This window comes from Microtus pennsylvanicus, chromosome X (assembly GCF_037038515.1).
Source record: "Microtus pennsylvanicus isolate mMicPen1 chromosome X, mMicPen1.hap1, whole genome shotgun sequence".
Taxonomy (NCBI): domain Eukaryota; kingdom Metazoa; phylum Chordata; class Mammalia; order Rodentia; family Cricetidae; genus Microtus; species Microtus pennsylvanicus.
The window spans coordinates 142,022,520-142,266,867 of NC_134601.1; the positions used below are offsets into that span (position 1 = coordinate 142,022,520).

At 37.6% G+C, this 244,348-nt stretch overlaps 2 protein-coding genes across 16 annotated transcripts; both read left to right on the forward strand.

Moving 5' to 3' along the window:
- The first annotated feature begins 25,710 nt into the window (after positions 1-25,710).
- On the forward strand, positions 25,711-26,280 carry Dusp21 (dual specificity phosphatase 21). The gene has a single exon (XM_075958578.1). It carries the CDS (start codon positions 25,711-25,713, stop codon positions 26,278-26,280), a length of 570 nt encoding a protein of 189 aa, XP_075814693.1.
- Positions 26,281-56,267: 29,987 nt separating this feature from the next.
- Kdm6a (lysine demethylase 6A) lies at positions 56,268-195,716 on the forward strand. 15 transcript variants are annotated; one of them, XM_075957978.1, is made up of 30 exons: positions 56,303-56,845; positions 57,045-57,108; positions 81,727-81,835; positions 92,024-92,073; positions 102,806-102,864; positions 115,318-115,438; positions 136,020-136,074; positions 141,870-141,904; positions 144,827-144,920; positions 151,355-151,481; positions 155,623-155,721; positions 155,818-156,037; positions 156,588-156,722; positions 157,176-157,331; positions 157,879-157,974; positions 159,321-159,422; positions 160,302-160,697; positions 164,466-165,241; positions 168,487-168,616; positions 171,220-171,325; positions 171,924-172,129; positions 173,143-173,207; positions 173,283-173,357; positions 173,740-173,888; positions 177,997-178,111; positions 178,922-179,109; positions 179,864-180,005; positions 191,325-191,451; positions 193,634-193,804; positions 194,826-195,225. In XM_075957978.1, the coding sequence occupies exons 1-30, from the start codon at positions 56,688-56,690 to the stop codon at positions 194,853-194,855; spliced, it is 4,356 nt and encodes a 1,451-aa protein (XP_075814093.1). In that variant the 5' UTR covers positions 56,303-56,687; the 3' UTR covers positions 194,856-195,225. The 15 variants fall into 15 exon arrangements, with proteins under 15 accessions (XP_075814099.1, XP_075814096.1, XP_075814098.1 ...); XM_075957976.1 differs by having other exon boundaries at positions 193,634-193,821; positions 194,826-195,044; XM_075957984.1 differs by lacking the exon at positions 157,176-157,331 and having other exon boundaries at positions 56,268-56,845; positions 194,826-195,716.
- The last annotated feature ends 48,632 nt before the right edge of the window (positions 195,717-244,348 follow it).

Below are 244,348 nucleotides of genomic sequence, written 5' to 3' on the forward strand. Positions count from 1 at the left end.
GAGAATTTCATGTAATGCATTTTGATCATGTTCATCTCCCTCAGCTCCTTCATAACCACCCTCTCTGTCATCACCTCTCTATCACCCTGACTTTGAGTTTCTGTCTGCTTTTTTTGTTTGTTTGTTTTCTCCCATCAAGAACACTTTGTGTTGTTCAACTACTCTTAGGAATGGGGCCCACCATAGTGTGTGATCTGCCTACCAGGGATCATGTCATTAAAGAAAGCTGACTCACCAAGGTCAGCTGGACTGGGACTGAATGAGCATGTGATCAAACTGGACTCTCTGAATGTGGCTGACAATGAGGGTGGACTGAGAAGCCAATGATAATGACACTGGATTTTGATTCTACTGCATGTACTGGCTTTTTGGGAGCCTAGTCTGTTTGAATGCACATCTTCCTATACCTGGATGGACAGGGGGCCTTGGACTTACCACAGGGCCTCACTTCTCTTAGGACTGGAGAGCAAGAGGGAGGAGGAATGGGAGGGAAATGGGAGGATGGGAGGAGGTGGAAATTTTTAATAGATAGATAGATAGATAGATAGATAGATAGATAGATAGATAGATAAAAAAAGAAAGCTGACTGTCACTCCCCCAGAAGCTATCAAATTCCAATAGCTCCTCAGGTAAAGATGGCATTTAGCATAGAAATTAAAAGCAAACTAGTACAGTTCATTTTTGAAAGCAAAGTTTTTTTCTAATTACAACACTGTAACAGTCAGGCATAGTGGTACATGATCGTAATCCCAGGACTCGGGAGGCTGAGGTAAGAAGACAGCAAGTTTGCTGCCAGCCTGGATTACACAGTGAAATTATGTATCAAAAAATGGGAAAGTAAAGGCTGGCAAGATGACCCAATAGGTAAAGACACTTGTCACCAAGTCTGCTTACGTCTGATGATCCTCATGCTGAAAGAAAAGAACCAACTCCTGAAAATTGTCTGACCTCAGCATGGGAACTGTGACACACACAATCAAATGGAACAATGTAATTAATTGAAACTCTGGGGTTCAGGCAGTTTTTCTGATTTTGTTTCCTTCATTTTTGAGACAGAATCTCCCTCTGAAGCCTTGACTTACCATAATACTTGCTATGTAGTTCAGGCTGGCCTCAAACACTTAGAGATCTGCTTGCCTCTACCTCTCAGAACCCCAGGTAAGGCCCACCGTAGACCAAATTTAAACAATAACTATCCACAAATCCAACCCTACAGAAGATACTGGAAGGAAAACTCCAACCCAGGGATTTTAATTCCAACCATGAAACACAGGAAAATGTAGTGGCGTAAACGAATGCAGACAGATTGTAAAATATATATATATATATATATATATATATATATATATATATATATATATATATAGCTTTAATGTAGAAATAGACTTACAGAACCACCATTCCCGGAGACCAGGAAAGCAGAAGAAGCGGCTGGAAGCACGCTCACCAAATTTATAGGCAAACATTAGCCCGAGGCGAACACGCCCCCTAAGGGGCGGGACTTATCCCTACAGGAAATAAATAATGCTACACTAGCAAAACAAAAAGAAGAGAAACGTATACACTACAACAACTACCAACAACAGCAACAAAATAACTGGAATTATTGGTATCTCTCAATATCAATGATCTCAATTCCTCCTCAAAAAGACACAAGATAATAAAATGTATGTGAAAACAGCATCCATCCTTCTGCTGCATACAAGAAACACACTTCAGCATCCATATTACCATTACCTGAGAGTAAAGAGTTGGAAAAATATTTTCCAAGCAAATAGACCTAAGGAACAAGATAATGAAGCCATTCTAACATCTAAGAAAATAGACTTCAAACAAAATTTAAAGGAAAAATTCACCAAGATGATCTTTCAATTCTTAACATCAATACCCCAAGTACAAGGGCACCCATGTATGTAACGAAAACACTACTAAAGCTTAAATCACACATAGACCCTTACACACTGATAGTGGGAGACTTCAATACCCCGCACTCACCAATGGACAGGTCATCCACACAAAAACTAAACAGAGAAATGCTGGAGCTAAGAGATGTTATGAACCAAACAGACCTGAGCAATATCTACAGAATATTTCACCAAAGCATAAAAGAATACACCTTCCTCTCAGCACTTCATGAAACACTCTCAAAAATTGACCACATACTTGGTCACAAAGCAAATCTGAATGGATCCAAGAAAACTGAAATAATTCCCTGTATGTAATCAGACCACTGTGGCTTAAAACTGGATTTTAGCAACAGAAAGCATACAAAATCATGGAAACTGAACAAGTCTCCACTGAATGATTGCTGGGTCAAGACAGAAATATGAAAGAAATTAAAGAGAATTTATCTAGAATTCAATGAAAATGAATGCATAATATGCCAAAATTTATGGGACATAATGAAAGTGTGTTCTAAGAGGAAAGTTCATAGCACTAAGTGCCTACATAAGAAAATTGGAGAGATCTCACACTAGCAACCTAACAGTATACCCAAAAGCTTCAGAACAAAAAGAAGCAGACTCACCCAGGAGGAGTAGATGACAGGAAATAATCAAACTGAGTCATTATAATCAAACATAATCAATAAAATAGAAATGAAGAGAAAAAGACAAAAACTCGGTGAAACAAAGAGTGAGTTGGTTCTTAGAGAAAATCAACAAGATAGACAAACTCTTATCCAAACTAACTAAAAGGCATAGAGAAAACATCTAAATTAACAAAATCAGAAACAAAAACAGACATAACAACAGACACTGAGGAAATCCAGAATATCATTAGGTCATACTTTAAAAAACCTGTACACCACAAAATTGGAAAATACAATGGTAATTGGAATCATTTTCTCAATGAATACCACTTACCAAAGTTAAATCAAAGTCAAACAAAGAGTTTAAATAGACCTATAGCCCAAAAGGAAATGAAAGTAATTATTAAAAGTCTCCCAACCAAACAATCCCAGGGCCAGACAGTTTTAGTACAGAATTCTACCAAACTTTCAAAGAAGAGTTAACACCAATATTTCTCAAATTATTCCACAAAATAGAAACAGAAGGAATTATGTCAAATGAGGTCATGGTCACCCTGACACCCAGACCACACAAAGAGAATTACAGACGTATTTCCCTAATGAACATCACTGCAAAAATACTCAATAAAATAGTAACAAACCAAATCTAAGAATACATCAAGAAGATCATCCACCATGATCAAATAAGCTTCATCCCAGAGGTGCAGGGGTGGTTCAACATACAACATACCGTCAATGTAATTCACTTTATAAACAAACAAAAACAAAACCCACATAATCATCTCATTAAATGCTGAAAAAGCCTCTGACAAAATCCAACATCCCTTCATGTTGAAAATCTTGGAGAGATTAGGGATATAAGGGACAAACCCAAACATAATAAAGGCAATTTAAAGCAAAAAATATCAAACATCAAATTATCTGAAGAGAAACGCAAAGCAATCCCACTAAAATCAAGAATAAGACACTCTCTCTCTATCTATTCAATATAATATTTGAAGTTATAACTAGAGCAAGGGGATACAGATTGGAAAGGAAGAAGTCAAAGATTTGTTATTTGCAGATGATATGATAGTATACAGAAGCGAACCCAAACATTCTACCACTGAACTTTTACAGCTGATAAACACCATTAGTGAAATGCCTAGATACAAGATTAACTCAAAAAGTCAGTATCCCTCCTATACACAAATGGGTTGAGAAAGAAATCAGGGAATCAAAACCCTTCATAATAGCCACAAATAATATAAAATATCTTGGAGTAACTCTAACCAAGCAATTGAAAGTCTTGTACAACAGAACTTTGTACAGTCTTTGAAGAAAGAAATTGAAGAAGACATCAGAAGATGGAAATATCTCCCATGTTCATTAATCAGTAGGATTAACATAATAAAAATGGTAATCCTACCACACACAATCTACAGATTCAACATAATCTGCATCAAAATTCCAACACAATTTTTTACAGACCTTGATTTCAGGCTGTACTACAGAGCTATAATAATAAAAACTGCATGGTATTGGCATAAAAACAGACAGATGCATCAATGGAATTGAACCAAAGACACAGTCACAAATCTACACACCTATAAACACCTGATTTTTTATAAAGAAGGGAGAAGTGTACAATGGAAAAAAGAAAGCATCTTCAACAAATGTTAGTCTAACTAGATATCAGTATATAGAAGAATGCAAACTGATCCATATCTATCATTCTGCACAAGTTCAAGACTAAGTAGATCAAAAATCTCAACATAAATATACTGAACCTAATAGAAGAGAAAGCAGGGAACAGCCTTGAATTCATTGGCAAAGGAGACAAAACATTGATAGCATGGGCACAAAGAAAAACAATCAATAAATGGGACCTTATGAATCTGATAAGCTTATGTAAGGCAAAGGACAGTGTCAATAGGAAAAAAATGACATCCTGAAGAATGAAAAAAAGATTTTCACCAATTCCACATTTGACAATGGACTAATATCCAAAATTTAAGAACTCAAGAAACTAGACATCAACAAACTAAATAATCCAATTAAAAATGGGTAAAGATCTAAGTAGAGAATTCTCAGTAGAGAAATCTCAAATGGCTGAGAAACAGAGAAATATTCAGTGTCTTTAGTCATCAGGGAATTGCAAATCCAAACTAATTTGAGAAGCCATCTTACACCTGTCAGAATATCTAATATCAAAAACACAAATGCCAGCTCATGCTGGTAGGGATGTGAAGCAAGGGGAACACTCCTCTATTACTAGTGGGAGTGCTAACTTGTACCACCACTTTGGAAGTCAATAGAGCTGATCCTCAGAAAACTGGGGATCAATCTACCTCAAGACCCAGTTATACCACTCTTGGGTCTATAACCAAAGGATGCTCAATCTTACCACAAGGACACTTGCTTAACCATGTTAACTGAAGTTTTATTCATAATAACCAGAAACTGGAAACAACTTAGATGTCCCTCAGCAAAAGAACGAATAAAGAAAACGTGGTACATTTACACAATTAAGTATTACTCACCTATTAAAACAATGACATCATGAAATTTGCAGACAAATGAATGGAACTATAAAAGACCATCCTGAGTGAGGGAACCCAGACCCAGAAAGACAAACATGGTATGTACTCACTTGTAAGTGGATATTAGCTATTAAGTAAAGGATAATCATGCTACAATCCATATACACAGAGTCTAAGTAATAAGGAGAACTCAAATGGGACACGTGGATCTCCCTGGGAAGGTGAAACAGAATAGATTTTGTAGGTGGAGTGGTGACAAGACGGGGTGGGAACAGGTGGGGACAGAGGGAAAGAGTACTGGGAGAGATGACTTGAGGGGCAATGTAGAAACATAGTGCAGTGGAAACTCTCTAGAATCTACCAGAGTGACCCTAATGAAGTCTCCTAATAAGGGAGAATACAGAGCCTGAACTGGCAATCTTCTGTAAGCAGGCAGGGTTTCCAGCAGTGGGACTGAGACACCAACCCAGCTACAAAACCTTCGACCTACAATCTGTCCTGTCTGCAAAATATGCTGGGGCAATGGTGGCACAGAACTTGTGGGAGTAGCCAACCCGTGACTGGTCCAATTTGAGGTCCACACCATGGAAGGAAGCTGTGGTGATATTTTGTTTGTAATCTAACAAAGTTTGACTGAAGATTAGAGTGCAAAGCTAGCCACTAGTTAGTCATAGAGGCCAAGCAGTGGTGGCACACACCTTTAATCTCAGCACTCAGGAGACAGAGGCAGATGGATCTCTGTGAGTTCAAGGCTACCCTGGGCTACACAAAATTGATCCAGTCTAAAAGAGTTGAGCAGTAGTGGCTCACACATTTAATCCCAGTACTTGGGAGTCACATGCCTTTATTCCCAACACCAGGGAGTTGGGAATAGGAAGAGATATGGCTGGGACAAGAGAGGAATATAGGGCAAGAGGTAGCCAGGAGCTCAGATGCAGTCTGAAGATGCAGTCTGAGAATTCATAGAGACAGATTCAGTGTGAGCATGCAGTCTGAGGAGTTAGTCTGAGGATGCAGTCTGAGGATTCAGACTGAGCATGTAGTCTGAGGATTCACAAAGACAGGCTCACCTCATTGGTCTAAGCATTGGTAGAGGTATGAACTCCAGTGACTGGCCACTCTGCTTCTCTGATCTTTCAGCATTAACCCCTAAATCTGACTCTGGGTTTTTATTATAAAGAACAATTAGAATTCATGTTTCAGGAAGCCCGTGCCTGACAGCCTGGATGGACATGAAGCAGAGGCGGGACAGCCCAGAGACCCAGTATAGACCCAAACATGACTGGCAAAAAAAAATTAAAAGTCAATGAAATGATTCTTAATAATGCTATGCTCATAGATTGGTGCCTAGCCCAATTGTCATCAGAGGGATGTCATCCAGAGACCCACAGCCAAACATTAGACAGAGCTGTGGAACCCCACAGAAGATGTGAAGGAAGGATTGTAGGAGTCAGAGGGGTCTGAGAACACCATAAGAACACAGTCCACAGAATCAACTAATCAGGGCTCATAGGGTCTCACAGAGACTGAAGCAACAAACATTGACAAACTGAAGGGCTCTATATGGGTCTGAGCTAGACTCTCTGCATATACCTTTTGGTTAGCATGGGGTTCTTCTGGGATGCCTGAAAGTGGGAGTAGGGGTATCCCTGACTCTTTTGTCTGCACTTGGGACCTTTTTTCTCCCGGTGGGTTGCCTCCTTAAACCTTGATATGATGGTTTATGCCAAGTCTTATTTTTTTTTAGTCCATGTTTGTGGATAACCCTGGGAAACCTGCTCTTTTTTTTAAAAGGGTAACAGAAGAAGAGTGGATCTGGTGTAGAAAGGATGTGGAGGTAGAGACTAGGAGTGGAGGGAGGGGAAGCTGCTGTCAAGATACAGTTTATAATAGAAGAATAAAAGTTTTAAACAAATAAAATGACTGTTTTTTATACGTTAAAAAGTATAACATGCATAAAGAAAGCTCTTTTTTAACTCTACCACTCAAGTGTAATACCAATGTCTAAGATTGGCAAAAACTATAAATATAAGATAATAAGCATGTTAAATAGCCTGATTTTATCACATATATATCTTAAAAGCATAATGTTATATACACAAAATGTTAATCATCAGTTTAAAACCAAAAATATGTGTCTGCTTGAAGAGTTATTAAAGATTAGAAATAAAATATGGGCTGGGGAAGTATCTCAGAGTTAGAGTAGTTGCCTAACATGCGCAAGGCCCTAGGTTCTAAGGAGAGAGATTCAGGCATGGTAGTGTGTGCCTTTAATCCCAGCAATTAGAGCAGAGGCAGGCAAATCTCTGAGTCTGAAGAAAGCCTGGTTTGCAGAAAGAGTTCCAGAACAGCCATGAAAACACAAGAGAAACCCTGTCTCAAGAAAAGAGGGGGGGGGGGTAGGAAGAAAAGAAGAGAAGAATGAAGAAAGGGGAAGAGATGGAAAGAAAAAAGTTTAAAATCGTTAGTTTTATAGATTATAGAATCTATGATGAAAACAAACCCAAAAGTCCAGAGATGGATGTACCTCAGTTTCTGTAGTGCTTGCCCACTATCTATGAAGCCATCGGTTCTATCTTTAGCATAGTATAAGAACCAGACATGGTGGCACACACCTATGACCCAGAATTGTCAAGGTTGAGGACCTCACAAGGATCTCCAGCTACATAGCAAATTGAAGACAAACTTAGGTTAAATGGGACTATATGTCCCCACAAAAAACAAAAAACAAAAAGAAGGGAAAAACAAATTTAACATTATTTAATTCTTACTATTTAAATTAAATATTTAAGTATTTAATATTTCACAAATAGGATTCATAAAGAAATATTCAAGTATTTTATGACCATGATACATGGGATGACTTTATAAAATATATGTTTATTAAAATGCATTAACTTTTAAAAAATAACTAAGTGTGGGTAACAGAGGAAGCCATGAGTGAAGGTATATTGTTGACAATGGCACAGCCATGTCAAGGACCCCAGTGCCTCAGACCCATGGGAGAGGCAATATTTTCCTCAGGTGAGGCTCAGAGGAATGGCAAAGGCTTCTGCTGGTCCAAGTGCGAGTGTTTACCAACAGTTGACAAGCATGTACAAAAACCTGCAACCATAACTTCCTCTTTCAAGATGCCTGTGACCTAAGACTACTCCCCCAGAGACCTGCTACTGATACTAGATAAACCCTCCTCTGATGGAGAAAGGTCATTGGCTAATAAAGGAACTGCCTTGGCCCATTTCATTGGTTAGAAGATAGGTGGGAGGAGTAGACAGAACAGAACGCTGGGAGGAAGAGGAAGTGAGCTCAGACTCCACAGCTCTCCTCTCGGGAGCAGACACCTCAGCAGAGACGCCATGCTCCCTGCTCCAGGGAAGACGCACGCAATGAAGCAAGCCGCCAGGTCAGACATGCTGAATCTTTCCCGGTAAGACCGGTGCTCACAGATTATTAGAGATGGGTTGATTGGGATATCAGAATTAGCCAGTAAGGGCTAGAGCTAAGGGCCAAGCAGTGATTAAAAGAATACAGTGTCTGTGTAATTATTTCGGGGCATAAGCTAGCCGAGCAGGCGGCTGGGGTGTTGGGGACGCAGCCCTGCCGCCGCTCCTATTACAACAAATGGCGCCCAGATGTGTGGCTAACTGAGTCCACAGAAAGCCTGAGACAGCTTGGGAAGTAATTCTAGAACAAAATGAAAGCATTGTGCCTGGTTTCTTGGTAGCAACAATTTCTCGGGTCTACTCTGCTTGCCAGAGGCAAGCAAGCGCCTCATCTAAGAGAGGCTTCCTGACTCAGCTTTAGCTGCAAAGCCTGCAGCTCATTAAGAGGTCCTGCCACGAAACACTTAAATGGTGTTGATGAAATGCTGAACACATGCTTTTCGGTTTTCAGCTGTAGCAGGAAAAAAGCTGCGCCGTTTAAAATGCCAGCTTTCTGGGCCATCCTGCCAGGCCAAACTCTGACTGTTTGAGACAGGAGGGCCGGCTACTGAGAGAGGACTTGAGTGTTGCCTGTTGTAGCTCACTGGCTGGCAGGGACCTTGAAACGCCATAGAGGTGTGGCTATAAATATGGCTGCAGCCTGTATATCCGCCATGAGGCTGGAAAGCTAAGGAATGGGCTACATCTAGCCCGCAAAGCCACGGCTTTAGTCCTACTGAGATTGCTTGGTAAATTAAAGACTCATGTGGTCAGAAAAACAGAGATACAGTAAAGAGAACGTCAAAGACAAAGAAAAATTTTAAATGATTTACAGTGTTAAAAATATATGCAGACTAAAAGTTAAAATTCTTAAAGTAAACCTCTGTGACTTCAAGGTGTGGTAGCACACGCCTTTAATCCCAGTGCCTAAAAGGCAGAGACAAACAGATCTCTATGTGTTCAAGGTGTAGTAGCAAACACCTTTAATCCCAATGCCTGGGAGGCAGAGACAGGCGGATCTCTGAGAGTTCAAAGACAGCCTGGTCTACAGGGTTATTCTAGGTCAAAGATATATGCTCAAAAAGCAAAAAGTTAACCTAGAAATGTCACAGCTTAGATTCTTAAGCACCTAGTGATTTAAAGGTGCAAATCAAAAGTGCTCCTGGATAGTAAAAAATTGCAGATTCACAATAGGACAGATTCAGACCACTAAATGAGTCACACTGTTGGATGAATGTACGTAGGCTTGGGAGAGAGAAGAAAAAGAATATAGAGAATAAAGTTAATGGTTTAAAAAAAAAGTAAAGTCTTTAAAGAGACAGAGTACAGATAGTTAAGAGATTAAAAGAAATAAAAAAAATAAGCCACGTAAAAATGGAAAATTCACAGAGAGTCTGGATTATGTACATTGTGTTTTCTTTAAATTTTTTGACTGTGAAGGAGCTAAGTACAGAGAGACATTTCATTACATGGGCTGCCAAGCTAAACCAGAATGGATATAAGGGTATTACGATTTCAGAATTTGGGTCTAAGGATATGATGCTTTGCAGAGAGTCTTCTTTTGTTTTCACAGAGGATCAGACCTTGTGGATTGCATTTATCCCGATATGGTATGATGGACCACGTCCTCCTGAAGGGTTGCTGTGAACATCTTCAAAAAATTACTTCACTCAACTGCCAACTGAGCTAAACCTGGCACACAGGTTACACCCTAAAATCATTAACGACGCACCCATTCAGCAGGAAGCAATTTGGAGAGAAAAAACTGCGCCCATGTTCCCAAATATGGTTTATAAGTTCTATTACATTTAAAGGGGGATATGATATAGGTATAAATAATTTGCATTAGTATAGATTTTGCTTTATTGATAGAGATTTAAGGTCAATTTTGTTATATGTATAAGTGTTTCTGGTTTTGATTAAGGTATTGTGATTGTGTAGTTCATTTAAATATGTACTGTATAATTAAGAAATATAGGTTTTTAATGGATAATCATCGATAATAGTAAAGCTTGTAGTCATGTTAGTTAGATTTTCTAGATATATAGAGATATATTTTAGATAGACATTCTTCATGTCTTTCAAAGATTACAGAATAGGACATTTAATGTTTTAATAACTTAGGACTTTTCATGACAATGAGACACTGCTCCTGGCAGCACCAATCTACTTCAAGAAGAAGATGGGCATCAAAGAGGATCTTTATGGAGTTTGATAGTCATTTGGGCAAGAAACTGCTCTTGCCTGGACTATTGCATAAACTGGACACAGAGAAACAACAGAGAGAGGACTACTGAACTTGCCTAAAGGTGAGATGATCTTTTGGGGTTCCTGATTCATGAAAGAGTCTGCGAGACATTCTGCAGGACACAACAGATAGTGACTGAACTGACTTTGAATTTTTCTGCTTTATGGAAATGTCTGCTGGATACCATGGGCCTGAAGGCTGAAGATGGATGCCCCAACGGTACAGAGGAACTTTGGGTGACTGTCCAGGCAGCGAGATGTCTCTGTCATTTCTAGAGTTTTAAAAGTTGTTTTTTTCTTGTTTGCTTAGGTAGTATTGTATCTTTCTGGAGTCTTTGATGGAGTTAAGAATAGTTAGTTATAGTCTTCCTTAGTTATGATAAAGATTATTGTAATTTTTACTTGATAACTGTTTTGTTATATGTAATTTTGCTATGTTAAATTTAAAGCCTTTTTTTTTAAACCGAAAAAGGGGAAATGATGGAGGAAGGTCATTGGCTAATAAAGGAACTGCCTTGGCCCATTTCATTGGTTAGAAGATAGGTGGGAGGAGTAGACAGAACAGAACGCTGGGAGGAAGAGGAAGTGAGCTCAGACTCCACAGCTCTCCTCTCGGGAGCAGACACCTCAGCAGAGACGCCATGCTCCCTGCTCCAGGGAAGACGCACGCAATGAAGCAAGCCGCCAGGTCAGACATGCTGAATCTTTCCCGGTAAGACCGGTGCTCACAGATTATTAGAGATGGGTTGATTGGGATATCAGAATTAGCCAGTAAGGGCTAGAGCTAAGGGCCAAGCAGTGATTAAAAGAATACAGTGTCTGTGTAATTATTTCGGGGCATAAGCTAGCCGAGCAGGCGGCTGGGGTGTTGGGGACGCAGCCCCGCAACCGCTCCTATTACAACACTCCTCCTTGTGCTGTTTGTGATAAACCCACTAAGTTTCACGTTGTTGCATGGTAGATGCTTTCCATCAGAGTGAGCACATCTCACTTTATCCTAGCTTTTCTGTATGTCTGTCATTTCTTCAGTGTCTATCATTTCTTCATTCCCTCATTAGCCCAGTCAGGTTTTCAGAACCTAACTGTACAAGATGCATCAATTAGGTATATTTCTTTTAGATGCATTTTATCTGTTTATTTAGTGTGTGTGTGTGTGTGTATGTGTGTGTGCACCCATATGTGCTTCTGTAGATATAGATGAAAATTAGAAGACAGATTATGAGAGTTGTTTCCTCTCCTTCTATCATATGGATCCTAGGGATGGAACTAAGATTCCAGCTTGGTTATCGGTAGTTTCCTTTGGCTGAATCACCTTATCAACCCATCTTGTTTTATTTTCATATAAAAAAGCCATAATTATTTTCTCATGCTATCTGTACTCAAGACAAGAGGGTGTTATTTAAAGATTTCCACATTTGTATCCATCTGTCTGCTCTCACCACGTATCAGGCTGAGTCCAAAAACAAACCCTAGAGGAGCAAGATTCCAGGCTGTCTGGCTGTATGTGATAATACAGCTGACAGAACATTAGGCTTAAATTAAATTTACATACAGCAATTAGGGAGGCCAACTCCCAACTTTAACACAGGACCTTCTGCCAGGAAACTCATCCTAATTGTCCATCATACAACCTAACATGCAATTCTTTAAACTAGATAGCTCTCCTGAACCCTTATGCCATACTGCTTTAGGTTTTCTCACTCCCGCCATCCCTCAGTTGAGCATCTGGTCCTATATCCTCAACCTTTTTTTAAAAAATTATTTAAATAAAAATTTTCACCTCCTCCCTTCCTCCCATTTCCCTCCCCTTCCCCCGATCCCCCTTCCCCTCCCTCTCCAGTCCAAACCTTTTGCCCTAATTATCTTCCCCTTAGGACACCCAGTATTCCAGAGCCTGAAGTCTGGTCTTCCATCCTCTTAAGTAGCCTTGTCCATGCAACCATCTGAAATGAATGCATTTGGACTGAAACACATAGGCAGCTTCTACATCAGAGAAAGGGTCTGTAATGGATGCATCATTGCTCACTTGCCTAAGCTGTTGCAAAAATTCTCCTTCTAGTGTTACAGTTTTTTCTACCTTGCTCCTATCCTTCATAAATCCATCCACACAGCAAGAGGTGAACATCATGAAAGTCCATTTGACGGTGTCATTTTACAGTATAAAATACTGCAACTCTGAGTTAGAGAGTTAGTGGTTAAAAGCACTCACTTCTCTTGTAGAGGAACTGAGTTCAGTTCCCAGAATCCACATGGCTGTCACTACTGTCAGTAACTAGTTCCAGGAGATATAAAGTCCTCTGTTAACCTTCAAGGGCACCACATATACCTGGCACACAGACATACACATAAGCAAAACACCCTTGCAAATAAAATATAGGTAAGTTTAAAAAAAACAAATATTCCAAGGCATTACTTTCTGAGATTCCTAGATAGTCTACCTGCCACTAATCAAAACTCATGTTTATACATGCTAGCAGTTTTGAGTTAGTCTCTGCTCTCCCATGTTTGTCAGCTTTTTGTTACTGTAACATATGAAATAGGGCTGGGGCTGTAGTTCAGTAGATAGAGTACTTGCCTAGTATGCATGAAACCCTATATTCTGTGCTCAGCACTTTATCAACCAGACATAGTAGATGCATATCTGAAATCCCATCACTCAGGAGGAGAGAGTTTGAGGCTACTTTGGGACCGCCCCCCAAAAATGGTAGACAAGATCACTGAGTAGATAAAGGTGTCTGCCTCAAGCCTGACAGCCTCAGCATTGTCACCAGGACCCACATGATAGAGGGAGAGAACCCGGTCTTGAAAATTTTCCTCTGATGTCCGCATGCGCACTGTGACACTGACACAAGAGCACACAAACGAAAAATAGTATTAAAATGTGGGAAAAAGTAATAAAAAAAATCTGGGCAGTGGTGGTGCAAGCCTTTTAATTCTAGCACTTGGGAGGCAGAGGCAAGCAAATCTCTGAGTTTGAGGCCAGCATGGTCTATAGAGTGAGTTCTAAGATAACCAGGGCTACACAGAGAAACCCCATCTCAAAAAAAAAAAGAAAAGAAAAAAAAAGAAAAGGAAAAGGAAAAAATCTGCCTGAGATAAATCAGTTTAGGATAGGAAAGGTTTATTTTAGTTCCTGGTTTTAGAAGTTTTAGCTCATGGTTCATGACCAGTTGATGCTATTGTTTAGGGTCTGTGGTGAGGCAACAAACCATGGCAGGAAACCAAACATGGAGAAAGGAGAAGGAAACCATTCACTGTCTCCTTCAAAGGCATGTCTCCTTCAGTGCTCTAAAACCTCCATTGGCCCCACACCAGCCTTTAAGGGACACATCCACACCACTGTGCCTTTTGTTACAAGTGTATACCTTTGTACCTTTTTATGTACTTTCCTCTTTCTGTCTAAAATGCTTTCCTCCTCCTTGCTCACTGGGAATCTGGCCATCCTTCAAAGTCCTGATTCAGGGACCTGGAGAGATGGCTAAGTAGTTACGAGCACTTGCTGCTTTTGCAAAGGAACTTATGCATGTTTAGTTCCCAGCACCCACATCAACCAGCTCACAATAGCCTCTAATTCTAGCACCAGGTAGATTCAATACCTTGCAAGGGCACCTTCACATATGTACACATCCCCACACACACATACACAATTAACTTTAAAAAATACTAAAGTGATATTTTTAAATAAAAATCCTGTTCAGAAGATAGTCCTGGAAAGACGGTAGCACCTACCCTCTCCCATATTAATTGCAAAGTGGGAAAATCCCTTTACAATAGAGAGACTTAACTGATGTCACCTATCTGGATTAGCCTGTCTTCTACTGCTGCTAACAGAATACCACAGAATGAGTAGCTAGCTCATAAAGAAAAAAGGCTAATTTGAGCTCGTGGTTCTAGAGGTCCAAGTTCACAGGTACAAATCTGGTGATGACCTTGCTGGTTGGTTGCCTTTCTCTTATAAGAGATGTCTTGGTCATTGTCTCTTCATAATGATAGAACTAAGACAGTTTCCATCCTCTTACGACTTCACAATGGGAATTAGATTTCAACCAGGAAGCCTGGGGGACACATTCAAACCATATTCAAACCACAACATTCCCCTAACCAAGTAGTCAGAAATACGCCCATTGATGAGACAAATAGATACCTTATGCTCCCTGCTACAAAGTTACTGAGTACCACACATTCACATAAGACTCTTACCAAAAATTATTCCCTAAATGAAGGCGTAAGTCATAAACAATGCCACACCAGTTTGGAATTATGATTAATAAGGTGGTATTTATTTAAAGGGGAAAAAACTTACAGATCACCGTCCCAGACAACAGCCCTCTGTGCAATCAGGAAGGAGTCTAGTCGCCGGAACCGGAGCAGGAAGCAAAGAGAGCGAGAAGGGAAGTAGCCACTTTGCCACTTTTTTTTTTGAGACAGGGTTTCTCTGTGGCTTTGGAGCCTGTCCTGGAACTAGCTCTGTAGACCAGGCTGGTCTCGAACTCACAGAGATCTGCCTGCCTCTGCCTCCCGAGTGCTGGGATTAAAGGCGTGCGCCACCATCACCCAGCAAGTAGCCGCTTTTTTAAAGGGAGAGAAACCATGCCCCAATGGGGTAGTATCTCAGCTGCTATTGGCTGGAGGAGTGGAAGGACCTCCCACAACACCTCCCCCTTTTGTTTAAGTATGAGAGTTCTAAACCTACTACGAGGGCTGGAGAGATGGCTCAGTGGTTAAGAGCATTGCCTGCTCTTCCAAAGGTCCTGAGTTCAATTTCCAGCAACCACATGGTGGCTCACAACCATCTGTAATGAGGTCTGGTGCCCTCTTCTGGCCTGCAGACATATACACAAACAGAACATTGCATACATAATAAATAAATTTAAAAAAACCTACTACGAAATTATATACAATAAGTACAAATATCCTAATCTAACTAGCTTAGGTCTTGTATAATAAATAGCTTGGCCAAGTCATGAGAAAAAAGTAACTACATTTATATAGTCTTCAACCCCATCAAAGATCTGAGAAGGGAAATAATGTTACCTGAGTAATTAGGAAGGGCGATTAAACAACTTCCAAAACATGCAACAAATCACAGAGACAACTAGCTACCTGGGCAATTACCCAAGGTCACGTTTGCAGCGTTGAAGCAACCAACTTTGGCTAAGGACTAACATAACTGACATACCATTTTCAAAGGCAAGCAACTTTTCAAAAGTATCCTACCCTGTCTTGGCAGGATATGACAGTCCTGTTTTATCTATTGATGCATGCTCTGTATCTCTGTCAGTGGTTGAGGTATGGGCATTTCTTTGCCCAAAGGCCAGTTCTGCCAAAAAGAAAGGCTGGAGTGTCTTTGGTGCTCAACATTCTCTCAGGAATAGAGCGGTGTTGCCAGGAGCAATTGTGTCTCATTACCACAAAACTCTGAGTTAGATTAAAGGCCATTTTCTACAGCTCTTTGAAGAGGTTGAAGATTATCTATCTATACTGAGTATAATCTCTATGTATTTAAAGGACCTGATTAGTCTAATTATAAATGACAAGCTTAGAATACTATTGATCTATATAATTCTCAATACCTATCTAACTTAAAGACTAAGACAATAAACGACTGTGAAACAAATGAGGAGAATGACCTCCAAAAATAAACAATGTACAAACATACATTGCAATATGGTAAATATATATCAATACGCAAACAATATATAAGTATCTTAATCAGAGGTAGAAATGTACACTGCAATATGGTAAATATATACAATATATATCAATACAATATATGTCAATACATAAAAAATGTTTTAAACAGAGGTAGAAACATGCATGCATACAATAGTCAATATAATTTAACTTTGTATCAATATACAAGAATCGATATCAATATATTTGTCTAAAAACAGTAACTCACAATTACAAATCTATTATCCCATCATCCCTCTTTTTTTTTTTTCAAAATGATCCCTGAGCTTATAAAATCCTCCCCCAACCCTCAACCCCTAAATGATGTCCCTAAACCCAAGGGCAAACCTTACTGGGAGAGGGGACGTCGTCTTCTAGAATTACTTCCAGCTGTCATGGGGGCGGCGTTCTTTCTGGGGGATCCTGTGAAAGTAAAATGATGGTTAAATTTCAAGATCAATGTCTTTTAAAATTGCAAATAGTCTCTGAGTCATTTTGTGCAGGTCTGGTCAGAATGTTGTATAAGATGTGCACCATTTCAGCTAACTAAGTTGGGATTATCTTGTGCAGCTGTGTCGCAACAGAAAAAGCAGGTGTCAACACCATTATTGGGAGACTTCGAACAACTAATATGGATTATGTTAGGTGATACATACATTCAGTAATCCTAATTTCCTGAATATGGTCACTTACTATGGTTATGTAAGATAACATCCTTGTTCTTAGAGGATATGTAAAGAAGGGTTAAAGTGTTACTTCAATAAACACTCTGGTTCAAAAACAACACCAAACAAACAAATGAATATGTGTTTCTATCTTTTGAGACAAAAAAGCAAATGTGGTGAGGGTAATAGATGAAAGGTGTTCATTGTTCTTTTAAAGTTTTCTTTCCCAGTGCTGAGGATTGAACTCAGGGTCTTGAACATGCTAGGCAGGTGCTCTAACCACTTACCTATATCCTCGGTATCTTTTCTTACTCTACTCTTGGAGCTCTTCTGTATGTTATTCCAAAATAAAAAACTTGGATGGAACCAACTGAAAATAATAAAAGCAAAGAAAGAGCTTTATTCAAGGTTGACGATTTTGTAAAGCCTCCCATCATATTTTTCTATACCCTTTTCGGGCAAACACTCGTGTGAAACAATGAATTACCCTCTCTTTGAATGCTTCTATGATTCTTTCTCTATCAACCCAAGTCAAAGCCCAGATTGTATTAGATTTACAGCATGCTAACACTATATGTAAAGTCATGTGGGCGACTTATTCATATATTCTAAACATTTGGAAGACAGAGAAGGGACTGGAAGAACTTTGGGGCTTGAGTTGCATTCTGGGTGCTTATGCTTAGTGACCCTCAATTTTTATTATATTTATTCTTATTTATTTGTTTATTCTGTTTTGAGACTAGGTCTTATGTAATTCAGGCTTACATTGAACTCATAACATAGACAAAGATAGTCTTGAACTGGATATGTGTGTGTGTGTACATCTGTTTGTGAATTAGCATGAATGTGTGTACTCTGCACACATGTACATGAAAACCAGAGGTCAACTTCCTTTGCTGTTCTTCAGGAGCCTCCCATTTTGGTTTATTTTATCTTATTTTTTTTTTTTAGACAAGGTCTCTCTATGTAGCCTGGAATTTGATTTCTAACTCACAGAGATATGCCTGCCTCAGAATTCCCAAGTACTGAGATTAAATTTATATGTCATTATACCAGGCCTCAGTTTGTTTTTTGATACTATACTGTGGAATATTCCTATATACTATGTGAAGATGTGTTACTATGATTGGTTTAGTAAAGCACTACACGGCCATTAGCTAGGTAGGAAGAGGTTAGGAGGGACTTCTGGGGACAGAGAGCTCTGGAAAGAAGAAAGGAGGAGTTATCAGGCCAAACTCAGAGATCAAAGCATGTAGGAGGAGAGGTAAAAGGAGCAAGGTACATGGCAACACAAAGATGAATAGAGATGAGTTAATTTAAGTTATAAGAGCTAGTTAGAAACAAGCTTAAACTATCAAAAAGTCTTTTCTGTAACTGGTCTCATGGTCTTAGCTGGTATTTAGAACTACCTTCCTTTACTACCCATTCTGCATTTCCTCCACCCTCTGCAAGGACCTCAGGAGATTTGGGCTCTTTTCCGGGAGGAGTAACCCATAACTTCATTCCTGATGGGACTGTGCCTTTGTCATCCCGCTTGGATTCGACTATTGTAATTTCCTGCTGCAGAATATTTGTTTAATTATGCAAAGATGTGTTGCATTTATTTAATTATATAAAGATGTATTGCTGCTTTACCTTGTCTGCCTAGGGCACTTGATTCGTCTAATAAAAAGCTGAATGGCCAATAATGAGGGAGAAGGGATATAGACAAGACTTCCTGGCAGGAATAATAAGTAGGAGGAGGAAGTTAGGCTCAGGGGGAGAAAGAAACAGAGACACCAGGGAGATGCCAGGAGACAGACAGACAGACATGGATAAAGCAAAAAAGTAGGACATACATTTAAAAAAAAGTTAAAAAAAATCTGAGGCAAAACACAGATAAATAGAAACAGGTTAAACCAAGTTGAAAAAAAAAAAAAAGCTAGTGGGACAAGCCTAAGCTAAGGCTGACCATTCATAATTAATAAAGTCTGATTGCTTCCTTTCCCCAAGTGTATAGTTAAAGGTTGTAGGTTCCTCTGGGGAAGGACTGGAGAAAGGTTAACAGCCAAACTTTCAGGTATTTTATCAAGGTGTTTCCTCAGAGGAATCTGGCCTTCCCTTCACTTAAGGGGTATTGAACCTGCAAACTGCCTCAAGTCTATAAATTGATTTCACAAGCCATAATCTCTTTTACCACAACCCAATGTAGCCTTTCTTTCATGTCTTTGAGATGATTTCTTCATATACAGAATTAAACAACAACCAAGTGGGCTTCCTATTTATCATCTCACATCTGCAAACACCATGATTGATTAGCTAGTACCAAGGGTCCATACAAGTTCCACCACCAAAAACTTACTTTGCCTGTGCTGACTATTATGGGTTAGATCGTTATGGATATTATTTTGTCTGCACTGTCCATTATGATAACTACAATCACCTTGCCTTTGGCGATTCAGTCCTGCCACCTGGCTCTTGCTAAGTCGGGGCCAAATTAAACCCATTGCATTTAATTCATCCACATGAGCAGTATCATCTCCAACCCTAAGGTTTTGTAAAAGGAAAAGGGCAACAATAAAACTTTTCAAATGTTTGTGTACCTCTCACTGTGTTGCGTCTTATAGGATTTATGAAGAGCATGTCTTCTGGGCTTTCTTATTGTGGGGTATTAGGTTTCACACAGTGTAGCCCTTTAACATTGCAATTTCCCTGAACCTTAAAATCCTTTCATCATCACTAAAACAAAGGATATCAGGCATCTCCAACTTCTTTTCAGTAGGCCAACTTTTGACAAATGCTTCAGCCAATCATTTAAATAAACTTTTGAAACCATTTTGTAACTGTGCAAACTTCCATATTAAATCTAGAATCTCCACGCAGTGGACCCATATCCATAACTTCAGCCTGATCCAGTTTTACATCCCTCCCACCATTATTTCACACCCTTAAAATTTATTCCCACACTTATTCCCCAAACTTCTGCTTGAATAAATTAGCAAAATCATTAAACTTCTTAGTAGTTTAGTGCACCTCCTCATGAACTACACTTTCTCCCTCCCTTCTCGGAGCTGCTTTTTGCCTTGTCTTGTCTAGCTGCAACTATTGGTAGGTCCTGAGGGACAACAGTAGTGTCTTGCCTGACATTTCTTTCAGAGAAAATCACTACTGCTTCAGTAGAAAATGACTGATTAATTTCCTCAGTGAAAGGTAGAAAAGACAATATTTCAAGGGGTAAGGCTGAGGGTGGAGAGAGTACTTCATTAAGTGAGATTAAACCCTTGAAAATCTGACAGTTCAAAGTTCTCAACTTCACTAGGGTCCTCCCACACATCCCCATCCTGAGTACCCCATCCTGAGTAACAGGATGGAATCCCATTCTTTACTAATTAATGCCCACACATTAACTCCCAATGCCCTCCAGGCTGGGACTTGAATTTTTACTGTAATTCAGTCAAACTTACAGTGAGGGCTTCAGTTTGATTTTCTGCAACTCAAGCTCTGTGTGTGCTGGAAAGAAGATTCTCTTCCAGGACACACTTAGAAACCTTTAGACTGCTTTAGACTGCTTATGTACCTCTGGTCTGGTCAATTTCATCACTGAGTTCATTGTTGTCCTTCATCGTATTCTGAGATGCTAGAAGCTGGCAAGTTTTACCACAGAGTTCATTCCTGTCCTCCTTTTTTTTTTTTTTTGGTCAGTTCATCTAGAGAAGCTAAGAACAATGGACCAGCATCATCATTTTCCTTATTTTTCCACAAGCTGTCAAAAATCTGTTGCCACCAAACTATCAAAAGTTTTATATACAAAGGCAACAAACCCATTGCCACCCACAATTGATAAACCACGATAATCAAATACATTTATCTTCTTAAGTATGTCATATAGCTCATGCCATGGACTTTCAACACACTTTGAGCTCCCAAGAGAGACTTCAGTAACTGTAGATATTGGCAAATTGAAAAGCCTGTTCCAGATATTTAAAAGATTCATTCTTATACTTCTGTTGTTCTAGAAACACTTCCAGCAAAATCTGTATTAGTCAGAGTTCTCTATAGAATTTATAGAATGAAAAAAGTCTCTGTGTGTGTGTGTGTATACGCACACATATATATATGTATATGTGTGTGTGTGTGTGTGCAAGAGAGAGAAAGAGAGAGAGAGAGAGAGAGAGAGAGAGAGAGAGAGAGAGAGAGAGAGAGAGAGAGAGAGAGAGAGAATGTGGTGGTTTGAAAGAAAATGGCACCCAAAGGGAAAGACACTATTGGGAAGTGTGGCTTTGTTAAAAGAAGTATGTCACTGTAGGGGTGGGCTTTGAGGTCTCCTATGCTCAGGCTACTCCTAGTGTCTCAGACTACTTCCTGTTGCCTGTGAGATGTAGGATTCTCAGCTACTTCTCCAGCACCATGTTTGCCTGCATGATGCTATGTCCCAACATCATAATAATGGACTAAACTTCAGAATATGTCAGTGAGTCACCCCTATTAGATGTTTTCCTTCATAATAGTTGCCATGGTCTTCATAGCAATAGAAACCCTAACTAAGCAGGGGAATTATTAGAATGATGAACAGGTTGTGGTCCAGCTAATCTAACAATGGCAGCCTATGAACTGAAGGTGCAAGAATGCAATAGTTTCTCAGTCCACAAAGCTGGATGTGTCAGCTGGTCCTCAGTATACACTGGAACACCAAAAAATAGACTCTAATGACAGTGAAATAATGAACTTGCTAGGGAATTTAGGGCAAACAAGCAAGAGGCAAAAGCTTCCTTCATCCATGTCCTTATATGGGCTTCCAACAAAAGATGTGGCCCAGACTAGAGATGAATTTTCCAAGCTCAAAAAAATCTGGATTAAGGGTGTGTCTTTCTGCCTCAAAGATCTGGATTAGAAATATATATTCCACTTCAAATTAAGCAGAAATTCCCCATGAATTTGCCCTCTATTTTTGGATTTTAGTTAATTCCAAATGTAATTAAATTAGCAGCCTAGAATAGCAATCACAATATACAAAGTAATAGGTTTAATTATGACATCTTCATATATATATGTCATTATGCCTTGTTTTCATTCATTCCCCTCCTTATCCCATTGTCCTTCCTCTCCTTCAACTCCTCTCCACCTGGCTCACTTTCTTTCCCCAATTAATTTCCCCTCCCATTTTTTTTCTATTTCTCAGTCCCTTAAAATCTCTTCCTCCTTTTCATGATTCCCTTGCTAGTTTTGTAACCTACAAACACACATACGTAAATATATGCATATATAATGTTAAAGCTAAGTTCTACATAAAAGAAAATTCCAGGATATCAGGAATTCCAGGCAGATTCTTTGGTTTAGTTAGGGTTTTATTGCTGTGAAGAGACACCATGGCCACGGCAACTCTTATAAAGGAAAATATTTAATTGGGCCTGCCTTACAGGTCAGAGGTTTAGTCCATTATCATCCTGGCAGGAATCATGGTGATGTGCTGCTGTGGGACAATGGTCTATACCCTGTCACTTGTATTTTAAATAAATGCTGATTGGCCAGTAACTAGGCAGGAAGTATAGGTGGGGCTACCAGGCAGGAAGAACAGGCAGGACAATGAGGAGGAAATTCTGGTAGGAGGAAAGTTTCTGTCTGGAGTCATCACCTAGATAAAGAAAAGCCAGACACAGAGCAAGCAAGATGAGAATGCCTTGCCAAAAAAGGTACCAAGCCACATGGCTAACACAGACAAGAATTATGGACTAATATAAGTTGTGAGTTAATAAGAAGCCTGAGATACTAGGCCAATCAGTTTATAATTAATGTAGACCTCTGTGTGATTTCTTTGGGACTTAATGACTGTGGGAACAGGGCAGGACAGAAACCTTGTGTACAGGCAGACATGGTGCTGGATAGACATCTGAGACTTCTACATCTGGATCCACAAGCAGCAGGAAGTGACAGTGACACACACTAACCAAGCTTGAGCTTCTAAGACCTCAAAACCTACCCGGTAATGACACACCTTTTCCAACAAAGCCACAACTACTCTAACAAGGTCACATCTCCCTATAAGCCTATGGAGGCCATTTTTATTTAAACCACCACATTCTTCTATCTCTATTTTCTATCTCACTGTAGGAATGCTGGGATTACAGTTTTACTCCCAATGACATAACTGTTTACATGGTTCCAGGTATCTAACTCAGATCTTCAGGTTTGTATGGCAATCAGTTTTACCCTCCCCCCACACCCACCTAGCTTCTTAACATCTGAGAGTGGAAGCAGAGAGGGGTTCTTAAACATTTTCTTCACTAAGTATCTGAAGGTGACTGATATAGAAGATGTCAATTCCTCATCCACCCAAGAAATGCCCCATAGTAGAAGTTTGAGATAGTCATCCCTTGGACTAAGAGCATTACAGAATATTGGCTGAAAGAATATAAGTTTGTTTAATATTGGTAATGAGTGCCTTTAAAAACAGTCCTGAATTTATATTTGTCAATTATGCTACATTTACAAGTTTAAGTAATGCATAATTTTGAAATCACTGGAGTCTAATGCTATATCAGGTCTTCCTATTACTATATAAAATACACTGTATCTCAAAATAAGCCTTTTTATTTTATTCTTGTTTTGTTTGTTTGTTTATTTTTGGAATTGGGGATGGAATCCAGGGCATTCTGCATGATAAACACATATTCTATCACATATATATCTTGCCCTGGACTAACTCTTTTTAAATAACTTTAGTGAAATTGAGATATCCCAAAAAATAGTTCTCATATATATTTGGCATTTGCGTTATATTTTTTTATTTTTATGAAAACTAATAATTTAAGTAATATAAAATTTTCATTACCACATCTGAGAAAAGGAAGTCTGTGTTGCAGCCTGAGGTTATCGTTTCCTTGTATGAGGAGGATACTAGCTGTTTCATCTTTTTTAGTAATGATAGGCCAGTGAGATGTAAAGGCACTAGCAGTACAAGCTTGATGGCCTAAGTTTGATCCCCCGCTCTCAAACGTGTCCCCTGATCTCCACATGCCCTTACACATACACACTAATAATAAATACTTTTTAATGATGATGAAATAAAAATGAAGACTATGTGTCTCTGGATTGTCACTGAAGCAATGCCTTAGTTTTAAGATACTCTTTACAATTTAGTCAACTACAAGATAATTACAGCTGGAAATACAAGTCTCAGGTAGCATTTTAAAAATAAATTTTGATCCAAATGTAATGTGACATTAACTTGTTTCAGAATGTTTTAATATTATTGACAATATATCTTGGTGATAATAAAAATGACTGTAGTTTACAAAGCACATGGGTATCCTTTTGAAGAAAGCAGATGAAATTATTTGAGCTAATGTTTCAGGGAATAAAAAGAATCCAGAGATAAATCAACTAGGATGCATGTATAAATGAAAAGTGACACTCCTGAATTAATCACAACTGACCACTAGAAATATGTTAGCCATGCTTCCTTACAACCAGCTCTAATGTATTTGTAAACAGGAACAAAATTCTGTGGTTACAACTGACAAAGAAGAGCCATGACAGCTCCACCAATCACAGTCAAGCCCTATTCTTGCTGCAATCTTATAGTGATTAGCACATCACATGAACCAAAGGCCGTTGCAACTTCAAATATGAGACTACTACTTTGTGTGGAAAGTATAAACTCTGTTCTTGAACATTAATGAAACAGAAGCATTCAAAGGCATTATGTTCAGAGTGGTAGAATAACTAAAGCATAAATCAGATATGTTGTATTAGAACATTTTAAAAGGCAAAAAAAAAAACAAAGTAATTGTTTTCTCTTTTTAAAAACAACTAAGGCTGGTGATGTATCTCAGATGTTTGTTTTGCATTTGTGAATCTCTGGTTTCAATCCCTAGAGCTGTATAAATAGATGCAAGCCTATAATCTCAGTCCTCAGAAGGTAAAGACAGAAGAATAGAAGTTCAAGAACATCTGGCTACATAATGAGTTCAAGATCACCTTGGAGTACCTGAGACTCTGTCTCAAAAAATAAATAAACTATACACTATGAAGAAAGGAATTGGAAAATGGACATGGTCATGCAGGCAGGCCTGGCTCCCAAACCCTAGGGAAGCTGGGGCCAGCCTGGGCTAATGTTAAGATCTTGTCTCAAATACAAACAACTACAAAAAGAAGGAAGGAAGGAAGGAAGGAAGGAAGGAAGGAAGGAAGGAAGGAAGGAAGGAAAAGGAAGAAGGAAAAAGAAAAGAGAAAAATGAAAAGAAAAGAGAAAAAGAAAGAGAGAAAATGAGAAGGAAGAGAGAGAAGGAGAGGGAGAGGGAGAAGGAGAGGGGGAGAGAGAGAGAGAGAGAAAGAGAGAGAGAGAGAGAGAGAGAGAGAGAGAGAGAGAGAGAGAGAGAGAGAGAAGTGAAAGTGGACTGTGACCACCTAGTAGGGGTCAGCTAAAGTTACCTTTGCCCTAGAAACCTGAAGCTTATGTCTTTGTGATGTCTGGGCATTGGAGAAGAGTCACAGATTGGTCACCATTGTGACACGTAGGTAGTAGAGGAGGAGACAGAGGTTATTGACCAAGTGCTTGGACTTCTCTCCTCCATACGCTTACCTAAGATTTTAGCAAAGCAGATGCTTTCCTAAAGCTGCAGAGGCTGGTGCCCTGGAACCTAGTACAGAGAGACAGCTGACCCAACGCCACGATGACTACAGCATTTTGTCTCCTTCCACATCCAACTATCCAACTCGACAGCATTTATGGCCTCTCGCAAATAACTAACAGCCTTTTTCTCAGTAATGCTATAGCCGCTAACGACAAACTCACCGTGTCCAACAACCGCATCACCACGATTATCAATACCTCGTCAGAAGTAGTGAACACATTCTTTGATGACATTCAGTATGTGCAAGTGCCGGTGAGTGATGCTCCCAATTCCTACCTTTATGACTTTTTGGACCCCGTAGCTGATCGTATCCATGGTGTGGATATAAGGAATGGCCGCACGCTGCTACACTGCTCTGCAGGAGTGAGTCGCTCAGCAGTGTTCTGCCTTGCCTATCTCATGAAATACCACACCATGACCCTGCTGGATGCGCATACATGGACCAAGACCTGCCGCCCCACCATCCGTCCCAACAATGGCTTTTGGGAGCAACTTATTCATTACGAGTTCAAGCTATTTAGCAAGAATACTGTCTACATGATCAACTCTCCGGTGGGTCTGATCCCTAACATCTATGAAAAGGCGGTCCACTTAATGGAGCCAATGTGAGCCACCCACTTCTCCCCTGACATCTGCATTGGCTCCTACATCAAGACAAAGGAATGACCTTGGACTTTGGGTTGGTTACAAAAAAAAAAGAGAGAGAGAGAAAGAGAGAGAAAGCGAGCCAGAAAGAGACCTTGTGGATGTGGGCAAAGGGGAGAGAAGGGATTGGAAATTTTAATTGTCATATATTCAATAAAATTGAATCGTAAGATGATGAAATGTTTCTAATATTTCTAAGTCTTATCGTCAAAGAACAAAATTCAGTAACTGTAAGATGGTGAAATGTTCCTTACCTCTTAAGGGACAGGTCAGGTGACTGGGACCTGGCAGAAAGCAGGAACATGACAGAGGTCATGGGGTAGGGAAAGATGTGGATATAGGTGTGAGACATAGAGGTAGGGGTTGGAGAAAGGTGTGTCTGGGAGGCTGGAGATGTTAGACAGGATTCGGGAAGTGAAAATGAGGGGTGACATGTGTGAGATAAGAATATGGGAGAGAGAGAGAAGAGGGTTGAGATTTTGAGGTAGGGTATGCTGAGGTGGGGGAGAATAGGGGTGAGGGTTATGGTTGTGAAATATATAGTTAGAGCAGGTGGGAATGAGTGGAATGGGCGGATGTGGGGAAGTAAAGAATGTGAGGGAAGAGAAGTTTAGGGCTATGAGGTAGGAGTATGTGGAAGTTATAGAATGTGGGGAAGGAGAAGGTTGGGTTATGTAGATTACATGTGGAGGTGAAAGAAGTTCTGGGGAGGAGAGAGTTGGATTATGAGCTAGGAATATGTGGAGGTGGAAGGTGGGGTGAAGGGAGTGGGTGTGAGTGAGGATTGAGGAGTAGGGAAGTAGGAGATGACAGTGGACTAGACGTGTGAGGTAGGAGTGTGGAAGAATGAGGCCAACAGAGCAGGTGCTGCTCGGCTTAAACAGACTTGCCAATAGCACCATGTACATACAGAAGACTTGGAATCCTGAGCCCTGCCTGGGTTGACTACCCTGCAAGTAAATATTCTTCTCAGTCTGACTCCAAGTCAGAGCCTTTGACATCATGACATCTCAGGTAAGATCCTACTGAAAAATGGTTTCTAAGCCATCAGGCTCGGGAGACCTCTGGGAGTCTCAGGCCATCCCTGTCTGGCCTTTGACTCCAATAATCCAACTCTTATTTTGTAGATTGGATTTATGCATTTGTTGAAGAAATCATTCTACTCTATACAGTTTGGGGTGTTTTTTTTTTTTTTTTGGTTGGTTTGTTTTGTTTTTTTGAGTAATGTACTAGACATCAGAGCCTCAACAGGTCCTTGGGGATCCCCCTCAGCAACCTCCCAAAGGGACATTAGATTCTTTTCAGACTATGTGCTGAGAATGAGCTGACTGGGCCTCAGGTTCCTCTCATGGGCCTTGACTTGTTTGTGTCTTAGTTAGGATTTCTACTGATGCGAAAAAACACCATGACCAAAGAGCAAGGTGAATAGGAAAGGGTTTATTAGGCTTAAACTTCCACACTGTACTCCAGCACTGAAGGAAGCCAGGACAGGAACTCAAACAGGGCAGGAATAGAGTTGTTTGCTGACTTGCTCCCCATGTCTTGTTCAATCTGCTTTCTTATAGAATCCAGGGATGGCACCACCCATCATGGGTTGGGCCCTCCCCTATAAATAAGTAATTAAGAAAATGCTCTTCAAGCTGATCCACAACTCAATCTTACGGAGGCATTTTCTCAATTGAGGTTCCCTCCTCTCAAATGACTATAGTCTGTGTCAAGTTGACATAAATCTAGCCAGCACAACTTAAAAGGCTGGAGTTGCTGGCCATGTCTCAGTCCTATCAACTACTGACACTTCGTTCTATTGTCTTTTGGGGGTCTCTCTGAGCCTCAGTTTTCTTTCAAAGCAACCACAGACCTTCTGTCATAGAGTCCTTCAAAAGACAAAACAACCCAGCACCTGCTAGGTTTCAACTGAGAGTAGAGAACAGTGAGCATGCTCCTCATAGCTTGTCTCCAACTCTGCAGCTCTTTTTTGTTTACAGAATACTCTTCCCCCCCAAAAAAAATCATACAGTGTGTAAAAACTGATTTAAGATGTTGTCAGACATGACCAAAGAAGGAACCTAGATTTAAAACCTTTCTAGAGGTTTCATTGTATTAAATGCACCTCCCCCAAATCCACCCATGCCTAGTTTAGAATTTTAAACTAGTCTTGCTAGTTACTGGATCTGGGTGGAGCACTTAGCAAAGGTATGCATGAACGAGTCCCATAAATGGGCCCTAAAATCCAAAATTGTTACAATATTCTAGTTATGTGGGGCTCTGATCCAGGTCCGGTCATTGTGCTTCAGAAGATTTTAGACAGACATGAAAACCAAAAAAAAAAAAAAAAAAAAAAAAAAAGAGACAGATTAGGACTATTCAGGTTGAATCTGATGTGGGAATCCCCTCTGTATGCTGTGATTACCATTGGTTAATAAAGAAAACTGGCTTGGCCTGATAGGGTAGAACAGAGCTAGGCAGGAAAACTAAACTGAATATTGAGGAAAAGAAGGAGGAGTCAGAGAGAAGCCATGTAGTCCCACCAGAGACAGACACTGAAACTTTACCTGGCAAGCCACTGCCACATGGCAATACACAGATCAATGGAGATGGGTTAAATTAATATGTAAGAGTTAGCAAAAAAGAAGCCAGAGCTAATGGGTCAAGCAGTGATTTAATTAATACAGTTTCTGTGTGATTATTTTGGGGCTGAGCAACTGGGAACTAACTAGCAGCTAAAATGAACAAGTGGTCTCCTCCAATATGAATCCAACCTGTGGGTCTAGAGACCAAAGAAATTTAAAAACTACTTCTGTCCAGACCGGCTCTTACCCTGATTCCTACCCCCACAAAGGAAATACATGGTGGGAGGATTCATCAAATGAAAATCACTATTTTAGACAGATTGTTTCTCTTTGTGAACAGAAAACAAAAACAAAAACAGGTTCACAGAACACAAGGGCTGATGTGGCAGAGTCCCCATCAAATAACCTTTCCGGAAAAAAGCAAATCAAGATGGGATTTCTTTGCATGTATTGTTGAAAAGGAAATGATTTGAGTGTAAGTGTGTGTGCTTGTTTTGGGACTCTTTTTTTATTATTTATTTATTTATTTATTAAAGATTTCTGTCTCTTCCCCGCCACCGCTTCCCATTTCCCTCCCCCTCCCCCAATCAAGTCCCCCTCCCTCCTCGGCCCAAAGAGCAATCAGGGTTCCCTGACCTGTGGGAAGTCCAAGGACTACCCACCTCCATCCAGGTCTAGTAAGGTGAGCATCCAAACTGCCTAGGCTCCCACAAAGCCAGTACTTGCAGTAGGATCAAAAACCCATTGCCATTGTTCTTGAGTTCTCAGTGGTCCTCATTGTCTGCTATGTTCAGCGAGTCCGGTTTTATCCCATGCTTTTTCAGACCCAGGCCAGCTGGCCTTGGTGAGTTCCCGATAGAACATCCCCATTGTCTCAGTGTGTGGGTGCACCCCTTGCGGTCCTGAGTTCCTTGCTCGTGCTCTCTCTCCTTCTGCTCCTGATTTGGACCTTGAGATTTCAGTCCGGTGCTCCAATGTGGGTCTCTGTCTGTGTCTCCTTTCATCACCCGATGAAGGTTAATATTCAGGAGGATGCGTATATGTTTTTCTTTGGGTTCTCCTTCTTATTTAGCTTCTCTAGGATCACTAATTATAGGCTCAATGTCCTTTATTTATGGCTAGAAACCAAATATGAGTGAGTATATCCCATGTTCATCTTTTTGGGTCTCGCTTGCCTCACTCAGGATAGTGTTTTCTATTTCCATCCATTTGCATGCAAAATTCAAGAAGTCCTTGTTTTTTACTGCTGAGTAGTACTTTAATATGTATATATTCCATACTTTCTTCATCCATTCTTCCATTGAAGGGCATCTAGGTTGTTTCCAGGTTCTGGCTATTACAAATAATGCTGCTATGAACATAGTTGAGCATATACTTTTGTTGTATGGTAGGGCATCTCTTGGGTATATTCCCAACAGTGGTAATGCTGGGTCCAGGGGTAGGTTGATCCCGAATTTCCTGAGAAACCTCCACACTGCTTTCCAAAGTGGTTGCACAAGTTTGCATTCCCACCAGCAATGGATGAGGGTACCCCTTTCTCCACATCCTCTCGAGCAAAGGCTATCATTGGTGTTTTTTATTTTAGCCATTCTGACAGGTGTAAGATGGTATCTTAAAGTTGTCTTGATTTGCATTTTGTTTTGGGACTCTTTAATAGCCCATGAAATGAACTCTTTGGGAACATACTGTGCTAGGATTTGTAATACAAGCATAGATCTAGATAAAACGACTACTGTAACCAAGCTAACAAAAACTCCATGCCTCAAAAACTTTCCATCGTTCTGCTCTGTAGTCAACAGAACCTAACCTCTGGCAACTGCTGATCTGTTTTCCTTCCATGCAGATTTGCTTTGAACTAAATGTCACATAAAATGAAACCACAAAAATGTGGTCTCTCAAGAGTAACTTCTTTCATTCAGCACAAGGTCTCTAAGATTTTCTCATGTTGTGCTCCATAGTGTGGATGCATTACATTTGATTCTATATCAAGCAATGAGGATATCAGGATTCTATGTCAGGATATTCTATACAAAGATATGAGGCTTTATACTATAATCCTAGAAAATGCAATAAGAAAAATTTAAAAGGTGTGCCTTAAGCAACAGTAATTTATTTTCTGAAGGTAAACAGTCATAAATCAGGATGTTAGCAGGGATATACTCCCATGAAACCTGTATGGGAGAGTCTTTGCTTGTCTGTTCCTTGCTAATGATGATCTTGGCACACATTCCTTTGTTTGTTTAATTCTTCATTTCAATTTCTGCTTTGTCACATGCTATCTTTCTTATGTCGTTACATCCATCTTCCTTCTGTGTATATCTGTGTTCAAGTTTTTTCTCTTCTTATTAAGATGCCAATCACAGCCTTCCCTCTTCGGGCACATAACTTCATCCAACTCAGCCTGTTTGGGTGCTGGGGTGGAATCCTGAGGGCAACCAGGCAGGCGGGAGTTCCTTTGATTCAATAGCCTGCCTGCAGCAAGCAAGGTAGGCACTTTGTCTACAAACTACCCAACCAGCATGGAGATCTGATCTCGGCACCAGGAGAGCCATCAATGGGGTGAGTTTCTGACCCGTGGCAGCAGCCCGGGACACAGAACTCAGACATTCATCATCCGCCATATACTTCCTGGGCTTCCTGCAGGGCCTATACTCCACGCATACTGCCTCTCTCTTCCTATCCCACCCAGCTTGCATCCAGAACTCTCCCACCTTCTGCCTCCCTTCCCTCTTCGGGCACATAACTTCACCCAGCTCAGCCTGTCTGGGTGCTGGGGCCGAATCCTGAGAGCAACCGGACAGGGGGGAGTTCCTTTGTTTCAATAGCCTGCCTGCAGCAAGCAAGGTAGGCGCTTTGTATACAAGCTACCCAACCAACACGGAGATCTGATCTCGGCACCAGAAGAGACATCACTCGAGCACCAGGAGAGCCATCACTGGGGAGTGCCATCACTGGGAAGGTACATCAGTAGGCAAGTACAGCTGATCCTGTAAAAGAAGATCCATAGGGGAACATTCAGAAGAAAAGATGGGCAGGCACCAATGCAAGAATTCACCCAACAATCTGTAAAACAACATGAAACCACCAGAACCCAGCGACCTCACAACAGGAGAACATGAACACCTTAATAAAGAAAAAGTAGAAAAAAATTGACTTTATGAAAGCGATTGACGCCCTTAAACATCATGTAAAAAATGCCCTTATAGAAATGGATGAGAAGTATAACAGAAATTTTGAAGAATTGAATAAATCAGTGAAACCAGGGAAAAACAATCAAACAGATAATGGAAACAGTTCAAGACTTGAAAACTGAAATGGAGGCAAAGAAGAAAACACAAACAGAGGGCTGGCTGGACATGGAAAATCTAGATAAAGGAATAGAGACTACAGAAACAAGCATAACAAACAGAATACAAGAGATAGAAGAAAGAATCTCAGATTCTGAAGATACCATAGAGAAAATAAACGCACTGATCAAAGAAAGCAGCAAGTCCAACAAACTCTCATCACAAAACATTCAGGAAATATGGGATACAATAAAAAGACCAAACCTAAGAATAATAGGAGTAGAAGAAGGAAAGAAGTGCAGCTCAACGTTCCAGAAAATATATTTAATAAAATTATAGAAGAAAGCTTTCTCAACCTAAAGAAAGATATACCCATGAAGGTTCAAGAAGCATACAGAACACCGAATAGGCTGGATCAAAAAAAAATCCCCTCGCCATATAATAATCAAAACACAAATGCATACAGAATAAAGAAAGAATATTAAGAGCTGCAAAAGAAAAAGGTCAAGTTACTTATAAAGGGAAACCTATCAGACTTACACCTGACTTCTCTATGGAAACAAAAAAAGCCAGAAGGTCCTGGATAGATGTACTGCAAACACTAAGAGACCACGGATGTGTAGTAATAAGAGCAGCGGCGGGGCTGTGTCCCCAACACCCCAGCCACCTGCTCGGCTAGCTTTTGCCCCAAAATAACAACACACAAACTGTATTCATTTAAACACTGCTTGGCCCTTTAGCTTTAGCCCTTACTGGCTAATTCTGATATACCGATCAACCCATCTCTAATAATCTGTGAGCACCGGTCTTACCGGGAAAATTCTAGGTCAGAGCTTCATCGCATGTGTCTGCCCGCGTGTGTCTGGCCGGGAGCCCCGGGAGCGGGGCATGGCGTCTCTCTGAGGCGTCTGCTCTAGAGAGGAGAGCTGTGGAGTCTGAGCTCACTTCCTCTTCCTCCCAGCGCTCTGTTCTGTTTACTCCACCTACCTATCTTCTAACCAATAAAATGGGCCAAGGCAGTTCCTTTATTAGCCAATGACCTTCCTCCATCATGGATGCAAGCCCAGACTACTGTACCCAGCCAAGCTTTCATTAACTATAAATGGAGAAAACAAAATTTTCCAGGATAAAAACAAATTTAAACAACGTGTAGCCACAAATCCAGCCTTACAGAAAGTAATAGAAAGAAAATCACTAACCAAGGAGTCCAACAGTAACCACAATAACTCAGACATCTAGAGACCCTTCACCAATGCAACCCAAAGAAGGGAAACACACAAACTCTACTACTAAAAAAGTGACCGGAGTTAACAACCACTGGTCATTAATATCACTTAATGTCAATGGACTCAACTTACCTATAAGAAGGCACAGGCTAAGAGATTGGATACAAAAACAGGATCCAATATTCTGCTGTTTACAAAAAACACACCTCAACCACAAAGACAGACATATACTCAGAGTAAATGGCTGGGAAAAGGCTTCTCAAGCAAATGGACCTAAGAAACAAGCAGGTGTGGCCATACTAATTTCTAACAAAGTTGACTTCAAACTTAAATCAATCAGAAGAGATGGAGAGGGACATTTTATACTTATAACAGGAACAATTCATCAGGATGAAGTCTCAATCCTGAATATCTATTCCCCTAATATAAAAGCACCCACGTACGTAAAAGAAACATTACTAAAACTCAAGGCAGCCATCAAACCACACACACTAATAGTAGGAGACTTCAGCACTCCTCTTTCACCAATAGACAGGTCAATCAGACAGAAACCTAACAGAGAAATAAGAGAAATATTGGAGGTAATGAATCAAATGGACTTAACAGACATCTATAGAACATTCCACCCAAATAGGAAAGAATATACCTTCTTTTCTGCAGCTCATGGAACCTTCTCGAAAATTGACCACATACTCGGTAACAAAGCAAACATCCACAGTTACAAAAAAAAAAATTAGTAACCACCTGTGTCTTACCAGATCGCCATGGATTAAAGTTAGAAGTCAACAACAATGCTACCACCAGAAAGACTACAAACTCATGGAAACTGAACAGTCAGCTACTGAACCACACCTGGATTAAGGAAGAAATAAAGAAAGAAATTAAGTCTTCCTTGAATTCAATGAAAATAAAGAAACAATATACTCAAACTTATGGGATACTATGAATGCAGTCCCAAGAGGAAAGTTCATAGCACTAAGTGCCCACTTAAAGAATACAGAGAAAGCACACATTGGACACTTAACACCCCACCTGAAAGCTCTAGAAAAAAAAAGAAACAGACTCACCTAGGAGGAGTAGAAGACTGGAAATAATCAAACTGAGGGCTGAAATCAACAAAATAGAAACACAGAAAACAATCCAAAGAATCAATGAAACAAAAAGCTGATTCCTGGAGGAAATCAACAAGACTGATGAACCCCTATCCAAACTAATCAAACAGCAGAGAGAGAATATGCAAATTAATAAGATCAGAAATGAAAAGGGAGACATAACCACAGACACAGAGGAAATTCAGAGAATCATTAGATCTTACTACAAAAGCCTGTATGCCACAAAACTGGAAAATGCAAAAGAAATGGACACTTTTTTAGATAAATACCATATACCAAAGTTAAACCAGGACCAGGTGAACAATCTAAATAGACCTGTTATTCACGAAGAATTAGAAGCTGTTACCAAAAACCTCCCTACCAAAAAAAAGCCCAGGACCAGATGGTTTCAATGCAGAATTCTATCAGAACTACCAAGAAGACCTAATACCTATACTCCTTAAAGTATTTCACAATATAGAAATGGAAGAGTCATTGCCAAATTCCTTTTATGAAGCTACAGTTACTCTGATACCAAAACCACACAAAGACTCAACCAAGAAAGAGAATTACAGGCCAATCTCACTCATGAACATCGACGCAAAAATTCTCAACAAAATACTGGCAAACCGAATCCAAGAACACATTAGAAAAATTATCCATTATGATCAAGTAGGCTTCATCCCAGAGATGCAGGGCTGGTTCAACATACGAAAATCTATCAATGTAATCCATCATATAAATAAACTAAAAGAAAAAAACATATGATTATTTCATTAGATGCTGAAAAAGAATTCAACAAAATTTAATACCCATTTATGATAAAGGTCTTAGAGATATTAGGGACACAAGGGTCATACCTAAATATAATGAAAGCTATTTACTGCAAGCTGACAGCTAACATCAAATTAAACAGAGAGAAACTCAAAGCCATCCCACCAAAATCAGGAACACGACAAGGCTGTCCACTCTCTCCATACCTCTTCAATATAGTGCTTGAAGTTTTAGCAATAGCAATAAGACAACATAAGGGGATCAAGGGGATTCGAATTGGAAAGGAAGAAGTTAAACTTTTGTTATTTGCAGATGATATGATAGTGTACATAGGCGACCCCAAAAACTCTACCAAAGAACTCCTACAGCTGATAAACACCTTTAGTAATATGGCAGGATACAAGATCAACTCCAAAAAATCAGTGGCCCTCTTATACACAAAGGATATGGAAGCAGAGAGGGAAATCAGAGAAGCATCACCTTTCACGATAGCCACAAACAGCATAAAATATCTTGGGGTAACTCTAACCAAGGAAGTGAGAGATCTTTTTGACAAGAACTTTAAGTCTTTGAAGAAAGAAATTGAAGAGGTACCAGAAAATGGAAGAATCTCCCTTCCTCTTGGATTGGGAGGATCAACATAGTAAAAATGGCAATTCTACCAAAGGCATTTTATAGATTCAATGCAATCCCCATCAAGGTCCCATCAAAATTCTTCACAGATTTGAGAGGACAATAATCAACTTTATATGGAAAAACAAAAAACCCAGGATAGCCAAAACAATCTTATACAATAAAGGAACTTCTGGAGGCATTACCATCCCTGACTTCAAACTCTATTACAGAGCTACAGTAATGAAAACAGCGTGGTACTGGAATAAAAACAGAGTAGTCGACCAATGGAATCAAATAGAAGACCCGGTTTTTAACCCACAAACCTATGAACACCTCATTTTCGATAAAGGAGCTAAAAGTATATAATGGAAGAAAGAAAGCATCTTCAACAAATGGTGCTGGCACAACCGGATGTCAACCTGTAGAAGAATGAAAATAGACCCATATCTATCACCATGCACAAAACTGAAGTCCAAATGGATCAATATCAATCTGAACACACTGAACCTGATAGAAGAGAAAGTGGGAAGTACCCTACAACATGTGGGCACCGGAGATTGCTTCCTATGTATAACCCCAGCAGCACAGACATTAAGGGCAACATTGAATAAATGGGACCTCCTGAACTGAGAAGCTTCTGTAAAGCAAAGGACACTGTCACTAAGACACAAAGGCAACCTACTGACTGGGAGAAGATCTTCACCAACCCCGCAACAGACAAAAGTCTGATCTCCAAAATATATAAAGAACTCAAGAAACTAGACTTTAAAATGTTAATTAACCCAATTAAAAAATGGGGTACTTAACTGAACAGAGAATTCTCAACAGAAGAAGTTCAAATGGCCAAAAGACACTTAAGGTCATGCTCAACCTCCTTAGTGATCAGGGAAATGCAAATCAAGAGAACTTTGAGATATCATCTTACACCTGTCAGAATGGCTAAAATCAAAAACACCAATGATAGCCTTTGATGGAGAGGTTGTGGAGAAAGGGGTACCCTCATCCATTGCTCGTGGGATGCAAACTTGTGCAACCACTTTGGAAATCAGTGTGGAGGTTTCTCAATAAATTCGGGATCAACTTACCCCAAGATCCAGCAATACCACTCTTGGGAATGTACCCAAGAGATGCCCTATCATATCACAAAGGCATTTGTTCAACTATGTTCATAGCAGCATTATTTGTAATAGCCAGAACCTGGAAACAACCTAGATGTCCTTCAATGGAAGAATGGATGAAGAAAGTGTGGAACATATACACATATATACATTAGAGTACTACTCTGCGGTAAAAAAAAAAAAAAAAAAAAAAAACAATGACTTCTCGAATTTTGCATGCAAATGGATGGAAATAGAAAACACTATCCTGAGTGAGGTAACCCAGACCCAAAAAGATGAACATGGGATGAACTCACTCATAACTGGTTTCTAGCCATAAATAACTGTCACTGAGTCTATAATTTGTGATCCTAAAGAAGCTAAATAAGAAGGTGAAACCAAAGAAAAATATATTGTTATCCTCCTGGCTATTGGAAGTAGACAAGATTGCCAGCCAAAAAATTGGGATCTTGGGAGTGGGGTGGGATGGGGGTAAGGGGAGATGGGGAGAGAAAAGTGAGAAGGGGAGGATGGGGGGGGAGCTTGGGGAAACGGGATGATTGGGATAAAGGAAGGTTGGATAGGGGAGCAGGGAAGCACATATCTTAGTTAAGGGAGCCACCTTAGGGTTGGCAAGAGACTTGAACCTAGAGGGGCTCCCAGGTTCCCAGGGCGATGTCCCCAGTTAGTTCCTTGGGCAACTGAGAATAGGGAACCTGAAATGACCCTATCCTATAGCCATACTGATTAATATCTTGCATATCACCATAGAACCTTCATCTAGTGATGGATGGAGATAGAGACAGAGACCCACACTGAAGCACCAGACTGCGCTCCCAAGGTCCAAATGAGGAGCAGAAGGAGGGAGAAGATGAGCAAGGAAGTCAGGACCACGAGGGATGCACCCACCCACTGAGACAGTGGGGCTGATCTATTGGGAGCTCACCAAGGCCAGCTGGACTCGGACTGAAAAAGCATGGGATAAAACCGGACTCTCTGAACATGGCGGACAATGAGGGCTGATGAGAAGCCAAGGACAATGGCACTGGGTTTTGATCCTACTTCATGTTCTGGCTTTGTGGGAGCCAAGCCAGTTTGGATGTTCACCTTCCTAGACCTGGATGGAGGGAGGACCTTGGACTTTTCACAGGGCAGGGAACCCTGACTGCTCTTAGGACTGGAGAGCGAGAAGGAGAGGAATAGGAGGAGGGGGAGAGGGGTGAGAGGAGGGCGAGGGAAATGGGAAGCTGGGAGGAGGCGGAAATTTTTTTTTCAATAAAAAAAAAGATGCCAATCACAGCCAGACAGTGGTGGTACACATCTTTAATCCCCAGAGTTTGGGAGGCAGAAGCAGGAGAATCTCAGAGTTTGAGGCCAGCCTGGTGTACATAGTGAGTTCAAGGACAGCCAGTGTTACATACAGAGAAACTCTGAAAAAAAAAACCTCTGCCTTGAAAAACAAAACAACAACAACAAAATATGCCAATCAGATTAGAGGGCCAACTGAAACTGTAATATAACCGCTTCTGGTTAGGGATATAACCAGTGTTAGAGTATTTGCCTAGTGTTTGAGAGACTCTGAGTTTGATCTCTAGCATGAGGTGGGGGAACATTCTGAAAACTACATCTATAATGATCTTATTTTAAAATAATAACTCATTCTAAGGTTCTAGGGGTTGTGACTTGTACATATTTGCTTATAGAGGCATAATTATACACAAAGCACTATATAAGAAGAAGAAAGAGGAAGGTGAGTATAAAAATTATAGAAGTAGACTACACAAATAATAGTAACACAAAAACAACCACTATTCATTAGAAAATTCCATGACCAATCACAGTATTAGATATTTTAGAAACAGGAACTCTAATCTTTTCAAGAACCATTAAAGATAGCTAATGTCCACACTGTTTTTTAACATGGTTAAGTAATTTGCCTAAAGCAGCACACAGGCCAGAAATGAAGAGATGAAATTAACTAGCTCTATTTTCCCACATTTCTTCTGAAACAAAAGCAAATGGATTGAAAAAGAAGAAAACAAAATTGAGAGTGGACCTTAACATGTAGCTAAGGATAACCTTCAACTTCTGATCTTTGTGCCTCTATTTCTTGAGTGTTCGGGTTACAGCCCTCCATTGCCATGACCAGTTTTGTTGGTGTTTGTTTGTTTGTTTGGAAAAGAAAAATGGGAAAATTTCGAGTCATGAATTTACTTCTGAATTGTTTGATTGCCAACCACCAGGGAATTTATATTGCATCTGTCCTCACTTCAGAGTTAGACTATTTAGGCCATATCTTTGAGAAGACCCAGTGGGTAAAGATGCTTGCTGCTGGGCTGGAGAGATGGCTCAGCGGTTAAGAGCATTGCCCGCTCTTCCAAAGGTCCTGAGTTCAATTCCCAGCAACCACATGGTGGCTCACAACCATTTGTAATGAGGTGTGGTGCCCTCTTCTGGCCATCAGGCATACACACAGAAAGAATATTGTATACATAATAAATAAATATTTTTAAAAAATGCTTGCTGCCAAGCCTGATTACCTGAGTTTAATCCCATGGGAGAAGGAAAGAACCAGTTAGTTTCCCCAACTTGTCTTTTGACCTGAGTACCATGTACTCACATAAATAACTGTAGGTTTTGCAGGTCTAGTGAACTACACTTTTAGCAAGCATCTCAGATGACTTTGATGAAAGCTGAGAAACATCAACCAAGCAATGGTTAATATAGATAGTCCATATCTTCTCATCTTGGTTCCTCCTTGGAGAATCATTTAGTCACACATTTAGGCATTTGTGTGGTAATCTTTCTTCTTGGTTGTAATAAATATAGAGGAGAAAGGACATTGAATTTTGTCAAATATGTTTCATATATTTTAAGTGTAATTTATTTATGATGCTTATTTGTGATTCTAAAGTTTTTTGTTTTGTTTTGTTTTTTGAGACAGGGTTTCTCTGTAGCTTTGGAGCCTGTCCTTGAACTAGCTCTTGTAGACCAGGCTGACCTTGAACTCACAGAGATCTGCCTGCCTCTGCTGGGATTAAAGGCATGCACCACCTCTGCCCAGCTGAAGTTTCAATTTTTGTGTAGTTAAATCTGTGTCTTTTAAAAAATATTCATACAATTCACCCTGGTCATTCCTCCAAGGTCCCGCTCCAACTCTTGTGCCCCGCTACACACAAAAGAAACCCATCAAGTCTGGTGTGTGTTGCCCATATACTCATTGAAGCATGGTCAAACTCCCAGGGCCCAGCCCCTTAAAGAAAACTGAGTACTTTCCCACCTCCCCACCAAAAGCCATCAACTATGAAGAGCTACACTTAAGCATCTCTACCAGTTTTGAAAGACTCTTCAATAGCTTCCCGACTGTTTCTTTTTGGCAGGGGAGAGGTTGTCACAAAAGCCTTCAATGTCTCACATTCTCAGTTATGAGTCTGAGTCTTTAATAGCACTGCAGAAGAAGCTTCCCTGCCCATAGCAGCTGCCCACAGTTCAGATCACAGAAATCAACATGGTCTCCAAAGGCAGCATGGATCACAGAAAACAACATGGCCTCCAGAGGCAGCACAGACCATGGAATTCTTTCTAGGAGACTGAGTCCAGAAAATTAACCATTCTTTATCTTGAATATCTAGTTGCTCAGAGTCAGGGTGATCATGTGATTGTTCAGTGTGTATGAGGATAGGACCTGAGCAAACTCCAGGTTGCTGCACAAGACCCTGCCTCAACTCCTGTGTCTTGCCAATACCCCTAGCCTGTGCTCTCCTTCCCCAAGCAAGACAAGTAGAGCAAGTGGCAGCAGCAGCAGCAGAGGTGAATCCACACACTGGTCTATTGGCTACAGGGATAAGAAGGGTCTGGTGGTGGTCCTAGCCTCTCGACCACCCAAGGACTGGCTCTAGTCAGCATCCAATTCATGAAACCATTTTTACAAACATCTTCCTATAAGACCTGACTTTTTTTGGTTGTTCTGGAAATATTTCTTACTCTGCAGGCTCATCCTTGACTGCAGTGTCTCCAAGCAGCCTCTGTATGTCTCTTCAGGCTCCTCGGAGCAGCCATGAGGCTCTGTGTACTCTTCAAGCAGACTTCCTGATCCTCTGGCTCTTACAATCTTTCTGCCCCCTCTTCCTCCAGCTGGGTAGGACTATTAATTGTTTTTTTTTTTCTTGGTACTATGGAAGCTTGTCCTCAGGGAGGAAGCTTTTGGGTCAGATCCAGCTCCAATCCTCTGAGTCCTGTGTCCAAAGTGCATAGTGTCTTTAGCAACAGGGACTTAACTTCAAGTTCTCAGAGACATTCAAGAACAACAGCAAAGCCTATATTGTTCCAGAGTCTCTTGGACTCCCTTGGCCAACAGCTCTGAAGGAGGTTTCCCATAAGTTTTGTTGTTGTTGAATAATCTATGGTTCTTGGAGGAAGTATTATCACTCTATATGTTGTGTCTTCATTTAAATATGTATCTACATGTGTATGTGTACATAAATTTATATGTAATTTTAGGTAAATACAAATAATATGATTCTTTATGGCTTTTTCAAACATCCTTGTTATTTGTGCCCCTTCCTCCTTTTCCTTTTGCATTAATGCTTCTAATGATACTTATAATGATTACTTCCCATTGTATGCTGCCGTCACCAGAAGCCCAAACAAATACAACTTCCTGATTCTAGACTGTGAGCTAAATAAATCATTTTTTAGTTATATCTTATCTCAGGTATCTTGTTGTAGTAATACAGCTAATGCTTACTAATAAATCTGATGAATGTCTAATACTTTTTCTTAATATACTTTTAAAGTTGCTTTTATTTATTTAGTGGGGATGGGGGTGAAGGATGTGCCAGGGGGCATGTGAGGAGGTCAGGAAACAACTTTTGAGAGTTGCTTCTCTCCTACGATATGGGTCCTGGAGATCAAATTCGGGGAAACATCTTTCTCAGTTGAACCATCTCATCCTTGGACTTTATATATTTTCATGGTATGATAGTATTGAATTTCAAGACTGTTAAGATTTAAGTGGTGGAAGTACCTTGGTGGGTTGGAGCAAAGAATGGCACAAAGTCACACCTGATGCAACAGATCTCGTGAAAGAGGTTTATTGGGGGGGAAAGGATACAGACGCTGTCTATGAATGAGGGTGGAAGGGAAAGAGAGTGGGGAGAGAGGCACTGGCTTTTTATAAGGGGATACAGTGTATGCACAAAGGAGGATACACAACTTGTGGTGACAGTGGAAATGTGTCTCATCTTGGTGGCTGATGATGATGTGTCCTGCTGTCACTGGGTTACTGAAGGTGAGCTTAGGGGTGAGGTTTTCAAAAAAAAACCAATAAGAATATTTATTATTTGGTATACCAAATAATACCAGATTCCTATCTGGTAAATGCTTTTTGCGTGATCACTTAAAATTACTAACTTATTTCCCCCCTTTTGGGCTCTGCATTTGGCTATTATCTTTGTTTTATAGAAGTGAAACAGTTTTTTGCTTATTATAGTATAAAACATATTATAGGCATACCACACAATCCTACAGGCTAGACAGTTATAGAAAGATCAAATGGAACTTTAAAGGATATGTTAAATAAATAGAAAGGGATGATAACGACCCCCAGAAATAGATTGCATAGTGCTTTATTAACTTTGAATTTTCTAAATGCTAATGAGAAAGTAACATCAGCTGTGGAGAGACATTGAATAGTAGGAAAAAAACTACAGAATTGAATTAGCTGATATACTTTAAAGATGTACTGACCTCAGAATGGAAACATGGATATGTATTAAGTTGGGAAAGGAGTTTTGCCTTTTTTCCCACAGGAGAAGAAAAGCAATGGATACTATCAAAAGTGATATTCAATTTGAACAAGAAATACCTCTGAATTAGAAGAGATGATAGTTCATTAAGCATCATGGTCATTTAATCTAAATTAACCTATAAAACTAAGAAATGCTTTTCATTTGATCAGATATAGATTGCCAAAAGAGAATCTCCACAAAAGTAGGGTTGGAGAAGGGCTGTAGGATGGTCCAGCCCACTGTGGGCTGTAGACTGTAGGCTTCCCCTGGCTAGGTGATCCAGGGTTGCATAAGAAAGCAGGTTGAGTATTCTCTGTTCAGCTCAGTGCCCCATGTTTTAATTGGGTTAATTAGCATTTTAAAGTCTAGTTTCTTGAGTTCTTTATATATTTTGGAGATCAGACCTTTGTCTGTTGCAGAGTTGGTGAAGATATTCTCCCAGTCAGTGGGTTGCCTTTTTGTCTTAATGACCTTTGCTTTACAGAAGCTTCTCAGTTTCAGGAGGTCCTATTTATTCAATGATGCCCTTAATGCCTGAGCTACTGGGGTTATATGTAGGAAGTGGTCTCCTGCGCCCATGTGTTGTAAACTGCTTCCCACTTTCTCTTCTATCAGGTTCAACGTGTTCCAATTAATATTGAGGTCTTTAATCCATTTGGACTTGAGTTTTGTGCATGATGATGGAGATAGAGACAGAGACCCACATTGGAGCACCAGACTGAGCTCCCAAAGTCCAAATGAGGAACAGTAAGAGGGACATCATGAGCAAGGAAGTCAGGACCGCGAGGGGTGCGCCCACCCACTGAGAAGGTGGGGCTTGTCTAGTTGGAGCTCACCAAGGCCAGCTAGACTGGGACTGAAAAAGCATGGGATAAAACCGGACTCTCTGAACATGGCGAACAATGAGGGCTGACTGAGAAGCCAAGGACAATGGCACTGGGTTTTGATCCTTCTGCATGTACTGGCTTTGTGGGAGCCTAGTCTGTTTGGATGTGCACCTTCCTAGACCTGGAGGGAGGGAGGGGGGGGACCTTGGACTGCCCACAGGGCAGGGAACCCTGATGTGGGAGTGTCATATATCAATCTGTTGATTTCATTGGCTAAGTAATAAACAAACTGCTTGGGCTCATAGCTTAGAACATAGGTGGGTGGAGTAAACAGAACAGAATGCTGGGAGGAAGAGGAAGTGAGGTAAGACGCCTCAGACAGAGACGCCATGCTCCGCTCTCCAGGGCAGACGCGATTCAACTCCGACCCAGGATGGACGTAGGCTAGAATCTTCCCGGTTAAGCACACCTTGGGGTGCAACACAGATGATTAGAAATGGGCTAAATTAATATGTGAGAATTAGCCTAGAAGAGGCTAGATAGAAATGGGCCAAGCAATGTTTAAATGAATACAGTTTGTGTGTTGTTATTTCGGGGCATAAGCTAGCCAGGTGGCTGGGGTGTTGGGGACGCAGCCCCGCCACTTCTTATTACTACAGAACGCTGACTGCTCTTTGGACTGGAGAGGGAGGGGAAGGGGATGGAGGGAGGGGGAGAGAAATGGGAGATGGGGAGGAGGCAGAAATTTTTAATAAAAAAAAAAAGAAAAAGAAAGCAGGTTGAGCTGGTCAGAGGGAGCAAGCCAGTCAGCAGCCTCCAGTTTTCTGCATCAAGTCCTACTCTGACTTCTCTTAGTGAGGGAGAGTGACCTGAAAATTGTAAGCTGAAATAAGCCCCTTCCTCCCCGAAGTTACTTTTAATCACGGTGTTTTATCACAGCAATAGAAAGGCTGAGACACTCCCCAAGTTGCTTTTGTTTTGTGTTTTATTGTCAATAGACAGCAAACTAGAACCGGGACAACTGTGGAAATGTCTGCCCTGAGGAACGACCTCAGAAAACCAGCAGTTAACATGGATGAGTTCCATATGCCTCTTTCTTTTCAGGAGAGTAAAGGTATCCAGCTACGGAATCTGAAGATTTCAAATGAGACATCTGAAGAAAAAGGACAAACCATCCAGAAAAAATGTCTCAAGAAAAAGAATAAATTGACGTATTGGTATATCACATTTCCAACAGGATAAAATTTTATAATCTTTCCAAATATTTGTTTCTGCTATTCTCTACAGACATATAATGCAAATGGTCTTTTTGTAATCCCAGTCCAATTAAAAACTAAAGCTGTCACCCACATTCAGAGTGCCTAGATTGGTCTTATGCAGATTCCCCAACCTAGATATAGATAGGATAGAAGACCTTGGTCCTGCCTCAAGTGATTGACAGACTTTGTTTACTCTCCATGAGAGAGGCCTCACCCACTCTGAGGAGTGGATGGTGGATAGGGTGGGGAGAAGTTGGGGCAAGTGGGAAGACAGGAGAGAGAAGGAACTAGGATTGATATGTAAAATAAGTTTGTTTTAAAAAGAAAAGAAAGAAAAGAAACATCAAAGTTGGCTTTGGAGTTGGAGTGTGGCTCTCTCCTACTCTACACCCAAGCATACTTATTAAGGTGAAATCCAAAATCTCTGTCTCATGTTACAAGAGCCACCTGTTATGGAACAGAAGAAAAACAAATATTTAAGGACTATTTTATTGCCAGAAATCTCATAACCCTTTGGTTTTATATTGACTCTTTAACAGCTTTTCTTAAGATATAAATTTTATAAGAATAATATATATATATATTAAACTTTTTTGTCATGTAGAGTACTAATTCTAGAAAAAAGGTTTCATCTACCTTCCTGTATATGATTTCGAGTTTGAGTCTCTATCAGTTTTCTACAGTGAACCATGAACATGACTAATAGTGACCTTTGAAGTCTCTATAAGGAGGATGGGGCCCCACAAGGACAATTTTTCCAGGACTATGGTAACACCACTTAGCTGAAAAATACCACCTAAAGATCAGTTTTTAGACTACAAACTGCTTAGATTAATTTTGAGGTGGCTAGCTGAGATGATCGAGCCAACTGACTATTCTAGCCAAGACTTGAGACAAACTCTGAACTTTCACATTATGCAGAGACTGTACAACTGATACAGCTACCTCTCCTAGAACTTGACGATTAACCCAAATTTTTCTTTTTTCTGTTTTTGCTTTATAAATAATACCATTCAAAATTTCCACCTCCTCCCATTTCCCTCCCACTCCCCTTCCCCCTCCAGTCCTAAGAGAGGACAGGGTGCCCTGCCCTGTGGGAAGTCCAAGTCCCCCCCCCACACTCAATCCAGGTCTAGGAAGGTGTACATCCAAACAGACTAGAATCCCGAAAAGCCAGTACATGCAGTATAATCAAATCCCAGTGCCATTATCATTGGCTTCTCAGTCAGCCCCCATTGTCAGCCACATTCAGAGAGTCCAGTTTGATCACATGCTCTATCAGTCCCAGTCCAGCTGGCCTTGGTGAGCTCCCCTTAGATCAGTCACACTGTCTCAGTGGGTGGACCAACTCCCCACAGTCCTGACTTCCTTGCTTATCTTCCCCCTCTTTCTGCTCTTCAACTGGACCTTCGGAGCTCAGTCCAGTGCTCCAATGTGGGTCTCTGTCTCTATCTCCATCCATTGCCGGATGAAGGTTCTATGGTAATATTCAAGATATTCATCAGTGTGGCTATGGGACAAGGCCAGTTCAAGTACCCTCTCCTTTACTGCCCAAGGACCTATCTGGGGACATCCCTTTGGACACCTGGGAACCCCTCTAGAGCCAAGTCTCTTGCCAGCCCTAAAATAGCTCACTTAATTAAGATATCTTCTTTCCTGCTCCCATATCTGCCCTTCCTCCATCTCAACCATCCCACTCCCCCAAGCTCTCCCCAATTCTCCCCTTCTCCCTTCTCTCTCCCCCTCTCCCTTTCCCCCACCCCCATGCTCCCAACTTTTGCCCTGCAATCTTGTCTGCTTCCAATTTCCAGGAGGATCTATATATGTTTTTCTTTGTAACCAAAATTTTTCTTTTCAGGATCCCCTAAAGATAATGTTGCCCCTCTGGACAACATGAAGTAAATTTAAGAATAGAAAGCTCACATTCCCAAGAGGTGGGGGGAGGGCTGGTAATTCAATGGGTTATGGATATTTGTCATTGTTTAGCAGGATTGGTTACAAGTTGTTACTGGTAATGGTCAAAAAAAAAGCTAAACAAAGGAAATTAGATTCAAGATTCTTCTTTTGAAAAGAAAAAAGAGGGATATAGATATGATAGGATAAAAGGGCAGATTATAAAATCTGTTCTGAAAAGAGAAAAAGGAAGATATATATATATATGATAAGATAAAAAGGTAGATTATTTAATGGGGAACCTCCTTCAGCCAATGGCCTTTAAGATGCTAGACCAGATTGGGGTGTAACTTAAGGTACCAAAAAGCTGCAGTCCCAGCCAGCTCTCTCTTCTCCTCCTCACAAGCCACACCTGAATCTCAGACCCCATCCTTATTTCCTTGCTGTGATCCATGAGTTCCCTTTTAATAAAGAAAAACCTTAAAATACTCTATTCCAAGTTAGTTTGGGGTTATTTGACTTGTGTTCCCCCCATTTGACATATTCTGCATCATCTGGCACCCCATGTGGGAAAAAGTCCACACTTACTAGGAACCTCTCAGTTTGCTAGCCTGGGAATGTTTCCTTGCCTGCTCGTGGCCATCTGCCTCTGCTAAAGAACCTGACATTCCCCACCAGCTGCTTTTCCAGCCAGCAATCCCTATGGCATTTCTTCTACCAGCATGGTACACACAGTTCTTGGCTCATGACTGACAAAAAGCTTTGGGCTTCCTTCTTATTCTGACCACCACCAACTCTCGAAATCTCTTTGATTGTCCTTAATAATTTGTAACACGAGGGCCTGCTTTTTGGGGCTTCTGTCCTGTCCAGTTTCCACAGCCATTATTCCCAAAGAAAATCGCAGAGAGGTCTCCGTAAGTTATAAACTGATTGGCCCATTAGCTCAGGCTTCTTATGAACTCTTATAACTTATATTAACCCATTATTCTTATCTATGTTAGCCACATGGCTCGGTACCTTTATCAGTGGGGTAGGTCACATCTTGCTTCTTCCATGGTCTGGGCAGGACTGCAGGAAGAGCTTCCTTCCTCCTAGAATACTCCTGTTCTCGTTGCCCCACCTCTACTTCCTGTCTGGTTATCCTGCCTTTACTTCCTGCCTGGCTACTGGCCAATCAGTGTTTATTTAAAACATAATTAACAGATACAGAATTGTTCTATACCACTTCCCCCTCTTTTTTTTTTTAGACAAAGGAAAATATCCATAGTCCATTTTTTTGGGAATGTGGGTGTAGTATTCCAGGCTACTTTCTGCTGGTCAGGGTCGCTGATAATCTTATGAGGGGCTAAAAAAATTTAGAATTATAATCAAGTCCTGACTGGAGTGTCCTGTGAGGCTTGATCATCTCAGGCAGAAGTCTTGAATCTGTTCTGGATGTAGAACTCAGATATCTAGGCCATCTGTTCCTACCAGAGATTTCTCAGGTGGTCTTCCTTAATCAAACCTGATTTTTCTTAACTCAGAATGAATCCACAGGATCTCATGTCCTATGGAAACAAAAGCAAAATCTCTTCTCCAAAGTAACATACCTTTTGGCTTCAATTTTGAAGTCAAGGTATTTTCAAAATACCTATCTTGGATTAGTTCGGCCGCATTTATAAACAAATACCTTTTAGCAGCTGTTGCTCCTTTCTCAGCCTTCAAACAATTTAAAGATAGCATAAGAACATACAGCATCCAGATTCTCTGTGTGCTTTCCATCTTTACGTGGCTTTATTTTAAACTCTATTTCTTCTATTTTTAATTTTTGGCTTTTTGAGACAGGGTTTCTGTGTATCTTTGTCCTGGAACTTGTGCTGTAGACCAGGCTGTCCTTGAACTCACAGAGATCCTGTCTCTGCCTCCCCAGTGCTAAAATTAAAGGTGTGTGCTACCACACCTTTAACTCACAGAGATCTATCTGCCTCTGCCTCCCAGGCAATGGGATTAAAGGTGTGTACCAGCACACCCAACTACTCTCTTCCCTTTTTATTTTAAGGACTTTAACCTTTTTCTTTTCTCTCCCAAGCCTTCATATGTTTTTAAACACACAGTAAAACATTTAGAGGTTTTCTTCATCTTTGACTCTATCTTTACTGTATATCTCTCTCTTTTTATGACCACACGAGTCTATACTTTACTAAGCAATATGGGTAGGATTAAAGCCGTGGCTTTGACGGCTGGATCCAGCCCATTCCTTAGCTTTCTAGCCTCATGGCAGAGGTACCAGCCAGAGCCATGTTTATTGCCACAATTCTACAGCAGTTCAAGGTCCACAAGCTGCAGCAGTGTGCTCACAAACCACACTCACATGCTCTGTAGTCAGACCACCTGCCTGAAATGATGGAGGAAGGTTATTGGTTAATTATAATAAAGAAACTGCTTGGCCTCATAGGTTAAAACATACGTGGGTGGAGTAAACAGAACAGAATGTTGGGAGGAAGAGGAAGTGAGCACAGAGACGCCATGCTCCCCTCTCCCAGGCAGATGCGATAGCTCTGCTCTCTGAGGCAGACACACGCAATGAAGCAAGCCGCCAGGTCAGACATGCTGAATCTTTCCCAGTAAGACCGGTGCTACATAGTTTATTAGAGATGGGTTGATCAGGATATCAGAATTAGCCAGTAAGGGCTAGAGCTAATGGGCCAAGCAGTGTTTAAATGAATACAATTTGTGTGTTGTTATTTTGGGACATAAGCTATCCAGGCGGCGGGGGTGCTGGGGACGCAGCCCCACCGCTCATATTACAACACTGAAAGAGTCAGAGTTTGCCCTGGCAGGACAGCCCAGAAAGCCAGCATTTTAAAACAGTGCGGCTTAAAACAAAAATGCATGCAGTCAGCTTTTCATCAACACCATTTAAGTGTTTTGTGGCAGGGACTCTTAAAAGAGCTGCAAGGTTTTACAGCTAAAACTGAGTCAGGAAGCCTCTCTTAAATGAGAGTGTTTGCCTCTAGCAATTAGAGCAGACCTAAGAAATTGCTGCTACCAAGAAGCCATGCTTTACCCTATTCCTTTCTGTCTAGAATTACTTCCCAAGCTCTCCCAGGTTTTATGTGGATGCAGTTGTCCACATGGGTGCCATTCTGTAACATGAGGGCCTGCTTGTTGGAGTTTCTCTCCTGCCCAGTGCCCACAGACAGTAAGCCCCAAAGAAAATCACACAGAGGTCTCCATAAGTTATAAACTGATTGGCCCATTACCTCAGGCTTCCTGTTAACTCTTATAACTTATATTAGCCCACTATTCTTATCTATGTTAGCCACATGGCTAAGTACCTTTTTCAGTGGGGCTAGTCACATCCTGCTTCTTCGGTGTCTGAACAGGACTGCCAAGAGAGCTTCCCTCTTCCCAGAATTCTCCTGTTTTCCTTGCCCCACCTTTTCTTCCTGTCTGGTTGTCCCACCTATACTTCCTGCCTGGCTACTGGCCAATCAGCGTTTATTTAAAGCATGATTGACAGAATATAGACAATTGTCCTGCACCACTCCCCCCTTTAAAAAAAACAAGAACATCCAAGAGTTAATAAGAAGCCTGAACTAATGGGCCAATAAGTTTATAACTTATGTAGACCTCTGTGATTTTCTTTGGGGCTGATCAGGTGTGGGACCTGGTGGGAGGATAGAAACCAGGCAGAACAAAAACCCCCATTAACAATAACTGCTCTTAGTTTGTTACTTGTTCTTTCTATAATCAAACACTGCTACCTGCAGGTACTAACCCAAACGGTACTCAAAGGAATAAAATTTGGCAGATGGTTGTGTTCCACTTTCCAGAATTTGGAAAATTAAAATATGTACACCATACCATTGACACTTATTCAGGCTTTCAGTGTGCAACTACCTTGCACTCAGAAAAGGCAGATTCAGTAATCACACATGTATTAGAAGGTATGGCTATCATGGGCATAACTGCACAAATAAAGACAGACAATGGTTCAGCATATGTGTCTAAAAAAATGAAGCAGGTTTTTTGCTTATTACATATAATATAAGGCATATTACAGGTATACCAAGCAATCTTACAGGTCAGGCATTTATAGAAAGTTCAAATCGAACTATAAAGAATGTGCTAAACAAACAGAAAGGAATGGAAACACCCCCATAAATAGATTGTATAATGCTTTATTAACTTTGAATTTTCTTAATGCTAATGAGAAAGAAACAGTGGCAGCAGAGAGATATTGGATAATAGAAAAGACTTCTGAATTAAACCAGTCGGTGTATTTCAAGGATGTGTTGACCTCACAATGGAAACCAGGAGATGTGCTGTGTTGGGGAAGGGGTTTTGCTCTTGTTTCCACAGGAGAAGAAATCTATGGATACCATAAAAATTAATAAAGAGTCAGTTTTTAAAAGAAAAATCTCTTGAAAAAGAGAAACGACAGCTCATCCAAAGAGGTGACAATCATACAAGTGGTAAGGAAACCTCATAAAGGTTGGGGCAGGGTTCTGTTTTTGTCTTTACAGGAAAATACTCATCTTCAAAATGTCAAGAGACCTTGGACATTTGGATGCCTAAAGAGGAAAAAAATGACTATCCAGAAAGGATCACTAAGTAAAGAGGAATATGACTTATGAGGCCAGGTCATCTGAGGGTAAAAACTATCTAATTTCCTATAGCATTATAAAACCACTTAAAAAATCAAAGCTGGCTTTGGAGTTGGACAATGGCTTTCTGTCTCTAAATCTAAGCATGTTGTTAAAAGAAAAATTCAGAGTTTCTGTCTCATGTCAGGAGCCATACCAGGACAGAATGACAAAAGACTTTAGAAAAAAAATTATTTTTCTCCATGCCTCTTTAGTCTATATCATATCTTCCGTTGAATATATGTCTATATGAATAATGTTTAACTCTTCCCCAATGAACAGTATATTTTCTTGCAATAAACTTTGAAATTTCCAGGAAGTTGATGGGGCCTCACAGCAATGACTCCACCTGGTTGATCCAATGTCATGTTGCTGATAGTGCTACTATAAAACTGGTTTTGGGTACAAGCTGCTCAAGATGGTTCCAACTTGGTTAGGTGAAATGGTGCACCTTCTTACAATGTTCTGGCCAAATAAGAACTTAAAGTAAAACCCTACTTGAAGGTGTAAGTCACAAACAATGCCACACCAGTTTGGAATTATGATTAATAGGGTGGTATTTATTTAAAGGGGAAAAAACTTACAGATCACTGTCCCAGGCAACAGCCCTCTACGCAACCAGGAAGGGAGCAGGAAGTGAAGAGAGAGAGGAGAGGGAAGTGGCTGCTTTTTTAAAGGGAGAGAGACCACGCCCCAATGGGCTGGTATCTCAGCGGCTATAGGCTGGAGGAGCGGAAGGACCTCCCACAACATTTAATAGTTACTCTTTTGTGCCATGTGGCATGAATTGCATATGTCTTTAACCTTTCAAATAACTCTCAACTTGTTTGTACTTCCTGCTTACTCCGTTAATACTATTTCCTTCTTGAATCTCTGAGTGAGTTGAAGACTAGAGAGTTATAGTTTTCCTTGTTTACCAGATACAGAAAACAAGTTATAATAGAAAGTAAATTAGGTACAAAACTCTGGACTCACCAAGATAGGATAGATATGGAGTGTTCTCTGAATATGTCAAATGCAAGTGGAATAGACATTGTTGATGTATTTATTGCCTGTATATATTGTATATAGTTTTCTTATATTAGTTATAGCCTTATTTTTTAGACAAAAAGGGAAATGTTGTGATATTTCATTTGTATTTTAATAAATAAAGCTTGCCTGAAGATGAGAACACAAAACATCTATACTAGTCAGCCATATAAGCCAGGTAGTGGTGGCACACACCTTTCATCCCAGCAGTCACACTAGTTAGTCATAATTGCTGGATGGTGGTGGTGCATGTCTCTAATCCCAGCACTAGAGAGGATTATAAAGTGGGTTAGACGGGAACTCGCTCTCTTTCAGTCTGAAAATTTCAAGGAGATAAGAGCTCTCTAGTGGCTTGGCTGCTTTGCTTTTCTGCTCTGCAGCTTGAACCCTGTCTCTAGGTTTTTATTATTCATTTTGCATTTTTTTAGGTTAAATATTTAGTTGTTTAAAATAAGCTAAATTTATTTTCTTGCAACTGGTTTGACATTGATGGAACTTATAGTATGTGTATTACTGCTTCAAATTATATAGTATTTAGTCCATAAGCTGACTTACCACGTTTTATATAGTTGATTTGCCTGTGAAAGTTTTATTAGGTTGGAAAATTCTGATTTAATTCTTCTGAGCTTCTATTGTGTTATCAGAATTATAAAAAAAATCTGGAATTAATATAATTTTCCATTTTAGAATGAGGGGAATAGCAACACTGTGGTTATATTCGCTAAATATGAAGTGGATTAGGATTGCTTTTGCATTGGGTTTATAGGGAGGGTGAAAGATAGGCAGAAGTGATTTGTAGTGTACTGCTAAAAAATTTAGACCCTGTATGTGAAAGCAAGAAAAGATCTCAAAAATCAAAATTTTAAATTTTGTTTATTTTGATGCTGGAGATTGACTTTAAGTCCCTGAGTATGCCAATCACACCGAGTCCTATTAAGGCTTAGGATTCTATATTATATATCTAGTACTCCATCTGTTTTACAGTATCCAATTTTTCTTTATCTTTGATTTTTTGAGTTAGGTTTTCTCTTTGTAGCTCTGGCTATCCTGGAACTTGCTGTGTAGCCCAAGTTGGCCTAAGACTCAGAGATTCATTTGCCTCTGCCTCCCAAATGCTGGAACTAAAGGCATGTGCTCCTACTCCAGGCCACACCGTTTACTCTTTAAAATAATTTCATTAGGTGGTCAGAGTTTGTTAATTTTTTTAATTATTTGTGTGTGGGGGGGCATGTGTATGTCATTGTAAGCCTGTGGAGGTCAGAAAACAACTTGCAAGTGTCAATTCATGGATCTGGGAGTCGAACTCATATTGTCAGGCTTAGCGACAAATACTTTGAGTTATTGAAGGTTGGCTGCCTCATTATTAAGTGGTAGAGATAGGATTAAAGCCTAGATTTGTATGATGTAATACAGACGAGGCTGTTACTGTGACAGCACTCTGCCTTTGTGTTTTGTAGCCTAGGATGACCTTCAACCTCTGACCCTTCTGTCTCTTCCTTCTGAGTGATTGGATTAGAGGTCTGTGCTGCTTCACCCTCTTTATGCTGTTCTGGGGAACACACTAAATGCTTCATGTATGATGATAGGCTAGCATTCTAGCAATTGAGCTAAATCAGCCCAGTTACTATTTTCCACAGATATAATTATTATAAAATAAACATTTCCCATCTTTGTATGTCATAAATTTAAAATAAAATTTAATCATTTTCTCAACAGTGAATAAGAAAGGGTCCAAACTTATTTTATTTATATTTGACGGAAGATAAACTACGAAAAAGGCCAAAAACTCACACAGTGATGTTAGACTTATGTTTCTATATGGAAACTGCTTCATGCTTGATGGAGGATAAATCGTTGGAGTTGGAATAAACAAAGTGCTGTTTTAGCCAGGCATGGTGGTACATGTCTTCTATGCCCAGAAGGGAGGAGTCTGAGGCTCAAGAACCCAGAAGCCAGTCTGGGTACAGAGCGAGAAGCTGTCCCATAAAATCTGTGCCCCAACAAACAAGAATCCCTCCAAAGCAAAACAACAGCTTTGGATTAGACGTCACACAGCTTGGACAAAGGATTAGAAAGTGGCAGTGCTAGCTAGACTTCAGCCACCCCCATCACTCTGCCCCTAATATTTTATCCTAGCAATGGAGGACAGGAAGGCATTGAGTCATGGGTGGTGGGTGGCTTTATATCATTTTTGGGAAGGTAGTGAATCAGAAACCACTAACTTCGGGAATATGGCCAAATACTGGCAGATTTCATTTCTGTTTGTGCAAGCGAATGCTTGTGTGGTAGTGAGGCCAAAAATCTTTCAGGTTTTGAAGGTCACCATTGGTGACACTTAACAATACATGTGTTAATTTAGCTATGGAAAATATTCAGTCCCCTGCACTCACTCAAGTAAAATGGAATACCATAGAGTGGAAGAGATGTTTTCCAAAACTGTAATTAAACATGAAATATAATTCATATAAAATTAGAGTTTGTTCATCTAGTTACTAGTCTCCAGGCAGCAATTGAAAGTGCCCTGTGTTTGCAGAAATCACTCTGGATTGTCATTGTCTCACTAAATCCAGCTAGGATTTACTGACTCAGCACTCACATAGTCTGAAATCGAAATTTAAATATACCCTATTGATTACAGGTGTAAACTTACTATTTAAAACATATAAAACTCCACTTATAAAGGGATCCTTTTCTTCATATAGTCATTTTTTAATAATCAGTACTTCCCTATCCCCTAAAACTGGAGGTGTGCCCTGCTATATGAGATACAAATTAAATCTGTCTTTCCAAGTCCATTAGTTTTTCTCCTGATGATACTGTGGACTGAAACCAGAGTTTTCAGAACAAGTAAATATTACTAAGAGTTTCCGTGTCTCGGGGAAGCAGGCAAAAGCTTTTGTGGGCAGCCAAGTGTGTTGAGGCTCTGTTTCTCTAAGGTCAGTTCACATGCAGTTCTTACTCTTCCATGGAGGTCCTACTGAGACGACAGCAACAGGACCCAGCATTCTGGGTATCCCCCCCCTCAACAAATTTCACTGTTTTTTTTCTTCCAGGGTAATGAATTACTGCAAGGGTGCGGGCTAAATCCAAGCAGTAGTTAGATTTGGCCCGAAAGTGCTGCCGACAGACCTTTGGCGGTGGGGTGCCGCGGCCAGCGCGCCAGACCCTGCGGGCGACTCTTCACTCCTTCCGGCCTGGGGTGTGTGGGAGGGGGTCGGGGACGTTTTCCCCCTCACCTCGGGGAGGGTGTGGGGCTTCGGACCACCACTGGGGCCTAGTCTAGGGCGGCACCCGGGCAGCTGCCCCTCCGGCGCACTCCCCGTGGAGGTTCTTATTTGTGGCAGGGTCAAAGTGTGCGCCTTCTTCCTAGGGCAGCGGTTTGGGACCGCGACTCGGCCGCTCCTGGGCCTTGTGGTGCTCGCTATTCCCGGAGTGCGCGGGCGAGCGCAGGAGCACCGAAGCCGCAGTCTCGGCCCACCGAAAGGTTTCTGGGCAGGCACAGATCTTCCACGGCGTCCCTGCGCGCGGCCGCCGCGGGCAATATCGGACCTCGCCCTGCCAGAGCCCCCCCCCTCCCCCGCCCCGACCCGCCAAGGCTCCAGAAGCCACTCGGCCCGTACCCTCCATTCTCTGCCCGCGTATTTAAGAAGCACAACCTAGCCGGCTGCCCCACTCAGTGACAACCCTTCTCAGGACGGACGGGCCCTTCAGCCAATCACCGAGCAGAGCTGGCGAGCACCCCGCTCCCGGGTCTGTGGCGGCCTCGGTGGGCGGGCTAAAGTAGCTAGCAAGTTGAGTGGAGCCACGGCTGACGCGAGTCAACAAAGGTCACGTGAGGCGAAGGGCCTGCTCCGATTGGCCGCAGAAGCCGGGCAGGAAGGGGGGGTTACGACAGCGGCGTGGGGTTCGCTGTGTGACACAATTACAACAACTTTGTGCTGGTGCCGGGGAAGTTTGTGTCTCCTACGAATCTCCCCAGAGCTCCCGCTCCCCGCGCGCTCCGGCCATTCCCGTCGTCCCCTCCTGTGGCTGTCCCCTTCCCGCCCCCGCGATGTGACCCTACAGCCGAGCCGTCGCCGCTACCGACCCAGTGGCTCCAAAGCCCCTGCTGCAGCTGCCTTCGCCTCTACCGCGTTGGGATTTTTCGCCGCCGCCGTCTTTCGCGGCGGAGGAGGCAGAGAAAAAGTTGGTGTGCCGGTCCCGTGCGGAGATTGGGGGCGTCGTTGCGGGCCCCGGCCAGGGGAGGGGGGCTATCGGCGTTGGAGTTGGGAATTCGCTGCGTTTCCATGAAATCCTGTGGAGTGTCGCTCGCTACCGCCGCCGCCGCCGCCGCTTTCGGTGATGAGGAAAAGAAAATGGCGGCGGGAAAAGCGAGCGGCGAGAGCGAAGAGGCGTCCCCCAGCCTGACAGGCGACGAAAGGGAGGCGCTCGGCGGACTGGACAGGTACGGGGCGCGGGCAGCGGCCGGGGCGGCTCGGGACAGGCAGGCGCCGCTCTCCGCCGAGGTTGGAGCGTGGCTCGCGTGTGGTGGCGGTGGGGCGGGCACCTCGGCTGAGCGCCGACGCCGGGGCCTCGGGCTCCGGCAGGGACAGCTCGGCGGTGTTGCGGGAGCACTAACGAGCCGCGTGTGTCTTTTTCGGCAGCCGTCTCTTCGGGTTCGTGAGGTTTCATGAAGATGGCGCCAGGATGAAGGCCCTCCTGGGCAAGGTAAGGCAGCTGCGGGCCGGAGCGCGGACACAGTCCCTCGGGCCAGACGCGCGCTCGCCCGGGGCCCCGCACCCGGGGCCACCACTCAACGTGGCCTCGGACAACAGCCGAGGGGCTTGCGGACAACTAATTCCTGCCCCTGTGCTCCCCCACCCCCTGGTGCCTCCCTTGCTCTCTTGAGAGATCACTTCTCTCGGAGCCAGAGCAACAGAAGCAGCCGCGCATTTTGGGCCGAGCTCATGTGCGGCGACCAAATTGCTTCCGATGTTAGCGCCCCGGGGAGCTAGGCCGATGATCCCCGGGGTGCCTCTGCAGGGTCCTGAGATCCCGAACGGGGCAGATTGCCTTGGATCCCCCATTAGTTATCTCCCCGGGTTTTTAGGCTTCCTTTAGTCAGGCTGTTGGTGATGTCTGCTGTTAACCGAACGTTTTGGGACGGCTTCTTGTCTCTGCCGCCTGCAGGGGGAAGTTGTCCGTACTTTAGGTCGGTGACGACTTTGCTTTGGGTTGGTGACACGTATTTCGATTGCTGTGTGCTTTACCTGAAGTTAGGTGACTTGTTTACTTTTTGGGTCTCTCTGCTATAGATATACCACAGTTTATGTGAGTGCGTTTTCTGGACCTTCGTTTCCTGTGAGTCTGCCAGGGGCGGTTGGCGAGGATTCGGGGTGTAGTCTCTGTTTATTTGTGTGGAAAGTTGTTGGTACTGTCATTTAGTTAAGTAATGGCTGCTTCTATCGGCCCAAGATGGCGGGACAGGGTGGGAGGAGAAAGTGAAAGGAGGGGGGGGTTTGGGGAGGGAGGAGAGGTAAGCATGGAAATAAATAGTGTCGAAGAACAGGCCTCCCCCATGGAGTGTGTAGCTCAGTGGTTAAAAAAAATTGTCATAGATTATTTGCATGTAGATTTTTTTGTACCCTTCTCTAGCTTGGAAACAGCATGCGCCAGCCTGGTAATACTGATCAACCTGTAGCACTTTTGGTTACCCATCGGAAGCAAGCTATTGAACAAAGGCTGGAGTCTGTTCCGTCGGCTGCAGTTTATAGTTCCTGACCGAAGTGTGCTTGGAATGGTATTGGGAGGCTTTCTTGTTCATTTGGACCCTGAAACTTGGAGTGTGTATGCAAGCTGTTGCATTCGTTAGACATTTTCTTCTTTGGCTGTAGTCTAGGTTTGCGTTTGACACTTAGCTCTATTGTTGCAAGTGAGAAATTTAAGAAAGAAGACTAAAGCCTAGCACCACTTTAAAAAGTTGATTATTTTAATGATTATCTTTTTTTTTTTTTTGGCCTGTATTTTGGTTTAGCGACATTAGTTGCTTTTTATCTCTGGTCACAGGTATCTAAATATAAGAAGTTTTGAGTATAGGCAGTGACCAGAAAACAGAACACACATAATCCTTTTCAGTAAGTCCAGTTTCTTTGAGCGGTAAGAGCATTTGAATTAAACTTTGACAATATGGGTATTAATTTGCTCCATTAAAATTGTGGCTGGACAAAATGTACAGACTAGTTTTTGAATGATATAAGCATCAGTAGTTGTTGGTCTTCGGCTTTTAAGATTACCCCAGCCTGTTTGAAAGTCTTTTATGTACAAAGACTAGATTTCTGTGAAGTTGTCATTCCAAAGTTAATTAAGTGTTCAGATTGAAGGCCCATTTTATTTTGGATTGAGCATTGCCATTCTACATTGCGTTAAGAAAGTTGCTAGCAGGAAGAATTCATTTTGAAAGTTTGACTAAATTTATTGCTTTTGGTTATGGTGATGAAGAAATAAGTGGAATCTGTTTTATGTACACGTGTAAAGTGCTAGTTCATAATTTCATATCTTAGAAGGTTTGTAATCAGAATCACAGCAGGTGGTGCCTAACATTGAATATTGTATTGTACCAGTGAGTGAAACCTACAGTTAACATTTTAAAAATTGCGCATTTTCAAAATTTTCTAAATGTGCATTATTCATTTTTTTGGTATTTGAATATAGTAACATCTTAAACATGAAAAATTTGTGAAGCTTCATTTTATTTTGGGGAAGAATTATGACTTAATACGTGTCGGGTAGTTTGATAAACTGAGTAGTATATTGAGCTAAAAAAAAATCTTCACTGGTTTGGGTTAAGTGCTCTTTAGGGTACTAGCTACTTAGATCAGGACCCAACAGCCTTCATGTTAAAACATTCTATATTACGTATTTTGAACGCTTGGATAGATCTTAGTTGTGTCCTTATTAGCTTGAACATATCCGTAAAATGTATAATATAAATTTTTGCTTCACAAAATGTAACTTTTTTCTTCTGCTTGAATTGGATTCTGCATAGAATGAGTGAACTAGAGTCCTTGGAAAGGAGTATTGAGTTATTTAGTTTTATCCATCCTTTAAGTTTCTTGAGAATCTGTATTTTTGGATGTGAGGTTTGGGGAGTGGAATGTTGAGTTATGTTGGTTTTAGAATTATTTCCTATGTAACTCTTTAAAAAAATGTTGACTTTTCTCTACTGTGTGTGTTGGGTGTGTTCAGGCAGTTTAACCGAAAACATAATAATTACCAGAATTCCTTTATTAGCTACGAATTTTGTTGCATTATTCCCAGAAAAATTTCGTCTGTTCCAAAATGTATTTCACTAAATTTCTTGTGAAAATTTAGTCATTCCTATTTGTTTTGAAAAAAAAAAATTCCCCTTGTGTTTTTATTGCATCCTTAAAGTTTTAAAGTGCACATTTATAAACAGAAGTCTAAAACGTTTTGAAAAACTAAAACCATTACATAAGTATTTTTTATTTGTTTGCAAATTTATTTATTACTTTTTCCTGTGTGAGGCTGCTATATTTCAGGTGATTTCTCCTGGACTCTGCGTTCTTTTGTAAGATCCCATTATGCAAGAGTGATTGAAAGAAGTTTTCTTTGCAGGATTGTCTTTTATATATAGTATGGTGTTTTGTATTTAAAAAATTTAATAAAGTATTTTTGTAGTAATACCTTAAATAAGGCTGTAAGGAACTAGAGCTTGCTTTAAAATTCTTGTAATATAGCATGATCTTTAAATTTTCTCTATAATGCTGAACCTTAATTTTTGGATAACTTAATTATTCATTATTATTATTTAATTTATGTCTGTGGGTGTTTTGCCTGCATGTATGTCTGTGTACCACTTGGGTGGTGTGACTGGTGAGGCCAGAAAGCTTCTGATCTCTTAGAACTGGCAGTTGTGAATCACTATGTGGGTCCTTGGAATTGAAACTGCATCCTCTATAAGAGCAATCAGTGCTCTTAACCGCATGTATGTGTTTGTGTGCACAAAGGAGGGAGAGACAGGGAGAGAGAGCATTGCATGCAGGCTAGAGCAGGCACACTAGCAAGCACCAGTGGAAAGTCAGGAATCCTTGTTCTAGTCTTTCCTATGTCACTGTGATTGAACCCAGGTGGTCAGACTTGGCAGTAAGTGATTATTGACTGAGCCATGTCCCAGGCCCTATAGTTGTTTGTTTCAAACAATCTTATTGTTAAAGTTTGTCTTAAGTATTCTGGTTGGATTTCTTTTTGATAGCTCTTTTAATAGAAAGATCTTATAGAATACTTAGGAATTACAAATTGTTTATCATTTGAAAAATTAAAAATGTATTCTTAAAGTGATATTAAGAAAATACTTGACATTTTTATTTTTGGGGGTGGGTAATGAAAATAATTTTTAAGATCTACTGAAGCATATATTTTCCTAAGCTTGGTTTTGCATATGTGAGGAAATTATTAGGTAAGTTTTAGAGGTATATTATGTTATAATATTGGATTATTGTTGATGTGTGAAAACAAATGTGTACTTTATTTTTGTAAGGACTTAAAGAGGATATTCATTTTCAGTGCTAAAGAACTTTAGTGTTTTGGTTGGAAAAAGTAGTTATAGAAATAGTATCATGAGGGCTGGTAAGATGACTCATCAGGAAAAGGCACTTGTTGCCAAGCCTGAGGACTTAAGTTTGATCCCTTTGAACTACAATGAGGAGGGAGAGAGAACTGATTCATTCTACCCCCCCACACACAAAATAAATAAGTATGCCTTGTGACTGAAAATTAGATTTTTAATTTGATTGATTTTTAAACTTGTTTTCTAGTTTGGAAAATTATCTTCTAAATACTTATAGTCAAAATTGCTTGGACAAAGTTTTATGCAATTACTACATATTTGCTAAGATTTTTGCTGTGTTCCCTGAAACAAAATTATAGTAAGAGATTACAGAACATGTTCACATGTCTGTCACAGAATAGAGTTGCAGCAGTACATATGTAGACTCTTGTTTCTTTGTTTGAGACAGGGTCTTAACTCTAGCCCCAGGTGGCCACTAGGTAATAGTGTTCCTGCGTCAGCCTCCTTACTACTGGGATTTATAAGAGTGAGCCATAAGAATGCTTGGCTCTAAACTGGTAATTTTAAATTTCTGTTTTTTTCATTGAATAGATTTTCTGTAGACTCAGATACAAAAGACAACATTTGACTTCCTTTTACATAATATAGGTTGTTAAAACTGCTTCAAAGGTAAATTATTGTTACTTGTGTAACAAAAACATACTTAAACTTAAGGTTTATTGCTTAGCAGGCTGCACTCTTTCTGATTTAGATCATGTAACATTTAGTTTTGCATATATATTACCAATGTTCTGCATATTTGAAGGGGATTTTTGTTCATTTTTGCTTTGAAACTTAGTGATGTTTTGATTTCTTTGAAATTGATGTTAATAACTGATAACACTACATTATTAGTATTTTTGAAATGTGGTATCCAGAGAACTAATTTATGTTTTTTTGGTGTTTTCTTTTTTTTTTTAAACACTACCTACCACTTGTCCAAGAATTGAAATGATGGTTGGGCTATTTAGGGCTTTCATGTAGTTATTTGTAGACTATTTAATTAATGGAGTTTATTTAATGAAAGCATGATAGATAGTCATGTATTCATACTGAAACTTGATATATAATTGCATATGCTTTCTATATTGGTTTGTAAGTTATGACAGAAGTATTTGAATGCACACCAAGTTCAAGTGCTCAGTGTAGGAAATATGAAGGTAATGTGGATATCATTATGTTAAACTTGAAACTCCTTGAGTGGGGTGGGATTAGTATAAGGATTACTGGCCCATGAATATTAGCGGCAGAAAGCACAGTGTCCAGTACTCTGAACATTTGTAAGAAAGGTCAGTTTAACAGATTACAAAACTCCTAAAAACTATGGCAATTTTTTCTTTGGAGATCCTTACTAATTCTCAATTAGATAGTAACAAGTTGCTTTTTAATTTTGTTTACAAAAATAATCTAAAAATCAGATTTTGGCTTTTTCAGCTCTTCAAAGGATGATCTATGTGTTATATACCTCATGATCTTTCTTTGTAATACTAATATATTCTTTCCTATGGTTTTTTTTTAAGATTTATGTATGCAGTGTTCTGTCTGCATGTATACCTGCACGCCAGAAGAGGGCACCAGATTTCATTACAGATGATTGTGAGCCACCCTGTGGGTACTGGGAATGAACAGCTAGTGCTCTTAACTTCTGAGCCATCTCCAGCCCTCTATGGGTTCTTCAGTGCGTTTGTCTGCCAGCTTAAAAGATAAAGATCAGTTTTGGAGGGGTAATCACAAAGTAGTTAAGTAATCACTATTATGGAGAGCGGAACACAGCTAGGGAGATGGATTTTGAACTTTTTACTTTATAGAGTTCCTTTCTCTCATGTAATTTTTTTAGATTTATTTTATGTACAAGTATTTTCCCTGCATGTATGTATGTATGTATGTATGTGCACCATGCATATATTCCTGGTATATTCAGAGGTCAGAAGAGGGCATTGGATTTCCTGGGGCTGGAGTTACAGATGGATGATAATTGAACTTGGGCCTTCTGCAAGAGTAGTAACATGTCCTCTTAACCACTGAACCAACTCTCCAGCCCTTTTCACTTTGAAAAAAAATTTTAAAAAGTTATTTTTTAGGTTTAAATTTTTTATTTTACGTGTATGATTATGTATGCGCACCATGTTTGTGCCTATTGGAGATCAGAAGAGACATTGAATCCTCTGGAATTGGAGTTAACAAATGGCTTTGAGTTGCCAGGTGGGTACTGGGTCCTCTTCAAGAGCAACAAATACTCTTAATGCCTGTCTCTAGAGTCCCTTCTTTTTACTTTTTAATTATGTGCATACGTGTTTGTGTATAGATTTGTGTACATGAATTCAGTGTCCCTGAAGACCACACGAGGGTGTCAGATCTGCTGGAGCTGGAGTTAACAGTAGTTGTGAATTGTCTGATGTGGGAGCTGGAAATTGAACCTGGTTCCTCTGCAAGAGCCATATGATAACTCTCTTAACCACTGAGCCGTTTTTCCAGGTTCATTTCTTTAGACTCCCCCTCCCCCCGGTTTTTTTTTTTTTTTTTAAAGACAGGGTTTCTCTGCATAACAGCTCTTGCTGTCCTGACACTCACTGTGTAGATTAGGCTGGCCTCAAAACCCTGAGATCTGCCTTCTTTTGCCTCTCAGTACAGTTGCTGGTAGTTGCATATGTTTTAAAATATATTTATTTTTATTTTATGTGTATGGGTGTTTGTGTCTATTTTTGTGTACTATTTGCATGCAATGCCCTCAGAGGTTAGAAAGGGGGTATTGTATCCTCTGGAATTTGAGTTACAGATGGTTGTGAGCTACCATGTGGGTACTTGAAACCAAGCTCAGATTCTCCAGAAGACTTAACACACTGCTGAGCCTTCTCTCCAGTGTTGTGCCCCAATCACCTCCCATCCCCCTTTCTCATAGGGTGTTACTATGTACAGACTGTTTGGAGATCATGTGGTAATCTTCTTGCCCCAGCCACTTTTGCTGGTTTTACAGTTGAGTGCCACCACACCTGGCAACATCTATCACATTATTTTTTATTTATTTAATTCCTCTTGTAATTAAAATAGTTTAGCAACCAACAAGATGAGGCTATTTGACCAATTTGGGACTCAATAGAAAAATAAAGCTGTGATTTTTGAACATGTTAAATATGTATAGCATGTATCTTTTTTTGGTGGAATATTTATTTGTGTTTTCCCTGTTTTGTTTTATTTTTTCCCTTGGGTTTTCTTTTTACTGTTTGTCTTTGAGCTGTTTAAGTGTCTTTTGGTAATGCTGGCGATAAAATGTTAGACACTGGTGTATACTGGGCAAGCATTCTATCTCTGGCTGGGACAGTGCCCTCAGCCTGAGGGTTTTTTTGTATTCTGACTTTTAGAAGTATTAGGAATCGGGTGCTCCCAGCCTGCCTTGAGTGGCTTAACTGCAGCAGCTGTAACTCAGCTCCAGCAGCTATGTGGTCGCCAGTGGTCAAAAGGTTCTCTCCATCACAGACTGTTCTCTTATTCTCTCTCTCTCTCTCTCTCTCTCTCTCTCTCTCTCTCTCTCTCTCTCTCTCTCTTGTCCTTGCCTTTCACTCTCCCCCTCCCCCAATAAATCTCTTGTGTGAAATCTGTTGTGTGGTGTAGCCTCTGCACCATTCCTTGATTTGGATCTACCCTGTTGCTTTGCTTTGAATGTTTTAAGTTTTTTTTTTTTTTTTTTTTTTAATAACAGAGCAAGAGTTACCAGTTTTCAGCTGGGCAGTGGTAGCACATGCCTTTAATCCCAGCACTCAGGAGGCAGGGACAGGCAGATCTGAGGTCTAGGTAGGCCAGCCTGCTCTACATAGTGAGTTCCAGGACAGCCAGAGCTACACAGAGAAACCCTGTCTCAAACAAAACAAAACAACACAATAAAAAGAGATACCAATTTTCTAGACATATTCTATTGAAAAATTTACTCAATTTTTTAAATTTTTATGGCTGAACACCAAACCTAGGACCTCATTTCTCTATTGCTGAGTCATATCCCTCATCCCTGTGGTGTATTAAATTATTTGTTTTGTGTTATGTGCCTGTATGTGCCTACTCATGCAGACACTTGAGGACAAAGGTTGTTGTCAGGATATCTTTACTTCAGTTTTTGGGACACATTCTTTTACTTAAACTGGAGCTTATGGATTTGCCTAGACTGGCTGGCTATTTGTGCCTGTTTTTATGTGAGTGTTGGGGATCTGAACCTCGTGTCCTCATGCTTGCATGGCAGACCCTTTTTTTACCAACTTAGCCATCTTCCCAGCCCAGTATGTATGTATGTATGTATGTATGTATGTATGTATGTATGTATGTATATTTTTGTGTGGTAACCTTGATCACACATTTATCCTAGGAAGTTTTATTATTATTAAAGATTCCTTGTGTGATATTCTAAGTAGAGATTCATGTTACCTGTTTTAAGTTTTATTTTTTCCTTTCCAACCTTTATGTCTTTTATCACTCTTGCCTCAGTGCAGTGGCTAGCATTTCTAGTAGGTACTGTGTTGAATAAGAATAAAGACAGTGGATATCTTTTCCTTATTCCTGAAGATAGAGGGAAAACATTCAGTTATTTGTTGTAAAATATATGATAGAGCTAAAAAAAATTTTTGTAAGATTACATTTATTCTGTGTGCTTGTGTGTGCGCACATGTATGCAGATCAGTGCATGGATTGTGGGAGTTGATTCTCTCCTTTCTATGATGTGGATCCTGGGGATCCAACTCAGGTTGTCAGACTTGGTGACAGAAGCCTTTACCTCCTGAGCCTGTATTTAAAAAAAAAAAAATCAGCTCATGCTAGATTTTTCAGAAGATGCAATTTATACAGTTGAGAATGTTCCTGTATCCATTCTCCTTTACCTAGCTGCTTTTTAACTGTTTAGGAGTTTTTCTCATGAAAGTTGGATTTTGTCAAATGCCTTTTTTCCCCCAAGTGGGTCATTTGGTGTGATTTTTTACCATTTTTTTCTTTAGTCTGTTGGTGTGTGATAAATATTAAACCAGCTTTACATGCCCAGACTAAAACTTAGTTGCTCTTCATGTATATACTTCATTTGTACCTTGTTGAGTTACATTTGCTAATTTTTTGTTGTTGTTGTTGAATTTTGTGTCTGTGATCATGAGGAGGCTGAATTTCTGTATTTGAGTTCATTTTGGTTTGTAGTTTGGTGTATAGATAGCATTTGTCTTTTAAAGCTTTGCTATCATTTACTGTATGCTTGCCTTCAGAAAAGGAGTTGGGAAATGTTTTTATTTCTGAATAAAAATTGGTGAAATGGGTAAGCTTCTCTTTTTGAAGCTCTAATTAGGAACTCACCATTAATACTTCTCAGACTTTGCCATGTTTGCTGAATTTTGGTAATTTGAACTTTTGGGGGAATTGGTTTACTTCTTCTAAATTACTGGGTTTGTTAAATAGGAACATAGAATTCTTTCTGCTCTTTTTTTTTTTTTATTATTGAGCTTTCAATGGCTATTTGATATGTGTAATGATCCCAAGTTTTATTTGTGACACGAAAAGACATTTCTGGGTCTTTTATCTCTCAATTTTTTTCTTGCTTTTCTATTTAGTTATTTATTTATTTACTTATTTATTTATTAATCTCAGCCTAGGCTGGCTGAGATTAAGACATACACTACTGGCTTATTTCTAGTTTCTTTTTTTAATTTTATTTTTTCCAAATAATTTTTTATTACATTATAAATAATACTATTCTTAAGCGAGGAATTTAGATTATTTTGTTAGATGATATAGTGTTAGCACATTACCTTTCAGCATTACTGTAGCTGTGCCTCATATATTCTGTAACAGTTTTCGTCAGTTTTATGATTTATTTTTTAATTCCTCCTGACATTTTTGGAGTATTAACAACTTGTTGAGGTTATGGAGATTTTTTCTTAACTTTATTGCTTTTTTTTTAGCTTATTTCCATTGTAGTTAAGAGATTTTACTGTGTCTAATTTTTTAATTGTTGTCTTTTGTTTTATGACTTGGTACATATTTTGTTTTCTGTTTGTGAATATTTCTGGGTGCTTGAATATGTATTTTACTCTTACTGTGTAAACCAACATGATAGATGATGTTGGTTGATTGTGTTTAGTTCTTCTCTGTCCTTGCCAGTTTGCTATCCAGTATTTCTGTGAATTGTTTAGTGTGTGGTTTTGCCTGTCTTCATCGGCAGTTATGGATTTGTGTTTGCTTCCTGTATTTTGAGGTTGATCTGTCATTGCATTTATACCCATGTCTTTTGGTATGTTAATACTTTTGTCAGTATTTAATGTATCCCTTTGTTTTATTGGTGATTTTCCCTGCTCTGTTGTGTACTTTCTCTTACCATAGACACTTTGGCCTTTTTAAAGTATTTAATGTTTACATAGTATTTTTTTTTTCCTTTTTGTGTATTGAAAGTAGAAGAACTCAGGGCTTTGCATATGTTAGGCAAGAACTCTGCCACTGTGCTACACTCTCTGCTATATATTTTTTCATTTTTCTTTTTCTTTCAACTTACTTGTGTTATACTGGAAGTAATTTTTTGCTCATAGTGTATGTTGTTAGACACTTAAATAAATTAACTCTTCCTGTCTCTCTTAATATCTCTAGGTCATTTATACTTAGAGTTTAAGCCTGCTATTTTATTGTTTCATGTGTGTTTTAGTTTTGGTTTCCATTTCTGTGATAAAGCAGCTTAGGAAGGAAAGAGTTTATTTTATTTTGTATTACATTCCAAGGTAACAAACAGTCCATCACAGAGGGAAGCTAGGAAAGAACCTGGAGGCAGGAGCTGATGTAGAGGCCATGGAGGTGTGCTGCTTACTTTTTGGCTCCTCACATTTGCTCAGTCTGCTTTTTTTATACATCCACAGGAGAGCCTACCTAGGGATGTCACCAACCAAAATGGGCTGGGCCCTCCCTCATCAATTACTACATAAGACATTGTCCTATTGGCTTGCTTGTAGGCTGATCTGCTGGGGACATTTTCTCAATGATGTTCTCTGTTCCTAAATGACTGAAGCTTCTGTCAGATTGACATAAAACTAGTGAAAAACAAATGAAAATAGCCTCAGGGACCCATACAACAAAACAAATGAGCTAAGATTATTTTCAGAGTTTTGGAAAATGAGAGAATGTAAGATTAAAGAAATATTTAATGGTAGCAGTGGCTGAAAATTTCTCAATTTTATTGAAACAGATTACACATATAGAAGAGGCAAGTAAACACTAAATAAAACAATACTAAAAATACCAGCACCAACATCTTAATAACTAAACTTCTGGAAAGCAGAGACAAAAAGATTCTTGAAAATGACTAGGTCGAAAAGTTTCATCATTTATATGGGAACACCAATTTGAAGGACAGCAGATTTCTCATTTGCAGTCTGAAAAAACAACAGCAAATAAAAACTCAAAAGGAAATAATATAACCCTTGTCACATACTGAAAGGGAAATCTCCACTGCATATTTAATATAGAGCAAGTATATACCTCAGGAATGAGAGATAAAGACCTAAAACTAGCCAGCACAATGTATTTTTCATTACTCTTTCTCTCTTCTTACCTTCCGGTGGGATATACATAAATACATACATGCATACAGACAGAGAAAGAGACATCCTGGTGTTTTTGAGTGTGATCCTTTATATCTTAGCTTATTTTCTTTGTTATATAGGTCCCCAGGCTGTGTTCATTTGTTTTCACTGTTTTCTCTTTCTTTAGATTGGTGACTGTATTGATCTGCTCACAGATTCTTTTTTGTCATTTCCATGATTGTGTTAGGCCTAGCCAGAAAGTTTTTATCTTTGGTATTTTAATTTTTAGTTTCATAATTTCTGCTTGGTTCTTTTAATTGCCTTTGCTGAGACTTTTCCAGTTTTTTGTTTGTTTCAAGAACAGTTCTAATTGCTTATTTGAAGCATTTTGTTGATGGCTTTTAAATCTATTGAATAATTTAAAACTGATAACAAGCACTATTGCTTGTTTGTTTCCATGTTATATTTTTTTGGATTTTGGAAGGATGTGATTTTTTGATTGTATCATGTACATTTTGGGTATCATATTCGAAGTCTGCTTTTTTAAATAGTAGTCAATATCCTTGATGAGATGTAGGACAAGAGGTGGCGAGAGGGAGGGAGAGAGAGAGTTGTGTGTGTGTGTGTGTGTGTGTGTGTTTCATAGTTTCAATTGGTCCTACTGACATTTACCCTGGTAAAGTGGAAGTCCGCAGAATGGGAACCAGTTTAATACTGTCTTGTCTCTTGAGTGAGACATTAAGATAACATTCTGATTTGCTGTGTTGCTCTAGCAAGAAAGAAGTAGGGAGTTAACTCAAGACTGCTCTCATGCTACAGCATACAGCACAAACCTATTATCTCTGTTCTCTTCATCCCTGTTGATGCCAAATATAAAGTTAGAGCTCAGCTCACAGTGATTGCCATTGGCACAGGGGAACAATTTAAACTTCTTGTGGGCCTACTTACTACTATGTTTCAGTGCTGGATGGATGTGATGGATGTGGAAGTTCTGCCTCCTACTGGGTCCCATTGCCACTATGGTGACCTTGTTCAATTTTCTTGATACTGAATTAGGGTGCAGCTTCAGCTCCTTGCTGGGTCCTACCCACCCAGGACTGTTACGAGTGTGGGGTGGTGACTGCCTTAGCTTTAAGTCTCCTATCTGCTAGGTCAGTGGTTGTCAGCCTGTGGATCGAGACCCCTTTTGGGGATGAATGTACCTTTCATAAATGAATGTACCTTTCACAGGGGTTGCATGTAAGATACCCTGCATTATCAGATATTTAAGATTCATAACAGCAAAATTAGTTATGAAGTGGCAATGAAAATCATTTTTATGGTTGGGGTTCACCACAACATGAGGAACTGTATTGAAAGGTTGCAGCATTAGGAAGGTTGAGAAATACTGTTCCCTACTCTAAGTTCTCTAAGTGGGTAAATGGGAGCACCTTGTTCTTTTACTGCATGTGGCTTAGATTATCTCCTCTTTCTGTCTTGCCACTAACCCAGTCATGGGCATAGGAGGTGCACTTTCCTATGCTTCTGCCACTCGTAGAAAGAAGGTGAGCTTTTTAACTAGCCCATCTATAGTATCTTGATAAAATTAGAGTACCCTTATCAATGACCTTGAAGATCACTGACTTGTTTTACCCTGCTAACATTACCATGGTAGGAGCTACCATGAGCAAGACTGCTTCTGCTGAGGTGGGTGTGTAAGTCATTTGCCCATACTGCATGGTAAGAGAATCTAAGTACCTCATTTCTGATTTTGGTGGGTTGTGCATAAGTTAGTTGCATGTTTAGCCCTAATCAAATTTTAGGTAGAGGGGTGAGAGCCAGTTTTTTGTTAAGCTGCCTTTTTCTTGGGACTTTGGCTTTGCTTGCATTTCTTTTTACTCTATAATTGTTGAAGGTACTAGATCAGTAGCTTCTGCAGTGATATTTTGTCCTGGAAATAAGGGAGGTCCTGAGATCTTGAGAAAAGTTGTTGCTGTTTCTTGTGTTATTTCCAGGAATTTTTTGCTTATAAAAGTTAGAACTGGGGAGGATTGAAGTATTTTAATTTTTTATTGAACTGGAAGTTTTTCCTTGACTTTGATGGTGTTTAGAGTTTTCAAAGGGAAAATGTTAGCTGAAAAGTATTTATCATACATATTAATGAACACAAGTCTTAAAAAATGTCAATTCTCAAGCGCTCTGGAAGCTGAGGTAAGAGAATCTTGAGTCCAAAGCCTGGGCAACATAGCTAGGAAAAAATAATCATAGGAAAATCTTATTTTTTATTTTTATTTCTGCTTTTAAAATTTCTTTCAGAAAAATTTTACTACTATTATTATTATTATTATAGTCACAATTCTTCTGTGTAGCCCTGGCTGTCCTGGAACTTCTCTGTCGAACAGACTTGAATTCAGGGCTCCCCTTGCCTCTTGTCTCCCAAGTGCTAGGGTTAAAGGAATGCCTGGTTAAAAATCTTAATAATTCTACTCATGAATTTTCAGCTCCATGTGTCTTATCACCCCCTAAAGCCTCCAACTTTTGCCATTACGTTGGTGATTAGTTTTTTTAAACAAGCATTTTTTCCCTTAATTGAAGGTAGATTCTTTTCTCAAAATTTATTCTGATTACAGTTTCCCCTCAGTTTCCTCCCTACTTCCAATCCCATCTGGATCCACTCCCTTTCTGTTTCATTAGAAAAGAATAAGCTTCTAAGTGATAACAATAAAACATAACAAAATAAACTATGAGCTAAAACAAAAACCATCACGTCAGAGTTTGACAAGGTAACCCAACAGAAGGAAAAAAGCTCAGAGACCCACTCATTTACACACTTGGGAGTCCCACAAAAACACTAAATTGGAAGCTGTAATATATATGCAGAGGACTTGGTGCAGACTTGCAGGCCCTGTGCATGTTGCTTCTGTCAGTGCATTCATATGTGCTTTGCTCATTAGAGAGGGCCTCTCTCCCCTTTGTCTCTTACACTCTTTCAGCCTCCTCTCAAGATTCTTGACATCTGAAGGAAGAAATTTGGTTGGAGACATCCTTTGGTGATTAAATTATAACAAATGGATTTTGAGAGTTATATTCAGACACAAGCACAAATAAGTAAATGTAATTTTTTTATTTTTTAAAAGAGTTGTAACAGTGAAGAACATTTAGATAGTTTAATACTGGCTGAAAAATTTCCAGCGTAATAAAAAATAAGGTGTTAAACAATAATTCACATTCAGAGGGCTCAGTGAACTCCAGTTAGATTAAATTCAAAGAGCTGCACATTAATTACAGTAAAACTGTCAAAAGAGAATTTTTAAAGAAGCAACAAAATAGCAACTCATCACATACAAAATTAAAAAAAAAACAGCTTGATTCTTTTATCAGACACCATGGCAGCCAGAAACCAGTGGAATGGCACATTAAAACTGTTGAGAGGAAAAGATGTCCAACCAAGAAGTCCATATATCCATGTGCTTGTATTCTTAGAACTTGTGTCTTGTTTGCTCCCGTTACCCTAGTTTTTGAGCCTATACTATGAGTTTTGTAGAATTTGAAACTTCATTGTATCCTTAAGCTACCATCTCAGACCATTTTGATACTCTTTTTTATCCAGGATAGTTCAAACCCACAAAAGAAAATCCTGGCTCCCTGGTAAGAGTATCACTTCCCCATCCTTCAGCTCTTTCTCTTCAGATTTACCAGCACATCTTATAATGTCAGTATCTGCAGTTTGTTTTTTGATCCTCTCTTCTATTTCTGTTTGTGTACGATGCGAAGATTACCCTGTCCCTACTCAGTCTCCCTATTACTTTTTCCCTGTGTTAAGTCAACACTTATATTATGGCTATGTGTGTTCAGTATGATTTTTCCTTTTTATGTACAAGTTTTGTTTTGACACATGAATTGGTTTTTTGATGCTGTCAGTTTTCCTTTTAGTGTTGTAGGTCCTTAGACATTCTTTTGCTTTATTTCTAAGCAGTTCCAAAAGTACTTTTCTTTCCTAATCATTTTATCTACTTCTGATTGTTGCTTTATTTGCCCCGTTATAACTTGATTATAATCCTGTATCACTTTAATCACCTAAAAGTGAATTTGTACATGATTCGTTTAATAATAAAATACTGTTTTCTGGACTGGAAAGGTAGCCCAGTAGTTCAGAGCTTGTTCCCAGCACCTGCAGGAGGTGGCTTACAACAGACTGTAACTCCAGCTCCAGGGTATCTGATGCCTCTGCAAGTGTCTCCCTTCCCTCACACATATATACATATTATTAAAAATAAAATAGATCTTAACAAAAGTGATGTCCTTTACAAAGACCTTAAAATTGTATCTGCCCTCATTGTTGGACCTCCAATAGCCCATGTCCTCATTTTTAAAAAAGATTCTTTTTATTTCATTTATATGAATATTTGCTTGCATGTGTATATCTGTATCATGTGTATGTCTGGTGCCTCTGGAAGTTAGAGGAGGTTATTCAATTCCCTGGAACTGGAGTTTACAGGTTTCAGTACCTTGTGGGTACTAGAAACTGAAGTTGTTTTTCTGGCAGATGCTCTAAATTCCTCAGCTATCTCTCCAGCCCTCTCTTTGTCTTTTAAATAAGTCTTTAACACCTCTAAGCCTTTCCTTTATCCTCACCTATAAAGTAGTTTAATAGACGCCTACTTGTGGCAATGAATGCTTGTAAAATACACTGTATTTAGCAGTTAGTAAGTATTGTTATAGTAGTTCTGATTAAGGGATTTGGTAAAATACAATAGATGTTAGAATGATATCTGATGTGGCTGTTGTGTAGGGTTTTGTAGGGAGATTCAGGGAAAAAAAAACACTGTAAGAAAATGCTAAGAAAGTTGTTACCTGAAGGAATAGGCAGAAAGAGTATAGTATTTCTAACGATTGTGGGTTCTAGGCATACCTTTCTATATGCTATATATATCAATGTGTGTGTATGTGTATTCATATTTTTCCCTGACCCTATCATCAGACTTTGCTGCTCATTAGCTTTGAGACTACAAGTAGAGTGTCAAAACTGGCTAAGTGATTCATTTGCAGAAAATAAGTAGAATTTAATGTTTTCTTTGAAATATCATTCCTGTTATTTGTATCTGGTATGTTTCCTCTTGTCATTGGATTGCCAGTAGTATTAGCAAAGCTGGATATTCTTTTTTACTATACTCTGGTTTATGGCTATGATATGCTGTAGGCCCAGGAAAGTTGCAGAACCACTCAGTATCTTACGTAAATTTGAGTTAACTAAAAATGTTAAATTACATTTATTTATTTGTGTGTGTGTGCCCATACATGTGTCAGTACAGGTGGAAGTCAGAGAACAACTTGCCAGAATCTACTTTCTCTTTCTTTACTGTGTGAGTTCCAGGGATTGAACTCAGGCTTCAGACTTGACAGCAATTGATAAGGAATGTCTGTTTTCACAGAAACATGCTTTGTGGGACTGAAGCAGTGCTAATCGGTTGGTTAATTTTTGTTGTCTCTGGTTTCTCTGTAGCTTTGGGGCCTATCCTGGGTCTTGCTCTCCAAACCAGGCTGGTCTTCAACTCACAGAGTTCCTGCCTCTGCCTCCCAAGTGCTGGGATTAAAGGCGTGCGCCACCACTGTTTAGCTTTGTGATTAGATTTTAAAAAATATACAATATATTTTGTTATGGTCATGGTCTGCTTGCTCTCCTCCAACTCTTTCCAGATCCTCCACTGGAGTTTTTATTTTTTTAACCTTAGTATTCTGTTTAGATTATTATATTTTGTTTCTGTAGAATGTAAACAATAGTTGCTGTGAAAAGGTGGGAGGGGTATGGGTTGGGCATGAGGGAGCATCAAGACGCATTGTATATCCCTGTATTAAATTGTCAGAGAATAAATAAAACAAACAAAACAAAAAAAATTTACAGAGATCTGCCTGCTTCTGCCTCCCAAGTGCTAGGATTAAAGGCATGCGCCAACCCTTCCCCACAAGTCTTTTTAGTGGACTATGTCAGAGATAGTTGTATATTTGACCTTTTTAGGGGTGACTAAATGATGGAATTTGTGGGATGACAGTGGTTGAAGATAATACACAGTAGGAATAAATTAGGCAAAACATTTTAATATACTGAATGAGAGTGAACTTAAATATTCAGTAGGCTCTGTATAGTTGGATCTTATTGCTGGGAACCATAGCAATAAACAATGTTGTTGTGTTATTTTTTTAAATAATATTGTTTAAAAAAGTAGCTTTTGTTTGTTTCGGGTATGAGTTGGGCTATAGAAATAAAGAAGTCTTGGTGAATCAAGTTGTGCCCATGTTGTAATGCTAGGAATTGGGATATGATAGAAAGAAAAAAGGATAATTGTTATGACACAAATGTTCAATGTATAGGAATGAAGATATTTAAATTGATAGGACTAATGTAAAGGGAGATTAAAGAGAGAAATTTTTAAATGAGGATAAACCCTTAAATTTTGCTTTCTAAATGTCCAAAGGGGAAAAGCATGCTAGGCTGTTAAATAAAAACGAGTCCTTACCTTGGGGGCTTAATAAAGATCCAAGTTCCTCTTCTATTTTGTCTCCTCTTTCTGATTTTAGTAAAGCAAGACATTTAGACAATTTGTAGAATAAAAGTGACTGTTGGAAAACAACTTTAGTTAGGAACGCAGATAATGAAACTGGAGAGTGATAAAAGAAGGCTGTGAAAGGCATATGGGTTAGAAAAGAGGAGAAAAGAATGTGGAAGAGAATAAGAAAGAGCTAGGTATTTGTTTGCTTTCATTTTTAATGTCTAGCTGCCAGTTAAGTTCAGGTCTGAGTTGGTGTTCCTTGATTAGTGGCTAGCATAAAACAAAATGTTTTAAGTTAATTGTACATATTGTCCAATTCAGTCCTAAACATAATAATTAACCCACACAACTTTAGTTAGGTACAGTGGACATTTGTTTAATACCAGCACTGGACTGGATGAGGCAGGAGAAATCTCAAATTCTAGGCCAAACTCTTCTCACATCTATAGGTCAGTAATAAGTACATTCACATTTTTCTTCAACTAGCCTCTCAAACTCATTTTGCAAGCCAAAACTCTGCTGATTAATCAACTGCCAGTATTTCAGTGTTCTTGTTAAGAATGTTTGTAATATTTATACCCTTTAAAATAATATAGAGGCTTGCCATTTTTTCTCTATAGAGGCAGGCGGATCTCTGTGAGTTGGAGACCAGCCTGGTCGAGAAATAAGGTGAATATCCTTAACTGAAAATTTAAAATCTTACTCCAAACTCTGAAATTATTTTGAATACATACAAGAGAATACAAGTGAAAAAATTCTGTATCTTTCCATAGACAAAATCCAAGTACATTAAATATATAAAGTTGTTTTCAGGCTATGCATACAAGTTGTAAGGAATTTACTGTATAGGACTAGAACCCATTCTCCAAGATGTTTCATTATGTTTATATGCAAATATTTCCAAATTAAAAGTATTTCACATTGGGAACATTCTTCTCCTCAAGCATATCTTTTGTTTGTTTCTTTCATAAAAAAACTTGCTTTTAAGTTGTTATTGTTGATGTTTTAATTAATCTTCTCTCCTGACAGTTTAAAGTATCTGAAACTCAACCAGAGCCTTAGGCATTCTATTCAAGCACCTTACCACTGCTCTATTACCACAGAGCTAACAAACATCCTCCATCCTGCTCCAGATAACTTATAATACAACAGTTTTCCACGTCCTTCACCATACTTTTAGTCCTGTATGTCATGACATAACTTAAAATGTAGTATTGAAGCCTCTAGTGGCTAATGCCTGTAATTTTGGTACTGGAAAAGTAGAGGCAGGAGGGTCAGGAGTTCAAGGATAGTCTTAGTTTGAAGCCAACCTGAACTGTATACAACCCCATTTTTCTAAGAAAGAAAAAAACATAGCACTCAGGTAACTTAGATAATGCTGTTAGTACCAGACCTTGAGGAGCTAATGATTGCTGTTAATCTGTAAAATTTACTTTATTAATTTGTGCCGTGAGCGCTTTTTTTTTAAAGCTGGCATGTTTCATCTGATTTGTCATCTGCCAATATACCGTAATAAGTCTACTAAACCATCTTGGATGTTTGTGACTGACTTTTAGACATTATGATGAAGACCACATGCTTGTCCTGATGCAATTTAAGAGATTCTGTTAATTTACAACCACTGGAGTACTTTAATTTATATTTAAGACAGTTACTTTTCATTATGTGTGTATGTGCATGTGAGTGTAGATATCAGAACAGGCCAGAAGAGGGCATTGAAATCCCCTGCAGGTGAAATTGCAGGGGATTCTGAGTTCCCTGATGTGGGTGCTGGCAACTGAACTCGAGTACTGCAAAAGCAACCATCTCGCCAGCCCTTTAATTGACATTTATATTGTCCCTTGGACTTATATGCTACCGAGCCACTTCACTTAATCTTTTAAGTTGAATAAAGTTGCTTAAATGTTTCCTGTATGTAGTGCTTCTAAAATATTCCTGAATATCAAGTATTAACTGTTATGTTAGATACTAAACATAAAAGATTCATACTTAATGTTTATGTATTTTTCACTGTGATAGGAATGGAACCAAGTGGTCTACCAATCACTAAGCTATACCTAAGCCCAGTATTTCATATTAAAAATGATTAGAGGGGTTGACTCAGAAGTCAATAGCATTTGTTCTTATAGAGGCCTAGGGTCAGTTCCCAGTACCCACATGACAGCTCACAACTAACTCCAGTTCCAGGGTGGGGGGGAGGAGTTCTGACACCCTCTTCTGCCCTCTGTGAGCACCAGGAACCATATGTGCACATACATGTAGGTAAAACACCATGTGATACACAGATATACATGCAGACAAAACACCCATAAACATCAAAGTAAGGGGGGCACACATTTGTCTTCGTGTGAGTTTTAGAAATAGGTGGCATTGGCTGTAGCTCACTTGTAGAGGACTTGACTATCAGGCTCTAGACCCTGGGTTTGACCTCTAGCACCACAAAAAGCCGGACAGGTCCAGAAGAAATGGAGGGTGTTGTTAATGCTACTCTTCTGTAGCAACTGATTTTTCAAATAGTAAAAGTAAAGTAGTTACTAAAGCAAATTGCATTGACTACTGTAGAAAATGGCAGTATAATGAGAGGACATTTCAGTTTTCTTAAAAGCTGGGGAAAGGGAGCAGTCTTAATTCTATGCCTCCAAAATGTAATGACTATTTATACTTCCCAATATGTTTTTTCTTTGTAGTAGATAATAAATTATAAATAATGTATATATTTACAATTATAAATAAGCTATTGTTAAATTCTGTTTTTTACAAATTTTGTGGAAAATGTTGGTAATTATAAAGATAAGATAGTTTATTAATTCTTTTTTTAAAAAATATTTATTTATTATGCATACAATATTCTGTCTACATGTATGCCTGCAGGCCAGAAGAGGGCACCAGACCTCATTACCGATGGTTGTGAAGCCACCATGTAGTTGCTAGGAATTGAACTCAGGACCTTTGGAAGAGCAGGCAATGCTCTTAACTGCTGAGCCATCTTTCCAGCCCAGTTTATTAATTCTATAGGCCTTTTATTTATAAACTGAAAAAGTTGCCTTTCTAATATTTAGTATATAGATTGAATACTCTTTCAGTTTAAAAGTTTGTATTTGCTCTGTAAATAGATAAAAATATAGCTGTTAGTTATATTTATGTATATTACTTCAGGTTATAATATTAAAGATATAAGTTAAATTACAAGGGAGAGCATAATTCTAAATGACTTATGCAAAGAAATAATATAGTTATGAAAAATTTAGAAAATACAGAGAAGTGGAGCAAATTAGAACTTTTATATGGGGCAGCTATAGACATGAACATATAATTTCTAGAGTTTGTATTAATATTTGTTTTACATTCTAGTCATTTTATCCTGAAGTCATGTACAAGCGTAGTCTGTATTAGCAAAGATTTTACTTGTGTACCTGTGGTGTTCAAAATGCAGTGATGTTTTGTGTGTGAGTGTGTGTGTGTGTGATTAATAAAATGCAATGAATTTGAGAGGTAGTAGGGGCTGGGGGAGGAGTGGGAGGAGGAAATGATATAAATACAGTATAGTAGATACAGTATTTGAAACTCTCAAGTAAAATATCCAAAATATGAACAATATAAATGCATACTCTTTCTTTTAGAATGGGAACTTCATTATGTTTCCTAAACTGATCTTGAATCCCTGGACTTGAGGTCTTCCTCATTTTTTTAAGTTGTACATATCACTATACCTAGCTTAAAATTTATCCGTTGGATAAGAAATACTTTTTTTTTTGAAATATTTTTGGTGAGGAGACATTTAAGTGAGCATCTAAATCTAAACAACTAATTATATATCTTCATACTATTACTAATCATTTTATTTTTCGCAAATAATTTGTGTCCACTATCATCATTATCCAGCATGTTGAAGGGGTGAAGAAGGAATGGGTGTGCATATGTGTGCATTTGGGTGATCAGAGAGCAGAGGACAACTTCTAGTTGATTCTTCTTTCCTCCTACAGGGGAGTAGGGAGGTAGGAGATGTTTCTGAATAAGCAAAGGCAGGTCGTAAAGTAAGCACTTTGCGGCTTGTTAGCTATTTTGCCAACCCAAACCCTTTGATTTTAAAATATTGTTGTAAACAATACCTTTTTTTCTATATTGAGAATTACCCTGTTATTTTTATTTAAAATATTGTTTAAAAATTATGTTACCATTTGCCTGTATCTAGTATCAGAATTACCAAAAATCAAATAAATACATGAGGTATTTATGAAATGCTAACATAAGCTGTTTGGAAATCTTTTCCATTCATTTTTCAGTCTCATTTGATTGTCTTCTGTCATCATCATGTTTCACTACCAGCACTGGTTTACTAGGCTCACAGTGAATATATAGGGGAAATTATTAAGAAAGTTCAATCTAGTTTGAAAATTATCTTATTTTGGATTTTGTCTGGTATTAATGTTTTGTGGATGATCAGAGTTGTATATAATAGTTTTAGATGTGTTCCTCTGTTTTATGAGAAATAGATCACAAGCAATATATGATCATAATAGTTGTGTGACATGAAAGGCAATAAGGAGTTTTTTGGGGTTTTTTTTTTTGTTTGCTTAAATCATTAAAGAAGATTTCTATGTTTATATTCTGAACACTTTTTTACCGCAGAAATATATTCGCTTATAAAGTTAATAGAAATCAATAGCAAGAAACTGTCAGGGAGGAGAAGTGTCTATATATTTTACCAAGTGTTTCCGAAAGCAAAGCTTCAAGAAATGGCTCAGTGAGTATAGGTGCCTGCTTCAAAGCCTGATGGCCTGAGTTCAGTCCCTGGGACCCACATGGTAGGAAGAGAGAACCTGATTATGCTAGTTGCCTGTGGCCTTTGCATATACATCATAGCATGGGTGAACACACACATGGGGGAGAGGATAAAAAATGTAGTTAAAAAAGCTAAAACTGTAAAAATGATTTCAATGAAAACTTTAATTACAATACTGTTACTAACTTTATAAACATTTTATTTATTGTAAAATTATAAAAGTAAATTCACCGTACTCAATAACTGATTTCGTATTTTTATACTCAAACCATTTGTCTGATAAGAGTTGTATAAAGAGGCTCTTGAAATTTTGTGCCTTTAAATTATAGTAATTCCTGATACTTTACTATAGAATCCAGACTCTTATAGAGAAGTGGATTGGTTAGTAGTTCTCAGTTCTTGTGATTTGCTACATACACATTTAGTTGTCAAAGAGTATAATACTAACTGAGGACAATTCTTTTGTAGCTCTGAAGTATATTAAGATGAGCCTGGATATACATTGTTTGCAATAGGTTCTCCAAACTTGCTGACAGATACATTTTGTCAGGATAGTAAATTTAATATATACATTTTGAAACTGATTCCCTACACATCAAGGCTCTGTATTACAAAAAATGAAGGCCTTCTAAGTAGACATTCCAGGAAATTTTTATGATAATAGTGAAATGGTGTTTTTAAATGATTATCTTGAGTTTCTTTCTTTGTATTTGCCAAATGAGAGGATACCCAGATATTTGAGAAATCACATTTATTTATTTATTTATTTATTGATTGATTGATTGATTGATTTGATGACTCTACTAGGATGCCTTACAACAGCAACATTATGCAGTATTTATCTAAGGAAATTTTGACATTACCCAAAAGATTGTGGGGGTAAGAGCTTTGTTGTTACCTGGAAAGGGAAGAAACAAGTGTATCTAGTTCTGTGCCAAGTACTTTGAGAACTCTTAGAGAAATTTCCTTTTTCTCCATACCTTTTTCCTTTCCCTCCCTCCCTTCCTCTTGTCTGTTTGTCTTTGTGTGTGTCCATGCTTGTGTGTGAGGGTATTTATGTACAAGTGTTGAGGTCAGAGGACAGTCTGACTTTTTTACTTGGGCTTTGGAGATCTGAACTCAGGTTGTCAGGCTTGTGCTGGTATTTACTAAGCCATCTCTGGTGAACAACTTTGACATCTTAATCATCTTGTTAGGTCTGAGGGTAAGAGAGAATAAGTTTCCGAAGATCTGTAGCATATGACAACTGGGATGTGTCATCAAACTCTTCTGTCATTTGTATTCTTCAGAGTTCAAGGGAGTTAACAGCCGTAACAATTTTGTTTTCTGAGAAAGGAAATATGAGTGTATATGAATATTTTGGGAGTGTAAGATAGAGTTTAGAATTAGTGTGTTTGAGTTTATAACAAGGAAAAAATAATTGTAAGGTAGTTTATATCTGTTATAGATTTTGGTAAAAAGTGAACTATTAAGTATAAATGGTAGCTGTACTTATTACAGAGATTGTATGACTTCTCACCTAATTCAGTTAAATTCTCCATGCCTGTAGGAAAGATGAATGTTTGATTTGAATAGGTTTATATAGTAGTAGTTTATATTTGTAGCTTATGAACAGAATTGTCAAAGTGCTCCTTTATTTAATTTGTCAGATATTTTTGCAGTTTTGTAGGTGAGAAAGATATTTATGCCCTTATCAGTGGAATTTCTGATTAAATACTTAATCTATTTCTTTTTAAAGAATGATGCCCTGATGTATGGAGATATAAGAAAAGTTCATTGATTTCCTGGGTGATGATTAGTAGAGGATATATACAATCTTAGGGAGAGATTGTGTTTTTAGGATTTTTACCTACCTCTTAAACATTTGTGTTCTTTTATTTCTAGGCTGTTCGCTGCTACGAATCTCTGATCTTAAAAGCTGAAGGAAAAGTGGAGTCTGATTTCTTTTGTCAATTAGGTCATTTCAACCTCTTGTTGGAAGATTATTCAAAAGGTAACTTGTTTTCTTATTGATTTCTTTGATTCCTATATGCATTTCAAGTAATTATAATTATGAAGGGCACTGTTATTTTTATTTGTAAGAAGCTATAACTTTATGAGCTATATAGTAAACAGTAAGAGAAAACAGAATAGATGGAATTGGGAAAATCACGTGGCTCCAGGTAAATAATCAATAAAATAAGATCTATTTAAAAAGAAAAAGAAACTCTCTATGTACAAAACTTTCATTGTGGTTTTGTTTTGCTCCATGAAAATGCCTCCTTTAAACACTGTTATCTTAGTGTTTGAAATTTAGCTCAGTGGTAGTGCTTGCTTAGCAATTGCAAGGCTCCATTGAGGGGTGAACTGAGAGCAAAAGCTCCTCTAGGACATATAGGAAAGGTAATACAAAGTTAGTTTTCTTACTATTTTTTTTTTCTGTAAATCTTGTCCATCTTAACTAGAAAGTATTTGAATAAAAGTAAGCTATAGTCATGTTACTATAAAGGCAATACAGAGAGAGTAACACATGAGTTTGAACCTTAAATAAAACTATTTTATATACTTAAATGTTCTTCATCAAGAAATAACCAAGTTATATATCTGAATATAGTAAGTAGTCAATCCTCTGAGGTGTGCTTTTTTCAAGGAACGAAGCTGCCAAATTAAACCATTATTTATGCAGGAAGTTAAAAAGCTGCCCACCCTCCCTCAGTACAAAAGGAAAATTCTACAGCAAGGAAAACTGTTCTTACAAGTGATAACATTTAAACTTTTGGTAACATTAAACGTCTTATTGCAGTAGATGTGTTTGTTTTTAGCAAACGTGGGCAGAGTACTTACTGGAAAGTTTTAGGGCTAAAGAGTTGCTGGTATTTCACATTGTTGCTGTATCATGCCAGTTTTGTGTCAGGTCACACATTTTCCTTACCGGAAGTAGAATTTTAGCCTGAAACATTATTTATAGTTGCAGATTATATAAACATCCCTGAGTTTTTGTCTTCTAGTATGTAAGAGGTAAAAGTACTAGATGATCGCTCAGGAATTTTAGGATTGTTAAGTGATTGATACTGGCTAGTACTTAGCTTTAGTTCAATACTCTAACACTCAGAATGGTTTTGTTGTTGTTGTTGCATCTATTTATTTGTTTACTCATTTATTTGTGTGGGAAGTGTGTATGTGCTGTAGATGTTAGAGAACAGCATTTTGGAGTAAGTTCTCTTCTTCCACCTTGAGGTTATCAAGGGACTCAGGTTGTCAGGCTTGGTAGATAAGTACTTTTTACCTTCTGAGTTATCTTGCTGGCCTGATACTTAATGTTTTAACATCATTTGAAGCTGATAACTTATTTAAAGGAAGCTGTTATTTTAGAAGTTTATAGAATTCTGGGAAATCTGTTTTGTTTTAATTGCTACACTTTTATGAACAGAGAGAGCACATTAGCTTGACAACACATAAAGAGAGGCCTATACTTGAACTGCCCATATATAGTGCTCTGTGTCATTTAGTGACCTTACTAAATCATGTATTTTTTTAACTTTTATTTCTTATTTTAAACATCCTATTTAATTAATTAACTGGTTAATTTATTTGTGTATTTGCACACATATGTACATGCTATGACATGGGTGTAGAGGTCAAAGGACAACTTGTAGTTAGTTTTACCTATCATTTGGGTTTTGGAGTTGGTCTTAGGCCATTAAGCCTGGCTACAAGTACGTTTCTTTATCTGCTGAGCAATTTTATCAGCCCTTAACTTTTAAAACTTTATTTCAGTGAATTTAGCTACATTTTAAATTCATAAAATGTTCAGTTAGGGGCTGCTGGAGAGGTAGATGGCTCAACATTTAAGAGCATGTATTGCTTTTCAGGGGATGAAATTTTGAGTCCTAGCACCCACATTAGATGACTCAGAACCCCTTGTAACTCTAGCTCCATTTCCAGGAGGGTCTAACACCTTTGGCATCTTTGGGCGCCTGCTCTCATGTGCACACAACTGCACGCATACATACAAACTTATATATGCATGCAAGTATGATTGCTCATGTTTATTGCCCCACCACTTAGGAGGCTGAGGCAGTAGGATTGTTGTGACTTTGAGGCCAGTGTAGTGACTTCCATATCAGACTGGGTTACAGAGTTAAGAACTTGTCTTAAAATACAAATGATTAAACAAACAAACAAAAAGTTGGTCTGTGAAGATAACAAAGAACTGAGGAGCATTTGGAAATTTTCTTTCTGTTTTTGGAAGGTTGGATATAGGCATGTAGTATCTTCACTGCTGACAAACTAGTTGGTGGTGAGTAATCAGTAGGCCACTGAAAAATATGTACTCTAAATGCCCATCTACCTTTGTATAGATTAAATTAGTTAGTTGGCTTTTGCTAGGAGATAGTAGTTTAAATTTTAATAGGAAGAGGAGGAGAATGGGTATTTATCAGTTTATTTCAAACTAGCAGCTTCTATAGTTTATGATTATTATGCATTTTTCAGGTCACCTTGGGAGTTTGAGGACCATGTTCTCTCTTTAATTTTTTTTTTTTTTTTTTAAAAAAACTACAAGCTAGGACTGGAGACATGGCTTAGTGGTTAAAAGAAGTGGCCTGATTTCTGTTGGTAGCTAACAACAGTCTGTTTCAGGGCATCTAACACTTTTCTTCCTTTTTGGAGCTCCTGCAGGTGTGTGATGCATGTACATACACTCAGGCACACACATATATATAGCATTTAAAATAAATATTAAGCTAGTGTTTTTTTTTTTTTTGTCCATTCTTTTCTGCATTTTTAAAACTAAGCCAATGTTAAGTAGAATACTTCCCTCTGGCATGTACCCACCCACACTCAAACCATTACCACCAATAATAAAGGCATTTTTTTTCCTTAGCTATACTACTTTCTTTGTAACTGGCACAAGATAAGAGTGCTGACCTCAGCTAAATAGACATTTAATTTTAGGAAACATATGATAAAACATACTTTTTTTTTTTTAAAAAAAAAGTTACCATGAACCATATAGTGAACATGTAAATCTTTGAGTATAGTGCTCCATATACATATGTGTAGGGGACTTCTTTGTTAATCAGAGAATGATTATATGCCTGGATTTATTACTACTTTTTAAAAATTCCCTGAACTTAGGATATCCATGAGTTTAGTTTCTTTAAGAAACAACAAGTAAAGCTGGGCAGTGGTGGCACACCTCTTAAATTCCAGCACTAGGGAGTCAAAGACCCTTGGTTCTCTGAGTTTGAGGCTAGCCTGGTCTAAGAGCTAGTTCCAGTATACCCAGGCCTACACAAAGAAATCCCGTTTCAGCCCCTTATCTCCCGAAAGAAAGAAACAGCAAAAAAACTCACTGCTATACTTGTCATAGTAAACTGTAGAACCTATTTTATGAACATTTGGGTTGTGATTTTGCTGTATTTATCATTCTGATATCACCTGCTTCCTGTCTTAAATGAATTCCTAAAACATTATTGGTTAGTTAACGATATGATATGGTTATCTTACTGCTGACGTATATTTGTCATTCCAGATAAATTTTACTTATTTAGAAGGAAAAATAGCTTTGTTAAAAACATTTTCTTAATCTTTTTGATTGATAATATTTACAGAGAGTTTAAAAAGCAATCCTGTCCTTTGGTTTGGTCATTTTGCTTCTAGGAATTTAACCTAAAAAGAGCAAAATTCCAGCAAAGTTGATACCCAATACACTTGGCCTATTGCTATATATTAGATTCCTATGGGAGTGTAGCCTTTATTTAGTAAGGAATTGACTTTAGGATCAACACCTATGGAAGCTGGAGACTAGAACTAGTATTGCACTGAAGGAGAAATGAAACTATAACATCCTTGACCAATTATTAAAAAGGCTGAAATTATGAGATAAAAGATTTGGGAGGGAATTTCAGAAATGTACATTTTAGTTGGCATGTATTTCTTTTTTTTTTCCTTCTTCAAGTAATTGACCTCTTTTCCTCCTTACCCCCTCTAACCTCTTACCCCTTACCTGTCATATTGTGGCAAAGTAGGTTTGGAATATTTTAGTACTTAGATAGAAATTGCTGGTACAGGTTGCATGCCAAGATTTGGTACTTTGTAGAAACTTTGCCTGAGGTAGTTAAATGACAGTACTCCTTTGTGAGATATTTATAGTGTAAGACCAAAAAAGGGTCTGTTTTCTAATAATTGATAGTAAGTTTGTCAAGCAAAAAACAACCCCCCCCAAAACAGTTTTTGCTACAGTCTTTCTGAAACAGATTTGAAACAAGGACATTGAAAAGAGGATTTGTATCATTCTTCATTCTTACAAATACCTAAAGTGAACTAAGACCTTTTTTAAAAATAACATAGATAAAGATTAGAAATAAGGACTGCTTGAAGAAATTTTACTAAAAAGACCCAGGTGATAGGTACTTGTATAGCCTTTATAGGCTCTCACTGACTTACGTGGATTAAGAAACACAAAATTTGTTAGGATCTTAAAATAAGATGCCAAACCTAATGGAGGTAAAGTGTAATTACTGAGAAAGTATGTAGTTGAATAGAAAGATAGATGGAAGAAATGCCTCATTTATAACTCTCCTTGCAATTTAGAGTACCAACTCTGAGTTTGCGGTTTCATATTTATTAATTCAACACATTGTTGTATAGATGCCATGTTTCTACCAATCAGTAATAACAGTGTGCTTCTTGTAATGCAGTTTTATTTAATATGGATAGTATTATGATTTCTTTAAGAGTTTCTAATTCTGAAAATAAATTTTATGTAGTCAAGAGGTAGGTGTTAATAACTAGGTCATTGAAAACATACACTCCAGATAACTCACAATTAAATGGAATCATACTATAGAAGTCTTTGTGTTTTTTATCTTAACATCTGTCATAGACCCAGGTGTGTGTTGAATATAATGATGTTTGGATACAAATGTCAAAGACTACCTTGTACAGTAAGTATATTCACACAATTACAAAGTTAATAGGTGGGTTACGTTCTAGGCAGTGTCAAGTCAAGAAGCATCTAACTTCTTTCCATTTGGTTCTTCGTGCCAGGGAAATAGCTCCTCTTGTGGCAGTATTTTATGGTATATATACATTTTTTTAATTATATCCAGCGGTAGGGACAAAACCTTTCCATGATTTTCATATATAAGTCAGTGGTGGTTGGAACACAGTTCATGGGCACATTTCTAGACTAATATTATCACTGAGATTGTCAGGAGCAACACTGTTAAATCAGTGACAGGAGTTTGCCAATGTGCTGAAACAGATAATCTGAAATGTCAGTCATACCATTCACTATAGAAATGCTTGTTGTTTGTTCTAATTAGTACTAGGTACACTATATGTAGCACTGGGGATTGGGATATGTAAAACAGGTTTCTGCAACACTGGAAAATTCAAATCATAGTTTGATTTTCAGTGATATTTTGGTTAGTGTAATTTTAATGGGAAAAGAAAGACTACTATTCAGGTGAAAAGGTTACTTGTTAAGATATGTGATAATAGCCAGGCAGAGTTTACTGGGTGGTGGTGCATGCCTTTAATTCCAGCACTCAGGAGGCAGAGGTAGTCGGATCTCTCTGTGAGTTCTTGGCTAGCCTGGTTTACAGAGATAGTTCCAGGACAGCCAGGGCTATGTTGAGAAACCATATCTCAAAAAACAGAAACAAAAAAGGTAGAACAATAGTGGTATAGCCTATGTTTTCTTCAACTATTATCCTCTATTTTTCTTCATGGATGTACTCTGTCTGAAATTTCAGTGTTTTCCTGGTGTTCTTTTTTTTTTCGTTTTATTAGGGCCACAAATAAAATTATCTCTAATAATATATTGTCTAGTTTGGGAAAATTGAGTAACAAGCCAAGTCTTATGACACATACTAGAAGCACAGCATTTAGAGGCTGAGGCGAGAGGGGGTTGGGAGTTCAAGGCTTGCCTTGAGTTTTAGAATGATGCCATGTACACAGACCATCTGAGAATAAACACAAATACAGCTGCATACAGAAAGTACCCTATAGTCACAATGATAGTAGTAGGTTCTTTTTTTTCTTTTCTTTTTTTTTTAAAATTATTTATTTGTGTACAACATTCTGCTTCCCACACACCAGAAGAGGGCGCCAGATCTCATAGATGGTTGTGAGCCATCATGTTGCTGGGAATTGAACTCAGGACCTCTGGAAGAGCAGTCAGTGCTCTTAACCTCTGATCCATCTCTCCAGCCCCTAGTAGTAGGTTCTTAGTAGAAGTGATTCTGAGTCATGGTCTAGCTTCTGGTTACTTTGCTGTTTATAAGAGTGTGCCCTTTACCCTCTTTAGGTGCATGGGAGTTTGCCCGTGTGTATGTCTGTGTGTCGTGCATGTCTGGTGCCCGCAGAGGCCAGAAGAGGGCATTGAAGTGCATTGAATTCTTTGACACTGTAATTACAGACCTACTATATAGGTGCTTGGAATTGGACCTGTGTCCTTTGTGAGAGCAATTTGTTCTCACTGAGCTATCTCTAGATCCTACAAGAGCCATTTCTGAGGAAGAGAAGTGGGTTAGGGTATTTGTGAATTCTGGCAAACCTAATACCTGTAGTTAGTACTTTGAATAAGACTAATAGGCAAATACTAGAAACTTTGGAACATAAGGAGCAAGTGGGTGATTTTTAAAAGTAGATCAACACAGCGTACTTAGTATTTCTCTGTGTGTAGGTGCTGTTTCCTGTCCATTTTCTAGCATGTAGAGTTCAGACAAAGAAGTTCATCAGACTGTACATAGTTAAGAAAAATATGACCCTAGATGAGGCTTCAGTTCTCAGATTGAAAAGGCAGTTACAAGGGACAGCAAAATCTAAGGATAAGTCTTTCTCTGTTCATGGAGCCCATGTATAGTTCTTATCCTGGGATTTCACTTTTTCTTTATCTTAGGTGTTCTTAGAGGCTCATTTCATTTATGTCTCCTGGTTTTCAATGATTTATATCTTATTTGTTGATATGCATTGTGCTTTTAGAGGAACATACTTGACAGAATTTTGTTTAGGAAAGGTTCTGCTATTACCTGATTTCTCTCTGGATTGTCCTTGACTCCATAATGTTGTTCTTAATTTCTGGCTGGCTGCAGGTTAGAGGGTAAAGACGTTACGAGGAAAAGACACAGACACGCGGCGGTCCCACGTGGGTGCACTTTAATGGGGGGAGGGGTAGCAGGCAGGTAAAGGGTGTGCAAAAAACGGTAGGAAAGGCAGGGGACGAGAAGAGAGCGAACTCGTGACGACCTTCGCTTTTAACGGGAAATGCAAAGGCTTCTGGGAAATGTGTTCCGCGCTTGCTTGCGCTGGAGTCCAGCGGAATGCTGGGAGCTGTAGTCTTGCAAATGAACAACACATAGTCCTTGGGATCTTTTTCAGAAGAAGTCAAAATGCTCAGTATAGTATAGAGGGTATAGTTTATTATTCTCAAGGGATGGGAGTGGGCAGTGGTCAAAGAGTCCATCCTGGAGTAGAACATTATTACTGGGTAAGAGAGTTCAGTGCAAACTGGGTGATGGTGGTGCACACCTTTAATCCCAGCACTCGGGAGGCAGAGGCGAGTGCGTCTCTGTGAGTTCGAGAACAGCCAGGGCTGTTAGACAGAAAACAACCGACAGAGAGAGAGAGAGAGAGAGAGAGAGAGAGAGAGAGAGAGAGAGAGAGAGAGAGAGAAAGAGCTCAGTGTCCAGAGACCATTGTGCTACCTACATTTTAGGATTTTAGGTAGGGCTTATTATTTTCAAAGTTTTAAGAATAGATAAACTTCTTGAGAGATGTTTTCTTATCCAGGTGATTGATTAGCTGGCACATTTACACTAACTGTTAAGAGAACATGGTGTTCTATTTTTGTGCTTTAGCAGAAAGCCTCTACCTAGGTAGTAATCTTACAATATCATGTCTATACCCAGGGGCAGACATGTACTCAGATTCTATTCTTGTGACCAGTTGTGAAAGTCCCATAGTTTGAGCTTCTGGTTTTACAAACTCTTGATTATCTGGGAGGGTTCTTTTTAACGATTTCCAAGCCTGCTGATACGAAATGCTGGAAGTTTTTTGGTTGAGTTATTGGTTATACGAAAACTAATTACCTTTATTCTCTTCTGAACTAAGAATGTGAATATCTTAATTTTATTGTTGGAGATAATCTTTCTTTAGAAATTTGAAAATGTTCCATCTAGACAAATGTGTTGTAAGCCTTTACAGTCTAGTATATAACTTCCTTTCTGGGAATTTTCTGAAATTGTAATTTGAGTTTTAAGAGTAGAAGTCCAAGCTTCTATACCTCCGAACAGGCTAGGTTAGGTCTTAACCCATCAGTTACCAAATGAGTAATTAAGGAAAGTGGACAGGAGACCTATTCATTGTACCCACAGTGTGAAAAGCAGATAAAGGAGTTCTGTGGCCCACTAGGTCTGTCTTCTGGGTGCTGAAGTGAGACTGACTTAGGTTTAACTAGAGGGCAAGAGGTAGCATAATTAAGCAGTCTGGGTTAAAAGTGGTCCTGTCCTTCTTTGTCTCAGCTCTGGTTCTACAAGGTGATTGGTCCCCTGAGGAGACTAGTCTGATATCATCTACAACATGATTACTTTAGTTCTTTAGTTTCTGGTTATAGCCTGGCCTTCAAGGATAATTACTTTTATTGGAGAAGGGGACTATTTGTCCAGGAAGGTTTTCGTGAAGTCTAAGGTGACTGGAGGTTTTGGAAAACACTGTATCTTTGGCTTTAGCCTTGACAGGAATGAAATAAGTTAGGTTAGGCAGATTCAGGCAGGAATCAGAGGAAAAAGTAAAGGACATAGATACAAAATGAAGACAGATATTTTAAATCTTTTCATCCTAATGTTAGCTTGTGGGCTCGAAGATTTGATGTTTTTAGCAGGAGTAATTAGCCCTCCAGTAAATGATTTATTTGTTTGTTTCTTTTCCTTATTTATTTATTTTTATTTTTTGTTTAGTTATTGTTCATTTTTGAGGGGGGAGTCTCTTGATCTTCCTAATCTTATCCTTCTAATGATTTTATTTTTGAAATTTTATTTCTTTAGAGCCCCCTGCTTGGTTTTCTTTTTGAATTGTCTTATGAAAGCAGCTTTTCTTCCTTTTAAAGAGTCTGTTTTTCCATCTCATATTGTTATTTATTTTTTTCTTTTAGTAACCCCCCCCCTTGACTGAGGTTTCTGTCCTGCCTGGTTCCCACACTCATTAAGTCCCAAAGAAATCGTACAGAAGTCTACATTAGTTATAAACTGATTGGCCTAGTAGCTCAGACTTCTTATTAACTCTTATAACTTATATTAGCCCATTATTCTTACCTATGTTAGCCACGTGGCTGGGTACCTTTTTCGACAAGATAGTCAGTCACATCTTTCTTCCTCTGTGGCTGGTCACAACTGTAGACTAGGATTTACTTCTTCCCAGAATTCTCCTATTATCATTGACCCGCCTCTACTTCCTGTCTGGTTGTCCCGCCTACATTTCCTGCCTGGCTACTGGCCAATCAGCATTTTATTGAAATACAATTGACAAGGGTACAAACCATTGTCCCACAGCACCCCCTCCCTATTTGTTTCTTTTCATTCGTTTGCTGGTAATTCGTAGCGCGCCATGTTTTAAGGGTTGCAAAGTTTCAGAACTAGAACATCTGAGCATGTAGAAATAGTTTGTTGTGTTGAATCTGACCTGCATGACCTGCTTTTGTTGGAGAATTTGTGCATCTCTTTTGATCACATTGCCTATAAAACACCAAGGATTGTTATAAAACACCAAGGATTGTTCCTGCCTTGGTAGTAATCTCATAGAGTGATCTGGATATGAGTCTCTCCTCTTCCAAGCATCCTGGGTGACTATTGTTTAAAACAGGATGTGAAAGATGACAGTAAAATGCTTCAGTTATTTCTTTATGCCTTGAGGAGGAAGAAGTATGTAGAGGGCGAAGTTGGGAGGTGGGTTACATATCACAAATATTTAGACTGATATTCTTGGAGTGACTAATATGCCTACCCTTAAAGTTGAGTGGGAGATAGACAAAATTAAGGCAAACATGTCAGACTTTTGTCCTGCTTTAGTTATCTTGTGGATTCAAATGAGAACCAGTGCTTATCGGCAAAGGCAGCTTTGCTTACTATAATAATGTTTGTTAAAACTTTGACTTTAAATGAAACATAATTGTGACTCATCATTTTTTTTCTTTTAGCATTATCTGCATACCAGAGGTACTACAGTTTACAGTCTGACTACTGGAAGGTTGGTGCACACTTTCATGCTTATTTCCTATTTGTTTTCTTTGGTAGATTATTGGTTGTTATAAAAAATATTAAAGCTCTTTCTGTGACTACTTGAAAATGTTACTTCTGCAGGAAAGAGACTAGAAAAGGGAAATCAGTATTGTTGGGTTCACGGGGGGTCATGCAAAGATGGTGGACAGACCACCAAAGTCTGTTAAACCAGAGGCAAACTTTATTCCAGAAAAAGAAAAAAAAATCTTCATGGGACACAAAAAGTTTATCCAGAGATGGGCTTGTATGGCTGTGGCAATGGGCAGTTATCCAACTCCCCATTTTATAGCAAGAAGCAAGCATATTAGAAATGAACAGAAAAGAAGAATTTTTACAATCTTGAGGTAAAACTCAAGATACAAATTACTTTTTTTCCCTACAATTTGGGTTTTTCAGTTAAACTAGTGTTTGTATTTAGCCCATTGTTTCTCCCTGGCACTTTCTGATGGTGTTTACTAAAGGTCTGCACTCCCCTGGTACTGCCTGTTTTGCCTTGCAGGGAAGGGCATTATGGGACAATGCACAACCAAGAAGTTAGGTACATCCCATCATTTTAAAGGTTAACTCAGCTCACATCAGTTGCTGGTCATGAGTGGTGGGGGTTATCCAAAAACTGGCCCTCAGTTTGCAGAGGTCTGCCGCAGCCTTGCAGACAGAGGTATGGGGTGTAAAGCAAAGGAACCCACTGTTAATAGTTAATCCTTAAGCTGCTAAAAAAGCTGCTGACCTTCTGCTCTCATTCTCCTAGGATTACAACTTTATATTTCTTTGTTTCTACATTCTTATTTCTGAAGCCTATATTTCTATATTCTTCTTGTACTCTTCAAGTATCATTTTTTGTTGTCTTTTATTTAACTACTTTGTATTTTAATTAAAAAGAATTAGATTGCTGACATTTTTTGACCAAAGATTAAATAAGTGAAAAAAATTAAACACAGCCAACTAGCAGCTTTTACTTCTCAAGTGCTTGGATTACTCATTTGTGTGGTGCTGAGGATTGAACCCAGGACCTTGTACTTGCTAGGCAAGTACTCTACAACTGGGCTACATTTTCACCTCTTTGTTCAAATATTTGTCCTCTTGCACTCTCCTTTTGAGTGGCATATTTAGATAGATGATTTGCCCACTTCTTGATTGGATTGCATGAAATTTTGCTAAGAAATTTCAAGTCCCTATATATTGTGGATATTAATTATTGGTCAAATGAATAGTAGGCAAATATATTTCTCATTTTGTAGGTTGTTTTGTTACTTTTTTCCCTCCTGTAATAGGGTTTCTCTGTGTAGCCCTGGTTATCCTGGAACTTGCTCTATAGACCAGGCTGATCCCAAACTGAAAGAGTTCCTGCTTACTGCCTTAACCTCCCAAGTTTTGGAATTAAAGGCATGTGCCACCACAGCCTTATTTTGTCACTCTTAGTGATTGATTCCTTTGCTATGCAAAATCTTTTATGCCTTTTTCTCACTTTAGTTTCCTCTGCATTATCCTCAAAATTGTTGCCTATCCTAATGCCATTGTATGTACTAGCGTTCCTCCTGAATTTATTTTTCTAGTAGCTTCATAGTTTCAGGTCTGAAATTTAAGTCTTTATTTAATTTTGAGTTGATTTTTGCACAGGGTTAGAGATAAAAGTCCAATTTTAATCATCTGCATAGAATAGAATCTTGTATTAATGAGGTTACCTTTTCTCTGGTGATGTTTTTGGTTCCTTTGTGGAGAATCAGTTGCTTATTAAATGCATGGTTTTATTCCTGGGATCTCTTACCTTTGTGTACATTGCTAATCCCTACTGTAGCTCTAAAGCATAATTTGAAATCAACTACACCTCATCTTTGTTATTAACTAACTTTCAGATATCATTTTTTGATTGGGGCGGGTCTTCTTGTGTCTTTATGAGTTTGCATTTTCTCTATTTCATTGTTATTTTGAACAGATGTCTGCAGTCTGTGAATTACTTTGGACTTCTTTGAACTGAAGTTAAAACTTCTTTGAAGCCTTTTTCAAGCTCCTAAATCTCTTGGCTTCTTTTAAGAGATCTGTTTTTTGTCTTCTGCAACTTTACTATTTTTATGGGATTTCATTTTATTTATTCAGTTTTCTGCATCTGAATATTACAGTCTTCATAACTAGAAGGTTTTGTTCTGTGTATGTGTTTTTTTTTAACCTACCATATTTTTAAATATCACCTAGGTCCCATTTTACCTTTCCTCTATATGCAAGGCTTTTTAGATTTATAATAAACTTGCCTATTCTTAAGTTCAGTTTTTTTTTTTTTGGTTTGTTTGTTTTTTTGTTTTTCGAGACAGGGTTTCTCTGTGGTTTTGGAGCCTGTCCTGGAACTAGCTATTGTAGACCAGGCTAGTCTTGAACTCACAGAGATCTTTTGTATTTCTGTGTCTTTGTCTTTGTACTGCATTGTTAATAATTTTTAGCGTATTCTAGTTTAGGCTCATTAATCCTTTAAAATTGATATAAAATTACTCCTTCTGTTTTCTATCAGATAGGTAAAAGTTGTGCCTCTCTCTACTTGTATACCTCTGTTCCCCAAATATTTTCAATCAATAATTTTACTAAAAATCTTCCAGGGATCCAGGTTTAAATGGGAAATCTCTGTTAACTCTGTGGTGCCTAAAATGAAGTGGCTGTTGAAACCAAAGCAGTGAATTGGTACTGTTACTGTTGTTTCTTAAGAAACAATCTGAAGTAGCACAGAACATCTGGTTTTCTCAATTCCATGTGAGATTCTTATAGTTTTATCTGTTTATAGGATATACAACGCGTTAAGGTAGCCACCAGGAAGTTTATACCTAGAACCTCTAGAATGCCTTCAAATCTTTATTTGTTCTTCCTACCCCTCAAATGATCTCCAGTGAAGTTTTTTTCCTGCTTTGTATCACTTTGTGTGGAATTAGTGATAGCATGATTGGATTTTTTTTTTTAAAGTAGCATAACCAAATCTTTTAAGATAAAACTTCTGGCTCTGAAACACAGTAAGTTTGGCAACTTACCCTGACACCCCAATTAAGGAGACAAAAGTTAGAGATTTATTTTCTATGGTTAAAAAGTTAGAAATTTATTCACGGTAGCCACTTTGGGAAGAGGAATAGATAAAGAGGTACAGCAACCCCAAATAATCATCTGGGTAATGACATGAACTCTAGGTTTAAAATAAGGAGAAAATGGGCATAATTAAGCAATTTTTGTCAAGACATGGATCCAACATTTATGGACCCTTGCTCTGGTCCTCCAAGATGGTTAGAAGTCTTTAGTGCTTGAGATAACAAGGTGGTTTGCAGGTGACTATTTCTACAGGATACAGCTTTTTCCTAGTCAATAATTGCTTTCGTCTGTGCGTGGTCTGTCCTGCATGATTTTGTTCCTGAAATCCAAGGTAACTGCAGATGTAGGATAGTGACATCTCTGTCACTTAGCCTAGAAGGAGGTAGAATAGGTTAGTTAGGTAGAAGTCAGGTAGGAGTCCGAGCCAACAAGTAAGAAACAGATTCAGAATGAAGTTAGATATGTCAGATTTTCATCCTGTTTTCATTTGTCTTTGTGCCCAAGTAAGGAGTCAGTGCTTTTTGGCATAAGCAGCTTTTTTGGCCTGTTTCATAGTTTGATATGAATTCATTTTGCAATTACATCTCAACATAAAATGTAATTGTTTCCAAAGATGATTATGGCATATAGAATACTTGGTGTTGACTTACAGCCAAACTTGTTTCAACCTAAAATTGGGGATGAGCAACAGCTTAGTGGTACAGTAGATGGATGGTATTTATGAGGCCACAAGGTCAACCCTCAGTACTGCCAAAGAAAACAGAAAAGACAAAACAATAATAGAACCTTGTTGTCTTAAACTGCCTTTAGTTTAGAACTTGTCTAATAAAAGTTTTAGAGTCTTGAATTAATTAATTAGTTGGATCAGCATTCTCTTCTGTTATCTCACATTCTCACCCTTTGTGAAAGAGTCTTTTTTTTCAAGCTAGTGCTATTTATTACAGTATGCTCCTAGGATAAAGGTTTCATATTTTTCCTCTCAGTCTGCAGATCACAATAAAATGAAAGTCTTCAGATATTAAACTTACTGGTACTCTACTATGGCCTATAACTTGTATTGTCTTAAAATTCTAATATATTCAAGACTACCATGCCCATTTATGTTCAGTTTTGTTTTTTTTACAAGTTAGTGTTGTTATTAGGTAGTAGTTTTCTTTTTCAGTGTGGGTCTAAGAGTTGGGGCCTTGCCCATTACTATTAAATAGTAACAACAAAGTGGCAATAGTGGTTTAGGGCCTTATTAGAAAAGTATAGAAAGTGTTGTTGCAGTTATTGGTTTTTAAGTTCAGTTTTAGTTCCATAGCAAACAGCTACCCCCACCTCTGTACACATATAACCTGCTTTTGTGTGGTGTTTCCCAGGTTTATTTCTATTCATTTCAGATAGGGATGGTAAGCATAGAATAAAGAAACAATGTCACCCAGCTCCACCATGGCTTAATTGGGAGGACTTAACAGGAGCCTGAGTGTGATGGGTTACTTCCGGAGCATGGGCAACATAGGGCAACTACACTACCAGAGAATGGTCTTTACCCAGCAACCATTACTGTTTATGTTCTTGTGGGGCTTCTTGAGCCTTATGAACCACCTTCTACTCTTTCCACAGAAGAATATTAATGGGTACAGTCTTGGAATGTCTTGTGCAGGTGATCACATATCTGCCTTGATTCCAGGACCTCAGTGACTACACCATGCTCAGAGAACAGAGTTCTATAACACCTTTGTTATCAAAAAACGTCCCCTAACAGTGGTAAATTAGTTACTATCAGTAACCTCAAGATTTGACAAATCATTGCCAGGCAGAGTCCATAGTGTATATATTAGGGTTCACTCTGTGTTGTACATTCCATTGTTTCGGGAAAATATGTAACTGCTTGACTCTACCCTTATGGTAGCATGTAAAGTATTTTCACTGCTCTAAAAGATGGGTACCTAGGCTGGTTTCATCTCTTGGTTACTGTGAATAGCACAGGAGTAAACATAGATGTGCAAGTCCCTCTGTAGCAGTGGTTCTCATCCTGTGGGTCATGACCCCTCTGGGGATTGAACGACCCTCTCATAGGGGTTGTATATCAGATATCCTGAATATCATATATTTACATTGCTACATAGCAGTAGCAAAATTATAGTTATGCATTAAGAACAAAAAAAATTTTTTAATTTGCAGTTCAGGGGGCTGGAGAGATGGCTCAGTGGTTTAAGAGCATTGACTGCTCTTCCAGAGGTCCTGAGTTCAATTCCCAGCAACCACATGGTGGCTCACAGCCATCTATAGTGAGACCTGGCGCCCCCTTCTGGCTTGCGGGCACACATGGAAGGAATACCGTACACATAATAAATAAATAAATATTGAAAAAAAATTGCAGGTCACCACAACATGAGGAACTATATATTAAAGGGTCATAGCATTAGGAAGGTTGAGAACCACTGCTCTATGGTATGTTGACTTAGAGTTCTTTGGATATTTATTCAGGAGTGATATAGCTATTGTATGGTAGTTTTATATTTAGGTTTTTGAGAAACTTCCTGCTGATTTTCTAGTGGCTACTGAAGTTATACTTTCACCAGCAGTGAAAAAAAATTCTTCTTTACCTACATCCTTACCAGCATTTGTTATCATTGGTTTTCTTGATAACACATTCTTCCTGGAGTGAAATGGAATCTCAAGGTAGTTTTCCTGATGACTGAAGGTGTTGAACATATTTTCAAGTATTTGTTGATCATTTGAGAATTATTTCTTCAGTTCACTAACCCATTATTGACTGAATTTGTTGCCTTTTTATGGCTAATTTTTAGTTTTTCACTTATTTTAGGTATTAAATGTGTAGTAGTCTGAGACACCTCTTCCTGTGCACCTGCTTCCCCTCCTCCCCGCCCAATCTGTAAGCTGTCCTTTACTCTTTTGTTGTATAGAGGCCTTTAAATTTATGTAATCCCATTTGTCAGTTGGGGGGGCTGATTATTTTCTGTGCTATTGAGCCTTTCAGAAATTCCTTGCCAATACCTGTACCTCGGGGAATTTGCTTACTTTTTTTTCCCTGGAAATTAAGTTCAAGGCTTTTATTCAGATGTTAGTATATTTATTCAAGCCATCCTTTTATATAAGATTAATATTTTTTACTAGAGATGTCAGTAGTACTTTGTTGAGATAATAGTATTTTGTGAGGGAATATATTATATTTCAGGGTTTATAGCAAATCCCATTCAGAGATCAGTTTGTAGAGATAGGAGCTAACTGTCCTCAGCTGAGATGTTCTTTTCTCTTTATCTCACAGGTATTCTAGGTACTCAACCTGTTTCATTAACTCTTAATGTTCACACCTTGGCATCTACTAGGGTCTTAGGACTTTCAGGGGTGAAGGGTTAGTGAGGGTCAGAAAAAAATTCTTCTAGCACATAATATTTGTCAAGTTCCTTCAGCTTAAATGATCAGTATGCTAAGATGTAAATGGAAACTCTACTTTGGGGTTTCCTGGCCACCTAGAACCAAATGATCATATAAAAACTGTATTAACTACAACACTGTTTGGCCAATGGCTCAGGCATATTCCTAGCTAGCTCTTATATCTTAAATTAACCCATTTCTATTAATTTGTGTATCGCTATGAGGCTGTGGCTTACCGGTGACTCCGCCTTCTTTCTCCCTGCGTTCAATTTAGTTTTCCCACCTAGCTATATTCTGCCCTGCCATAGGCCAAAGCAGCTTCTTTATTAACCAGTGGTAATAAAACATATTCACAGATAAAGAGAGGAATCCCACATTACTAAGATGTTGCATTTTGGGGGTGGTGTATTCCGAACTTAGTTATTGCTATCAGCTATGATTTACAGCTAATCACCAAATGTTTGAATATTTTTTGTCATTATTACTAAAAAATGAAACTTAGCTCTTAATAGATGGGGTAATGTCTCATACTGATACTGGGTCACATATGGGAACTAAGCACAGCTTTAAATGATGGTTGATTAGATTTAGTGAGTCTTTGGGTATCTGCTGTATTGGAATATACTATGCTATATTACAACAAGGAATAGACACATTTAATTGCCACTTTTTTGTTTTTGTTTTATCCTTGAGATAAATTCTTAGTGTGTATTACTCAAGCTGTCTTGGAATATACTGTGTAGATCAGACTGGCCTTGACCTTGACAGTAGTAATCCAGTTGGCCTCTGCCTTCTAGGTGCTGTCATTATCAACACGTGCCATCATTTCTGCCTCACATTCCTGTCTTTATCATTTTTGTTTGATGAAGTTCAGTTAGTACACAAATAACAAAACCACAGACAATAGCTAAAAGTGAGCTTTAGAGGCTGACCTAGTCAATCCCTATATCTTCTGCTTAGTATTTATTCATCTCCTTGAGTATTTACTTTTCTTTGAGCCTTAGTTCTTTTTATTTTATAAGTGAGACTGTCTGCCTCATGAGGTTGTTAGTCTTATAAAATAGAAAATATTACCATTCTGAACAAAACTAAGTTCTTGTTAAGCAATGATATCATGATACATTGTGCTAAGAACAAATTTAGAATTTAGAGATACTTTTTGGGATTCAATTATTGTTTCCATCTTCCAAGAAAGTAGTTGTCTTTCAGGTCTTGACTTTATAGATAATGCATTTCGTGACTCTTAACTGTTCCTGTATTGGGAGTATCTATATTTTTCTTCCTGTATCATATTTTACATGATTTTTTGAGAATTGGGGAAATACATTTAATTTTAGTTAGTTTTGTACAGCCTCTTCAGTATTGTTCAGAGGATGGAATAGGAAATGAATGATTTTGATTAAAAACAGCTCTAGCGAAATTAAAGAAAATTAAATACCAATTTTCAAAATGAGTGTTGAGACCTTCTTAACTCTTCAATTTTGTGTATCCCTTAGTCACATATAATGTTCTCATTTGGACAATTGGGGGTAATGAGGATATAATGAAAGTAAATTACCACATTATTAGATTTTACAATGTAGTTAAATGTTTTTCAGTGTTTTTGGAAGGCACATTGACTTTAAAGGAAATGAACAATATAGTCCTAGAATAATTTTTATTATTAAAAATTCTTGTGCAAAAAATTATCTACCTGTTTACATTTGGGGCTTTAAACTTAAACCATCCACTCTTTTTCTCAAGTTAGTGTTTTATAACTATTGTGGGCTGTGTGCTCTGGTGGTTCCTTACACTTAGGGCAAGATGACTCTGAGAAGTGTTCCACACTATTTGTCAGAGATTTCCAGCAAGATTGAGTCCCAGTTGCTAACAACCATAATCAGCTCCACAGTGCATCCTGTATTGACCTCCTTTCTTCCTAACATCTTCATTTCCTTACAGGTGTTCAGCTAAGTCAACTCACCAAATAAACTACTAACTAGTGCTAAAACCTTTAGTTAATGGTATACTTCTTAGAAAATATAACAGCATAATTGAAAAAGAAACAATTTAATAAGTTTCAATATTTTTTGAGATTTATTTTTATTTTATGTGTTGGTGTATTGCCTGCATGTGTATCTGTATACCATGTATGTTCCTGATCCCTAAGGAGTCCAGAAAAGGGGATTGTATCTCCTGGAACTGTTGTAGTTATAGATGGTTGTGAGCTGCCATGTGGTGCTGGGAATTGAACCCAGGTTTTCTGGAGGAACATATGTTTTAAATAGCTGAGCCATCTCTCCAGTGCATAGTTTAAGTTTTTATAAAGATAATTTAACTTTTTTATGTGCATTGGCATGAAGGTGTCAGATCCCCTGGAATTGAAGTTATAGATAGTTGTGTACTACCGTGTGAATGGCTGGAATTGAACCCCTGTCCTCTGGAAGAGCAGCCAGTGCTTTTAACCACTGAGCTATCTTTCCAGCCCCAGTTTTAATTTTTTTTTTTTTAATTTTTGAGACAGGGTTTATGTGTAGTTTTTGGTGCCTGTCCTGGAACTAGTTCTTGTAGACCAGGCTTGCCTCGAACTCAAAGAGATCTGCCTGCCTCTGCCTCCTGAGTGCTGGGATTAAAGGCATGTGCCACCACTGCCCGGCCCAGTTTAAAATTTTTTTAATGCTTAGCAGAGAAATTTAAGAGAACAATTTAAGAGAAATTTTGAGAAAAGGACGGTTTGAAAGCTTGACTTTTAGAAAAGATTTTCTAAAACAGCTTTGTATCATTTTGGTATAGTATATATGTATGCTCAAACATTTGCCATTTGTATAAGATGAGTATGATGATTAAGTGTGGTGGTACATGTCATGGGAAACAAAAGGAAGAGTATTGTAGTAATAAGGGCGCTGGGGCTGCGTCCCCAACACCCCAGCCGCCTGGCTAGCTTATGCCCGAAATAACAACACACAAAATGTATTCATTTAAACACTGCTTGGCCCTTTAGCTTTAGCCCTTACTGGCTAATTCTGGTATACCAATCAACCCATCTCTGTGAGCACCGGTCTTACCGGGAAGATTCTAGGTTGGAGCTTCATCGCGTGTGTCTGCCCGGGAGCGGGGCATGGCGTCTCTCTGAGGCCTCTGCTCCAGAGAGGAGAGCTGTGGAGTCTGAGCTCACTTTCCTCTTCCTCCCAGCGTTCTGTTCTGTTTGCTCCACCTACCTATGTTCTAACCAATAAAATGGGCCAAGGCAGTTCCTTTATTAGCCAATGACCTTCCTCCATCAGAGTATTGCTTCTAATTCAAGGCTAGCCTGGGCAGTGTGTAATGAGTAACAGATCAGCCAGGCTCATAATAAGCCCTTATCTCCACAAAACTAAAAGAAACCAAAACAACAGCAAAAACCTAAAAGTAATTAGCTATTTGGATATGAGCGAGAGATAAAATGGATAAGAGTAAGTATAGCTCCTGTTTTTTAAACTACAAAAATAATCAGTGGTTAAACCCATAAATGTAATTCAGGAGGTGTTGGTTTGGTATCGAATTCTTTTATTAGTGGTAAAATTTGTTGTGGAGTTATATTATGAATTCCTGTTGAATTTTAGTGCTGCCCCCAAACCCCCTGTGCTAATGAGCATAAAATTAAAGAGTTTCAAGATTTGGGGACTGTGGGGCAGTGAAGGGACGTGGTCGATTGATAAATAACCAGACCAGCTCAATTCAAAAGATTTTAATAATTGAGGGAAAACTTACATGACCAAAGATCCTGCGAATGCCAGGAGCACAGGAAACCAAAGAGGAAGAGCAAGAGCACATGGATGTTTTTATGGGCTTTTTGTGTGGCCCCGGGGGGGGGGGGGCACACCTTAAGCAGCATGTGATTGGCTGAAGTCCCCCGTCAGGGCAGGAGGCACAGAAAGCATATATACATGTGCAAATAGAAAAAATAAGATAGTACAATCGAAGCATTTTCTGTCCTCTGAAGAATAGATGTTTATGTTTAATTTGCTGATTGAATTCTACTAGTTGATTTTTTTCCCCCAGCACAAATTTGATTAGACAGAAGCCAGAATATTTTTCCGAGTTGATTGGATTCTATGCCATCTGCTTACTTATAATTGTCGTTTTAGTGTTTGAAAAATATATTGTAAATATATTGTTTCATAGCATAAGAATTTTAAGAGCTTAAAACATTGTGAATACGATGTTTTGCCCCAACAGTATAATATACATTTCATATAACTATTTGCCTTAAAAGTCTCTTTTTCCTTTCTTTATAGAATGCTGCATTTTTATACGGTCTTGGTTTGGTCTACTTCCATTACAATGCATTTCAGTGGTAAGTTAACATGTCATACAGAAAATTGACTCCAGTTGTTTACAATAAATAGCTTGTTTTATTTATATTTTCTGGTTTGAGAGAGTGTGTGTTAAATAAAATGTTGCTGTTAGTAAATCTTTTCTTCTGTTTTCAGTATTCTCCTGAGATAATTAGATTGTTTTTTCAGAAGTATTGACCTACCTTAGTTTATATAGAATTGTTTGTGTTTTTAACTATTTATGCTATAAGATCATAGTCAAAGAGGGTTAGATAAAGGAAAAATTTTCAGTTTCTCCATTACTCATTGTTGACTGGTGACCCCTAGGTTATTTGAACTAGAGAATGAATATGATTAAACTTAGATCCCAAGATCTGCAGGAGAAATATCCATGATGGCTAGTATTTTATTTTTATTTTATTTTTTTGACTTTCTTTGACTTTGGAGAGTTAGTCATACACTGGGTAGCATACTGCAACTTTTAGTAACTGAGTACCAGATTAAAAGTTTGTTCTGTCTCTCTTATAAAATATAAAGTTACGATAGTAGCACCTAAGTTTGAATAGACTGTCAAATGTAGGACCCTGCTACTGTGACCCTCTTTCTGTCACTAATTTTTTATCAGACAAGACAGAAGTGTGCTCTAATGGAAAGAATATAGAATTTGAGTAGAGAGATTCATACTCTAACTTCAGAAACAATCAAACTACTGTATAATCATTTGCCTTTTAGAAAATTTTCAAGGTTACCCAAGAATTACATGTTTTCTAAACTATAAAGCCCTGTGTGGGTATTTTTAATTTAAAGTGTTTCTGATTTTTGTTCTAGTTTCTTCTGTGTGCTAGTTTTTTAAGCTAAGTGGGTATGGTTGAAATCCTTAGGAAGGGGATTGCTTTCATTGGCCAAAGATTACAATTCTGTCATATACTCCATGTGTATACTTATATTATTATTGAAGTTTTGCATGAATTGACAATGATATCCTCCATCTTTCTTAAAAAGGAAACTTTAGACATGGGTGACATTTGTTAATTTTCTTCTGTCTCAGCTTTTAGTTTTTTTGGTTGGCTTTTGATCCTTTAAGGAAATATCACATATTAAGGGTATACCTTTGTGCTCTAATATTTTAAGCATCCAGAAGAACATGGCTTTGCTTTGCCAACTTTATAAAGCTATGATTATCTTTATAAAACGTCACCTTTTTTAAACATTTATTTTTGAAATTAAAACAATCACACCATTTCTCTTTAGCCCTTTCTCCATGCACCCCCCCCCCCCCCAAAAAAAAACCAAAAGCAACTCAGTGACTTACTATGTAGTCCTGGCTAGCCCAGAATGTTTACTAAGTAGACAGTGCTTAGATCACTCAAGGTGATCCTCCATCTCTTTCTTCCCAGTGCTGGGATTACAGACATAAATCACCATACCAGGATTGAGATTTTTTTAAGTTACTCCTTCCTTTACGGCAATCCTAAATTAAACTTCTCTCTTTGTTGCTTTTTTATTGCTGTATAAGACAGCATGACCAAGGCAATTTATAGAAGAGTTTATTGGGCTAAAGTTTCAGAGGGTTAGAATCCATGACCATCATGGTCGAGAAAGTGGCAGCAAGCAGACAGGTATGGTATTGGAGCAGTTTCCAAGAACGTTCATCCTGATCCACAAATGGGAGGAAGAGAGAACTAGGAATGGATTTTGAAGTCTCAAAGACAGGTGACACCCCCACCCCTCATCCCCTCACAAGGCCTTACCTCCTAACCATTCTTAAATAGTTCCTCCAACTGGGGACTAAGCATTCAAATATATGAAACTATGGAAGCCTTTATCATCCAAACTACCACAATGTTAGTGTCCATTGTATCATATTTGAAACCAAAGAATTTTAAGTCTTATAATTTTTTAAAAGACCCTACCCATGGTGTAAAAAATTCTAAATTTTGAAAACTAGACAAATAGTCTTAGAGGAGGTGATTTATGCTTTCCTTCTTAATTTTGTAGGTGGGGGAAAGGCTATGTGTGTATTTAACTTGGTATTACATAATTGTTTGGTTGGTGGCAGAAGCAAGGTTTATATACAGATTCTTCAAGCATAGATTTTTTTTTTTCCGATTATACTGTGCCTGTAAGTTTTAAGATTACTAGGTATGACGACTAACTGTTCAGTCTTGGCTGGCCTGGAACTCATACTGATCTCCTTTTGCCTCTGCCCCTCTGCCCCTCTGCCCCTCTGCCCCTCTGCCTCTGCCTCAGTTGAGAGGCATGTACCTCTACATCTAGCCTTTCTTTTCTCTCCTCCTCCTCCTCCTCCTCTTTTTTTTTTTTTTTTTTGTAATGCAGGCTGTCTTTAAATTTACGGCAGTCTTCCTGTCTCAGACTCTGGTGACATCACAGATGCGCATAGGCATCTGTGTCTTTTGGTTCATATTTGTAGTGGTTCTCTTGGGCACATTGGTAAATCTTTATGGTTCATTGGAAATAATGTAAGAAAAAAGCAAGGAACTCTCCAGTTTAAGAATGGATGTTTTTATGTCACAAACCTATGGTTAACTCAGAGCTTACCTCTTCATTGAAGGTAAGAACAAAATTAGTAATGAAGTTGTTATTACTTTAAGTTCATGACCATGCTATTTTTGATTCATAATATATGATTTCTACATTATTCAGTTGATTTCAGAAATGAAACTGAGTGATAAAGGGGACAAGGCAATGTTTAAATAAGTGCCTTCTGTTGATCTATTCTTAGTCCACCACTATTTTCTTATGTCTTAAATTTCAGTCTTTGGCTACTTCGTGAATAATACACCTTAAACCTTTGTCCATAAAGTCTCCCTGGTGATGTGTTTTTACTTGCTTCCTGGTCAACACCTTTCTCTCCCCCAAGTCTACATCTCATGTTTCTACGTTAGCTTGTTTTGGTATTGCTTGAACAATTGCAAACAGAAAAGCACACAATAGTGCTTGATGAGAGTTTCAGAGTACAGACTGATTTGACAGTAATTTACTTAGATTGAATTACTTTATGCTCTGTTACATGTTTCATGATAAATATTGACGGCTATTAGGAACTTCTGGTTGAACACCAAATTCTTTGAAATTTGTTGAGAAGTGTTGTTAGAAAAGTTTTTTTTCCTTTAATTATCTGTACAAAGAAATGTCTCAGAATATTGTAATTTTTGTACAGGTAGAATTTAAATAAGGTTTGTATTTGGTAATGATGCCTCTTGGCATTTGATGAGACAGAGTATCTTACAAAGCGTCTAACCAACATGCGTGTTTTAGGTTGGTGATACTAATATATTATTACTTTATTAACTATGTTTTTACTGTTAACCTGTTTCTTGACAGATTATGCTCTTCATTTTTTCGGTGGGAATTTTGTTTTTGGTGGGTCTGTTTCATTTAATTATATTCATTAACTTCTCTAGTTTTAGTAACAGCCTCTTCTTAGGCAGAGGAGCCCATAGTTGGTTACTAATACATTAGAGCAATTGTTAGATCCTCATTTTAATTCTGACTTTTCAGCTCTATTATTATTAATACTCAGAAATCTAGGAGTTTAAGGTGAGATGTCCAGATTGGAAAATAAAGACATGGAAACTCATGATTATGTGCAGTGGTCTCTTAAAGGAGTTCTCTTATTTGTGTGCATGAAAGTGGTCAATTGCTAGGGTTACTTTGAAATAAAGATGTCTTCATAGGAAACCTATTATCCTCAAGTGAGAGTATAAAGAGAAAAGGGAAATTTAGATGGGCAGAAAAAGATGAGGAAAATTAACTCTTGAAAGTATAATTAAAGAAATAGAAACTTTTCCTTTCAGTACAGGTTTTAGCCATATCCTTACATGCATATCTAAGATGTGTATATCTTTATCACCTATCTGGCATTTTCTGTTAGTATACTTTCCATTGATCTCCCATCCAAGTACTAAGTACTAACCAGGCCCGACCCTGCTTAGCTTCCGAGATCAGACGAGATTGGGCGCATTCAGGGTGGTATGGCCTTAGACCTTTCCATTGATCAATATCAGTGTTGCCTCACTGTGGCAAATGTAGGCGATACATAGTTCCATGCTACATGCATAAATTTTGAAATTTAGGTTTCCAAATGTAATTGGCAACTATGATAGGTTATCAAAAGGGATTAATTGAGAAGGTGGAGATGAGCTTTAAAGGACAGATGTTAACACATTACTTGTACAGCTTTTTAGGATTCATTTCTACAGCAGTCAGTACTGTATGCTCTTAAGGGAGAAGGAATTTCTGCTCTCCTGTATGGTCATTTCACTGAATGTAGTAGGGCAAAAGATGGGTGGTTTTAGTGACGATTTTAAAGCATTCTGATAAGATGAAAGAAATTAGGGGAAAAAATAAACCTAATGCACTTTTGATAGCATTGTTCCCAAGGCTTGTCTGCCATTGAGTCTGATCAAAACTTCTATTTATTGCTTATTTTTGAGCTATTAAACAAACATGCTTTTAGTTTGAAATTTTATTATCAATAAATAGTTGATGTTAACATACACTGAGTTTATTAAATAATCTCTTTTGGGGAAACAAAACTTGAACATTTAAGGAAGTTCTGACAATAGTTTACTAGTGAGACAACAATGACCAGAGAGAATTTGTAAGGGTTTTGATTTAAACTTCAGGGGAATTAGGGGCTAAATATTTAAATTTTGCAATACAGGAGGGGAAAATGTGCCCTACTTATTGTAATGGTGATTGAAGATTTTCTAAAGAGGGCTAGAGAGAGAAGGGAGGCAATTCACTAGCAAATGTCAGCACATGCACCTGCAATGTGCTTTTTCTAACTAAGCCTCACATTTCCTGCCTCTTCTAATTCAACCTCAAATGATCCTTGTAGTCAGTTCTTGTCCAAGTTTATTTTTTGTGCTAATCACACTACATTAGCATTTCCTAAAGAGACTAGAAGCTTTTTTTTTTGTCACTTTACTTTGTTTGAACTGTTTTCTCTTTGCTTTTCCATCTTCGAAAATCTTACCCACCTGTCTCTTTGGTTAATTCATCAATTCTTTCTAATTTTCTCTTAAAAAGAGCCTGTAAATTTCTGAATGTATATGTATGGGAGTACATATATATTGTATATGTGTATTTTACTACTAACTTAGAGGTAGACTATTCTTTAATTTGTATGAAAAATTATGTAATTTCTTCATTTCCCATTTATTTTTGAGGAAACACTCTGAACATTGCATAATTATCCCTAGACACTTTTTTTTGTCTATTCTCTCTTTTTTTTTTGTTATTTCTCTTTACAAATATGCCAAAAATGTGGAAGGGACATTCTGTTAGAATTGTTTGCTATAGATCTAAATGATTGTGTCTCTCTTTCTCTCTCTTCCCTCCTCCCCCTTCTTTCTTTGTAGTATGATTTTTCTAAAAATCTGTTTAAAAAGTGACCATTCTTTTAAAGTATATTTAGCACATGTGTGTTTTTGTGGAATTAGTGCTATTGGGGATTTAGATTATATAATTTTCTTTTTAAACTTATGATTAAATGAAACAATTCTTTAGCCCCCAAAAATCAATAGAAATAATCTGGTGATATAAAAACTTGCTTCTAGGCTATTAAAAAAAATTAGCAATAGTACTAGGCACAGCTAAATGTTCCTTAAATTTTTTTTCCAGTCAAATGTATGCTTTGCCTATTTGAAAACTGAATTTTTCTAGTCATTGTGTTATCAAAGTATTTTGTACAGTTTTTTTAGTAGCCATTTAAGATTAAATTAAATTGCTTTAAAATTCTATCAGGATAAAATATTTAATAGTGATACCATCTAGTTTGTGTTACAGAGACTATATTAAGTCTCCATGTATTTTGGAGAGAGAGGAATATACAGTAAGATAATAACCAAAATTTGAATGTAATCTTTAGCAGCATTCTCTCTTCCCCCTTCTGTTTTCCTGGGATGTGTAATGCCCAAGTGTCACACAAGAGAAAAACCAGCAAAAGTTTAGGCAGAAAGTCAAACTTAGATATGTGAATAAATGTATTGTCTCTTAGGTGATCTTGATCAGTAAAGAGCCTGTAGAGTTCTTCCTTCTCAACAAATAACTGTATTGAATGTATTCAAGTGATGGCATCAGTTAACATGTTAAGTTGATTCGTTCTTGTTGATAATGGTTTAGAGAAGAAGAAAAGAATGAAGACCTGAAGGAACAAGCTTAGAAAAAGTGGAAACAGTATACCATAGGTAGAAAACAGAAGTAGTGAAGACAAGAGTACCAGTATTTGCAAAAAAAGAAAATTTTGAGATGGGCTGAGGAAGAACAGCCAACAACCAGCTGAGATTGGAACTAACTGGCAACTGCCCACGATGTAAACTGTAACACAAACTTATCACACACACACACACACAAAATCAGTCTCTCTCTCTCTCTCTCTCTCTCTCTCTCTCTCTCTCTCTCTCTCCCCCTCCCTCCCTCCCTCCCTCTCTCTCTATCACACACAAACACACTGTATGAGGGTGTCAGATCTTGGAGTTATGGACAGTTGTGAGCTGCCATGTGGGGGCTGTAATTTGAACCTGGATCCCCTGGAAAAGTAGGGGAGAGGAGTGGAGGGAGGGGGAGGGAAATGGGAGGCAGGGAGGAGGCGGAAATTTTTTTCAATTAAAAACAAGCAGTCAGTACTCTGAACCGCTGAGCTATTTTTCCAGCCCCCTTACTGAAGGCTTAAGTCACAAACAATGCCACACCAGTTTGGAATTATGATTAATAGGGTGGTATTTATTTAAAGGGGAAAAATCTTACAGATCACTGTCCCAGGCAACAGCCCTCTATGCAACCAGGAAGGGAGCCTAGTCTTTGCCTGCAATCCCTTTGCAAATGTTCTAATTTACCACAATTAAAACACCTGGCAGTTTGATGTCTCCTCATTGCTTTGGAAATCGCTTCTCCTACCCAAGATCCATCATTATAGCTAAACTTCTCAACATTCATCATATGCTGAATCCATTCATCCATAGGTGCTGATCTAGACTTTAAAGGCCCAATTATCTTTTTGCATTCTATGTTTACATTCTCAAAAGCTTCTGGGTCTGTTACCCCTATGTCCAGAGCCTTAATTAATCTTTGCAAAAAGTCAATAAAGGGTTCTCTCTGTCCCTGCCTAATTCTGGTATATGATTCAACCCTTTTTGCTGGATCTTATATCCTATTCCAAGCATTTAAAGCTGCTTGGTGACATAGACACAGTACTTCATCGTCATAAAGAGCTTGGACCTGTGGATCAGCATATTCTCCTGCACCAAGAATTTGATCTTGGGAAACCTCAACACCTTTTGCTCTTCCTTGCTGTTCCATATGTTTGGATTCTTCTCTGAAATAAATTCCAAACATCAAGGAAGGTCCATTATCTAAAACTGCAGACACTAACTGACGAAAATCATGGGGGGTTAGCTCTAGCATTAGAAGCCCAAGTCCTTATCATTTCCTTTACATATGCATTGTGCAAGCCAAAATTAACAACAGCTTGCTTAATTTCTTTCAGATCATTCATTGCTATTGGCGTCCATCTAGCTTCTCTGACTCCCTTTGAGCCTTTAGAAGTTGACGCTTTGTCAGAATTAAGTATAGGGTATGTTGCTAGAACCCTGGGTAAGCCAATTCTAATAGCTGTTGGAGGCATTGTATCCTGTCCTTGTGCCTCCTTACTCTGTTCACCAGCTGCAATAATTTCTCCAATCTTTTCAAATCTTTTTATCATTTTCTCTCTTAAATCCTGAATCTCCTGACCTGTATATATTTCCAGTGATTTCACTGAGGCATCAATTTTTGGTCCCCATTCTGCACCTGTGATTCCAAAGCTTTAATTTTTTCCTTCAAAGATAACATGTCCTCCTTAAATTTTTTGTGTATATCATGTAGATTCCCGTCTTGGAGGTACATTCTGTCTGTTACATTATCAAAACTTTGTGATAAAGTCTGAACGTCAAATTCAACAGCCTGAACCCTTTCAGGTAACTTTCTAATACCGTTGGATATGGAGTCAATTTTGTCTGTCATAGTATCCACTTGTTCAGATAACCTCTGATTTTCAATAATTTTAATCCTGTCAATTAGTTGTTCATTATTAGTACCTAAAGATTCTATCATTCTTAGGAGTGCCATATTCTTCCTTAATGATAGAATATGGAAAAGAAAACTGAAACCTAGTAACAAGCAAATTAAGGTATCCCCCTAATCATATAAACCTTGTATGACGTAATCCATTGAATTAGTAAATATAAATTTACTAATCCATTGTATTAGTAAAAACAAAGCAGTAAAATTTGCATTAGAAACGAAAACTGCCATATTACCTATTATCCAGCAGGTGGCGCTGTTGCTGAGTCGCGATGAAAACGGGGTCCTGTTTCAGTGCCTTAGTAGATGTTAAAAACTGGAAAATGCAAGTTTCTCAACAAAGTAAATGTAATTAAATCAATTCCATAGACGGAACCAGAAACCCAGAATCCAGGGGTAGAGAAGAGCAACCTGGAGGCCGTTTATGTCTCCACGTGACAGAGTCACCCTGAGGGGTTGCAGCTTTCAGCAACCGCGTGCTCTGGTTAGCGCCACTTAAGAGCTGTGCTTGCATGGGAGATTTAAAAACGACTCAGAAAAGAGCAAACCACGTGGGCAGAGACTAAACTGGCCTGTGGAGTTTAAATCCACGTGGGGAGGCCAAGGCCGCCACTGCAAGGCACAGGCGGCTGCTGAGGAAGGGAGGGCTCCCACCAAGCCAAACTGGAGGCCGGCAGCAGAGGGGGGGGTTCTAAAACCAAATATTGGGCGCCAACTGAAGGCGTAAGTCATAAACAATGCCACACCAGTTTGGAATTATGATTAATAGGGTGGTATTTATTTAAAGGGGAAAAAACTTACAGATCACTTTCCCAGGCAACAGCCCTCTATGCAACCAGGAAGGGAGTCTAGTCACCGTTGGAGCAGGAAGTGAAGAGAGGAGAGGGAAGTGGCCGCTTTTTTAAAGGGAGAGAGACCACGCCCCAGTGGGCTGGTATCTCAGCGGCTATAGGCTGGAGAAGCGGGAGGACCTCCCGCAACACCTTACCTCTAGGAAAAATATCTTTAAGGGTTTTTTAAATGTTCTAATAATGAAATGCTGAGGATTGTTTATAACATTATAGCATCAAGGAGAACTTGATGATTGGGATATATATTGCTATTTGCGCATGTATATCTGCCTTGACACTTTTAGACTTTAAAGAGTGAACATAGACTGAGTGTAATGTGTTTTTAGTGTTTCTGAATCTAGACTGATTGCCTAATCAGAGATTATATTAACATAAAACCATGTTTGTCTACATCCCAAAACAGTACATTTGGGGGAAGAACTAGAATTTTAATTGAGATAGAACAGGAAATACTTTTGAAGATGGGGTTTTACTGATGTCATGCAGTCTTATCTCTTTTTCCTCATAAACTTTCTTTTTTCTTTCCTAACTTCTTTTCTGCCTTTCCACTTTTCTTTCTTGTCTATGGCTCACACCTGCCTGGGGTTTTTATTGGCACATGTGCACATTGCTTAGCAGTTTTTCTGACTCATCTCCTAAGGACATTGTGAGGCGTTAATCATGACTTTTATATTTTGGAGACAGAGTCTCATGTATCCCAGGCTTTCCTTAAACTCACTGGCTAGGTAGCCAGGATGCTCTTTAATTTCTAATCCCCCTGCCTCCACTTCCTCAGTGCTGAGATTTTCAACCTATTCCAGCAACTCTGGTTTGTTTAGTGCTGAGGTTGAAACCTAGGCAAGCACTCTTCTAGCTCAGTTACATCTTTATTTCTAGGTCATGGTTTTTGTTAGTACAAGAATACCTTAAATGGTCTAAATAATAAATGCATATCATAACATGCTATTGTGAAAAATAAACATTAGTATAGCTATCATCTGGGTGAAGAAGTAAAATATTACCACCACCCTAAAAGCTTCTGAACCCTTTCTGCGTACTGTTTTTCAGGCATACTGTATGTGTTCAAATTGGTATCATTTGTTAGTAAGTGGCCTGTTTTTGTGGAGAGCAAAGGGCTGCTGCTAGATCTGAACCTAGGGCCTCATATATTCTTCCACTGAGCTTTTGGTCTCTCTTTCTGACCTTCTTGACGCTTCTGCCCACAGGCATGCACTGTCTTCTCTCCTTGTGCTTGCACTGATTGACACATTTTAAATAAGATTTTAAATCCCCCCCCCATTATTTTCTGTCAGCCCTTTGACTCCTCTCTTACATATTTCCCACCCACTTATTAAGATCAACTAACAGATAAATACCTATTTCTTCAAGAAGAAAGTTAAATGCTGCCATAAACAGGTATAAAGGTTTCTTGCTCTTGACAAACTGTCTAGTAGAAGTCTTTAACATTGCAAATAAACATGTATATAAATAGTTACCTTTTTAATTCGAAAAACTAGATAAGGTGTGATTCATTAAAATTACTAAAGACATATGAAGTATTTTGTGATATATTTTTGTATAAATATATTTAGATTATTTTAGAAAACTCTAAGATTCATAATAGCCAGCTTAATGATTATAAGACTAGTGCTAGCTCTTAAAAAGCTTTACAAAGAATATATGATACTGGTAGAGTGATACATTACTTAGTAGAAGTTTTAAATCAATAGGATTTAAATATTACTCACCATAACTCAGTAGATTTTATGTTATTTTATTTTACTGTTTCCTGCTATGTAATTATATTAACATTTGTGACATTTTTAAAATTAGTTAATTTTTAAAAGAAAACTATCTTTTTTCGTTTAATATACCATCCCAGTTCCAGCTCCCTCCCCCTCCCACCACCACTCCTTAGAGGCTAAGGCTTCCCATGGGGAATCACCAAAGTCTAGCACATTGCTTTGAGGCAGGACCAAGGCCCTCCCCACTTTATCTAGGCTGAACAAGGTATCCCTTCAAAGGGAATAGGTTCCAAAAAGCCGGTATGAGCAGTAGGGATAGATTCTGGTCTCACTGTCAGTGGCCCCACAGTCTGCCCCAGCCATTCAACTATCACCCACATTTAGAGTGGTCTAGTTTGGTCCCATGCTGGTTCCCCTACTGTCAGTTCAGAGAGTCCCATTAGCTCAGGTGAGCTAATTCAGTGAGTATCCTCATCATGGTCTTGACCCTTTGCTCCTCCTCTTCAGTTTAATTTTGGGAGCTTAGCCCAGTGCTCCGCTGTGGATCTCTGCATCTGATTCCATTAACTGCTGGATGAAGGTTCTGTGATGACAATTAAGATAGTCATCAATCTGGCTCTAGGGAAAGGCCAGTTCAGGCATTCCCTCCACAGTTGCTTTGGATGTTAGCAAGGGTCATCCTGGTGGATTCCTGGTAGGTTTCTTGCTAGCCCCATGATGGCTCCCTCAATTAAGATATCTCTTTCCTTGTTCTCCTACCACCTCCATGGCTCCCAATTTTCTCAGGAGATCTTGCATTTGTGACATTTTCATTTTAGAGAAAGGGTCTCAGTAGCCTAGACTGATTCATTGTCTTTCTCTCTACCTTCTGAGTATAAGATAAACAGCCATAAATCACCATGCTGGACTTATGAGGTGCTGAGGATCAAACTTAGGGCTTCATGCATGTTAAGTAAGCACTGTGCCATCTGAACTGCGTCCCTATTCCAGTAGATTTGTAACTTTTAAAATTCAAAGCATTTTGAATACTCCTTTTGAGCAGGTGGTAATTAACATGATCAAGTTAGGCAATGACATAATAGAAGTCTATTCAGTAAAAAGAATCTCTTCCCTGGATTTGTTCTGCTTGAAATCATACTTTTTTTTTTTTTTAAAGAAATTATACAATGAGAATTTGAGGAAAAGAAACTGATAGACCAAGGAAAGTTAACTAGAATACAAACTTAGAAACAGATGCACGTGAATGTCAGCATTTCCGTTGAGCTTTTAAGTAAGGATGATCTTTTCTATAAATAATGTGAGAGTTGTTGGATATTAATACAGAAATGAAAACTTGACTCCTCACTAAAGCAATATAAAATGCAAATGGATTGCATGCCAAAACATGGAAAGCAGCTACAAAGTTTTAAAAAGAAGACTTAGTTTATATAATAGACTAGAAATATGATTAATCCCTAAACTTTGCCCTCTCCTTTTAAGTCAAACCTTTTTGTGTATTCTTCTCTACCTCTCCCAAAAAATTCCAGCAGTGAAACTGTTTATTTACACAGAATTTTATTAAACCATGAAATATTGTTTGTTTGAATAATTTAGAATAAGTTTAATTTTTCCATTTTATATGAAATTAGACCATGTACATTTAATTGTATGAAAGGGCTAGGTACTCCTTATTAGTTTTTAATAACACATTATTTTTATAAACCTAAGATATTTAAATATAGTTTTGCATAAAATGAGTTTTACTGTACTACCAAGCAGAAAAGCATGTGTATGTAAAATGTTAAGATATCTTATGTCTATATTCTTTCAGGGCAATTAAAGCATTTCAGGAGGTGCTTTATGTTGATCCCAGCTTTTGTCGAGCCAAGGAAATTCATTTACGACTTGGGCTTATGTTCAAAGTGAACACAGACTATGAGTCTAGTTTAAAGGTAGGTTGTTGGGTTTTTTTTTCAAGATACAATGTTGTGTTTCTCTGATTGTTGCTGTTATTGTTAAATATTAGAGCATTGAGAAATGTTAACTTACATTGGCATGTTCAAAGAAAATTTATTTAGATGAAGGAACTGTACATCAACTATGAAAGAAAAATTGGATTTCATAATACAATGTGTTTTGATACTAAGAGCTGCCTGGTAATTTATCATACCGTAATTAAACTTTTGTTTTAAGTTTTGTTAAGGTCTGTTAGAAAAGGATCTTGGGGCATCTGCAATTCCCTGAAGAAGTGATTGTCCATTATAGAGGCCACAGACTGCTACTTAATGTTTTGTCTGTGACCTAGCCATCAACCATTTTTCTTTACATGACTTTATAAATTTGTCCACTTCAACCAGCAAGACACGTCTTTGGTTTTTGAGACAGGGTTTCTCTGTGGCTTTGGAGCCTGTCCTGGAACTAGCTCTGTAGACCAGGCTGGTCTCTAACTCACAGAGATCCGCTTGCCTCAGCCTCCCAAGTGCTGGGATTAAAGGTGTGCACCACCATCGCCCGGCTAGCAAGAGATGTCTTGCATTTATATAATAAAAAGTATTTTCGTGGCATTTGGACTACTGGTTCATAAGTATAAATATTGTTGGGGAAAAATAATATGTTGTTGGTTGAGTATCTTCCTACCAGTGGACATTGAGTATTTCTCCCAATTTTCATTTTATATTGAGTTTCTTCTGCCTTTGACATCATTACTAGGGCTTTCATGAAAGTAACACTTACCTACATGACAAAAATTTTTAATTTGGAAAGATTACATGTCCTAGGGGCAAGCTTTCAGTTTTATGAACTTAATGACTGCTGAGTTTTGTTGCATGTTGATCATGATTCTAAAGGTTGTGGGAAGGGTAGAGAAGGGAGATAAAAATGACTTCACATTTGGTTGTAATTTGACCTCACTAGTAAGGAACTGCCAAGAGGTGTTTTGTTTTTAAACTATCTATAAGTGTTCCTAATTGTTCTAGATTTTTAAAGTAGAAAACTATAGCATGAATAATAAAAACCCAGAAACAGATATCAGGGTTCAAGCTGAAGATCAGAAAAACAAAGCAGCCAGCTTTTAACCTCTACCTCAGACCGAAATGGGCGATCCTGCCTCCACAAATCCTCAGACTGAGACTTGAGTGTGAGAACTGTTTCCTCCCATTTTATATTCCTCTCTAGTGCTGGGATTAAAGGTGTGTACTACCACCACCTGACCTCTACGACTAACTAATGTGGGTGCTGTGATTAAAGGTGTGTGCCACCACTGCCTGGCATGTATGACTGACTAGTGTGGCTGCTGGGATTAAAGGTGTGTGCAGCTACTGCCTGGCCTGTGTGGCTTTGTGTTCTGATCTTCAGGCAAGCTTTATTATTAAAACACATATACTATACCACTATAGAAAACTGTGCAAATACTGTTTTTCCTCCAGCCTTTCATGCTTTTATAAAGAAAAATGATAAGAGTTATGCAACCAAGAACATTAAGACAAATAGATTGTAAAAAATGTAGACCACAGTAATTGAAGGTAAGTGCAGTAGAGGAATAGGTCCCAGCATGACTTTAAGTAGTGTGCAGAGTATAATACCTGGAATTTACAGTTTTCCTCAGCTTAGTGGAATATTTTTTTTAAAATAAACTATGATAAATCATTGGTTTTGAAGTAGAAAATAAATTTAGAAATGTCATCTTATATACTTTAAAAGTTCCTTCTAGATAGTCAGTTTTCATTAGCTATCAAAGATTTCTAACTGTTTTATTACACAAAATAAACATCCCTCTTAATTGTAGAAGGACTGATAGCAGTTAACAAACTTTATTACGGGTATGCATTGTGCATGGTAATTAGATCCAAACTACAGAATGTAATTATACCTGAATGTTAGTACAGTGATAACTTTAGTAATGTCTGAAAAAAATTCTGTTTTCAAGAAAGCAACAATATCAGAAGTTCCTTTAAATCAGGAGGTGTGGTATTTCAAATCTAACAAGAAACATTCCTGCTTCTCAACCAAAATATTCATGTATAGTTTTTCAGTGCTAAGGTAAAAAAATACTAACAAATCTTGATCATGTTTGTCTTACCAAGAATGCTCCAAGTAAGGGCAGCCTTCTTTTTAGGGAGAGAGTTGTTATTTGTTTAAAATAATTGATAACATCCAGATATTTAATAAATTTCTACAAACAGGTGATTTTAAGAGCTCTTGATTTTTTTTTCACAATATCAACGTTTTGATTTGATTTTCTCTTTGCATTAATACTTATTTTGAAAGCCTTCTCTAAATTATGTATTCATTGTCTATTAAATGGAAATTTTTGAATCTCAGCATTTTTTTTTTGGTTCCAAGAGCAGCTATTTTCGTTTATTATTGTAAATGTTTAGCTTGCAGTGCATGGAGGTAGAAATTAGAAGGATGTTCACTTCTCCCTTGGACGACTTCCAGTTTTTTGTTTTTTTCTTTAAGGAAATATTTTACCTCCATCTGGATAAGGGGAGAACCTCTGATGATTCTTCTACCACATCAGACTTTTTTATAGCACAGTATGTTGTAGGCTGCAGTGTTAGCAGAGAAAAGATCTCTTCCATTGAGCCTGATAAGTTAGGTCCTGAGGACCCACATGGTAGATAGAGAGAACAGATTCCTGAAGGTTGTCTTCTGACCTCCACACATGTATGCATATATAAATACAAGTAAATTTAATTAAATTAAGTAGCTCATGTATGAAATCAAACCTTTAGAATTAGTTGAGTAAATTGACCCGAAGTTTCATCAAAGATGATTCCTTTTAGTTCTATTTTGACTTTTTTTTTTTTAGTGGATAAGGATACTTTTATAGTCACATGTAGTAGTTTTTGTGCCTAGTATAGTGCTGTCATTTATTGTAATGTCAATAGGTAGTGGTCATCATTCATTCAGGAGAATGATCCTATCTTCATGTTAATCTTTTCAGAAGTATTTCATCTTTCATCTCATTAGATGAAATAAAACATGGTCTTTTCTAATTGTTTATCAAAGGAGATGTCATTCTTAGAACAGTTATGCTCAGTCTTTGAGCAAGGTTCAAGTCCGTAAATATACTGTTTCTACATATTGGAGGGATGAAACGAATAAAAGAATATTTTAGTAATGAGGGTACTGTGAATATTCCTTTCATTACAGATCAGGTTTTTTTTTTTTTTAAAAAAAATCATGTTTGTGGAAGTATATGTATTTATATGCAGGTGTGCATGCTTTGAACCCAGAAGAGGATGTCTTCTTCATTCTCTCATTAGGGTTTCTTCCTAAACCCTAGAACTAGCTCACAGTTTCTCAGCTAGTCTGGAAGCCTTCAAGCCCCAGCAATTTTCCTTTCTCTGTCCCCTTCACAGATAAACTTACAGACATTTAGATCACACCCTGCTTGTGACATGGGAGCTGACATTTAAACTCTTGACTTCATGATTGAGCAACAAACACTCTTAACTACTGAGCTATAGGTCTAGCTTCTGATCAGTTCTTCTCTACCTTATTTCCTTGACTTTTTCCTGAAGAGAGATGTTGCTTGTATAAGACTTTTAAAATGGTATTTATATAAAAATAATTTATTTTCTTACTAGATTCCTCTTATCCATACATGAAATGGATCCAGAGCCTCCTTATTTTAGTCGATGTTTCATAATATTTTTATCAAAATACATCTCTAAAACAAATTCATTCTATTTTGGTACTATAGTAACAGCTCTCATAGCAAGCAAATTTGGTTTTGAAATTTGATTCTGACACATACCTTGTAACTAATTTTGTAACTTTAATAAAATTACTAATTTCTGATTCTGTCTACTGAACCAGAATAATTATGCCTACCTTACAAAGTCGTTATGAAGGTATACCTAAATATATGTTGCATAATATAGAATATTATATAATTATGTTTATAATATGTGTGTTATAAAGATGTACATGGATAAATATTTCTATACATATTCTGTGTCTTATAGCCTTTTTTTTTCCAACTATAAAGGAATGTGAGCTGATCTAGTCTCAGCCCTACTGCTGGGTTCACAGGTGTGTGCTCTCATGTCCAGCTTCAGTTCTTTGTTCTTTTTAGTACAGTTGGTTTTTGATTTGGGTGTGGTGTGTCCCCTCCCCCATTGTTTTGTTTTGTTGTTGTTTTGAGATAGTCTCTCATGCAACCCAGTCCAACCTTGAACCTAGCAAAAGTTAGTCCTGAACTATTTTTTTAATTAAATTTTATTTATTTTATGTGTATGGGTATTTTGTCTTAATGTATATCTGTTTACTACTTGTTTACCTGGTGCCCGAGGAACTAAAATTATAGAAGTTTGTGAGTTGCTATGTGGGTGCAGGGAATTGAACCCAAGTCCTCTGAAAGAGTAGTTGGTGCTCCTAATCACTGAGCCATCTCTCCAGCCTCTATTCTTGATCTTTCTGTCTCCTAAGTCCTATGATGTGTGTGATCTGTGTGTACTACCGTGCCTTCATTGGTTGTGTGTATATTTTGTTTTATTTTGTTTGTGTGTGTTTTGTTTTGTTTTTGTCAGTCTGCCTATCCACAGCAATATAAAGTTAATTACCTCATTTGTCAATCATGGTGTTATTTTTTTATTCCATTAAATTAGCCAGTAAATTATCCCATGTGTTTAGTTTGTCCTGGGCACGTTTCTCAATTTGTAAACTGGTTTACTATTACCTGAATGAGACTTCATTTTAGGGTGATAAGTCTATATGGCATTTTAAAAAATTTCTTTCTTGCATCACATAATACTCGTTTTTTAAAAAATTCAATAAATTTAGGGTGTGATTTTTTTTATTTCCTTTTAATGCTGTTAATGCTAATTACTTATTTTTGTATACTTTTCTAAAAGTACACTAATTGTGACGAATAGTTTCTATATTGCCCCTAGTTTCAACACCCTGGTATACTATTAAAATTATTTCTGTGTTCTTCAGTCAGTTAATGCCAGTGCATCTGTTTAATGTATCAAGAAATTCTAATATTTGTATATTTAAATATTATTAAAGTATATCAAGTTAAGAACTTTTACATTTTGGAGCTAGCTGGAAAGTTGGCTTAGTGCTTAGGAGCACTTGCCACCCTTCCAGAGGACCTGAATTCAGGTCCTCTCACGTATGTTGCCTGTAAGTCCATCTTCCAGGGACTATCCTCTTCTGTCCTCAGTGGATACTTGGTCACGCACACATACTTAAAAGAAAATAAATCTTGCTGCCCAAAAGAACATTCAGATTGATCATCTGTCTGTCTGGTCTATCTATCTTTCTATCTAATTTATCTTTCCTGTTCCTGTGGGTCAAAGAACAACTTGTGGTAGCTGATTCTCTCCTTTCATCACATGGTTCTCAGTGATTTAAGTCAAGTTCTCTATTGATCTTTTATCTACTGAACCATCTCACTGACTCTTTTTGTTTACTTTTTTGAGACAAGGTTTCTTTGTGTATCCCTGTCTGTCCTGGAGCTCTGTAGACCAGGATGGTCTTGAACTCACAGGTAACTGCCTGCCTCTGCCTCTTTTTCCCCATTTCCAGCCATTTTTTAAAAGGGCTCTCTCAACCTTTTTTTCTCATTTTAATCAAAAGTTATAGATTGTTGCTAACTTTTTTTTTATAAATTTGATGTTTGAAGATGATAAGTGATTGAAGGGGTTCATATGAAAGGGATGAGATGAGAATAAAAAGGACAGTTGAACATAAATGGGTTTAACTCAAATGATGCTTTTTTTTAAGTGAAAATGTGGCTCTTTACTATGTATTGGTATTTCTAAATGGCTAGATATTGAAGTGAAGAGGCTATAAAATGCTAAAATACCTACTTATAGTATAGACTCAAAACAATTAGGATAAACGTTTAGTTGTCTAAAAAAACGGATATTGAGTTGTTTTTGCTCAATGCCTTAGTACATCACTTTATTTATTCCTTTACCTTCTTATAGTCAACATTTAAGGAGAATAGCACTTCACATTGTTTTTACCTTACTTGAAACTATTTCATTTACTGGTGTTGATGTAATCTTATATCCTACATAAAACATAGTAATCCTTTTTAAAATATGATCTTGATATGTAGCTCATGTTAGCTTTGATCTTACCATGTAGAGACTAGGCTGACCTAGAATTTCCAGTCTTCTTGTCTCAACGCCTGAGTGCTGTGACTACAAGTATGAACCACTATACCTGGTTCAAAACTTACAAATTTTATTCTCAGTTTAAAATGCTGATATAGTAGCTCCAAAAATGATAAACTAAGACAAGATATTTACTTCCTTCTTAGAAACCATCTTTGAATCTATGAAATGCTTCACTTTTTTGTTATTATAGATACACAGTTTGTTTCATGTAGTTAAGCTATTGTGAACTGAAGAAATACGTCCTAGGAATTTGAATATTAGATATTAATTTCATCCATACTATTAAATTCTAAAATATCTGTGGTTTTTTATTGATACTTTGACCTTACATTTCAGTTGTCTGGAAACAGTGACAATTACTATTCCTTCTTCATACCTGATATGTTCTCTTTCTTTCATGATATTATGTCTTTTGCCATTTTAAAGATCCTAGTCTTGGAATGGATTGAGAGAGAATATCTCACCCATAGGATTTACCTTTTTAAAAGGTGATTGGAATGATCCTATGTTCTCCAATAGTTTAGAAAGATTTGTTGAAAGCTTTAAAACTTAAGATTTAGTGTTGAATTTGGCCTTTAGCAAGGTACTAAGAGAAGAAATTCTTCTCTAAAGGATTGACGTAGTATTGATGTCATAGAAGCTGTCTGTACTTATTGTTGGAATTGATTGTAACAAACACAGTGAGGAAGGCCTGTTCTGCATTTTTAAACTTTTTCTTTAATGAACTTCATACTCGAGTGTATCTATTATTGGTAATAATTCCACTAAGTCCAGGATGATTTACAAATTTTGTGTTCATTATGACATAATAAGCCTTATGAGATGAATCTTTTTTTTTTAACATTTTTTTATTGATAAAAGAAGAATAAAGAAAAAAAAACAAATTTCCACCTCCTCCCAGCCTCCCCTTTCCCTCCCCCTCCTCCCACTCTTCTCCCTCTCCTCCCACTCTTCTCCCCCTCCTCCCACCCCTCTCCCCTTCCCCCCACTCCTCTCCCCCTCTCTCTCCAGTCCAAAGAGCAGTCAGGGTTCCCTGCCCTGTGGTAAGTCCTAGGTCCTCCCCCCTCCGTCCATATCTAGGAAGGTGAACATCCAGACTGGCTAGGCTCCCACCAAGCCAGCAGATTGCGTAGGATCAAAACTGTATGCCATTGTCCTTGGCGTCTCATCAGCCCTCATTGTTCGTCATGATCAGAGAGTTCAGTTTTATCCCATGCTTTTTTTGGTAATAGTCCAGCTGGCCTTGGTGAGCTCCCAGTAGATCAGCTCCACTGTCTCAGTGGGTGGGTGCACCCCTCGTGGTCCCGACTTCTTTGCTCATGTTCTCCCTCCTTCTGCTCCTCATTGGGACCTTGGGAGCTCAGTCCAGTGCTCCAGTGTAGGTCTCTGTCTCTATCTCCATCCCTCGCCAGATGAAAGTTCTAAGATGATATGCAAGATATTCGTCAGTATTGCGCTAGGATGGGGTCATTTCAGGTTCCCTATCCTCAGCTGCCCAAGGAACTAACTGGGGACCTCAGCTTGGGCTCCTGGGAGCCCCTCTAGGGTCAATTCTCCTGCCCACCCTAAAGTGGGTCCCTTAACTAAGGATTGTGGTTCCGTGCTCCCCTATCCAACCTTCCTTTATCCCGATCCTCCTATTTCCCCAAGTCCCCCCTCCTTCCCTTCTACCTTTTCTCTCCCCATCTCCCCTTACCCTCTTCCCACCCCACCCCCAAGATCCCACTTTTCTCCCCGGCAATTTTGTCTACTTCCCTTATCCAAGAGGATAACGATATGTTTTTCCTTGTGTTCACCTTCTTACTTAGCTTCTTTAGGTTCGTCAATTGTAGATTCTGTGACCCCTATTTATGGCTAGAAACCAATTATGAGTGAGTACATCCCATGTTCTTCTTTTTGGGTCTGGGATACCTCACTCAGGATAGTGTTTTCTATTTCCATCCATTTGCATGCAAAATTCGAGAAGTCATTGTTTTTTACCGCAGCGTAGTACTCTAGTGTGTATATATTCCATACTTTCTTCATCCATTCTTCCATTGAAGGGCATCTAGGTTGTTTCCAGGTTCTGGCTATTACAAATAATATTGCTATGAACATAGTTGAACAAATGCTTTTGACATGTGATAGAGCATCTCTTGGGTAAATTCCCAAGAGTGGTATTGCTGGGTCCAGGGGTAGGTTGATCCCGAATATCTTGAGAAACCGAAACACTGACTTCCACAGTGGTTGCACAAGATTGCATTCCCACCAGCAATGGATGAGGGTACCCCTTCCTCCACAGCCTCTCCAGCAAAGGCTATCCTTGTTGTTTTTGACTTTAGCCATTCTGACAGGTGTAAGATGGTATCTCAAAGTTGTTTTGATTTGCATTTCCCTGATTGCTAAGGAAATTGAGCATGACCTTAAGTATCTTTTGGCCATTTGAAGTTCTTCTGTTGAGAATTCTCTGTTCAGTTCAGTGCCCCATTTTTTAATTGGGTTAATTAGCATTTTAAAGTCTAGTTTCTTGAGTTCTCTATATATTTTGGAAATCAGACCTTTGTCTGTTGCGGGGTTGGTGAAGATCTTCTCCCAGTCAGTAGGTTGCCTTTGTGTCTTAGTGACAGTGTCCTTTGCTTTACAGAAGCTTCTCAGTTTTAGTATGTCCCATTTATTCAATGTTGCCCTTAATGCCTGTGCTTCTGGGGTTATACCTAAGAAGCGATCACCTGTGCCCATCTGTTGTAGGGTATTTCCCACTTTCTCTTCTATCAGGTTCAGTGTTTTCGGGCTGATAATGAGGTCTTTAATCCATTTGGACTTGAGTTTTGTGCACGGTGATAGATATGGGTCTATTTTCATTCTTCTACAGGTTGACATCCAGTTGTGCCAGCACCATTTGTTGAAGATGCTTTCTTTCTTCCATTGTATACTTTTAGCTCCTTTATCGAAAATGAGGTGTTCATAGGTTTGTGGGGTAAAATCCGGGTCTTCTATACGATTCCATTGGTCGACTTCTCTGTTTTTATGCCAGTACCACCCTGTTTTCATTACTGTAGCTCTGTAATAGAGTTTGAAGTCAGGGATGGTAATGCCTCCAGAAGAGCCTTTATTGTATAGGATTGTTTTGGCTATCCTGGGTTTTTTGTTTTTCCATATAAAGTTGATTATTGTCCTCTCCAGATCTGTAAAGAATTTTGATGGGATCTTGATGGGGATTGCATTGAATCTATAAATTGCCTTAGGTAGAATTGCCATTTTTACTATGTTGATCCTCCCAATCCAAGAGCAAGGGATGTCCATCCATTTTTTGGTATCCTCATCAATTTCTTTCTTCAATGCCTTAAAGTTCTTGTCAAATAGATCTTTCACTTCCTTGGTTAGGTTTACCCCAAGATATTTTATGCTGTTTGTGGCTATCGTGAATGGAGAAGCTTCTCTGATTTCCCTCTCTGCTTCCATATCCTTTGTGTATAAGAGGGCGACTGATTTTTTGGAGTTGATCTTGTATCCTGCCACATTACTAAAGCTGTTTATCAGCTGTAAAAGTTCTTTGGTGGAGTTTTGGGGGTCGCTTATGTACACTATCATATCATCTGCGAATAACGAAAGTTTAACTTCTTCCTTTCCAATTCGAATCCCCTTGATCCCATTATGTTGTCTTATTGCTATTGCTAGAACTTCCAGCACTATATTGAAGAGGTATGGTGAAAGTGGACAGCCTTGTCGTGTTCCTGAGTTAAGCGGGATGGCTTTGAGTTTCTCTCCGTTTAATTTGATGTTAGCTGTCGGCTTGCTGTATATAGCTTTTATTATATTTAGGTATGACCCTTGTATCCCTAATCTCTCCAAGACTTTTAACATAAATGGATGTTGAATTTTGTCGAATGGTTTTTCAGCATCTAATGAAATGATCATATGGTTTTTTTCTTTCAGTTTATTTATATGCTGGATTACATTGATAGATTTTCGTATGTTGAACCAGCCCTGCATCTCAGGAATGAAGCCTACTTGATCATAGTGGATAATTTTTCGGATGTGTTCTTGGATTCGGTTTGCCAGTATTTTGTTGAGGATTTTTGCATCGATATTCATGAGAGAGATCGGCCTGTAATTCTCTTTCCTGGTTGAGTCTTTGTGTGGTTTTGGTATCAGAGTAACTGTAGCTTCATAAAAGGAATTTGGTAATGACCCTTCTGTTTCTATAATGTGAAATACATTAAGGAGTATAGGTATCAGGTCTTCTTGGAAGTTCTGGTAGAAATCCGCGTTGAAACCATCTGGTCCTGGGCTTTTTTTGGTAGGGAGGTTTTTGATAACCTCTTCTAATTCTTCGCGACTAACAGGTCTATTTAGATTGTTCACCTGGTCCTGATTTAACTTTGGTAAATGATATTTATCTAAGAAAGTATCCATTTCCTTTACATTTTCCAGTTTTGTGGCATATAGGCTTTTGTAGTAAGATCTAATGATTCTCTGAATTTCCTCTATGTCTGTGGTTATGTCCCCCTTTTCATTTCTGATCTTATTAATTTGCAAATTCTCTCTCTGCCGTTTGATTAGTTTGGATAGGGGTTTGTCAATCTTATTGATTTTCTCCAGGAACCAGCTTTTTGTTTCATTGATTCTTTGGATTGTTCTCTGTGTTTCTATTTTATTGATTTCAGCCCTCAGTTTGATTATTTCCAGTCTCCTACTCCTCCTAGGTGAGTCTGCTTCTTTTTTTTCTAGAGCTTTCAGGTGGGCTGTTAAGTCTCCAATGTGAGCTTTCTCTGTTTTCTTTAAGTGGGCACTAAGTGCTATGAACTTTCCTCTTAGGACTGCTTTCATAGTGTCCCATAAATTTGAGTATGTTGTTTCTTTATTTTCATTGAATTCCAGGAAAACTTTAATTTCTTTCTTTGGCTGTTCAGTTTCCATGACTTTGTGGGCTTTCCGGGGGTAGCCTTGTTGTTGAATTCTAACTTTAATCCATGGTGATCTGATAAGACACAGGTGGTTAGTAATACTTTTTTGTAACTGTGGATGTTTGCTTTGTTACCGACTATGTGGTCGATTTTCGAGAAGGTTCCATGAGCTGCAGAGAAGAAGGTGTATTCTTTCCTATTTGGGTGGAATGTTCTATAGATGTCTGTTAAGTCCATTTGTTTCATTACCTCCATTAATTGTCTTATTTCTCTGCTAGGTTTCTGTTTGATTGACCTGTCCATTGGTGAGAGAGGAGTGTTGAAGTCTCCTACTATTAGTGTGTGCGGTTTGATGGCTGCCTTGAATTTTAGCAATGTTTCTTTTATGTACGTGGGTGCTTTTATATTAGGGGCATAGATGTTCAGGATTGAGACTTCATCCTGATGAACTGTTCCTGTTATGAATATAAAATGCCCCTCTCCATCTCTTCTGATTGATTTAAGTTTGAAGTCAACTTTGTTAGAGATTAGTATGGCCACACCTGCTTGTTTCTTAGGTCCATTTGCTTGATAGGCCTTTTCCCAACCCTTTACTCTGAGTAGGTGCCTGTCTTTGTGGTTGAGGTGTGTTTCTTGTAAACAGCAGAATGTTGGATCCTGTTTTCTTATCCAATCTCTTAGCCTGTGCCTTTTTATAGGTGAGTTGAGACCATTGACATTAAGTGATATTAATGACCAGTGGTTGTTAACTCCGGTCATTTTTTTTTTAGTCGTAGAGTTTGTGTGTATCCCTTCTTTGGTTTGTGTTGATGAAGGGTCTCTAGATGCCTGAGTTATTGTGGTCATTATTGGACTCCTTGGTTAGTCCTTCTATTTCTTTCTGTAAGGCTGGATTTGTGGCTGCATATTGTTTGAATTTGTTTTTATCCTGGAAAATTTTATTTTCTCCATTTATAGTGAACGAAATCTTGGCTGGGTATATTAATCTGGGCTTGCATCCATGGTCTCTCAGTTTCTGCAGTACATCTATCCAGGACCTTCTGGCTTTCATGGTTTCCATGGAAAAGTCAGGTGTAAGTCTGATAGGTTTACCTTTGTAAGTAATTTGGCCTTTTTCCTTTGCCGCTCTTAATATTTTTTCCTTATTCTGAATGCTTTGTGTTTTGATAATTATATGGCGAGGGGCTGTTTTTTTTTGATCCAGCCTATTTGGTGTTCTGTATGCTTCTTGCACCTTCATAGGTATATCTTTCTTTAGGTTGGGAAAGTTTTCTTCTATAATTTTATTAAATATATTTTCTGGACCATTGAGCTGCACTTCTTCTCCTTTTCTACTCCTATTATTCTTAGGTTTGGTCTTTTTATTGTGTCCCATATTTCCTGAATGTTTTGTGATGAGAGTTTGTTGGACTTGCTGTTTTCTTTGATCAGTGTGTTTATTTTCTCTATGGTATCTTCAGAATCTGAGAGTCTTTCTTCTATCTCTTGTATTCTGCTGGTTATGCTTGTTTCTGTAGTCTCTATTCGTTTACCTAGATTTTCCATGTCCAGCCGGCCCTCTGTTTGTGTTTTCTTCTTTGCCTCTATTTCAGTTTTCAAGTCTTGAACTGTTTCCATTATCTGTTTGATTGTTTTTCCTTGGTTTTCTAGGGTATCATTCACTGATTTATTCAATTCTTCAAACTTTCTGTTATATTTCTCATCCATTTCTATAAGGGCGTTTTTTACATGCTGTTTAAGGGCGTCAATAACTTTCATGAAGTCAATCTTTTCTCCTTCTTGATTAAGGTGTTCATGTCCTTCCGTTGTGAGGTCGCTGGTTTCTGGTGGCTTCATGTTGCTTTTCAGTTTGTTGGGCGAATTCTTGCCTTGGCGTCTGCCCATCTCTTCTTCCAAATACTCCCTTATGGATCTTCTTTTACCAGATCAGGTCTCCTTGCCTACCTAACGTGGCCTCCCCAATGTTGGCTCTCCTGGTACCAAGGGATCAGGTCTCCGTGCCCAACCCTGGCTAGTCCCAAGGCTGATTCTCCCCACTGCTGGTTTTCCTGGGGCCGAGAGATCAGGCCTCCGTGCTGGTTGGGCAGCTCGCAAACAAAGCGCCTACCCTGCTGGGTGCAGGCAGGCCACAGAAGCAAAGGAACTGCAGCCCGCCTGGACGCAAAAGAGGGGGGGGGCGAAGGGGGGGGCTCTGGACGGAAGCTGGGTGGGCCAGGAAGAAAGAGGCGGTAACCAGGGAATAGAGGTCCTGCAGAGAGCCCAAGAAAGACAGGAGGCCAAGGGACCCCCGAGATCCCTGTCCCTGGCTGGCGCCGCGGGCCAGAAACTCACCCCAACGCTGGTTCTCCTGGGGCCGAGAGATCAGGCCTCCGTGCTGGTTGGGCAGCTCGCAAACAAAGCGCCTACCCTCCTTGGTGCAGGCAGGCCACCGAAACAAAGGAAGTGCAGCCCGCCCGGCCGCCCCGAGGACTGGGACCCAGCTCCCAATGCCACGCGCCAAAAGAGGGCGGCGGGGGGGGGGGGGCAAGTGGGGAGGGCTCTGGACGGAAGCTGGGTGGGCCAGGAAGAAAGAGGCAGTAACCAGGGAATAGAGGTCCTGCAGAGAGCCCAAGAAAGACAGGAGGCCAAGGGACCCCCGAGATCCCTGTCCCTGGCTGGCGCCGCGGGCCAGAAACTCACCCCAACGCTGGTTCTCCTGGGGCCGAGAGATCAGGCCTCCGTGCTGGTTGGGCAGCTCGCAAACAAAGCGCCTACCCTCCTTGGTGCAGGCAGGCCACCGAAACAAAGGAAGTGCAGCCCGCCCGGCCGCCCCGAGGACTGGGCGAGATGAATCTTAATACTTGTTTCTTTTGTGTGTTTAAGCATACATTAAAAGCCAATAAAGTAGTATTCTGGTAGAAATTTTAGTATTTTTTTTCTACTTATAGTTACATTGTGTATTTCTTCCTTCAGAAATACTATTGATTCTTATATTTGAAGACTTTGCTTGACTTTTTATGATCAGTAGGAATTTGAATTTTGGTTGTGGAAATTGGAAGCCACTTCATTTCCTATGAATTCAACCTTCCTTAACTGTCACCGGCAGTGAGACCCTGTTTTCAATTGGCTAGAACACAGCTGTTCCTTTTCACATGATGCTATTCATGGCTGCTGTCTATGTATTTTTCCTCACTTGTAAAGGAGATATCTTTTCTTTGTTCATTCCCCTTTTTTTTTTTTACTATTTGTTAACTTCGCCTGATAGTTCAATTGATTTAATAATAGTTGCATTTCTCTACTTCACTTACTTGTCAATTTTGTTTTTATATTTGACATTTACTTCTCTGAGTTTGATTATGTATTCTCAATATAGAAAGTAGTGAAATATCTGAAATACTTTAGTACCTATGAAATATATATTTGAAAGAGTCCTAACTGCTTATATATGTAACAGTAAATATGCTCTATACAGGAGGGTTAGGGTAATTGCAGGTTTCTTACATCACAAATTTCTTTCCTAAAAGTTTTAAGAATGTACTCATTTGGAATTAAAAAGTGACTATTAGTATTTACTCATAATGGCTTAAGTTTGTAGTTACATTTGGTGTTAAACTGCAACTTTGTGAAACAATCAGTGGTATGGGACAATTGTCTGTATTCTGTCAATTATATTTTAAATAAATGTTGATTGGCCAGTAGCCAGGCAGGAAGTAGAGGTGGAACAACCAGAAAGAAAGTAGAGGCAGGTCAAAGAGAACAGGAGAATTCTGGGAAGAAGGAAAGCCCATTCTTCTGCAGTTTTGGCCCAGCCAAAGAAGAAGCAAGATGTGACTGCCTCACTGAATAAGGTACCGAGCCATGTGGCTAGCAAAGATAAGAATAATGGGCTAATATAAATGATAAGAGTTAATAAGAAGCCTGAGCTAATGAACTAATCAGTTTATGATTAATGTAGACCTCTGTGTAATTTCTTTGGGACTTAATGATTGCGGGAACCGGGCAGGACAGTAAACTCAGACAACAAATCAGTATATTTAATTTCACTTTAAGGAAGGTTATGTTCCAAAATAACATGTTCCATTACAAATTATGTGCATATCAGCTTTATTTTGAGTAGCTCAAGTTATTCACTCAGTGGAAAGAGCTTGAATATTTGGTTGCCTTATTCTGGTCATTATCTGTGCATATCTAACACATACTGGGTCTAGTTGTTTATTATTATTATTATATTTTACTTTTTGGTGTTTTGAGACAGGGTTTCTTTGTGTTGTCCTGGAACTCACTCTGTAGACCAGGCTAGCCTCAGACTCAAAGATCTGCCTGCCTCTGCCTCCCAAGTGCTGGGATTGAAGGTATGCACTAACTGCTCGACTATTAGAGTCTCTTCTACATTGCAAAATATAAGTAACAGTGAAGATTTGGGAGAATAAATGGAATGGTTACATGAGTAAAACCTGAGTAAGAGTAGAAGGACAAATGAGTTCTTCGAGATGAATGGATGGGGCCACAAATTCAGGCTACAGAATTGATATCAATTGATTTTCCATATCAAGTCAGTAGCTAACTACTGACTTGATATGGAAAGAGATTTCTTGTTAATTATTTTGATTAGTTACTTATCTTGAAATTGTGATCAAATATCTGACAAGGGAAGAAAGGCTTAGTTTGGTTTACAGTTGAGTTGGTGCAGTCCATCATGGCATAGAAGATGGGACAGAAACTTGAGATGGCAGAGAGTAGACAGGATACAGAAACTCTACCTTAATAAAGGTTTCATAGTTTTCCCAAATAGTGTCTCCTGCTCAGGGTCAAGTATTCAAACATATTTTATAATCAAACTACTACAATTCGTTTGTCGACCAAAATAAGTGATAAAGTGGTGCACACCTTTAATCTCAACATTTGGGAGGCAGAGGCAGGTGAAACTTGGTGAGTTCAAGGCCATCCTGGTCTACAGAGCAAGTTCCAGGATAACCAAAGGTACACAAAGGCACCCTGTCTTGAACAGTAAAAAGGAACGAGGGAGGGAGGGAGAGAGGAAAGGAGGGAGGAAAGAAAAACGTAACAGTAAGTTTTGAATTTGGTAGGTGAAAATTGATGAGTTGGAGTTAACGAAGGGATATCAGATGGTGTAGGCCAGAGCCAGGAAGAATAACTAGAAATAAGATTTCAATATCAATTGTATAAATAAATGTTTTGTCTTTTTTTCTTTTCTTTTTTTTTTTTTTTAAGAGAAACTTTTAAGAGATCAGACTGGCATAATTTCAAAGAAGGACCCCTCCACCTTCGGTGAATAGAGTCAGAATCTAGTAGCTATTAGTAAGTCATTAATGTGCAATAGTCTCTCCTAGGAGCAGTCACAACAACAGCTTTGTATTTAAAAAGACTCAAATGAGCTAAGTTTGAGAAGACATTAGGTCAGTTTAGTCAAAAATGTTTCATTGCCCTTCTACAACCAAATCCTTTTATCCTACATTTCTCTAATTTGTTTTAGATCCTTTTTTTTTTATTTTAAATTATACTTTTAGAAGACTATAATGATGAGAAGAAAAAACGTTTCCTTTGATTTGAAGCAGTTTCTGGCATACCTTTTCTTCTCTTGGGTAATAGAAAAGTTTAAGGGTCCAACAAAAATAATATAAGTTCTTTAGCCTGAAGTATTTCTTTTCTTATTTTAATTGTCTTATGGAGGGGGCAGTACAAGGCCTTGTTACCTCAGTAAGTTAAAATTGAAATAAAGCAAAACATAAATTTTGTAGCACACTAACTTTAGTGAGCATTGTAGTTAGTACTGTAGTCACAAGGAAGTTCCTGGTATAGAGTAAAAAGCTGATAAAACCTGTTATTAACATGTAATAAACTCCTTCCTCCCCTAGGGTTTCTTTGTGTAGCCTTGGCTGTCCTGCAACTCTATCTGTAGACCAGGCTGGCCTCGAACTCACACAGATTTGCCTGCCTCCTAAGTGCTGTGATTAAAGATATGTGCTACCTCTCCCAGCACTAACGTGTAACTCTTAAAAGACTGTATCTGTCATCATTGAACACAGATAACAGTTTTGGCTATGGACTCATCTTGTTTATATATTCTGAAATATTGGTTTCTAGGGACAAGCACACAGCATAAAAACCCTCAGAACAGTGACATTTAACACTGCTAGTGGTGTATTAGAACCATATGTAGATTATTTTCTGGCTTGAATAGTGGTACCTCTCTTATTTAATCAAAACATCTTGAATTGAACTCAGAAACCAAATATTGCTTTAAATTAATAATTTTCAAGTAAATTGGAATAATTCATTCCTTGTCCATAGGATTATGAATAGACAGACTCTAAAGCTAGGAATGAAGCACTTCAAAGAGAAATTTTAATTCATTTTACATTGTATAGATATAAATTTCATCCTTTAATTAGAAATCAAGAATCAAGTTCCAGGCTATATGGAACAAATGACATGTTTGTAACAAAATTGTGAAATGCTGAGTAAGTCAAGGTCTTTTAAAACCAAAGTTGATGTTGGTTATAAAGATATTAAGGATTCAGCAGTTAAGAACACTGCCTGCTTTTCCATTGGACTCAGGTTCAATTCCTAGCATCCACATGGTAGCTCACAACTGTCTATGATTTCAGTCATCTCCTCTCCCCCCGCCCCCCGAGGATTTGATGCCTTCTTCTGTCCTCTGTAGGTACCAGGCACAGGCACTCATAAATGCCAACAGAATCTGCAATACTTCAAACTACATAAAATTGTGAGGAGAAAAGAAAATCACTTTAATATTAAAGGCATATTTTAGGCAAATCTTTTTGCTTAGAAACCATTTTTTGTTGTTGTTGACAACATTCATCCTTTGTGTTTATATAGTTTTTTGCCTGCAGAAGCCTCTTTTTAATAATGGCTATTCTATACAACCAAAGTCAGTTTTAGCACTGCAGTATTTTGTTTTGAGGTATAACTGTTTCCCAGTAGTGTCTATGGTTCATATGTTAATAAGTATATGTGTGTGTATCATATGTACATATATTATGTTCCAATATTGGATATAAAGCTATAAAATCATGTTATCCGTACCGCTAAGCTCCTTGTATTCCTTTAATACACCGAAAGATGTGTCAGTCCTTTCCTTTATGTGGGATGATTTTGTATGCCTTTAAAAAAATTTTATCTGTATTTTTTTGTATATGAGTATTTTGTTTGAAAATATGTGTGTGTACTACATGTGTGCAGTGCCTGAGAAGGGCCAGAAGATTGCTTTGGATGTCCTGAAACTGGAATCACAGATGCTTGTGAACCACAATTATGTAGGTACTGGCAACTGAATCTAGGCCCTCTTGAAGAGCTGCAAGTACTCTTTAACTGGTAAAACATTTCTCCAGCCCCTTATCAATAAATTTAGTATAAACAGTAATTATTTTGTAGAATCTTCCATTTTCTAATGCATGGTTGCTCAGTAATTTTCCTCCGTTTTTTCTCTTTGGAAATGTTTGTAGGTTTGAACCAGTGCACTAGTGATTTGATTGCTGCTTTTAATACTTATAATTATATAAATATGTGACCCGAATGATTCATACCAGGTTTCTACGCAGGATCTTGAATGCTGATAAATGATCTTTCTTTCAGCATTTCAGTGAAATCATTAAAACTTAGACCATCCTCTTCAAGGCTATTTCCTTTTAGTTCAGTTGTTGCCTTTGTTGACTCAGAGGAAAGGACTGTCTTCTGTCAAATATGAATTTTTATTTACAGGCTAGATGAGACTTAGAAATATAATACAGACTGAAAGTGTGATTGCTCTGCTTTTCTTTCTGTCTAGAGGAAAGCCTGTTTTACTCTCATGCTACTCTTGTATTTTCAAATGGGCTGTTTTCTAGTGCTATGGTGGCACACTAAAGGGATGTTAGAAGACTCAGTATCTGTTTAGTAGACCAAAGGAAAGGGCAAACAATCTTTGAAGTAGCAGATGTTGAGACTTTTTTTTCTTTTATCTTTTTGTTTAAGTTCAGTCAAGTATGGCATATAATTTTTAACCTTTATTTTGTTGACCATTGTGTTCATAGTGTGTTTATATTCTTAGGGCATTGGAGGCTTTCAGTAAATATTTGTTAAGTTGATTAAGCATTAATATTTAGTGTTTCTAGCTCTATTTTAGTTTAGCTATTCAGTAGTTACTTTATGCCTTAAGGTTTAAGAAAGCTACAAATGCAGAGGCTAGCTTGATTTTGCATATATGTAACAGACATTTGTGATTGCACATAAAAAGCTACTCATTTCTTATCAAATGCTACTTTTCTAGATTTCTTTTCCATATAAGGTGGGTAACTGACAGTTTATTCTTACTACAGGAAGATTCAAATTCAAGTGCAGTATTTTTGCTTTCATGTTAAAATACTAAAATACCATACTTAATTTAATGATAGTATTTCTTTTGATGAAAGTTAGATCTCTTAGGGCTTATATCTAGAAATTGACACCTTGGATGTCAATTATTTTTAGGTGGTTCAAGTATAAGTAGAAATAAATTTATTAAAGTTGATTTCTTAGACAATTTTACATTGATTGTTTATTACTTTCAAAAGTTTTGTGGCTGCCTGAACAATTAGAATATATATGTATATATTTGTGCAATTTTTTTCAGAGCATTAAAGACATTTTATTATCTTGCTTATTTAACTTAAAATTTATACCAAGTATATAATGCTTGGTTACTTTTAAAAACTTGTTTGTATGTTCAATTTATTGTTGCTAAACTAGGTATATCACTAAGTGTTTTTGCATTTTAAAAAATTTGCGTTAAATGCTGATGTTAACATGTATTTTTATGTATGCTTATAGTAAATATTGCCTACGAAATTAAGCAAATTGAATATATACATTCTAAAAAGAAAATTGTATTTTAAAGATAAATGCAGGCTAACTATAAGGTACTTAAGTATAATGGCTATTGAAGAATCAGTGAAGGCAGATAGTTTTACCTTTCATAGCAGTTTTTATAATGAAATTTCTGCTTTCAAAAGTTTAAGTTTCACTTTGAGATAAAAAGTGTTTGGACACTACTATTGGACTTTGACTTAATATTCTTAAAAATGATGATACAGAGCTGGACATGGAAGTCAGTAAATTGGGTGCTTGCCTGGCACTGAGGAGATCCTAGGTTTGATCCCAGAATTTTCCCAAAAAATAAATTAATAAAAAGATTCATTATGTTTAAATTATTTTATAACACTTCTATTTACTTGAGTATTTAAAATCTAAAGCTTTTTCATAAATAATGAGATACATAAAATAATTTGATAAGATTGATTCTTCAAATTCTCTACTCACCTGCTTTAAGACAATAACCCAACAGTAAATATATCTCAGTTTTGAGGAGTGAATATCCAAAGTAATTCTCATTTACTTGTTAGTATATTCCATTTGTGGAACATAATTCCACATTTTTATTAGATCTGACATACCTGAAAAATATTTTAAGATCCATTCATATGACTAAATTTTTTAATGCATTGACTTTCTTACTTTCCTCTTGTTTGCAGCATTTTCAGTTAGCTTTGGTTGACTGTAATCCCTGCACTTTGTCCGATGCTGAAAGTAAGTATTAAATACCTTTTGATACATACGTTCAGATTAGTTTGTTACAAATGATGACAATACTTAAAATCATATTAACAACTTCTGTTTAGTGTATTTCTTCTAGAATTATTGAGTGTAACCATTGGTTGCTATGGCTGCTTGTACATATAGAATTGTGACATTAAATATTTTCACCAGTGTGCCTGAATAGGTAGTGAAGTGGGCTGATGAAGAAGGTTGTTTTTTTTTAGTAGCTTATTAATTATATTGTAAATGACTTAGATTGATTATAAATAGTATTTTCCATTCATGTAGTGGATATGCAAAGATTTATGTGGTATTAAAATTACTGGAAATATTTCGACTTTATTATAGTTGATATTTTCTGGTTAATTAAAGAAGAATGCTGTTGTGATGTGTGTTTTGATCCAGAGGTTTTATCTTTTGTATAGATTTCTTTCCAGGAGCTGATGGATCGATAAGTTTATCAGTGTATGTTCTAGTGTATCCATATAGTAACTTTAACTAATAGATTATTAAAGAGTATTTTTTTAATTTGATCTAGATTTTTTAAAAAGTATTTTTGGAAAATAGAACTTTTAAAATAGAAGAGAAAATAACACTACTACATGAAAATTTCAGGTTATTCAGTGAATCCTGTTTGTCAGGAAATAACTGTTTTGCTATAAAATGTTTGGGTTCTCTTTTCCTTTATCTTGTCCCATTTCTTCTTCCTCTTTCATCTTCCTTCCTTGTTAAGGGAGAAGTGGAAAGAGAACAATTGAAAAACATTGTTCTATAAGAGAGCAAACAGTTGAGCCAAGGAATACAGATCCAGCACCCAAATCCTTTGTCATTCTGTCCTCCTACTTAGACAACAGTATAGAAATATAATAGTGACAAGTAGTTTCAGTGTTTTTAAATGCCTATGAAAAAAATTTGCAGAATTTTAATTTTTTAAATTATTTTTATTGAGTATACATTTTTTCCACTCCCCTACCTTCCTCCCCTCTTCTCCCCTCCCTGTAATCCCCACACTCCCAGTTTACTCTGGAGATCTTGTTTTTTTTCTCCTCCCTATATAGATTCTCTCTTAGGATCCTCTTAGTTGTTTAGGTTCTCTGGGATTGTGGACTGTAGGCTGGTTTTTCTTAGCTTTATGTCTAAAAACCACTTATGAGTGAGTACATATATTTGTCATCCTGGTTCTGGGTTACCTCATGCAATACGATGTTTTCTAGACTCATCCATTTGCCCACAAATTTCAAGATGCCATTATTTTTAAGTACTATGTAGTACTCCATTGTGTAAATGTACCACGTTTTCTTTATCCATTCTTCAGTTGAGAGCTATCTAGGCTGTTTCCGGGTTCTGGCTGTGACAAACAATGCTGCTGTGAACATGTCCCAGGAGTGTTATTGCTAGATATTGAGGTAGATTGTTTTCTCATTTTTTGAGAAATCTCCATACTACTGATTTTCCAAGCAGCTGTACAAGTTTGCACTCCCACCAACAATGGAGGAGTGTTCTCCTTACCATCCTCTCCAGCATAATCTGTTATCAATGTTTTTGATCTCAGCCAAGGTGGAATATCAGAGTTGTTTTGATTTGCATTTCTCTGATGACTAAGGATGTTGAGCAATTCCTTAAATGCCTTTCAGCCATATGTGATTCCTCTGTTGAGAATCTATACCCAGAATTTGTAATATAGCCTGAATTAACAGCCTGGGAAAGCTGCAGTTGTAACAGTTGAGGATGAGCTCAGCCCATCCTCACCCCTTCCCCCCACAAAGAAGTTATAAATAAGTAAAGTGAGTTTTCAAAACCATTTCTGTAGGAGAAATGTTTCTAGTAGTATTTAAGAAGTATAAGTTGCAGTTTATAATTTGAAAAGCAGGATCATGTGAGACTTTTCACTATAAGATTGCCTTGGGATAAGACAGTTTATTTATTAACCAATGAAAGCAACACATAAACAGAAGGACCTCCTACACCATTTCCTCTTTTTTGTTTAAACAAAAACGATGGCTCTAACATAGAAAAATTACATATAACAAAACAGTTATCAAGCAAGAATTGCAATTACTATATATATATATATATATATATAAATATATATATATACTTTATCTTTTATCATAACTAAGGAAAACTATAAAAATAACAACTATCTATTCTTCAACTCCATTAAAGACTCCAGAAGGATATAATATTACTTAAGTGAACAGGAAGTGCATTGTAAGCAACTTCCAAAATTTTAGAATTGACAGAGACATCTCGCTCCCTGTACAGTTATCCAGAGTTCTTCTGTAGCATTGGTGCATCCATCTTCAGCCTACAGACCCATAGTATCCAGCAGAGTTTTCCATGAAGCAGAAAGTTTCAAAGACAGTTCAGTTATTTTCTTCTATATCCTGCAGAATTTCTCACAGACTCATTCATGAAGTGGGGATCCTGAAGGATAATCTCACCTTTAGACAAGTTCAGCAGTCCTCTCTCTGCAGATTCTTCATGTCCAGTTTATGCAACAGTCCAGGCAAGAGCAGTTTCTTGCCCAAATGGCTAAGAAGCCTCTTCGATGCCCATCTTCCTCTCGAAGTAGCTTGGTGCTGCCAGGAGTAGACGTGTCTCACTGTCGTGAAAAGTCCTAAGTTATTAAAACATTTTAAATGCCATATTCTGACGGTCTCTGAAAGATTTGAAGAATGCCTATTTAGTAAAATATATCTCTACATATATAAAATCTAACTAACTGACTACAAGCTTCACTATTAAAGATGACTCTATTAACCTATATTTAATTATACATTACATTTTTAAATGAGCTACATAATCACAATACCTTAATCAAGAGCATAAATAGGCATATAACAAAATTGACCTTAAATTAGTATCAATAAACCAAGATTCATACTAATGCAAATTATTCACATCTATATTCTATCCCCCTTTAAATGTAAGCAAACATCTATAGACAATATTTGGGAATATGGGTGTAGATTTGTCCATACTGTTTCCTGTTGTATGGGGGTGCTTTTAATCAGGTCTTTCATGGTGTATCCTGTGTGCTAGGTTCATCTCAATCACCAGTTGGGTGAAGTAGTTTTTCAAGGATTTTTACGGCAACGTTTCAGGAGGCCGTGGTCTATGAAGCCATATTGGTGTAGAAGCAATCCACAAGTTCTCATCTTCTGTAGAAACAAAAGCAAAACCTCTTTTCCAAAGCACCATATCCTTAGACCCAAATTCTGAAGTCAAGATACCTTTATAATATACATGCTGGTTTAGCTTAGCAGCCCATACAATGAAATATGTCTCTGTACTTAGCTCCTTCATAGTCAAAAAATTCAAAGAAGACACAATAATATACAGAATCCAGAATATCTTTGAATTTTCCATTTTATGTGTCTTATTTTTCTTTACTTCTTTTAATCTATGACTATCTCTTTAAAGATTTTATACTTTTTCTTCTCTCTATCAAGCCTGCTTACATATATCCAACATTGTAACCCTTTTATGAGGTCTTTTATGTCTGAGTCTGTCCTATTGCGAATCTGTAATTATTTGCTGTTCAGGAGTGCTTTTTAAAATGCTAAGCACTTCTTAAAAACTTAAGCTGCGCCATTGCTCGGGTAACAGTCAGTGCCTGCTTGCCCCACCTAGTCCAACATGGCGGAGCCGCTCCTGCCTCTGAGCCTCGCACAGTGCCCCACTTCCAGGCACACAGAGAGTCAACATTACTATCAAGCAAGCCGTAGCACTTTACTCACAAACCCCATCCCTCTCTGTCTCCCACAAGAGACAGAGGTTGCACTAGCAGCATAGCCCAGACAGCCGGCATTTTAAAACCGCCACTTTTTTCCTTCTGTGACTGCTGAGTCAGGAAAATCTCTCTGAGGCATGCTGCCAGCAAAGAGCCAAAAGCTCTCTATTTTTTTTCCTAGAATTCCTTTTTCAATCCCTCTCAGGTTTTATATGGATTTAGTTGACCACCTTGGAGCCCCAGTTGTTGGAGGGAGAGGCTGCTTGCTCATCCTGGCCGCCCGGCTAGCTTACACCCAAAATAACCACACAGAAACTGTATTAATTAAAACACTGCCTGGTCCATTAGCTCTAACTTCTTATTGGCTAACTCTTACATCTCAGTTTAAGCCATCTCTACTAATCTGTGTATTACCTTGTGTCAGTGACTTACCGGGTAAAATTCCTATCGACTGTCCCCAGCAGAGGATCCATGGTTTCTCTCTGACTCTGCTTTCTTTCTCCCAGCATTCAGTTCTGTTTTCCCTGCCTACCTTTAAGTTCTGCACTATCAAAAGGCCAAGGTAGTTTCTTTATTCATTAACCAATGAAAACAACACATAAACAGAAGGACCTCTTACGCCACATCTTTCTAGTATTAATTTTGTTAATTCTCAAAATCTAAGTTTCTGAATAAACTTAGTTTCCTGACCTTTTATGGCAATATTAGTTTAAAAAAAAAACACCTGTTGCTATTTGTTGAAGCCTTTTCTTGGTTTTGAAGTCATGCTGTTTGAAAGAGGACTTTAAAGAATTTAAATGTATATTGTTTTAGTGTTTTTCATACTCTAAAGGACACTTAATTCAAGGGCTAATGAGATCCTTTTTCATAAAGCTAGGACAACTTAGAGGAAGTTTAGAGTGGTAGTAGTTCACTAACTAGTTGTTGATGTTTTGTTTTCAATTTCTAATACCACCTTTTATTAGACAACACTAAAAGAAATGGTAGTGGCCAGAAGTTTCAGTATTTTAGAACACTAGTGTAAAAGTGCATAGATTTTTTTCCATCTCTTCTTCGTATAATAGTCTTCCTCTCACGTAATGAAATATATGAGTGGAATTCACTATAAGATCTATAATATAGTAGGTAGTGATTAATAGACAAAAGCCCTTGAATACCTTCTGTTTATCATTAAAAAACTTAAATTTATTACTTTGGTTTTTCATTTTCTAAAGATATTTTCATTTGCACTTATCTGATATTTATCTTATTACTTATCTGATGTTTATAATAGTACTTTTTATCCACAATGTTATTTTAAAATTCATTATATGGTTTTTTTGTTTGTTTGTTTGTTTCATTACCTTGCTTTTGTGACATTGTTCACCTGGTCAGAGCTAGAAAGCACAAGCATCAAGAATCACCCACAGAAATGAATCAAAAGGCAGCCTTTCAGACCTTGTTTATAGTGTCAGGGTCATACTTTCAGAAATCTGAATTAATAAGAAGCTTCCCAGAAACACTTGATAATAGCTTTGAACCTTGTTTTTACAAATTTATATAAACTATGTACATGTAATTTTGAGAGGGTATCTGAGTACTTGAAATCTAGGTACACACGAGATAAAAAAGTACCAGTTTTTTCATTTTTGGTTTTGTTTTTGTACACAGGTGATATAATATCAGGAAGAGGGGAAAATAGAAGCCAAAATATTCTTTTATTTTCAGTGTTTGTTAATTCCAAGACTGTTTACTAGTTGCCCTCCAAGTGGTTTGACTTCTTTGTTTCTTTGTTAATGATGAAATCTATATCATTTGCTAAGCTGTTAACACTAATAACTAACAAATTTCATTTTATAATGACCAACAATGGCTACATATAGTTTATTTTGTTTTTTTCTGCAGTGTAATTGTATAGTTTTTATTAAGAGCCGGTAAAAATATGTTCCTATTACTTAAATCTATGTACTTGTGCTATCAGCCATGCGTATTTTCTGTTTTGTTATTCTTGAATGATTTGCCCCCAAACTTTGCTGTATTGTTACTGTTTTTTGTTTTCTATCATTTCCAGTTCAGTTTCACATTGCCCACTTATATGAAACTCAGGTAAGTGCTTTAACTTACCCAAGTTCAAAAAGAAATATACAGTATCACTTACATCATGCATTAGTGAAATTAAGTTCAGATAATTTAATGAAATTCTGAGCATTATATTGTGCTTTTATACTCAAGTTTACTTATAGTTTTGCTTTATCAGTTGCTATACAAGAAATCTTGGAGATTTTACTTATGACTTGCCTATAAACTTGATTTGGTAGTTCAAATGGCTATATTTAATATTTCTTTCTTGCTGAAGAATGCTTCATTCTGTAATGGATGCTTATTACATGTTTTTAAATGATTTTATCAGTCACTGTGTGCATGTGTGTGTGTATATATATATAATCAGTTCTCTCTTTCCCCTTACTTGGATTGTGTGGATGAAATTCATTTCACCAGGCTTGTGAAGTGCTTTTACCTACACTGAGCCATATCACCATTTTTTAGTTGTTAATTCTGGTTTATAAAGTTTCTCAAATTACTGTGCTATGTAGCTGAGTTTGAAAACCACAGACAAATGATTTAAGACTATCTGATTACATCCTGCAAAAATATAAATATGAGGATGTAGCAGGAACCATGTATCTTTTGGGGACATGCTTTATTGTATACTTGAGTTACTATGTGAAATTAAGAAATTCTGTGGCTCAAACAGTATTTTGTTTCATCTCCACCTGTTAAAAGATTTATGTTTAAGAGCAGGCAGTTGGTGGCTCATGTCTTTAATTCCAGCACTCAAGAGACAGAATAGGCGGATCTCAGTGAGTTTGAGGCCAGTCTAGTCTACAGAATGAGTTTCAGGACAGCCATAGCTTCACAGGGAAACCTTTTCTCAAAAAGACCAACCCCTCCCCATGTGCTTTTTCTTTTTTTAAATTGTGTTTACCTAGTTTTTATTTAGTCGTTTTCTTTAATCTTTTATATGTTGGGTTTTTTTTTCTTTGCCGTGTGTGTGTGTGTGTGTGTGTGTGTGTGTGTGTGTGTGTGTTTGTCTACCTGCCTGAGGGTCTACATGGTTTGTGTACACATGTGTGCCCTTGGATTTACAGGTAATTGTGATCCACCTAATGTGGATGCTGTGAAAGGATCCCCAGACCTCTTCAAAAGCAATAAACACTCAACCATCTCTCCAACTTTTTTTAATTTTAATTTTTATTGTTTTGAGAAATTATATCCCTCTGGCTGGGATTTAAGTTGTTTTGTTTTGTGAAGTCTTTATTCTTACTTGTGGTTTGTGGTCTTTTGCCCATGTTCAGTGAATTCACTTTAATGCAGTTATTGTTTTGTATGTGATATGAGGCAGAAGCCAACTTTGTGTTTTTTGTTAGGATGAACATATATCTTCAAGTGTGTCATTGTTTTGTATTTCTAGTTTTTGCATGTGTAGTAACATTGAGATAGTTCACAATGTATTTTTTAAGGTATAAATCTGTTTATATTAGTTGAAATAGTTCATTGTGTCTATGATCTTAGCTTTAAACAGTCAATTGACTTACTTAGCAAGGTCGTTGTGAGCAGTCTTCTAGTATTCTAACCATCTGCTCATTCTTCTCCAAAATGTACTATCAGTACACAGCATGATTGATGTATTTTGTTTTTCTGTCTTTATTCTTCAAGCTACATTGTGGCCCAACCATTTCCATTATGATGTGTTAGATGTTCAATAAATACTTTTTGGCTGAAGGAATTAGATTGAGTAGGCTGGCCCTTATTCTTCAGTAATTGCCTACTTAACTTTTGTAGACTAGACAAGATTAATGTCTTAGAAATTAGTTGAGTTGATAAATAGAAGTTCAGTTACTAAATGCTGATAGCCGGGCGGTGGTGGCTCACACCTTTAATCCCAGCACTCAGGAGATTGAGGCCACCCTGGTCTACAAGAGCTAATTCCAGGACAGGCTCCAAAGCTACAGAGGAACCCTGTCTCGAAAAAAAAAAAAAGTGCTATCTCAGTGTGCAGTTGTCTAAAATGCTCCCTCATTGTTGAAATAATATATTTACATAATATAGTTCCTTAGTTATTTCCAGTGCTATTTGATAATTAGAATGATTCTGTAGATAGAAAGATTACACATTACCTTTTATATTAGTTAATTTGTAGATGTCAGATCATAGGGTAAGTGATTTGCTTGAGGTTCACATAACCAGTTTTGTATTTTTCCCTATACCTGTTGTTCTACCAAGTATAATTTAAAGGCAGTGCTTGTAAGCTTTTCATTTTTCAGCCTTTTCCTTTTGCTTTGAAGGAGTAGCTTTAAACTTTGACTGTTGTGATAATAGCTTTTGGTCATGGTGAAACTTTGAGGAGAGTACTGTGAGTAAATAGTTGCATTTACAGATTTGCCTATGGAACTTGAAAATACTGTAAGCATTGTTATACTGTAATTATGGGACTTGTGATATATTTCAAATTATAGATGTTATAAATATTTGTAAGATTTCATATTTTGGAAAGTATACGTTTATAACTGAGATTTTAATTACATTTGTACCTGTGATTTTATTATATCATTTTTTTTGAGTATGTTCTTGATTATTGTGTTGCTTAGAAACTTGTTCCTAAGCAGACAGATTTTACACTTGGAGAGTACTCTGGCTTCGTGAATGTTATTAAGTAAAATTGAGATGATTTTCATTATTAAATAAGTTGAAGTGATTTTGACTATTGGGAGTTGGCAAATATTTAAAAGGTCATACTTTAATGATTTTTTCTATAGTGGGTGTTTATTATTAGCATTGGATACAATTTGAATTTGTCTAGTGTTAAAAACAAACATTTAGTAATAGAATCAGCCATTTTCACTTCCAGCTAGTTTTTTAAAATGTGCCAAAGCATAATAAATATTATATAATTCTTAATATATGCCATAGTTCTTTAAAGGTTATATTGGTTTCATTTTTCTCTATATTTCTTTTTCTGCTTTTTAGAGAAAGTATCATTCTGCAAAAGAAGCTTATGAGCAACTTTTGCAAACAGACAACCTTTCAGCACAAGTAAAAGCAACTGTCTTACAACAATTAGGTATGTAATTTATATCTTATGTTTTTTTTCTGTTTTCAGGGTTGATAAAAATCTGAACCTTCTGCCAAGCATTTCCCATCTTACAGTCTAGCTCTGTAGTATAATTCTTGGATATAGATTGTTCTTTTGTGGTAGGGGGAGGGTTGGGTTTTGTTTTTCAAGACAGAGTTTCTCTGTGTAGCCCTGGCTGTTCTTGTAGACCGGGCTGGCCTGGAACTCACAGATCGTCGCCACCACCACAACCTGGCTAAATGGTCCTCTTAAATTCTGAAAATTCTCCCTATTATTTAGCTATTTATTGTGTGAAAAAGTATGAGCACTTCCTTTGTGCCACCTTATATTTATGCTTAATGCTCTGTGAAATTGAGTGATTTGCCTGTTTATTCAGTGGTTGATGAGCTTCCTTTCACAGCTTCATGAATATTAATCACTAAAATATTTTATCTAAAAAGTATACAAACTCTAGCACACTGTGGTTTTTATAAGGACACAGTCCTATTTTAATGTTAAACATGAGACTATGTAACCATTTAGATCTTTGTGTCGTCTTGAAGAAGAGAGCAAAGAAGCCGTCCAGTACTTAATTTTCTTACCTAATTATTGAGTTATTTCATTTCTGTGTTTTGTGTTGGAGTTATCCTCTCAGTTTTGTTTGGTTTAGGTTTGGGAAAATCATTTGCTTTATTTTTATTTTTTTTTAATTTTTTATTTTTTTGAAACGGGGTTTCTCTGTGTATCTTTGGCTGTCATGGAATCATTTGTTAATTTTTAACTAATGTGTATGTGTGCGTGCACATATTTATAGTATTTTTTGTGTAATTTTGAATTTAGTTGAACAGATTTATTGTGATTGACTATGTGTAATGAACACATTGCCTGCTGTATTAGTTACTTTTGTATTACTGTGATAAAACACCATGACCAAGGCAACTTGGAGAAAGAAGGGCTTATTTTGTTTGATCTTATGGCTCCAGAAGCATAAGAATCTATCATGTCATGGTAGGGAAATATGGAAGCAGGCAGGAATTTTGGCAGGAACAACTGAAAGCACACATCTCCAACCATAAACAGGAATAAGAACCAGAAGGGATTGGGAGTGGGGGGGGCACGAGCATGCAATTGCTCCCTCATATTAACTGATAATGATGCCAGGGAGCTTTTGGAGATTCAAAACCCCACCCCAGTGACATACTTCTGTGAAACCATAGCTCCTAAATCCTACCCAACTGTCATAAACTTTGGACCAAATATTCAAATGGCCAAGACTCTAGGAATCATCTCATTCAAACCTCCACACCTTCATATAAAACCTTTGTTTTTACAGTTCAGTTTTAGCTATTAGAATTTTAATTGAATAAATTATAGTGTTTGAGTAATGTGAATTTTTATTTTTAAATTTAAACATGTAGTACAGTGAAAAAGTTTTGGATTTTTAGGTCAGAAAAAACAAGTGTGATAACTTTAAAATTATTTACCTATCAGTTAATGTGATCTATCTATCTATCTATCTATCTATCTATCTATCTATCTATCTATCACTATATATTTTTTAAACTTAAGAAATAGATTTGAATATTGTGATTTTATTGTTCTGAATCATAAATCACCTGACTTCTGACAGTGTTTTGTTAAATTTCAGAATATACAAATAAACTCATTGTTGTTCCTTAGCCGAACTACAGTTCCCAGCATTCTCCTGGATACGGACATTTCCCAGAAGCCTTTTGCATTCCCCGTTAAAAGCGAAGGTCTTTACGAGTTCGCCCCTTTCCCTTCCCCCTTTTGCTCTCCTAGTGTATTACACACCTGTCCCTGCCTGTTGCCCCTCCCCCCATTAAAGTGCACCCACGTGGGACTGCCGCGTGTCTGTGTCTTTTCCTGGCGTAACCGCCTTCGCTTTTACCTTACAGCCAAGCCAGAATTAATTAACAACACTCATAATTTTGTGTAATTATGTCCACTTTATAGCAACTTGTTTCCTGCTTCAGGACCAACTCCTTTTCGAGGCTGTTTTTCTAGATTCTGCTTTTTAAGTGTTTTAATTTAGTATAGGGGAAGGGACTTGCACTTACAGGCACACAGGTGCCATGGTAGACATGTGGTTGCCAGAGGACACCTACACCGTTAAGGAGTCCGTTTTCTTTTTCTACCAAGGGTTGAATTTAAGTGCTCAAACTTGCTTAACAAATGCTTTTGCCTGGTGGATGATGTCACTCCCCCATCTCCATCTTGTTTTGCTAGTAATAAAAGGAGAGAGTTGGGAAAGAGTGTTTTGTTTGTTTAACTTTGTTTAATGTGCTGTAGACTGTACCAAGAACAGAGCTAATTTTATACATTGAAGTGATTTACAATTGAAATGTGACCTACTGCCAAATTTAACCAAATTTATCTTACACATTTCAAAGATTTAAAATACAGTATTCCATGGTATATTTTTTGCTGGATTAACTACTTACCATTTTTTTTTGTTTTCAACTATATATATATATAATTAATATATAATTATATATATTATATATAATTAATAATATATATAATATATATATAATATATATATTATGCGTATGGTTGTTTTGCTTACATTTATGTCTGTGTAACAAGGGCATGTTTGGTGCCTTCCAAGGCCAGAAGACATCATCAGTCTGAGCTGATGATGCTGGCCTGCTATCCCAACATTTGAGAGGCAGAGGCAGACAGATCTCTGAGTTCAAGGCTGGGCTAGTCCAGGCCACCCAAGGCTCAACACCCCCCTCCAAAAAAAAAAAAAGAAGAAAAAAAAAGAAAACAAACAAAGCAGCAATCATTAGATCCCCTGAAACTGGAGTTACAAAACCTGGGTTACCAGGTTCTCTTAAACAACCAGTGAGTTCTCCTAACTGCTGAGTCATCTCCTGTCCCTTGATCATATTCTATTGAACCCAGTTCTCTTAAACAACCAGTGAGTGCTCCTAACTGCTGAGTCATCTCCAGTCCCTTGATCATATTCATAGAAAAGTTTGTTACGTATTTTGTCCTACTCCTAACATTTGAATAGAGGTTTTATATAGTTCTATTTTTTAAAGTTAAGCATTTTATAATTCTTTATAGTTTCTATTTTACATGCAATGTGAATTTGTTTACCCAGGGAGGTAAGATTGTGCATGTATATTAATCTGAACTGTCATTAGTTATACAGTTTTACATGTATTTTTCGGAAGTAAATATTGGACCAAAAGATTATCTTGGAGATTCTTTATACTTAATTTTTATATAGAATAGTATGTATGATATTTCTATGTTCTTTGTATCAATATGGAAAAATTACTAGTAGTCAATGCAGTCTTGTTATTTATAATTTTGATTGATAATGTATACCTTTACAGTGGACATGTTTCTTTTTTTTTCTTTTTTTTTTTATTGATAAAAGGACAATAAAGAAAGAAAAAAAAAACAAATTTCCACCTCCTCCCAGCCTCCCATTTCCCTCCCCCTCCTCCCACTCTTCTCCCCCTCCTCCCACCCCTCTCCCCTTCCCCCCACTCCTCTCCCCCTCCCTCTCCAGTCCAAAGAGCAGTCAGGGTTCTCTGTCCTGTGGTAAGTCCTAGGTCCTCCCCCCTCCGTCCATATCTAGGAAGGTGAACATCCAAACTGGCTAGGCTCCCACCAAGCCAGCAGATTGCATAGGATCAAAACCACGTGCCATTGTCTTTGGCGTCTCATCAGCCCTCATTGTTCGCCATGTTCAGAGAGTCAAGTTTTATCCCATGCTTTTTTGGTAGCAGTCCAGCTGGCCTTGGTGAGCTCCCAGTAGATCAGCTCCACTGTCTCAGTGGGTGGGTGCACCCCTAGTGGTCCCGACTTTTTTGCTCATGTTCTCCCTCCTTCTGCTCCTCATTGGGACCTTGGGAGCTCAGTCCAGTGCTCCAGTGTGGGTCTCTGTCTCTATCTCCATCCGTTGCCAGATGAAAGTTCTAGGATGATATGCAAGATATTCATCAGTATTGCTCTAGGATAGGGTCATTTCAGGTTCCCTATCCTCAGCTGCCCAAGGAACTAACTGGGGACCTCAGCTTGGGCACCTGGGAGCCCCTCTAGGGTCAATTCTCCTGCCCACCCTAAAGTGGGTCCCTTAACTAAGAATTGTGGTTCTGTGCCCCCTATCCAACCTTCCTTTATCCCGATCCTCCTGTTTCCCCAAGTCCCCCCTCCTTCCCTTCTACCTTTTCTCTCCCCATCTCCCCTTACCCCCATCCCATCCCACCCCACCCCCAAGATCCCACTTTTCTCCCCGGCAATTTTGTCTACTTCCCTTATCCAAGAGGATAACTATATGTTTTTCCTTGGGTTCACCTTCTTACTCAGCTTCTTTAGGTTCGCCTATTGTAGACTCCGTGACCCCTACTTATGGCTAGAAACCAATTATGAGTGAGTACATCCCATGTTCATCTTTTTGTGTCTGGGATAACTCACTCAGGATAGTGTTTTCTATTTCCATCCATTTGCATGCAAAATTAGAGAAGTCATTGTTTTTTACCGCAGCGTAGTACTCTAGTGTGTATATATTCCATACTTTCTTCATCCATTCTTCCATTGAAGGGCATCTAGGTTGTTTCCAGGTTCCGGCTATCACAAATAATACTGCTATGAACATAGTTGAACAAATGCTTTTGACATGTGATAGAGCATCTCTTGGGTAAATTCCCAAGAGTGGTATTGCTGGGTCCAGGGGTAGGTTGATCCCGAATTTCCTGATAAACCGAAACACTGACTTCCACAGTGGTTGCACCAGATTGCATTCCCACCATCAATGGATGAGGGTACCCCTTCCTCCACAGCCTCTCCAGCAAAGGCTATCATTGGAGTCTTTTATTTTAGCCATTCTGACAGGTGTAAGATGGTATCTCAAAGTTGTTTTGATTTGCATTTCCCTGATTGCTAAGGAAATTGAGCACGACCTTAAGTATCTTTTGGCCATTTGAAGTTCTTCTGTTGAGAATTCTCTGTTCAGTTCAGTGCCCCATTTGTTAATTGGGTTAATTAGCATTTTAAAGTCTAGTTTCTTGAGTTCTCTATATATTTTGGAGATCAGACCTTTGTCTGTTGCGGGGTTGGTGAAGATCTTCTCCCAGTCAGTAGGTTGCCTTTGTGTCTTAGTGACAGTGTCCTTTGCTTTACAGAAGCTTCTCAGTTTTAGTAGGTCCCATTTATTCAATGTTGCCCTTAATGTCTGTGCTTCTGGGGTTATACCTAAGAAGCGATCACCTGTGCCCATCTGTTGTAGGGTATTTCCCACTTTCTCTTCTATCAGGTTCAGTGTGTTCGGGCTGATATTGAGGCCTTTAATCCATTTGGACTTGAGTTTTGTGCATGGTGATAGATATGGGTCTATTTTCATTCTCCTACAGGTTGACATCCAGTTGTTCCAGCACCATTTGTTGAAGATGCTTTCTTTCTTCCATTGTATACTTTTAGCTCCTTTATCGAAAATGAGGTGTTCATAGGTTTGTGGGATAAAATCCGTGTCTTCTATACGATTCCATTGGTCGACTTCTCTGTTTTTATGCCAGTACCACCCTGTTTTCATTACTGTAGCTCTGTAATAGAGTTTGAAGTCAGGGATGGTAATGCCTCCAGAATATCCTTTATTGTATAGGATTGTTTTGGCTATCCTGGGTTTTTTGTTTTTCCATATAAAGTTGATTATTGTCCTCTCCAGATCTGTGAAGAATTTTGATGGGATCTTGATGGGGATTGCATTGAATCTATAAATTGCCTTTGGTAGAATTGCCATTTTTACTATGTTGATCCTCCCAATCCAAGAGCAAGGGATGTCCATCCATTTTTTGGTATCCTCTTCAATTTCTTTCTTCAATGCCTTAAAGTTCTTGTCATATAGATCTTTCACTTCCTTGGTTAGATTTACCCCAAGATATTTTATGCTGTTTGTGGCTATCGTGAATGGAGAAGCTTCTCTGATTTCCCTCTCTGCTTCCTTATCCTTTGTGTATAAGAGGGCGACTGATTTTTTGGAGTTGATCTTGTATCCTGCCACATTACTAAAGCTGTTTATCAGCTGTAAAAGTTCTTTGGTGGAGTTTTGGGGGTCGCTTATGTACACTATCATATCATCTGCGAATAACGAAAGTTTAACTTCTTCCTTTTACAGTGGACATGTTTAATGGTAGATTATTGAAGTTATCTTGAATTTGTAATCTACTGGTTGTTAAGTAATAATTTTTAAACTCTTTAATTTCTTTTAAAAGCTCTTTATCTCTTTGGCATTCCTTCCTATGAGAAAGAATTTCTTATTGCAAGAATTATTAGTTCTAAAATATTAGAATGTGTTTTCTGAAGTAGATCAGTAATACTTTGATGGAAAAGCTTATTTTTGCTAATTTTCTGCTTCATATTTTTAAAAACATAACTACTATATAGTATATGTTAATGTTTTAAAGGTTGGATGCATCACACTGTGGATCTCCTGGGAGATAAGGCCACCAAGGAAAGTTATGCTATTCAGTATCTCCAGAAGTCCCTGGAAGCAGATCCAAATTCTGGCCAGTCTTGGTATTTCCTTGGAAGGTGAGATTTAACCAGATAGTTATATTCTGCTGTTGATAGTTAAAGCGAAGAGATTTTAAACTTCGACATTCATTTATACCTTGAACAAGTATATTTTTTCTTAATAGATTATAATAAAGGTTCCTGAAAGGTAAATGATAAAAGAAAGCTTCTAAATATATTAGTTTCATCATAACATAATCCTGTTTCCTTAAGAGGGCATTTCTTATTTTAATTTTTTTTCTGTTTTTGTTTTTTGAGGCAGGGTTTCTCTGTGGTTTTGGAGCCTGACCTGGAACTAGCTCTTGTAGACCAGGCTGGTCTCGAACTCACAAAGATCCGCCTGCCTCTGCCTCCCAAGTGCTGGGATTAAAGGCGTGTGCCACCACCGCCTGGCTTTTATTTTAATTTTTTATTTAACCTGAATTGTTGCTAGTTTTTAAAAAAGGTCCTATCAGATACTACTTTTTTTCCGTGAACTACTTTGTACATTTCCTCATGAGTTCTAGCATTTGATTTGCAATAGAACTCAGGTTCCACTTTCACTTGAAATCTTAACATTCTTTGAGAAAGTAAGTACATTCTTCTTAGATTTGCTGGAAAGAGACATCAACTGTCAGAAATTTGTTCAGTGCTATTTGAGATGCCCTCTTTCTATATGCATTTGATAGATCCTAATTCATTTTACCTTTCATAATATAGTGTAAAGATCACTGTACTAGGTACCAAAAGACTCAAATTTAAGCACGGGCTCAGTTAATTTTTGTAAAATTGTAGTTGGTACATATACAACCCCTTTGAGGCTTCAGTTCCTCTCTCCCTCTTCCTCTTGATTTTTACTTTGATATTTGATCATATTCATCCCTCCCCTAATTCCTCTCAGATCAGATCCTCCCCCCTTTCTCAGTCTTCCACTGACTCTGGTCCTTTTATATTCTTCACAAACACTCTACCTGCAATGGTCCCTAAATCTTGGGGAGGATTAGGTGTAATATAAATGCCCCATTTAGAAGTAGGCATGTTCAGTCTCTTATTCTCTTTACTGTTATCACTTGTAGGTTTCTGTTAATCGCTATCTACTGTAAATAGAAGCTTCTCTAATAAAGGTTAAGAGATGCAGTAATCTATGGGTGTAACAATAATTCATTAAGAGTCAGTTTAATACTATGTCCATTTAGTAGGTTCTTTCCTACGACCTAGGCCTGTCTGGTCACAGTTCTTAACCTCAATAATGGTACTGAGTATGAGTTTATGCATGTAGAGTGGGTCTTATTAAGTTCAATCAGAAAGTGTTTGGTTATTCCCAATGTTTGTGCCATCATTGCACCTCATGGGTATGTCTGGCTATGTCAGTCATTTTTTCCAGTTTTCAGGGTTCACAGCTGGGTGAGGTTGATAATTACTTTTCTCCAGGGATAGCATGCACAGCATCTTTCCAGCTTCCGGGTCAGAGCCAGATTGGCATCTCCCATGTTTTATGATTCAAATATGTGATGTCTTTCATAAAGGGATTGCATTAAATTAGTGGTTCTCTGGGGACAAGAGAAACTGTAGCAAAGTGCTTACTGGGACCCCTTGGGTGGAGATTAGGATTCTGCTAAAAAGTACAAGGTACTGGACAGCCAACCCTTATAACAAATAATTACTTGGCTGCAAAATAGATGATCTCTTACATACCTTCCTGTGTCAAAGCTTCAGTTTTGTGATTGCACTTAAATTCTAGTTTTGTAAAATTGGTTTGTAATGAACCATACCTAAAATTACTGTTTTAAAAGGCAGTAATTTTCAACTTCAGTGAACAGCAGTCCATATTTTTTTTCTTTCTTCAGTCAGCTGGTTGTATATTCTGTACCATTGAGATGTATTATTTTGCAAATGTGCAGTAAACTTTCCTGACTTCTTAAACAAGGGATAGTTATCATAGTCTAATTTGTTTTATGATTCAAGATGATCATTTCAGAGAGTAATTATTTTTCATCTGTTATAATATTATGGGTCTACATTAAACTTTTTGATGCTTTCTTACAGTCACTACCGTCTAATGTTTTGCTTTTAATATGAGATGTTTATGAATAAATAATATTTTAAAGGTTGTCTTTCTGTCCTTGTCCCTATGCTTTTGTTCCATTTTTTACTTTATTACTGACCTCATGTCACAATTTTTTTTTCCATAGAACAGTTCGTCGGTACTATGTGAAATGTGCTTCTCTGTCTAGTCAGTAATTTTTTTGATACTGTCCAGTCTGTATGATAGTAATTCTTAGGCCTGTTTTTACTAGATGTCCTCTGTTCTTACAGATTTTCTTCATATAGATAAATTTCAAAGGTAGATTTCTATAGAGCTATTTTAAATTTCAATGTTTTCACATAGGTTTTCCATCCTGATTGCCTCATCTTTTTATTCATCATATTCTCCAATCAACTTCATTTCCTTTTGTGACAAAAATCATATTCTACCCTTTCCTTCTTTCTTTTTCTTCTCTTTTGAAAGAGAGGGTTCCTGGGCCTAGGCAAGCTCTACTACTGCTAATGAGCTACATCTCTAGTTTCTCCCTTTCACTGTTTAATCGGATTTTGCAACTAAGTTGTGGCAGCACTTCAGTGCATATATAATAATCAATTATGAAGTCTGTTCTACTCTTCCTTTTATTTTTCCTCCCTTCTTTTGCTCTTTCTGCTTCCATTCCTTTCATCTCGCTTTGACATGTTCCAAACCAGTGAATGTAATTATCCTCTTGCCTTTACATAATTTTCCTTTCAGTCTGTACTATATTTGCTGGCATATTAATATTCTTGTAAAGTGTTTTTATCACAGCCACTCCCATTGTTAGGAAAATAGATTTTGGGGTTTTTGGGGGGTTGTCCAAAAGAGTGTGTGTGCACTTAATTTTAGACAAATACGTCAGGATTTGTCCATGTAGTTCAAATCTATTTGAAATATCTCCTTTCATCCCCTGTATCTGATTCAGTGGTTCATACACTTTTCAAGGAGTAATTAGGAGGATAGAAATAGTCTTTAAACACGTAAAGATTTTCAGATTTACTTTTTCTTTTGATTACTCTTAACTAGTGTTCTCCCAACATAAGCAAATAATAAGATAAATCCTAGTTTACTGGAAAGCTATCTTTTTCTCTGATTTACTTGCTGGCAGTTAGGAATTTCTGCTCTAAATAATATTTATCTATAAATATTCCCATTCTTTACTCTCACTTGATCACTCTTTTTAACTTTCCAAATTTTGAATAAATTGTGGTCTCTTCTTAAAATGTCTGTGTTAGTCATTTGGTGTGGCATTATGATATTTATAGTGCCTTCAATCCTCATTTAAATTGCAAACTTGTTAGGGGTAGTGAAGCAGAACTTTAATTCTAACATTCAGAAGGCAGAGGCAGGTGAACCTCTTTGAGTTCTAGTCTAGCCAGGGCTACAAACCAAGACCCAGGGTGGGGACAGAATAAAAGGAAAGAACAAAAGAAAAGTAATTAAATTGTATGTTCCTTGAATGCAAGATCTAGGGTTTTTGTTTATTTTTTCTTACAGCACCAAGCATAATTTCTATTTTTATAGTTTCAGTAATGCTTTGCATCCTTTAGGTACATCCTCAGTAAGAAAATGACAGAGATTGAAACCTCAATCTTATATTGCTGTCTTGGCTAGTCATGAAATACTATATACTATATTTATACTGTTTATGATACTTAGAGATTAACCATCACATTTGCATTTTTATAAGTTAAAGAACATTTGCCTTTTGTTATTTAAAAAATTCATTAGCTCTTACTAAAAACATGTGGTTTTGGCTTTTAGAACTCTGTATTCTGGCTGCAAAACTAGAGCTCAAGATAAAAAAGCAGAGTGTGGAGGGACTGTGCTTAACCTTCAGTTTTATAATACTGAAGTGATAAGGCCTACTCATTTTAATAGATTGTATCAATGCAGTATACTTTAGCATGCTTAAGGAAACTATAATACAGTTTTGAATTTCTAGTTATTATTGTATATTGCAATATCCTTCTACATATATACCCATGTACCTAGATATATTAGCATAATACATTTAAAAAATTGTTGCTTTGGTATATAACCCTTTTTAAACAAATGTAATTTGTTTTGGTTATTGATGGAATTTTCTTACATTCCACCCTTCCCTCTTCTTCTTAGGTGCTATTCAAGTATTGGGAAAGTTCAGGATGCCTTTATATCTTACAGGCAGTCTATTGATAAATCAGAAGCAAGTGCAGATACATGGTGTTCAATAGGGTAAGATTGCATCACATAATGCACTTTGTAATAAAAATCAGGCTATGAAACCAGTTATTCTTAATTGACTTATTTTTTCTTAATTTCTCTTTTTAGTGTGCTCTATCAACAACAAAATCAGCCTATGGATGCTTTACAGGCCTATATTTGTGCTGTACAGTTGGACCATGGCCATGCTGCAGCCTGGATGGATCTAGGCACTCTCTATGAATCCTGTAACCAGCCTCAGGATGCTATTAAATGCTATTTAAATGCAACTAGAAGCAAAAATTGTAGTAATACCTCTGCACTTGCAGCACGGATTAAATATTTACAGGTAAAAATTTTAAATATCAATTTTTTAAAGCCACATATTTCCCCAGAACACTCAGGCAGGAATAGGGTGGCTGGAAATTTTGTCTAGTTGTCTTTGGATGTCTAAAATCTGTTTCCATATTTTGTAAACATACCATAGCTTTGCAATACTGTTTTACTTTCCATTTTAAGTGAGATAAGCAATATTTTTTTTAAATGCTCTTTTGCACTTTGATGCATATTAATTTACATAAGTTTTTTTTTCAGTGTACTGTCTACATTTTTAAGTTGCCATAGCATTTTAAAGAAAAGAACACAAACACTGTCTTTCACTCTTGCTTCAAATTTCATGAAAAGACAGCTAATGAGAACCCTGGAAACAGCATAGCTATATTTTGATTTTCACAAAGGTTTATATTCTGGTAACCCTCTTTATACTTAGTATCTTTCTAAAGCCCCAAGTTTAGAATCTATTTTCTTTTAAAAACAATTAGCACTTAGGAAGATTTAGTGGACTTACTCTTACTCAAGTAGGCTTGTGTTAAATTTGCTTTTTACATAATTTTTCCTAGGCTCAGTTGTGTAACCTTCCACAAGGTAGTCTACAGAGTAAAACTAAATTACTTCCTAGTATTGAGGAGGCATGGAGCCTACCAATCCCCGCAGAGCTTACCTCCAGGCAGGGTGCCATGAACACAGCACAGCAGGTGAGAAGTTGGGTTATGTTCTGCAGGTGCCCAGCTTTAAGGGTTCTTTTCAATCTGTAGTAGTCAAGCTTATTTTAAGTAAGCATAGAAGGCTTTTATTAATGAATAATAGCCTTTTCATTTAAGTGCTAAGGGAATCTAAATCAAAATAAAATTCCCTCTGGTATGGGACAAAATTTGGGGGTACCAACTTAGAACCTTTGTGCATTTTCATGATTTTGCAAGATTTCTCAAAATAATGCTGCAGCAGTTCATTTAATTTTTAAAAGATTTTCAAAGGAAGGTACACATTCCTCCATTGATGATGATTCATTGATTTTTTTGACCTTCAGTAATTGCAATCAGAGATGTCCACATAACTTTGAAAAGTATGCAGCTTGTGAGTTTTATAATTTGAAGGAATGAAGTAAGAATATATAGCACCCATTTTTGTCTTCCTTCTGTGATTCTTAGGCATGTAAACCTCATCATCCAAATACTGAACCTGTATTAGGCCTCAGTCAAACACCAATTTCACAGCAGTCTTTGCCACTACACATGATTCCTCCTAGCCAAGTAGATGACCTGTCCAGTCCTGCCAAGAGGAAAAGAACATCTAGTCCAACAAAGGTATATGTCCTAGAGAAATAAAAAATCCCAGTCAAAAAAAGGAGCTCCAACTGCCCTCTAATTGCGCAGTTTGAACATTTTCTGTCCTTTACTTTAAATCTGTGGACATCAGAATAGTAAAAGGTTTGAGTTTCCCCATCCCAAAGTCTTAGAATCATATTAAATAAAGTAGGGATAAATTTGCATTCATCAAATCATTTTATCCATTTCCCTGCCGTTAAGGTATCAGCACACTTTTCATCATCACTTTTGCCAACATTGAACTATGTTTAATAATGAACCTAGTGGATAGTGTGGTATATAGGCTAGTCATTTGGGCCATAGTTTAGGGGTGGGCTTTTTGGGGGGTGGTTTATTATAGAATCAGCATTTTAAAAAATGTTATGACTATCAAGTTTAATGTGCATGTAAGTTATTTTTAATGAATGTAATGATTTTCTTATATGTAAATATTCTAATTTGTAATCTTTTGGCCTTCATTAATTAATGTTAACCTATTGTCTTAACTAAATAGTCTTTAATGTTTCTTTTTATCAATTTTCCTCAGAATTCTTCTGATAATTGGAGTGGTGGCCATGCTGCGCCCCATCCTCCTGTACAGCAACAAGCTCATTCATGGTGTTTGACACCACAGAAATTACAGGTGTGTAAAACATGTTTTTAAGAAAAGTTATGTGGCAGAAATAGTGAACTTTTAGAAATTCTTAAAGTTGAATGAAGTGATTACACGTTTACCAGAATAATGAAGATAATTCAATCTTGTTTCCCATTTGTTTCTAGTTTGCTTCTCTTTTGGGAACAGGCAATGCATTCATATACATAAAGCATGGATATAGATTATGTAGGATAAAGTCTTCTTTTACCTTCTACTCTAACCCACTGACAACTTCTTTACCTCAGTCCCCCCCCCCCCCAAGTTTTCTGGCATTACTTGTTTCTTAGCCTGTTTTTGCAGAGGTGTGTTGTATATTTATTTACAAGTTATTTAACTTAAACCTCTGGTCCAAAAATACTAAGTGAAAATTTTCAGGAATAAACCCATGATAACTTTTAAATTATAGCATTCTAGTAGCACAATGAAATCCTTATCTATACCAGCAGTGACATCAATCATCTCATTGTCCAGTGTGTTCAGCCTGTTAATGCTAATTGGCCCCAGTCACTTAGTAGCCACCTCATTTATCAAAACATCTGTTTTAGTATCATGATTCTGGCATTAATAATAACCATAAACCTCAAAAATAATGATGCCAACATGTGTATAATAACAAAGAGAAAACACACAGTGCTTTCTCTGTGTGAGCAGGTAAAAGTTCTTTATTTAATAAGAGAAAAATATCCAAAATAATCCTAAGCTTAGGTAGCTAAGTTTGGTGGTAAATATTGCATTCTTACCTGAAGTTGTGAATGAAGAAACATTTATACTAGTTTTATTGTCACCCCTAATACTGCACAAGCTATCCCCACAGTATGCAGTGGTGTTGCGACTGAGAAAGCATTAAACTGTAAGTTTAGCTTTTCTATGATTTTTTTTTTTTAGGAATTCACTAGGGGTCTTAAAAATGAACAGCTCCTATTTCTTTATCTAGATACAACACTATTGCTTAGTTGATCACTAGTTTTAGACATTCAGAATGTCTTTCCTGTTCTATTCAATGTTTTTTTGGAGCATTTTATCTTATAAACTTGAAGTGTTTTCTTCATGAACACTGAAAATTACTGTGTTAGTAAAATTTCATGTCCATCTCTTACAAAGATCACATTATAATAAACCATATTCAGATGAATGCTCAGTTCTTACTTTGGTTTCTTGAACTTTTTAAAACAAAACTTTTAAGATTGGAATTAGATTATTGTTGATCAGAAATCAGTGTCCAACCTGATAGTGGTTCTGAGTTTTTCTAATTAGTTCAGATAAAGGTTTCACAGATTTGTTAGCTTGTTTATTAGATATGTCTTTAATTATATTCTCCCTTTTTTTTCCCCTAGCACTTGGAACAGCTCCGTGCAAATAGAAATAATTTAAACCCAGCACAGAAACTAATGCTGGAACAGCTGGAAAGTCAGTTTGTCTTAATGCAGCAACACCAAGTGTGTATAGCATTTTCCCTCTAAAATTTGATAGAATTTTATGTACTTTTACTATAGCATCATTTCAGAACTCACCCATACTCATGTCTACTTATATTTGGTAGAATTTTGTGGTCTATGCTTCTTAAAATTCTAGGTAATGGAGTTTTTAAGAAAAGAACATCTACTGATTTAATTTTAAGCTTTTTTTATTACTTAATTCCATGGTATTTTATTTATGTTCTTAGTACTTAGTAAAATATATTAAACCTAGTTTAGGTTTTATATGTCTTCCTTAGTTTTTTTATTAATTTTTTTAAAATTTATTTTATAATTTGTGTTCTTTAAAGGATCTGTCATACTATAGATTCTCTGTCTTTATTATTATTGTTGTTGTTGTCTACTCAGGGTTGAACCAAAGGCCTTGTACATGTTAAAGGAGCTACCACTACTGCTAAGCTACAATACCCTCCTGTGTCCTGCGCCCCCTTCCCCCAACACATATAAGGTCTAAGTTGCTGAGTTGACCTTGAAGTTTAGATCCTTTTGCCTCGACCTTCTAAATAGTTGGGGTTTTAGGCCTGCTCCACTAGACCCACCTTAGAATAAAAATCTGATGTTCCTTGGAAGAAGTATGAATTTCAGAGTTTGTCATAGATTTCAGCTGCCCTTTTTTTTTTTTGTCATAACTAACAAGATGTTTCCTTAACATGAAACATTTCTGCTTTTCCTAGGAAGCTTACATATAGTTTTTTGTTTTTGAAGTCGATGGTTTTTAACCTAGAGAAATGAAGTGTTGAGATCAGATCAGAGCCTATGATTATTCATCTTTACATTCTGAGTCTCTCCCCTCTGGACTATACACACTGTATTTTTTTGCTTTTCATTTGTTCCCTGCAGATGAGACAAACAGGAGTTGCACAGGTACGGCCTACTGGAATTCCTAATGGGCCAACAGTTGATTCATCACTGCCTACAAACTCAGTCTCTGGCCAACCGTCACAGCTTGCTCTGACCAGAATGCCTAGTGTCTCTCAGTCTGTAGTCCGTCCTACCTGTCCTGGGCAGTCTTTGGCCAATGGACCCTTTTCTGCAGGCCATGTTCCCTGTAGCACACCAAGAACGCTGGGAAGTACAGACACTATTTTGATAGGCAATAATCACATAACAGGAAGTGGAAGTAATGGAAACGTGCCTTACTTGCAGCGAAACGCACCCACTCTACCTCATAACCGCACAAACCTGACCGGCAGCACAGAGGAGCCGTGGAAAAACCAACTATCTAACTCCACTCAGGTAATAGAAAGACTAATTGCTTTCGTTGACTTCTCATATAATAATTTGTCTTTATTTGGTTTGTGCATGTTAAGTGTTTGAGGAACTATTTTTATATGAATTATTTAGTTATACACTGTTGTTGCTGTGTTTCAATTCAGTTTATATGTATATATTTTCTTTCCTTGATAACATTTCCACAGATGGAAATAATTGGAAAATTTATTAGTAAAGAAAATAAATTGTATAACCGCCCATACCACTTCTAATTTATAGCGGCCTCATTAAAAACATGCCTATTTTTGTAGTAGTAGATAGTGATCAACATCTGTATAGAAATGGAGTATGAGAAAGAAAAGTCTAATTTTAAGCTATCTTGATAAGCAAGAATAATTGAGACTGGGTAAGATTACAGACGGTGGGAACTGATTGGGAAAAGAATTCAAGATTGAACCATAAGGTCCTTTTCTAATTTGCCAGACAGGAAATTAAAGAACTTTTAAGACTAGAATAAAGGATTGAGCTGTGAGGTATTGGGCATTGAGGAGAATATGAGCCATATCTTATATTTCAAGAAGGTATTGATCAAAGTATATATCATAAAGGACGTTAGATTTGTGTCTTTGTCAGTGAAGATGCATTGCGACCATGGCAATTTTTATAAAAGAAACCATTTAATTGGGACTTGCTTACAATTTCAGAGTCCATTGTCCTCATGGTAGGGAGCATGGCAGCACACAGATAGACATGGTAGCTGAGAAGAGTTCTACATCTATATCTGAACGCAGCAAGAAGAGAGAGTGCTGCTGAGCCCGGCTTCTGTTCTTGAAACCTCAGAGCTCACCCTCAGTGGCACACTTTCTCCAATAAGGCCACACCTACCCAAACAAGGCCTCACCTCCTAATCCTTTTAATCTTAAATTTTGTCATACCTTGGTGACTAATTTTGAATTTATGAGCCTATGGAGGCCATTTTTATTCAAACCACCACAATCCAGTAAGTCAATATCATTTGAGGTGACATTCCTGGAGTTGGGAAATTAATAAATGCAACCAAAATCCATACCATAACCTGTGTTGCACATTTCCTTCTTCTTTCTAATAGCCTGATGCTAAGGGTAATGTTTGTTTATTGCAGTTTTAAAGAGTAGAATAAAAATAAGCGAATACTGTGTTATACCAGATGAGTTACAAGGTCTGTTTGACTCTATACAGAGATGATTTGGGAACTTTTGAATAGGAGCAATTTCAGTGGATTGTTGCAGATGAAACCTAATTGTGTGAAAAGGTTAAAGGGCAGATAAAACTGGAGGTGGCAGATATGGATAGTTCCCACAGGACATTTACAACCATGTTGGTTATGCACATGAGGGAGGGGGTAGCTAAAGGAGAAATAGAATTCAGATTTTGGTTTTGTTCATATTTTAAATTAAAATGCAAAATAGCAGTGAAAGCTAATGGGAGACATTCAGTAGAGAGATTGACAAAATAGAGGAAAGAATTGCTCGATGAGAGGGTATGTTTTGGGAATTTGGTATCTTTAAACATTAAAAGATTGTTAAGGACAACGTGAAACTTCTGTAAAAATGCCTAAAGTATAATTGGCAGTTACGTAAATTGGAGCCTTTGTTATGCTTATGAAGTATAGTTCTCTTATTTTTCTTCCCCTCTACATCTCAGGCTTGCTCAATTGCTGAAATTTTCAAAAATACTCAATCTTATTTTAGAAATCTGGTAAACATTAAAATAAAACAAGAAATTCTATCTGATTGTGGTGACTCATGCCTCTCTAATCCTAACCTGAAATCCAGGAAGCTGATGTAGGAGGAACTCAAGTTCAGGATATCCTTGCCTATGACATAGCCGTCTCTTTTCCGGGAAACAAATACTTGACCTGATCCCAATGATTTTGCAGGCCAAAAGACTTCTTCTGTATGTCACTGAATGGCAGGGTGTCCCAGTCCCTCATGCTCAGTGCCTGCAGGAGCCTTACAGTATAGTTGTAATGAAGTAAGAAAACTGTCTAAAAATGTTGAACTAATTCCAGGTAAAAAGTTTCCCTCCTGGAGTTGCTTATAATACCGCAGCTGGAGAGCTTGAGCCTCTGATGTTAGTATGATAGATTAGGCAGGCTTTAAAAAATTCATTATATAAACATTTTCTGAATTTGTAATTTAAAATGCCTTGATGTACAGAGAGATGATTAAATATTTTTGTCACGTTTGCACTTTATAATAGTGTATTTGTTGAGAAGCCTCTGACAAATATTAAATAGAAATTTGGTTCACCTAAGACTTTCTTGGGTAGCTTAGTTATTGAAATATTTGTAACTTATTTTTAATGAGAATTTTCCCATATAACTTAAAGGTTTTTAACCTTTTTGTTTTGTTTTGCTTTTTTGTTAGACAAGATGTCATATACTCCAGCTTAGGCTGGCCTCCAGCTATCTGGGGATGATCATCCTGTGTCTCCCTCCTGTGTACTGGGACTAAAAATGTTGGCTTCCACACTCAGCTCTATGATTCGTCTTTTAACTGATATTATTACTGAACTTGTAGTTGCTTACTTGATAATCTAATTATACTCTTCAATATCCTAAACTATATTCAACTTGTAATGTTACTGGATTTTGTTTTGTGTTTTGGTAAAGTTCTTTAATACAAACATTACATTTTCATTTTTTAAGCTGATTTCAGGGTTATGGTTGCTTATTTTTACTAGGGATTAAATTTACTGTTTAATGTATCAATAGCTAATTTTTATTCCTTGATGGTTTATTATTGCCAGGTTAAATGTTACCTGTCAAAAAAGTTCTCAACTCTGCTATTAAAGTCATTCTCAAGTCACAATATAGTCCTAATTTCTTTGTTCAGTTACTAGGGATGTAAGATAAAATATATACTTATAATTGAATGAGTCCCACACATACTGTTTTTATCTGAAATTACAACAATTTTGAAACTATGAAATTATTGATTCCCAATTCCATTGTTAATTGTGTGGCTGAAAAATTAGCATTTCCATTTAATTTTTTTGTCAGTAAAATAAAATGAAAATTGTGATATTGGGGGAAATTTTCAGGTAAAAATTAAACATCTTAATCTCATTTATAAGATAAAAATTCCACTAGATATATTAAGTGATCTTCTTCTGTACTTAACACTTTCATTAACTCTAGTATGCTACCCTGGCAGATATTTCTCAAAGGGTTTAACAAAGTTCATGAAAATTGCAGCTTATCTCTAAGTAATTGGCTTAGACATATGATTTTTTTAAAAAAAAATACATAGGTTGAGTGGGTAAGAACTTTTTAATAGTGTCTTTAAACAATTTTAGTAGCTTTGCTCTAGAGGATAGGTGCTTTAACATTAGTTGTATTAGAGAGGACTATATATACAGTTACTTTAAATATATAGTAACTTTGAAGCCAAAATAAATTTGCTTCCTATAGAATTAATCTCTTAATAGATCACAGACCCATTAGTTGGTTTGCCATATTTCTTGTTTAACTATTAATGATATTGTATGTCTGTCCATGTTTGATCTTAGGAATGAAAGTACATGTTTTAAAACTTAAGTTAGCATTCCTAGTGCTTTCTGTAAATTAATGTATGCCATACTAATTAGGGAAATTCTTTTCGCTAACTGTAAGTACTTTTTTGATAACTTTAGGAACTGTGTCAAATTATACAGATAATTTTCCTTAGTGACTTTTACCTATAATACTTAGAATTCTGTGTATGCTCTTGAGTTTAACATAAGATTTAAACTGTCTATTTTTCTTTTTAGGGGCTTCACAAAGGTCAGAGTTCACATTTGGCAGGTCCTAATGATGAACGACCTCTCTCTTCCACTGGGCCTTCCCAGCATCTCCAGGCAGCTGGCTCTGGTATTCAAAATCAGAATGGACATCCCACCCTGCCTAGCAATTCAGTAACACAGGGGGCTGCTCTCAATCACCTCTCCTCTCATACTGCTACCTCAGGTGGACAAGGCATTACCTTAACCAAAGAGAGCAAGCCTTCAGGAAACACATTGACCATGCCTGAAGCAAGCAGGCATACTGGAGAGACACCTAACAGCACTGCCAGTGTTGAGGGACTTCCTAATCATGTCCATCAGGTGATGGCAGATGCTGTTTGCAGTCCTAGCCATGGAGATTCTAAGTCACCAGGTTTACTAAGTTCAGACAATCCTCAGCTCTCTGCCTTGTTGATGGGAAAAGCTAATAACAATGTGGGTCCTGGAACCTGTGACAAAGTCAATAACATCCACCCTACTGTCCATACAAAGACTGATAATTCTGTTGCCTCTTCACCATCTTCAGCCATTTCCACAGCAACACCTTCTCCTAAATCCACCGAGCAGACAACCACAAACAGTGTTACCAGCCTTAACAGCCCCCACAGTGGGCTGCACACAATTAATGGAGAAGGAATGGAAGAATCTCAGAGCCCCATTAAAACAGATCTGCTTCTAGTTAGCCACAAACCTAGTCCTCAGATCATACCATCAATGTCTGTGTCCATATATCCCAGCTCAGCAGAAGTTCTGAAAGCTTGCAGGTTAGTGTGGGAAAGTTAATCACAGAGTGAAAATGTTTGACAATTTATCTGATCAAGATCTGGGAAATAAAAGATAGTGTAATCAGTCATCTAAAGTAAAAACTTGGAAGGTTGGTAATGTTTGAATGAAACTTCTGTAACTTAATCTGAGAGGGTGTTTCTGAACGTGCTATTACTGCCCTCTACTGGTTACTACAGTTGCTGGTTTCAGTGTTATTGTCTGCTCTGGGGATGGAAATGAGACTCAGTTAAATCACATTTGACTAAAAAACAAGGCCTTGAAGAGCCTATTGTTTATTTTAGTTTTGGACTCACTAAATGTTAGACTAGAGGTAGACCTCAACAATCATCAAAGTTAGTCTCTAGTTTACACTTCATGATTCTACAAGAAATTATAAAGGAAATAGGAAGAAGTAAGGAACAATAGAGATTAGGGCAGCCTGCTAGCCATTCATGAAAGGAAAAGCATATTCATGTTAGTTTTGGAAGGCTAAACCTTCAAACTTAGAGGAAAATTAGTCTCCTAAAGGAGGAAAAATACCTCATCATCAAAGGATCAGTCTGATTGGCTAGCACCATCTTTCTGTAGTATTTGGAGATAGAGATTCTTAATGGTCTTTTCATTGTGCATGGCACGTTTAAGTTTTCTCCTTGACTTGTATTTGTCATCCCCTGTGTATGAATAAATCTTGAATGTTAACACTGTTTGGAATAATCACAAAAAGGAATTCTGCATACTTTTCTACTACATTAAATTTTAAGTTGAGGCAGTGATGTAGGTTTTTAAAGGGTCTTCATTTGATTGCAAGTTTAATCAAAAAACAGAAAATAAGCATTCTGTAAATAGAAAATATAAGCATTGAGTCTGTTGACATTGGCCACTTAATATAACAATTTTATTTTAAAATTTGAAACAATTCCCATTTAACTGCCAGTACTAGTGTGTCTTATTTATTATCTAAAAGTGTCATTATCTTTTCTGCTGTTTAGATTGTTTTATTATACTGTATCTTGGATCTACCATTAGGTGTTTGTCACTAGTGAATTGTTTATATAAAATTGAATTTTATTTTGTAGAATATGTTGCTTATGGGTAACTTATGGGGAAGAATTAGTTTAAAGTAAATTTGCTACTTATTGGGAAGAATTTCGTTTAAAATAAATTTTAATTAATCTTAATTTATCACTTCAATTGTGACACTGGAACTTTAATATACTAAAGTTTTTTTTAAAAAAAATTGAGTTGAAGTGTTTAAATGTCTTCTGGCCTGTGTTTTATCATACATTGATTGTCATTATTTTCTGTCAATTTTTTAACTATCAGGTGGTTACTTTTATATTTCTTATTATTTCTTTGTTTAGGCCATCTTGCTGGTATCATTTTCCTGAGTGGCCTACAACATGACAACTACTGTCACTAATCTTAACTGTTTTTGGTGGGGAGGTGGGGGTAGGGGAGACATGAGCAGGCTCTCTCTGGCCTTGAACTCTCTCTGAAGACCAGGATGCCTTGCCTCTGCCACCTAAGTGCTGGAATTAAAGGTGTGCTTCGCCACACTTGACCAGTCCTAACTTAATGTGATTTTTTTCATGTCAGCGTTTAACACATTAGATCTCTAAATTTAAAATAATAAATAAATCATATAGTAGGGTTCCTGAACATCTAAAATTCGTTTTTTAGAAATTTTGAATTTAGAGGCATTAGTCTTTTTGTCTACAAGTTACTATCATTCACTTCAACATTGAACCCCTTTAAGTGTCCAGCTCAATAGCCATAGCTGACTGGAGACACAATACCTTGATTCCTTTCCAGTATGCTTATCTTCTGTCTGCCTCTCCCTTGACTGATCTGCTCTCTGCCCTCCTTTTCTAGTTCTCTTTCTACTCTGCTAAAGCAGGGGCTTGTCCACTCTCTCTAGACACTCAAGACATTTATTTTAACAACAGCAACAAAATAAAAACAGGGAGAAACTGAGATGTCATTTAAAGGGGGGGGGATGATTCTGGAGCTATGTTATGGCCCACAAGTTATGAGCAATGTGAAAGAGCAGTTTTTGTTAATAAAATTTTATGCTATGGAGTACCTAGTTGATTGTATTTTTTTAGTGTGTTAAGGATGATGCTCTTTTATCTCATTTTTTGTTGCTGATGGGGACATTAGGACATTCACTTGAGTATATTCTAATAGTTTTGTATTAAACTTAATTTATAAAAGCAATTTTGCCTCATAGATATTTTGTGTTATAAGTAGCTAGATACACCAAAACACTGGGTTATTTCAATCAATCTCGGCATGAATTTGTAAATGATGATATAGGAAGTCACTTCTTTATGTTGGAGATCAATCTTCTGAAGCTTAAAGAAAAGAAATTTTGTTTACAAGTAAGGGGGTGTTAGATTGATAGTAGCCTGTACTGGCATAAGGCTTCCAGAAAGTCACACAGGCATGGCATTAGGAGACCTGGGATCTATGGTTTAGGAGCTTTTTAGAGAAGATTTGAAGAATATTTGGTTTACTCACAGAACACTTTACCATAATTTCTCTACTAAGTATGGTTGTTCCAAAATGGGAGAAAACTATTTAAAATGATGTGTTTTTTGAATCCTCTCTGTCGCCATCTTATTTCATAACTTTGCTTTCTACTTTTCTGTCCACTTTGGATTATTAAGATGAAGTTTCATTATTTCTGGCTTAAGGTGTTCTAAAGCAGTGCTCAGAAGATGACGTGAATACCCGGTATCTTAAGTATCTACTAAGATTATGAGTGTAGTTAAGTAGGAAATGTTTATAGTCTCTTATAGATGACTGTATGCATCTGTTTTAGAGAAATTTCTGTCTGTTTCAGACTTGCTTTTAACAGGCAGATAATTTTTAAAGCACAGTAAGAAACTAATTAATATGACCTATTGGGACTTTTTCTTGGTTGCGCTATATTAACCTTGAATGGGAAAGATTCTGATGATAGAAAGGAAATTACAACTTATTTTTGTATTTAGATAAAGAAATCACAAACAAAATAAGGAATGTTTTCTATGCTCCATATGTGCGTTTATTTTACTTCAATGTAAGATATAGGAATCAAAATAAGTATTTGCAGAAATAATTTTCCTTGTTCCCACTGGATCCAAAATTCATGGATTTATAAAAATGCCTATTCATTTAATTAGAAGTTAGTTCAGAATTTTTTTTGCCTTCTATGTAAATGTAAAGCTGATTTTTTTTCTCCTTTTTGTTATTTTTAAAGGAATCTAGGTAAAAATGGCCTGTCTAACAGTAGCATTTTGTTGGATAAATGTCCACCTCCAAGACCACCATCTTCACCATACCCTCCCTTGCCAAAGGACAAGTTGAATCCACCTACTCCTAGTATTTATGTGAGTCTGAATTGACTAAATTTCAGCCAAACCAATGTTTACTTTTAGTTGTCTCTTGTAAAAATCTTTTAGGTCACCATGGATACTCTTTAGCAAATATCACAGTTATTGGCAGCAGTGTGAATATTAAGCAACAACATAAAAGATGTATTGAAAAAGATTTTATGCTATTTTGCAAATGCCTGCTCAGTTATTAACTATGATTATATTAGAAAATTTAGTTTCTTGCTTTTTTTTTTCTGTGCTGGAAACTAAACCCAGGGCTTTGCATATTCTCGTCAAGTACTTTATATAGCATTACTACTATATACCCATTGTTCCTCTCTGACTATAGGCAGGACTAGAATAAGGGAAAAATGCTTTCTCTCCCTTAATTTTGAGCAGTATTAAACCAAAGCTACTTGGAATTATTTGGCTTTTTTTTTTTTTTTTGTAAACTGGGTTTCAAATCTACTAATTGTTGGACCTTAGCATTCATTCTGTTTAATACATATGCTAAAAGAAATACCTTCAAATTAAACAAAGCAAAAAAAATGTAAGACATTTTAAGAATGTGGTCTTTGGAGCTGGAGAGATGGTCTTTGGAGCAGTTAAGAGCACTTGTTACTCTTCCAGAAGGCCCAGGTTCCGTCACCTATACCTACATGATGTTTCAACCACCCATAACTCGCAGGAGACCTGATACCCTCTTCTGACCTCCATGGTACCAGTCATTCACGTGGTATCTATATACACAGGCAAAACACTCATATACATGAAATAAGAATTAATTTTTAAAACCAGCATGCCTAGATTTAAAAATTATATAATAATAGGTAGATATGTGTCACCAAAAATCTTTGTAAGCTATTTATCATATTTAAAACTATCAGTTTTTTCATATATTTTTTTATCTTTCTCTGTTTGTTTGTTTTTGTTTTTTAGTATTTTTGTTTGTTTTTTGAGACAGGTTTTCACTTTAACAGCCCTGGCTGCCCCGGAACTAGCTCTGTAGACCAGGCTGGCCTAGAACTCACAGAGATGCGCCTGCCTCTGCCTCCTGAGTTCTAAAATTAAAGGCATGAGCCACCACTGCCCAGCTATAAAAGCAATTCTCAATTGTGTTTTTCACAAATAAGTCCTGCTGCTACTATATTACTATCTTCCTACTACCTTCCCATGTGAAAGAAAAAAATTAAATACACAAAGTTATAGTGATATAGTTTAAATGGCCATACATCTGTGAAAATGATTTTTGAATTTGCTCGAGAAATTTTGATTTCTTCCTGAGTTTTTAAAGCATGACAAAATTTACCATCTCTTCCCTAACTGAGTATATAGTTAAGTAGTGTTAAACACACTCATGTTGTTGTATAACCTTTCTTGAGAATTTATTTTCTGGCCAGTGTCTAACCATGGAACATCCTCATTTCCTTAAGCCCTGGCTGTCACAATTCTGTTTTCATGCATTTCACTACTTTATATAATGGAACCACTATTTTTTCTATGACTAACTTATTTCATTTATTATGACCTCAAGGTTAATCCACATGACAGGATAATCGATCAGTCAATTAACTTGGGTATTGTGCTAGTGTTAGTATGTTGACAACATAATGCAACTATTATACCACCAAACTCTGTCTCTTTTCTCAGTAATTGTTTCATTTGTTGCCTGGTTTCCTCCTCCTAGGGATGAATCCTAGGCTTTTTTAGTAGTCTACCATTGAGCTTCATATTCTATCCTTTAGCAAGCTTCCAATCTTGCCTGATAAATTATTTACCTAAGTTCATGAGTAATGTTACATAAGAATGTATGGAATCATACAGACTCTTTTTAAGATTCTTTTTTCTTATTTTTAATTATGTGAATGGAAGATTAAGTGAGTGTAGGTGATTACATGTAAGTGTAGGTGTCCCCAGGAGCTGGAGTTACAGGTGAGCCATAGGTCTGGGAATCAAGGTCAGGTCCTTTTTCTGCAAGGGCAATAAGTGCTCATGACTGAGCCGTATCTCCAAGCAAAAACAATTTTATTTTTGGTCAAAGGGACTCTATCACTTTAACTGATCTCGAACTTAGAGATATGCCTATTTCTGACTCCTGGGTACTGGGATTGAAGATGGCTGCCACCACTCTCAGCTTCTATATAAGATCTTTTAACTCTTTTACTTTTTGGTTTTTCAATAGGGGCAGTATTGAAGATAAAACCCAGAGCCCCATGGATGTCAAAAACACTATTATGAACCTACAACCCAACTTATACTTTGATTTCTTGCTCTCAGGGATGCTGGACTGAAGGCCTTAATGGAGGCTGAACCAATCTCCCTACTCTTGCTCGTTGTTTTTCTTCCTTTTTAAGGTCCATTTGTACTTAAAGCACTTTGGTTTTGAAATTTAAATGTAATTTCTGCTGCATAATTTGTTCAACATGTAGTACACAAAAATATATATGGTTACTTACTATCTAGTCATAATTAAAACCAAATGCAAAAGTACTAGAAAAATAGAAAAGAAATATAAATGCATGAAATAGAATAGATTGATAAGCAGTGAATCTGAGACATAATATTTAAGTTAAAAGCTCTGTTTTCCTGAGATGTAACCACATATTTTAATTTTACAGTTGGAAAATAAACGTGATGCTTTCTTTCCTCCATTACATCAATTTTGTACAAATCCAAACAACCCTGTTACAGTAATACGTGGCCTTGCTGGAGCTCTTAAATTAGGTACGCTTAAGGAAAAATGTTTTCTATGCATGCTGTCTTTTAATCTTTTAAAACACCAGTAGAGAGTATCGTTACCACCCACTACCATTCACATACACATTTTTATTCTAATATGGATGGAGGATCATGATTAATTTTACTTGAGGTTCATGATTTGAGTGCATAATGGTGATGATGTTAGTTGCTGGCAATTTTTTTTTAAATTTAGCTTTTACTTTTATCAAGTTTTATAATAGTGGCTTATGTTTACTACCAGGAAAATTTTGAATATAAAATGTAAGTGAAATTTAGTATACTCTTCAAATAATGTACTATAGCCCCATTGGTATTTGCTAGTGCCCACACAGATTAAGTACATGAAAAATTTGATCATTGGACTCTTGACTCTTTCTTTGTTGGAACACCATGAACATTGGGAATACCTTGGCCTTCAGAGTGTATAGATGACCTAGTCAGTTTTTAGGGGAACTTGGATATATTACTATAAAATGCTTTCTCTTTTAAAAGAAACGGTGAGGGGCGGGAGAGCTTGTTGGATGCATTTTTGCTTTGCTTTTGTTGACTTTTTTTATTTATTTATGGCTTACTTGTAATAAAGACCTGGGACTTTTCTCTACTAAAACTTTGGTGGAAGCTAACAATGAACATATGGTAGAAGTGAGAACACAGTTGTTACAACCAGCTGATGAAAACTGGGACCCTACTGGAACCAAGAAAATCTGGCATTGTGAAAGTAATAGATCTCATACTACAATTGCTAAATATGCTCAGTACCAAGCATCCTCATTCCAAGAATCATTGAGAGTAAGTGTTTGCTTCCTGGAGATTATTTTTAGATATTTTAAAATTATTTCATTTTGAAGTTTTGAAAGTAGATGTCATCAGATTATATTATGTTACATAAAACATAATAATAAGTGCTACCCAGTTTACTTAAAACAAACCTGTGAGTTGATTCAGTAAGTATTGTTCAGAGAGGGAATTACTGCCTAGTAAGATGTTTCAACATTACTAAAATCAGGTATCATAATGAGAGCTTTATGAGTCCTCCCACAAACTGGAGATAAAACATCCACAGAAGTGAGTTTGAAATATTACTCTAATACTGCCTTGTGCTGATTTGTTTGTTCATATCTTTTGCACAGGAAATTTAGTTTACTAGATTTGCTTATCTCTTTAAAAATATTTAAAATGTTTCTGAGTTCACATTTTTAGTCCAGACAACCTTTTTACGTGAAATTATATATTTGGGTTACTGTCTTAAGTAGAGTTTCTGTTGCTGAATTGAAACACCATGACCGCAACTTGGGGAGGAAAGGGTTTATTTGACTTACTATATCATCAAAGGAAGTCAGGCAGGAACCTCGAGGCAAGAGCTGGTGCAGAGGCCATGAAGTAGGGCTGCTTACTGACTTGCTTCTCCCTGGCTTACTCAGCCTGCTTTCTTATACAACCCAGGACCACCAGCTTAGGATGGCACAACTCGCAATGAGCTAGGCCCTACCCCATTGGCCACTAATTAAGAAAATGCCCCACAGCTTTAAGGAATCTTACAGAAACATTTTCTCAGTTGAGGTTCCCTCCTTTTAGATAACTCTACCTTCTGTCAAGTTGACATACACTAGCCACTTCCACTGTCCCTTTCTATAAACTAAAACCTGTCCTGCAAATTGCATTGAGTTACAGTGAATTACATCAGTTTTCTCTCCTTGCAAATAGAGCTACTGTGAGAATCTTTCATTTAGTAGCATGGGGAAGGGGAAAGAGTCACCAGATATGTGGAATACTAAGCTAAAATGCCTTTTACTAATTTTTAGGAAGAAAATGAGAAAAGAAGTCACCATAAAGACCATTCTGATAATGAATCTACATCATCAGATAAGTAAGTCATTTTTCATTTCTACTTAATATTTCTGTTTAAAAGATGCACTTGTAATTTTGCTTCTTTCTTTTTAAGTTCTGGGAAAAGGAGAAAAGGACCATTTAAAACCATTAAGTTTGGGACCAACATTGACCTGTCTGATGACAAAAAGTAAGTCCTTGTGATAGTTCTGTGAACTGATGCAAAGACGTGTCCTTGCTCTGGTCCAGAATTGTTTACAATTTCTTCTGTTTTATTCCTTATCATTTTTTTATAAATCGATGTAAAATAAACTAAATAATTTTACTAGACTTTACAGTTAAATTATTTTTTTTTATTTAAGACTGTTATATCCTTCTTTTCCCACTGATACCCTAACTTTATGATAGGTAATTTTTCATTATGTTCTAGGCCTATAATTTTAATGCTATTTTTCATTGGTAGGTTAATTTAGATATTCCATTATTTCTTATTTGAAAGCAAAATGTTTATAGATTTTTTTTTCTCATTGGAACATAAAAGCAAGGCATTACTCCTTTTTTTTTCTTTATAGGTGGAAACTGCAGTTACATGAGCTGACTAAACTTCCTGCTTTTGTGCGTGTAGTATCAGCAGGAAATCTTCTAAGCCATGTTGGTCATACTATACTGGGCATGAACACAGTTCAACTATATATGAAAGTTCCAGGAAGCAGAACGCCAGGTAAACTTAATATGTCATAAAACATGATGCATATGAAGAGAATCAGAATCTTTCTGTTTAAAATAAATAGAACTAAAAAGGATTATTCTTATAAGATTTGATGCTTTTAACAGGACTTAGGTCAAGATTTTTTTCCCTTTGCTATCTTTCAAATCTGCTACTAATACTTTGTTCTTAAAAGTTCATTAGGGCACCCTATAGTCCAACAACTGTTGTTTCTGCATACTTCTAAGAATGGCATGTGTACAGTGTTTTGTAACAGTTTTTAAAATCACAGTCATAATAGAATGTCTTACTTTATATCATGGCCTAGTACATGTCATGTATGTGACAACAGCCTCACTTGAAAAATACATTTTCCTTTCTGTTTAGTTTTAAAAAGAAACTGTGATTACAATCTTCTGGTTAGGTTGCAAATGGTAGTTTCAAAAGCATTTAATATCGAATAATTACTGGATTCATCATGTGGACTTTGCCATCAGTTACACTGTGTACTTTTGCAAGTCATATTCTTTCTTTGAATTGTTTTATTCATGTCAAGTGGTTTAATTTTCAGCTTTCACGTTTCAATCTACCACTAATATATTTTATTCTTCGGGGCCCATGGATTGACATGAAACTGCCGAGTAATATTTTGAAATATTTAGCAATCACTATAATCCTAGCATCAATGAATTAGTACAGTTACTGATAAGAAATAAAGTACCTATAGGTTGCATATCTCTGTCATGTATTTTCAGTCTTTTACTTGAAGTAAACCTAGCTTAAAATCCAAACTGCTTTTTTTCTTTGTCACCTTAATGAATCATAGCTTAAGAATTATTTCAAAGTAGAACCATGTTGCTTTTGACTAATAGAGATCATTGGTTGCTATCTCTGACTGTCCAGACAAGTCTCATTTGTAGACTATGTTCCATCTTTGGAGATGTAAGATCTAAGAATGAATATTATTAAACCAACAAACAATACAAATTGTTTTCCAGGGGAATCTTATGTATTAAAACCATTTATTGCAGTTTATTCTCGTGTCATTTCATAGTTTGATAAAGGACAAAAACTTCTGGCATCAATTGCAAGAGAATCATATTCTACTTTCTGTTCCATCGTTAGACAGCAATATAAACATTGGGCAAGCTATTTGAACTCACTTATTTTCTTCTGTCTTTATTATCAGATTGATTCTGTTTTAAAAACCATCCAGTTTGAATTATTTTCTGCAAATAATATGCCCTAGTTGAAAAGAATTTTTCATTATAAATCTTAGGAAAGAATAAGTATGGAGAATATTTGTTGCTTGTGCCTATATAGTTCTGAATATTTTTTAATATTTTATTACATTTATTGTGTATGTCCACATATGTTTGCACAAGCCTGCATATATGTGCCATGGCATACATGTGAAAGTCAGAAATAACTTGCCAGAGTCAGTTTCTGTCCTTTTACCATGTGGATCTAGAGGATTGAACTCTGGTTGTCCTGATTGATTAATAACAAACATTTTTATGTGCTGAGCAATGGCCCTGGACTCCCATGCCCCATTTGTAGATTTTTATTTGCTGGGGGCAATCAGAAGGCTCTGAGGAATGCTAAGTACTTGCATCAGAAAACATTTTGTTGGGGCTGGAGAGATGGCTCAGAGGTTAAGAGCACTGATTGTTCTTCCAGAGGTCCTGAGTTCAATTCCCAGCAACCACATGGTGGCTCACAACCATCTGTAATGAAATCTGGTGCCCTCTTCTGGCGTGCAGGCACACATGCAGACAGAACACTGTGAACAAAATATATAAATAAATCTTTGGGGGAGCCTAGGCAGTTTGGATGCTCACCTTACGAGACCTGGATAGAGGTGGGCGGTCCTTGGGCTTCCCACAGGTCAGGGAACCCTGATTGCTCTTCGAGCAGATGAGGGAGGGGGACTTGATCGGGGGAGGGGGAGGAGATGGGAGGCGGTTGCGGGGAGGAGGCAGAAATCCTTAATAAATAAATAAATTAAAAAAAATAAAAGAAAGAAAACATTTTGTTATCTTCTTTAAATCATTTTAATATTAATTTAAAAATAGATTCCATACATAAAAGAAAATGTGATACATGTCTTTCTTAAACCTGCTCATGTCATGTAGTGTAATAATCTCTAATTCCATCTATTTTCCTGTGAGTGTGGTAATTTCATTCTTACAGCTGAGTAAAATTCATGTTCTGTAGGTATAGTAGGATTTCTTTAATTTCTTTTATCTAGGCTGGTTCCATGTATAAATAGTGCAGCAGTCAGTGTGAACATTATAGCGTGAAGGTCCAGAAGTTGTGCTTGTCGTTTTTGAGGAATCTCTATACTGATTTCCATAGTAGCCACACTGGTTTACATTGCCATCAGAAGTGTATAAGGGTTCCGCTTTTCCTATATCCTTACCAGCAGTTTTTGTCTCTTGATTTCTTCATACTCATTTTGTCTGGGTTGAGAGACAGCAATTTCAAAGCAGTTTTAATTTTGCATTTTCCTGATGTCTAAGGATGCCAAACAGTTTTTCAAGTATTTATTTGCTTCTTTTAAAATACTAGTTCCATTAGCCCATTTATTTGATGATTAGGAAGAAGAATTTAATATTTTTGGTTCTTTATATTATGTAGTAATCCCCTGTCTGAGGTCATTGGTAACAACTTTTCTTCTATTCTCTCAAAGGAATTACCTAAAGAATTCCTTGAAGGTAGTGGTGTCCAATAGAAATATAATGCAAATTATATATAATTTAAAAAGTCATTTTGATATATTAAAGTACAAAGAGTAAATGAAGTTAATTTTTCCCTTTAACACCCAAAATATAAACATATAATCAATACAAAATTACAAAGATGTTTCACATTTTTTTATACCATGTATTTGAAATCTAGTGTATACTCTGCAATTGCTACCGCTTCCAACTCACATTGTAAAAAGGTTTTTTGTATTAGATTGCATGGTCTTACAAGAAATGTGTATAGTTTAATCAGTACACTATTAAGAAATAACATTTTTGTGTGTCTTGTATTAAAGTTATTCTGGAGTTACATAAGTACAAGTGATAGTTGTTTTAGCTTTACAATCAGACTGTATATTTTAAACTACAGGGTTGTGTTTAGGCTTTACTCTTAAAGAATTTTGTATAGACAATTAAGGTTTATTTAGTAGCTCTGACTGTAACTAGAGCTCATTTTTATTTAGGATCCATACTGTGGTACATTTCCAAATACATACTTAAAGTAACTACTAAGTACCATTATATTGCTTGCCCTGAGATGACGTGAAGCAAGAAGTCCTTGCCTCAGTTCCTTGGTGACTCCTTAGTTAAGTGAAAATAAAACAAAATAATAATTCTTTGGGAACAAAGTTTGTTTTCCTCCAAAGGACCTGGGTACTACACCAAAAATACAAATTTTGTGTTTTAAATTCATCAGTTAACCATCAATGCAGGGAAGGCAAGATACAAAGTATTATACTACAAATGTCTACTAACTTTAAGTTACCTTTCTTTTGGTATTTATTTCCTGACAGTCAACCTATGATTATCTCTGTGTGTTCTGATAAAGTTGATCTTCATGTATGGAGAAAGAGGGAGGATCTTCTCTATTTTGCTATTTTCTGCAAGAGCACAATGGACTCTTAAGCACTGAGGCATATATCTGGCCTAAGTAGCTATGTTTTTAAAGCCAGGCTTTGTTCACAATGAAAAAGAAAAAAAGTAATGGCATCTACAACTAATGTATATTGTTTATTAGACACCATTCTAATCATTATTTCATTTATCTTCAAAATAACAATTGTATAGAAATTGTTAATATTTATTCTTATTTCTAAGGAAGGTGAACTAAAAATGTTTTACAGCTTGCTTTGGTTAATGTTATAACTGAGCCAGGCAACTTATCAGAGCCTAAATTCTACTTTGCCTTCCATGTTAGCCCTTACTGGATAACTTAGGAGTAGTTGACCTAACTCAGTCATAAAGCCAGACTTATCACTATAAAGAACTGAATCTTTAACATTATCTATAGACATGAAACCTTTAAAATGTTAAATAAAGACGCATTTTCTATAGAATTAATAGTATGTTGATTTATTTTTCTTTTTGCCTTTTAGGTCATCAAGAAAATAATAACTTCTGTTCAGTTAATATAAATATTGGCCCAGGTGACTGTGAATGGTTTGTTGTTCCTGAAGGTTACTGGGGTGTTTTGAATGACTTCTGTGAAAAGTAGGTTTTCAAACTGAATTTTATTTAAACATAATTATTACAAAACAGTATTGTAAAGGACAACTTACCAAACTCGATAGCCTAATGCAGATATACACTCAGCTTTTAGTTACCATTTAGTGGAAAAATGTGTGTTAAATTGATTCCAAACCTATTACGTTATGAGAAAACTTTTAAAGGTATCATGAAACCACTCTGAAATATAGTAGTAGGCATGTATTTAGAGGTTAGAAATTTTGAGTTATTAGTTTCATTTTTAAAATGATACATTCAAGTTCTTATTTATAAGGCATACGTTCTTAGAAAAAAATTTCATAAATATTTTCAGAAAGTGAAGGAAACTCTGTAAGTGAACGTGCTTATTGGGAATAACTCAAGCTTGAACATATTACTTTTTACCATTTCATGATATAAATTCTTTTTAAAACTGGCATCTTTTTTTAAAAAGGCTTTTTATAAAACTTAATTAACTGCTTCAGGTTTTGTTTCAAGAAAAAGAGAAGGGTTCAGCGACTAAAGGTGGGGACTTAGTAAAATGATATTAGAAGTTAAAAATATGTGCTACTTCAAAGTAGCTACAGATTTTCACTTGAATCTTGAAGAAATAAATTCAACAAGTAATGCTATCTTTAGATAAGTCTTCCTGTACTTTACTATAATTAATTTTACTCTTTTCGTGCATACAGCAGTTTTTATTACTCTATCAGTTAAGTTTTATTGAAATTAATTAGTATTAAGAAACTTTTGACATTCTTTTATAAAGAATTTATTAGAGCCCTTGATCCATTTGCTCTGTTTTTCTTATTTCAGAAATAATTTAAATTTCTTAATGGGTTCTTGGTGGCCCAACCTTGAAGATCTTTATGAAGCAAATGTTCCAGTGTATAGGTTTATTCAGCGACCAGGAGATCTGGTCTGGATAAATGCAGGCACTGTTCATTGGGTTCAAGCTATTGGCTGGTGCAACAACATTGCTTGGAATGTTGGTCCACTTACAGGTATTTTAAAAGAATATGCTTGAAAAAAGATTTGACCTTTTAAAAAAGACTAATAAATGTATTTAGAAGGAAATATCTCATTTTTATTATAAATTTTTATTATAAAAGTTAAATGGTAGTTAACTATCGAATCTAAAACCATAAATCCTTAGCAAATGAAAGGTCTATATAGTTATACATGGAAGATATACTTCTAATAATTTTTAGAGTCATTGATTTTGCTTTATAAAGGGGCCTCTTAAAGGAGAAAAAAACTAAGTAAAAATACATTCTTTTAAATTTTTCTTTTTTCTCCTGTGTTGGTTTATGAAATACAATTTGAATTATGCCTGTCTTTAGAGATTAAGAATGTGGCCTTTGGAGCCAGAAAGACCTGGATTTAGACTAGGACTTGGCTTATGTGAGTTTGGGCAAGTTACTTGATTTTTCCGGTCCTTGATTTCTTCATCTAGGGATGAAAATAAAATCAATAAGGAAATGCTAAGAATCAAATGAGATAATGGATAAAAAATTATCACAAAACATAAAAATTATTTTTGTAAGCCGGGCAGTGGTGGCACAAGCCTTTAATCCCAGCTTGGTCTGTGGAGTGAGTTTCAGGACAGCCAGAGTTTACAGAGAAACCCTTGTCTCGAGGGGGGGGGGGGGGAGAAATTAATGTTTTATTGTAGTGCTTTGAGATTTTTATGAGGTGATAATGGTTATCTTCCCATATTTTGGTAGTTTAGTTTTTGTTTTTTAATTTTCCCCCCAGCCTGCCAGTATAAGTTGGCAGTGGAACGGTACGAATGGAACAAATTGCAAAGTGTGAAGTCAATAGTACCCATGGTTCATCTTTCCTGGAATATGGCACGAAATATCAAGGTTTCAGATCCAAAGCTTTTTGAAATGATTAAGTAAGTGCTTTCTAAAATTGCTGTACTGAACTCTTGCGGGGCAGGGGGGTGTTAACTGTCAAATACTTTTTCCCTCTTAGAATTATGTCCACATTAAAACAAGATGATCCAGAAGTCTAGCAAAATATGAGAATATGCTTGCTTACAAATATAGTTCCCTCCCAAATAGCCTGCTATGGTTTAAAAAGGAATAAAGTTATAAATTGTTCTACAGCAGAAGATTCACTTTCTGATGCTTCCCTGCTCTTCTCAATATTAAATGCTTTTAGTCACTGAAGGAAGAATATCACAGAATAATTGTTATAGAAAAGTTAATATAGGGAGTTGACTGAAATGTCAGTTTACCAGAGTTTTCATTTAATTATCTTATAATTGTTCCCCATATTTTAGCTGTTTGCACTTTGAATGTCCATATAAATTCTTAGTGACTTACTTTGAATACTAGTAAATCATTGTCAGGTTCTACTTAGAAGTAATATTTTTGAACAGTTTTTGTTTTGTTTTTCTTTTTAAATAGTGTACATTCCACTATCAAAAGTTAGAGAATTCTGGTCAAAAAAATATGAGAAGTGAGGGCTGGGGTGATGGTTAAGTCAGTAAATTTCCCATTGTGTAACCATGAAGTTCTGCGTTCAAATCCAGCCCGTGTATGGCAGCTGGTGTCTCAGCACTTGCTGGCAGAGACTGCCAGAACCCTGAAGTTCTTTGGTCAGCCAGCTGAGCTGAATTGATGAACTCCATATTCATTGAGGGACCCTGTCCCAAAGTACAGGTGAAGAACCTTTTGAGAAAGACACCTGACATGAACATGCATGTGCATCAGCATCTACACAGATATATACATAAATATTCATACACAAAAGATAGATGGAAAATGATGGATTTAATTGAGTCCTTTCAAACCTAAATCCAAATTTTATGTGTAGGCAAGGTAACATGTCTGTGAACTTTCTTACAGCAATCTTTTATTATTTGTACTATTTTACCTCATTCTAAGACCAGGTAAAATATATATGAAGAGAAATAGGGATGAAATCAAAGTATAGCATGTTCTTATAATGCTTTTATATATTGAACACTAGGCACCATATTCACCATATGATCATTGCTGGGAGTTGTATTTTAACCTGTTATGCCTCAGAACAGCTAGTTTGTTTACAATAGCAAATTTATTGCTTGTTAATTGTTTGTGTGGTTTTGGTGGTAGAGTTATTGACCTTGTTGAAGTCACTCAGATTATTGAAAAGTAAAGAGATGATATAACTTAAGGATTTACTAATATTTGTTCTTTCTGATTTTGAGATATCACCCTGTATCTCAGATTGGCCTGGAACTATGTAGTCTAGTATGCCCTCGAATTTTCAAGAATTCTATTTGCCTCACCCTCTTCAGTTCTTATGATTTATAGGCATGAACCACCACTGATGAGAAAGCATAATTGAAAAAAGCTGTTAAGTAATGTCTATGTAGATTGGGTAGTTCATCACATTACATTTTGACTTGATTAGGATTTTATAATTGGAATCAGGATTATAAAAGGAATTAAGTTGTAATTTCTACATAACACAGTAGTCGTCTCTTTAACATTTATAACTTGTGATTATCTAGTAACTTTGAAAATTCTTGTCATCAGTTTAGATATTTTATAAATTAGTCTAAAATCTACCTGCTTTTTTGTTTCCATTCCCTAAATATAGTTCAACACCTGTTCAAGAACTGTTTGAGAACCAATTGTATACACTAAAGGACACGTAGTGGTATAAAGATGAATTTCCTGTTTTATAGGACAGAAGTTCTGTACTAGTATAGTCAAGACTTTCTTTGGACTGCTAGCTCCCAAATAAGACACAGAGACTTACTAATTATGAAACCTTTAACTTAGCTTAAGCTTGTCACCAACTAGCTCTTATAACTTAAATTCTGCCGCATGACTCATCATTACCTGTCCTCCATACAGTAGGTCTGACCCCCTCCACATGTCGCTGGCGAATTCAGCCTCTCTTCCTTCCAGAGTTGCTCTCTTCCCAGAAGCCCTGCTTAGCCTTATTAAACCAATCAGAAGGTGCCTTAAGGCAAGTGAAGAAGGACAGGCACAGTGATCAAATATCTCTCAACATTTTAGTATATTGGGAGAGATTACCAAGCAAGAGATCTGAGAAGTGACATATTTATATGTATAAGATACAATTGAAAAATAATTTGGTTAGAGATGGTAAGAATGCTACTTTTACTAAAGGAAAAGTGATAGGATTAGATCAATGTAACAAAATGAAGTTTGTCCATGAACTTTTGGGACATGGTAAGAAGGTCATATATTGGTTCTAAATATTGCTGCTTACCATCAGAGGATTTTAAGCAGGAGAGGAAGATGTTCAACTCCACTATAAGAAAATAGACATGGTTGTTTCATGGAGAGCAGAATCTAAAAGGCATGATTAGGTTTATCCTCTTGTCTTTTATTATTGTGAAGCCTTGAGCACCTGTTCTTCATTTTACCTGGCACTACAAATGTCAAATTATCTTGCTTTTGATTGCATTCCTCGTCAAATTAAGAACTCTGCTCCCAGCTTGGTTGGATTGTCATATGTGATTAAGAAGGTTTTTTTTCTTTTTCGATTATACCACTTGAAAATGCAAAACACAAGTAGAAACTCCTCAGCCTTGCTTTAAGATTACTTTTTACACAGCTTGGTCTACAAGAGCTAGTTCCATGATAGGCTCTACAGAAAAACCCTGTCTCGAAAAAAAAAGAAAAGAAAGATAGATTACTTTTTACAGACTGAGCAGTGGTGGCGCACACCTTTAATCCTAGTTCTTGGGAGGCAGAGACAAGTGGATCTCTGTGAGTACAAGGACAGCCTGGTTTACAAGAGCTGTCTCGAAAAACCCAAAAGAAAAAGAATTACTTTTTACAATGCATTTAGTCATTGCTATAAAGTGAACTTTTTATCAAACATCTTGCTCTCATTCTTTCATTTAATGAATATTGATGACTGAATACAGGCTATAGGCTAATCACTATGGATTTATGAATAGTTCAGTTAGTACACATAAGTGGATAGAATGGAAGAAATGAAATGATAAGTCCATTGGAGTCTTCCAGAGTCTAGAGAAGTCCTTTTGTTCTTTTAAGCTGTGCATTCTTCTGAGTTCAATCCCAAGTATTGCCAAAACATACTAAGAAGCTATGTGTTCTAGGGAGACATGTAGTTTGTATAAATGTTGAAAATACAGACAGGATGAAAATGGTCCCTAGAGCCAACTGTTGTACTCACTTTTCTATTGCTGTGATAAAACACCAGGGCCATGGCAACTTATAAAAGAAATCATTTTACTTGGGACTCATGCTTCCAGAGGGTTCATCACCATCATGGTGGGGAGCATGTTGGCAGGCAGGCAGGTAGGTAGGTGCTGGAGTAATAACTGAGAACTCATGACCACTTTTCTTTTTTTGAGACAGGTTTTCTCTGTAGCTTTGGAACCTATCCTGGAACTAGCTTTTGTAGACCAGGGTTGCCTCAAACTCACAGAGTTCCACCTGCCTCTGCCTCCTGAGTGCTGGGATTAAAGACTTATGCCACCACTGCCCAGATAATAACCGAGAGCTCATATCTCCATCCACAAGCACAAGGCAATAAACCAACTGGGAATGGTGTGGGCTTTTGAAACCTCAAAAACCAACCCCACTCACCAGTGATATACCTCTTCCAACAAAGCCAGCCACACCTCCTAGTCTTTCCCAGTTCTAATTGGGGACATATAATTTGTGTGTGTGTGTGTGTGTGTGTGTGTGTGTGTGTGTGTGTGTGTGTGTGTGTATACACACACAAATATATGAGCCATTGTCATTTAAATACACAAACTTAAACTTAATACCACATCCACGGCACTATCAATAATGTAGTGTGTTCTAGCCGTCCATGAACCGTGGGAAAGAACTTCTAAGCTAGGAGATGATTCAGAAAGGATTTTACCAAAGACAACAGTATTCAGTCCAAATGTGTAGGGGAATTCAGAATTTTTGGATTTAAAAAGGCAATAGAAATTTTATTTTTTTAGCAAGGTCTATCACATTGTGTTAGAATAAAACACATTACTATTTTTGTAGTAAAACATATGTTAGTCATTGTGATGTGCTAAATGAAATCTATACGTAATTCCAGGTTAAGTTTTAACACCAAATGAGCTTATGAAAAATGGGGATATTAATAATATGCCATTATAGACGTGTATTTGCTTTTTAAAATCGAGCAATCTAATTATTCATGAGCTTCCCTTTCAGAATAAAAGTTAACACAGACAATGACATGTAGTTCTCACATTAGCAAAAAAATTTAACTCAAAAGTGACATATAATTACTACCCAATACTCAGCAATAATTTACATTAGTAATAGAAACAGCCACTAAAAAATACCTTTCAGAAAGAAGATATTCCTTTCCCTTTGTTTGCTTTTTTTCCCTTAAATGTGTTGCTTTTCTTTCTTTCGCCTTTCTTTTTTTAACTGAAAAAAAATTTTTTTCGTGTAATAAATTCTGAGCATGCTTTTCCCTTCCTCCAGCTCCTCCACCCCTCCATCTGCCCAATTCCATGCCCTTTCTCTCTCTAAAAAACAAAGGAAACACACCCTGCAAAAACAGAAACCAAAATATGTAGGCACAAACCTAGTAACACAGAAAATGTGCAAACAAAGCAATATAACACAAAGTCTGCGAAAATACCATTGAGTTTGTTTTATATTGCCCATCTAATGCTGGGCATGGTGACTACCCTGAAATGTAATTAATATACCCATTGAGACTTTATTGGGGAAAACTTAATTTTTTCTTTGCCAAATGGATATCAATTGTAGATAGTTTTTAGATTAGGGGTGGGAACCTGTGTCCACTTCTCCCTCTCAGTGCTGGTACCATGTTTGTCTTGAACCTGTCTGTGTGCTGCCAGAGTCTCTGAGTTCATACGTGCATCAGCCAGTCCTGTTGTATCTGGAAAGCACTGTTTCCATGAAGTCATCCATCCCCTGTGACAATTACAATCTTTCCCTGAGCCCTGAGAGGAGGAATTTGATGAACACATCCCATTTGGAACTGAGTATACCAAAATCTCTCATTTTCTACACATTATTGAGACATCATCTTGATGGATTGTTCCTGTTATGATTATAAAGTGTCCTCCATCTCTTCTGACTGTAGTTTATTTTGTTAGATATTAGGATAGCTACATCTGCTTGTTTCTTAGGTCTATTTGGTTGGAAAACCTTTTCCCAACCCTTTACTCTGAGGTAGTGTCTGTCTTTGAGGTTGAGGTGTTGAGGTGTGTTTCATGATGGATCCTATTTTCATATCCATGTTAGCCTGTTTTTATAGGGGAATTTGAGTGCATTGGTATTAAGAGATTAACAACCAGCGATTTTTAATTCCTTTTATTTTTCAGTGTGTGTGTGTGTGTGTGTGTGTGTGTGTGTGTGTGTGTGTGTGTGTGTGTGTGTGTGTGTTTTCCTTCTTTGGGTTTTGTTGGTGTGGGTTATCTGTTGCCTGTGTTTTTATGGGTGCAGTTAGCTTCCTTGGGTTGGAGTTTTCCTTTTAGTACTTCCTGCAGTGCTGGATTTGTGAATAGGTATTGTTTAAATCGGTTTTTTTCATGGAATATCTTGTTTTCTTCGTCTATGGTGATTTTCTTTTTTATATAGTTTCTTAGTGTATGCAGCACATCTGTCTAGGACCTTCTGGCTTTCAGAATTTCCCTTGAGAAGTCGGATGTAATTCTGAAAGGTTTTCCTTCATGTTACTTGGCCTTTTTCCTTTATAAATCTTAATATTCTTTTGTTCTGTATGTTTATTGTTTTGAGTATTATATGGCAAGGGGACTTTTTTTTCACTTTGGTCTAGTCTATTTGGTGTTCTGTAAGCTTCTTGTACCTTCATAGGCATATCATTCTTTATGTTGGGAAGGTTTTCTTTTATGATTTTGGTGAATATATTTTCTGTGCCTTGTCCTTCCCTCTTCTCCTTAGATTTGGTCTTTTCATGGTATCCCGGCTTTCCTGGGTATTTTAAGAATTTGTTGAATTTATCATTTCTTGACCATTGAATCTGTTTTCTCTATCGTGTCTTCAAGTCCTGAGATTCTCTCTTCCATCTCCTGTATTCTGTTTTGTAAAATTGCATCTGTAGTTCCTGATATTTTAATCCAGATTTTACATTACCAGAAATCCTTTGGTTTGTGTTTTCTTCATTGCCTCTATGTCAATGTTCAAGTCTTGAAGTGTTTGAACTGTTTGCTTGATCTATTTGTTTATATTTTTCTGGCTTTCTTTGAGAGATTTATTGATTTCTTCCAACTTTTTGTTTGTCTTTTCTTCCATCTCTTTAAGGGAATTTTTCATTTCTCCTTTAAGGGTCTCTATCATCTTCATAAAGTTATATTTATTGTAATTTTCTTTTTCTTCTGGTTAGGAAGTTCAGGTCTTCTGTTGTAGGACTACTAGGTTTTTGTGTTGTCATATTGCTCTTTAGGTTGTATTTGTATTTGGCTCCTCCCCATCTCTTTCTCCAGTTGATGCTGGTAGTGTCTTTGCCTACTGATCCAATCTTTGCAGTCAGTGTCTGTGTCTCATGGATCCTTTCTTGGACCGATCTTCACAGTTGCTCTCTGTATCATAGGGAACTCCTCTTGGTGCATTTGTGCAGTCACTGTTTCAGGGAGCCACTGAGGTGTCTGGGGATGGATGGGTTTGGAGTTAGAGTGGGAATTGTAGATTTTGGAGTCCAATTTAGGGGTATTGGAGTAGCCTTCCTTCAGGAACCTTGCCAGTTGGCTGTCTAGTACAGCTGAGGTGGGTAAGGGAAGGGCCAGGGGTTTTTCCCTTGGTCCTAAGGCCTAGAGATGGCTTTGTCCAACTGAGGTCTAGTCACTCACCTCTTGGTCTGCTCTTTGCATCCCAGAGCGAGCTGCTGAGGTCGCGGGGCATCTTATCTATACTTCTTTAAATAGGTCAACATTCCTCATGTTTTTATTTTTCCTTTTACATTTTCAAGTTCAAGTTTGGTCTTGATGAGTTTTGCAGGTCCATAAAGTCTTCTATCTGAATATGCCATTTAACACATCTCTTGTTTCTACAGCCTAGTTATTTTACTGAAATCTACTCATTCTGTTTCAATCTTCCACATAAATGATTCCAAAGAATATTATCTTAATTACTTGACTCATTTCATAAAGCAGTGAACTTGACTCGAAATGATCACACCAAGCACCTCATGAAATTTTTATTGGGAAGTCCATAAACAATATATTGTTGATTTCATTGAATGATTGAAGTGAGCAGAACCTCTTTTTGCTCATACCCCATATACTGCAAATGAACTTGGTTTCTTCTTGCTTAGATCAGGCTTAGGTAAGCCTTCATAGGTTTTAACTTCTGTAGTAGTTGCAGAGTATAGAGTATGGCTGGCTTTAGGTAGCACAGAACTTGAGTTCTTGTGACTTAAATTTTTAAATTAAGCAGTCAGGTGAGTGAATGGTTCTGCTGACTTGGAAGTATCAATCTGAAATATACATTTGTACCTTTTGGGTAGCTGAACAGTAATTACTTCTCAGGGGATAGCTACCATGGATTTCTGAACTCTTGCTGATTTTTTTGAAGTCCAATAGTATCCTCACAAAGAAATAAAGAAATCTTCAAAGTTAAAGCTCTTTATTTCATCTTTTATTTCATTCAACTATGACAGTTTTCCAAGAGGTGTGAGTATAAACCAGGACTTGTATAGCTTCCAAGGCTTTGGAATCAGTCCTTTACTTTTAAAGGATAAGAATTATATGTAACACATTGCTACCTACCCTAAACTTATTTCTTCCTTGCTCTCCAACTTCCAGTTTGAAAATTTGTAACCTCCTTATCATATGTATTTAGCAGTTCCCACAGACTTATACATGAGTATATACTTTGTGCTTGAGCTACATGAAAAAGTAATTTGTAGGCATCATTATATCACCATCATATACTTCATTCTCATAAGAATATAGAAAAGCTATGTATGCATGGGACCATTTAGCATATCTAAGAAATATGAAACTCACTAGTGTAAGTTGATGCATGTACTGTCCACATATAGATCACCCCCTAAAATTGTTTTTAGTTTCAATACTAAAAACTCAGTACTAATCACAAACTGCAGTATAAATAAAGAAAAAGGTTTAAAAACCCCCAAAACTTTCTAGTCTTGAAAAACAATCTTATCTAGTCTGTGGTGTTTCTTGCTTGCCTGGTCGTAAGCTTCTCTGGGTTCTTATGTAAGAGATTCTCCCCAGAGTTCTTTTAGCAGAGTTCTGACTGGGTGAAAACAAAATTTTAAGTAGAGAATCAAATGATTCCTGTGGTCAGGCAACTAAGAATCAGTGCAAATATCTCATTTTATTTAGTATATTCTGGTATATTCTAATTAAGAAATTTCAGCTGCAGAATAGAAAATCTCCTTTCATTTGAAAAGTCTTCCCCCTTTTAGTCTCCATGATATCTTGGTTTAGTATGTCAGTTTATGAATATAGTGTTTTTATTTTCATTCTCTTATGAAGTTGTCTCTCAAATTTCACTTCTCTTTTCAAATCAGTTTTGACTGGGCTAGAGTCTACTGTGTAACTTTAAATGTACTATGCTTTCAGTCTCTTTTTGTGGTTTTCTTCTTATTATTTTTTTAATGTATATAAGATTAGTCTCCCTGGGCAGTTCAGACTAATTGAAACTTCTGCCACTGTCTTCTAAGTGCTAATAAGATGTAGACACCACTCTATCCAGCTACCTTCTTTCTTTTGTGTAGTTTTTCATCAAACAGTTAAAAAGCAGGTCCTGAGTGTTAAAGAATTGTCTTTCTCTAGCTGCTAAAATAACTTTATACCCTGTTCCTAAAATGTACTTACACAAAAAAAATAGCATATTTTATCTTAGACAATTTTGTTATCTTTTTTTGTTACTGATTTACTCTTTAATTCTTAGTAAAATGAAATCTTAATTGCTATCAGGTAATGAGAATGTTGATACTGTGACTTCTAGATTCATTGTCCTTGAATCTCTTGATTTGCAGTTAAATCACATCTTTTTTTTAAAAAACCTGTTCATTCTTTGTCTCCCTAAATTCTCTATTTCAACTGCTGAACACAGAATTTTAATGTTAAAAAACAGTAAAAGCAAGGAAAAAGTGTAGTTATACATTTTCAGAAAACTAAGGTTTCTAAGATTATTATAACAGAAAATAAAAATTACGGAGTAATTGCAGAAGGCTATTCCTGGCATCCCCTAACTGTAGCTAAATTACCAAAGTAGTTAATAACATTGAAAATGAAGGCTCATTTTATGAGTAAAGACTGAAACAATAATCTGTAGATCCAAGGCTCTGTTTTTCAGGGCATGTGGTGGTGGTGGGGAGATTAGAGGGAGTGAGAATAGGACATGGAAAGTACCCCCCAAAAGAAGAAATACTAAAGTGTAAGATGGAGACACTTTAGGCTTCCTGCTTTTTAAACCCCAAATTCAACTAGTGTTAGTGGCTTGTCTTTCTTTCATACAAATTTAGTTGTACTGGGGCCCCAAGTTTCATCTTGTACAAATACAAAGATAATTGTATTTGTAATACAAAGATAGTTGGCATAAGGCAAGTGAATTACCAGATACATTTCCCTGCCTGATTATTTTTTTATTCATTTTTGTTTGTATTATTTTTGTTTGCCTTTATAGGAGCATAGTTGAATTTACAAATCTTTCTTATACATCTGCAGTTTGGCATTGTTTTTTTTTTCTTAAAGAAGGAAAATGGTATTTTGAAGCTTTGCATTAAAAAAAAAAAAAACTTGAGTAAGAGCTGTGCCTTAGTCCTTAGTGAGTGAACTATGGGACATGAAAGAGGGAAGACAGTAGCAGGAGCTAAAAGTTTTTAGCTGCTACTTTGTCTGGTACCCTAAATATAAACACATATGCTGCTTACTTTGACAACTGCTTTTAGGTTTGACGTTTAGCCACAGCTTAAATCATAAGTTTTTAAATAAGTTGTTAAACATTAAAAAATTCAAGAAACCAAAAACGGTGAATTTCTTGGAATATGATCCTTAAAGACAGCCTGCAACCTTAAAGTTAACAGTATTATGTGTTTTGTAAGTTTATAGCTAAATAACCTTTTCTAGTCATATCCCGTAGGAATTAATATCTATGAGTCCTGGAAATAGCAATACTTTACGCTGTTAACTTATGATGAAAGTAAGATGAAGGTAAATATACTATTACTTATATCTTGAATTTTAATTGTTTGACAGGCAAGTATTTATTGAACACCTACTGTATATGGCAGCCAGACAGTGAGTAGAAAAACCTTGCTTTCAGGATGATACTTAGTTGATGAACCTTTTCTCTATGGTACTTTCAAATTGCTTTAGAAATTAGTCTAGTTCAGCCTCTGTGTTCAAAGGAAAAGTCTGATTGCTAAGATTTACAGGAGAGTAAAAATATAACAGTTACAAGTAGTGATAGTAAACTTGAAAAATTAGTTAGAATTGTGAGAACTAGAAGAGGTACAAAGTACAAGAAAAGTTCCATTGTGTTACTGTAAATGGATTCTGTTACCTTAAGTTAAAATGAAGAAATTCATGTCTGTTTTTCTTCTACCATAGTTAAACCAATTTTGTACCTTGTAGTTAACAAATTTATAAATTATTCTCTATTCACAAACTCTTAAGTTATGCAAACAGCTACACAGATGATGCTGTTAATGAGTATTTAGGTGGTATGAATAGAGATGATGTGTCATCCTGCCTGCCTAGAATCATAGCTGTTCATATCTGGAGGTCAGACCCCTAACTTAATGGATGTGATGCTTAGAGAGGTTAATTAGTTCGCCAGCTAAGGACCAAAGTTAACTTATTTAAATAAAGATTCAGTTTTTATATATTAAGGCCTTTATGTCGTCATGTTTAAATACCAATTAATCTCAACTATAAATGACAGAATATTGTCATCTTTAGGGCTGCTGTACATTTGCCCTATTTTTTAATCTGATATCTGAAAAATTAACATGCTATGAGCACGGTAGCCCATGGAAGGCAGAGATGGATTGCCTCAAACTTGAGGCTGCTCAAATGCATAGTGAGTTATAGGCTATCTTCAGCTATCAGGTAGATCTCAAAAATATCTGGCAAGGGGAAGCAGAAGATGAACAACAAAAGGAAAATAGGCATTAGGACCAAGATTCTTGGCATTATTTCTAATTGGTATATCTCTTAGGTGAAAAATACACAATATTTAGTTACTAGTAATGAGTAAATTTTCCCTTATCTTAGGTATTGTCTTCTGAGAACTTTGAAGCAATGTCAGACACTGAGGGAAGCTCTAATTGCTGCAGGAAAAGAGATCATATGGCATGGACGGACAAAAGAAGAGCCGGCTCATTATTGTAGCATTTGTGAGGTGAGTTATAGTTCTTGCCCACAATTGTTTATGAAAAGTTTCTTTTGTTTTTTAATCAAGTTTTTAGTAATACATTTTACTGTGATTAGCATTGTGTTCAATTTTTATATTTTCTCATCAAATATTAATGTTTAATGGTATATCATGTGTTAGTATTAGTTAACCTTAAAAAGTATCTACTGTAGAGTCATTTGGAAAGTTATGAGATTTTAGATTGGGAACAACCTTGATGTACACAGATGTCAATAAGCTGGATTGAGTTTAGTATAGCTCAGTGTGCTTTGGTGTTTAGTTCTCTGGTGGAATTCACAATTCACTTGTCAATCTTCTGTGGCTAAAGGTTGCAAAAAGAACAACAATAAAGTGGTACCTGGTCTAAAGCAACTTAAAATCTTTCGGAGGAAGATAAATTACAATCAACTAATAGTACTGCATATCAGACTATAATGAATGTGAAGGTGGGCTTAGTAGAACAGTGCAGAGAGAGAAATAATGGATATAGTTTTTCTTTTTCTAATATTGGCAATAAGAGCTCACAGAAACAAACAAATCCATAGCTTTTAGTCCTCTTTTGAAGGATGAATATGATTTCAACAGGCTCTACAAACTCTAGTGAGAATACAGATTGACTGTAATGGGTACCATGAGTGGGGAAATGGAATGGCTTTAGAAGAGGGTAGGTAGTCTACTGTGGTTACAATACTGACAATACAGATTCTTCTCATAAATCTAGGTGACATGCAGCTTTCAGTGCATTTTGAATGCTGTCAGGTAATGTGATATTTATTCCAGAGTCAGTGAATCCACCAGAAACTTTTGAGAAGTCAACAAAGTTAGATGTCTGTTTCAGAAAGAGAAATGGTTGGAGAGGACAGAGAAAATGGAACATATAGTAATCTTGTAAGAGAAGATTCCTTTGCCACATATACTATACTTGACTAGAATGTGGCAATGGGTTGTTAAAATGGAACAAAACTTTAAAATAAACAGTGGTTCTCAACTTTCCTAATGCTGCAACTCTTCAATAAGTTCCTCATGTTGTCGTGACCCCCAACCATAAAGTTATTTTTGTTGCTAATTCATAATTTTGCTACTGTTATGAATCGTAAGTATTTTTGGAGCTAGAATTTTGCCAAAGGGGTTATGTCCCATAGATTGAGAACAACTGATCAAGAAGATGAAATCCACAAGGTAACTTATTAAAAGGTAGAAATGAGGGACAAGTTAAAGAATGCATACAAATTCTCCAGCTCCACTGCTTAGGTTCATGTTGTTGCCCATTAATGATAATGGGAAATATGATAAACTCTGGATTTTGAGTTAGCACATTCTCATTAATAGTTTTCTATTCTTGAGGAAATTTAAGGATAAGTCACAGATGGCGATACTGATGATCTGTTCTAAACCTTGAAAAATTAGTGATTCTGGTGTTGGCTTTAATTTTAAATGATTAAATTCATTAGATATTTTAATGGTATATAACCTGATCAGAGTAAGTTAATGAGAAAATAGATGTGTTTTATACCTCACAAAAATGAACACATGAGCTTCTCAGTATGTGAGAATGATTCCTACACTACAGTGTTACTCTAGGACAGATATATATATTATTTCTAATGTGTTTCTAAAACTTATGAGTACTAGTTTTACTATAAGGCTTATAACACTATTTACTCACTGTTACTTGCCAGTTTCCTCATCTGTAAAATAATCAGATTATAATCCTTCATACTACAGGTATGTTTTGAGGATTGAGTAAGCACTAGGCACTGTGACGTGCTCTGGCAATGCAAATATGAATACAGTCTTTGTATTTAAAGAGTTCAGTCTATGGAAAAAGGCACGTATTTATATTTGGTCCCCTGTGATGAATTTTGTCATGGAGACGTAGAAGGAAAATAGTGATTCTTTGATCACTATTTTAAACTGGCATTTATGAAATTTTTAAATTAAGTTTTAACAGATTTTTATACATTCATTTCAGTCCCTCCCCCAAATACGACTGCTGTCATGTTTTGGGATTTGGTGCAGTGTAAACATTTTCAGTCTTATCTTAACCCACTCCTCCATGTTTTAGACCCTCTATAGTTCTGTTAAAGTAGAAGTCCATGGTTACATAGAAACGTACTATAAACATCCCCATCTATCTCTATTGATCGCAGTTTTTATTTGTGTAAAACAGGTGGAGGTTTTTGATTTGCTTTTTGTCACTAATGAGAGTAATTCTCGAAAGACTTACATAGTGCATTGCCAAGATTGTGCACGAAAAACAAGTGGAAATCTGGAAAATTTTGTGGTGCTAGAACAGTACAAAATGGAGGACCTGATGCAAGTCTATGACCAATTTACATTAGTAAGTGAAATCAACATGTGAGTACATTAGCTGGGTTGAGAGGCAGTAGTGTGCCACCTGATAAATGGGAGGTAATGAATGAAATATGTAGATTTTCCTTTGGTTCAAGATACTGCATGAGGGTGTGTGTGTGTGTGTGTGTGTGTATGTGTGTGTGTGTGTGTGTGTGTGTGTGTGTTGTGTGTATTAGTCCCACCGCCATCGCCTCTAAGTATTCCTGTAAAATTGACATATATCGTATCATTTCAACTTGGTTGATAGAATGCTTGTTTACATAGTTAGTGCCCACAAAAAAGAATCAGAGAGTATGCTTTGAAATATACTTCTTCTTTTCAGTCTAATTGAAATTGCTTAGAATTGTGTACTAGCAGATGCTTTAATTCCATGGGAGTATTTGAATAGCGCTTGCTTCCTGGTGTGTGGTATAACCTTATGAAATTCAACTATACTCACAAAGTTTTTTATTGCAAACAGCAGTTGCTTATGGGAAGCATTTCACTCAAAGCAGATCTGAATAGAACTATAGACGTAATTTATGAATTTTTCTTTTCTTCCAATACTTTCCACATATGTAATCAAAAACTAACTGGTGAAGTTCCTGATATTTTCATTTGGATGGTCTTCAAGATTGCTTCAGGAAAAAAGAAAATCATTTGAAATTTACCGAAAAAAAAAATATATTACCTGTGTAAGATAGATCCCAGAAGGCTGTCACTAGTAAAAATGTAGTTAATTTGTTTAAATTGTTTTTTAAAGCCCTGTCAAAGAAAGGAATATGTAAAAAAAGTGGTAAACTAATTTTTTAAGAGCTTTTGGAGGCACAGTGAAATAAGGATGGTCTTAGATTCTTACAAAAAGTGTTCCGGTGGGAAAGATCACAAGGGAAGTTGTTCTGTTAGGCTGTCGAACAGTAAATAATGTCTTCTAATCTCATAAACCAACTATATATTTGTAGCTGTAAACATAGAAGCACAACTAATAATGAGTATATCAAAATAGTCTACCTTGCTTTTATTTCCAGGCTCCTCCATTACCATCCGCCTCATCTTGATATTGTTCCATGGACATTAAACATGAGACCTTTTCTGCTATTCAGGAAGTAACCCAGTTCTGCACCACTAGTTTTTTGTAGCTATCTCGTAAGGCTGCTGGCTGAAAACTGTGTCTATGCAACCTTCCAAGTGTGGAGTGTCAACCAACTGGACAGGGGAGAGTACTGCTCCTACGCCGGGACTCTCAAAAAAACTAAACAGCTGAACTTCAGAAAAAAATAAATAATAATTCCCATGTTTTGTATATATCTGACAAAACTGGCAACATCATACAGACTACTGACTTGAAGACAACCTCTTTTATATTTCTCTATTTCTGGGCTGATGAATTTGTTTTCATCTATATTTTCCCTTTCAGAATTTTCCTCGAAAAAAAATATATACTACTAGCCTAGCTGGTCGTTTCTTTGTAAGGTAGTTAGCAGTTTTAAGTCTTTCTTTGGTCCACTTTTTTTTTTTTAATGTGGAAAGTTAAGTAAGAAACTTTTCTACTGCTTTTATGTTTTTCTGTCTTGTTTTGAAACCATGATGGTTATACTTTTGGTTCCTAAATAAAACATTAAAAAAAAATTAACAGCCAAGTCACAAAGATAATGGATTGCACATAGACTAAGAAATAAACTTCAGTTTTGTGATTTTTGTTTCTAATCTTGATGTAAATTTACACTATTTATAAATACATATTTATTGCTTGAAAATATTTGTGAATGGAATGCTGTTATTTTTTTCCAGATTTACCTGCCATTGAAATTTTAAGGAGTTCTGTAATTTGAAGCACTACTCCAATTACATTTTCTATGTGTAAATAAAACTGCTTAGCATTGTACAGAAACTTTTATTAAAATTGTTTAATGTTTAAAGAGTTTTCTATTGTTTGAGTTTTAAAAAGAATTTATGTACAGTGCCCAATTTTTGTTCACTTTTCAAATCTGATTATATATATTTTATATATACTTATGTCTGTATATATAATATATATAGAAATCTAGATGTATATGTATAAAGATTTAGAACTTAAATTTTTCTTGTTTTAAGTTTCACATCTATGGTAGATTTTTGAGGTGTCTACTGTAAAGTTGCTTACAAAAAGTATGATATTTTTACAGAAATATATATGGTATGTATCTTCAAGACCTAAAATGTCAGACTGGTTTATTGTTAAATTGCAACTACTGCAGTTACAGACAAATAAAAAAAAAATCTGCCAAAATGTAGTATAATACAAAACAAATAGTGATTGAACTTAAAACTTTAAAGGGCGTTTTAATACAGGCTTGCCAAATCCTGTACATTACTCAGCATTTTATATGGGGAAACATTCCAGGATGAAGTGCCCTGTTTTAGAATGCAAATAAATTAAAAGGCTTATTTTTTTAATGTTAGGCAATTTTGAAATCTTACGTCTTCCTGTGTGCATGACAGTGGGGTGGATGACTACAAATTCCTTATCACCAGTAGAATATATTAGGCTATATAACATTCAAAAATTACTGTGAATTAATGCTAGTATTTTGTTTTATAATGATAATAATGGCGCCTTGCATTTGCACCTCAGTTTTCTGAAGTACTTGGAAGACATTTTCATTTTATAATATAATTTTAAACAATTTTCCACAAAATTAGGGAAGAAACATAAAGAATCCTTTAAGTAAATGGTGGGTGGGGTGGTTGGTTGGTTGATTTATATAATTTAACAGTCCTATCTGTTAAAATGGTATTCTGAATGCATTATCTTTTCAGATAGTTTTTGGAGTGTATCTTCTTAGCAATTTATAGACTGAAAGCTTAGAGATGTTTTATTCAGTTGGTTACTAACGTGATAAGCTGATTGTTTATTGGCATTCATTTCTTAAATCTTCATGGAGGAATAATTCCCAAACCATTTATCAGAGTACTAATCAGTATGTTTAACCACAAATAGTTTAAATGGTTGCTTTGTGAAAATCATCTATCCGGAAAGTCCTCTAGAATGAAATAAACTAAATGTTTTGTGAACAAAAAAATTGTAAGCTAACCTTAAAGGCTAAAACAACCAACTGTTCTTACTCAGTTTTCATTTTTCTTACTGGCATATCTTCTGTGTGATTTTGTTAAGCTTAATCTATTGTCAAGATGAGTATGTTGTCTTGCATTTACGTAGGAGTTTATGTAACCCACATTTAAATAAATATATCAAGATTAATACTTGCTAGGAACTTAGTCTTTGAATGAGTAGAAAAGATTGAAAGTAGAAAACAAATCAGTATTCTCAAATAGATGAGTGAAGTTTTTTGTAAGCAGCTTTGCGTCAATTAACAGCCTTTTATGCTTTGCATTTTTCAGGTTTTAGAAGCTAGGATAGTTTGGGTTTTTTTTCATTGCTTTTATAGGTAAATCCATTAAGTCACACACTGTACTGATGGCTTCATAATGAAACAAATTTGCATCACTTCACATACACTGTTCAGAAAAAGAAACTTACCACATAATGCAATACAAAACATGTTGATTCAAAGTGGCAACAAAATTTTCTTTTTATTGGCACTAATTAAAAAGTAATTAATCTTAGTGAACATAAATACAGCAATTCGGTTTACTTAACCTGTTATTTAGGTTAAATCAATAAAAAGTTCTAGGTTTTACATTTTGTAATAAGTCAATTTTCCAAAGTAACAAATTGATAATTAGTACCTTTCAGAGTACTAGTGACTGACCAACTGAAACTGAGGATCAAATATTATTAGCGTAATTCAAATGAGGTATCTGCCTCTGGATACGAAATAACAAGTTTTTTTATTGTGTGTCTGGTAGAGTAGCAATACACACATTCCACGCCATAAAGTTACGTCCACATAATTGTGCATATGTATAAGATGTGATTCCTGCTTTCCAGCTTGTATATCTAGGAAGGGAGGTTCATAGGTATTTATCCTGGGAAACATAGAGGAGATACCAAGTAGCAGGAGTGACACTGGGGCATGCATTTCAGCATCATTACACCTAACAGGGCAAGATGATTTGGGAATTCGAAGTATTGTGGCTGAGGTTGAAAGAATGTCGAAAGACAGTTTGAAAAGATAAGGACCTAACATTGGAAAGCTGTACACGCCAGGTGCGATATTTGTATTTCGGCTTTTATTTAATATACCACCTATTAGATTTAAGCCAAAGAACATTGAATTTACAGTGATCTTACCGCGCATCTTTATTGTCTTGTTTCTTCTGAGATGAGAGCTCACAATGTTTCTTAGGTTAACCTTGAACTTATGGTTCTCCTGAACACAGATTACAAGTTTACACTACCATGCCTGGTTTTATTGCCCTTTGTAGACATTTCTTAACTGCATTGCAACTAGGATATTTCTAAAGCTCAGAACTAAAAGGAAGAGATGATATGGGCTTGAACTTTGAATTTTAAAGACTAAGTCTATATGACTGAGTAAATCTTTTCCAGGTTAAGTGAGAGTACCTGCAGCCAGAATAGGAAATAGTGTGAGAAGCTCTGGAGGCAGACGATTTAACTGTTAAAGTAGCAATTGGATGTTTGGGTCTTAAATTAAGGTGTGTCCTGGACCACAAGTATAGCTGAGTATCCTTTGAGGTGTTGGTAAAGAACTACAATATAATACAGGAACTGTTAAATGAGAAAACAAGGTGCCAAATCCAATAAAAATACCAGCACACAGAAAAGCAAGCTTCAAAGGAACAAAAAGCTTAAGCTAACTAGAGTTAGGCCAGAACTTTTTGGAAAAGTAACCATACCATGCAGCAAAGATAAGGATTAACAGGGTTGTCAGTTAATTGTTGATATTTACCAGAGCTACTTCAGTGAAGTAACAACCTGATGGCCAGGAAAGGTATTAATTTTGAGAGACATAAATGAGATTTGGTCTTTCCAGGACCTCCAGGTAACAAATTGTGTTGTTACTCCTTGGTGGTTGTCAGACTGGCAGATCCCCAACCAATCTCAGAACATATATAGGGCCGGTGATGTGAGGAAAGGAAGAGCTCTTGCCCAAAGCCTGCAACTTGAGTTTGATCCCCAAAACTCAAAATGGTGGAAAGAGAACAGATTTCCTCAAATTCTCTGGTGTTTGTGTGCATATATTGAACAGTAAAATGAGAATGACACTGTTGTGACTTCAGTATTTCTACTAGAGACTTGTGCTTACTTAGTACTTCCATCCATTTAGCCTTGACTTAAGGACTACTTTAACCTCATCTTTACATTTAACTAAATTAATTTAAATGGAGGTTATGTAATTTGCATCAAGTATTATTATTTGGTGGGGAAGCCAAAATACCATTTTGTAGTCCCATTCCAGATTGTACTTCTTACTAAAAAACTAGGGACTCAATGTGTTTGCACTATCGTGTTTGCAGTAAGGATCTTTCCTATTGGAATTTTTCTTTACCAAGATCAAGATGTCTTTAAACTTGATAGCCTATAATTAAATTGACCATATCTGTTATAGTTCAGAGCAGGATTCACATGAGATTGAAAGACCACTATAAATAATTGGACTGGACAACAGCTATATTGTGTGTGAGATCAAAGATAGGTTAAATGGGCTGGAGAGATGGGTCATTGCATAACAGCATGTATTGCTCTTCCTGAGGACCCAGGTTCAATTCCCAGCACCTACATCAGGCCACTCACAACTGTCTGTAACTCCATCTAGGTTCAGGAGATCTGATATCCTCTTCTGGACTCCACAATCACATGGATCCGCATATGATCCCACATGTATACACAGAATTTAAAAGTGAAAATAGCATTTAAGGGTATTTTTAATACGAAGCAGTACTCCAAAATATACTTGCCTTCAAACATACATGGGTACGATATTTATTTTAAAAGAAAAGAGGAATGAATGCACTGATTTGAAGGCTTAAATATTTATAGTTAAGGGTTAATTATGGTGCTTTACAATTTGGGGTATATATAATACATTTGGCAAAATGAAAATATATTTAGAGAATTTGATATTAAGGATTTCATTATCGTTCATTAAAACTATTGGATTGAACATTTAAGATGCTTATACACAAATCTGTTGAACAAATTGAAATCAGGGCTAGAGAAGGTTCATGTGCTGTTCTTACAGAGAGTGCAAGTGCAGTTCTAGTGCCCATGTACACAAATGTTTTAAATAAACAAATGGAAGTCAGGATTAAAATCTATAATCTCTAGTTGCCAAGGTTTTGAGGATGATGCTACTTAGAACATTGGGGGAGGGGACAAGTTCAAATTCATAAATAATACTGACGTGAAAGACTATATCCAAGATTTGAGGGTACAAGTGCTGTATACAAATTCCAAGTGTGTGTGTGTGTGTGTGTGTGTGTGTGTGTGTGTGTGTGTGTGTGTGTAAGAGAGAGAGAGAGAGAGATACACTGAGACCTCAATCACTTTCTGCCTTGAGACAGGGTCTCCCATTGAATTGCAAGGTTGCTGTTTTGGCTAGGTTGACTGGCCGGCGAGCTCTCATGATTTACCTGTCTCTGTCTCATAAAATGCTCTAGTTACAGACATATATAGCCATGCTTATCTTTATATGAATACAAAGGATTCAAATGCAGATTCTCATGCTAGTACTACCAATCCCCATCCATTAAAACATTTTCCAGTCCCCTTGAATGTTTTTCCTAGTATTTTATGGTATGCATGCAGGTAATAGAATGGTTACTATAGTGAAACATTAACATCTATCTTTGTACATTGATTTAAAAGTAGCTAAAAACCTCTGTCCCTATTATGGTGCCATTTGTTAACTTTAGTCCATTTTATTAATTAGAACTTTTGAATTTGTTTATCATGCATATCTGCTATTTTGTATCCTTTAACCTTCCCCACCCCCAACTTTTAGGTCACTACTGTGTGTATTAAAATATTGATCAGCCCACATACTAAATCAGATAGGGTTCAGAGTACATGAATTAATATTATCCTAGACTTAGCTCCATTTAATTCCCCAGAAAATGCCAGTCAACTGCAAGAAAGTTTCATGAATCAGAGCCCATTAAGGAGCTGTGTGTAAACCTAGGAAGACTAGGAAACCTAATTTTAGGCTTTTCTGATACATAATTTTTTGTCATCACTGAATCATAAGTTTTGTTGAAGATTCATGACATTTGTCCATAACAACTGACTGTTTATTTGTGTGTCATATTTCCTTGTATCATTTAGCTTAGCTGACTTTTAACAGATAATACTGTATACCTGGCATTTTGTCTTATCAAGAAGGACATTATGTCAGATGTCTGACTTCATAGAGTTACTAATCAGCTATTTAAGATAGCATAGGGCTAGGGAAATATCTCAGTGTACTGTAGGTGCTTGCTGCACAAGTACAAGGATCCAAGTTCAGATCCCTCATCACCTACATAAAAGCCCAACCGAGTGGCATGTATCTACCCCCAGTGATCAGTGAAGTCCAGGTTCAGTAAGATACCTTTTTTGAAAAAATATGGTGGAGAGCAATAATTGAAGACAATGTATATTGACCTTGGCATAACATACACATTTTGACATCAACCATACACACATGGAAATATATGCATTTTTGATAAATATGGTGATCACCGGATGTTTCTGCCATAATTTTAACTTTCTGAGTAACCTGTGGGGGTTATCTTTGTCACCACGCAAATATTCTATTCTCAACATTTTATTTTAGATTTGAACCTATTGATTTCTGATCCTCCTGCTTTCACCTTCCAAATACTAGGATCACAGTATTTATGTTATCATACCTAGCTAATATTTCAATTCACATTTGCCTTTCTGTTACATGAAAAGTTCTATTGCTTTTTGATTTATCCTACAATAAACATCAAAAGTTCCAAGATGTACTGCTTGGATAAGACTGCAGGTTAGAGGTTTCCTCTTTTACTTAGTGAATAAGAAGTGTAAGGGTAACAAAAGAGTGATTGCATTCCAAGGAGAGGAAGGCATTGGGAATCAAGAAAGAGGTGGCAGGGTAGATTAAAAAGCCTAGAGAGAGAGAGAGTATAGAGAAAACAAGGCAACAACATTAATTCCTCTTACATGGTCCTGGCACAGGAGGAGGAAGTTACAGCCACAAATAAGCCAAGTAACCTTCACAAAAACAGGCTGGTTGGCAGCCACAGGATAAACCCCAGTTCTTATAAAAACATAAATATAGTGGGCAGATTTAGTGTGATGTGGCTGCTATTTGGCAGTCCAACATGGGAAAAGAAAGTCATCCTGAACTCATCATGGTGGCATATGCCTTAAGTCCCAGCACTCAGGAGGCAGAGTCTGATGTTGAAGGCCAACCTTCTCCACAACCCCAGGCCAGTCAGGGTTACATAGGTAGACCCCGTCTAAAAACAAAAACAAGGACAAAAAAGAAAAGAAAAGCCGTTCTAGTACTCTCATATTTCGAAGTGCTATAGCCCGGCATCATCTTGAGAGGGGCCTATTTGAGCTATTTGAGACTGTGCTACTCTGGGGACCTAAAAGCAAGGGACACTCACAAGTCAGAGAGACAAAGGGCAACATACTAGTGTCTGGGAAGGAGGACACAAGAGGCAGTTGAAGAGAGGATGAGGTGGGTTTTTTTTTGTTGTTGTTGTTTTGGTTTGGTTTGGTTTGGTAAGGTTTGGGGTTTTTTTTTGTTTTGGTTTTGGTTTTTTTTTTTTTTTTTTTTTTTTTTTTTTTTTTTTTTTGGTTTTTCGAGACAGGGTTTCTCTGTGGCTTTGGAGCCTGTCCTGGAACTAGCTCTGTAGACCAGGCTGGTCTCGAACTCACAGAGATCCGCCTGCCTCTGCCTCCCGAGTGCTGGGATTAAAGGCGTGCGCCACCACCGCCCGGCTTTTGAGGATGAGTGTTGAATGAGTAGGGGGTTCAGATTGGGAAAGCACACTGGTAGCCCTGCCTTCTGTGGTGAGAAGTCCTATTGCTTGTGGATCACGGTGGAGACAAAACTCCAAACCTGTTGCTTATGGCTTCCACGGCCACAGAGCTGCATTCTCACTATATTCCATCTTGCCAGGTGAATCTGTGATCTCTGACTCTAGATCTGAATTGCTTAATTTTCACATTCCTTACTGCTGGGTGGGATCTGAAAAGTGTGGAAACTGGCAGATACAGTGACAAGTTTTCCCAGGTCTTACCCTCAAATTCAGAATTCAGTGCTCTGCTTGTCTATCCAGTTTCTCATACACTCTGCCAGGTGATCAAACATCAGCATGGACGTTTGACATCCCTGAGCAGAGTTGAGGAGTGCTGGAGAGTGGGAACTTGCCTCTCCTGCAGGCTGCAAAGCCCGTCAGAGGCAAAGTAGCTCTTAGTACACGAAGAAGGGATGCTTCTAACATTAATGTGGCCTAATGCTGACAACATACACTTGATTGTCCATCCTTCACTAAAATATAGCATTATCCTACATGGTGGAAACAGACAGGAACTACAATAGATTCTGTTTACAACCCTCTATAGCCCCCCCCCAACACATACACACCATCACCACCATGGTAAATTACAATATTGCATATCCCAAAAAGAAGCTTCTTCAATTCTTTCATTTTTTTTCTTCAAGATTTTTCTTTTTACTATATTTTTAGAATTATTTTTATTAAAAAATCTTGGTAGTATATTTGTTCCTCTTTCTACATTTGCCTAATTTTATTTACATTTTGCTTTATAATCAAATACTAAATCTTTCTTTTTTGTCCTCCATTTTCGTTACTTAACTTTGCTTTTTTCCCCCTCTCACTGCCTCTATTTTTAAAAAATAATTTATTTTCATGTGAAGTGTGTGTGCTTGTGGGAGTTCATGTGCACTGTATGTTTGCAACAGCCTGTGGAAGCCAGAAGAATACTTCAGAACCCCTGGAACTGCAGTTGAACATGGTTGTGAGCTGCCACGTGGGTGTTAGGGTAACCAAACTTAGGTCCTCCACAAGAGCAGTACATGCTCTTAACTGTTGAGTCATCTCTCCAGCTCCAACTTCCCCCTCGTTTAACTTTTTATTGTAAGTTAATAAAATTTTAAGTTTATACTTAACTCTAAAATTATGCCAATTTTCTGTGGTTATTGGTTGTGATGGTAGTTGTCTTTGTTTCTTATGTAATTTGGTGGTATTACAAGCCCTCAGACCTTAGCACAACTGACTACATGATGGAAGTACCACTCAGGCCATAAAACTCAGAACATAGACAGCAACACCTACCAAAAATGAAAATTAAGAATTAATCCATCAAAGTCTGGGAGAGACCCTCAATGTTGATGGAGGAAGGTCATCTGTCTATGCGTTACTTTCATTGATTAATAAACTGCCTTGGACCTTTGATAGGACAGAAAATCAGGTAGGCAGAGTAAACAGAACAGAATGCTGGGAAGAAGGGAAGTGAAGCAGATGATATAGCTCTCCTCTCCAAGATGGGTGCAGGTTAAGATCTTTTCTGATAAGTCACCATCTCGTGGTACTACACACATTAATAGAAATAGGTTAATCAAGATGTGAGAGTTAGCCAGTAAGAGGCTAGAGCTAATGGGCCAAGCAGTGTTTAAAAGAATACAATTTGTGTGTGTTATTTCGGGTGTAAAGCTAGCCGTGCGGGAGCTGGGCAGGAAGGCAGCCCGCCGCTCCCTCACAACAGAGTGGCACCCATGTGGTAACTAACTCCATGTAAAACCTGAGAGGGCTTAAAAATAAGGGAAAGAGAATTTAACACAGCTTTTTGCTGCTTGCTAGGACGTGCTGTAGAGAGCTTTCCTGTTTCAGCAATAGCGGTAGAAAAAAAGCCACAGTCATTTTAAAATGCCGCTTCCTGGGCTGTGCCGCCATTGCGATCTCTGTCTGGCTCCTGCAGAAGACAGAGCTTTTGAATGGAACATTTGGAGTAAAGTGCTATGGCTTGCTTGATGGCAATGTGGACTGCTGTGTGTCTGGAACTGTGCACAGCTCAGGGGCACCAAATGGCTCTGAGGCAGGAGCGGCTTATCTCCGCCATGCTGAACTGTGCTGATCACAGGCAGGAACTATTGTAATTACCATAATAACAACGCAGTTAAGGTTTAGACTGAGCAGGACACAGGTGGTACTGTATTACCCCTACATGGTGCAACTTAAGTTTTTAAGAAGTGCTTAGCATTTTAAGAAGTGCTCTTGGATAGTAAAAAAATTACAGATTCACAATAGAACAGATTCAGACATAAAAGACCTGTAAATGGGTCACAATGTTGGATGAATGTATGTAGGCTTGGGAGAGAGAAGAAAAAGAATATAAAAAATAAAGTTAATGTCTTAAAAAAGGGTAAAGTCTTTAAAGAAACAGAATAAAGTAAAGTGACAGAGTAAAAATAAGCCACATAAAAATGGAAAATTCACAAAGAGTCTGGATTCTTTGTATTATTGTGTTTTCTTTAAAATTTTTGACTGTGAAGGAGCTAAGTAAAAAAAAAAAAACCATTTCATTAAGTGGGCTGCTAAAGTGAACCTGCATATATGTTCTAAAGGTATCTTGACTTCAGAATTTGGATCTAAGGATATGATGCCTTGGAGAGGGTCTTTTTTTTTTTTTCACAGAGGATGAGACCCTGTGGATTGTGTCTATCCCAATATGGTATGATAGACCATACCCTATTGAAAGGTTGCTATGAACACCCTCAAAAAATCACTTCACTCAACTGCTGACTGAGATGAAACTGGCATGCAAGTTACAACATGAAAGACCTGATTAATAGTGCCCCCGTTCAGCAGGAAGCAGTTTGGAGAGAAAAAACTGCGCCATATTCCCAAATATTGTTTGTAAATGTTCTTTTATATTTAAAGGGGTATATGATATAGATATGAATAACTTGCATTGGTATGGATTTTAAGGTCAATTTTGTTATATGTATTTCTGCTCTTGATTAAGGTAATGTGATTGTGTAGTTCATTTAAAAATGTATTGTATAATTTAGAAATATAGGTTGTTATTGGATAATCATCAATAATAGTCAAGCTTGTAGTCATGTTAGTTAGATTTTCTAGATATATAGAGATATATTTCAGTTAAATAGGCATTCTTCATATCTTTCAAAGACTACAGAATATGGCATTTAAATGTATTAATAACTTAGAACTTTTCATGACAATGAGACACGTCTGCTCCTGGCTGCACCAATCTACTTCAAGAGGAAGATGGGCATTGAAGAGGATCCTTATGGAGTTTGATAGCCATTTGGGCAAGAAACTGCTCTTGCCTGGACTGATGCATAAACTGGACACAAAGAACCAGCAGAGAGAGGACTGCTGAACTTGCCTAAAGGTGAGATGATCTTTCAGGGTTCCTGATTCATGAGAGAGTCTGTGAGACATTCTGCAGGACACAGCAGATAGTGTGACTGAACTGCCTTTGAAATTTCCTGTTTAATGGAAATGTCTGCTGGAAACTCTGGGCCTGTAGGCCGAAGATGGATGCCCCAATGGTACAGAGGAACTTTGGGTGACTGTACAGGCAGAGAGATGTCTCTGTCATTTCTAGAGTTTTGGAAGTTGCTTATTTCTTGATTACTTAGATAATGTTATAACCTCTGGAGTCTTTGATGGAGTTGAAGAATAGATAGTTATAGTTTTCCTTAGTTATGATAAAAGATAAAGTAGATATAAATATTGTAACTGTAATTCTTACTTGATAACTTTTGTTATATGTAATTTTACTATGTTAAAGTTAAAGCCTTTCTTTTTTGTTTAAACAGAAAAAGGGGAAATGATGGAGGAGGGTCATCTGTCTATCTGTTGCTTTCATTGGTTAATTAATAAAAAAAACCTGCTTGGCCTGATAGGTCAGAACATAGGTAGGTGGGGAAGACAGAACAGAATTCTGGGAGAAAGAAAGCTGAGTCAAGCAGATGCTATAGCTCTCCTCTCCAAGATGGATGCAGGTTAACATCCTTCCCAGTAAGGTGATACACAGATTATTAGAAATGGGTTAATCAAGATGTGAGAATTAGCCAGTAAGAATCTAGAGCTAATGGGCCAAGCAATGTTTAAAAGAATATAGTTTCTGTGTAATTAGTTTGGGTAAGCTAGCTGGTGGCCAGGAGCTAGGAGGCAGGAAGCAGCCTGCAGCTCCTACTACACAATATAGTAACCTTGCTTTTTGGCTTCTGTAGTTCTGCTTCTGATGGTTCTTGTTAACTGGAGTATGTCAACCCAAAACATGGTTTAGTGGTTTAAGTTCTCCCCCACTAAAGGCTGGAGCTACACTGGGATCCCAAACACCTAGTGTAGGCACTGGCCAGCAAATAAAGACTTTCTTTGGCGTAAACCCATGTCCAAGTATTTTCTGGTGGATACCCCACAACAGTGGTGGTGCTATTAGAGCATTTTCCTCCTTCCTGAGTAGTGCTTTGTGTGAGCTCTCAAGAGGAACCATCTCAGCAAAAAGATCGACATATAAAATCAGGTATTGATCCAACATATATGCAAATTATAACATAGCAACACAAGAAATAGCAAAAAAAAAAAAAAACAGGGTCACAAGATTCCTCAAAAAGTCCATAACTCTACACTGTCTAAATCCAAAGATACTGAATTTAAAATGCCAGATCCCTTCCCCCCAAAAAATCAAAAGAGTGTACTTTTAAAATCTAATCAGTGACCTCCAAGAGGATTCAAACAGATGAAAGAAGTAGAAAAAAAAATCTTGAAAATGAAAATCTTAAAAAAACCAAATAAAAATGTCAGTGTTGAGCATTTTTTTAAACCTTACTAATACTACAACCCTTTAAAAACAGTTCCTTGTGTTGTGATGACCCTGCCAACCATAAAAAATACTTTTGTTTCTACTTCATAACTGTAATTTTGCTACTGTTATGAATCGTAAATATCTGATAAGCAGAGTGGTCTTAGGTGACCCATGTGAAAGAGTTGTTGGATCCTTAAAGAGTCATGACCCTCAAGAACTGTTGATGTAAAACATCACAATAGAGTAGGCCATGTAGAAGAAGGAATATCATTGTTTGACCACAAGATTTATCAGTTATTGCATTTGGGTGGCATTGGGGCTGGTGACTATAAAGGTATAGAAAACCTTTTCAATGAAATTGTGCAAGAAAATTTCTCACATATAGGAAAGAAATGAAAATCTAAGTACAAGAGGCATCTAGAATCCCAAATAGACACGCTGTGTTATGTTTTAAATGACAAAATAGAACAAAGAATACTGTAGATGGAAGTTTCTGTCCCACCCAGTTCCTCAGCCTTTCAGTCCCAAAGAAACATACAGAGTCTTATGTTAATTATAAACTGTTTGGCCTTTTAGTGAAGGCTTATTATTAACTAGCTCTTACAACTTAAATTAACCCATAATTCTTATCTATGTTTAGCCACATAACTTGGTGCCTTTTATCAGTGAAGCACTTTCAACTTGCTTCCTCTGCATCTGGCTTGTGACTGTGTCTCTGTCTTACCTCTTCCTGTAGTTCTTTTAGTCTGGTTTCCCTGCCTATACTTCCTGCCTGGCTACTGGCCAATCAGCATTTTTATTAAACCAATACAGTGCGCAAAAGCATTATCCCACAGCAGGTCCCCTTTATTTCTTGTCAAAACAAGACTCTAAATCTAGCCTCCTTTTTTTCACTTTCTTGCTGACCATCATCCATAACAACTTGTAACCAACACACTAAACAAAGACAAACATCCATAATTTATTTTTTGAGAATGTGGGCGTAGTTTTCTAGGCTATTGCCTGCTGATTGGGGGGGCATTGTTAATCTTTTGGGGACCCAAAGAAAATTTAGGAGTATGGTTAAGTCCTCACTGGAGTAGTCTGTGAGGCTGGATCATCTCAGTCAGAAGCCTTGAGGCTGTTCTGGATGCATAACTCATAGGAAACTGCAGCAGAGGTGCTCTGAAATGCTGAATCATCTGGGTCATCCATTCCCATTGGAGATTTTTCAAAGGGTCTTTATTGATCAAACTTTATTGTAGTAATATGAGTGGTGGGGCTGCGTTCCCAGCACCCCGGCTGCCTGCTCGGCTAGCTTATGCCCCGAAATAATTACATGGCACTGTATTCTTTTAATCACTGCTTGGCCCATTTCTATCTAGCCTCTTCTAGGCTAACTCTCGCACCTGGACTAGCCCATTTCTAATATTCTATGTAGCATAGCTAGGTGCGCTTACCGGGAAGATTCTAGCCTAAGTCCATCCTGGGTCGGAGCTTCATTGCGTGCATCTTCCCGGGAGCGGGGAGCATGGTGTCTCTCTGAGGCGTCTGCTCCCGAGAGGAGAGCTGTGGAGTCTGAGCTCACTTCCTCTTCCTCCCAGCATTCTGTTCTGTTTACTCCTCCCACCTATCTTCTAACCAATGAGGGCCAAGCAGTTTCTTTTTATTTAACCAATGACCTTCCTCCATCACCTTATTTTTCTTAACCCAGAATGATTCCACACCCTCTCATTTCCTGTGGAATCAAAACCAAAGCCTCTTCTCCAAAGTAACATATCTATTGATTAAATTTTGAAGTCAAGGAATTTTCAAAATATATAGGTTGGATTAATCTGGCAGCATTTATAATCAAATGTCTTTTAGCAGCTGTTGCTCCTTCCTGAGCAGTCAAACAACTCAAAGGCAACACAATAACATACAGTATCCAGACTCTCTGTATTTTTCATCTTTACATGGCTTATTTATTCTTATTCTAGTTCTTTTATTTTTATTTTTTAATTTTTAGTATTTTGAGACAGAGTTTCTCTGTGTACCTTTGGTTGTCCTGAGACTCATGCTGTAGACAAGGCTCTCTAAGAAAGATATTGACAGTACAGAACAGACCAAGAAAAACTCCCAAACACTCAGACAGCCACTGCAAGGATTGGACCAAGATGCAAAGACACTGACAGTATCATTTGAAGGAAGAGAGAGGTAGGCGCCAATGCAAGAATTCCTCCAACAACATAAAAGGAAACATGGTAACACCAGAATACAGTAGTCACACAACAGGAAGACTTGATCATCCTAACCCATAAGAAGTAGAAGAAAACGACTTTAAATGTAGTTTTATAAAAATATTAGAAACCTTTAAAGAGGAAATGAAAAACTCCCTTAAAGAAATGGAGAAAAGAAACAAAAACTTGGAAGAAATTAATAAATCCCTCAAAGAAACTCAAGAAAAAGCAATTGAACAAGTGAAGCAAACAGTTCAAGACTTGAAGACTGAAATAAAGGTAATAAAGAAAACACAAACCAAGGAGATTCTGAATATGGAAAATATGCGTAAGTGAACAGGAACTACAGAGACAAGTGTAACTATTGGAATATGAGAGAAAAAAGAAAGAATCTCAGGCACCGAAGATACCATGGAGAAAACATTAAACCCAACAAATTATTAACACAAAACATTCAGGAAATCTGGAACACCATGAAAAGACCAAATCTAAGAATAATAAGGATAGAAGAGAAAGAAGAACTCCAGCTCAAAGGCACAGAAAATATATTCAACAAAATCATAGAAGAAAACTTTCTCAACCTAAAGAAGGATATCCCTATGAAGGTACAAGAAGCTTACAGAACACCAAATAGATTGTATCAAGAAAAAAATTCCCTTGCCATATAATAATCAAAACAGAAAACATACAGAATAAAGAAAGAATATTAAGAGTTGCAAAGGAGAAAAAAAAAGAAAAAAAGAGTTGCAAAGAAAAAAGGTCAAGTAACATATAAAGGTAAACCTATCAGAATTACACCCAACTTCTCATAGAGACCCTGAAAGCCAGAAGGTCCTGGATAGATGTGCTGCAGACACTAAGAGACCATGGATGCAAACCCAGACTAGTATACCCAGCAAAGCTTGCATTCACCATAGATGGAGAAAACAAGATATTTCATGATAAAAACAGATTTTAACAATATGTATTCACAAACCCAGCCCTACCAAAAGTACTAAAAGGAAAACCCCAACCCAAGGAAGCTAACTGCACCCACAAAAACACAGGCAATTGATAACCCCCCACCAGCATAGCCCCCAAAAGGGAAACACACAAATGCTACTACCGAAAATTAACAGAAATTAACAACCACTAGTCATGAATATTGCTTAATATCAATGGACACAATTCAACTATAAAAAGACACAGGCTAAGGAAATGGATATAAAAACAGAATCCAGCCTTCTGCTGTATACGCGAAACACACCTCAACATCAAAGACAGACACTACCTCAGAGTAAAGGTTTGAGAAAATGTTTTCCAATCAAATAGACCTAAGAAACAAACGGGTGTAACTATCCTAATGTCTAACAAAATTGATTTCAAACTAAAATCAGTAGGAGAGATGGAGAAGGACACTTTACACTCATAACAGGAATAATCCATCAAGATGTTGTCTCAATCCTGAACATCTATGCCCCTAATACAAGAGTACTCACATATGTAAAAGAAACATTATTAAAACTTAAATTGCACATCAAACCCCACACACTAATAGTAGGAGACTTCAACATTCCACTATCACCAATAGACAAAACAACCAGACAGAAACTTAACAAAGAAATAAGAGAACTTAGAGATGCCATGAATCAAATGCACTTAACAGACATCTATAGAACATTCCACCCAAACACAAAAGAATATACCTTCTTCTTAGCACCTCATGGAACTTTCTCTAAAACCGATCACATACTCGGTAACAAAGTAAACATCCACAGATACAAAAAAAAAAATGGAGTAACTACCTGTGTCTTATTGGATCACCATGGATCAAAGTTAGAATTTAATAACAATGCTACTCTCAGAAAGCCTACAAACTCATGGAAACTGAACAATCAACTACTGAACCACCCCTAGGTCAAGGGAGAAATAAAGTAATTAAAGACTTCCTTGAATTCAACGAAAATGAAGGCACAACATATCCAAACCTATGGGCAACTATGAAAGCAGTGCTAAGAGGAAAGTGCACAGCACTAAGTGCCCACATAAAGAAAACTGAGAAAGCTCACATTAGAGACTTAACAGCACACCTGAAAGGTCTAGAACAAAAAGAAGCAGACTCACCCAGGAGAAATAAAAGACAGGAAATAATCAAATTGAGGGCTGAAATCAACAAAATAGGAACACAGAAAACAATAAAAAAAATCAATGAAACAAAGAGCTGATTCGTTGAGAAAATCAACAAAATTTACAAACCCTTATCCAAACTAATCAAAAGGCAGAGAGAGAACATCCAAATTAACAAAATCAGAAATGAAAAGGGGGACATAACAACAGACACTGAGGAAATTCAGAGGATCATTAGGTCTTACTACAAAAGCCTGTACTTGACAAAATAGGAAAATGCAAAAGAAATGGACAATTTTTTAGGTAGATACAATATACAAAAATTAAGTCAAGACCAGGTGAGCAATTTAAATAGATCTATAAGTTGCGATGAAATAGAAGATGTCATCAAAAGCCTCCCAACCAAAAAAAGCCCAGGGCAGGATGGTTTTAGTGCAAAATTCTCCCAGAACTTTCAAGGAGAAAGTTCTTGATTCCTATACTCCTCAAAGTGTTCCACATAATAGAAACAGAAGGGTCATTGCCAAATTCTTTTTATGAGGCTAGAATTACCCTGATATCAAAACCACACAAAGACTCAACCAAGAAAGAGAATTACAGACCAATTTCACTCATGAACATGGATGCAAAAATTATAAAATACTGGCAAACCAAATCCAGGAACACATTAAAAAAATCATCCACCATGATCAAGTCAGCTTCATCTCAGAGATGCAGGGCTGGTTCAACATATGAAAATCTATCAATGTAATCCATCATATAAATAAACTGAAAGAAAAAAAAACATGTGATCATTTCATTAGATGCTGAAAAAGCATTTGACAAAATCCAACACCCCTTTATGATAAAGGTCTTGGAGAGATCAAGAATACAAGGAACATATCTAAATATAATAACAGCAATATACAGCAAGCCGATGGCCAACATCAAATTCAATGGAGAGAAACTCAAAGCCATTCCATTAAAATCAGGAACAAGACAAGGCTGTCCACTCTCTACATATCTCTTCAACATATTTTTTGAAGTTCTAGCAATAGCAGTAATACAACAAAAGGAGATCAAGGGGATTCAAATTGGAATGGAAGAAGTCAAACTTTCATTATTTGCAGATGATATGATAGTATATATAAGTGACCCCCAAAATTCTACCAGAGAACTCCTATGGCTGATAAATCCCTTCAGTAATGCGGCAGGATTCAAGATCAGCTCAAAAAAAAACCAGTAGCCCTCCTATATACATATGATAAAGAAGCTGAGAGGGAAATCAGAGAAACATCATCTTTCACAATAGCTACAAATAACATAAAGTATCTTGGGGGTAACACTAAGCAAAGAAGTGAAAGACCTATTTGACAAGAACTTTAAGTCTTTGAAGAAAGAAACTGAAGAAGATGTTAGAAAATAAAAATATCTTCCATGCTCTTGGATAGGTAGGATCAACATAGTAAAAATGGCAATCCTACCAAAAGCAATATATAGATCCAATGCAATCCCCATCAAAATCCCAACACAATTCTTCACAGACCTTGAAAGAACAGTAATCAACTTCATATGGAAAAACAAAAGAACCAGGATAGCTAAAACAATCCTGTACAATAAAGGAACTTCCGAAGGCATAACCATCCCTGACATCATACTCTAATAGTGATATAGTATTGAAAACTTCTTGCTATTGGCATAAAAACAGAGAGGTTGACCAATGGATCAAATAGAAGACCCAGATATTAATCCATACACCTCTGAACACCTGAATTTTGACAAAGAAGCTAAAATTACACAATAAAAAAAAAGAAAGCATCTTCAACAAATAGTGCTGGCATAACTGGATGTCAACATGTAGAAGAATGAAAATAGATCCATATTTATCGCAATGCACAAAGTCAAGTCCAAATGGATTAAAGACCTCAATATAAATTTGACCATAATGAACCTGACAGAAAAGAAAGTGGGAAAAAGTCTTCAATTCATGGGCATAGGAGACCACGTCCTAAATATAACCCCACTAGCACAGACTCTGAGAGCAACAATAAATAAATGGAACTTCTTGAAACTGAGAAGCTTCTGTAAAGCAAAAAACACAGTCAATAAGACAAAAGGCAGCCTACTGAATGGGAGAAGATCTTCACCAATGCCACGTCAGACAGAGGACTGATCTCCAAAATATATAAAGAACTCAAGAAAGCAGACATCAAAATTCCAAATAACCCAATTAAAAATGGGGTACTGAACTAAATAGAGAATTCTCAACAGAAGATTCTCAAATGGCCAAAGATACTTAAGGAAATGTTCTACATCCTTAGCCATCAGGGAAATGCAAATCAAAAGAACTCTGAGATACCATCTTACACCTGTCAGAATGGCTAAGATCAAAAAATATCAATGATAGCTTATGCTGGAGAGAATTTGGAGTAAAGGGGAACACTCATCCATTGCTGGTAGGAATGCAAACTTGTACAACCACTTTGGAAATCAATATGGTGTTTTTCAGAAAATTGGGAATCAACCTACCTCAGGATCAAGCAACACTCCTCTTGGGCATATACCTGAGCAATACCCCTCTTGGGCATATACCCAAAAGATGCTCAATCATACTTCAAAAGAATTTGTTCAGCTATGTTCATAGCAGCATTGTTTGTAATACCCAGAATGAGGAAACAACCTAGATGCCCCTCAACCAAAGAATGGATAAAGAAAGTGTGGCACATTTACACATTAGAGTACTACTCAATGGTAAAAAACAATGACAGCTTGAATTTTGCATGCAAATAGGTGGAATTAGAAAACATTATCCTGAGTGAGGTAACCCAGGCCCAAAAAGACGTATACAATATGTACTCACTCATAAGTGGATACTAGCTATAAACAAATATATTGAGCCTATAGTTCATGATCCTAGAGAAGGTAAGTAGTAAGGTAAACCTAAAGAAAAACATATATAGATCCACCTGAAAATTGGAAACAGACAAGATCACCTGACAAAATTGGGATCATGGGGATGAGGGGAGAGGGGAGGTTAGAAGGGAAAGAGGAGGAGAGAAAGGGAGGGTTGAGGAGAACATAAGGGAATGAGATAGTTGAGATGAAGGAAGGACAGAGATGAGAGCAAGGGAAGAGATGTCTTGATTGAGGGAGCCATTATAGGGTTAACAGAAACCAGGCTCTAGAGAAATTCCCAGGAATGCCAAATGATTCATTTGCTGGGTCCAGAGTGGAAGTAGAGGGTTCTTCTAGTATAGACGGCATAGCCAGAAAAATGTGAGCGGGTGAACAGCTTGCAAGGACAGAGGGCTTAGGCTTAGAGCTTAAATAGTAAAAGGCTTGGATGTAAGGAAACTCCTTCCATTTGCCTGTGCGCTGACAATAGTTAGAAAGCTCTCATAAAATATAGGGATCAAAGATGACGTTAGGCAGCCACATTAGATTGCCATCCAAATTGTAACAAGGCCATTTTTTTTGAACAAAGGTGGACAAGTGTGGGAATCTGTAGGTAGGGCATTAAGGCCTGGGGTTTTAGGGCCTCTAAAAAGCATCCCAGGGGGGAGGTTAGATTGATGGGTTGCTTCTCATAGTTGAGACCGTGAAAACCCCCGAAATGGCGACATCACAAGGCCTATAGCGAGACATCTCTGTATCGGCGTAAATAAATGCAATGCAGATATTAAAGAATATTTACCACTTTAATGAAAAACTTACAGAACCGAAGTTCCAGCGTAGTACAGGAGGTAGGAAGGAAAAAAGGGCTGAGCCGCCTCCCAGTGCCCATTTATTGGCAGGCATTCGCCCGAGGCAAACCCCGCCCCCTAAAGGGGCTGTCTTAACCCTACATCTCCCCCTTTTGTCTAAATAAGACAGAACTAAACAAAATATAACTATACCAGAGGTAGAAATGTACATTGTGATATGATAGATGTATCCATACAATATAAGCATACTCTTATACAAAAATAGAGGTAGGAACACTCACATTCAATATTCAATATATCAATATACAAGAAACAGTATCAATATAATATTCTAAAAACAGTAAGTCACAAATACCAATCATCCCATCAAACCAGTTAATCCCCCCCTTTTTTTGAATATACCCCTAATTCCATACAATATCTCCCCATCCCCTCAACCCTAAACCAACCACTAAAAGATGTCCCTAACCCTGTGGGCAAACTCTGTTGGGAGAGGGGACGTCGTCCTCTTAGATTTCTTCTAGCTGACATGGGGGCGACGTTCTTCTTAGGGGCCCCTGTGAAAGCAAATGATGGTAAAATTCCCAAATTAACCTTTGACTTAAGAAAATTATAACTAGTCTCTGAGTGTTTTGAGAAGGTCTGGCCAGAGCATTGTCAAAAATGTGCATCATACGAAATTGTCTCTTGCAGTTGGTACCAAAAAACAGGTGTAAAATTAGCGCTTAAAAAAAAATTCATGACGTCATAAAAACCAGATTGAGTTGATGTTATGGGGCCCCATCTTCATCCTGGAAACTTCAAAGATTACTGTAGGAAAATATGTTGCTTGTTATGGGAAATTTAAACATTAACAACAAGGACATATACTGACATATAAAGAAAGACACAGATGTGAGGGAAGGCAGAGAAAGTTTATCAAGTATAAAATTATTCTTATTCTGTCCCATTTCATGGCTCCTGACCTGAGACAGAAACTCTGAAATATCTCTTATCAACAGGCTTGAAATTGAAGAGGGACTGAGCCATAGTCCAACTCCAAAACCAGCTCTACACATTTATAAGGAAATGTTCAATAAAACATATAAATATATATATAAAAATCAATACTTACACTATGTATAGATACTTAGTGGGTCGTAACTATTTTCCATCCATCAGTAATTAAATATTCAGGGTCTCTTAAATTCTTTGAAGATGAGTATTTTCCTGTGGAGATAAGAAAAGAACCCTGGCCCCAACCTATCTGTAATCCTTACCATCAGAATGCCAGTCATCCTTGTGAATGAATTGTTATTTATCTTTTCCAAGTGACTTCTCTTCTTCAAACCTAACCTTTATTAATTTTGATGGTATCCATAATTTTCCCACACCTGTGGAGATAAGAGCAAAACCCCTTCCCCAACGCAGTACATCTCCTGGCTTCCATTGTGAGGTCAGCACATCCTTGAAATAAACTGGTTGATTTAGTTCAGCAGACTTTTCCATTATCCAATGTCTTTCTGCAGCCGTCATTCCCTTCTCATTAGCGTTGAGAAAATTCAAGGTTAACAAAGCATTATGTAACCTATTTCTAAGGGTGTTTTCCACCCCTTTCTCTTTGTTCAACATATCCTTTATAGTTCGATTTGATCTTTCTATGACTGCTTGACCTGTAGGATTGCATGGTATACCTGTAACATGCTTGATATTGTAATAATCAAAAAACCGTTTCATTTTCCTAGAGACATGAGCAGGACCATTATCTGTCTTTATTTGTGTAGGTATACCCATGATAGCCATGACTTCTAATAAATGAGTGATTACTGAATCAGCTTTTTCTGAACTTAAAGCAGTTGCCCACTGAAAGCCTGAATAAGTGTCGATGGTGTGATGAACATACTTCAATTTGCCAAATTCTGCAAAGTGGAACACATCCATCTGCCAGATTTCATTTCTATGGGTGCCCTTTGGATTAGCCCCTGCTGGCAGTGGCGTTTGGTTATAGAAAGAGCAGGTAGGGCATTTCTTCACAATCTCCTTAGCTTGTTGCCATGTAATAGAAAACTCTTTCTTCAAACCTTTGCTATTAACATGATGTTTTTTTATGAAATTCAGAGGCTTGTAGCACACTACTAATCAATAATTGATCAATTTCTGCATTACCTTGTGCTAGAGGACCTGGCAGACCCATATGGGATCAGATGCGTGTTATGTACATAGGGCAAAGCCTGTTCCTGATAAAATCTGGAACCTGGATAAACAATGAGGTTAGTTCTATATCATCAGGTATAAATTCAGCAGTTTCAATATGTAAAATAACTCTTTCTGTGTATTGTGAATCAGTAACTATATTAATAGGTTCTTTAAAATCTCTTAGTACCATAAGAATGGCATATAATTCTGCCTTCTGGACAGAATCATAAGGACTTTGTTCCACCTTACCCAAGTCTTCTGATTTGTAACCTGCCTTCCCTGATTTATTGGCATCAGTATAGAATGTACGGGCTTCAGTTATTGGAACATCACGGACGATTTGAGGAAGGATCCAAGAAGTTCTCTTTATGAAGTTAAGCCACTTGCTTTTTGGATAGTTGTTATTAATGTCTCCCAAAAAATTAGCACAAGCTCTTTGCCATGGTTCATTATCTTCCCATAATTTCTTTAGTTCATCAGCAGTGAAAGGCACTATAATTTCTGCTGGGTCTATGCCTGCTAGTTGACGAAGTCTCAGCTTGCCTTTTATAATTAACTCAGAGACTTTTTCCACATAAGTTTTCAGTTTCTTACTTGGTTTATGTGGTAAAAAGATCCATTCCAAGATAATATCATCTCTCTGCATTAAAATTCCTGTAGGAGAAATTTTTGATGGTAATATTACGAGAATACAATCGAGCTCTGGATTCACTCTGTCCACATGTGCCTGTTGTAATTTCTCCTCAATCATTGTCAGTTCCTTTTCTGCTTCAGCTGTTAATTTTCTGGGACTGTTTAAATCTTTATCACCATCCAAGGTCTTGTTCAAATGAATTATTAGATCAGGTGTTATCCCAATAGCTGGTCGTAGACTGGAAATGTCTCCTAACAGTCTTTGAAAGTCATTAAGAGTCCGTAGGCGATCTCTCCGAATTTGTGCCTTCTGTGTCTTAATTTTTTGCAAACCTATTCTATAACCTAAATAATTAACAGAATCTCCCTTATGAATCTTTTCAGGAGCAATTTGCAATCCCCATTTAGGTAACAGTATCTGTATTTCTTCAAACAGTCTGTTCAAGTTATCTATGTTTGAATCAGATAACAATATGTCGTCCATGTAATGGTATACTATAGATTTGGGAAATTTCTTGCGTATTATTTGCAATGGTTGGTTCACAAAATATTGGCACAGGGAGGGGCTATTTAACATATCCTGGGGGAGGACGGCCCAGTGGTACCTCCTCGAAGGTTGAGAATTGTTATAAGTAGGCACTGTGAAGGCAAATTTTTCTCTATCTTCTTTTTGCAAAGGTATAGTGAAAAAACAATCCTTTAAATCAATAACTAGGAGAGGCCATCCTTTTGGTAATAAAGAGGGCAAAGGAATTCCAGATTGCAGAGGGCCCATAGGTTGAATAACCTTGTTGATGGCCCTGAGATCTGTCACCATTCTCCATTTACCTGATTTTTTCTTAACCACAAATACAGGAGATTTCCAAGGGCTGGTAGATTCTTCTATATGTCCAGCATCTAGTTGTTCTTGTACCAGCTGTTCTAAAGCCTGTAACTTTTCCTCAGCTAAAGGCCATTGCTTTGTCCATATTTGTTTCTCAGTCAACCATTTTAGAGGCAAGGCTGTTGGTATCTCTGAAGGGACATCAATTGCTAGTTCTTGCACAGCCCTAATGGCCGGTTTTTTTCCATTTGTAATAACTTTTAATATTCTTTTCAGAAATATGGGCTCTAGAAGTAGCAGGAATGTTAATTTGGGTATTCCATTGTTGTAATAGGTCACGACCCCATAAATTCATTGCAATATTGGCTACATATGGCCTTAATTTTCCTATTTGTCCCTCAGGCGCTATACATTCAACCCATCTCGTGCTCTGCCTTATTCGAGATAGGGTTCCAATTCCCAGGAGCTGAACATTTACATTCTGAAGAGGCCAATACTGATGCCAAGATTCTGGGGTAATGATACTTACATCAGCACCTGTGTCCAGCAGGCCAGTAATAAAAATGCCATTTACACACACTCTCAGTTTAGGTCTTTGATCATTTATAGAAGTTTGCCAAAACACACGTAACTCATCTTTCTGATTACTATTGCTTGTAACAGTAGGCATGTGGCTTTCTAATTGTCCTGACGAGGCATGTTCTCTGCAGAAACTGGAAATGACTGAACCATGTTTGCCATGGGGGCCTGTGAGGCCCCCCTCTCACGTTTCCCGTCTGTATCAGATTGCCTTGTCTATCCCTTGTAGACCTGCATTCATTCATCCAATGCCTGCCTTTTCCACATCTTCTACATAAACCTGAAGGCTGAGTCCTTCTATTCCTGTTATTTCTAGAAGATGCATTATTATTATTTCTGAAAATCCGTTGTTTACAATTCCTTTTCATATGACCCATTTTGCCACAATTAAAACATTTGGTATTCTTGTGTCTCCTTTTACCATTGGAAATTGCTTCTTCTACCCATGCTTCAGTGCCATAGTCAAATGTGTCAACATCTAGTGTATGCAAGACCCATTCTTCCAAGGATGCTGATCTGAACTTTAAAGGCCCCAATATCTTTTTGCATTCCACATTTGCATTTTCATAAGCCAAAGACTCAATTATTATATGTCTTTCTTCTGGGTCAGATATCCCTATTTGTACAGCCTTAGTTAATCTTTGTAAAAAGTCACTAAAGGGTTCTCTCTGACCCTGTTTATCTGTGACAAATGATTCCATTCTCTGTCCTGGGTCTTGTACTCTGTCCCAAGCCCTTAAGGCTGCTGTAGTACACATGGAGAGTATGTTTTCATCCAAATTAGCTTGTTCCTGAGGGTTGGAAAAGAGCCCTTCACCTAGAATTTTATCTAGGGAAATGTCAATTCCCTTTGCCTTTTCCTGCTGTTCTAAAAGTCTAGCCTCTTGCCTGAATAAGCATTTCCATTTTAATTGCGGTCCACTCTCAAGGACCGCGGAGCTCAGCTGGAGCCAGTCTGAGGGGGTTGCTCTGCTTGTTGTGGCCCAAGATTTTAGCATCTCTTTAACAAAAGAGGCATGCATCCCAAAAGTAATGATGGCCTGTTTAATTTCTTTGAGATCATTCATATGGACAGGCTCCCATGTATCTTCCTTGATGACCTTAGGGTTTCTGGAACCAATCACCTTTTCTGTTGTTATTACTGGAAAGGCATATATAGCTGTAGGTAGAGCTTTGTGGAAATTGTCCCGGAGGGATTTATCCACAGATGTAGTTAAAATTTGCCTTTCTACCCTTTGCTCTTCTTCATCAGAATTTAGAAATTCCTCAATCTTTTCAATTCTATTCACCATTGCTTTTTGTAATGTCTGAATCTCCTGCCCAGAATTATGTTCCAAAGCCTTCATTGAGGATTCTAAAGTATGAAATTTGTCCATTAGAGATAACTTGTCATCTTTGGACATAATTTTTATGGCATAAACCCTGCCTTCTTGTATTGATAATCTTTCCGCCAATCTGTCATAAGCTTTAGACAAAATTCGATTGTCACAATCAGCAGTTTTGATTCTCTCAGTTAATGTTTCAGTTCCTACAGAAAGGGACTGCTGGAACTTATGATCTAATTCAGCTGTTCCTTCTTCCATAGTAATGAATTTCTCCTTAACATCAGCCTGTACCTTTTCTAGATTTTGCTCAGTTAACCAAGTCATGTTAAACAAAGATCTGTTTTCTTCCTGGAGAACTTCAAACTGATTCTTGAGAAGATTGTTGTAATTCTCAATAGTTTTTAAACGTTCAACCTCTGCCTTAAGAGATTGATCATTTTCCTATTATCAAACCAAATAGTGCTAAGGAAAATTAAGAATCCCAGAAATATCCATAGATGTGGGGTGATAGACACCTCTTGTAAGATCTCCCAAATGGTGCACTCAAAAAAGCTGTTGAAATCTGAAATTGTCACGTTCTCAGACATTATTTATAAAAGAAAACATTCTTTTACCTGTAATGACTGGTTCCTGCCAGTGGTGGCGAAAGAGTCCAGTTGAGTCCACGTGGCCTAAATCTGAAATAAATGACTCAAAAACAAAATTGAAACAGACACCAGACTGATAAGTAGCAATTGGGCCAGAAAGGCAATAGAGAAAAGCCAGCAAAGTGAACAAATCAAAGGGATGCTGGCGTTTTGTGCTGGGGCTCGCAGGGCCGCTGCCACATGACCTGAGCGCCAGCGGAGGTGGGAGGGGAACAGAGACTGATCACGCTGTTACAGAGGCTTGCCGATTTCAAACCCGGGGAGTGCTAGCTCTCCCGTCCCGCTTGACTTTTTAGCAGGCACCTGGAATGATTGAGTTGCTCAGAATCTCAGCTGTGTCTCCAGCCATAGTCGGACCGGCTGAAAGGGTACAGTCTGCATGCCCAGGGAGACCGCCGCTGGGAGCTGGGAGCAGTGGCCCCAAGAGTCTACGAATTGGGGCGGGTCTCTGCAAAGCCCCACGGGGCAGGCGCCAAATGTATCGGCGTAAATAAACGCAATGCAGATATTAAAGAATATTTACCACTTTAATGAAAAACTTACAGAACCGAAGTTCCAGCGTAGTACAGGAGGTAGGAAGGAAAAAAGGGCCAAGCCACCTCCCCGTGCGCCCATTTATTGGCAGGCATTCGCCTGAGGCAAACCCCGCCCCCTAAAGGGGCTGTCTTAACCCTACACATCTCCCCCTGTAGGTGAGGTGCAAATCAGCATGTCATAAGACCTGTGGAAGGGTGTCCTCTTGCCATGGGTAGGAAGGTTAGACCTGTATAGATCCGGTTGGGATGACTTGGAACCCAGCAAGGCCAGATGCTGCTCTGAGAGGCCTTTCATGGCGAGGGAAAAAAAGAAAAGAAAAGAAAAGAAATGGAAAAAAAAAGAGAAAGAAGGATCTGAGGGACCCTGGGCTCTCAGTCACGAGTGGATTGGCCCCGGCCAATCTAAACACAATCTCAACTGAGGGAAGCAATCCACAAATGAATGCCAGTGAAGGGCACAACTGTAGCCTTGAAGACCGTGGTTGGGGGCAGTCCCTCCTGTTTCTAGGAACACCAGAAGGTTGCCAGAGCTCAACGGTCAATTCCTCAGGTTCAGAGAAATGGTTAAACTGGCCAGAATGGGGAAACTCACCAATTGAAGCCAGTGTTGTTTAGAGAAATCTCACTCAGGCATATGGAACATGTGGTTGTTTTGGAGAAAATCCCTGGTTCTGGATCTTGACCCCAGGGGAGAGAGGGGCCTGGGCAGGAGAGCCTCTTGAGTCTCACAGCACCAATGAAATTACCTGGTGTGAGTGAGAAGGAGACATGGAACGCCAACAAACCTGCTTAGGAGTTTATTAGAGGGCAGTGTGCACAGGCCTGGAGATTGAGGTGCAGAGAGAGAGTGAAAGATGGCACGTCCAGCTTTTAAAGGCTGCCCTGCACATGCACACAAGGGGTTGGCTTGACTACATCACACTGATGAAATAGATGACAGGCGACTCACGCATGAGCACAAGGGTTTAGCTGAGTCATATGTAGATGTAACCACGCATGCACGGACATGGGTCAGGCGGGGCCTTTAGTACCCAAGGGCCTGACCGCATGTGCCTGCCTTTAGAACCTGGAAGTGCAGCCTTATCTGTGGCTGAATAATTACAGTGATGGTATGAAACTGTTTCAGATTCTTTTCTTCTTGCCCTGCTATTGTTGTAGTAAGATTTCAAAAGTTCAGATTTTAACTTTAATCAGTGGAGTTCTGATAAGTTGGTAACCTAACCCTGGGAAAGCACTGCTACTGTCATCATAGTCACAAGCTCAAAATTTTACATTGCCTTTTTTTGTCTTCTAAATATAGACTTAAAAGTACTTCTCATCATGATGAAAAATATCTCTGTTGCTGATGCTTTTAGTCAAAAATCATTTGGGATGCCTAAGTTATATATGATTCAAAGGCATAAGTCTACTGCTTTTTTTTTAAATTTATTTATTTATTAAGGATTTCTGCCTCCTCCCCGCCACCACCTCCCATTTCCCTCCCCCTCCCCCGATCAAGTCCCTCTCCCTCATCAGCTCGAAGAGCAATCAGGGTTCCCTGCCCTGTGGGAAGTCCAAGGACCTCCCACCTCCATCCACGTTTAGTAAGGTGAGCATCCAAACTGCCTAGGCTCCCACAAAGCCAGTACGTGCAGTAGGATCAAAAACCCATTGCCATTGTTCTTGAGTTCTCAGTAGTCCTCATTGTCCACTATGTTCAGCAAGTCCAGTTTTATCCCAGGCTTTTTTCAGACCCAGGCCAGCTGGCCTTGGTGAGTTTCCGATAGAACATCCCCATTGTCTCAGTGTGTGGGTGCACCCCTCGTATCCTGAGTTCCTTGCTCGTGCTCTCTCTCCTTCTGCTCCTGATTTGGACCTTGAGATTTCTGTCCGGTGCTCCAATGTGGGTCTCTGTCTCTGTTTCCTTTCATCACCTGATGAAGGTTAATATTCAGGAGGATGCCTATATGTTTGTCTTTGGATTCACCTTCTTATTTAGCTTCTCTAGGATTGCGAATTATAAGCTCAATGTCCTTTATTTATGGCTAGAAACCAAATATGAGTGAGTAGATCCCATGTTCCTCTTTTTGGGTCTGGCTTACCTCACTCAGGATAGTGTTTTCTATTTCCATCCATTTGTACGCAAAATTCAAGAAGTCCTTGTTTTTTACTGCTGGTTAATACTCTAATATGTATATATTCCATACTTTCTTCATCCATTCTTCCATTGAAGGGCATCTAGGTTGTTTCCAGGTTCTGGCTATTACAAACAATGCTGCTATGAACATAGTTGAGCATATACTTTTGTTGTATGATAAGGCATCTCTTGGGTATATTCCCAAGAGTGGTATTGCTGAGTTTAGGGGTAGGTTGATCCCGAATTTCCTGAGAAACCGCCACACTGCTTTCCAAAGTGGTTGCACAAGTTTGCATTCCCACCAGCAATGGATGAGTGTATCCCTTTCTTCACAACCTCTCCAGCAAAGGCTATCATTGGTGTTTTTTATTTTAGCCATTCTGACAGGTGTAAGATGGTATCTTAAAGTTGTCTTGCTTTGCATTTCCCTGATCGCTAAGGAAGTTGAGCATGACCTTAAGTGTCCTTTGGCCATTTGAAGTTCTTCTGTTGAGAATTCTCTGTTCAGCTCAGTGCCCCATCTTATAATTTGGTTGATTAGCCTTTTGCGGTCTAGTTTCTTGAGTTCTTTATATATTTTGGAGATCAGACCTTTGTCAGTTGCGGGGTTGGTGAAGATCTTCTCCCAGACAGTGGGTTGCCTTTTTGTCTTAGTGACAGTGTCCTTTGCTTTACAGAAGCTTCTCAGTCTTAGGAGGTCCCATTTATTCAATGAGGCCCTTAATGTCTGTGCTGCTGGGGTTATACGTAGGAAGTGGTCTCCTGTGCCCATGTGTTGTAGAGTACTTCCCACTTTCTCTTCTATCAGGTTCAGTGTGTTCAGACTGATATTGTGGTCTTTAATCCATTTGGACTTGAGTTTTGTGCATGGTGATAGATATGGATCTATTTTCATTATTCTTCTACAGACTGACATCCAGGTTTGCCAGCACAGTTTGTTGAAGATGATCTCTTTTTTCCATTGTATAATTTTAGCTCCTTTATCGAAAATCAGGTGTTCCTAGGTTTGTGGGTTAAAGTCAGGGTCTTCTATTCGATTCCATTGGTCGACTTCTCTGTTTTTATGTCAATACCAAGCTGTTTTCAATACTGTAGCTCTGTAATAGAGTTTGAAGTCAGGGATGGTAATGCCTCCAGACAATCCTTTATTGTATAATATTGTTTTGGCTATCCTGGGTTTTTGTTTTTCCATTTAAAGTTGATTACTGTCTTCTCTAGATCTGTGAAGAATTTTGATGGGATTTTGATGGGGATTGCATTGAATCTATAGATTGCTTTTGGTAGAATTGCCATTTTTACTATGTTGATCCTCCCAATCCAAGAGCAAGGGAGGTCCTTCCATTTTCTGGTCTCCTCCTCAATTTCTTTCTTCAATGCCTTAAAGTTCTTGTCAAATAGATCTTTCACTTCCTTGGTTAGAGTTACCCGAAGATATTTTATGCTGTTTGTGGCTATCGTGAAAGGTGATGCTTCTCTGATTTCCCTCTCTGCTTCCATATCCTTTGTGTATAAGAGGGCCACTGATTTTTTGGAGTTGATCTTGTATCCTGCCACATTACTAAAGGTGTTTATCAGCTGTAGGAGTTCTTTGGTAGAGTTTTTGGGGTCTCTTATGTATGCTATTATATCGTCTGCAAATAACGAAAGCTTAACTTCTTCCTTTCCAATACGAATCCCCTTGATCCCCTTATGTTGTCTTATTGCTATTGCTAGAACTTCAAGCACTATATTGAAGAGGTATGGAGTGGACAGCCTTGTCGTGTTCCTGATTTTAGTGGTATGGCTTTGAGTTTTTCTCCGTTTAATTTAATGTTAGCTGTCGGCTTGCAATAAATAGCTTTTCTTATATTTAGGTATGACCCTTGTATCCCTAATCTCTCCAAGACTTTTATCATAAAGGGGTGTTGAATTTTGTCAAGTGCTTTTTCAGCATCTAATGAAATGATCATATAGTTTTTTTCTTTCAGTTTATTTATATGGTGGATTACATTGATAGATTTTCATATGTTGAACCAGCCCTGCATCTCTGGGATGAAGCCTACTTGATCATAATGGATAATTTTTCTAATGTGTTCCTGGATTCGGTTTGCCAGTATTTTATTGAGAACTTTTGCGTCAATATTCATGAGTGAGATAGGCCTGTAATTCTCTTTCCTGGTTGGGTCTTTGTGTGGTTTTGGTATCAGGGTAACTGTAGCTTCATAAAAGGAATTTGGCAATGACTCTTCTGTTTCTATTTTGTGAAATACAGTAAGGAGTATAGGTATTACGTCTTCTTGGAAGTTCTGGTAGAATTCTGCATTGAAACCATCTGGTCCTGGGCTTTTTTTCGAAGGGAGATTTTTGATAACCGTTTCTAATTCTTCACGACTAACAGGTCTATTTAGATCATTCACCTGGTCTTTGTTTAGCTTTGGTATATGGTACTTATTTAAAAAAAAATGTCCATTTCTTTTGTATTTTCCAGTTTTGTGGCATACAGCCTTTTGTAGTAAGATCTAATGATTCTCTAAATTTCCTCTGTGTCTGTGGTTATGTCCCCCTTTTCATTTCTGATCTTATTTATTTGCATGTTCTCTCTCTGTTATTTAATTTGTTTGGATAGGGGTTTGTCGATCTTGTTGATTTTCTCCAAGAACCAACTTTTTGTTTCATTGATTCTTTGGACTGTTTTCTGTGTTTCTATTTTGTTGATTTCCGCCCTCAGTTTGATTATTTCCAGTCTTCTACTTCTCCTGGGTGCGTCTGCTTCTTTTTTTTCTAGAGCTTTCAGGTGTGTTGTTATGTCCCCAATGTATGCATTCTCAGTATTCTTTAAGTGGGCTCTTAGTGCTACAAACTTTCCTCTTAGCTCTGCTTTCATAGTTTCCCGTAGGTTTGGATCTGTTGTCTCTTCATTTTCGTTGAATTCAAGGAAGACTTTAATTTCTTTCTTTCTTTCTTTCTTTCTTCTTTCTTTCTTTCTTTCTTTCTTTCTTTCTTTCTTTCTTTCTTTCTCTCTGTCTTTCTCTCTTTCTCTTTCTTTCTCTCTCTCTCTCTCTCTCTCTCTCTCTCTCTCTCTCTCCCTCTCTCTCTTTCTTTGTTTCTTTCTTTCTTGACCCAGGGGTGGTTCAGTAAGTTGACTGTTCATTTTCTATGAGTTTGTAGGCTTTCTGGGGGTAATATTGTTGTTAAATTCTAACTTTACTCCATGGTGATCTGGCAAGACACAGGTAGTTACTCCAATTTTTTGTATTTGTGGATGTTTGCTTTGTTACTGAGTATGTGATCAGCTTTCGAGAAGGTTCCATGAAGTGCTGAGAAAGAAAGTGTATTTTTTCCTGTTTGGGTGGAATGTTCTATAGATGTCTGTTAAGTCCATTTGATTCATTACATCTGTTAGTTCTCTTATTTCTCTGTTAAGTTTCTGTCTGGCTGATCTGTCCATTTTCTAGGGAGGTGTGGTGAAATGTACTATTAGTTTGTGGGGTTTGATGTGTGATTTGAGTTTTAATAATGTTTCTGTTACATTATGTGGGTGCTCTTGTATTAGGGGCATAGATATTTAGGACCGAGACTTCATCTTGATGAATTGTTCCTGTTATGAGTGTAAAGTGTCCTTCTCCATCTCTTCTGATTGATTTTAGTTTGAAATCAATTTTGTTAGATATTAGGATAGCTGCACCTGCTTGTTTCTTAGGTCTAATTGATTGGAAAACCTTTTCCCAACTCTTTACTCTGAGGTAATGTCTGTCTTGAGGTTGAGGTATGTTTCTTGTAAACAGCAGAATGCTGGGTCCTGTTTTCATATCCATTCTCTTAACCTGTGTCTTTTTTATGGGTGAATTGAGTCCATTGATATTAAGCAATATTAATTACCAGTGGTTGGTTAACAACCAGAGTTAATCTGGTTATTTTTTTGGTGGTAGTGTTTGTGTGTTTCCCTTTTTTGGGTTGTGTTGGTGGAGGGTTATCAGATGTCTGTGTTACTGTGGGTGTTGTTAGCTTCCTTGGATTGTGGTTTTACTTCTAGTACTTTCTGTTAGGCTGGGTTTGTGGATATGTATTGTTTAAATCTGTTTTTGCCATGCAATATCTTGTTTTCTCCATCTATGGTGAATGCAAGCTTTGCTGGGGATAGTAGTCTGGGCTTGCATCCATGGTCTTTTAGTGTCTGCAGCACATCTATTCAAGACCTTCTGGCTTTCATGGTTTCCATTGAGAAGTCAGGTGTAATTCTGATAGGTTTACCTTTATATGTTACTTGACCTTTTTCCTTAGCAGCTCTTAATATTCTTTCTTTATTCTGTATGCTTTTGTGTTTTGATTATTATATGGCAAGGAGATTTTTTTTATCCAGTCTATTTGGTGTTCTGTAAGCTTTTTTCCTATAATTTTGTTGAATTTATTTTCGGTGCCTTTGAGCTGGAGTTTTCCTTCTTCTACCCCTATTATTTTTAGGTTTGGTCTTTTGATGGTGTCCCAGATTTCCTGAATGTTTTTTATTAGGAATTTGTTGGATTTAATGTTTTCTTTGACCAATGAGTCTATATCTTCACCTGAGATTCTTTCTTCTATCTCTTGTTTTCTGTTAGTTTTACTTGTCTCTGTAGTTCCTGTTTGTTTACCCAGATTTTCCATATCCAGCCTTCCCTCAGTTTGTGTTTTCTTTATTTCCTCCATTTTGGTCTTCAAGTCTTGAACTGTTTCTTTTACCTGTTTGATTGCTTTTTCTTGGTTTTCTTGGGTACCTTTGAGGGATTTATTAATTTCTTCTAACTTTTTGTTTTTCTTCTCCTCCATTTCTTTAAGGGAGTTTCACTTCCTCTTTAAAGGTCTCCATCATTTTTATAAAGTTATGTTTAAGGTTGTTTTTTTCTACTTCTGGGTTAGGATGATCAAGTCTTCCTGTTGTGTTTCTACTGGATTCTGGTGTTACCATGTTGCTTTTTAGGATGTTGGAGGAATTTTTGTATTGGTGTCTACCCATCTCTTCCTTCTAATGAGGCTGACAGTGTTTTGGCATCTTGGTCCAATCTTTGCTGTGGCTGTTTGTAAAAATGTCCAGCGGAAATGAGGAGAGAACATGAGACACGAATGAACCCACGTAGGAGTTTATTAAGAGGGCTTTGTGCTCATGAGCTCAGGGAAATGTGTGGACAGAAAAGGAGAGAGGTAGGAATGGCATGTCCAGCTTTTAAAGGCTTCCTAGCACATGCGCACGAGGGGAAAGATGTGCCCATGTCAGACAATGATGACGGGTGATGCTACACCCTGTGCCTGTGTATGGGGGCTTCTGCGTCATCAGCATCTGATGCAGATGGCAGGCGACCCACTCATGTGCACACAGGAAGTACATGTGCCAGCTTCAGAACCCGGAAGTGCAGCCTTATGGGTGGCTAAAAGTATTACAGTCTGAGTATTTGGGAGTTTTTCTTGGAGAAGGAAAAACTTGGACTTTTGCAGGATATATTAGTCTAGGTTTACCATCATGGTCTTTTAGAATTTGGGATGCATTGCTTCAGGCTCTTCTGACTTTCAAAGTTTCATTGAGAAATCAGCTACTATTTTGATACATTTCCCCTTATATGTGCCTTGTGTTTTCATTCTTGTAATTTTCAATAAAGTGTCTTTGCTATGTATTTTAGTTATGATATGCCTGGATCATTTTTCTCTCTTTTAAAGGTTTATTTATTCATGTATTTTATATATTTATGTGCTTGTCTGCATGTAAATGTGCACATCAGAAGAAGGCATTGGATTCTATTATAGACGACTGTAAGTCACCATGTGGTTACTGGGAATTAACTCAGGACCCCTGGTAGACCAGATCAGTCAGTGCTCTTAACCACTGTCTCATCTCTATAGCCCCCCTGGGGAATTTCTTTTCTTTTCTGATCTTCTCCATTTGGTTTTCTGTGTGTTTCTTATATCTATATGGGCATGTCTTTTCTCAGTTTTGGAAAATTTTCTTATAAGATCTTGTTGAAGATCTGATCTAAGCCATTGACCTGGGATTCTTCTTTGTTATTTATGTCTATAATTTGAAGGTTTGGCCTTTTCATGGTGTTCTTTGTGCTCCTTTCAATGTTTTAATTTTTCCTATTTAAATTTTTCCTATTAATTTTTTGCTTATTTGTCTAGATCCTTTGCTTTATGTTTCAGTCCTGATATTTTATTTTCTGCTTAATTCATTCTCCTTGTATAGCTTTCCTTTGTGTTTTCTAATTGGATTATGAGATTTTTCAATTCTATTTTCATTTTAGCTTGAGCCCTTTTGTATGTTTAATTCTCATTATTAAATTCCATTTTCAAAGTCCTTGATGGAGGAAGGTCATTGGTTAAATAAACAAACTGCCTTGGCCCTGATAGGTTAAAATTTAGATAGGCGGAGTAAACAGAACAGAATGCTGGGAGGAAGAGGAAGTGAGCTCAGAAATCATGCAGCTCCTCTCAGAGGCCATGCTCCCCTCTCCCGGGCAGATGCCATGAAGCAAGCTGCCAGGTCAGACATGCTGAATCTTTCCCAGTAAGACAATGCTACACAGATTATAAGAGATGGGTTGATCGGGATATGAGAATTAGCCTGTAAGGGCTAGAGTTAATGGGCCAAGCAGTGTTTAAAAGAATACAGTGTCCGTGTAATTATTTCGGGGCATAAGCTAGCAGGCAGTCAGGGTGCTGGGGACGCAGCCTCGCAGCTCCTACTACAAGTCCTAGACTGTCTTCCTTTTTTTCCATCAGCCTTATTTTCCAATTGTCTTGGTTATTACTTGCTGCCATCTATAGCATTACACAATGAGATTCTGCTGACAATTTGGAAGGCCAACCCACTAGAAATGTGCATTCTGATGGAGACAAGATCAGACCCAAGGCATTGGCCATTTGAACAGTGGCTGTTCTTGCTGTAGATCCCTTGTGAAGCCATAGTGCTCTTGCTCTATAGTGAGAATTGTCCCAAACCCTAGCACAATTAATGGGTACGATTTGCCCCATGTACTGGTATTTTGGAAGACTTTTTCCACACACCATGAGACACTCATGAGAAAGTAAGTCACACAGTCAAAAACCTTTATTCCCATAGTCAAATCTTTGCTCTATTTCTTGGTATAAACTTAGAAGCCAGCTCCTCACACTTATCTTTAATTGTGGAACACTTGGCCAGAAAAAGAGTCTTGCAAATAGATCACATTTGGGACCTTCACAGATAGGCCCAAGAATGAAATTAGGGCCTGGATTTGTTGATTCATAACCCTCACAGATAAGGAGAACCGGGTGACCTGTATTCACACCTTCAGTCAATATGGGGAAGTGCAACCCTTGTTATGCCTGCTCTAACTTTAACAGGCTATTAATACTCTGCATCTACTTTCACCTCAGTTTATTGATATAAGATCTTAGTCTAGGAAATTAACTATTTCTGTCTTAACCCTGAGAAATAACAGGAAAAGTTTATTGATCATTTGACCTGCCCCAGAAAAAGATAATTATTTTTACACAGGTGCTATGGGAACAAACACTGGCCCAGGTGGCTGGAAGTGTCAAACTCTGGATTTTATAATATATTACTATAGATCTCCCTTTTTTCTAACTGTTTAAGGTAAAAGATGCAATTCGTAGGTCTGAGAAGCTCCCTTTAGCCAGCTAACGTTTGGCGAGAATGCTGTCATGGACTGGGCACCATATGTCTCCTTCCGTAGTTTACACCAGTTGCCATGGCTACCCTGACACTGTTCCTAGAGCTACACCTCTGGTGAGCTGAGAGAGAGCCAGGAGAGAGACTGTGTTTCTGCATTTCTCCTCTTTTTTACATTTATTGATTACAAACTTCTAGCTTAATTAGTCACACTTAGGAACATAGTAAAGCACACAAACTCCTCTTTTTCCTTCTTAGAAATTAAAGCTCCTTAATTGACCTTTCTGCCTCTTAGAGTTGCCAGGTCATTTCAGAAGTCATGCCTCCCTTGAGCCATAAAGAAAGCTGACAGTTATTGTTTTGTGCAGCTCTTATCTGTTTAATGGCCCTGAAAAATTCAAGCCTTGTAACCTTGCTATTGTCAGAGAATTGCTGATTGTGTATGTATATAAATTGGAAACTTTTTAGAACGGCAGAAAAATAAAGAAACTGATTTGGAAAAATACACATGAGAGAGTTCAGTCACCCTCAGAAAAAGTTCTTTTCACTTGCTGTTGTGTCCATTCTGAACCCTGAAGAGAGTCTTAGGGCTGGACACCAAAGGCTATTGCTAATTACTCAGGCATTTATTCTCCTTAATTTTATTAAGTTGTTTCTTTGTGTACTCTTTAAACTCTTTGAATTCTGTGATGATGTTTATGATTGTTCTTTTGAATTCTGGGTCCCAGTAGGTTTTGGAGGGTAGATCTTGCCTAGATCTCTCATATTATTTGTAATTTTTGATAAGAGATGGATGGGCATGTAGAATTATTTTATTAGTTCTGTGTCTGATATGAGCAGGATTGGTTAGGGCAAAAGAGAAAACGTGTAGATGGTTTGGACCTTGAAATGGGCTTAGGTGAAATGAAGTTATGTAGACAGAGGGGACTGGGTTGGTGTGTAGGATGTATGTTCTGGTTGAAGCCTGGAGTAGTGTGGAAGTAGATATAGTTAGGTAGAGAGGTTAAACTTACTATTTGTGGGATCTTTGGCTTGGGAACAGGCACGGTAGTTCCTGGTAGAAGCTTTGAGGTTGGTTTTGGCATTGGCAGGAATAGCTGGGTTAGGTTGGGATGCTGGATGTGAGACCCAGGCTAGAATTGTCAGGTTGGGAAAAGTCTATTTGGGGGAAGGTCAGGCAGATTTAGTGGTCCCCTAGCCTCAAGAAGAATGTGATTTATCTAGCTGTGTGGGAAGGTTCTGCTCAACATATTTTAAAACTTTTATTTATGTTATTTGAGTGTTTTGCCTTCATCACACTCATATAGTGTCTGCAGAAGCCAAGAGGGTATCAGATTCCACGGAACTGGAGTTACAGAAAGTTGCGAGTCACCATGTGAGTGCTGGAAATCAAATCTAGTTCTTCTGAAAGAATAGTTCGTGCTATTAATTACAGAGTCATATCTCCAACACTCTTGATTAATATTTTTGTGTAAAACTATATTCAATAAGAATAATTACCAGTTAAGAACTACATTCATAATGTTCAGTTCATTTGCATTTGGCAAATTCAGAGAAAATACTCCATTATCTATTCTATCTTGGTGAGTCCAAAGTTTTGCACCTAATTCATTTTTTATCTTAACTTATATTACCAATCCCAAACCATCTTTTTCAGATCTCAAAACATTTTCTTAGGTAAACAATTTAAGCTTTTATGTCTGTCAGTCTTATATACTGTATACCTTTTTTTTTTGTGAGCTTCCATTCTGAATTTGGTAACAAGGAAAACTGTAACTATAATTATCTCATCTTCATCCCATCAGAGACCCAAAAAGGATATAATATTACCCAAGTAAACAGGAAGTGTAACGCAAATGACTTCCAAAACTATGGAAATGTTAGAAACATCTGGCTGCCTGGATAGTCACCAAAGGTTTTTCTATGATGTTGGGGCATCCATCTTCAGCCTGAATGCCTGACATATCTGACAGAGTTTTTGGTGTAGCAGGAATTCTGAAGGGCTGCCCCACCCCATCATCAACACTCTTTCATTTGTCTCCTGTTTGTTCAACTCGGGCAGCATACTGTCAGCAGTCAAGGCAAGGGACATTTTTCTTGCCTAGTGGCTAACTTTTGCCACAGAAAATAACTCCATATGGAGGTTCTTTAATGCTCATTAGCCTTTCTGAAGCAGATTGGTCTGCCAGAAGCAGATGTGTCTCATTGTCATGAGAAACTTTATGTTATTAAAACATCACAAATGACATATTTTGCAGGTCTCTGAAGTATTTGAAGATCACCTGTCTATCTAAAATATCTGTTTGACCTTTAAAAGATACCTAACATGACTACAAATTTAACTATTATAGGTGACTAACTACTAACTTGCATTTCTTTGTTATTCTAAATAGTTTATAATAATAGCTTTCAAGGAATAAAAAATTACATTGCATTGTTAAGTGAGCTTCACAGGTATAATACCTTAAACAAAAGTAGAAATGTACACACAGTATGTTCTAACAAAAATTACCTTAAATAGATTTCAATATACAAAGTCCATACAAATATATAATATTTAAGACTAGCAGTTGATTTTTTTTAGTTTAAAAGTAGATCCAAGGGCTGGAGAGATGGCTCAGTGGTTAAGAGCACTGCCTGCTCTTCCAAAGGTCCTGAGTTCAATTCCCAGAAACTACATGGTAATGAGATCTGTGCCCTCTTCTGGCCTGCAGGCAGAGTACTGAGAATACTGTATACATAATAAACAAATAAATCTTTTTAAAAAAGTAGATCCAATAATCTACCCTTTTATCCTATTACTCCTATACCCCCTTTTCTTTTCTTTTCTTTTCTTTAATAACAAGATCCCGGCATCTAATCTCCTTTGCTTAGTTTTCTCCCTGACAACTCGCAATCAACCCTCCTAAACTATGATAAATATCCGTAATCTGCCAAACAACCAAAAATAAATAAATTAAAAAATAAATAAAAAATAAAAAAACCCATCCACTCCACATCTTGGGAATGTGGGCATCATGTTTCATAGACTGTTTTCTGGGGGTGACTAAAGGGGACCATGAGAAAATTGAGATAATAGTCAAGTCCTGGAGAGCTAAATGTTGTGAGAGCTCTGTGTGATGGGAAAGTGCAAGGTTTATTTGAATTCCTAACTGAAGTAGCTTATGAAGCTGCACCAACTCAGCTAGCCACCTTGAAATTGTTCTGAGATGTTTGTAGTCCAAAGCTGATTGCTGCTGCCAGCGCAGCCTGGATAGCCGAGACTGGCGGGGGGTGCCGGGATTGAGACACGGAGGCTTCTTTTCAGTGGAAGAACAGCAACCTTTATTTTGTCCAGCAACCTTTTATACCTCTACTCCTTCTGTGGAGATTCACCGGCCAGAAAGAACACAAACATCCCTGTCAATTACAGACCACAAGGAAGTTCCACTGTCAGTCAGGGGGAGTGAGGGCAGCTGGATCACAACAACTCCCCCCATTTTATTTTATAATACATTGTCTGTCCTGGGGAATATCCCTCTAATATTCCCTGTCTTAGGTAGCATTCTGCCCCCAAAGTATTGCCCATCCATGGCTAACCAGACACATAGCCCTAAACCAAGTATCCCCAGGATGACAGCCAACGAGCCAGACCAGCACTGTAACCATCTAGCATGCACTAACTGGGTGGTAAAATTAACAAAAGCAGTATTCCAAACCCCTCTCATCCATAACAGTAGCAGAAGCATGCAATACAGTGCCATGAGTAACACACATAAACTGTTCAAAAGTCCAAAGACAGTCCACTTGCCCCTGAACCAGAGCCACTTGTTGGTTCAAGGTCAATATGCCCAATTGAATATGTTCATTAAGATCATTTGAATGTCCAAAGCATTGCTGACTCTTTCAGCTGCTGGTTGACAGTCTCAGCCGTCTGCACTGTCTGTGAGAGAGCAAGTCCAGCAGCAATAGCTGTGGTGGCAAAGCTCTGCTCCGGCTGCCTTCTGGCCCCAGCCACACTCACTCTGAATCCAAACTGCTGCATGGAGTGGAGCAGAACTCAGGGAAGCAGGCTCGCTGCTCCTGCTCCAGGACCATTTTGAAGGGGCCCCACTTTAACAATCTTTTAGGGAATTTGGGCATAGTCAAGCTGTCTGGCTACCTCCTGCTGAGCGAGGGCACTGCATTCTTGCATTCTTGGGAGTATTTTGCATCAGCATTTCAGGGGTTCTCAGTAATTCAAACCGCATAAATTTGCAATGAATCCACAGGTTCTCATCCTCTGTGGAGACAAAAGCAAAACCTCCTTTCCAAAGCATCGAATCCTTAGGCCTGTATTTTAAAGTCAAAATACCTTTCTTAGCAGTTCCCAGATCAAATGTCTTTCTCCAGTCCAGAACACAAAAGACAACACAATCAACACAATAACATGTATCTCTACACATTCCATCTTTTGAGGCCCTCAATTCACCTTCCTGCCTCCTTTTTATTTCTTCCCTACTTGTAGTAGTAGGCGCTTCAGGCTGAGTCCCCGCACCCGGCCGCCTGAACGGCTAGCTTTACCCGAAATAATTACACGGAAACTGTATTCTTTTAAACACTGCCTGACCCATTAGTTTTAGTTTCTTATTGGCTAGCTTTTACATATTGATCTAACCCATTTCTATTAATCTGTGTAGCCCACAAGCTGGCTTACCAGGAATGATCTTAACCTGCGTCTGTCTGGAGTGGGAGAACCATGGCGACTCCTTGACTCAGCTTCTTTCTCCCAGCATTCCATTCTGTTTACTCCGCCTACCTAAGGGTTGGCCTATCAAATGGGTCTAGGCAGTTTCTTTATTAATAAGAAATCACTCCCACATCATTTCCCCTTTTTCTGTTTAAACAAAAAAGAAAGGCTTTAACTTTAACATAATAAAATTACATATAGCAAAACAGTTATTAAGCAAGAATCACAGTTACAATATTTATATCTATTTTATCTTTTATCATAACAATGGAAAACTATAACTACCTATCCATTCTTTAACTCCATCAAAGACTCCAGAAGGATATAATATTACCTAAGTAAACAAGAAAATGACAGAGACATCTCGCTGCCTGTACAGCCACCCAAAGTTCCTCTGTACCATTGGGGCATCCATCTTCAGCCTTCAGGCCCATAGTATCCAGCAGACTTTTCCATGAAGCAGGCAATTTCAAAGACAGTTCAGTCACTATCTGCTGTGTCCTGCAGAATGTCTCGCAGACTCTTTCATGAGTCATGAACCCCAAAAGACCGTCTCACCTTTAGGCAAGTTCAGCAGTCCTCTCTCTGCGGGTTCTCTGTGTCCATTTTATGCAACAGTCCAGGCAAGAGCAGTTTCTTGCCCAAATGGCTATCAAACTCCATAAGGATCCTGTTCGATGCCCATCTTCCTCTCGAAGTAGATTGGTGCCTCCAGGAGCAGACATGCCTCATTGTCATGAAAAGTCCTAAGTTATTAAAATATTTTAAATGCCATATTCTGTAGCCTTTGAGAGATATGAAGAATGCCTATCTGAAATATATCTCTATATATCTAGAAAATCTAAGTAACATGACTACAAACTTGACTATTATTTATGATTATCCATCAACAACCTATATTTCCTAATTATGCATTACATTTTAAAAATGAACTACACAATCACACCTTATTCAAGATCAAAAATACATATACATATAACAAAACTGACCTTAAAATCCATACCAATGCAAATTATTCATACCTATATCATATCCCCCTTTAAATGTAAAAGAACATTTATAAACAATTTTTGGGAATATGGGCGCAGTTTTTTCTCTCCAAACTGCTTCCTGCTGAATGGGGGCGTCGTTAATTAGGTCTTTCATGGTATAACCTGTGTGCTAGTTTCATCTCAGTTGGCAGTTGAGTGAAGCAATTTTTTGAAGATGTTCACAACAACCTTTCAGGAGGGCGTGGTCTATCATACCAAATTGTAATAGAAGAAATCCACAGGGTCTGGTCCTCTGTGAAAACAAAAGAAGACCCTCTCCAAAGCATCATATTCTTAGACTCAAATTTTGAAATCATAATACCCTTATATCCATTCTGGTTTAGCTTGGCAGCCCATGTAATGAAATGTCTCTCTGTACTTAGCTCCTTTAGAGTCAAAAATTTTAAAGAAAGCACAATGTACATAATCCAGACTCTCTGTGAATTTTCCATTTTTATGTGGCTTATTTTTCTTTATTTCTTTTAATCTCTTAACTATCTGTACTCTGTCTCTTTAAAGACTTGACCTTTTTTGATTTAAACCATTAACTTTATTCTCTATATTCTTTTTCTTCTCTCTCTCAAGCCTACGTACATTCATCCAACAGTATGGTCTTTTATGTCTGAATCTGTTTTATTGTGAATCTGTAACATTTTTTTACTATCCAGGAGCATTTCTTAAAATGTTAAGCAGTTCTTAAAAACTTAAGTTGCACCATGTACAGGTAATACGGTACCGCCTGTGTCCTGCCCAGTCGAAACCTTAACTGCGATGTTTTTATGGTAAATACGGTAGTTCCTGCCTGAGAACAGCACAGTTCATCATGGCGGAGCCGAGCCGCTCCTGCCTCAGAGCCATTTGGTGTCCCTGAGCCACACACAGGCCACACACAGTTCCAGGCACACAGCAGTCCACATTGCCATCAACCAAGCCGTAGCACATTACTCCAAATGCTCCATTCAAAAGCTCTGTCTCCCACAGGAGCCAGACAGAGATCGCAATGGTGGCACAGCCCAGAAAGCCGGCATTTTAAAACAGCCAGTTTTTTCCTGCTGCTGAGTCAGGACAATTTCTTTGTGGCGCGCAACCCACAAACAGCAAAAAGCTGTCTTAAATTCTCTCTCTCTCTCTCTCTCTCTCTCTCTCTCTCTCTCTCTCTCTCTCTCCTTTTTAAGCCCTCTCAGGTTTTACGTGGAGTTCATTAGCACGTTGGGTGCCACTCTGTAGTAGTAGGCGCAGCAGGCTGAGTCCCCGCACCCGGCCGCCTGAACGGCTAGCTTTACCCGAAATAATTACACGGAAACTGTATTCTTTTAAACACTGCCTGACCCATTAGTTTCAGTTTCTTATTGGCTAGCTTTTACATATTGATCTAACCCATTTCTATTAATCTGTGTAGCCCACAAGCTGGCTTACCAGGAATGATCTTAACCTGCGTCTGTCTGGAGTGGGAGAACCATGGCGACTCCTTGACTCAGCTTCTTTCTCCCAGCATTCTGTTCTGTTTACTCCGCCTACCTAAGGGTTGGCCTATCAAATGGGTCTAGGCAGTTTCTTTATTAATAAGAAATCACTCCCACATCACCTACTAGCCAATCTTCCAGAGGGCATCCCTCAGAGCATCTCTGGGGATGAAGACACACATACTCCTTTTAATCTGACTTGGCTTGTTCCCATTCTGGAACATTTAAACCCCCTCCTGTACAAAATCTTTGGCTGTCTGTTACTTTCATGCCTTGTTGCTTTAAGAGTTTCAGTTACTTTTTGAGACCTTTCAATTCACCCTCCTGCCTCTTTATACTTGCTTATGTTTTGGAGGATGTCCCTCAGAGTTATCTCTGAAGATGAAAAATAAGAACACTTTACCTTCCCCAATACACTCCTCAATTTAGTCGGTGGCTGGAGCAACCCCGTTCACATATCCCCACTTTCCAGATCTCAGTGGGACCTCCACTTGCTGGGGCCAGTGCAGCCTGGATAGCCGAGACTGGCGGGGGGTGCCAGGATTGAGACACGGAGGCTTCTTTTCAGTGGAAGAACAGCAACCTTTATTTTGCCCAGCAACCTTTTATACCTCTACTCCTTCTGTGGAGATTCACCGGCCAGAAAGAACACAAACATCCTTGTCAATTACAGACCGCAAGGAAGTTCCACTGTCAGTCAGAGGGAGTGAGGGCACCTGGATCACAACACCTGATCTTTGGGTGATGTTTGTCAACTTAATGGCATTACCACAATTCAGGTGGAATCTTCATTGTGGGGTCCCATCATCCTTTTGGAGACTTCAAAGGCCACTGTTAAGAATGTGTATGGTTCACAGCAGAAATCTTAAAACATTTTAACTAAATGTCATATGCAACAGATCTCAGAAAAGCTGAGACTGCCAATAAAGTTTGCTTTGAATCATAGGGCAGAGCTAGCTACTAGCTGACCAAAGTTAGCCATAAGGGTTTTGGAGGACCAAAGAAAGATATAGAGACACAGAAAGTAGTAGGGCAGGGCTTTGAGAGAGTGTCAGCCCATTTGTATCAAAGGGAGAGAGAGAGAGAGAGAGGTCACTGGTCACTCCTCCGTTGCTTCTCTGATCATTTATGTTCTTAACCTGATATCTGACTCCCGAGTTTTTATTGATAAAGAATAGCTAGATAAACACTTCAGTGTTTTATTCAATTGTGCTGGCTAATACTTTCACAATGCTATATATTCATTGTTTTGTAGTTCAAAAACTAGTGTCTTAGTTACTTTTTGATGTTGATATAAAATACCTTGACAAAAATAACTTAATGGAGAAAAAGTTTATTTTGACTCATAGTTCAAGTCCATCATGTCAAGAAAGTCTCAGTAGCAGGAGCTTGAAGCAGTTGGTCAAATTGCATCCACAGTTAGGAAGCAGGTGGTGATGCATGCTTGTTCTCAGCTTACTTTCTCCACTTTTATATAATCCAGAATCCACCATGAATGGGACCACCCAGAATAGGTGGATCTTCCTATCTCAGCCTACTCAAGATAATTCCCCATAGGCATGCCCAAAGGTGTATTTTCTATGGGATTCTAGACCTCATCAATTTAACAATTGAGATTAACAATCTTAACATAAAAGACACCCTAACACTCAAGTGCATGCCTTTTATTTTCAGTTTTCTAATTACAGATGGTTTTCATGAAGTTCTCTTTGGAAGGTGCTTCCATTCTTGTGCATTACATTTTAAAAATGCAAATGTAAAACTAAACTTGTATCTTTTACTTATTTTTCATTATAATAAATAATATTAGTTGTAAAATTAGGGGGCAGTCAGGAAATTAATAAATAAAGTATCTTTTCAAAGTTAGATTAAGTGGAGAGAATCCAGGATCCAGAGGTAGATTGTGCCCAGAGTGTACACTAGGCACCCAGAGAACTGCCGGTCATCAGTCTACATTGGAATCCTGAAGAAGTAGGGTTTAATATCAGTGAAGGAATATCTAAATGACAGGATAGATAAATCTGCCAGACAGAGTGAAAGCAAGGAGGCAAAAAGCAAAAGCTTCCTTCTTTCATATCCTTTCATGTGGGCTGCTACCAGAAGGTGCGGCCCAGATTTAGGGTAGATCTTCCTATCTCAAATGATCCAATCCAGAAAATTTTCTTCAGACTGTCCAGGGTTTTAGTTGATTATAGATGTAGCCAAGTTGACAACCAAAAATGACCATCATGCCTCAAAACTTTTAGAAGCATTGGGAAATTGACTGAGGAAAAAGTAAGCAGTTTCTTTGACTCTAAATCTATCAGCTCTGGGGATATCACCCACACAACTGCATTGTCCTGTTGTAATAGGGAGCTGCGGGGCTGTGTCCCGCCACCCAGCCACCCACATGGCTAGCTTATGCCCCGAAATAATTACATGGAAACTGTATTCTTTTAAACACTGCTTGGCCCATTAGTTCCAGCCTCTTCTCAGCTAACTCTCACACCTGGACTAACCCATTTCTAATAATCTGTGTAACCCACGAGGTGGCTTACCAGGGAAGATCTTAACCTGCGTCTGTCTGGAGTGGGAGAACCATGGCGACTCAGTGACTCAGCTTCTTTCTCCCAGCATTCTGTTCTGTTTACTCCGCCTACCTAATTTTCTGTCCTATTAAAGGGCCAAGGCAGTCTCTTTATTTAACCAATGAAATTAACAGAAAACAGAAGACTCTCTCCCATCATTGTCCTATTGCTATTTTATTTCATTTTTGTATTGAGAAAGTGGGTGTAGCTCAGGCTAGCCTTACATCCACTTTATAGCCAACTTCTGACCCTCCTGAGTGCTAAAGTTACAGGTGCATGCCAAATAGACAGAAGCCTTGGGCATAGATTTTACTGCCTCAGTGTTGCTCAGGAAAAGGGATTACTTAGTAATAAAAAAGTATATGTATGTAATGACTTGCACAAAAACATGTGTTTCTGCTTTAGTTATACACCTCCAAATGGTAACAAGCCAAATGCCCCTCAATGGATGGATACATCCCTTATGAGCTCTAAGCAACATAATTCTATTCAGCATTAGAAGGAAATGAACCAAAGATAAACACTGTAGATAAATCTCAAAAAATGTACTGAGTCAAAGAGCTAGAGCCCTCAAAGGACATACCACATAACATCATTTATTTATATGACACTCAATAACAAGTAATACTGATGCCTGATTGTGATACCTCCTGTTTGTAATCTCAGCATTTGGAAGAGGGAGGCACGAGCATGGCAGGTCGGAGGACAGTCTGCACTACATATTGAGATCTTGTCTCAAAAACAAACAGAAAACCAAGAATAACAACAATAAACAGGCAATGTAATCTGTGATGAGATAGTCCAAAATTATGGTTGCTTTTGTTGTGAGGAATAGTATCCGCTGGAAATTGTACACAGAGCTGTTCTTTTGTGTGTGAATAAAGGGCTTCCCCCACGTTAGGTATCTGCTCTACTGCTGAGATACAGCCCCCAGAGACTCTGACTCCCCCCCCCCGCTCATGAGAGAGAGAGAGAGAGAGAGAGAGAGAGAGAGAGAGAGAGAGAGAGAGAAGAAAGAGAGAGAGAGGGACTTCAGGCTGAATACAAACTGAAGATGTATGGTTTAAACAATGGTCTTATGCTGCAGCAGCAGCAGCAGAAGAAGAAGGAGGAGGAGGAGAAGGAGGAGGAGGAGGGGGAGGAGGAGGAGGAGAAGGAGAAGGAGAAGAAGAAGAAGAAGAAGAAGAAGAAGAAGAAGAAGAAGAAGAAGAAGAAGGAAGAAGAAAGAAGACCAGAGAACAGGAGCAGAAAGTATAAATGAAGTCATCAGTCTCTGAGTGATTATTTTGTTTCTGGGTGGCCAAGATGAACAAGTGGTTCCTTCCCTTGCTACAAAGTCCAGCCATGAGATATACAATATCCATTTTTAAATTTTTGTATAACTTTTTGCTCAGAAGTTAATTATGTTGTTAACGCCTTCATTTGCATTTTAAAATGGTATTTATTTTTAATTTAAATATATATTCTTCACCAGAATAAGTTTTCTCTAAAAACAAGCATACTCACTGGGTTTGTGTTTCCTGTCTGAAGGAGTAGCTTTTGAATTAGCTTGACTCGGCCCTCTGGGTGTGTCTATGCCTTGTGTAGAGCAGACTCGAGGAACTATCTTACTAGTGTTCTGGGATCCTTGACCATCTCCATGCCAGCTCTCTGGTTTCCTACAACTCTTATATCCTTTATATAATACCTATACCTATTGTGCTCTTGTAGCAAAACACATCCTCTGATGGCTTCCTAAGACACGGAATCTACAAAGAAAACCTCAGAATGTGAATATCTGGAAATATTTTGGATAGTTTAAATAGGTATTTTCAAGGTTGGAAACAATTTTCCTTCAGAAATTTGAAGTCATCATCTTCTCATGTCTAGTGTTCCTTGACAACCCAATCACCAACTCTGGGAAAAATTTAAGCATTCAAATAAATGGAAACAAATTATAACCCATTGAATATGAATCCACTAGTTCATACATATATAGATGCACAAATAAAATAGTAAGCAGAGGGAAAGAAAAAATTCATTTCATACTAGGGTTGCAACTAATAAATGTAAAAGATAATAGAATTTAAAAAGTCACTTTTTTTGGCAACCATTATAGTGACACCTGATTCAGAAGCATTATCAATGGATACTAAAGTTAGCAGGTGGAATTTCTAGGAATAGAGGATCTCTTGATATTTGCCAAATATCACTTCTTCAGTTGCAGTAGATGTTTGCAAGTACACATCACCAAACCAGCATCAGCTGCAATAGGATAAACTGGCCTCATATGGTATCTGATAGGAAACAGTTGAGAAATCGCAGTGTCATTTCTGAGATATTCTTACTCCAAGTGGAAAAAAAAAACAAACTGAATCAAAGAAACCCAATTGGATGACATTCTACAAAACAAACAGCCTTTCCACTTTAAAGGCATCAAAGTGATGAAGCACGCGTATGTAGGTGAAACAATCATTTCAAGTTAAATGAGACCAGAGTCATACAACAGCTATGTGCAATGTGTGGTCCAGGATTAGGTTCTGGGACAGGAAGAAAACATATTTGTTTAAAGGACAGTTTGAGGGAAATTAGCAAAATTGGAAGAAGTGCTGTAGTTGGCTAC

Bases quoted from the DNA above. Each gene is read 5' to 3' on its own strand.
- Dusp21 (XM_075958578.1), top strand. From the start codon at position 25,711: ATGACTACAGCATTTTGTCTCCTTCCACATCCAACTATCCAACTCGAC.
- Kdm6a (XM_075957976.1), top strand. From the start codon at position 56,688: ATGAAATCCTGTGGAGTGTCGCTCGCTACCGCCGCCGCCGCCGCCGCT. The intron at 136,075-141,869 runs GTAAGTATTAAA...TATCATTTCCAG, and splicing joins CACTTTGTCCGATGCTGAAA to TTCAGTTTCACATTGCCCAC. The intron at 160,698-164,465 runs GTAATAGAAAGA...TTTTCTTTTTAG, and splicing joins AACTATCTAACTCCACTCAG to GGGCTTCACAAAGGTCAGAG.